The following is a 288,358-nucleotide window of genomic DNA, read 5'->3' on the forward strand; positions in this document are numbered from 1 at the left end:
TTTTAATTTTCTACATTATGTTTTAATACTAAGAATTTTTGAATTGTGTGTATGCATACCATGAGTCTTCCTCATAGTCATTTCTCCATTATTTTTTGCTTAGAAAATTCTTCCCCACTGAAAGGATTGACTAACATTTATTGATGCTTTCCCATCATTTTGTTTCAATATCAACTTTTAAGTGCAATTCAATCATTCTCGTGGTGTTCCAAAATAATCATTTCCAAAACTTTTAACTATTTCAACATTGCTTATTATCATTCCATTTCCTGCCTTTATTTTTAATGCTTCTCTAATGATATGCTTTATGAAATATGTATTGAATTACTTCTCTTTCTCTTTCTTTCTCACACACACTGCTACCACCAGCACTACCACCGCCAGCATCACCAGCAATAACTTCTAAGCCATGTGACATCTTTACTTCTGCAATAATCTAATTGGTATTTTTTTACATTTAAGGGTCATATATTTATTAAAAATTCTATTGCGTACATACAGATTTAAGCATTTTATATTACTTTTGCTATGATTACAAGATTTATTTCTTTCTCCTTTGGTCAAAGGACTCACTGCTATCATAGTTACTGTTCATAGTTACCATTCATACATATGCATCTGTGCACACACACAATGTCAGAAACTGAATGTTGGCTATGGACTGCAGGATCTGATTGTTCTGGGCGACTTTTGAATAAATTTTGCTCTTGAATATGTCATTTTGAAACCAGGTTATTGTGTCTTTCTTGGTGTAATCTGGTAAACTACTTGCTTGTAATATGGATCGCCTTCCCTCCACATTTCTTCTTAATATTGCTTCTTTTACAGCAAATTATGCTTTCATTGTCAACAGGACAATTAGTGACACCTTTGACACAGTGAAAGCAGTACAAGTGTTTCTGGTGTTGTAGTAGCAATATATATACATTCATTCTTGTTACAAAATTATCTATCCTTAAAATCTTCACATTCTGCAAAGGTATGAAAAATAGGGATATGCGAAAGGGTTAGAGAAAGATTACCTGAAATGTATTCAATCAGAGCTAATAAAATATTAATAAACCACCCCTGACCACCCTACCTAATGTAGATCTCCATCTTATCCCTCTTTGCTCAATAAAATATGAGCAGACACTTAAATCTCTATGTACATTCCACCATCAGTCTGAATTTTGCATTCCTTTTTTAAAGATTTTTTTTTTTTAGATGTGGACCATTTTTAAAGTCTTTATTGAACTTGTTACAATATTTTTTCTGCTTTTGTTTTTTGGCTACAAGGCATGTGGGGTCTTAGCTCCCTGACCAGAGATCAAACCCATGCCCTCTGTGTTGGAAGGCGAAATCTTAACCATGAGACCACCAGGGAAGTCCCCAAGTTTTGCTTTATTAATCCTGGAGTTCCATGTTTCCTCCTTCATGATGTAGACTGTTGGATGGCACTCACTCGGTCTAATGGCAGATGGTCTCTCAGTTTTCACTCTTGGTGGTGGTCTAGTCACTAAGTTGTGTCTGACTCTTGCAACTCCGTGGACTGTAGCCCACCAGGCTCTTCTGTCCATGGAATTTCCCAGGTAAGAATACTGGAGTGGGTTGCTATTTCCTTCCCCAGGGTATCTTCCCAACCCAGGGGTTGAACTCTTGTTTCCAAATCAATCAGCAGCCTAAGTGACCATTAAAAGCAGAAATTGGGTTATATAAGTTCCCAGCTCAAGGTCATTCAAGAACTTACTATGTTTTAAATACAGTCCCAAATCTTTGCCCTGCATTTCCTGGCTATAGACTCATTGCCTCCATTCTCTCCCTTACATGCAGTACTCTATTGGCAAGCTATCCCTCTTCTACATCCTAGAACGCATCATGCTTTCCCTGCTTCACTGTTTTCCGACTTTCAGATCATTTTAACATAATGGTCTTCTCTGTACTTTTAAATGTTGCTTCAGTACAGTTCAGTCACTCAGTCGTGTCCGACTCTTTGCAACCGCATGAATCGCAGCACGCCAGGCCTCCCTGTCCACCACCAACTCCCGGAGTTCACTCAGACTCACACTCATCGAGTCAGTAATGCCATCCAGCCATCTCATCCTCTGTCGTCCCCTTCTCCTCCTGCCCCCAATCCCTCCCAGCATCAGAGTCTTTTCCAATGAGTCAACTCTTCACATGAGGTGCCCAAAGTACTAGAGTTTCAGCTTTAGCATCATTCCTTCCAAGGAAATCCCAGGACTGATCTCCTTCAGAATGGACTGGTTGGATCTCCTTGCAGTCCAAGGAACTCTCAAGAGTCTTCTCCAACACCACAGTTCAAAAACATCAATTCTTCGGCGCCCAGCCTTCTTCACAGTCCAACTCTCACATCCATACATGACCACTGGAAAAACCATAGCCTTGACTAGACGGACCTTAGTCGGCAAAGTAACGTCTCTGCTTTTGATGCTATCTAGGTTGGTCATAACTTTTCTTCCAAGGAGTAAGCGCCTTTTAATTTCAAGGCTGCAGTCACCATCTGCAGTGATTTGGGAGCCCCAAAAAATAAAGTCTGCCACTGTTTCCACTGTTTCCCCATCTATTTGCCATGAAGTGATGGGACTGGATGCCATGATCTTCATTTTCTGAATGTTGAGCTTGAAGCCAACTCTTTCACTCTCCTCTTTCACTTTCATCAAGAGGCTTTTTAGCTCCTCTTCACTTTCTGCCATAAGGGTGGTGTCATCTGCATATCTGAGGTTATTGATATTTCTCCCGGCAGTCTTGGTTCCAGCTTGTGTTTCTTCCAGTCCAGCATTTCTCATGATGTACTCTGCATATAAGTTAAATAAGCAGGGTGACAATATACAGCCTTGACGTACTCCTTTTCCTATTTGAAACCAATCTGTTGTTCCATGTCCAGTTCTAACTGTTGCTTCCTGATCTGCATACAGATTTCTTAAAAGGCAGGTCAGGTGGTCTGGTATTCCCATCTCTTTCAGAATTTTCCATAGTTTATTGTGATCCACACAGTCAAAGGCTTTGGCATAGTCAATAAAGCAGAATAGATGTTTTTCTGGAACTCTCTTGCTTTTTCCATGATCCAGTGGATGTTGGCAATTTGATCTCTCGTTCCTCTACCTTTTCTAAAGCCAGCTTGAACATCTGGAAGTTCATGGTTCATGTATTGCTGAAGCCTGGCTTGGAGAATTTTGAGCATTACTTTACTAGCATGTGAGATGAGTGCAATTGTGCAGTAGTTTGAGCATTCTTTGGCATTGCCTTTTTTGGGGATTGGAATAAAAACTGACCTTTTCTAGTCCTGTGGCCACTGCTGAGTTTTCCAACTTTGCTGGCATATCGAGTGCAGCACTTTCACAGCATCATCTTTCAGGATTTGAAATAGCTCCACTGGAATTCCATCACCTCCACTAGCTTTGTTTGTAGTGATGCTTTCTAAGGCCCACTTGACTTCACATTCCAGGATGTCTGGCTCTAGATGAGTGATCACACCATCGTGATTATCTGGGTCGTGAAGATCTTTTTTGTACAGTTCCTCTGTGTATTCTTTCCACCTCTTCTTAATATCTTCTGCTTCTATTAGGTCCATACCATTTCTGTCGTTTATTGAGCCCATCTTTGCATGAAATGTTCCCTTGGTATCTCTAATTTTCTTGAAGAGATCTCTAGTCTTTCCCATTCTGTTCTCTTCCTCTATTTCTTTGCATTGATCGCTGAAGAAGGCTTTCTTACCTCTTCTTGCTATTCTTTGGAACTCTGCATTCAGATGCTTATATCTTTCCGTTTCTCCTTTGCTTTTTGCTTCTATTCTTTTCACAGCTATTTGTAAGGCCTCCCCAGACAGCCATTGTGCTTTTTTGCACTTCTTTTCCATGGGGATGGTCTTGATCCCTGTCTCTTGTACAATGTGATGAACCTCATTCCATAGTTCATCAGGCACTCTATCTCTCAGATCTAGTCCTTTAAATCTATTTCTCACTTTTCCTGTATAATCATAAGGGATTTGATTTAGGTCATACCTGAATGGTCTAGCGGTTTGGCTGCCATTTAATCATCTTTCATGTCATAGAGAGGCCACCCCCAATCACCCTACCTAAAGCAGATCTCCATCTCTCCCCTCTCTTGCCATGTTTGTCGAGGATGTTGACTTTCATTTCCCAAGGTGTTGTCAATGTTTAAGACACACATTTGACATACAGATGTTTAATAGATATTTTATGTCTGCAATAAATATTCATTATACACTTTTTATGTACCAGACCCTTTTCTAAGCCATGCATGTAGATCAGTGAGCAATGGAGACAAAAATTCAACTGCTTAAACTGTAGAAATCATTCTTTTTATACCTATACTTTCCACATATTATAGTGCCATCCTGTTATCAAATATGGTCTTTGTGTGAACAATCTTCCAAGGTGGTATGCATGAGGCTAATTTTATTCCTTCCTGCATTTAAATAATTTTAAAAAGATATGAAGTTCTAGTTTCAAAGTTCATTTTGAGAGGGGAGGCTTTTATCTGTCTGAACTTTTCAGTCAATACCTCATTATATGCTAACCTTCAAATTTGCTGTTAAGAGGTCTGATATTAATCTGATCCTTTATTCATTTTACGTACTGGACTTCCCAAAATAGTATCATGATTTTCTAGTAAAATAGGGATAAACTCATTATCACTCCTAGCAGTTGGGAGGACATCACATTGATATAGCTGTGTAGTGCCACCATAGGGGCCAGCTGGAAAAAAAAATCCTTAGAGATCTGCCCTGCATGCAAGGGATTTAAGGTGGATCTATCAAGATAGGAGGATGATGGAGATTGGGCGATATATGTGACATTACTAATTTAGGATTGGTAGATTTAGCCAGGACTTCCCTGGAGGCTAAGCAATAAAGAATCCTCCGGCCAGTGCGGGAAATGCAGATTTGATCCCTGGGTGAGGAAGATCCCCTGGAGAAGAAAATGGCAACCCACTCCAGTATGCTTGCCTGGGGAATCCATGGACAGAGGAGCCTGGTGGGCTACTAGTCCATGTAGTCAGGCACAACTTATCAACAAAAAAGATTTAGCCAAGGGAGGGGTCTGGAGAGAGTCTTGATAAGAAAGATAAAGAAGCTGTTTGCCCAGGTGAGCAGGATGTTATCTCAGGTAAATTTATATGTAGGAATTTCTCGATGGGAACACTGAAATCCTGAATTATTTATTGGTTTACAGTCTTATCACCCCTGAGAAAACATTTTATAGAACAAAAATGTATTTTGACCTAGCTATTCCTTATGTTGTAAGTGGTAGCAGTTCTCTTAGGGGATTTTTTTTCTCCTCCTTTATAATTTTCTTAATCTATAATTTTCTGTTCTTCTATGTCTTACACAGCATTATGGATTCTTTCCATATGAGGTCTTTTATCTTCTGTAATTATGACAATTCTTGGTCATTACTACTAAAAATATGTCCCACACACCAGTCATTTGCTTTATTATAGATGTTGGCTGTTACCCATCTATTCTCTTTTTCTCTTCACTTTTACAGTTTCCAAACTGGGAAGATGTCATGATCTGAACTTTACATTTGCTGGTTCATTTCATGGTCATTCTACCGGTATCTTCAATTGCTTTTTTTTATTCTTATTCTTGATTACTTCTTATTCCTCAGTTTTTCTCCTATCCTCTTTATAATTCTATAAATATTAATATGCATATTTTAGTCTCCTGTTAACTGGTATATAAACTTGATTTCTCCCTTTATGAGATATTCAGTTTGCCAGCCCTGGCTGTCTTGCACTTTTTTTGCCCCCTCTGTGCTCTCATTTCCCTGGAAGTATCAGTCAAGTGACTAAAGTCTTACGTCCTCCTGATGATTTAGACAGTAGTGATAGAAAGCATATTCCAAAGGTGAGAGTTATAGATGTGTTGATTTACATGTTATAGGTCTTTGTGGGAAAAAAAAAAAAAAAGCTTGTGGGTAAGGTATGTAGAGAATAAAATTGGTTAGAAAAAAAAAAGCATTTTGCCCAGGCTATTCAGTAATTTATGACCACTGACTGGATGTCCAGCTATTCATTGTGACATTCAATGGGCTAAACAATCTTTCAGCACATGATTAAAGCAATTTTACCTTGTTAATTTTATTCCTTTACCCCAAACAACAGAGAAGATTTGGGGCAGTAACCACTTGCTTTGGATTGGGATGCAATACTGTATAAGTCACAATCTCTTACACGGTAAAAAGAAAAAAACAGTCCACAGGGTTTATGAAGATGCATAAAAGAGGTCATTAACTCTGCCTTAAGAGGAAGAGAAGAAAAATCCACAGAGGCTGTGATAGTTCACAGAGGTTTTAAAATTTGGCAGGAGTTGCCAGAAAGCTCAAAGGGAGGAACAGTATTCCTGTTCTAAAGAACAGTATGAGAAAATGCTTAGCGCTGTAGTGGCCAAGTAGTTGGGATTCTTGTCAGTGTAAAATTAGGTTTTTCAGGGATTGACTTGGGAGATACATCTAAGAAAGCATTAGAAGTCAGATCATGCAGGTCCCATATTCTATAATAGGTTATTATTTTCCCTGTGAATGGTTATGAGTCATTTAAGGATTATAAGTACAAGAGTGATTGAATCAGATTTATATTTTAGAAATATTAGGCATGTGGCATTGCGGAGGCTAAATAGGGAGGATGCAAGGATAATACCAGTGAGATTATTACAAGGATATTGGTATAGTCGTGTGAAAGATGCTGAAGAAAAGGGCCTGGAATTAGGAATGATAGTAAAAATGAGAGCATTATGCTTTTATGTGCACAATGCATTATGCCAAAGAATTGATATTATATACTACACCAATGGGCTTCCCTGGTGGCTCAGAGGTTAAAGCGTCTGCCTTCAATGCAGGAGACAGGGGTTCGATCCCTGGGTCGGGAAGATCCCCTGGAGAAGAAATGGCAACCCCCTCCAGTATTCTTCCCTGGAGAATCCCACGGATGGAGGAGCCTGGTAGGCTACAGTCCATGGGGTCGCAAAGAGTCAGACACGACTGAGCGACTTCACCTTCACCTACTACACTAATGGCAAGAAAAAAAATCCAAATAGGTTTGAGTGTGAATAAGTCATCTGGGAAAGTGTTATTTCCTGTCAGATTTCAGAAAAAAAATACAAATACAACCTAGATATGTGCCATACTATCCTAACAAAAAAAGAGCCTTTAGTTCTCGCTGTATCATGAGCTCACACCTGTACAGATGTATCTTCTAGCAGTTAGGGAATCAAAAGTGAAAAGAAAAAGAAAAGGAAGTTGTTTGGGGGAAATTTTATTTTACTTTTAATAATGTTCACTCAGAAGTGGAGATTTCTGTGTATTTTCTTTCCTTTGTGTTCTTCAGAATTCAAGTTCCCTGTTCTTTCCACCACACGCCTAAGCTCATCCCTTAGGGAATATGCCTTCTGATCGCTATAAATATCTGAATCTTTTGTTTTCCTGTGTATCTTCAAGATGTTTAGATAACTGCGGTTTTCATATCTAGGGACAATTTTTTTTTTTAATTTCTCTTGAGATTAATGTCAAGGTGAAGCTCTCTCACGTTTTTGTTTCTTAAGTCCTGAACGTATTTAGGAAAAATAAATATTGGGTTAATTTAAAATTCACGTACAAGATTTGAGTCTTTCTCCATCACATTCCATATCTCTTCCAAGTCCGTGAAACATAACTTGATGAAGCAGCCATTCCACTTCCGGTTTATGCATCCTAAAGGGATCATTGAAATCAAAGGATCAAAAAAATAAAAAGTAAAAAAAAAAGAAATCAAAGGATCTACTAAACTCTGTAACTTATGGGGAAAATTTTTTCCCCCTCAGAAAGTTCATTCTGAAAGTGCAGGATCAGGAATAAGTTTTTATTTCCACATTGGAGATCAGTATCTTCACTTCACTGAGTCCCATGTTCTTTTACAGACTTTCTATCCAGTAGCAGTTCGACTGAAGCGACTTAGCAGCAGCAGCAATTCCATAGTTTCTGATAAGAGTGTCAGCTCAGGAACCATCAGCCTTATTAGCACCTTCTCTTTCCGATTACATTCATATATCACATTTTTAAATTGTTAACCTTGATTTTTGTCCTTCAGTGAGTATCACTGCATCTCAATCCAGAAGGACAGGTCGATGTACTGAAAAATTATATACTCTTCCTTACTTTTTAAAGTTTTTAGTCATCAGAGTTGCTCCATCTTTTCTCTCCCTCTCCTTTTCTCTTTTTCTATATTTTACTATTCCATTATAAATAACTCAATTTTGTATTTTATATATTTACATTTTAAATGTATTTTAAATCCATCTCACCTTCCCAACGTGAATTCTAACTTTTTTCCAATCCAGGACATTTGAAAGAAGATAGCAGATAAATGGGCTTTCTTAGCACAGACTCTCCTGATTCTTCTCACCTGTCCTTCATGAGTATTGTTTTTCTCACTCTATGGATGGAGAGACAGGTTGTCTAATGGAAAGTCTCACAGCCAATTCACAACTTAAATGTGATGTGGACTAGAATATGTCTTTTTTTTTTCTTGAAATAAAATTGCTTTGCAATGTTGTGTTAGTTTCTGCTGTACAACAAAGTGAATCAGCTCTATGTATACATATATTCCCTCCCTCTTGAACCTCCCACCCTCCCCTCATCGCATCCCTCTAGGTCATCACAGAGCACTAAGCTGAGCCTCCTGTGCTATACAGCAGGGCCCCACCAGCTGTTTCACACATGGTAGTGTATATATGTCAATACTAATCTCCCAGTTCATCCCACCCTCCCCTTCCCCTCCCCACCATGTCCGGCTGTCCATTCTCTACATCTGTTTCTCTATTCCTACCCTGCAAGTATGTTCATCTGTACCGTTTTTCTATATTCCACATGCATTAATATACAATGTTTGTTTTTTTTATTTCTGACTTACTTCAATCTGTGTTACAGATTCTAGGTCCATTCACATTTCTACAATGACCCAATTTCAATTCCTTTTTTATGGCCAAGTAATATCCCACTGTATATATCTTTATCTCAATACTGTATTACTTCTTTTGAAACATACTTGTGTAGTTTACATTTATGGCAGTTCTCTGGAGTAAATGAAATGGATTTTAATAAGTCTAATTTCTCATTATCTATCTTCTCTTTTCACCCAATTTCTTGTATATATTCTATGTTGTCCACTAATCTCTTCATTGTCACCAACATCTTGCACTCTGAAAAGGATAATGCTGTTTACTATCTAATTTCTATTGGATACCATGAGTAATAAAATAAAGCAAATGTAATAAAATAAAATTCAGTTTTTCCATCTTTGAGACTGATTCTTAATCCTGATTGAGTCATAATTCACATGAATTTCTTATAGGCTATGTAAATGTATGTTCATACTCTCAATTTATATTTTGGGCAACAATCAAACATTAGTCTTAAGCAAAAATGTTGTGTTGAGAAACTTCAGATTCAACTCTAGAAAATGAAGGACAAAGAGTAAGGTAGTAGAGAATGTATACTGCTGAAATAGAATAGAAATGGCAGTTATTATCATCATAAGGTATTTATATTGTAGTCCTGATAAAACTGCCATGTGAAAACTACATCACTGATCACACATATCTTATGGAATGCTGACATGAATAGACAAGGAGTGCTGGGGAAATGGGTGACAATTACCTTCTTAAGGCAGATATTTTAATGTTACCACTGATGTGTATCTGGAGTAGGAAATGGCAACTCACTCTAGTACTCCAGTGTTCTTGCCTGGAGAATCCCGGGGACGGGGGAGCCTGGTGGGCTTCCATCTATGGGGTCACACAGAGTCAGACACAACTGAAGCAACTTAGCAGCAGAAGCTAATACTCCTGCCTGGAAAATCCCATGGACAGAGGAGCCTGGTGGGCTATAGTCCATGGGGTTGCAGAGTCAGACACGACTTAGTGAATAAACATCAGCTGATATATATATGGTACATTTGGGGTTAGAAAATTAAAATGATGATATGTAACATCATAATGAGGTTGATTTATTGAAGCTTTGGTTATATCTGAGGAATATTAAATTGCCTTAATTATCTGATAATATAAATTTTATTCCTGTTACTCTAGTAATTTAAAGCATCTTCCAAATACTGAAATTATAATCAAGTTCAATTAAGAAATTTGAACATCTAAAATGGATACATTTGAAAACTAGTATTACTTTTCATCTTCCTCCAAAAAAGTAATATTGCCATTTAAAGAACTCATAACACTCTGTCTCCAATTGTGAAAATAAATGTATATCATGCTATGTAGTTGATCAGAATACATTTAAAACAAAAAGATTGATTAAGATGGGAAACATTTGAGAAAAATATTTTGGATTATAAGATTGCCACTTTTTGCTTAGTCTATAAAGAGGCCTTAATAAAATGCTAAATCTAATATGCCAGAAAGGAACAAATTATGAATGTATAGCATTGTATATTGGACCTTGAACCCAGATATTTGAGAAGTCATGATGAATAATCTGGACATCAAAAATTAAAACTTAACTGCTTGGTAACTGAAATTACTGTTAAATTGAGGCAGCATGCAAACAATGAATAATTTCTCAAATTGAGACCATTACATTAAATATAATCACATTTGCTAATGCAATGCATATTTAGTCTATAGTTAATGCATTATTCAAATCTGGTTGAGTTATAAAATGATAAGGTCAATTAAGATAAATATGCATATTCAGGTACCTAGAATGCCCCATTCATTTTAATTTGAGAAGCAAATGTATGTAAATAAACATGTGAGTTGAATATTAATGACATAAAATAATAAAATAGTTCAGACTGTATGTATAAAATCAGGAACTAACAGAAATAAAGAAGTTATGCTCAAAGCAATGCATTTTTATAACCTTTGTATCATTAAGATAATTATGAAATCAGCAAGACTTTGAGAGATATTGGATATTTTTTATTAATCTATTTTGAGATGATAATCTCATTTATTTGAAGTAATTTCCTCATCTTCAACTGTTTCTTTACTATAACTTCAAAATAATATTACATTTTACAATAAATATATTCCTGCCTTGTGGTTTATTGTTCTGTGCTTTGGAGGTAAGAGAATTAAGAAAAATAGCATTTTCATAATAAACCATATATTTAATCCCTTTCTAAATGTTTCCTTTGGAAATTAAATTGCCTAGACACATTTTGATAATACCATCGATTCACATTCTTTTTTCCTCAATTAATTTACCTATAAGAGGAAAAAAATACAATTATACTCGTCAGGCTTAGTATGATATTTTATTGACATTAATATCACTAAGTCACAGAAATTTTAATGTCAGTTATTACAAACATTAAAAATAGAAATGAAAATGAAAAAACATTTTGCTGAGATGTCGATATTCTATAACCTCAGCAACATCTTCAAGATGAACAAAACTTACAGTGAATGACATACTTGAAAATCCCTTGTCCATTTTGCAGACCTCAAAGGTACAGCCCACTTTCAAGGTTCTCTGTTAAAAACAATATGTGTTTATGATAAATTTTATAAATAATTTTAAAAAATTACACGTGCAACCCCTGACAAATGTTAGTTTTAAAGTCATCTTTAAAAGCAACTTGTTACCGAACTTCCCTGGTGATTCAATGGTTCTGACTTCACCTTCCAATGCAGGAAGTGCAAGTTCGATACCTGGTTGGGGGGGCTAAGATCCCACATTCCTCATGACAAAAAAAATCAAAACATTAAACAGAAACAATACTGTAACAAATTCAATAAAGACTTAAAAATTTTTTAAGTAACCTGCCAAATATTAGCCTCTCTTTATTCTTCTTAGATAAGATCTTTTGTAACCTGTGTTTTGAGATCACTGAATAATTACCACCTACTTCCATGGTTTAAAGGGAAAATAACTTCTTAATAATTAAGTTTTATCATTATTATTGGCATCGTTGTGAGTTAAATGTGATGCAGAATCATTAATAAGTGTGCCAACTCTAATCCTTGTGTGTTTTGGTTTTTGTTTGCACTTTCAGAGACAAAGACATAGCATGGCATGAACATGGCGCAGTTCTATTACAAAAGAAATGTTAACGCCCCCTATAGAGACCGCATCCCTCTCAGGATAGTCCGAGCAGAATCCGAACTCTCACCCTCTGAGAAAGCCTACCTAAATGCTGTGGAAAAGGGAGATTATGCAAGTGTCAAGAAATCCCTAGAAGAAGCTGAAATTTATTTTAAAATCAATATTAATTGCATCGATCCTCTTGGAAGAACTGCTCTTCTCATTGCAATTGAAAATGAGAACTTGGAACTCATCGAACTCCTCTTAAGCTTTAACGTCTATGTTGGAGACGCCCTATTACATGCTATCAGGAAAGAAGTTGTGGGAGCTGTCGAGCTGTTGCTGAACCACAAAAAGCCCAGTGGAGAAAAACAGGTACTTGCAAAAATACTGGTTTTCATTTATTTTACATGCAGAAGGTTTCTATGGATGGTCAAATTCTTCCCCAATTTTAAAAAATATTAGCACTGAAATAAAAACTATTATGATGGAAAACTACTGCTAAGTACACATTTTATACTCTACAAAAGTCACCATCACCTGCACCTCTTACCCTGGCTAATCAGACTTTAATAGAACCAAAGCAAAACTAAGTAACCAATGGTGGCTTCCCATACATTAGGGACATGTTTATATAATAGTATATATATATTTGGCGGGGGGTGCTACTGTGTATATATGGGTGTTTTCTCCTTGTCCTTCATTTTCTGAACATTCTGCAGTAACAGGCTGAATTCTTTTGCTATTTTTCCTTTTAACCTTCTTGCCTGTTCTGGAATTCTGTATCTTATTGCTAAAGTGAGTTGTACATCTAACTCTGATACTGTTTTTTAGCAAACTCTAATGGATTCTTTTAAATGGAGACAAATTTTTTAAAAAAGCAAAAAAGTTTACTAGAAAATAACTGACTGTAGATTTAATATATCACAATTACTATTGGCAAAATGTAACTGTATCTTAATGTCATCAGTAGAAACTAAGCTAAAATGGTACGTGATTATAAATACTATCTGGTTTTAATTCCTGTTATCTCCCTATTTTTTACCCCTAAGGAAGTGGAAAAATCGTAGACAGAAATGAATAAGGACTCTATTTTTGTCTGTCTACATTATTCCCTGGTACTGCCCTGTATCTGAACTATTTGATCCTTTAAACTTTCACATTGAACTCTTCACTTCCCCGCATCAAACCTCATTGACTAATTGCAGAAGACATTGCATGTATTTCAGTGGCTCAAAATCTGTCCTTTCAAGTAAAATCTTATAAAAACATTTGTTTTTATACCTCTAGCAGTTTCTGTTCTATTTGATAAAGGTGCAAATATTTTCTACAAATGACAGACTCTTAGAGACACTGTTTGTGGTTTACTCACTACATCATGTGTGACTCTTTGTGACCCCATGGACTGTAGCCCCACCAGGCTCCTCTGTCCACGGTATTTTCCAGGCAAAAATCCTGGAGTGGGTTGCCATTTCCTTCTCCACGGGATCTTAGCAACCCAGGGATTGAACCTGGGTCTCCTGCACTGCAGGCAGATTTCTTTACTAACTAAGCCACCTTAGAAACATTACATTCTTCTAAAGCAAGACCTGCTGAGTTATTAATACCATTATCTTTGCTTTACTGGAGGACTTTTATCAGAATCATTGCCATGATTAGGACAAGAATTTCAAGGCTGGATGTCTCCTGAAAGGTCTCCCCCAAAGTCTGTATTTTTTGGCCCATTCCTATGTCTCAACATCAGGCATCCTTTTCCCTCACCTGGCTCCAAACTTTGATAAAACAACTCTCCAGAATGACAATACTTCTTTGCTTTTTGCTTTACTGGTTTTTAATTGTTTCATATCCAGTTGTTTGGGTTACTTTCCCACCATATTGATCTGAACCTTGATTATTAATAAAAGGTAGTAAAGGTTTGCAAAGGTTTGAAATCTGGCAGGAATCTGAAATATCCAAATATAGGCCATGTATTTCTGGACGATTTCTCTTGTATCAGTTTGTAAGACAAGAATTTTCCAACTTGTGCTATCCTTGGCAAGGGTGAACAAGTAGTAGTAATGTTTAAAGACATATATTATGTTATATCCCAGTTTTCCACTACTAGAGAAACACCAGACACTTAAGAATGAGTAAGAATCTGTTCTTATCTGTGTAAGTTCAGGTGCTACTTCTCCAGTCATCTTGTGAATTTGAAGCACCTTGCACAATCATACTCCTAAAGTATTTGCATTTCCTAATAACAATGATCTTATATTGTATACCCTCTTGTTTATTATCTATAAGAGCAACCATGAGACAGACTTGGGACTGTGTGTCTAGATCATTTAAGCTTGTAACAGGTCTATAGAACAAAATTGCTATTGTGTTTTTCCTGCTTATTACTATATAATCTTCTTAATTTTATTGTCTAAAGAACAGTGACCAAACATTTCAGTGTCTCTTTAGTCAATGACATTTGTGCTGGCCAAAGTAATTTGGTGTCTGGAGAAGATATCTGCTATTATGAGATTGTTTGTTGGAAGATGTTCAACTTCTGAGCTAAACTCTAGTCTGACAAGTAGGTCTTGGCTTCTTAGAGGCACTTGATCTGGAACCCTTATCATTAATAAAAGGCAGTAAAGGTTTGCAATCTGTCAGGAGTCTGAAATATCCCAGGCCTTGCGTTTCTGGAGGATTTCTTTTATATCAGTTCGTAAGCCAAGAATTTTTCTTTTCTGTTTGCACATTCTAGAATTCCTCTTCAGCAAAGACACTGAGAATCAACAAAAGTTGTATCTTTTGGTTTGAACTTTGTAATTTGGAAAGAGCAACTCGAACCTACCTCAGAGTTCCTGGTATCTTGTACAATAAAAGAGAAGTTGTTACACCAGGAAATGTATACAGTATGGCATATAAAAGAGGTCCTTGGGGTTTGTGGGGGAGAGAGGGGGGCAGACGAACCCCATTAGAGCTTGGTTGTTTATCTGTGACTTACTTAGACAATGCATCTCTTAAGTGTGGCCAACATCATTTGGAATAAAAGTTTCCATTAGCCAGCATCTGGTAGGTAACAAATAAATTCTTGACAGGATTTTTTAATCTCATAAATTAAATTCCTTAGAAGATTCTTGTCATCATGAAAGCCATTTTGTGTTTACTCTGTTTGCCTAATTTGCAGTCTTACAGGCCACCCTCAAAGACCCTGGAACATATTACCATTAATTTTGTTGAGGTCACTGAAGCTGAGTGTTAAAACCTAAGAACAATAATATCCAAGTGGTCAAAATCAGCATAACTTGTCTTAAAATGAGTCAAGGAAAAGGATCTATTATGAAAACACACAAATCTAATGATCAGAACACTTACTTAGAACTTAAAATGTGACAGATGTGGATCAGGAAATAGACTCTTCTTTGACGAATGTATCATGTGTTAATTTCTTTCTCTGGAATAAGATGCAAGGCATGATTGCCTCCCGAAATCATGGGGGCTTGAGATTTCAGAGTACTCAGCTTATTCTTCCAGTATATTTGCCAGGGAACAATTTACAATTTGCATATGCTTTTTGGGCCAGGTCTGAGCCCCGTCACTGGGGAGGAGACATGATTTTTGTTTTCTAGAGTCTAGTTGTGAAGAGAGACAGGAAAAATATCATAGGGATATGAGTAAATGTAATCACAATGGTGTTGGAGAAGACTCTTGAGAGTCCCTTGGACTGCAAGGAGATCCAACCAGTCCATTCTAAAGGAGATCAGACCTGGGATTTCTTTGGAAGGAATGATGCTAAAGCTGAAACTCCAGTACTTTGGCCACCTCATGCGAAGAGTTGACTCATTGGAAAAGACTCTGATGCTGGGAGGGATTGGGGGCAGGAGGAGAAGGGGACGACCGAGGATGAGATGGCTGGATGGCATCACTGACTCGATGGGCATGAGTCTGAGTGAACTCCAGGAGTTGGTGATGGACAGGGAGGCCTGGCGTGCTGCGATTCATGGGGTCACAAAGAGTCGGACACGACTGAGCGACTGAACTGAACTGAATCACAATGGAAAAGAGAAATCAATCCTTGGGTAATTATGAAACTAAACTGACTAGACTTGGTAAATACAAAATATTACTGGGTGGAGGGCATTGGGGGAGCAGGAGAAAGCCCTGAAGGAGGAGGACGAATGTTCGGTTTATAACTGGGGAAAGTTAAGTCCAGTAGCTGAGGTAGAGACTCTAAAAGAGGTGTATGAGACCTGCTTGGATATACTCGGCTTTCGCTTTATTGACATTGACATCTAGGAAATTATCAGACATTTTGGTCTTAAGAAAGGGGTTTGGGATTGATAGACAGATGACAGGGAGGACCTTGAAGTGCATAAAGTCACCTGTCTTCCAATCACTTTGACATTGGTTGTATGTCCTTTCCCTTGTATATTGTTTAAATGTTTATGATGATTAGTATGTTAAAAACTTTTCTCAATGCCACATCTAATGAAGATATTTAGGTTTTTCCAGATAAATAGATGGGCACAGATTGTTAATTATTTTCTTCCCTATTTCATGTACTTCTTCATAAATCAAGATACTGAGTCCTTAGTGTTTTCATTTTTACTATAAAAAATGAAAAGAACAATACTTTATTTCTTTTCATGCAGTATACAGCACGGAGAACCTGTCATTCTCCACACTGGGCAGGGAGATGGCAGATTATGTATTCTTACTGAGACTGCTTCCTGGCTGGAATCATTACTCTGATACTCTCTGCTGATTTTACTGAACTTTTCTTTAACCTCCTTAGTGCTGTATTTCTCCATAGGGAATAACCAACAGTGACTTCTCAGCTCCCTTTTTTCAGTCAATTGATTGGTTACTTGACTTCTAATTATTTCTAGCAGACCTTTCTCTTTGATGTCTTCTAAGGCCAGATTCAATTTCAGTTTCAGCTGCTTCAGTAAATGTTTATCAGAAGCAGTACTTTCTTTTTCACTCTTCACTCAGACACTAGTACTGAATCTTCAGTACCATCACCATTTCTGGGAAGGCTTGTTACTTCAGTTTGTGGGATCCTGCCCCAAGAGCCTCTGATATAGCTGGTCTGGAAGGGGTCCCTGGGACTTGTGTTTCTCCCAAGTATGAAAGTGACACTAATGCTTCTGGTCTGGAGACAACACTTTGAGAACTGCTGACTTAGAGAATGTTGAAAACTACAGAATGCCTATAGTTGTGTACCTCATGTTAGGTATGGTTGCATTATACCATGATAACCTTGCTTTTGGGAGATTTCAAATAACTATCTTAAATACTAGTGATTAAGTGGTATTTAATACAAAATACTTTTCCAATTTCACTAATGCATTGATTATATTTTCCCTTCTTTGGGAAAAATACCTTGCTAAACATTACTTATCCATTCACTAGTTAAGATCCTAGAGTATTTCAATTGAAGAAATTTTGATTTGAAAGCCCCACTAGTATCAAATTTTATAATTTCAAGAGACCTTGGAGATCATCTAACCCAATCACTTTGTTTTATAGAAGAGGGAAAAGTATTTGGGATTTAACCTGACCAAAAGAATCTATAAACCAATATCTAGCATCCACCCTGCAGATAGCCTGAATGATGAATATTCATTGAACTTGTCATCATGCCAGTAATTCATGATAAGAATTTTATTTGCATTATCTCATTTCATCTTCACATTATCTGGTGAAGGTTGATCCCATTGTTCTCCCCATTTACAGATGAGGAAATGAAAGCACAAAAAAGTATTAGTGACACATCCCAGAACACAGAACCAGGAAATATAGGTGCTGGAACTCAAGAGTCACGGAAAATCATCACCAGGCTATCTGGCTCCAGCCACGGTGCCAATTTGGATCGGAATCATTAAAATGATTAGCTAATTATCCTATTTAGGATATGAGTTACATAAATGTAAAAGAGCCTCTAGAGTTACATACTTAGGCTGTGCCTCTATCTTGTCTATTATGATACCATTTATAATTTAGTTGCTCAATAGATACTAAGTCATTAGAAGTAATTAGAAGCTATGAAATGCCAGGGAAGAGTAGAGTTGAGTGACAGAAATGCTGACTTCTAGCCATGTTCAGCACTTGCTAACAGGACAAGCCTCTGAAAATCATTCTGAGCCTTGGTTTTCTCAGTATTAATTGGAATCATAGAATTAACTTACTTGCTTCTTTAATGTCTGGTGGTGTTAAAGTTCTGTAAAAGTGTTTCATAAGGTGACATGTAATAACAACATAATATACTGTTATTACTATATTATGTCATAATCTCTGTCTTCCTATTGACAAACAAAAATACTAATAATACAACATACACTAAAAGATAAAGTTCAGCACTGGCAATTTACCTTCTGGAGTGCATGCCTTCTTTTTCATTTGAAAAATGCAATTATTGGAACTAGAAACCCTATTTAGGGAGAGCACAGGAGAATTTAATTGTTTACCCTTTTCCTTTCTATCTCAGTGCTCCTAGGGGATTTCAAAAAATAATTTCTGTGGATATGCTAATGCGATTTGTGGCTTTAGAAAGAGTACCTATTATGTAATCAGGAAATCAAAGGATGAAATAGGAGATTGGCATGAGCAAGTTAATGTAAATATGCATCCAACCCATGACTAAAAATAAGGGACATTTTTAATTGATATTGATGCTAATAAATATATCCCTGGCTACTGGGAAGAGATAGAGTTTACTTTTATCTCTTGTCTTCATTTGATTTTAGTTGCTAGACTTTAGAGTAGGTAATTTACTTCTGCAGACTCATGAATTTCATATAGTCCTTTTTAAATGTCCTGTGCTAAGGCAGCCTGTATGTTCTAGTCTTTAGAGCTGCCCCTTGCAGAGTGAAAACATTTCCACTTCCTCAGTGGTTAACCAGCTGAGGTTACCCTTTTTGATTTGCTTCTGTTACATCCTGGATATTCACGGTAAGTGAAACTACATACCATCATCATATTTACTATCAAAATTCAGAGAGAGAGTGAAGGCGAGAGAGAGAGAGTATTATAAAGTGTTAAAGATGTTCTCCTTCCTGGTGGTTCAGAGGGTGAAGAATCCACCTGCAATGATGGAGACACGGTTTCAATCCCTGGCTTGGGAAGATCCCCTGGAGGAGGGGATAGCAACACTGTCCAGTATTCCTGCCTGGAGAATTCCTTGGACAGAGGAGCCTGGTGAGCTACAGTCCATGGGGTCACAGAGTTGGACATAACTTAGTGACCGAACAACAACAACTTCCCAAAATACTTATCCTATTGTGAGACATAGCTGGATACATCATCAATTATCCTTTCTTCATTTCTGGATGGAAAATGTCAACAGAAAATGTTTATAATATTGTCCACCATTAATATGAAAAAGCTGAAAATTATCCCCAATGTGGTCTTTATAATGTCAAGTAGAAACCAATATAAAGTATTTTTGCTAATAAGTACTTTGAAAGTCTAAAAATTAAATTGATTCCTATTATTCCACAGCAGGGAATTTAAATGCTGTTACGACATAGATAGAGCCTAGATTTCCTTTAGTCAAATGGCAATCATAAGTGATCCGAATGATTCTGCCCTAAATGGAAGAATTTTTAAAAGATGGACTATGTTTCACTGTTAACATGATAAAGTGGTTTAAACTAACTGGTCATTCTGACTCATAAGATAATACACATTGACATTTTCTTTTTCTTGATGACCAGCAAATTATAGATAAGCAGTCCTCCAGAATTCTCTTGTTCCTTCCTCTTAACATATCACACTTATTATAAAAGTCATCAGCATCATCATTAAATATGTTTGGAATGCACAAGAGCAAAAAGCTTTTAGCTCCTTCTGAAACTCAAGTGAAAAAGAAAAAGAATAAAAACCAATCTTAACCAATAAAGCAATGCTTCAAGCATTGAGGCATTTCCATCTGATGGTAAGAAAATACAAGACAGAGTCCTTCTTTTCTGTTTGTGGACAAGGAAGGAGGGAAAGATGGTAAAGAGGTTCGAGAGAGAAAGATGTGGCTGTAAATCCTGTCTTATCATCTAGGCAAATTGTTTGAGCCTTGACTTTCTCATAAATAAGGAGGAGATAATAGTCCCTGCTCACCAGGTTGTTGTAAAGATTAGATGGTTAGCACACTAATAGTCTATGGAGTCGCACAGAGTCGGACACGACTGAAGCGACTTAGCAGCAGCAGCACGCTAATATGGCTGGCATTTAGAGAGCTCAGTACATGCACCTCCATCTTGATATCATTTGAGCATTTTATACTTATTCAATTCAATTTAATTAAAAATGCTTCTGTGTGTTGAAGAGGCTAAAAGTTCTTCAAAGTAAATTCCTTGAGAAACCTTAGCACTTGTATGAAGACTGAGTTTATGTTAAAGTGGCTCAGTCAGTAAAGAAGCAGTCTGTAGTGCAGGAGACCAGGGTTCAATCCCTGGGTCAGGAATATCCTGTGGAGAAAGGAATGGCAACCCACTCCAGTATTCTTCCCTGGCAAATCCCATGGACAGAGGATTTACTGGTGACAGTCCATGGGGTCACAAAGAGTCAGACACGACAGAGCAACTTTCACTTTCACTTCAAGAGCAAGGGGAAACTAAACTTTGAAATGTGAGCTTTGGTGATAAACTTTTGGGGGTTCATTTTCATTAATCACCTTAATCAATTATTTTGTTGTTGTTTAGTCACTAAGTCATGTCGTAGCACAGCACAGTATATATATGTGTGTGTGTGTGTGCATGTGTGCACATGTGTGTTCTTGTTCAGTTATGTCCGACTCTTTGTGGCCCCATGAACTGTAGCCAATGGGACTCATCTGTCCATGGGATTCTTCAAGCAAGAAAACTGGAGTGGGTTGCCATATCTTCCTCCAGGGGATCATCACAATCCAGGGACTGAACCCAGGGCTCCTGAGTCCCCTGCATTGCAGACAGACATCACTTGCTGAGCCGTCGGGGAAGCCCATGTGTATGTGTGTGTGGAGGTATCCGAGGTGGAGGTCCTAGAACCCATCCCCAACGATACCAAGGGATGCACACATATCCATGTACAGCTACACACACATATGTGTACACACATATATGCATGCACACTCCTTCATAATAACAATAATGGAACTGCTTCTCTTAAAAATCATAGATGGTTTCTGACGTTTGAAAGAAATTCTAAAGTTTATCTGGAAAAATCACCTAGAATGTTTTTCGCCAAGCACAAGTAATATAGAATCATATTATTCCTCTTTTCCAGTTTCAAATGATTTTAGTGCTCACACAGATCAGCCTGATTCAGTGTGAAAGGAGTCTTCCCGTACAAGGGCATGAATATCAGGTGGTGAGGGTCATTGGATGCCAGTCACAAATACACAGCAAAATGTTAGTATTAGTTATCTCTGAATATTGAGATAGAGTGCATGTTTTTCTTTTTGTGTTTTTCTGTCTTCTCTAAAATCTCTACAGTGAACATATATTAGTTTTAAATTGGAAAAATATATGCTTCTATATACATATCTCTATGTATAATTGTTGTTTTAGTCCCTCAGTCGTGTCCAACTCTTTTGTGACCCATTAACTGTAGCCCACCAGGCTCCTCTGTCCATGGAATTTTCCAGGCAAGAATATTGGAGTGGGTTGCCATTTCCTTCTCCAGGGAATCCTCCCAACCCAGGAATTGAACTCTTGTCTTTTGCATTGGCAAGCGGATTTTTTACCACTGAGCCACCGGGGAAGCTCTATGTATAGTTATGTACAGGCACATTGATCTTGGAGAAACTGCATATATATGCCATCATCCACATTGACAGGCCTAGCAAATGTGGAATCGTTACATTATTCTTGGTACAGTCACCGGCTTTTGCTCCTCCAAGTTCACTGGAGTGGAGCAACTCAAAGAGACAGCAAAGTTAGGAGAATGGTCTGGGTGAGCAAAGAGTCAGTAAAGGAATCCTGCCATTCTTCTGGTTATTCTACTATCTTTAAAATTCCTTTAGCTGCATATGTGACCAAGACAGTGTTAAAATATGACCACATAGTAGCCCTTGACCTCAAGGAATCTAATCTAGCAATCAATTGCAACTTTGAGATAAATAGAAGTAATAATTTATAATATGTATACTCATCCATTTTGTTTTTTTATACAATATTGATTTTCCAATTGTATTTACATACTTCTCTTGCATATTTTATTCTAGAGTATCAGAGCCCATTCATCTTCTTTATCATCTGAGGTACCTTTGATTCTTCTGGTCTGACCTAAAGTTACCAGCTTTAGGAAAGAAACTTAAAGTGTATTCTATTCAGTGCTTTACAGCGTAAACTTAATGTTTGACTTGCAAGTAATGTTTACTAAATCATGTGTTCTAGCACGTGTTTTGGATGACTTTTACTTTACTATACCATGATCTCCTTAAGCCAAGCCTATGCTGCCTGATTATCTCAACTAAAAAGCAAAGATTCAAACTGAACTTTGGGAAATCAGAGGGCATTTTGATATCATACTTATACCACCTCTCTCCCCTTCTTTTGCCCCCACTTCCCCAACACACACATACACACACTGACTCCTAGAACCATTACCTTATACAGGTATGAAGAAAATAAAATTTATACTAGTTTAGGAAACTAGCCCAAGATTACTGAGATTATTCATTCTTGAGCCAGGATTAAAATTCACTTTTTTTGGTCAAGAATCAAATATAAATATTTATCATAAACATTACTTTAATTCCAGCCTTTAACATTGGGTAGAATAAGGAAAAATATAAATAAAAATATAAAAATTAAAAAAAGGTTTTAAGGCTTAATTTTGTATAACAGGAAATGTTTCCTGGTAGAAGAGGGCCAGGTTTGGATTTAGACAGAAAGGAATACAAGTCCTAGTTCAACCTCCTTACTATTTTCATGACACAGTGATGATTATTTAACTTGAAACAAACAAGCAAAATGGTAATGGCTACCTCTCACAATTATGAGAATTAGAAATTTTAAGTACTTCATGTAAAGTGGAGCTTCCCTGGTAGCTCAGAAGGTAAAGAATCTGCCTGCAATGTGGGAAACCTGGATTCAATCCCTGGGTCAGAAAGATCCCCTGGAGAAGGGAATGGAGAACTCCATGAACAGAAGAGCCTGGCAGGCTAGAGCTATAGTCCATGGGGGTCGCAAGAATTGGACACACAAACTGAGCAACTTACACTTTCAGGTAAAATGAGTGCCTAGCGTACTGACATTTGAGTTAGTATTGTCAGCAGCAGCAGCAGCATTCATTCATTTCAGAACCAAGTAGCTAATTTGATTTATGTCTAAAGATTGACATTTCCATCACGATGCTCAGTAATGGTGAGTAGGTGATGCAGAGCTCAGGAGGCAAACTCCCCTGTCCCTGGGATTCTCCAGGCAAGAATACTGGAGTGGGTTGCCATTTCTTCCTCCAGGAGATCTTCCCAACCCAGGGATTGAACCCACGTCTCTTCTCCGGTTTCAGCCGGCGGATTCTTTACCACTGAGCCACCTAGAAAAACTACAGTGAAGTCTAAATAAATATAGTCAAAATATGTTGCTAATTATCAGATACAATGTAGTTTCACTCTGAATACAGAGAAAGGAAAAGAAAAATCATGATAAAAGAAAATGATCAGCGATGATCTCATGGGAGAATAAACAAGTTCCTTTAAGGATATTTTAGGGAGTGTGTGTTCAGAGGAGGCAGGTCATTTAAATGCAACATTATGAGAATAAATGCAGAACATCTCCTTCCATAAATCACACTGTTTCTTTTAATAAAGATGAGATAAAGCAGATCAAGTTTGTTTTGACCACACTTAAGGAAAAGACTGCCACCTGGTGAATATCTGAGGCCTTTAAAAATACATCAGTATTAGTTTAAACATCTGGCACAAACTCAAAAATAATAGTCACACACTACATTATTTTTCTTTACTTTTTAATGGATTACATTGCTTCACACCACCCTGTTAGCAGAGATTTTGTAAGGCAGCATAAATGTCACAAGTTTCCATGACATTTATCCATTTTTACCTGGTACAAAGGCATGTTTTATAGGTCACCTAATTCAGATGAAATATTACCACCAAAAGTAAACAAAAATTTATAAACCACCATGATATATTTCTTTGGATTTCTTTACTTAATTCTATAGCAAAATGACAAAAATGATATTTTGGGATCGCCATAATGCTGATACATTCCATTCTTTACAACTCTGATCCAGAGAGCCAAGAGCAGGGGAAGTCATTTTTCATTCTATAACTAGTGCTGTAGTCAGAATCTGTTTTGATTTTTCCTAAAGCTTAGCTTTTTCTGTATATTTTATCTGAGCCTTAAGAGATGAAGAATTAATCCCCAAAGTTTTCTTATTTTGGTAACATATTCCCCCTCCACCTATCCTGATACGTACTTTTGACACATTAAAGTGGAGGTTAAGAAGTCTCTTAGCTGGTTGCTAATAGAACTCATAAATTTCTGAAGTCTTTCATTCTTGTAGCTAAAGATTCAAGTTCACAGCTAAGGAAACTCCATGGAGAAAAGAAAAAATATATATATATATGATTCTTTCCTTTTAGCTGTGTATTTCTTAGCATGCAGTGAAAAACCTAGGTAATATTTTCTTTAGTTGTGGATGAAATAAAGCCATCGTTCCATTCCGAGGACCAGGTGCCCATCGCTTTTCTTTAGCTGAGAAAGTCCAGCTACAAGGCTGACATGACTTAGCACCTGTCTCTTCTCATTAGCTTCACATTTTTATTTCCTAGAATTTTTCCAAGTGTTAGTTTAGTTATTTTTGTGCAATCAAAGGAGAAGTTCTGAAAAACCAGTTATTTCTATAGCACTCCTTAGTTTCGGAGCTATGTTATTAATCTTGAAAAGACAAGGTTTTGTGGCCTTGCCTTTCATCAGTACTTAACAATATAATGAATCATGTAACAGTGATGGAGCGTAGCTATCCGTGTTTACTTTAACTTGCTAATTCTTCTTTTTTCTGTTACTTTTTCTTTTTAATTTTTAAAAATTTTATATTGGAGTATAGTTGATTATGGCAACCCACTCCAGTGTTCTTGCCTGGAGAATCCCAGGGACGGGGGAACCTGGTGGGCTGCCGTCTATGGGGTCGCACAGAGTCGGACACGACTGAAGCGACTTAGCAGCAGCAGCAGCAGCATAGTTGATTAACAGTGTGGTCTTAGTAGGTGTACTGCAAAGTGCCTCAGTTATACATACACATGTATCTGTTCTTTTTCAAATTCTTTTCCCATTTAGGTTATTACAGAATATTGGGCAGAGTTCCCTGTGCTATCCAGTAGGTGGTTGTTGGTTATTTTATTTTTATAAACTTTTTCTTTTACATTGGAGTACAGCAGATTAACAATGTTGTGATAGTTCTAGGTGGACAGCAAAGGGACTCAGCCATACACATACAGGCATCCGTTCTGCGTGGTTTTGTATTTTAAATACAGCAGTATGGACATGCCGGTGTCCAAATCCCAGTCTAGTCCTTTCCCAACTCTTCCCCTCTGGTAACCATAAATTTGTTCTCTAAGTCTGTGAATTTCTTTCTGTTTTATAAATGAGTTCAGTTATGTCATTTTTTAGAGTTTCTGCATTGCATATAAGTGGTATCATATGATATTTATTTTTCTCTATCTGACTTCACTTAGTATGATAATCTCCAGGTTCATCCATGTTGCTGCAAACAACATTATTTCATTCTTCTTAATGAAGACTTTTTACCTTTAGTTTTTCCCTCATGCTATTCAGTTCAGTTCAGTTCAGTTGCTCAGTCGTGTCCAACTCTTTGTGACCCCATGAATCGCAGCACGCCAGGCCTCCCTGTCCATCACCATCTCCCGGAGTTCACTCAGACTCACGTCCATCGAGTCAGTGATGCCATCCAGCCATCTCATCCTCGGTCATCCCCTTCTCCTCCTGCCCCTAATCCCTCCCAGCATCAGTCTTTTCCAATGAGTCAACTCTTCACATGAGGTGGCCAAAGTACTGGAGTTTCAGCGTTAGCATCATTCCTTCCAAAGAAATCCCAGGGTTGATCTCCTTCAGAATGGACTGGTTGGATGAAGTTTGAGAAGAAACTGAACTACAAAAGGCATCACAGTATAACAGACTGAAAAACCATTTTGTTTTAAAAGATCCAAATACACAACTGTGGCTAGTTGAGCTTCTGTGTATTTGGATCTTTTAAAACAAAATGGTTTTTCAGTCTGTTATACTGTGATGCCTTTTGTAGTTCAGTTTCTTCTCAAACTTCACGAATACCAGCCTGTTCTTTAGGCAGATTTTACTCTTCAAATCAAATCGAATTTTAGTCATGTTTTCTTCTCCTGGCTCTATAATACCACGCACATCCTAGGTATTAAGTAACAGTTTGCCAAATAGATAGATGAACATGGCAGATTAAAAACCCCCGTCATCACTCATGAAAATAAAGCAAGCAAAGTACAATCTGGCAAGATAAAATCGAACATCAAAGAACGAATAGGCTTTAGTGAAGGTAGCGGTTCTGATTTAGATCCTACTCAGAAGGAAAACAAAACTCTTAATACCCCTGTTATTAAATTTTCTGGGAATATTTTTATTTTGCAATTTGGCCTCTATCACCACAGATGCTGTGTAGGATTATGAGTGAAGTATTGCGTTCTGAGAAGCCTCACCTTTTCTTAAAAGTTAAAGTCCCGCACAAAGCATGCAGACTTCCTTGAAGTAATTTACAGTATTCTGATAAAAACCTGCAACTGTTAAAAAAATACAAATCACACTCCCAATTTTATATGTATTGAGAGAGAGAAAGTGAAAAGGAATATATATTTGGGTAGAAAGAAAAACAACGTATACCTCTGGGTAGAGGGATTTAGGGGGAATTTTGGTTTTCCTCTGGTAGTTTTGACATTTTAAAAATCTTTCAGCAATAAGGATATATAGCTTCTGTAACAGGAAAAAGTCAATACTTCTCGGAAAGGTCATAATTCTTCTGCATATCACAACAGAAAAAGGCAGTGAGTGAGAAAGAAATTATTAAAGATGTGGGCAGGTTGTTATTTTTGTTTTTCAGTCGCTAAGTCATGTCCGACTCTTTTTGCCTCCATGAACTGCAGCACCCAGACTTCCATCCTTCAATATGTCCTGGAGTTTGCTCAGATTCATATCCATCGAGTCGATGATGCCATCCAACCACCTAATCCTCTCTTGCCCCATTTTTCCTGCTCTCAATCTTTCCCAGCATCCGGATCTTTCCAGTGAGTCAGCCCTTCACATCAGGTGGCCAAAGTATTGGAGCCTTCAGCATCAGTCCTTCGAATGAATATTCAGGATTGATTTCCTTTAGGATTGACTGGTTGGATCTCCTTGCTGTCCAAGGGACTCTCAAGAGGCTTCTCCCACACCACAGTGGGCAGATTAGGTATAAATATAGAGTTGTTCTTTTGGGGAAATCTTTAATTATACAATTATAGTAATTAATGCAAGGGACATAAAATTTAGGAAACTTAAACCCATTCAACAGGCCCATTCTTTTAAGTGCTCATATATAAAACCTAAAATAGTATTTGGTATACTTAAATTCCTGTTCCCATTATTGATAGAAAAATAAAAACCACAGTTAACAATTATTCATGTTTGCATTTTTGATATCATACAAGTAAAGGGTATTTTCTCCTTTCGTTTATAAATCACGTTAAGTCTATCAAAGCTCTTGCTTCGTATTAAGATCACTTGATCCTGTGAGTAAACAGGTAACGTTATGTCTAAAAGTGAAGCTGGTGAATGAGGTGCTAAAGGCCGCACTGGTCGTGGATGAGCCAAGGTCGCATGACTCCTTAGCTCATCTCCCCTGTTCTTCTCAACATATTAATAACTGATCCAATCACACCCAATTCAGAGGGTTCCCTGGTGGCTCAAATGGCAAAGAATCCACCTGCCATGCAGGAGACCCGGGTTCAATCCCTGGCTTGGGAAGATCCCCTGGAGAAGGGAATGGCAACCCACTCCAGTATTCTTGCCTGGAGAATCCCATACACAGAAGAGCCTGGTGGGCTACAGTCCATGGGGTGGCAAAGAGTCAGACACAACTGAGCAACTTTCACTTTTCACACCCAATTCATAGTAGCCAGACATTCAAACTCCCTACCCAGCACAACCTTGCTAACTTGCAGCTGTTTGCATCTTATTTGCTTCAAATGGGCTTCCCTCATGGCTCAGCTGGTAAAGAATCTGCCTGCAATGTGGGAGACCTGGGTTCGATCCCTGGGTTGGGAAGATCCCCTGGAGAAGGGAAAGGCTACCCACTCCAGTATTCTGGCCTGGAGAATTCCATGGACTGTACAGCCCGTGGGGTCGCAAAGAGTCAGACACCACTGAGCGACTTTTACTTTCACTTTTGCTTCAACTACTGGTTCTGTATTTTCACTCTGCCTCTCCTCATTCATGGGAACCATTTTTGATTCCCATCCTGCTCTTTTGGACAAGCAGGTTTTTTCATTAAAGCACTCTACCGATGAAATTCTGCTGCATCTCTCACTGCCAAAAATGGTCCATATGAAGTTTATTATCTTCTTTGTTTCATAATCACTGTGACAGATGAAGCTCTTAAATTGACTTATCCATCTAAAGCATAGATTTTTAAAAGAAATTGAACTATTAATAACAGTATTATTTTGCGATACTGGATTGATGAGACCTTGTCCACATCCCCCATATTTTGAGTGTTAGTCGCAGTGAATTAAAATCTGAGGATTCATGTCGTTTGTCCCTACGTTGCTGCCAAACATGTTCCATCCAATTTGGAGGACAAAAATCTAGTGTTATGGTTTCTATCACACTAAGAATCTCAGACCACTTGAAAATTACAGGCAAGCTTGGTAATATTTGTTTAAATTTAGCATAAACTCAGATATATTTTGCTCCATGGAGACTTCATTTGAACCTCAAATCACAGGATTTGACATAATTATGTCAACTCTTATTCATTCATGTAAATCTACATTAATCATATGCAGCACACTTTAAACAAATCTGTGAAGAAAAATACAAAAAATATAAAACAGAAAAAATGAAAGTTACTTAGTGTGATTTTTTAAACCTGACAGATTTGTTTTATTTCAAATTTATGAAATAATTTAATTGTTTGCATTCCTTTGTGTGTTTAAAATAAAATTATAAAGTAAAATATAGAGTAAGGAATTTTAAAAACATGACAAAAATTTATAAAAATAATTCTATTTAACATTGATAAGTCAACAAAGGACAACAAGCAAAATATACAGTCTTCTGTATTTATGATCTATCTATATAATGAAACTAGCACCTTTTATTTTTGTTGGAACTGAATCCTTTTGGAAAAGCAACTTAGCAACAGTTAGCAAAAGCAAAACCAAAGAAAAAATTATTCATAGTCATTCATTTTTTCATGTATTCAAAATAGAGGTGATTAAGTAAATTACACTGTATTATTAATTTAGATGTTTCACAAGTATCAAAATAATATTTATAAAATAAAATCTATCTAGGAATAAGTAAATATCAAATAATGACTAAATTCCATATGAATTAAATAAACACTTTTGTATTAATAATGAATTTAAAAACATAATGTGAATATTAAATCTCTTTAGCAAGGGTTAAAAGGGGTTTTCATGTGGACAAGACTCTATGAGCTTAAAAGTAAAGTGGATATTTAATCTATGCAAAACCTTATACACATGGCTTTCCCTCTCAAAGACTGGTGATCTATTTGAAGAAAGACTTCCTAGGGAACACTGAGCAATATTAGGGGGAAAAGAGTGGTAAATTTGTTGAGATGAAAATAACATTAACAATCTTCATAATAAAAATTTATATAAAACATGGAAAATATATGAAATAAATATGATAGAGAAAAATGGTTAATATGTTTTAAAATAACAATGAAGAAAAACAGGTGAGATCTACCATTCAAGAACCTTATTATTCCAATCTTTCATCAGTTCAGTTCAGTTGCTCAGTCATGTCCAACTCTTTGTAGCCCCATGGAATGCAGCATGCCAGGCTTCCCTGTCCATCACCTACTCTCAGAGCTTGCTCAAACTCACGTCCATTGAGTTGGTGATGCCATCCAAGCATCTCATCCTCTGTCGTCCCCTTCTCCTCCTGCCTTCAATCTTTCCCAGCATCAGGGTCTTTTCCAATGAGTCAGTTCTTCTCATCAGGTGGCCAAAGTAGTGGAGCTTCAGCTTCAGCATCAATCCTTTCAATGAATATTTAGGACTGATCTCCTTTAGGATGGACTGGTTGGATCTCCTTGCAGGCCAAGGGACTCTCAAGGGCCTTCTTCAACACCACATTTCAAAAGCATCAATTCTTCGGCGCTCAGCTTTCTTCACAGTCCAACTCACATCCATACATGACCACTGGAAAAACCGTAGCTTTGACTAGATGGACCTTTGTTGGCAAAGTAATGTCTCTGCTTTTTAATATGCTCTCTAGGTTGGTCATAACTTTTCTTCCAAGGAGTAAGCATCTTTTACTTTCATGGCTGCAGTCACCATCTGCAGTGATTTTGGAGCCCAAAAAGATAAATCTGTCACTGTTTCCATTGTTGCCCCATCCATTTGCCATGAAGTATTGGGACCAGATGCCATGATCTTAGTATTCTGAATGTTGAGTTTTAAGCCAACTTTTTCACTCTCCTCTTTCACTTTCATCAAGAGGCTCTTTAGTTCTTCACATTCTGCCCTAAGTATGTTGTCATCTGTGTATCTGAGGTTATTGATATTTCTCCTGGCAATATTGATTCCAGCTTGTGCTCCATCCAGCCTGGCATTTCACATGATGTACTCTGTATATAAGGCAAATAGGCAGGATGACAATATATAGCCTTGATATAGCCAATATATAGCCTAGTCCTTTCCCGATTTGGAACCAGTCTGTTGTTCCATGTCCAGTTCTAACTGTTGCCTCTTGACCTGAATACAGATTTCTCAGGAGGCAGGTCAGGTGGTCTGGTATTCCCAAACATTTCTAATTGTATAGCCTTGCCATCAAAATCAGAAGAAGAACAATGTGAAAAAGGAAAATTATGACCTATCAAAAATTTAAGTGTAAAATCTTAAACAATATACTAGAAAAATCTATTAATGTAGTTCACTACTTTAACAGGTAAAGGAGAAGGAAACAAATTATTATCTCACTAGGTGCAAAAAATAAGCAATTACTGCATTTTTATCCTTGCATGATAAGACAAAAAAAATCTAAGCAAATCAGGAATGAAATAGACAAAATATTTGCCTTAAAATGATTGTCTACCAAAAACCTACATTTATATCATTCTGAATAGTGAAATAATAAAAACATTCATTGTTAATATCAATAACAAAATAAAGATTCTCAGTATTGTTCTTCCATACACATTCTACTAGAGGCTCTTTTAAATAACAAAAAGAGTAAAAATAAAAGATATGAAGACTAGAAGAAATAAAAAGTACATTCAGTTAATTTGTATAAACATTAAGTTTAATCTACATATTATTATAATTAATTAGAAATTTTATGCAAGTCATGGCATGAAACATCAATCTAGATAACTGTACTTCCGTCAAGTTGGCCAAATACTCTAATCACACCCGAGCCTCAGGATCTTTGCACTTGCTGTTTTCTCTTCCAGGAGTGTTCTGCTCTTAGTTAGAAGCTTAGCTTGGTATCACATTTCTACAGCCTTTTTTTCAAATGTCATCATATCAGTAAGACTTCTGTGTCACACTATATAGGGCAGAAGTCTCTCCTTGCCTCTGACACTCCTTATTTCCTCTTACTCCACTGTACTTTTCTCCATGGCCTTTACCATTTGACATTCCTTAATTCGTGGATTTATTCATCCACTGGTCCACTCATGTGGTGTGCCTTTCCTTCTCTCTTTCTAGAATGCAGTTTGAATAAAGGCAAAGATTTTGTCTGTTCTGGTCACTGCTATATTCCCCAAACTTTAAAGAGTGCCTGGCATAAAATGGGTGCCCCAAAGTGTTATTGAATGGTTGGAAGAATAAAAATGGGCAAACATTGAAATAGTTAACATGAGAACAGCCAACTTTCAGGGAGTGTATATATATATATATATATATATAATGAAAAGAACACTGGGCTTAATTTTGATCCCTAAAGAAACAATGTTCAAGGGATAAATAGAAGAGGCCCCAGTAAGTGAGACTGAGAAGAAGCAACCAGAGAAAATGCTGATGGATGGTGATGATGATATTTATAACAATCATACTAGATTTTGTTTTGCTAAACATTCCATAAAAAACACTTTTAAATTCATTATTATTCACTATTACTTTTTTAATCCTTAAAAAAAAACCCTATTAGGTAAAGACTATAATATTCTCCATTTTACAGATAAGATTGAAGTTTAGGGGACTTAAATAATGTTTCCAAAGCTTTCCAATAATTGTTACCAAATAGCCTCCCACAGACCATTAGTACAGCCAGGGTTTGAGCCAATACACTGGCCAGTTATGGGAATCAAAGGACTGGTGACTTCCAAAAAAGACATAGTGATAAGCACTGTCAAGAGAAACTAAAATTAGAATCTCTGACCAGAATTTATGTGTAATTCTTATCAAATCAAGTATACACTTGGCTTGTGAGCTATATTTTTAACCAATAAAGGATTTCTCTTAGATATCATTTAACAGAGTCTCCTTCAATGTAAAAGACACAGAGAGAGAGAGAGAGAGAGTTTTAAAAATAAAAGCGGTATTTGTGAACCAAATGATCGGGGAATTAGTGACTTAGTAATCCTCTCATTATTTTAGTGATTAAACCTAGCCAAAGCTGGTGGTGATTTAAAGTTTCTATTTGTTTGATGTCACCTTAGGAATTGAAATTTCTCCAGTTCTTTATCCAAGATGAAAATAATATTGAATAGTTACTATGTACGGTGTATCAATAGTGGTATGCAACAAAAGCCTATGCCATATTAGGAAATGCATAGTTCAAATTTTCAGTCATGAAAAGTACACGTTCCACGTGTTTGATATCTATACTTATGAAACTGGCCTGTCGGGAGATTATTGTTCTACTTTTCAGGTGAATCAAGCACTATAATTGGGACTGTGTTTGTGCAAGGAGAAGCAAGTCAGTCTGGCAAAACAGAACAAGACAGTTTTCTGCTCTTTCTCTTCACAATCTTAGGCTTGTCATATAACACCAGTCCCCTCCTGTTATTTTGTGATTTATGGGTTACAGCATGCCTTCACATTTAATCTTCACTACAACCCTGTGAGTTTTAACTTCGGAAAGTCTTTGATATAGATTTCTCTGGTTTGTATTCCACAAGGAGAAATATCTTGGATAAATGTCCACATTTCAAAATGGGAAACTGGAAATGTGGAGAAGTTAACTGAATGTGTCATTTCCACATGACTGAAAATGGTTGAGGCGGGATGTAATGCTTCGTCTTGATGGCTGAGCTAGTTCCACGACCTCACGGCAGCCTGACTCACAAGACGATCTATTGATTAAGAAGCTAGACTCTGGAGTCAGGCTGTGTGGGTTTCTGTGTGACCGTGAGCAAGCTATTGAACTTCTCTAAGGCCTGTTCTGAATAACACCTACTTCCAAATATGATTTTGATGATTAACTAAAATAAGGCATGATAAGCTCCTATGCCAGGGCAGGGTACATGGTAAGTGCTTCATATATGTTTGTTGTTGCTGGTGACATTGTAATCAGACCCAAGCATATTTGTGTTAATAGTATCATCGAGTCAAAATGATTTTTGCCAGATCTTTGTTCATCTGGTTCATGTGTTTTTCATAGTTCTAAAATAAATCTGTTATCCAAGTTATCGCAGAAGTATGTTTACTATGTCACTCCTACACCTGTTCAAATCAATACAAACTATATCTATTTGCTGGTATTTTTCATTCAAAGTAGACTTGAAATAGGCTTTATAGTGAAAATAGGTAGCCAATGCAGTTCAAAATGAATGTTAACTTTAAAAGAGTAAAAATAGTTATTGACATTACATTATTTATATTTATACTGGATGTCTCATTGACTGAAGCTTGGGTAAAGTTATAAATAGTTTGTATGAAAACACTTAAAGGAAATAAGAGAATTGTAAATTGTATAATCTGCACTCTCGTTCCTCACTTTTCTCACAAACTCCTCTTTTTTTAAAAAACAAACTTATTTTTTTATTTTTTTTTAATTTTTATTTTTTATTTTACTTTACAATTCTGTATTGGTTTTACCATACATTGACATGAATCCACCACGGGTGTACATGCGTTCCCAAACATGAACCCCCCACCCACCCCCCTCCCCACAACATCTCTCTGGGTCATCCCCATGTACCAGCCCCAAGCATGCCGTATCCTGCATCGGACATAGACTGGTGATTCGATTCTTACATGATATTATATATACATGTTTCAATGCCATTCTCCCAAATCATCTCACCCTCTCCCTCTCCTTCTGAGTTCAAAAGTCCGCTATACATATCTGTGTCTTTTTTGCTGTCCTGCATACAGGGTCATCATAACCATCTTTCTAAATTCCATATATATGTGTTAGTATACTGTATTGGTGTTTTTCTTTCTGGCTTACTTCACTCTGTATAATCGGCTCAAGTTTCATCCATCTCATCAGAACTGATTCAAATGTATTCTTTTTAATGGCTGAGTAATACTCCATTGTGTATATTTTTTAAAATTTATCTCTTCTTGTAAAAAGCTAATAATAACACCTCCCGTTTCTCCTGCCTGAATTTAAATAAAAAATTTCTGGTTAATGACAGTTCATTTTTAATAAAGGGCATCATAGAAATGATAAGGTTTGAGTTGCATCCTGAAAATTTGGTAGAATTTGGCCAGTGGAAGGAAAGAGGCAGACACTAACAGGAAAGCTATGAATGGAAAGTCTGACACTGAAATGATTAGGCCATGGGATCCCTGCCAGGGTAGAGTACAAAGTATATTTTAATAATCAGGGTTGGATGTGATTATAGAGGTCTTTGCTTATCAAATAAACTCATTAAGATATAATTAGGTAATACCAAGGACAGTCTCTGATATAAAGTTACCTAATATTTTTTTATACATAAATTTATTTATTTTAATTGGAGGTTAATTACTTTACATTATTGTATTGGTTTTGCCATACATCAACATGAATCCGCCACAGGTATACACGTGTTCCCCATCCTGAACACCCCTCCCTCCTCCCTCCCCATACCATAACTAATATTTAAAGAATCTGAAATCAGTAGCCTTTTTGTAAAGAACTATGATCCATCTCTCCAGACTGATACATACAGCATTCATTCAAGTTCAGATATTCAGTAGCATCTTAATATTTCATGAAGAGTTATTCCACAATTTGTTCAGCCTTTCTTTTTTGAAAAAACATTCAGGTGCTATCCAGATTTCTATCATGGCAATGATGAAATAAACACATAGTCTCAAGGTGCCTGATTTTCTGTAGGAAGGGTTCTGGTTCTTAGAATTTATGTAAGTGCCAGATTCTTTCAAGCAAGGCTGTTAAAATTTGCATTCCTCTTGCTTTTGACGAATGTGGGCACCAGTAGCCTCAGCTCCTTAACTTTGGCAAAATAACTGTAGTTCATTATTCTTTTATATTTCCTTTCCCTATTAATGAGAAAGATTATCCAATGTTTCTGATCTTTTCTTCTAGTCTTACTGAGATAAAATTGACATACAGCACTGTATAGATTCAAGGTGTAAAGCATAATGATTTGACTTACATATATCATGAAATGACCACCATAAATTTAACAATATCCATTGTGTCATACAGACACAAAATAAAAGAAGAAAATAGTTTCCTTGTGCTGAGATCTCAAGATTTACTCTCTTAAAAACATGCAACAGTGATACTTATGTTATCATATACTTTACATCCTTAGTACTTATTTATCTTGTAATTGCAAGTTTGTACCTTCTGACTGCCTTCCTCAACTTCCCTGATCCCTGCAACCCCTACCTCTGTGCTCAGTCATTCAGTTGTATCCGAATCTTTGCGGCCCCAGGAACTGTAGCCTGCCAGGCTCCAGTGTCCATGGGACTTCCCAGGCAAGAATACGGGAGTGGGTTGTCATTTCCTTCTCCAGGGGATTTTCCCAACCCAGGGGTCAAACCCAGGCCTCCCCATTGCAAGCGGATTCTTTCCCATCTGAGCCACCAGGGAAGCCCCAACCCCTACCTCTGGCAAGCACAAATCTGATCTTTTTTTTCTATAGACTTATTGTTGTTTTTTGGTTTGAGTGTAATTGACAACAACATTACATGAGTTCTTGGTGTACAACATAGTGATTCAGTATTTCTAGCAGTATAAAATGATGATCATGATATGTCTATTTACCATCTGTCACCATACAAAGATATTATATTATTATTGACTGTATTCTCCATCCTGTAAATTTCATTTCTGTGACTTTTTTTTTTAAAACGGGAATTTTGTGCTTCATAATTTCCCTCACCAATTTTGCTCTTTCCCTGACCCTTTTCCCTCTGGCAACTACTTGTTCATACTCTCTGTATCTGTGACTCTGTTTCTATTTTGTTATGTTTGCTAATTTGTTTTGTTTTGACTTTCTTCTGTGAAAATCTTTGGTTATTCTACTTGAGAAATATAAAATAAATTATGTAGTTCTTCATTCTGTGTTTCCAGTCTTGGTTTTAGAGCTCTCCCCAACCCTTTGGCTATACAACTAGTTTTTGAAATTCTTTTCTAAATTTTGTTACTTTTTCTTTATATGTTTAAATATTTTTCCCATCCCTAATTTATTGTTATGAAATGAGATAGGGGCTAATTTTGTTTTTTGGGGGTAGAAAATGGTTTCAGTGCCATATAATAAATGAATCACTTTTTCCAATTGAATAGAAATTTTGCTTTTTCACATATCAAGTTCCCATATATAATAAGTGGTGTTGGTGGTTTAGTCGCTAAGTCATTTCTGACTCTTTACAACCCCATGGACTGTAGCCCTCCAGGCTCCTCTGTCCATGGGATTTCCCACGCAAGAATACTGGAGTGGGTTGCCATTTCCTTCTCCATATATAATAAGAAGTAATAATGGTTAAAAAGCTATTCAACTGGTCTGTACTTGTTGCTGTATTCTTGGATCATGGTCTTCCTTTCATAATTTTTGAAATTCTTGGATATGTATTTCTCCTTATTAACTAATAGTTTTATCAAGTTATAGATAAAAAAGATTCTGAATAAAAAGATGGTGTTTAGTTGCTAAGTAGTGTCCAACTCTTGCGACCCCATGAACTGTAGCCCATAGGATTTTCCAGACAAGAATGCTGGAGTGAGTTACCACTTCCTTTCAGGGGATCTTCCTGATCCAGGGATTGAACCTGGATCTCCTGCTTTGCAGACAGATTCTTTACCAACTGAGCTACCAGGGAAGGCCCTGAACAAAATGCACATATTTATTTTGAGACAATTGACACAATTAAGATATTAGGTCTTTCTATTCAGAACATAATATTTTCATCATATTTTGGATCTTATTTTATACTGTGTGATGTTTTATTGTTTCTTCTTATATATTTTATTTTTTCTTTAATATTTTCATAAGTACAGTATATTTTGCCACAATTTATAATAGCAACTTTTTCATTCTATATTTAATCAGTTTTGTTTATAACTGTATTTCAAATATAGAGAAAAACATGGATTTTTTTTGATATATAAGGTATATAAGGTATCTTATATCTTAACTTTTTTATCTTCAGTTCAGTACAGTTCAGTTGCTCAGTTGTGTCTGACTCTTTGCAGCCCATGGACTGCAGCATGCCAGGCTTCCCTGTCCATCACCAACTCTGACTTTACTCAAACTTATGACCATTGAGTCGGTGATGCTATCCAACCATCTCATCTTCTGTCATCCCCTTCTCCCACTTTCAATCTTTCCCAGCTTCAACATCTTTCCCAATGAGTCAGTTCTTCTCATCAAGTGGCCAAAGTATTGGAGTTTCACCTTCAGCATGAGTCCTTCTGATGAATATTCAGGACTGATTTCCTTTAGGATGGACTGGTTGGATCTCCTTACAGTCCAAGGGACTCTCAAGAGTCTTCTCCAACACCATAGTTCAAAAGCATCAATTCTTCAGTGCTCAGCTTTCTTTATGGTCCAAGTCTCACACCCATACATGACTACTGGAAAAACCATAGCTTTGACTAGATGAACTTTTATTGGCAAAGTAATGTCTTTGCTTTTTAATATGCTGTCTAGGTTGGTCATAACTTTTCTTGCAAGGAGCAAGCGTCTTTTAATTTCATGGCTGCAATCACCATCTGCAGTGATTTGGGAGCCCCCAAAATAAAGTCTGTCACTGTTTTCATTGCTTCCCTATCTATTTGCCACGAACTGATGGGATGGATGCCATGATCTTAGTTTTCTGAATGTTGAGTTTTGAGCCAACTTTTTCACTCTCCTCTGTCATTTTCATCAAGAGGCTCTTTAGTTCTTTACTTCCTACCATAAGTGTGTTGTCATCTGCATATCTGGGGTTATTGATATTTCTCCCAGTAATCTTGATTCCAGCTTTTACTTCCTCCAGCCCAGCGTTTCTCATGATGTACTCTGCATATAAGTTGAATAAGCAGGGTGACAATATACAGCCTTGACGTATTCCCTTCCCTATTTGGAACCAGTCCGCTGTTCCATGTCCAGTTCTAACTGTTGCTTCCTGACCTGCATATGATTTCTCAAAAGGCAGGTCAGGTGGTCTGGGGTATTCCCATCTCTTTCAGAATTTTCCATGGTTTGTTGTGATACACACAGTCAAAGGCTTTGGCATCAACTTTATTCATTCATTCATATAGCAACCACTTGATTTCTGTGCAAGTTCATGTTTGAGTGTATATGCATATGTGCATGTTTATGAAAATTTCTCAAGTTCTCAATAAATTATGTTTAATTAGTTTTTAAAATATAACTTTAAGTTGAAACTTCTTTACGTTGGTTTGAATTAGAAGGTCTGTCTGGGTGATTAAGAGAGATAATTCATAAGTCTGAGTTTTAAAAAATAAAGATTCCAACAAATTTTTGTTGAGATACTTGAAAAAATTCTCATAAAATTTCAATTATTTTACTATCGATAAGGGTACAAAAAAGGTTTTTGAATCATAGAAATTTCATGTTACAGCAATGACCTCTCATAACAGAGATATTAAAGAACTTTCACAAGATAATATAACTAATCCAGAGTAAAGCCCAATTAAAATATTGGCCTATTTGGTCTTAATAATTGAGGATATACCAATTACTATTATATAAGAAAATTTCTTTTACTCTGTTTATACAACCCAGTTTAATGAATGCTGAATGTAAGGGAATGAATTCTCTGAAACTGGATGAATGTCACTCCAGGATGAATTTTTCTCTAGAAATATATACTTCAGCATTAATAGTTCAAAAATGTATATGTTAGTGACAAAGAGACATTTCTATATTTGGGTAAAATGTCACACTCTAGATTTTAAAGTATATGCCTCAGACTGGTGCCAGGTTACTTTCATGAAAAGCATTGGGTTGGATTTGAGGAAAGCTATCAGTTTATGAGTTAATAATTAATCAGTTAAACTGATTGTTAATCGCTCAATCATGTATGACTCTTTGCAACCCCATGGACTGTAGCCGCCAGCCTCCTCTGTCCATAGGATTCTCCAAGCAAGAATATTGGACTGGGTTGCCATTCCCTTCTCCAGGAGATCTTTCCGACCCAGGGATCAAACCTAGGGTCCTGCGTTGCAGGCACGTTCTTTACCATGAGCATTAATGCGTGTTATTTAGCTTATGTGTAGGTCAGTCATTCTGAAAACTATGTGAGATGAAAATGATTCAGTTAATAATGTAACTAATGTTATGGTAAGATTGAGAAAAAGACATTGAACAAATATGCTTAAATCTTAGAAAAAAAGCCAAAGCAAATTTCCAGCTATCCAGTGTAATAAACAAGGATATGAGTTTAGTTTTCAGATCCTCTTTTAATTGCCTCTTCTTCTTAGTTGTAGATTTCTGGGTCAACAATATAATTCAATCAGTTGAAATTCGTTAAATGGGAGAGTGTGTTGCTTATAAGTAACATGAGTATGTTTTCATACAGGTATGTTTGCATGCGTGTAATGCTTTTATGTTTGTAGAGTTTATTTTGACTAAAATAAGTCAAGCATAGTGTAATTTTTATCTACATGGTTGTTCTTGTGATGTTCATTTCTGTCCTTAAATATGTCAAATTTGGAGGAAAGAAATTATATTCCTATTAAAGTTATTTTTAGGTAATAGCCCCTGAGCACCTATAGTGAACTATTTATTTTCCTGTTAGAAAATCTGTTTTTCACTTATGACATTGGAAGCACAAAAAGAAAGAGGAAGAGTTGCATACTGAAGATACTGAATAAAGCAAAGCACAGGATAAGGACAGGAAATAGACTTGTGAGTGAACCATGAAAGAAGGAGAAGCCCATTTTTTGCATTTTCTAAATGTTTCTGAGTTCCAATGCCTTATGTTTTAGACTTCTTTAAATTTCTGTTGTTTAATCACAAAGACACATCTGACTCTTGCGACCCCAGGGACTGTAGCTTGCCAGGATCCTCTGTTCATGGGATTTTTCAGGCAAGAATACTGGGATGAGTTGCCATTTCCTTCTCCAGGGTATCTTCCCAACTCAGGGATCAAACCCGAGTCCCCTGCATTGGCAGGCAGATTCTTTACCACTGAGCCACCTGGGAAACCCTTAAATTTCTGAGTATCAGGTAAATAGTAAAGTTGCTAATCAACTGATAAACGTCTCTGCTGCTGGAGCTCAGCAAACAGGCATCTCTTCGCTGCTCTCTTCTCTGCTCCAATGTCACCATCTTCCAAGCCAAGAGGTCCTTTGAGATGGTACTCTCATCTTTCCTATAAAGTCAGTAAGAAGTGGCCTTTCATTAACTTCTATTCTTGGCCAGCTAGTGGGCAAAAGAGAGGAGAAGAGTCATTGGCCCTTATTTGATTAAGGACTTCTCCGAAAATCCCTTTTCAGTCCTAGATTTTGCAAATATGCCATTAGAACACTGCTATTCTGTAGTGGAACTCTGACTTGTTTAGTTCTGTGTGTGACTAGCTTTCCCTCCGAGACAAGTAGACATTATTGAAACTGAAACCCGAACTCAAAGATATGTCAGGGCATCTGGACTGGAGCTCCCTGTGCTCTGATGCCTTTGCTTTGAATTGCTCCTACTCCACACGTACGTTTCTCTCCCTGCCTCTCTCTCCCGCATCATGGTCGTGATCACAGTCTTCCCTTTTCCATTACTACAGCTCTAGCTTAGACTGCACTGGTTACCAGGCTCCCTCATCTACCTCCAGCCATTCTACTTTTCAATCTGATAATCAGTGACATTAGCATGTAGGAATTACATTATTCTCCTGGTTAAATTCTTCTATGACTCCACCAATGGTTATTCGAAAACCTTCCCTCAGTTCAGTTCAATTCAGTCACTCAGTCGTGTCCGACTCTTTGCAACCCCATGAATCGCAGCACACCAGGCCTCCCTGTCCATCACCAACTCCTGGAGTTCACTCAGACTCGCGTCCATCGAGTCCGTGATGCCATCCAGCCATCTCATCCTCGGTCGTCCCCTTCTCCTCCTGCCCCCAATCCCTCCCAGCATCAGGGTCTTTTCCAATGAGTCAACTCTTCACATGAGGTGCCCAAAGTACTGGAGTTTCAGCTTTAGCATCATTCCTTCCAAAGAAATCCCAGGGCTGATCTCCTTTAGAATGGACTGGTTGGATCTTCTTGCAGTCCAAGGGACTCTCAAGAGTCTTCTCCAACACCACAGTTCAAAAGCATCAATTCTTCCACGCTCAGCCTTCTTCACAGTCCAACTCTCACATCCATACATGACCACTGGGAAAACCGTAGCCTTGACTAGATGGACCTTAGTCAGCAAAGTAATGTCTCTGCTTTTGAATATGCTATCTAGGTTGGTCATAACTTTTCTTCCAAGGAGTAAGTGTCTTTTAATTTCATGGCTACAATCACCATCTGCAGTGATGTTGCCCTAATCTGCATTCAGGCATTTTACAATTATTTATCTCTATGTGGTTTATCCCATACTCTAAAGAATTTGCTATGAATCTACCTTTCTTATTTTTTTTCCTTGTTATCATTTTCTGGTAACTTTTCTATGTTGCTAGTTCCAACCCATCTTAAGTATAAATTCCCTCTAAAATCCTTTTCTAATTCTACCTAGTAAAAATAATGTCTTCTGTAAATTAATTTCCTTGTTGCTTTATTATACTCTCTTTAGGGAATTTATTAAATATTTATGCCAAAATCACTTGCATAATTTATACTCTGTGTGTGTGTGTAGGTGTGTGCATTTGTGTGTATGTGCAACCATACTTTTAGGACTAAGGAGAATAATTATATGATTATTTCCACAGAAGCTTTCAGGCCTTAGACAAATTCAATAGCCAACCCTGATAATAAATAAAACAATTCAAAATTATTGCTTAAAATGTTGAATGCCATAAATAAATAGGTGGATAGAGTGATAAAAGGCTAGCAATACCAAGTATAATTTACAGTGGGCATGAAAGTTGGTATCACTGTTTAAGAATATTATTCGATCCAGAAATTCCATTCCTAGGTACAAGACCAACAGACATGGACAAAAATGTACAAAGGAACCATATTCTTAATAGCCGTAGACTGGAAACCACACAGATATCATCAAAGAGAGATTGATAAATAAGTTGTATCATTTTCAAAAATCAAAATCTTATGCAGAATTTACATAACAAAAATGATTGCTACTAACAGAGAAAGTTAAACATAAAAAGTACATACTTTGATTTATTTATATAAAGTTTAAAAGTTTGTGAAAGTAATCTGTGGTGATAACAGTTAGATTTGTGATTGTGAAATGGAATGACTGAGAAAGGACAAGAGGGAGGTTCTTGGGATGCAGACACTCTTCCAGGTTTTTGTCTGTGTTGTGTCACACAAGCATGTTCACATTTTAAAAAGGTATCAAGCTGTACACTATGCATTTTACTGTTTGTATGAATGAAAGTGAAAGTGAAAGTCGCTCCGTTGTGTCTGACTCTTTGCGACTCCATGGACTCTAGGCCAGAATACTGGAGTGGGTGGCCTTTCACTTCTCCAGGGGATCTTCCCAACCCAGGGATCTAATGTATGCTATACCTCAAAAACAAGTTCAAAATTAATAATGATTGCAATGAATCAAAATATATCGAATAAAAGAAAAATCCATGGGCCCGTGAGTAATACTGAGTAATTAAAAGGAGAAGAGGACCAAATTGTACATATAAAAGAATGCAGAAGTGATGATAGAATAAGAAAGCCCTCAATTATCAAACACCATGTAATAACCAATGTAGGCACATAATTAGCACTTAATAACAAGCAATCATTTAAGTGCTTTTGTTTTATTGTTATTTTCAATGCAATGCTTACCTTCTGGGACCTGGATAAACAATCATGTGTGCCTGCTGGGCTGTGTGATCAGAGTCCCAGCAGACTCTCTCTATATATATATAGTGTGTTTTGTTGGAGTATAACTGGTAAAAGTATGTTTTCTTCAGAAGCAGCAGTGATTTGCTGTGGGTGTATTTTATTTTATTTATTTATTTTTTTTGCTGTTTTATTCCATTCTTGACCAAAGCTTCCTCTAAGTGGTTTTTTATGGAAAATTGTCCCACTAACTTAAAGGGTGAGTTGGGATATATACTTAAGTTGTCTTCTAAAAAATTAAATACTGAATATGTTAATATATATATATACACACACACATAGAGTGTGTATCTTATGAAATAAACAGATATCCAAAATGACCAGATGAATTAAAAGCATATGAGTTTAATTATTCTCTTGTAAAGAGTACAATCTACTTAAAAGTAGTGCAACTGAAGTTTCATATGACTTTCATTTGTCTCTCAATTATTTTCTTTTTATCCTTTTGTGGTTTCCATCATATTTGACCAATATCCCATTTTAATGTGATTTTTATGTCATCACTTTTTCTTCTCTGCCTGTTTAACTTGTCCTTATGTAGCACTTATTTTCACAGAGGCCTCTATGACTTTGTGGCAGCAGGAAGAAATATTAAACCAAAAAATTGTCAAGCAGCAGGGTGTAATGCAATACATACAGGTCTGAGTGTCAGACAGATGGGCCTGGTTCTAACAGCAGGATACCTGCTTACTCACCAAGAGAGCATGTCTATAAAAATATGAATAATGAATAGTTAGAGTACATGTTCTTGCTGTTAAGTTGCTAAGTTGAATCCGACTCTTTGCAACCCCGTGGACTGCAGCCTGCCAGTCTTCCTTGACCTTCCTATCTCCCAGAGTTTGCTCAGACTCACGTCCTTTGAGTTGGTGATGCCATCCAACCATCTCATCCTCTGTTGTCCCCTTTTCCTCCTGACCTCCATCTTTCCCAGCATCAGGGTCTTTTCCAATGAGTCAGCTCTTTGCATCAGGTGGCCAGAGTAATGGAGCTTCAGCTTCAGCACCAGTCCTTCCAATGAATATTTGGGGCTGATTTCCTTTAGGATTGACTACTTTAATCTCTTGGCAGTCCATAGAACTCTCAAGAGCTTTAGGCTTATTAAATAATGCCTATTAAATTGTTTTTGTCTTCACCATTCCTAGAGAATAACAGGAAATAATAATAAGGAAATTGTATGTAAGTGCACTGGTGACCTGATTCATTGGGAAGCATTTTTTTCTAACAAACAGCGATGTTAGCAAGGGAACATCTCTTGTCATCTGGAAGATACACTGTAAAGGGATAGATGAAAAGAGAAAGCTGAGAGGATACTTCTCTTAGGTACGGCTGCCACCTTTAATCATAGGTTGGATCTTAGGGCTGTAGAAGATAAAACACAAACAAGCCAAAAACCTGAGTGAGGAATTTAAAAACTTGTACTGCAGAGGAAAATCTGGGGTTTAAAGCAAATCATTAACTATTTTTCAGTGTCTTTCTTATTATTTAGGTAGGCCACATCACTGGGAAAGAAAAGCAAAGATTGACAGTTAGAAAAGAAGTTGGGAGCAAGAAAGACTTTTATCAAGGGTTTTCATAGGCATTGAGTTCAAGATTTCATAAAATGTCACAATTCAGATAGAACAAAGAATACCGTGTCATTCTATTGCAGTTTTTTTTTTTAATCTTTTTTTTTTTTTTTTGTCTTTGGAGGGGAAAAAACTGCATCTGTCATGGAGAAAAAAAAAAAAAAACCCGGCTAAAGATGTATGAATCTTGTTCAACATTGCTGTAGCATGTTGTCTTAAATCACAGGCTTGAGCAAATGAACCCCTCGTGACCTCTGCTTTCTTCTTCTTTCTAGGTGCCTCCCATACTCCTTGATAAGCAGTTCTCTGAATTCACTCCAGACATTACGCCCATCATTTTGGCAGCCCATACAAATAATTATGAGATAATAAAACTTTTGGTTCAGAAAGGCGTCTCAGTGCCCAGACCCCACGAGGTCCGCTGTAACTGCGTTGAATGCGTGTCTAGCTCAGATGTGGACAGTCTCCGCCACTCTCGCTCCAGACTCAACATCTACAAGGCCCTGGCCAGCCCGTCTCTCATTGCCCTGTCCAGTGAAGACCCTTTTCTCACAGCCTTTCAGTTGAGTTGGGAGCTCCAGGAACTGAGTAAGGTGGAAAATGAATTCAAGTCAGAATATGAGGAGCTGTCTCGACAGTGCAAACAATTTGCTAAGGACCTACTGGATCAGACAAGAAGTTCCCGAGAGCTGGAAATCATTCTTAATTACCGTGATGACAACAGTCTCCTGGAAGAACAAAGTGGAAACGATCTCGCGAGACTCAAATTGGCCATTAAGTACCGTCAGAAAGAGGTGAGTGTTGCTAGACTTTATCCATCAAAAGGCCACAGAACTTAATCACAGGGGGGAAAAGTTGGTACTCCAAAATTAGGTTGGGGTTTTCAAGTATTTTCTGTTTAACTGTAAGTGGATGAAGTGTTGGCCAGATTACTGATTATGAAACACATTTAGGAGTGGCAGTAAGTGGTTTAATAATTGGTGATGTTTTTTGACATCTGTATTAAAATATACACATTTACTGGGGTGAAAATGGTAAAACTAATGAATTCTAGACTCTCTGTATGAAGAGTTCTGATTCTGCCATTTATAAGTCTTGTTCCTTTAGAGAGTCACACAGATTTCTTTGAGCTTTGGTTTTCTCATCTGCTTAATGGACTGAATATTTATATTTGATTATATGTATACTTCTTTATACATATAAAATATTTTTCTCACAGATTTGAAGGAAGTATAAAATAAGTGGATATGTATGAATGCTCTGAGTAAATTATAATGTGTGATATTAATAAAAATACATTATTAGAAATTATTACTAAAAGAAAGCTTTTAGTCCAACAGCAGGTGGAAGTTCTAAAACTTCTCTCACGTCTGGCTTAGTTTCTTTATTTGTCAGGAATGAGAAGTTAAAGAAGTCAGTTGCAGGAGAGTAATACAGTTTTCATTAGATTTCGGTGGATTTGAATATTAAATGAGGAAAATTCAGATCTAGTATACATATTGCCTAGCATAATTGTTTTTTGCTTCTATCACTGATATTGAGTAAGTTCTCAAAAATATGTTTACTTCTACCTCCAAAAAATATTGGTTTTCTTTTCATTGGTGAATTATAGTAATTATTCTAGAACAAAAATATTGGAAAACTACATATATAAGATGAAAAAGAACAAGAAGCTTCTGAAAAAAATGTATTTAATTTTTTTTGAGTTGGCCCTAAATATTCCACATTAGCCCTGGCTGCATTATCTGTTGCTACTTACTAAGTACTTAAGGTTCAAGATACCTGAATTTGCTTCTTTGAGTTTATCCTATAGTTCTTTGGCCAGTTGTCATTGAGCCTAAAAGTAATTAACAATCTTTTCCCTCAACAGCAAAGGATATGGCTTCTTTTGTGTGTATTACCTCTGACTCTTAAATCACATGCACTAGGTTAAGCCATGTCAATACAATCAACTCTTTTTTTTAGGGTCGTATGTGTAGAACTCAGGATTCTGTTTTTTCCTAAGATATTAGAATAATTTTAATATGCAACTAGAAGAAATTAATGAAAAACTTCACTTGATTAAAGATGGTTTTTCTTTGCTTAGATCCTTTTGTATATTTTAGGAAAAGACTCAATTTCAAGATTTATTGAACAAAGAGCCACATATTGAACAAAGAGCCACAAATTGAGTCCTTGGTTAGGTATGTTAGAAGCAAAGCAATAGAAAACATTTAATAATTTCTAACACTTCTTTCAAGATGCTTGTACTTTTTGTTTCTGTGAAGTTATGGAATTGGAGGGTGATAGAACCTAACAGTGCAGCAGGATGAAGGAAGGCTAAAAACACATAACATGTAATAAGAAAATACGAAGTAGTAATAGCTTTTGAAAGATACATTTTTAAAAATGACCCTGCATTTGCATTTTCTGTTTTAGTTTTTGAAATAACAATGGAGGGGGGAAAAAGCAAAATTATTACAGAATTGTTCTGGAGTCTCTCATTCAATATCAAAGAGCATATTTCCCTAGAGTTGACAGTTTATCAAGAGCAAAGTAATGTTGAATGGCTAATAATGGCTTTCTAGAATCAAGAATAAGATTTTACACTCATATACATTCTTTGAAATCATAGGTTGTGTTTTATGAAACTTACTCCTAAACTATTCAAAAATTACCGATCTGAAAATACTTGATAAGATTTTCTAGTAAGAGCATGTGTGTTAAATAAAACTCTACTTTAACATAAATGTCTTCCCTTTTACTTTTTTTTTTTTTTAAGGGCATAGACTGAACAGGAAAAACTTTTTTGAGAAAAAGTTTTATTGGAGTATTGTTGATTTATAATGTATTAATTTCAGCTGTACAGCAAGTTAATTATACATATTACATATATTTACTCTTTTATTAGAGTATTTTTCCATATACGCCATTACAGAGTATTGAGTAGAGTTCCCTGTGCTATATAAATCCTCACAAAATACTAGCAGATCGAATCCAACAACACATTGCTCTATACCTTTTTAACCACAAGTTCTCCTTGTTTCAGTCTACAAAAGTTTGAGGTTTGTCTTTGACCCATCCATCTCTGATGTTTTGAAATTGCCTTCCCACTAATGTTCACATGGCTGAGTCCTACTCACTCTTAAAACCTCACTCAGTTCTCTGTTCCCACAGAGAGATTCCAAGAAGCAATTCTTCCATACAACCTTTAGGATAAATGCCTTCATTATACACAGAATGGCTGCATTGTATTGCTGTGTTTTACTTGCCTTCTCTAGGACACAGTTGAGCGACTTCACTTCACTTCACTTCTCTAGGCTGTCAGTGTCGGGAACACATTAGTCTCATTCATCAGTCTTACTTCAGTACCTGATAGAGAAAGGATGCTCCACGGGAATTGATCTCAATACGCTCAATATGAATGCATTTGAATAAAGTTTCAAAATCTCTTAGTTCTGGAAGGCTCCCTGCATGTTTCCTTGCCTGATTAATTTGCAGTGTTTAGGTTAATAATGGAAAGCAATTAAATATATTTTTTGTATGAAAAGGTTGCAATGCAATCCCTGTATAGCTCTTCAAATTAAAGTGAAATATATATATATAACCTCTATATGGTCAACAGCCTATGTTCTTTTAAATTTACTTTTCCTTTCTTGAAGGTAAGTCAACAATTTTGCAACATTAACTTTCAACTTGGTACTAATCTGGGTTCTGTCTTAGAAATTAAGGGAGTTGTTAAAGAGGAAGGAGAGAAATCAACATGGGGACAGCCCTGGACTCATACCTGTTTATCCTATCCTGGAGCAATATGAAGCGATTTGTATCAATCAGTTGCTTTCTATAGCATGTGGTATCAGAACCTTGGGACTGTGTGGTGAACAATGGCTCTCTCCTCTTAGATCCTTTGGATTCTGGTGGCTGGTCAGCAGTTGTGTAAGAGTTTTGCATTTGCTACAAATTGGGCAAGAAGAGCTGACCTTTGTTAGGCACTCAGATATGCAGATGACACCACTCATGGCAGAAAGAGAAGAGGAGCTAAAAAGCCTCTTGATGAAAGTGAAAGAGGAGAGTGAAAAAGTTGGCTTAAAACTCAACATTCAGAAAACAAAGATCATGGCATCTGGTCCCATCACTTCATGGGAAATAGATGGGAAAACAGTGGAAACAGTGTCAGACTTATTTTTGGGGGCTCCAAAATCACTGCAGATGGTGATTGCAGCCATGAAATTAAAAGACGCTTACTCCTTGGAAGAAAAGTTATGACCAACCTAGATAGCATATTCAAAAGCAGAGGCATTACTTTGCTGACTAAGGTCCATCTAGTCAAGGCTATGGTTTTTCCTGTGGTCATGTATGGATGTGAGAGTTGGACTGTGAAGAAGGCTGAGCGCTGAAGAATTGATGCTTTTGAACTGTGGTGTTGGAGAAGACTCTTGAGAGTCCCTTGGACTGCAAGGAGATCCAACCAGTCCACCCTAAAGAAGATCAGTCCTGAATGTTCAAAAGTTTCAATTTTTCGGTGCTCAGCTTTCTTTATAGTCCAACTCTGTTAGGCATATAGTCTGTTAGGCATATAGTCCAACTCTGTTAGGCATTGATTGTCTTTTAATTCTTAATTTTCTTCATTTCTCACTCTTATTCAAGTCTAGGATGTCTAGAATATACCTTTCATATTTTCTTGTGTCTGGTAAATTCCACATCAGAATATGGATAATTTGGAGGGAAAAAAATGTCTCATACTATTGGGACATTGTCTCGTGGACATCAAACAACTATTATGGAAGCATGGCAAAGAGAGTACTTCTGGGGAGAAAAGTAAGAAAAGGGTATTGCATACAGCGTTCCCCTCCATAACTGAGATTTTTCTGCTGAAATAACTTTGAGAGTCATTCACCCAAGTAAATATGGTAATGCCTTTGTCTTAGTTTGCTTTAGTTAGCTAACACAGAATGGGTTATTTAAATTTGATTAGGTATTACTTACCATGTCCCTCTCTTTTTTTCTCTCTTCTCTGTTTTGAATTGTTTTGGGAACATTCATGTGTTCAGATCTCTTCTTAAAAACCGCTTTCTCTGGAAGTATGCCCTTAACCTGTTTTCAACTCAGAATTCATCATTGGTTTCTCTTCTATGGCAGCAATGTTGCTTCATTAAAAGTACTGTTTTGCTTCCTGGTTGTTTTCACTTTGGGTTTCTTCCATTCAACACCTTGCCTTTAGTCCTACCTCCTCCAATCCACTGACCACAGCACCACCTAAGGGTCTTTGTTTTGTGTTTTAGGACAAGTAAATCTAGGGATAGTTTTTCAGGTATAGCACTGAAAGCCCCCTGTCTTAGAGAAGCCCTCTGTTTGGTCATCATAAATCTGAGCATGTGAGCTCTGTGTAAAACATTGCAGTGTCTTTCTCACTCTCGCAAATAAAGTCCAAACTGTCACAGCTCATTTTATATGGATTCTGCCTAAATCGTTAGCTTCATTGTTCACCATCACGACTCATAGTTCACATTTCAGTCAAATGCAAACACTCATAATTGTACTGCTTTCCTATGTTGGGCCTTTCTACCCAAGACTCTCCTAACATAAAAAGACCTCTGTCCTGTTTCATGTTGCTTGCCCGTTGTCTTGGGTTTTGCCGGATCTCGGTAAAATTGTCTGAGAGGTTGTTTTTAAACACTGCACTGCTGCTTCTATCCCAGTGCTCAGGACAGTTACACAGAAACCCCTGGAAATGCAGAGGTATTTTTTGAAATACTACCCAGATAATTCTACTTTGCTGTCAAGGTGAGTAAGTACTACTTGAAATTATATATCAAGGTTTAACTCATGAGTTAAAACTTCTTTAGATTTCCTTGACTTTCTCAAGTAGAGAAGACAGAGGTTGCCAAATGTAACATTATCATAAGCACCTGAGCAGCTTTTGGAAGTGACTCTCCTTTTGGCTCAGCTGGTAAAGAATTTGCCTGCAATGCGGAAGACCTGGGTTCGATCCCTGGGTTGGGAAGATCCCCTGGAGATCTTTCAGAGGATCCGGAAGGAAGGGAAAGGCTACCCACTCCATTATTCTGTCCAGGAGAATTCCAGGAACTGTATAGTCCATGGGGTTGCAAAGAGTCGGACACAACTGAGTGACTTTCACTTTCATGAGTTTTCTCTCTCTCAGCCCCAAGTGCAGAAATTCACCTTCAGTAAGCCCTTGCATTTGTGGCATAGCACAGAAGTCCTCTCAAGTTCTTCCCATCTCTCCGTCTTCATGTCATCACCCACTCTGTTATGGTTGCCCTGATCCTGACACCTTTCTTTCTTCTTAAGGTCTATTCCACTGCTAAGAGGATTCTTAGAGCTTTCATTTATCTGCAAAGTAAGATGCAAGAGTTAGGTAGGAAAAAAAAAATCCTACTTTAAAAAGGAAAGTAAACCTATGCAAAGATGGAGGGGAAGGGGTCAAACATTAATATTCTCCTGTCACGTGACAGAGAAATGAAAACTTTCCATCTGAGTGTGCATACCTAACCATACCTTCTTTCAGGTAAATTTCTGGCCATCTAAAAACTATTGGAAATAGCTTTTTGTTGGTATCAAGTAACTCATCTCTGATGGTTGGAAAAAATTCTATAAAAGTATGAAGCCTATGAAATGGATATAATTCTCTTTCCCACGCCTAATAATGTATGTGATGTTATACCAATTAGCTTCTGAGTTTTTGTTTTCTCACCTTTAAAATGGGAAAATACTGCATACTTCATTCTGCTGCTGCTGCTGCTGCTGCTGCTAAGTCGCTTCAGTCGTGTCCAACTCCGTGTGACCCCATGGACTGCAGCCTACCATGCTTCTCCGTCCATGGGATTTTCTAGGCAAGAGTACTGGAGTGGGTGGCCATTGCCTTCTCCGGCCTACTTCATAGGTCAGTAGTTAAGGTGAAGCATGATAATACAGGTCCAGACGTAGGCGTACTTCCTCGCATATAAGTCCACGGAAGGGTAGCTGTCTATTACATTTAGTTATTACTGTTATTATAATTGCTTTGGTTATCTCTTCATGGAACCTCAGTATAAAAAGCTAAGGACATGCAGAGAAATGATATATACCACCCTATTGTATGTCCTGCAGCAAAAAGAGTGGACTTCATCATTAAATGTTTTAATATGTATACTGAATATTTATATAGGCCTCATGGGTTTCATAGCACTTTTGAACTGTGAGTTTGGAACTGACACATACACACTGCTAAAAATAAATGATAAATTTAAAAACACTTTTTGAAGTTTATCATTACAGTCTATTATTATAATCAGTATGCCAAACTATTTATTTTAAAACAATAGTCTCATCAAAAATGCATAATGTGTAAACATTATGCCAGAGCCTAGGGTTGTCCATGCTCTAGTTCTTCCATTATAAGCTTTCAAAAGTAACTTAGATTATTACACACTCAATTATTAATACTCAATTTATTATAAGCTTTCAAAAGTAACTTAGATGTATTACACACTCGATTTTAATTTGTCCTCCTGCTTTGCATTTTTTAAATATATTTTAGGCACTGATTATGTATGCCCTTTGAACCTGACTGCTGCCTGCTAGACCACAGAATCAGGAACTCTTATCACACCAGCACTTATCAAGAATGCCAGGCATATGGCAGAGTTCTAATACATGAGCTACAATGAGTGATGTAAATAATTAAGAGACTTGTATTAATAAAAGGGATAAAAAACTGCATTTCTTTAGCTTACTTTCCTTTTCCTCTGTACTTGGGAGCACACTCACTGACCGATTTCTGGGCCCTGCATCTTGGTCCTCCAAGTGTGTTCACACACCCGCTGTTGCTATGCAAAGGCAACACGGTAAAGGCTTCCTAACGCTTCTGCCCACCCACTCCTGGGGACCAAACATTTCAGCGCCTGCCACTGGATAGTGGATGAAGCAAATGCCTGTTCAGGACTTGTGAGCCCGGCTGACAGTACTATGACAGGTCATTAGGCATTTAATTTAACACTAGGTTTTCTGAGCTTGGAATTCAATCCCCATGTGTTTCTTTACAGCTAATTAATGACATGAAACCACTTTTTCATAATTCGTATCTGAAAGTGATTGTTTCTGTTTCTTCCACAATGAAATATGAAATGCTATATGTCTACAACATTGTATACATTCACCCTTTTGAACAGCACTGAGTGGAATGTGAAAAATTTATATCTTCCAAAACATAAAATAGCAAGCTTTAACGTGAAGTTAGATATAAAATATGACTTGTATTTGATGTCATTGATGTTCAGTCACTAAGTCGTGTCTGACTCTTTGCGACCCCATGGACTATAGCCTACCAGAATCCTCTGTCTGTGGGATTTCCCAGGCAAGAATACTGGAGTGGGTTGCCATTACCTTTTCCAGGGGATCTTGATATTGTTTTAATAAATACAAAAAGGAAACGACTAAATGACTTATTTTCAGAGAGGTATACACTTCTGTTCACCTAACAAAAATGCATTGTGTCCACAGAATAAGCAACTCTTTTCAATGTAACTTTCATTTGCTGCAGACATCAACTAAAAACATTAGGTTAATGATAATATCTTTGAAAAATTTCACTGTATTAGACACCCTCTCTGGTCCTTCAAGGGGCTTCCCTGGTGGCTTAGATGGTAAACAATTTGCCTGCAATGTGGGAGACCAGGGTTCAATCACTGGGTTGGGAAGATCCCCTAGAGAAAGGAATCATGGCTACCCCCTCCGGTATTCTTGCCTAGAGAATTCCGTGAACAAAGGCTACAGTCCGTGGGGTGACAGAGTTAGATACAACTGAGCTACTAGCACGTTTCACTGGTTCTCTGAGGAATAACTTTTCTGTATCCAACTGGGACTTCTGACTCCATGATAATTGACAAATGAGTAGCAATAAATCAGCCCCTATTCAGATCCTATCCTTTCATTTGTCAGCAATGAAGAACCCTGTTTATTGCTGCTTTTGCACAAAACTTCCCACTTAAGTTTGAGGGTTTTGTTTGGGTCATAATTTAATGTTTCATATCTTCTCCGTCACTCATCACAAAACAAAATTAAGAATTACCACTTTTCAAAATCATGAATTTAACAGCTTATTCCAGCCCACATACAGGAGTAAAATACAAAAACCAAATAGGTTGGCAAAGCATTATTTTTGTCAAGAAAACCTAGTGGCTTTGAGATACAATGTAAAATCCTGCTCGAGGTCCCTGATAAACTATGGGAATGAGAAGGAGCTTTTACACTTCTCCTTACCCTTATTTTCCTTCAACCATATGTGGCATATTCACAGGTTTTCTCAATAAAGGTTAGTTATGTTTTGTCTCAAGTCTTGGGAAAAGAAATGTACAGTGAAACCCCCTAGGATGTATAATGCCTGTGCTATAATTTGGCAATTTATGAGCCTTTAAGCTTAATTCTGAAGCTGTGTGTTTATCGACTGCTTCTCGCTAATATAGAACTGGGAAACCAATCCCATAGGATTATATTTTTATTCTTTGTAGTGCGCTCTGTTCCCTTTTTCCATTTGGCTTTAGGGAACGCTCAGTGGTGTGCCTTCTGCTGCTATGGAGAAATACTGAAAGCTTTTTTTTTATGGTTTTTACCTTCATCTGCCCCCTTGCAAGCTCCCTGCGAGTTGTAAGAAGGCCTGCTTTTCCTCATTCCAAAACCACCACTTCAGTTTTAAATGCGAGGCTCCATTGTTGTTTTGCTCTGTGGCATTCCCTAAACTCAGTGATTTTCCCCAGGTGGCTCTGGAACATGCAGCCCAAAACCTCTTTTCTTCCTCTGCCACATTCACCTCTAATATCGGGCAGTGGGGAGCTGGAAATCTTACTGGCAGCTGCTATTAAGTAAACATAGGAGGAACCTAGTGGTTGGGTTTAGGGGGCTCTGGTCAAGATAATGCTCTTTCTCTCTCTAAGTGCAAGTCCACATGTGATTGCAGGGTGTGTATTCTATGCTGGAGACAGAGGACAGCAAAATGAGAAGACAGCAAGTCCCAGGCCAAGTTTGGGTTTCTTCCAGAATTTTTTTTGAAGGGAGTTAGCAATGTTTTATTTCAAAATGCTAAGACTGACTTTACATGTGCTATTTGGACTCCTCTTCTGTAAATAACCCCCTGGTATCAGTATCACAATGCTTATTGTGAATGGGCTTTTAAATACTGTGTTTGGAAAACAGCATTTATTCTTTTTCTGATTACACGGCATTATATGCCAGTTATAAGAAATGTGTGATATCGATAAATATGATATTGACAAGTCTGTAATCACATAATATTGCTAATATTCAGTTTACTTTTTAAATAAATTCTAATCATAAATAGGTAGAGCCTAGAATTTTATTCTTGCTTAGATAGTAAAATGAAATCCATGTGTGTGTATGTGTGTGTGTGTGTGTGTACTGTAGTACTTAAGCAGAAAACGCTGTTGCTGTTGTTGTTTAGTTACTAGGTCATGTCTGACTCTTTGTGACCCTATGTACTGCAGCCCACCAGGCTCCTCTGTCCATGGGATTCTCCAGGCAAGAATACTGGAGTGGGTTGCCATTTCCTCCTCCAGGGGATCTTCCTGACCTGGTGATTGGACTTGCAACTCCTGTATTGGCAGGCAGATTCTTCACCACCGAGCAACCTGGGTATAAGCTAAAAATAGATTTTTAGCTATATTGCATGAACATTTTATATGTTATGTCCTTCATTGATAATGTTTTCTCATTTTCTTCCCTCCTTCCTTCCCTGTCCTCCTTCCTTATTCGGACTTTCACTTACTTTATGTAAGAGAGTCTTTTCTGTTTGCCACTTACTGATGATGCTGAAATCAAAGACAAAAGCCTTGTCCTCAGATAACTACCAGGGTATTAGGGATGGAAGAAAAGTCCACACAACTGTCACCATGTGGGCCACAAAGACTGTGGCAGAGCTTCTTCTGGAGCCCAGGAAAATGCTGCCTAACTTGGTCTTAGGGTCTTAGGGGAGGCTTCCTGGAACAGAAAAGGCCTTGCTTAAATTTCTGTGGAAACCCAGGAATCATCCAGGCAGAGAAGTTACAAAAAGTCAATATGGAAAGAAACACCATGTAGAACTGCAGGGAGGCAAAAAAGAAGGTGGAGAATCCCCTCATTATTATTTATTAATTAAGGTCCGTCTGATTCCTTTTTTTTTTTTTTTCATTGTAGTATAATTGAATGACAATTTTTTGCTAGTTTCAGATATACAGCAAGATGATTCTGTTTATATATGTTCTTTTTCAGATTTTTTTTCATTATAAGTTATTCAGTTCAGTTCAGTCGCTCAGTTGTGTCCAACTCTTTGCGACCCCATGGACTGCAGCATAACAGGACTCCTTGTCCATCACCAACTCCCGGAGTCTGTTCTGAATATTCTTGGAAGGCCTGATGCTGAAGCTGAAACTCCAATACTTTGGCCACCTGATGTGAAGAACTGACTCATTTGAAAAGACCGTGATGCTGGGAAAGATTGAAGGTGGGAGGAGAAGGGGATGACAGAGGATGAGATGGGTGGATGGCATCACTGACTCAATGGACATGAGTTTGGATAGACTCCAGGAGTCGGTGATGGCCAGGGAGGCCCAGCATGCTGCGGTTCGTGGAGTCACAAAGAATTGGACACGACTGAGTGACTGAACTGAACTGAACGGAAGGGAATCTGCTATTCCCAAACTCCTAATGTATCCCTTCCCCTCTTTCTCTTTGGTAACCATAAATGTGTTTTTTAAGTCTGTGAGTCTGTTTCTGTTTTGTAAATACATTCATTTGTATCACTTTTTATCCACACTAAGTGCTATCATATATTTGTGTTTGTCTGTCTGGCTTGCTTCACTTATTATGATAATCTCTAGGTCCACCCATGTTGCTGCAAATGGCATGATTTCATTTTTTATGGTTAAGTAATAGTCCAGGTATATATCTTCTTTATCCATTAATCTGTTAATGAAAATATAAGTTGCTTCCATGTCTTAATTTTTATAAATAGTACTGCTATGAATATTGGGGTGCATGTATCTTTTCAAATTAAAGTCCTCATTTCTGGATATAAAAAGTAATACAAATGAATGTATTTACAAAACAGAAACAGACTCACAGACTTAAAAAACACATTTATGGTTACCAAAGAGAAAGAGGGGAAGGGATACATTAGGAGTTTGGGAGTAGCAGATTCACCTCCATTCAGTTCAGTTCAGGAATGGGATTGTGGATGATATGATAATTCTGTTTTTGTTTTTGAAGAATTGCAATACTCTTTTCCATAGTGGCTACACCAATTTACATTCCCACCAACAGTGTAAGAGGGTTGCCTTTGTCTCCACACCTTTTGTAACATTTATTATTTGTAGGTTTTTGATGGTGGCCATTCTGACCCATATGAGGTGATATCTCGTTGTAGTTTTGATTTCCATTTCTCCAATAATTAGCAATGTTGAGCATCTTTTCATGTGTCTCTTGGTCATCTGTATGTCTTCTTTGGAGAAATCTCTATTTACTTCTTCTGCCCGTTTTTGATTGGGTTGTTTGTCTTTCTGACATTGAGAAGTATGAGCTGTTTGTATATTTTGGAAATAATCCCATGTTGGTCATATCATTTACAAATATTTTCTCCCATCCCGTATGTTGTCTTTTAGTTTTGTTTATGATTTCTTTGCTGTGCAAAAAAGAAAAAAAAGAGCTTTTAAGTTTAATTGGACCCCTTTTGTTTATTTTTGCTTTTATTTCCTTTATTCTAGGAGATCCAAAAACTATTGCTGTGATTTATGTCAGTGTTCTGCCTCTGTTTTCCTCTAAGAGTTTTAGAGAATCTCTTCATTCTTTCTACCCTCATTCCCACCCCATGGCTTCTGCTTTAGCATTTTATTCTGCCTGACCCAGTAGAAGGCTTCTTATCAGGCCTCAGCTCATTGTTATCACTTTCTTGGTAAAGACCCAGAACACCAACCCTAGTTACTGTCCCCTTCCTTCACCCTTGGCTTCCTTGGTGGTTCAGATGGTAAAGCATCTGTCTACAATGCGGGAGACCCTGGTTCAAGCCCTGGGTTAGGAAGATCCCATGGAGAAGGAAATGGCAATCCACTTCAGGACTATTGCCTGGAGAATCCCATGGACAGAGGAGCCTGGTAGGCTACAGTCCATGGGGTCACAAAGAGTCGGACAGGACTGAGCGACTTCACTTTCTTTCCCTTTCCTTCACCCTTTACTCTCAGACATTCTCTTTACATGACAATGTTGATATCACAGCTTTTATCACAATCCAAAATCATTCTTTTATTTGTGGGTTTAATTACGTTTTTATCTATCTTTTTTCACTTCTTATCTAAGTGTTATCTCGTCTGACTTATCAGTGAAAGCCCAGTGGTTGGTATAGTGCTTAGGACATAGGAGTCTGAATCAGTTCGGTTCAGTCGCTCAGTCGTGTCCGACTCTTTGCAACCCCATGAATCACAGCACGCCAGGCCTCCCTGTCCATCACCATCTCCTGGAGTTCACTCAGACTCACATCCATCGAGTCTGTGATGCCATCCAGCCATCTCATCTTCTGTCATCCCCTTCTCCTCCTGCCCCCAACCCCTCCCAGCATCAGAGTCTTTTCCAATGAGTCAACTCTTCGCATCAGGTGGCCAAAGTACTGGAGCTTCAGCTTTAGCATCATTCCTTCCAAAGAAATGGTGATAAATTAGAGGAGTGGCAGGGGCCAAGATTAGAGAAAAATGACAGAGAATAGATTGTACAGGGCTGGAATCAGCAATCCTAAAGAACATGGTTTTAGAAAATCTGTGATATTTAATCATTTAAATATAGAAATTCTTATTAACATTTGTGTTAGTCTCTCAGGATTGTCTGACTCTTTGAGACCCCGTGGACTATAGCCCACCAGGCTCCTCTGTCCATTAAATTCTCCAGGCAAGAACACTGGAGTGGTTAGCCAGTCTCTTATCCAGGGGATCTTCCCAACCCAGGGATGGAACTGGGGTCTCCTGTATTGCAGGTGGACTCTACCGTCTGAGCCACCAGGGAAGAAATCCTAATGATCTTTATTTTTTTCTCAAACTTCTGTTGTCCAAAGATGACTTCATCATCTTCTCTAAGCCTGGCTCTTCTGTCATCTCTGTTCAAGTAGGAGGCAATCTAATTACTCTTGCTAGAAATTTGAGAGTCAGCCTTGGTTATTTTACATCCATCACTTCCAAAATTTTGATATGGTAGATGAAAGATGGCCACAATGGAAGGATGGCATCTAATATCCTTCTCCTCTACCAGAGCCTGCCTTAGCTGTCTGCCTGAATAGTACAATGCAGCAGAAATGAATTTCTATAATTCCCAAGACTTGTTCATAAGAAGTCTTGCAGCTTCCACTTATGTTCTCTGGCAACCCAAGTGCCGTGTGAGAAGTCTGAATGTCCTACAAGGCCATCATACCAGAGAGCCAATGGGTACACACTCTTGCCGATAGTCTCAGCCGAACCTAGCCTTCCAACTCTTCACTCCTATGACAAGACTGACAAAAGAAATGAACATGAACTTCCCTGCACACCCACACTAGTTCATCCTCTAGCTGGATGTGTGCATGCGTGCTAAGTTGCTTCAGTTGTGTTCAACTCTTTGTGACACTATGGACTGTAGCCCACCAGGCTCCTCTGTCCATGGAATTTTTATACTGGAGTGAGTTGCTATGCCCTTCTCCAGGAGATCTTCCCAACTCAGGGATCAAACCTGGGTCTCATGTCTCCTGCATTGGCAAGTGGGTTCTTTCCCACTAGCGCCACCTGGAAAGCCCCCTCTAGCTGGATAATGCTGAGTAATTTCTGTTGATGCCACATGTAACAGAAGAATCAACCAACTAAGCCCTGTCTAAATTCCCAGGCCATTATTATGGACTGAATGTTTGTGTCCCCCTAAAATTCCTCTGTTGAAACCTAACCTCCAATATGATGATATTTAGAGGTGAGGCCTTTGACAGATGATTAGGTCAGGAGTGTGAAGCCCTCATGAATAGGATCAGTGCCCTTTTACAAGAGACCCAGAGAGCTCTTTAATCTTTCTACCATGTGAGGGCACATCAAGAAGACAGACCCTTAACAGACACCGAATCTGTCGCACCTTGATCTTGGACTTTCCAGCCTCCAGAACTGTGAGAAGTAAAAGTGTCTTGTTTAAGCCACCCAGTCTATAGCACTTTGTTACAGCAGCACGTGAACAAAGGCATGCACACAATTGTGAAATATTATACAAGGTTGTTTTAAACCACGAAGTTTTGGAGCGCAGATCATTGAGGCTCCTGTGAACCACTGAAGGCTGCCTATCTTATTGCTAATTATATTCATTAATACTTCCCAAATTATTTCCTACCTTTGTCTACTCTTTCTGTTCTCTGTAAAGGAGTCTCACCCAGTTTCCCTAGATCCAATCTTGCTCCATCCAAAGTCACACTACACTTAAGAATTTTTAATATTAATATGTAAACATTCTCCACCATAAGAAGTTTATTTTTTAAGTATATTCACATTGTGGTGCAATCACCACCACCAGCCATCTCCCAAACTTTTTCATCTCCCCAAACTGAAACTCTATATACCCCTTAAACAATAAGTCCACATTGCCCCTACCCCTTCCAGCCCCTGGCAACCACCGTCCTGCTTTCTGTCTCCATGAATTTGATTACTCTCGATTCCTTATATAAGTGGAATCATACAATACCCATCCAGTGTGTCTGGTTTATTTCACTCAGCATAGTATCTTCAAGCTTTACGCATGTTGTGCCTGTATCAAAACTTCACCCTTATTTAAGAATGAATAATGTTCCACTGTATGTATGTACCACATTCAGTTTATATGTTAATCTGTTCATAGACATTTGGGCTGTTTCCATACCTTTTGCCTACTGTGAATAATGCTGCTGTATTATAATACTCATAACCTGATTCCCTATCTCTTACTTTGAAGATCCCATAAAATAAAACCCTGTCTCCTCAACAGAATATATTATATCTGGATGCTGACTTCCTGCCCAGACTTGTCTCTCACCCCGTCCTGACTTCTGTTGTGTGCTCAGCAAATCCAGATTGCTAGTATTTACTCACCTATGCTGTGATCTGTGAACATTACCATTTTAATTTTTCTTGTTATTTTATTGCCTTGAAGTACAGCCATTACCTCAGGTTGGATCCTACCTCTTGTTTAAGATGTTCAGCCTCGGTTTCATAAAGCGATATTACTTAATATTTAGCAAACATTCAAAAATACAATTGTGTATGAGTTTGCTTTGAATCATTTTAACTAAAGAATTAATTTTAATAAAGTAAAATGCTTTGAATAATATTGATCAATTTCCATCTTTGTCCCTTATACAGTGTGACTTTTTTTATCTATTCAAACAAACATCATTGTCAATATTACTCACAGAGCATTGATCATATGATTATAGTTTAGGTGCCAGAAGCTGTAACAGCTATTAAAATATAAGTGAGGTATGGTTGCATTGAACCTTTTTATTTTTTGACCTTCCTGTGTACTTTCTCATTTTTTTCTGTTCTGGTTTTGCTTACTGTCTTATCATTTCTTCATGGGCTACTGGCTGATATGACTCCAGAGGCAGAGTTTTGAGTTTTGCAGCTTTTTCTGTTAAGGAAAAAATAATCAATATCCCAGAATATATAAGCAGCTTTGGCTTTGAGATAAAGTCAGTAATCTAGCTTCTATGTGACTGTGTGGATTGAGTGTCTGAAAATCTTGGCCACCATTTCAGAAAGGGCAGTGAGTGACTGTGCAAGAAAATGTATTATCCAAGGACACAAGAGAATGGAGAGATATAAAAATAAAAATGCAGATATATTCCAAATAGTCGCATTTTAAGTGGCAACATTTTTTTGTTGTTGTTGTTTATAATGTGGTCAGTTTATATGAAAATCATTGGCTGAAAATCTGCAATGTTATGTATTATCTGCTTTTTAAATAAAATTTACAGAACAGAATTAACTTTTTCTTTATAATTCAGAGCTTTGGAGTGAAGTTCAGTTACTGTACTCTGCGATCTAGTTGTCAGTTTAGGATTCTTAAAAATGTTGATATTAATAGCTGTTTAGGCCTGTATGAAAGTATGGCAGAAATCTCTCCTTCACGTAGTTTTGAAGTCTCTCTCCTTGGAATCTGACTCCCAGCTATGGGTTCTGGAAAGTGCCAATTTACTTGCCTTTTTGAAAAAAAGGATTTTTTTGATGTGGACCATTTTAAAAGTCTTTATTGAATTTGTTACAGTATTGTATGTTATATATCGGGGGGGGGGGGGTTGGGCACGGGGGCTCTGAGACTTATGGGAATCTTAGTTTCCAGACCAGGGATCGAATCCACACCTGCTGCATTGGAAGATGAAGTCTTAACCATTGGACCTCCTTTTTATATTTACTTATTTTAATAATACTAAGTTTCATATAAAGCAACCCAATAACCACTCCAGATAAAAGTGTTGGAAAATATAAGCAGAACTGTCTCAGGGCTTGAGGACACCTCTATAAATATGATGCATAAGATTTATGGCCTTAATACTGTGACATTATTCAACTTCTTTGAGACTTTTTTACTTTCTTGAGTTTCAGGTGGATCAAAGTTGCCTGACAGATTACTTGCATTTAAAATGAATTTGTGTATGTGTGTGTGTGCAAATAAATAAGATACCATGTTATGGAAGTGTTAAAGCCTTTTGAAAGGTAAAATATAATTAATCTAAACAATGTATAGCTATTTCTGTAGACTTCATAGGAAGTATTGAAATTTTAATTAATTTAACCAGGCACTAGATGTATTGAAATTGTAAACAAATGGGAAAAATGCTGCTAACATTTAGAAAATAGTTTAATTATAAGCAAAATATAGCAAGAGTTTTTTCCTGCTGCTGCTGCTGCTGCTGCTAAGTCACTTCAGTCGTGTCCGACTCTGTGCGACCCCAGAGACAGCAGCAGGCCCCCCCGTCCCTGGGATTCTCCAGGCAAGAACACTGGAGTGGGTTGCCATTTTTTCCTAACTAATCATAATAAGTGAACTTAATTACTTACTGTAAACCAAATCACCTAGCAGCCATGCTTATTCTTGCTGTAATAGATCATAAAATGCTCCACCAAATTTCAATGCAAAATATACTGAAATTGCTGGGGTTTGATCTGTTTTTATAATAGGTAATCAAAAATTGTTAGAGAGGTCTTTAAAAGCAAATAATTTAGAGGTATTTGGAGAGAAGCAGTGAAGGGTTGTCAGCAGCAATATTTAGCACATAATGGTCTTTATGGTGATGACACAATTGCAAGATTTGTTAAATAATTTGCACTTTTTTTTCAATTGGGGAAGTAATAGTAATAAATCTGTAAGAACACTAACTCTGGTGGTATTAGTAAGTTATTTTACTTTCAATGTATTACTTCTACCATGTTAGGTGGATCTTGCTTTCACAGTGAAGGTATGGCAGACCCTATCTATGTCTAAAATCCTATTATCTTAATATTATTTGAGAGGACATTTCAACAATGTCTGTAATAATTGGGTGGAATGTTTCTATGGTGTGAACTGTCATCTCTTCCCTGAAATTCATAAGTTGAACCCCTAACATCCTTTCAGTACCTCAGAATGTATATGTATGTGAGACAGAGAGTGAGGTGTGCCACTGTTTGATTTTTTTTAATGGACCTCTTATAATACTAATATCACAGCTCCCATTTTTTTAAAAACAAAAAGCTTTAGGATTATTTTTCCAACTTTGGTGAGATTTAATTAAGAAAAACTGCATATATTTGAAGTGTACATATGATGATTTGATATACTTGTAAGTTGTGAAATTAAGCTAGTTAACACATCCATCACCTCACTTAGTTATCCTTTGTGTTTGTGTGATGAGAACACTTAAGATCTACTCTCAACAAATTTCAAGTATGTTATTATCATTTTATTACAATATTATTATATACAGTAAAATGCAGTAGTATTATTATCTCTTTGACTTACATTTTATTTCTCCCACCCATCTCCCCAGGGTCCCTGGCAATCATTATTCTACTCTCTGCCTCTATGAGCTCTTTTAGATTTCACACAGAAGGGAGATCATACGGTATTTGTCTTTCTGAGTCTGGTTTAATAGCTATTATGGAAAACAGTATGGAAGTTCTTCAAAAAATAAAAACAGAATTATCACATGATCCAGTAATGCCACTTTGGTGTCTATATGCAAAGGAAATAATTTGGTACCTCGAAGAAAAGTCTGCATTTCCCATTTTTATTGTAGTATTTTTCACAGTAGCCAAACTATGGAAACAACCTTAGTGTTTGTCAAGAGGTTTCATTAAATATATGATATTATTCAGCCATTAAAATAAATGGAGGAACTCCTGCCATTTGCAACAACAGGGATGAACCTGGAGGACATTATGCTACGTGAAATAATCCAGTTAAGAATGAACCCTTCCTTCCCACCCCCTCTTTTAGCTATCTTTCCTTTGAGCTGTTCCTCCTTTGTATTCCTATATCACCCTGTGCAAATCACAATAATTTCACATCCAAACATTTCATATTTACTTACCTGTATTTCTGGTCCCTCAGTGAGTGATTCTCAAGTGCATGGATTCTGTATATCTCATTTTCACTTTCTGTTTCTCGTGTAATAATTGTCACATAACAAGTGCTCATTTATTAACTAATATCAGAATGAATGGGCATCCTTGTTGGCTCAATTGTAAAGAATCTGCCTGCCAGTGTGGGAGACACAGGTTCAATCCCTGGATCGGGAAGTTCCCCTGCAAAAATGAATGGCAACCCACTCCAGTGTTCTTGCCTGGGAAATTCTATGAACAGAGGATCCTGGCGGCTTATAGTCCACGGGGTCTCACGACTGAGCATGTATGCATGCACAACTGGGAAAATTACTTAACTTTTCAACCTCAAATTCCTCTTCTGTAAAATGTATATTATAATATCTATACTGCAAGGTTATTGGAAAGATAATAAATAACATCTAAACCATGTGAGGCATGACAGAAATTCAGTAAATGGTATATTTTATATCACCTTTTATATATCTCTATATACATGTCTGAAATGGTTATATGAAAGAGAATAATTCATAATCTTTCACCATAAAATCCAAATAAGAGTTAATATAATAATAGTCATCCTTGAATAGGACTTTCTGCCTCGAGTCATAAATTAAAATAACCCACACATTGCATTGCTCTAACAATAGAAGATTGAAATATGAAATGAGGAAATTAAAATTTATTCAAATAAAATTAATTGGAAAATATTTCTTCTATGTTATTTATAAATGAATCAGTTCACAGTTAAAGCTGAACAACCTTTGAACATTTAGTTCCATTTTCAAAGGTAAAATTATAGGGTTTGCAGTGCTTAGCCAGATCTACCTATCTGATTGGCTGTTCATTCTGGAATACTTTATAATGGTCATGGATACACAGTAGGGTCAGCACAATGGCCAGAAATTGCTTTCTAATATTCTAATAAAAATAGCATAGCATAAACTCTAAAGTTCTCTCTTTGAAAGATCTCACTCCAGATTTTTAACAATTATATCGAAATATATGTTTTGAATGTCACTTTACCACACCCTTCAGAGGAGTTTTGATTAAAATCTTTAGCCTTTCAAGAAATGACTTGCTGTACAAGTTAAAAAAAATTAAGAATGGTAGATATCTAGAAAGATTGATCAGTATATCAATCAACAGATAAAAACAACCACCTGAGTTTACTATTGTATTTGCTCCACTTTTCCTTTCAGGTCACTATTGGAAGAAGAACGTTATAGAAGTATTTTTTTCAGTCCTAACAGTGAAAAGCTATTTTCTCTATCAACAGTTATGAAAAATGAAAAAATGCAGGCTGTAAATGAAGAAATCCTTCTTTCACAGACTAGAGCTATTCATAGTCTGGCTCTTGGAAACCTCTGTGTTTAGTCTGTGAGGTTAGGAAGAAGGCTTCTTTTGGAGGATGTGTCTCCTAATGGTCCTTCTCTTCATATTCTTTCAAGTACTCATAACAAATACTTTTCCTGGGTGGCCAGCAGCAAATATTTTTACACTAGCCTCTGTGTTTGCTGTGTACATCATTGACATATCCATGCATTTAAAGACCAGACTCCACCAATTGTTGGGTTGCATAAATTTCCTGAGCTGCATCTCTGTATATTATTGAAAATATGTCCCTAGATAATTAAAATGAAGTATATTCAGAATGGACCTAAGTAAAACTGTCACTAGCAATATGGGAGTTATGTGTGCAAAATGGAAAAATAAATCCACTCCCGAGTAAATACTGCTTAACATTACAAATGCAAAGAATTAGTTTAATCAATGATTATGTAGATCTGTCCTTATCTGAAGGATTAAAAAGTAAATATCTGTAAAACTCATAAATACTAATTACTCCTATTTTAAATTTATACATTTTATGCTATGAGCTAAGATTTCTACATAAAATGTCTGATACTAAAGTAAAATGTCATTTAAAATCAGTTTTTGTTAAACACTCAGAACACTATGTTCAATGTTAAAAAAGAAATTCTGAGGGAAAGCAAAAAGAAAATAACAGCTTTATTGCTCAGCTTCTCAAGCCCAAAGCCAAGAACAAAATCAGCTTTCTCTCTACCAGGAATGACAAGTGTCTGGAATCCTCTTCCCTTCTAGGATCTTTGGTAGATATATGCTTTATATTTTAGTGAATGCTTTTAAGACTTGCAAGATATATGTTTATTAGTTTTCTTCTGCTGCTGCAGCAAATTATCATATAGTAGCTCAAAACACCACAAATGTATTATCTTACAGTTCTATATGTCAGAAATCCAACACAGTTCTCATGAGCTATTAGCAAGGCTGAATTCCTTCTGGAAGTTCAAGGAGAGTATCAGTTTCCTTGCCTTTTCCAGCTTCTAGAGGCTTTTCACACTCCTTGGCACTTCACACTTCTTTTTCTCTCTTTAAATTAGCAATAAGGGACTTCCCCCGCAGTCTAGCGGTTGACTCCCCCTTTCAATGCAGAGGGTGCGAGTTCGATCCCTGGTCAGAGTTCCTGCATTCCTCATGGCCAAAAAGCCAAAACTAACCAGAAGCAATGTTGTAACAAATTTAATAAAGAGGTTAAAAATGGCTCACATCAAAAAAAAAAAAAAGTCAGCAATAGCAAAATGTTTAGTCCTTCCCATTAGTTTCACACTGGTCTCCTCTTCTGCCTCTATTTTTCATCTCTTAAAGACCCTCTGACTTCATCGCTCCCTCCCCTGCCCGCAATAATCCAGATAATTTCTTATGATTAAGGTGAGCTGGAGAAGGCAACGGCAACCCACTCCAATACTCTTGCCTGGAAAATCCCATGGACGGAGGAACCTGGTAGGCTGCAGTCCATGGGGTCGCTAGGAGCCGGACACGACTGAGCTACTTCACTTTCACTTTTCACTTTCGTGCATTGGAGAAGGAAATGGCAACCCACTCCAGTGTTCTTGCCTGGAGAATCCCAGGGACAAGGGAGCCTGGTGGGCTATGGGGTTGCACAGAGTTGGACACGACTGAAGTGACTTAGCAGTAGCAGCAAGGTCAGCTGGTTAGCAATCAATATCATCTGCCAGCTAATTTTTTCTTGCCATGAAACATAACATATTCACCAGTTCTGGGGCTTAAGAAGTGGATATCTTTGGGGTGCCATTTTTGAGTCTACTACAATGCCTTTACTTTTTCACAGTCTATTTAGAGTTCATATTGTATAATGCCATGTAAAATATAGAAGCCTTACCCCAGAACTGACTCCTTTACCCCACATGACTGTCCTTTATGCTCTAGTTACATATACATTCCATATGTTACAAACATCACAAGACAGTGTTTTAATTTTTGCTTTAAATGTTGGAGTGTACGTTTTTTAAATCATAAGAAAAAATTGTCTTGTCTATTTGCCTTTTATGTTTTTCATTCTTGCTGGATGATCTGAGTATTCTTCTGCAATCATCTCCTTTCAACCAGAATTCTCTTTAGCATATTTACCAACAGATATTCTTAGTTTCCTTTTATCTGAAAATGTCTTTGTTTCACCTTCATCCTTGAAGAAGGATTTTGCTGAGTATAGAATTTTGGTTTGACAGTTTTTGCCATACTTTTTCAGGATTTTTATTGAACCACTCCTTTTGCCCTCCATAATTTCTGATGAAAAGGGAGTAATTATTTTAATTGCCATTTCCCTATATGTAATGTATCTTTTTTTTTTTTCAGGCATCTTTTAAGATTGTCTGATTATTCTTTACTTTCTAGAAATTTGAATATCACGTACCCTAGCATGGCTTTCTTCATTTTTATCCTGGTTGAGGTTTTCTGAGCTGCTTGAATCTGTAAATTGGTTTCACCTATTTGGGGAAAATTTGGACTGTTATTTTCAAATATCCTTTTCCTGACTTATCTTCTTTCTTTTATTCTTCTGCTGCTTCAGTGATACCTTTTGATATTATTCCACAGATTCTTGAGGTTCTATTCATTTATTTTGTTTTTCTTTTTTTCTCCTTCTAATGGGATAATTTATATTGATTTTTGTTAAGTTGACTTCTCTTTCCTCTGTCATCTCCATTTTACTGTAATGTCCATCCAATCAGTAATATTTTTAAATTTTAGATATTTTATTTTCCATCTCTAGGCATTCCACTAGGCTTTTATATAGTTTCTGTTTCTCTGCTGAGATTTCATTCGTTTTTATTTATTTTGATCATATATTTCTTTGCCTTCTTGAGCAGAGTTAATAGTAACTGCTTCAAAGTATTGTTTGCTAGTTTATCAAGTGGTTCATCCAGGGGTCAGTCTTCCCTGACTGTCTTTTCTCTTGAGAATGGGTCAATTTTCCCTAGTTCTTTTCATATAGAGAAGTTTTGCATTGTATCTTCCTGGTGGCTTCCCTCGTGGCTCAGCTGGTAAAGAATCTGCCTGCAATGTGGGAGACCTGGGTTCGATCCCTGGGTTGGGAAGATCCTCTGGAGAAGGGAGCAGCTATCCACTCTAGTATTCTGGCCTGGAGAATTCCATGGACTGCATAGTCCATGGGGTCACAAAGAGTCGGACATGACTGAGCCATTTTCACTTTCTTCACTTTCCCTAGTTCTTTTCATATACAGAAATTTTGCATTGTGTCTAGGATAATGTAAAAGTTATGTTGTGGAGACTCTTGATTCTATTATAATCATCTAAGTGGATTTTATTTATTTATTTATTTATTTATTTATTTTTTTGTGGATTTTATTTTTAATGTAGAAACCAATTTACTTAAATCTTAGGTCAGTTCTTACTCCAGCCCCTTTAGCCAGGCAGTTTGCAGTTTGCCCTATACATGCAAGGATCCACACAGAATTTGGGAATCCTAATCTCTGGTTCTCTAATTTCTGGAATTTGTTCTTCACTTTTTATTAGCTCTGGTTGCCCCAGACACTGTCATTATTTCTGTATACCAGAATAAGTCATATTTTTCAAAGTCTTTGCCATTCCATATTACACCATAGTGGCGATAAATATAAGGTAGATGCTAGCTAGCTAGCTAAACTCACATTCCTAGTCCTTTCTTCCAAATTTTGATTCTTCCAAAATCTGTATGTATTTTTTCTGATTTATCAGAGCTGTTGGCTAGTTTTTCATTGTATTTTATATGAAGTTATGTAATTCATTTCCAAGAGGATTGTTCTATGTATTAGCCTGCTAGGGCAGCCATAACAATGTACTAAAGACAGTAAAAACAGATTTATTTTCTCACAAGCTCTGAAGGTTAGAAGTCTGAGATGAAAATGACAACAAACTTCCGTTTTTCTCTTTGAGACCTTTCTCCTTGGCTTGCACATGACTGTCTTATTCTGTGTTCACATGGGCTCCCCTCTTACCTCATTTAACTCTAAACAGTCTTATTTTGAATTACCGAAGATTAGGACCTTAACATATGAATCTTAAGACTCTTGAACACAGGTTAGCTTACAACAGTATGACAAGGAAATTTTTCAGCCATACCAGAAAAACTCACCCATGGCAATTAGGGATATTACACAAGATACACATTTCCTCTGCATCCTAGTTTAGTCTCAGTCTCCTATCCAGTGTATGTTCCAGTTTACTAATAAACTTGTGTTGGCATGCAAAATAAAATCTATTTCCCATCCATGTTCAAATATACTCACAATATTTACAATGTCTAGTATAATGTTAATTTCCAATGCAATCTACCCTAGTCAGTAAATATCAATATAACAAACATGAGTGTTTTTTCTCATTAATATCCATATTAATATTGGATATTGCTTCGTATCCAAGAACCAGCTTTTGTTGAATTTTTCTTCATAATCTCTCTCAGGTCTGTCCCAGGCTCTGAATTTCATTGCTTACTGTTTTCGATCTGAAACTTTCCAGTGGCTCTCAAATTTCACTCTGAATATAGCCAAAATCTTCACAGTGCTCTCCAAGTTCATAGACCAATTCTCACTATTTTATTATGTTACATACGTATGTGTTATGAGTCCTTTTAGTTTGGTTTTGTTGCCTATGTCCCCAAGATACAAAGACAAGTTTTCATTTTTGTTCAATGCAAAATCTGAGAGTATAGAATACAACCTAGATTCTGATAGATGGTTAGACATATTTGTTGAATTAATCTGAATGAATACATTATTTAGCTTTCCCATTATTCTTTCTTTTATTGAAATGATGTTAGTGGAAAACAATAACTCAGAAAAAAAAAGAACACCAACAAAGTACAGGATGTTACCTATACTTTTTAAGACACATTGTATTGTTTAGAAACCCTTTCTTTAAGCCTTTGTGAGTCTTTATATTAGTGACACTGCTTTATATTTCATCATGTGAAATATCTTAAATCTTGGCATCTTTTAAGATAATAGTAATGAACCAATAGTATTTAAAATGTAGTTTTAAATACTTTGTAAAACTTAAATAGAAGTCTGTTCTAAAACTATTTTCTGATATCTTCATCTATTAGTTGTTCACATTTTGTGAAAGACTCCAATATAAACCATCTTAATTCTCTAAATCTTGGTAATTCACAGATGAGGAAGGAATTCTATTAATAATTTTGGAAAATGTTCTTGAATCCATATCTTTCTCTATAGCTCCCTGTAAAACATGGTGAATATGAAATGTCATAGAAATAAGCTGCTATCTGCTGGGCAGCCTAGTTCTGACGTTTTTTCCCACTCATGTGTATTATTGTACTATGTCCATACATCACCCTGTCAGAGTTAAAGTGTACATGTGTGTATAAACATATATTCAGTCTATATTTTACCACTCTCTCTTACTGTAATCTTCATATGAACATAGAAAAACCTCCCAAAACTCAGATGTACCCAGGAGAAACAGCTATGAGGAAAATAAACTCACAGAGGACAATTTAAAAATAATTTTTTTTCCAGCTTCCTAGTTTAAAAATAGCATGCTTGTTGAGACTTGCAACGATTAAAAATAGCTCTTAAGTAGAGAGATTGTGTTTTTTTAAGATCTGTTTATCTGACATTTCATGTCAAAAATATTTAAGAATCAACATTCATATTTCACCAGTAATGTCTTAAAAGTCCTCAGAGTAGGCACCCTCACCCCCCCCCACTCCCCCCCCGCCCCCACCAAGTATTAACCACTTCCCGGATATGCTAGATAGATTTAGAGTTTATATCAATCACTTTCTTTATATGCTATGTAGGTTCAGAGTTCAACTTGATTTGAAAAAGAATAACTCACTTTTGAAGTTTTCTTATATAAAACTTGGCTAGAAACTCAAAGCCAGTGAATTACAATCATAGTTCACAAACCATTCCTTGTTGGCGAACGTCTGGTGAAGAAATCCTTGCTTGAAGAATGCTGGTATGAAATGAAGCGTACATTTAAATGAAGGGCTTGTAGAGAATGGGTTTGTGATTTTATGATTCAAAGTTTAATTGAAAATATAATTTGAGTACTTAGAGACTTTACTATGAATTTTTAATAGTAAGACAGAAGTGTCTCTCTACACTTCTTAGGAAACCTGCGGGTGTAATCGTATATGTTCACCAGTTTAACTTCTTTCTAGTTGCTCTTCTAAGAAAGGGAAAGTGAAGTCACTCAGTCTTGTCCAACTCTTTGCGACCCCATGGACTGTAGCTTGCCAGAATCCTCCGTCCATGGGATTCTCCAGGAAAGAATACTGGAGTGGGTTGCCATTTCCTTCTCCAGGGAATATTCTCAACCCAGGGATCAAACCCAGGTCTCCCACACTGCAGCAGACTCTAGCATTTGAGCTACCAGGGAATCCCTTTTTCTCCTCTACCAGGAAGTAATCACTCTTTAATGAACTTGTTCATCTTCCCACTTATAATTCTTATATTTTTAATATGTAAAAATCTCCTTAGAACTTTAGGGTAAAGTAATAGCTCAAGCAATTATCCCATCAAGAAGACTATATAGGAAGTCACAACAGCCACAGCAGGTACTTTCTCTTGGAAAAAATAAAATTTGTTTTTAACAGTATTTGTTCTCTGCCTTTAATTTGCAGCTAAAAGAGAAAAAAATGCTTTCATGTCCTTCGTAGTCTTAATAAAAGTACACATAAACACATAATTCTAGCCAAGGTTGATTCAATCCAGAGGCTTTTAAGAACATGCCATCAGCCCATATGTAAAAATTAATAGGAAGCTTAAGGCTTGCCTTTGACTTTTTAGAAGACTCGGGACCCTGAGTCACATTCCCACAGGCCCTCTGAGTCATTTGCTGTATCTTTTATAGATTGACAAGAAGAGTTCCTCATCAGCAATTCAATCCCAGCCACAGTCAAACCTCCATATACAGTTATAAGAGAAAAAAGATAGACAGTTTTTCATATTTGCCAATTCTGGATGATTCCTAAGATCACATTTCAGTCAGCGGATTTCTCAAGAGTCTCGTGTGTCAAAAGAGCCAGTGAATAATAATTTCTCATAAGGTCAGATGCAATGCCTGGAGTAAGAAACACATGACTGAACTTAGGAAACCCACTTCTCTCATTGCAGAGTTGCAGGTGAATATAGAAATACTTGTGTCTTTGAGCTGTGTAATGCCTCAGTGCAGATACGTGCATGGGGAAGGGGAAGACAGGAGAAAGGAAAGAACTAATACTAGTTTTGCACCTGGTGCCATGATAAACAGGCTCCCCTGGTGGCTCAGTGGTAAAGAATCCACCTGCCAGTGCAGGAGACGCAGGTTCAGTTCCTGGGGCAGGAATATCCCCTGGAGAAGGAAATGGCACCCCACTCCAGTATTCTTGCCTGAGAAATCCCATGGACAGAGGAGCCTGGGGTGCTACAATCCATGGGGTGGCAAAGAGTCAGACACAACTTCATCACTAAACAACAACAACAACTATGATAAGCACTTCTTACAGTTTCATTTTATTCTTCAAAAAAATGGCACTATTTTCGTAATCTTCCTTGGAACGACAGATCTTTCTGGCACCTATACGGATCATACAATACCATATTATTATTTTTTGTGAAACAGAATATTTCTGTATTCCTTTGCTAATTATTCAATCTAAGCTAAAAGGAGTCATCTTGTTGGTTTCTTTGTAAGACTACATATTGGCACAGGTGATACATGTGTCTAGCCTGCAAATAGCGTGTCTCTCTCAGCTTTGACCTCAGGTGATTCAAACTATACCATCCACCCAAATTCAGGTGAAAGTCCCAGGAAAAAGGTGGACAAGTCTGACCAGGTTCAGACCAGGAGATTGCTGTAAATTCACTGGGACACTGAGAACTATGTCAGGGGAGGAGAGATAAGAATCCATTGTTCTTATTCATCTATTTATGCACACATATGTGTGCCTGTATGCTCAGTTGGTTCAATCATGTCTGACTCCTTGAAACCCTATGGTTCTTATGTCCATGGGATTCTCCAGGCAAGAATACTGGAGTGGGTTGGCATGCCCGTCTCCAGGGAATCGTCCTGATGCAGGGATCAAACCTGTATCTCCTCAGTTGTAAGCAGATTCTTTACTGCTAAGCCACCAAGGATGGCCATATATGCATCCATGTGGTGAGTTATCATTCATTCAACAAATATTATGGGTGCACCTACACAGTCTGGCATTGTTAGACATCAGAAATGCAGAGGTGAGTTTGACAAATATAGTTGCAGCCCTATGTAACCAGTCATTGAGTGAAAGAGATATGAAAATACAGTATAAATAAGAATTATATATACTATAAATAAAAATATAAAATAATATAATATAAAAAACACATTACCTGGGTTGTCCCTGGCAGTCCAGTGATTAAGACTCTGTGCTTCCACTATAGGGAACACTGGTTCTATTTCTGGTCAGCAAACTAAGATCCGCATATTGTGCTGTGTTGCCAAAAAAAATTAAAAAATATCCAAGTAAGTGTATGAATGTGGTCTTGGAAAAGTATAATGAAGCAGAATATTGGGAGATATGTAACAATGCCAGCAGGCAGTCTGAACTGGTCTAGATGATCCAGGCAGATTGAATGAGGAATGGGAGACAGAGAGGATCAGGAGGGGCTTGGGCAGGGTGTGAGGTGTGGACAGCTTTGCAGACAAAGGGAGCACCATCTGGGGGCAATTCTATAGTAACGGAGACACCAGTGGGACCAGGACATAGAGAATCATAAGGCAAGTCATTTGCAAACCCCTGCAGAGTGGTGAGGCAGGCACCAGATCAGTCATATCCTCATTAAGAATTGTTTTCATCCTAAAAGCTGCAAGAAGCTTTTAAAAAGGCTTCAAGCGGGCAAGTGCCATGATTAAATGTGTGGTTTGAAGAGATCTCTTTAGGTGCTGAGTGTAGAATAGAGTGTAGAGTGGGGGAGATAATTGACATGCTTCAGATAAGATATAATGGTAGCTTGGGCTTGAGTGGGAAGAGGAGAGAGTGAGAAACACAAATGGAGGGGAAAAAAATCATACTTCTCAGTGACTGCTTGAATCCATGAAGCAAGGGGAAAGGATGTATAGGGATGAACTGGAACATGTCCTATATAAGAGCTGAAATCAAAGTGAAGCATGCACAGATTCTTATTAAATGTGGTCACTGCTTGGTCACTGAATTCATCTTCTTATCTTTCTCAGCACATCTCTCTTTTAAGCAGAGAAAATTGCCCCTTTTTTACCCTTGGGATCTATAAGTGATTCCTCTACTTGACCCTCTTTTCTGTCCTGTCTGGAAAGTTTGAGAAAAGCTAAACTAAACTACAAAACCAAGCCACTAAGGACTTTTTTTTCTTTCTTTCTTTTGTCTGGCTTCTTTTCTTTTTATCTCCTGATTATATATGTTCAAACTACTACATCTCATCCCACATAAAATTACTCCTCTCCCTCAGCCCTTTAACTTTGAGAAATTCTTTTAATTCCATTCGGAAAACATCAAGTAAGATTTAAGAGGCTGTGCCGTGGAAATACTCATTTCTCTTTGAAGGGATTTTTTTTTTCTTCTCAAGGTTATTAGTTATCAAGAGCATGAGAAATGGCATCAACAACAATCTCAGGGACTCAGAAGATTAAAAAAAAAAAAAGAAAAGCCCTCTTTGGAACTGAATGCTTCGTTTTTATTTCATTCAATTTTTAGAACTTGATTAAACCAGTACTATTGACTTTATATCTTTCATTGTCCACAGAAAAGATTGAAAAATGGAGAAGGTGATGGTAGTGATTACCGCCAATATCCAAAATCTGTAATTACTGAGTTGGGATTATAGCTCTGCAACTTTGACTTCATTTGGGGGTTGCCATGAGTCCTAAGCACCTGTCCCTCACCCCACATCCCAATCAGCACCACCTCTGATAGGAAACTACCTTTGCCTCTGCTGTTAACTAGTTTTGTGGCCCTGGAAAATTCATCTGACCTCCCTGGACCTCAATTTCCTGCTTGTAAAGCAAAGAGGTGGGGCTTGATGACTTTTAAAGTACCCTCCACTCTGACTTTCTAAGAAAGACAAATCTTGGTATGTCTGACCCAGAGCGTGCATGTGTGAACCTGTGTATTTGATTTTTATTCAACTTTTTCCATCTTGTGCCTTCTAAATGTTAAAAAAAAAAAACTCACATATTTCTTTCTCCTTTGAGGAATAAAAACAGAAAAATAATAAGCCAGGCATTTGTAGTTTTAAGATCCCAGGTACTTGAGATGTTTGTTATATGCCTGCATCTTATCCAGTTGGGCCTCACCTCCCTTCCCTAGAAGGCCTCCTCCCGGGCCATTAGAGTCTCCAAATCTCCCTTTGGCAGGACCTCTCCCAGTGCCAGATTAGTGAAGAAGTGCTCCCACATCAAAACTGAGCAGCCCTCCCATGCTCCTAAAGATAATCCTAACAAAGAAGAAAGTTATGTAATTTCCTGTTCAAAAACATTACACTTCAAAGATGGTACTTACTGACAAGCTGAACTACCCCAGTGTTATTTACACATTCAAATAGGAGCAACTGACACCAGTGGGTTGTTTACTGATTGAGTGCCCATGAGAAATGAGAGGGAGCCATCAGGCCATCTCCACTGGTGTACATCTTATCAAGGAGGATGTTTACCTGCAAAGTACATCTAAGAACAGAGGTCTGTGACTGGACACTACACTTAAATATTTTTTTAATTTTTATTTTTCATTGAAGGATAATTGCTTTACAGAATTTTGCTGTTTTCTGTCAAGGCTCAACATGAATCAGCCATAGATATACATATATCCCCTCCCTTTTGAAACTCCCTTCCATCTCCCCATCCCGCCCCACTAGGTTGCTACAGAGCCCCTGTTTGAGTTTCCTGAGCCACACAGCAATTTCCTGTTGGCTATCTATTTTACATATGGTTATGTAAGTTTCCATGTTCCTCTTTCCATGCATCTCACCCTCTCCTCCCTTCTCCCCATGTCCATTAGTCTATTCTCTATGTTTGTTTCTCCATTGTTGCCCTGTAAATAAATTCTTCATTAGCATTTTTCTAGATTCCATATATATGTGTTAGAATATGCTATTTATCTTTCTGTTTTTTACTTACTTCACTCTGTATAATAGGTTCTAGGTTCATCCACCTCATTAGAACTGACTCAAATGTGTTCCTTTTTATGGCTGAGTAATATTCCATTGTGTATATATACCACAACTTCTTTATCCAGTCATCTGTCGATGGGCATCTAGGTTGCTCCCATGTTCTAACTATAGTAAATAGTGCTGCAATGAACAGTAGGATACATGTGTCTTTTTCCATTTTGGTTTCCTCAGGGTATATGCCTAGGAGTGGAATTACTGGGTCATATGGTGGTTTTGCTTCTAGTTTTTTAAGGGCTCTCCAAAGCATCTTCCATAGTGGCTGTATCAGTTTACATTTCTACCAACAATGCAAGAGTATTCCCTCTTCTCCATACCCCTCCAGCATTTATAGTTTGTAGACTTTTTGATGATGACCGTTCTGACCAGTGTGAGGTGATATCTCATTGTAGTTTTGATTTGCATTTCTCTAATAATGAGCGATGTTGAGCATCTTTTCATGTGTTTGTTAGCCATCTGTATGTCTTCTTTGGAGAAATGTCTGTTTAGGTCTTTTCCCCACTTTTTGTTTGTTTTTCTGGTATTGAGTTGTATGAGCTGCTTGTATATTTTGGAAATTAATCCTTTGTCAGTTGTTTCATTTGCTATGATTTTCTCCCATTCTGAGGGTTGTCTTTTCACCTTGCTTATAGTGTCCTTTGCTGTGCAAAAGCTTTTAAGTTTAATCAGGTCCCAATTGTTAACTATTGTTTTTGTTTCCGTTACTCTAGGAGGTGGATCATAGAGGATCTTGCTTTGATTTATGTCATCAAGTGTTCTGCCTATGTTTTCCTCTAAGAGTTTTATAGTTTCTGGTCTTACATTTAGGTCTTTAATCCATTTTGAGTTTATCTTTGTGGCTTTGGACACCTCATGCGAAGAGTTGACTCATTAGAAAAGACTCTGATGCTGGGAGAGATTGGGGGCAGGAGGAGAAGGGGACGACAAAGGATGAGATGGCTGGATGGCATCACAGACTCAATGGACATGAGTCTGAGTGAACTCCGGGAGATGGTGATGGACAGGGAGGCCTGGCGTGCTGCAATCCATGAGGCTGCAAAGAGTCGGACACGACTAAGCTACTGAACTGAACTGATGGTGTTAGGAGGTATTCTAATTTCATTCTTTTACATGTAGCTGTCCAGTTTTCCCAGCACCATTTATTGAAGAGGCTGTCTTTCCCCACTGTATATTCTTGCCTTCTTTGTCAAAAATAAGGTACCCATAGGTGCATGGGTTTATGGACTTTCTATCTTGTTCCATTGGTCTATATTTCTGTTTTTGTGCCAGGCCCATACTGTCCTGATGACTGTAGCTTTGTAGTATAATCTGAAGTCAGGAGGCTTGATTCCTCCAGCTCCATTCTTCTTTCTCAAGACTGCTTTGGCTATTCAGGGTCTTTTGTGTTTCCATACGAATTGTGAAATTTTTTGTTCTAGTTCTATGAAAAATGCCATTGTTAATTTGATAGGGATTGCGGTAAATCTGTAGATTGCATTTGGTAGTGTAGTCATTTTCACAATATTGATTCTTCCTACCCAGGAACATGGAATATCTCTCCATCTGTTTATGTCATCTTTGATTTCTTTCATTAGTTGTCTTATAATTTTCTGTGTACAGTTCTTTTGTCTTCTTAGGTAAGTTTATTCTTAGATATTTAATTCTTTTCATTGCAATGGTAAATTGGATTGATTCCTTAATTTCTTTCTGATTTTTCATTGTTAGTATATAGAAATGCAAGTGATTTCTGTGTATTGAATTTGTATCCTGCAACTTTGCTAAATTCACTGATTAGCTCTAGTAATTTTCTGATACTATCTTTAGGGTTTTCAATGCACAGTATTATGTCATCTGCAAACAATGAGAGCTTTACTTCTTCTTTTCCAATCTGGATTCCTTTTATTTCTTTTTCTCCTCTGATTGCTGTAGCTAGGACTTTCAGAACTATGTTGAATAATAGTGGTGAAAGTGGACACCCTTGTCTTGTTTCTGATCTTAGGAGGAATGCTTTCAGTTTTTCACCATTAAGAATAATGTTTGCTGTAGGCTTATCATATATAGCCTTTACTATGTTGAGGTAGGTTCCTTCTAGGCCCATTTTTTGAAGAATTTTAATCTTAAATGGATGCTGAATTTTGTCAAAGGCTTTTTCTGCCTCTATTGAGATTATCCTATGGTTTTTTTCTTTCAACTTATTAATATGGTGTGTCACATTGATTGATTTGCATATATTAAAGAATCCTTGCATCCCTGGAATAAACCCAACTTGATTGTGGTGTATGAGCTTTTTGATGTGTTGCTAAATTCTGAAATCTTGCGTATCCTCATTATTCAATCTCTTTTTAGCACTACAAGGAACAGACACTATAGAGAGTGCCCAATCACTCAGTCATGTCTGACTTTTTGCAATCCTATGGACTATAGCCTGCTAGGCTCCTCTGTCCATGGGATTTCCCAGGCAAGAATACTGGAACAGGGTACCATTTCCTTCTCCAGGGGGTCTGCCTGCCACAGGGATCGAATTAATGTCTCCTGAGTCTCCTGCATTGGCACGTGGGTTCTTTACCACTGAGCCACCAGTGAAGCCCCATACAGAGGGGAGAGGAGTACAAATCCTTCACACTATGTAGCACTAGGGGATGGAAGGGAAAATATGAAGGAATCATTAAATGGAATTGACTATCTGCTTGTCACCTTTGGAGAAAATGGCAGTCAGAGGAATAGGTACAGTCACTGTCTTCTAGAACAGACTTTTTACTAAGAGTCACTGAAACTGCAAGATTACTGCTATCTATCTTCAGAATTCAGTGACCATTTTAAGTTTTTTTTTTTTTAATTTCAAAAGATATCTATTAGTCTATGGTTTGAAAAACACTAGATCTTTGTTGGGCTTCCCTGGTAGCTCAGCTGGTAAAAAATCCACCTGCAATGCAGGAGACCCCAGTTCGATTCCTGGTTTGGGAAGATACCCTGGAGAAGGGATAGGCTACCCACTCCAGTATTCTTGGGCTTAGATGGTAAAGTATCTGCCTGCAATGCAGGAGATCTGGGTTCGATCCCTGGGTTGAGATCCCCTGGAGTGGCATGGCAACCCACTCCAATATTCTTGCCTGGAGAATCCCCATGGACAGAGAAGCCTGGCGGGCTACAGTCCATGAGGTTGAGAGAAGAATCAGACACGACTGAGTGACTAAGCACACAGCACACAGACCTGTATTGTCAATCTCCCTACTATGTGAGGCAGTTAAGCTCTTGAAATACAGCTTGTCCAAATGGGAGTAGGATCCAGGTATCAGATACACCTCAGATTTCAAGATCTATAAAGAAGTTTAGTCATCAGCTAAAGATTTTTCTAACAGAAGGAATAAAAAACATGATTGATATGCAGAATGTATCCACTGAATGGTTTATGTGGCTATGAAATAATCACCTGGTATTTATATTTCTAAGCATATCCATCTCTGTTATGTGAAAACAAATAACTTTCATACCATTTCATTTTAAAACAAATAATTTTCATACCAAAACTATCAAATTAATTCTACTATAGCTGAAAAATAAGGAGAAGAAAATTTTATAAACTACTTTTTTCTTTGTGGTAGGGATGGTAACTTATTTTCTCAAAATCTGGAAGACATAAATAAGAAGCTCCTTCTAAAACTCCAACCTGCAGCCAAAAAAAGTTTTGTGCATTTTTTAGTTAACTTTATCCTTCAAGCATTGCCTATTAAAACACAGTCACCATCACCACTTACGTTCACGTCTCAATGTCTGAGCTGGGGATCAATGTTTAATGTCAATGTTTACATAAACCTAGAGAATAGAAATCTCATAATCCAGCAAGAGTCAAAAATTAGTAATTAATTTGTAACAGGATAAAAGTAAGTAGTTACTTTTCCATAGATCATGATCATGTTTATTTACTAAGAAAATAATTTTCTTCCTAATTCTTAGAACAGAATAGTAACGCCAGTTATATACTGTGCTATAGACCTTTGACTTCCTTTAGAAGGAATGTCATAGTATTTGCCCTTTTTTCTTAAGCATTCAGCCCCATGTTTAGACTCAGCCTCTCCTTCCATGCTACATGGCAACAATGGAAACCATAAAATAATAGACACAATCTTGAAAGCAGTAGACACAGTCTTCCTATTGTTGCCATTCACAGATTTACTCATTCATTCTAAAAATACGTCTTAAGAATCTTCTTGGTACCAGAAACTCTGCAAAACACTGTGTAGACAGAGAAATGCTGCTGCTGCTGCTGCTGCTAAGTCGCTTCAGTCGTGTCCGACTCTGTGCAACCCCATAGACGGCAGCCCACCAGGCTCCGCTGTCCCTGGGATTCTCCAGGCAAGAACACTGGAGTGGGTTGCCATTTCCTTCTCCAATGCATGAAAGTGAAAAGTGAAAGTGAAGTCACTGAGTCGTGTCCAACTCTCAGCGACCGCATGGACTGCAGCACACCAGACTCCTCCGTCCATGGGATTTTCCAGGCAAGAGTACTAGTATCGAATTGGCATTGGGGTATACAGAGATAAATATACCAATTTCTATTTGATATAGAGTTAATTATAATATGTATTATCATTGGTGCTGATATAAAAGTATAGAGAGAAAATCCACTATTATGAAGAATGCTCCTGGACCACTTTTTCAAAATAAAAGCTGGCCAGAGAAGAAGATGGGGTGATTGGAGTGGCTGAATGAGGAGGATTTAAAACAGGAGATTTCTGGAGCTTGAATGTGTATCTGAAAGGAGGAAAAGTGAATGATGAAAGAGGGTGTAATTTTTTTTTTGCTAGTTGCTTCACAAAGTTTTGCCTTTTTCACTTATTTAGTAATTCTATAATGATTATTGATTATCAGTAATATTATTTTTCAGTGTTAATTTATACTTTATACTCTTTACAAGGATAAGACAATTTGTATTTGGGCACTTATCTGACATCTTTCCAATGTTACTGACAGATCTTTGGGATGTTTTGAATTCTCTTCAAATCTGGGTATTAGGCAGTGTCTGGACTCTGACATTTAGTACCAACAGATATTGTCACCTCTTAGATAGTGAATAAATGTTCCAGATCTTCAACTCAAAAATATTCCCAATCTTTAAACATCTAGGTACTTTTTGAGGCCAAGACTGCATACACACTGTAAAAAACTGTCTCAAGGGAGACTCCCCATGTTTCCCTGCTGGGCATTTTCTACCTCCACAGTGTCCTGGGCTGGAAAATCTTGCCTTGGACTTCACTCCAGTTGGAAGAGGACATCTTCTCTGGACAAACTTGTAACTTACACAGCATTAAGAATATTGTGCTAAAGATGAAGTAGTGAGACTGTCAATCTCAAGAAATTAAGCCATGAAGATTTCTTTCCTCATAGCTCAGTTGGTAAAGAACCCACGTGCAGTGCAGGAGACCTCGGTTCAATTCCTGGGTCAGGAAGATCCGCGGAAGAAGGGATAGACTACCCACTCCAGTATTCATGGGCTTCCCTTGTGGCTCAGCTGGTAAAGAATCTGCTGCAATGCAGGAGACCCAGGTTTGATCCCTGGGTTGGGAAGATCTCCTGGAGAAGGGAAGGCCACCCACTCCAGTATTCTGGCCTGGAGAATTCCATGAACAGAGTAACCTGGCAGCTACAGTCCATGGAGTCTCAAAGAGTCGGACACAACTGAGCAACTTTCACTTTCACTTTGCTAAATGAGAAACCTATCTTCAGTGTGCTGAGAAGGCTGAGACTACTTGGATGCTATTTATTTATATGGAGAGGAAAAAAGGAATCACTTTGTCATTTGGAGGGACTTTAACTTTCTACTAACTAAATAAATGAGGTCCTAAAAATTAGTACTTTTAAATATTATGCTTTGTAGAACCTTACTCACTTTTTTAAATTCTGGAAATGGGTATGAAAACATTCCTGTCTTGAATTTCTATTGTGACATTTGAATTCTTTTGGGATTAGGGAATAAGGTGCCTAACAGAAGTGTCCGGAAGAGATGTCATAGTCTTACTGAATTTAGCAAAGTTCATACTGTTTTCAGCTTTCAACAGTGTTTTAGGTAAAGTAAAATTATCCTGACAGAAATGTAAGTAAATATTTTGACTACCTTCCTCATCTGTGTGATGTACCAAAAATTACATTATAAATGTTTGGAGGTGGTTAAATAGTTTCTCACAGTTGGCAATAATATGTCTAGTTGATATGAGGCAGATAGGTTCTGCTTGCTATCAAATGGACTTTCCACCTCTATGGAAGAATTTTACAAGGAATTCTTGAGCATTTGTAAACGTACTCATAGTTTTCATTTATTTCCACTGAAAAGTGTAGGTACAAAAATGAGGCATTCAGTATAATTATCATCATCTTTATTATTGCCAAGACTGTAACTCTATTTACTAACAAGTATGGAAAATTCTCAAGTCTGTTTGAACCAAGAAATCTAATCACTATTATAAGATAGAGAGGACTCGAGTACTGAAGGTTGGAGACATTCTGATTGCTCGCCCTTCCTTCTCCCAGAGTCAGTCTAGACCAGGAGACCTGGACCACAGATGGCATGGCAGGGAGAACCCAGGGTGTAAAGGCACAGTTCCTTCAGTTCTGAGATCCGAATCTCTGTCATTCACCATCTTTTATCATTTCCTAAATGCAAATGAAAGATTAAGGTGAATCCAATTAGCTGTCATTGTGTATGAATTCTTTTCGTCTTGTAAACAGACCCTTGCTAGTTAGACATAAGTATGAATATATAAGGCTTCCCAGCAGGCACTAGTGGTAAAGAACCCACCTGCCAATGCCGGAGACAGAAGAAACTAGGGTTTGGTCCCTGGATTGGCAAGATCCCCTGGAGAAGGAAATGGCAACCCACTCCAGTATTGTTGCCTGGAGAATCCCCTGGAGAGAGGAGCCTGATAGATTACAGTCCATAGGGTCTCAAAAAGACAAAACTGAAGCCACTTAACACACACACAGACACACACACATAAATATATAAAGAACTAGAGGGACTGTCTTGGTTCTGCCGCTGGGGAAGTAGATGTGCAGTTTTGGACATGCCCACATTAGCAGAGGGACTATGAGTTGTAGGGTGACCGTCCATAGGACCAACTGAATTGTGCTGTGGCAGCATCAGTGGTGGCGTGGGTTGGTGAGGGGAGGTTGGAATGGATACTGGTGCTGGCATAGGGAACATGCACATCTTGGGATAGTTAAAGATAACTACTGAAAATCTTTTAGAGACAATCCCTAATTTACAAACAGATTGTATTACAAAAGCTTACAACTGATGCAATGAAATTTAGGGATATATTTACTTCTGGGAACAGAATGATAGTGGGTTCTAAGAATTCCAAGTCAAAATATGAAATTTGCTTTAACCTGTCCTATATGTTGTCTGGTAAATGTTCATAATAGGAGAATAAAACTTTGAATCTACTTTTAAAGTGCTTCAGTTCTATGTGAGTAGTGACAAATAAACATCCTCTGTATAGAGATGAAAATGATTCCTAAAAGTTTGTAGTTTATACGTATGCATTTTTAACATCAATATTTTCTTGCATAAAAGCTCAACATTGCCATTTATTCCCAATGTTTGGACATCATGGATAGCTTTGTAGTCAAGAAAATGAGTTTGTTGAGGTTGGTTTGTCTTTTTTCTTTACAATTTTCATCAGACATGCATACTTCTGATTACACAAAAGAGCAAGGTACAGAAAAGAATATCATTATTATCTTTTTTATTTTTTAATATAAATTTATTTATTTTAGTTGGAGGCTAATTACTTTACAATATTGTATTGGTTTTGTCATACATCAACATGAATCCTCCACGGGTGTACACATGTTCCCCATCCTGAAAACCCCTCCCACCTCCCTCCCCATACCATCCCTCTGGGTCATCCCAGTGCACCAGCCCCGAGCATCCTGTGGATGCATTGAACCTGGACTGGCAATTCATTTCACATATTAGCTTTTTTAAAGCAATATTAAGAAGATCAGCACCCTGAAGACTACATTCACCACTTCAAGTTTTTGTCTTTCATTGAACTCATGGAATTGAATCATATTTCTCTGAAATATATTTCCTTGGAAACTTCTTGAAATATTCTGCCTCTCTTCTCCTTGTAAAGATTTATTTTCCAAGAACAACTTGATTTTCAATGGCTTCTAAGCACTGACATGTAACCTAGACCGAAGCAGTTTCTTATCCTATATTCAAGCAGCACCATGGATCTCCTAGGGAGCAGCCTGGACTAATTAATGTTATATTCAGAAGAAAGAGAAGCAGCTAATTTTGTAATTTCTGAAAAGAAGCATAAGAATATACAGTGCCCTTCTTAGTATTGAGGCTAATGATTTTAACCAGGCTTTGCCGTGGAACGTACATGAGTGGTTGGTGCCTAATTAAATGGACTCATAAGTCCTGAGCTATGTTCAGCATTTAATTCAACTGAGTAAATGTTCATTGACATTGTGGGACCAGGCACTGGTGCGAAGGATCAAGTGATGAAAAATGACAGACCCTTCTCAAGTAGCTCACTGCAGCCCATAATTAAAATGCAGGAGATAAGAGGAGTAAGTGCGATTGTAAGTGTATGCTCAAGGAACAATATGAGTACTGAGTAAAAGAAGAGTTGACTGTAAGAATAATCAGGTGAATAGAAGCTGAGCTGGAAGACCCACGAGGAGTTCACTGTGAAGAAAGAGGAAATGGATAATATTAGGCAAAATATCAGCATATATTGCTACTAAAACAGGAAGAAAGGTCCAGACATGATCACTCTGAAGAGTTTGAATGTGTGCCTACAATATAATTATGCAAGAATGGAGGAAAGCAGCCTTATGGCAAAGGAGCTCAGGGGCTGGCAGGCTTTATATAAACCTGAGACATTTTCCTGGAGACTGAAATGACGGTATAGACTTTTAATAGAGAAAGAGACACAGTTCAATTTGCATTTTGCAAGGCCCATCATCTCAGGAGAATGGTACATAGGTTAGATGGAGAAAGAACTCAGAAGCTAATAGGTTTTAGCAAAAAGTAGATCACTTTTTTTTTCCTAGTGTAAGCCTGAAATAATGATATCTGATGTTATGATAATATCTCATGAGGGTAGCGCGAAGCATGCATGCTCTCGTGTCTGACTCTTTGCGACCTCATGAACTGTATGTAGCCCGCCAGTCTCTGTCCATGGAATTTTCCCGGCAAGAATACTGGAATGGGTCCCATTTCCTACTCCAGGGGGATCTTCTCAACCCAGGGATCAAACCCTCGTCCCTTGCACCTCCTGCATTGGCAGGTGGATTCTTTACCACTGAGTCACCTGGGAAATCATTATGCCACCTTATGGCATAATGATTTGACTTACATACACCATGAAATGATGCTCACAGTTAGTTTAGGGAGCATCTGTCATCTCAAATAGACCAAAATCAAGAAATAGAAAAGATTTTTGTGATAAGAACTCTTAGGATTTACCTCTTACCATTGTTCGTTCATACATGACATATAGCCATAGGAATTATATTTATCACATTGTACATTACAGCCTGGATATACCACATTTTGTTTATCCATCCATTGGTTGATGGAAATTTGAATTATTCTTGTTTGGGGCTATTAAAAAACAAAGCTACTGTGACACTTGAGTGCTAGTATTTGTGTGGCCATACATCTTCCTTTCTCTTGGAGAAATGCCTGGTATTGAAATAAACCGATCATATGGTAAATGTTATGTTTTTTATTTTTTATTTTTTTTACCTTGAAATTGTGAGTCTGTAGGGAAGGAGTTTGCAGAAGTGTTTTTTATTTTTTAATAAACTGTTTTCCAAAGTGTTTTCCTAAGTGGTTGACCATTTATATTTTGATGGCCAATGTATGAGAACTCCATTTTCTCCAAATTTCTATCAACACATATCATGGTTAGTCTTTTTTTTTTTCCTAAGAAATAGTTGGTCTTGAAATTATGTGTAAAGGATAGAAAAGGGAAAAGAAGAGTGACTGTAGCCTTTCATGTCAAAAAAACAAATAGTACTCATTCCCATCATGTCACTTTTGTCCCTCCTGGATTCTTGGAAGATCATAGAGCACATTTTAGTCCCCAGTAAGCTAACAGTTTAGTCTCCAGGAGACTAAGAAGGGACCACTCTTTCTGAGCTGCTGCTCATCTGTGCAGAAGCTGTCAGTGGCTCGTCAGAGTGGAAAACCAGCCTGTTGACAGCTGGCCAAGATCAGGACCTAACTTTCTTCTGTTTTCTATTTGACCATTCTCACCTATGATTCACCTACATGATTCAACAGGCAAATGGTGGTCCCTTCATAACTATAATTTTTTGCCTCCACATTTCTCTTCATTTTTACGAAAACATCTAGGTAGCCAGCTAGAAATGACTGGCAGTTTTTCCTCTGTTTTCCAAGATAGCTCAAAACAGTTCTTCTTGGGCATCCTGACGAGGTTGTCTATGAATAGAGGTGGAATTTCTACTGACCTCTGCCCTTTGTGATTTCCAGAGAACTAACAATATCTCTTGATTCTGCCTTCCCACTACCAAAACCTCATTTTATTTGTTTGTCAAGTTCAATAATTTAATGTACTCAATGTTGGGTTTATCACCTCCCACCTTATTTCCTTTGTCTCTGCATTTTCAACTTCCTGCTATTGCCCACTCATCAGCCCAGCTCAGTTGCCAAATCAATTTTGAATTTCAGCCCAGAAATGATTTAAGAAGTTCAGTCCTGCCCCCGCCTCGCCAGCACTGTCAGATGGAGTGTCATTGACATCTTCCCTTGTGGGTATGTAGGCATCCGAAGTGGTGCCCTAGTAATAATGTTCTGTTATTCATTGAATTCCAATCTGCAAACCTGAATTTGACGTGGATGTGCAAAACAAATTAGCAGGTGATTTGATGACTGGAGAGATTTTTTTGAACTTGACCGAGCCAGGAGGTTGTTGACTAGGGTCCTGTGGGAGATACAGCTTGAAGTTTTTCAGTCTTGTTGAATAATCTCAGGCTTCTTAGCCAATGTCTTCTCAGATATAATTAAGTCTTCATTGACTTTTTTATTTTTTTTAATGAAGCTGATAAAAATTCAAATAGTCAACTAGTTATTTTATTGACATTCCCTGTGCTCGAATTAGGGGCTTCCCAGATGGCCCTAGTGGTAAAGAACCCACCTGCCAATACAGGGGACGTAAGAGGTGTGGGTTCACTCCATGGTTAGGAAGATTCCTGGAGGAGGACATGGCAACCCACTCCAGTGTTCTTGCCTGGAGAATGTCATGGAGAGAGGAGCCTGGCAGGCTAGGGTTCATAGGATCACAAAGAGTCAGACACAACTAAAGCAACAGCCTGCATGCATGCATGCTTTAATTATTATCTTGTGAGTATAAGTTTTGTATAGAAATCTTTTTTAAAAGTTCTTATTTTGTCATTCATTAAACTTAGTTTATATAATATGAGCACATATAAAAATTGGCATAATTGCAATACTCTGTAATACAAGAAATTGAATAAATATCATATATTTGTGTGTAAGACTATAAGTGATTGTACAGTCATCTCTCGTGTTACTGTCCTCAGCCTCCACTGAGCAGCAAGGACCTAGACTGGAGAAATTGCTTCAGTAAACACTTTTGTCTGTATCCTAAACTATGGCTGAAATATCCTTTTGTACTCCATCTCTAGCATATTCATCATTGAATGTAACCTTCTAGAACATGAGGTTGTTCATCTGAACATACTTATCTCCATCCTCTAGTTTTTAACATGATATTCTCTAAATCTGAACTAAAATTATCCACCTACCAAGCTGTGCCTATCAAAATTCACTGCCCCACTTTATGCAACTACTATTTTGTTTCTTTGATGCTTTTTAAACCTTGCATAGTACCCTGGAGTTAGCCCAACCAGGTTACCTCCAAGGAAACACAGCCAATCTGCAAAACAATCTTTCTTTCACATCTTTCCATCTTCTTACTCTTCTGCTCTCTCAACTCAACCTAAATAGTTTATTTAATTTTTATCATTCATGTAAAATATGAATCAAATTAAAAAACATCTGGATCATGAAAACATAGGCTTATCACCAAACTTCAGATTATTAGAAACTAGATGTCAGGTTATATCAAGAAAGCAAGGAGGGCGTCTTGGCTTGAGCTTCACATTCATGAAGAGCTCAAAAGTAGATTTTTGAGGTCATCTATTCACTTTAGTTCAGTTGCTCAATCATGTCCAACTCTTTGTCACCCCATGGACTGCAGCACACCAGGCCTCCCTGTCCATCACAAACTCCCGGAGTTTACTCAAACTCATGTCCATTGAGTCGGTGATGCCATCCAACCACCTCATCCTCTGTCATCCCCCTCTCTTCCTGCCTTCAATCCTTCCTAGTATCAGGGTCTTTTCTAATGAGTCAGTTCTTCACATCAGGTGGCCAGAGTATTGGAGTTTCAGCTTCAGCATCATCCTTCCAATGAATATTCAGGACTCATTTCCTTTAGGATGGACTGGTTGGATCTCTTTGTAGTCCAAGGGACTCTCAAGAGTCTTCTCCACCACCACAATTCAAAAACATCAGTTCTTCAGCACTCAGCTTTCTTTATAGTCCAGCTCTGACATCCATACGTGACTACTGAAAAAACAAAAGCTTTGACTAGATGGACCTTTGTTGGCAAAGTAGTGTCTCTGCTTTTTAGCATGCTGTCTAGGTTGGTCATAACATTTTTTTCAAGGAGCAAGCATCTTTTAAGTTCATGGATGCAGGTCAACTGTAAATGAAATTAAATCTATAGCCACAGTGGTACAAGAGAAAATGATACCACCTGACTTTAACCCATGCACTATTGCATTTTTAATACATCTTTTGAAAACTGCCCCCCCCCACCAAATTCTATCCATTAGCTCAGGCTTGACTAATCAATTCTACCTATGTTCTTTCAATTTCCCCTATTTCGTGTTAGACATAATTCCTCCTATGCATTCAATCTCTTTTCTCACAAGTCATATGATGCTCTGTATTATGTTACCCAATCACCTGGTCAGTCCCCAACACATTTTGAGATCCTAGAAGATAGATGTATCTGGTTCTTAAAGATCTTGGTCCTCTCCCACTTGTCTAGCCAATGTCCAACTCATAGATGATGCATAATATGGTTGACTCAAACTAGGGAGGACCAGGTGAAAAGGATGCTTTGAATAATGAAGTAGAAGGGTGATTAGTTAAGAGCATGCTTGGGGAGACTGGAGAATTGTTTTAATTAGGAACACAACTCAAGCTATCTCTAGAAACAGAGAAACTGTTCACTCAGACATTCAAGGGTCATCGGCAGTTATGAAGGGAATAAAGGCCAGAAGTAAAAGAAAGGGTCTTCAACTATAGAGAAAATAATTTCCTGAAGCTTTCTGCCTACAAAACATTCTTAAGCCTTGTTATCAACTTTACAAAATGAGTTGTCAAAAAATATTCCTGGGCAGAAGAAATAAAACATTCCTCTCCACAGAGAAAATACAACTCCAAAGGATATAGATTATTTGTGAAATTCTAAGAAATAAATTGTAAGACCCAGGGGAAACTGGCATGTATATGAATCTGTGAGCCTTTTAAGCCCTTACATAAATCTCTGTAATTCATTCAACCCAAAAGTTTCAACTTTCTTTATAATTGTCCAACAGCTAATTGAAACTCCCACGTAGCTACCTGACTGAGTTAAGATGCATTAAGCTGCCAGGTTGGTTGTTTCCAGAATCTAGATTTTGCTTGTTAGGAGAATTGGATCAGTGTCTGAACTTTGGACACAATATATTAAAATGAAAAAATATGTTGAAAAACAAAAAAGATGAAGAAAAAATAAATAGCAAATCTGATGCATAGTTGGAGAAGGAAATGGCAACCCACTCCAGTGTTCTTGCCTGGAGAATCCCAGGGATGGGGGAGCCTGGTGGGCTGACGTCTATGGGGTCGCACAGAGTCGGACACGACTGAAGCGACTTAGCAGCAGCAGCAGCAGATGCATAGTTATTTTAATTATCAATTCAGTTCAGTTCAATCTCTCAGTTGTGTCCGACTCTGTGACCCCATGAATCGCAGCATGCCAGGCCTCCCTGTCCATCACCAACTCCCGGAGTTCACTCAGACCCACATCCCTCGAGTCAGTGATGCCATCCAGCCATCTCATCCTCTGTCGTCCCCTTCTCCTCCTGCCCCCAATCCCTCCCAGCATCAGGGTCTTTTCCAATGAGTCAACTCTTTGCATGAGGTGCCCAAAGTATTGGAGTTTCAGCTTTAGCATCATTCCTTCCAAAGAAATCCCAGGGTTGATCTCCTTCAGAATGGACTGGTTGGATCTCCTTGCAGTCCAAGGGACTCTCAAGAGTCTTCTCCAACACCACAGTTCAAAAGCATCAATTCTTCAGCACTCAGCCTTCTTCACAGTCCAACTCTCACATCCATACATGACCACAGGAAAAACCATAGCCTTGACTAGATGGACCTTAGTCGGCAAAGTAATGTCTCTGCTTTTGAATATGATATCTAGGTCAGAGCTTTATTAATTTTTGAAATTTTTTCTATTTATTTTGTCCATACTCAATTAGTATTTTTTCTCCAATAATACTGAGATTTCTTGGTTGTTTGGGTTTTTGTGTGTTTGTTTGTCTGTGAAGCTTTGTCTTCTTTCTCTCATCATTTTTCATTTGTTTTCTTTTTGGCTTGTGGTGTTTTATTATTTTGAGTAGTTGTTTTTATTCTTTTAGCCACAGGCTACTTTGGGGGGAGTGGGATGCACTGTGCCTTGCATCATGTGGGATCTTAGTTCCCTGACCAGGGATGGAACCTCTGCTCGTTGCAGTGGAAGTGCAGAGTCTTAACCACTGGACCAACAAGGAAGTCCCTCGTAGAGTTGTTGTTAAATCATTGATACTGGAATTCACTTTATTTGTAAAAATAAGGTAAGATTCAATAATCTTCACAGTTTCTTCAATATTTAAAATACCATGATTCAACAATTTTATAAATAATCATGAGATTAGGGTTTTTTTTAACTTTTTTTTTTAAGTTATATCAAGAGAGGGATAGGAGATATTTTCTTTGTTAGTGTGTCTTTTATAAATTCATGGCACAAATATGAATTTGAATATCTATCATGTTTTAATATGAATTTTAACATGATAGAATTGCTTAAGACTTGGCCAACAACTGTAGAGTGAGAAGGGGTTGTAACGTTGTGGGTTTCAAAAACGCCCTACCACCCCCAGCCCCGGGATGGTGCTGAGATGTTGGTTCCCATTACTCACTGTGCAGTAGAAAGATGGAGTAGGGGAAGAGGATCTGTACACTCTTGGCAGGCAATGCGAGGGTCCACCTGGGGAGGCTTTGCTGGACTGGACCAATGGCAGGTATCACAGAGATGGAGTGGCCACCACTGAGAGTGTCCTTCAAATGGGGTTGGTATAATAGTGTAATGCTAAGTCACTTCAGTTGTATTTGACTCTTTGTGACCCTTGGACCAAAGCCCACCAGAGCCCTCTGTCTCTGGGATTTCCCAGGCAAGAATAGTGGGGTGGGTTGCCGTGCCCTCCTCCAGGGGATCTTCACCACCCAGGGATTGAACCCCGGCCTCTTATGTCTCCTGCACTGACAGGCAGGTTCTTTACCACTAGCGCCACTTGGGGCGTAAAGCTGAGTAGTCTCAAATAACCCAAGGAAACCAAGAGACGACGGGGTGGGGAAAAAGAAAGAAAGAAAGACAGGAAGGAGGGGACAAAGAAAAAGTGCAAAGAAGGAAGCATCTTGGAAGGAAGCAAAGAACAGAAGGAAAGAAGGAAGAAAGGGATATGGGGACATGTGAGATAAATGATATCTTTCAATCCACTTAGCAATTAAATACAATGAAAATTTTTGTGATATAAAATTTTAATTCTCTTAATATTTAAGTTGGTAACATTGGGTGTAATTTGGAAAATCCTAGTGTAGACCTGCAACAAACAAGTGTAGAAGAAAGAGGGTGTCAGATCATTATGAGAATATTTAGATTTACAGAGATTCTTAGGAATACTTCTGTGGTTGTTTCAATCCTAAAATTAGAACAAATTTGTAGCCAAATGACATCCACATCCTGGGAAATGTGAATTACACACACTCACCCCTACTCTTCTTATATTGTCCTGTGTCTGTTCTTTACCTCTCTGTAAACCTCACTGTGTTGGTGTTTAGTGAAAAATTGAGCACACTATTCATTTACTAAGCACAGATATGTACTTTCCAATAATTAAAGAAACAGATCTTTTAAGAAGAAGCTACTAGTAAAGATTAAGGCTAACCCAGTGCCTGACAATGACAGGTATTCTATAAAAAATTAAATGATTTGCATTTTCTAGGTAATTTAACACGGTCTGTTTTTATGTATTAGGCAATGAAACATTTATCCAAGCAAACCTTAAGTGCTCCCGATAAAGTTATTTTGCTCAATTGCCCTGGGATGTCTCATGTTCTAATGAAATTTGGGCCAAGAAGGAAAGAATATGTGAGTCCTAGAATTCACCAGACCGTGTTGAACAAAGTACATATCTTTCTTTTACTTTTTCTGCCTGTATGACACTTGTTGTTCATGCTTAATCCCTTATGTGTTCCTTCAATTTCTGAGAATTAATGAGGTAATAGCAACTGTTCATTATATCTTGCATTTTTCCATAGGTTTCACTAACTCCCTTCTATCATGGTTTTTCAACTGTGTTAAATTCTAACGAAGAACACTGTAGAAAATAGTTTATATGAGAAAATAGTTGGTAGACTATGCTTTGTTTATAAAACGCTGACACAAAGGATTATGTGTGTGTATTCGGGATGGGGAGGGGAAACTAACCCAAAGTGATACTTGTTAATAACCTATATCTCTGTTTGCCAGTCCTCTGCAGCTATTCAAGTAAAGCTCTATTTGACTTTCAAATACGTGACTTTGACCAAAATAATCAACAAGGAATGTGTTGTTGTTCAGTCACTAAGTCGTGTCCGACTCTTCAACCCCATGGACTGCAGCACGCCAGGTTCCTCTGTCCTTCACCCCCTCCCGGAGTTTGCTATAATCCGTGTCCATTGAGTCAGTGATATTATCTAATCATCTCACCCTCTGCCGCCCTCTTCTCCTTTTGCCTTCAATCTTTCCCAGCATCAGGGTCTTTTCCAATGAGTTGTCTCTTCACATCAGGGGCCAAAGTACTGGAGCTTCAGCTCTTAGCATCAGTCCTTCCAATGAATATTCAGGGTTGATTTCCTTTAGGATTGACTGGTTTGATCTCCTTGCTATTCAAGGGACTCTCAAGAGTCTTCTCCAACACCACGGTTCAAAAGCATCAATTCTTCCATGTTCAGCCTTCTTTATGGTCCAACTCTCATATCTGTATATAACTACTGGAAAAATCATAGTTTGGCTATATGAAACTTTTTCAATAAAGTGATGTCTTTATTTTTTAACATGCTTTCTAGGTTTGTCATAGCTTTTTTTCCCAAGGAGCAAGCATCTTTTAATTTCATGGCTTCAGTTACTGGCTGCCATCATTTTGGATCCCGAGAAAATAAAATCTGTTGCTGCTTCCACTTTTTCTCCTTCTGTTTGCCATGAAGTGATGGGACTGGATGCCATGATCTTAGTTTTTAAGCCAGCTATTTCATGGGTTAACAGAAGTTATTTTTGGATTATAACATTTAACTTTACTAATTATGGAGCTTGAGGCTTACAAAATAGTGAAAAGAGTCCTAGCATCATGGTCTTGAAGAAATGTACTTTTATTTTTTTAGCTGTATTTGCTGAATGTATTATTATATATTTAATTCAATTTATATATATGTTGCTTTACCCACTATATCCTTTGATTAACCTGATATCTAAGAAAAAAATGAAGAGAAACAGTTGCGTGAGAACTCATTTCGCATCCAGTCTATATTGCACATCTCAACTACTGAATCAGTCACCCTATCTCTCACTTTCAACAGCTTTTGGTTTATGATCATCAAGCCACTTTCTGAGTATCTAATGGCTGTTTGCTTGCTTGCCATTAGAGAAGAGTAAGTCAGGGTCAAGTAAGGGTCTCCTAAAGGAGATCAATAAAGTCCAAGAGTGAAGAAGAAAAGTAAGAAACATTGGGGAGGAAGAGAGTCCTATGAAAGGGTCAGGTGTTCACTTTGCTTCTAGGTGGTTTCTAATTTTTGATGCCAACAGAACTTTCTTGAGTCCCTTACAAGGAACTAAAGCTTCTGCTACCATCCAGAGTGGACTTCCCAGGTGGTGCTAGTGGTAAAGAACCCACCTGCCAATGCAGGAACATAAGAGACATGAGTTCAATCCCTGGGTGGGGAAGATCCCTGGAGGAGGACATGGCAACCCACTCCAGTATTCTTGCCTGGAGAATCCCATGGACAGAGGGGCCTGGCGGGGCTACAGTCCATTGGGAGTGCCCACAGAGCATCCTTTAAACATGCTGAGCACTTTCTCACAAGCATCTATGCACTCTCTCCCACCATGCCTTGCCTTCCCCTTTCTTCTCTACTTATACAAATTTGCCCATAGACCACTGGAAAGAATTTCTGGAAGAAAAAATTTCCTCTGAGTTTATATAATGCTTAGCTGTCAGTCTCTGAGAAAGATAGCATACGGAAAAAGAGATCCTGGACATTTCATCATTTACTATTAATTTACATCATTTACTATTATCCTTCACATATTAATACATATGTAACCTTCTTGAATACATTTTCAGACCTCTTATAACCCCCTCTATCTTCATCATTAAAATAGAATGAGATCTATGTAAAAACATGTTGGCAGGATGAAAACGGTATCATGTTTGGGGAATGTTTTGTGTGTGGTAATTGATTGTACTTAGGTTAGGTGTTTGCTTTATTTCCTCCCAATTCAACTATGATGATTTACATCCTGGTCATCTAATATGCTTTCCTATATGATTCTTTTATTGCCTCAACCTAATTAAAAGTATATTTACTTTTTCTGATATGACAGTAGTGTTCATTATAGAAAATACTGAAAATACACCAAGTGTAAAAATGGGGGATAAAAGTATAATGTCGTAATCATAGAATAATCACCAAAGCAAGAGATAACCACTAAATAACATTTTTTACTTTATGTCATGTATATATATGACAGTTCTTACATAGGCACCTATATGTGTGTGTCTTTGTACACAGTTTTGTTCAGTTATCAGTACATCCTATGGATATTATTAATCCTCAGCTCTATTTTTGCTTCCTGAGATATAGCCATAGTATTTTGACCCCTGTGGTGTCTGGCTAAGCACACAGCACTTGGCCTTGGGTATAAAATTTTCAGTAAGTGAGCTTTGTCCACAGAATGGCTTAAAGCCCTTTATGATGGTGCAAGTATACAATTGTTTGGAACAAACCTGGTGACTTGACTGGTTTCCTGCCGATGGGTTGGAGCCCTGCCCCTAACCCTGACTCTCCCTTTTTCCTTTCATTTTCCCTGTAGTTCGTGGCTCAGCCCAACTGTCAACAACTGCTGGCGTCTCGCTGGTACGACGAGTTCCCCGGCTGGAGGAGACGACACTGGGCCGTGAAGATGGTGACGTGCTTCATAGTAGGACTCCTTTTCCCCGTCTTCTCTGTCTGCTACCTTATAGCTCCCAAAAGCCCCCTCGGACTCTTCATCCGAAAGCCATTTATCAAGTTCATCTGCCACACAGCGTCCTATTTGACTTTTCTGTTCCTGCTCCTGCTTGCCTCTCAGCACATCGACAGGTCAGACTTGAACAGGCAAGGTCCACCACCAACCATCGTCGAGTGGATGATATTACCGTGGGTCCTGGGTAAATGTGATACTATAGAAAACTATAATGCAAACGTGTTGCTACCATGGAATTGTGTTGCTCAGAAAAGAATATTCATTATAGCTGGGGACGCGGGAATGTTTAAAATAGGTTCCAACCATTGTAGCAGCAAGGTCTAATCCCCAAAGCTAAATGAAGATTTCACAAGCTGTGGTGGACCTGCCTCCAAATGCCACCTATGAAACATAACTTTAGGTTTAAGAATTATAGATTTTAATAATTCTGAAACCTGAAGTGACTGATTCTCTGGGTTGTTTTGGAGATTTTTTTTTTCTTTGAGATGTTTGTCTTCTGGTGGCTCAGCTGGTAAAGAGTCCGCCTGCAATGTGGGAGACCGGGGTTCAATTGCTGGGTTGAGAAAATCCCCTGGAGAAGGGAGTCTTCTAAAGACTTTCAAAATGTCTCATTAACCCTATGTAAATAATCATTTTAATGTTTTAATTTTCTTAACAAATTTGTTGTTGCTGTTTAGTCAGAAAGTCGTGTCCGGATCTTTTGTGACCCCATAGATTGTAGCCTACCAGGTTCCTCTGTCTATGGGATTTCCCAGGCAAGAATACTGGAGTGGGTTGCCATTTCCTTCTCCAGGGGATCTTCCTGATCCAGGGATTGGACCTGAGTCTCCTGCATTGGCAGGTAGATTCTTTATTGCTGAGCCACCTGGGAAGTCCTCTTAACAAATACACCTTCTAAAAGTACAAATCACTCTGAAGAATTATTGTGAACTGTACATAAAGGAACCATAACCATTTTAAAAAATCCACCCCTTTACGTTTATCTTTGAAACTACATAGTAAATCAGAATAATAGGCAATTAAACAATAGGACTTCTTCCTATCTCTGTTCTTTCCAAAAGAAAGAAATTGATTTTGGATCTGCAGCAAATCATGGTAAGGTAGAAACTTCAAAAACAAAAACCAAAACCTTGTTTTCCTTTCCTCCTGTTATGGTAGTCATAGTTAAAATTTAAATTTTAATTATTCTTCTTTCTCCTACTGTAGTTTGCTGAGAAACTGCCTTTCGTCAGTTTAGCTCATCATTTTAAACCTCTCTGGTATCATAACCATGTCAGCACTAGTAATTAGAAAATACGTGACAAATTTAGCGATTCACCATCTCAGAAGGTCAGTTTGGGTCAGCTGTCAAAATTGCTGGAGAGACTGTAAAATGAGGAAAAGGCAGGGAAAAAAAGTGTCTGAGTCAACGTAGATATGCCTTTTAAAGGTTACAAATACTGAAAGTACTGACAATAACAAAAGTTCTTAGGAACGAGATTTGATGTTTTACAAATTACTAATAAAAAACCCCTTCTAAAGTGAACTTTAAAATTAAGTACATTCGCCTTAATCTGAAATAATGTCTGATCTTGCTTAAGTTAGAAGGAAGGTTTAGATAGTCTGTAAATGTATTTTTGAATAAAAATAATTTGGACACAGTAATTGATATTACGTATAAAATGACCCTCCCTGTATCCATTTAAATTAAATATCTCACAGTAGGAATATGTTCTTTTTTTTCTTTTTTCTTTTCTTTTTACTTTATTTTACTTTACAATGTTGTATTGGTTTTGCCATACACTGACATGAATCCGCCACGGGTGTACATGAGTTCCCAATCCTGAACCCCCCTCCCACTTCCCACCCCATATCATCTCTCTGGATCATCCCCGTGCACCAGCCCCAAGCATCCTGTATCCTGTATTGAACATAGACTGGCGATTCATTTCTTACATGATAGTATACATGTTTCAGTGCCATTCTCCCAAATCATCCCACCCTCTCCCTCTCCTTCAGAGTCCAAAAGTCCATTCTATACATCTGTGTCTCTTTTGCTGTCTCGCATACAGGGTTATCATTACCATCTTTCTAAATTCCATATGTATGTGTTAGTATACTGTATTGGTGTTTTTCTTTCTGGCTTACTTCACTCTGTATAATCAGCTCCAGTTTCATCCATCTCATTAGAACTGATTCAAATGTATTCTTTTTAATGGCTGAGTAATACTCCATTGTGTATATGTACCACAGCTTTCTTATCCATTCATCTGCTGATGGACATCTAGGTTCTTCATTGAGTTTCCTTCAAAGAAAATTTCTTGGGAACAGTTTGCAGGGAAGCTTTTAGAGGTTAAATTTCCCACTGTGTGTAACATATTGAATGTCTAAAAATCCTGCTGTCCCAAGTGAAACACAGAATACTTCACTTTGAAAAATGGTGTAGATAAAATGCAACATAGGTAGATATAGCATTTCTAGTCTCTTCTTTAGGGAGTCAATGAAAATATGTAGTGTACTTTCTATGGAGTAAGGACTGTGCAAGGTAATAGTGAAACAAAAAAAAAATTTTTTTTTAAGTAAGAAAAGAAAATATTCCTTCCCTTTACAAAGGTTAACTTTTACTGAAGAAATGGATAGTAAACAACCAATGATGTATGTATACACTATCAGAAAATGGTAAATAATATAAAAAGTGGAAACTCCAAACTTTGAATAATTCATACAAGTAAAACTGGCTGCCTTCTACATGCAAAACTTGTAACAGAATTTTCCATGAAAATTGGCTAGAAGAAATCATCTCCAAATTACAGCTGAATGGTTAAATAAGGTACAAATTTAATTGTGAGAATTAAAATTCCAGCAAAAGAAATAGCTGCTAACGGCAGCCTTTTCTTAAGATATCCTGACTGCAGTGAGTTAATTTATATGGAATTTTTAGGATGAAAAGAGATGTTCTAGAATAAAAGAGAAATACATATGAATGATCATCTCGCTTAAATAGCAGAGCATGAGAAAAAGAATGCTTCTGTTTCAAATAGATCTGTCAAAACAGTTATATTATTCATCAAGCCTGGTGAATTCTGAGTGCCTTGTATCTGAGACTGAGTTCTAAGTGTTTTGCTAGCTTCATGAGTATAAGGCATACTCCATGTTATTTCGCTGTAGAAGAAAAAGCACCGGATTTGAATACATGTCCAAGTTCTGTCACTAAGAGACTACAAAATTATGGGTAGTCACAGTCTCTCAGGATTTTGTATTTTCACCAATAAGATGAAAGATTCACAGTGATAACTTTTAAGTCCCATTTTGTCCTACTATCCTGTGCTAGGGACCTATCATTATTAGTGCAGAGACGATTGATCTTTTCTTTGGTGGGGAGAGGGGGAGACTAGAGAGAGGAGGACTAAAGACAGCAGCATAGGGATCCTTCCTTTAACTTTTTACCAAAAGTGTGGTAAACACAAAAGGCATGGTTTAATTTGATGACTATGCTAATGAACGTTTTGTATTGCCTTGCTCAGTCCTGCTGTCTGATAAATTGAGTAACTGACTATATATTGCATGGTCCCTAAATTGTAAGGCTCTACGTTTCTAATAACAAGACTGAGGGACTTACTTATAAGACTGTGACTTGTAACTGTTTCCCTCATCATGTTAATTTTCCCAATGACTGATCGAAGCTCTACGCTTCAATTTCTCAAGTCTGAACCAATTTAGGTTTTCAATTGATGTCACCTCTGTGAGCTATTTGCTTTGTAAAGAAACATTTCTTCATTTTACTATTCTTTCCTTCCATTTTCAGGTGTTTCCCAGACCTATGATACAGTAGTGTAAAGGAAATGATGAGTTTGATACCTTTCGTTTCACTTATCCTGACAAAAAAAGACTTTTGCTTTACTTGTTTCTATATATTTATATCATAAATTTTCATTTTTTCTAAATAGAAAAATTTTCTAACTTTAAAGTTTATCCTCCCAAATCCATCCTTAAAGGGATGAAGAAGTATGGATTTTGCTTAGGAATTTCTATTTGATATACTCTGCTGTGTTTCAACAGTAAGAACTTACACAATGTTATAGATCCAGATATCTTGTGATTTAGTAGCATGGCAGAATAATGTTTCTGTGTCATTTTCACTATCTTTCCTGTTGAAGTTCAACATCTTTTTGACTATATAAATTGAAGTCTATTGAGTTTGGTATCTTTGGAAGACAATCTACAATGGTCCTTCTGTCCTTTCACTGTGGTATCACTGATCCATTGTAGCTCATTTCCTGCAACATTTTTCAAATTGTTTTTCCTTCAGACATTCTTGTATCAACACTTCTTTTCTCTTGTCAAATAACCTCTAGAGATCTTCTCACACATGGTTCCTGCAGGATGAACTTTAGCATATAAAGCAAAGAAATTTAAAAGCCTGATACAGACTAAAACTTAAGATTCTGGTCATCTTGAGATATACAGTTTTAAGCTACAGAGAAAACTAATCAGATAATTCAGCTAGAACTCTCTCAGTAAAAAGGTAGATTATAGACAGATAGACACCAGTATATTTCTCAGATTGTCAAATGACCCATTTGAGCTACAGTAAAATGTAAAACAAGTTTCATCCTGCATGCATATGGCCTGATAACAGAGCTATGCTTTTCAACTGTCTAGAGAGGAAGTATCACTGGGAAGACGGTGATGGATTAAAAGAAGCCTGGGGTCAGATTAAAGACACGGCTACTTCTATTTTCTGTTGTATCATAATCCTAAGGATCTTACTTTATTAAGAGTTTGATTTTAACAATGTATTAATAATACTAGGGAAAGGGAATGAATATAATATTCATACGGGAAAGTCATTTTTACACAGAATTTAAATGCAAGGTAAATATAGCATATTATATGTAGAATACATATTTTGAGAATTCATCTAAGTTATAGCAGAAGTTTTAACTCAGATGTCACTTGTTTCTGGAGATAATATGGAGTAAAATGTGAAAAAAAAAATTGAATGCTAATTTTTAAAGTCTTCCCAAAACTAGTTTGAATTTTTTCACCGAATCCATTATAACTAAATTGAAACAATCAAATTTCTGCCATAGCTTATTCCCCTGCAAAAAAAAGTATGCATATATATGAAATATCCAGATGTAGACTTATGTTATCTCTTAGCAAAGTAAAATTATGAAATTGATAACATTTTTCACAAAAGAAGTAGAATGTTAATGAAAGCTATCATATTAATAAAGCAGGAAGTGCCTTGTTTCCAATGAGAAAATAGAAATGGCTGCTGAAGTGACTTATTATTGTGTGTATGCTTAAGAATATGCCATAATTATGTAGCACACAAATCTGTGCACACTGAGCTTGATGAGAAGGGTGAACCAAGGAAAAGTTATATCAGGGGAAGTAATCTGAGCTCTGTTAAAAATAGCTTCTAGTGAATTTCTAGGCGTAAATTAAGGATTGCTCATAATATCCAGATTATACATCTTGCCTATAATACATACTTATTTAACAATTTTTCTGCAACAGAATTGGCCTCTTATTTCCCTCATTTACTTTATATTTTTATCTTTTAAAGTGTTGATATTTAAAAATCTGAACATTTCAACAAGGCCTGACAAATTGAAAATGTGAAAAGTGGTGATCACATTTGCATCTAGATAAAGACTCTTAGAGACAAACAATCCTGTATACTTTATTACTGATGACCATTTCTTCATCTTCTAATAGGCATTAAAATCACATGACTTCAGATACTCATATTTTCAGCCTCACTTCTGAATTATCTATCTGCTCAAAAAGCCCCCCAAAACCAGAATTATAAGGAACAAGACTATAGTCTTTCCCCACTCTGTCCCTTCACAACGTACTCTAACCACCTCATCAAACTAGCTTCAGACACATAGAGACACTCAAACACAGCTGGAGAACATCTGTTCATTCATTTAAAGGGATATTTTAATTTTCAGGAAAACCAGATATTCATTGCAGTAGGACATAGAATCCTCATTTTCCTGTTTAACTGTGAGGAAGAAATTTTAAGGTCACCTTTATCAAGATTTATCAACAGTAACACAGTAAAATCTCAAACAAAATATTCACATATGTGTAAATTGTTATTTGTGCACATTCTATTGCTTACCAAATGACTTCTTTATTGGAGAGAAAATTAAGTCCTTTGGGTCACACATGCAATAGAAATTTGATGCACCAACAGGTGAAATCTACAGGACTTGGGAGAATGTTTGACAACATGGTTCTGATGGTTCAAGGAAAGAAAGGAAAAGATGGGAAAAGAAACCTCAGAAATGAAAAAGGGTCAGAGTAAAAGACTACAGGGAAGGTATAAGTGATTTCAGTTAGTTCAGAATAATGATAATATAATAGTAACAGTAGTAATGGTGGTAATAACAGTAAAAACCAAAAAATTAGGCACTGTGCTAAGTGACTAAAATGTAAGATCTCATTTGAACTTCATAGTCACTCCATTTAGTAATTATGAATGATGTTATTAATAGTATCTCATTTCTCAGAGGAAATTGGTTTAGAAAAGTTAGATCACTTTCCCAGATCAAGGAGATGACATATGGTAGATACTATGTTCAAACTCTGGGCTTCCCCTGTGGCTCAGCAGTAAAGAATCTGCCTTTGATGGAGGAGCCACAGGAGACGCAGCTTCAGTCCCTGGGTCGGGAAGACCCCCTGGAGGAGGGCATGGCCACTCACTCCGGTATTCTTGCTTGGTGAATCCCATGGACAGAGGAGCCTGCAAAGAATCGGACACGACTAAAGCCACTGAGCAGCATAGCACGTTCAAACTTCTAGGTAGTCTAACTCCAGAGCTTTCTTTATCCTCTTTATCCTCCTCTGCCCTTGGAATATGAGAAAGTGAAAGTGAAAGTCTCTCAGTTGTCTCAGACTCTTGGCGACCACATGGACTATGCAGTCCATGGAATTCTCCAAGCCAGAATAATGGAATGGGTAGCCATTCCCTTCTCCAGGGGATCTTCCCAACCCAGGGATCAAACCCAGGTCTCCCACATTGCAGGCAGATTCTTTACCACCTGAGCCACTAGAGTATCAGAAGTAGAATTCGAAGAGTCAAAAATAGTCCAGGAACTCAAGTTTCCAAATATAGACATTTCCCCCTACTTTCTCTGCCTCTGTTTGCTAACTTAAGTCTTTACACAGGTCAAATCTGAGAGGACCATGTTTCTGATCTTTTAAAGAGGCCACACTCTTTAAGATATACGCTTGATATAATTCACTATTGAAAGTTATGCTTGTTAATATAGCAAATTTGTCACTATCACATCAGCATTACCTGTATTTCCATCTCCACAGCCCACCACTATTCTAAAACCCGTGCATTATAAGTGGTTCCCTAGCACTGACCGAAGCAATCTATTCTGGAAAGAAAGAACAAAGTCCTTTGCTGTGGCCTTGAGCTGTTTCTTTTTTAGTTTCCATGTTCACTTGCTAAGTCCTGAAGTTAAATTTCCCAGCTTCTGGGGATATCTTTAATTTTTTTTAAATTTTTGTTGGAGTTTAGTTGCTTTACAATGTTGTGTTATTTCCTGCCATACAGCAAAGTGAATCAACTATCAGCTATATATATATATAGCTCCCCGCCTTTTTTGGATTTCCTTCCCATTTAGATTACTACACAGCATTGAGTAGAGCTTCCTGTGCTGTGCAATAGGGTCTCATTAGTTATCTATTTTCAAATCTTTTATTGGTGTATGTATGTATGTATGTGTGTGTAGGGAGTTTTCAGGAAATGTAAAGATATAGATTTCTTTTGTACATAATTGTTTTAAAAATAGTCAGAACTTTACTGTAGGTGAAAAGTGGCCATTTTCATAGTGAAAAAATCAGTAACCACTCATTAGAAAATATTTATTAAGTGACTACTGTCACTCATTGAAAAGGTGATGAGGAATATTTATTGTTTTTCCAGCTACATAAATATCTAATGCCTTAGTTACCATGAAAAATTTTAAATTAAACCGAAATCCTATAAATATCTAATACTGCATTGACAGAAACATTTTACTTGATTTTTAAGTTACTACATTTGTGTCATAAACAGACAAGCTAGAATTCTAAAGTTCTACATTTTTTACATCTTAATCTGAAACTAACATGTTATTGTTCTTTGGCACAGTTTCAAAACATGTACTTCCTTAATTATATATTCCTGATTTTTTTATCTAAATATTGAACTGATGATATCAAAACTATACTAATTTAAGCATTTTCATATGCCTTCAAACTAAGCATATTTAATTATTGACTGTCCTTTTAAATTGGTATTTTTTTGAAGTGTGGTATGCTGACTATAATTGTAATGGATGGATTTTTATGAAAAGTTCAGATTTTGAATTCTCCCCTCTGTTGACTGATTCAGAAATTTCAGAGGTCTTTAAACACAGAAAAATTAAGGAACAATTCTACGAGTCTAGACTTTAAAATTTCAGATTTCAGTTTTAGGGAGGAATTGAGACTCATTCTTTGGAGGGAATGATGCTAAAGCTGAAACTCCAGTACTTTGGCCACCTCATGAAAAGAGTTGACTCATTGGAAAAAACTCTGATGCTGGGAGGGATTGGGGGCAGGAAGAGAAGGGGATGACCAAGGATGAGATGGCTGGATGGCATCACGGACTCGATGGACTTGAGTCTGGGTGAACTCCTGGAGATGGTGATGGACAGGGAGGCCTGGCGTGCTGTGATTCATGGGGTCGCAAAGAGTCGGACACAACTGAGCGACTGAACTGAACTGAACTGATGGTTTTACTTCTTCCAACCACTCTCCCCAACCACCATACATTAAATATCTTTTCTGTCTCCCTTAACCATATGTCTAGGCGATGTTCATCAATTTCCTGAAATTTTGAGTTATTAAAAAGTAGTCCCAGTTCACTTTAAAACATGAATCTTACCATCAGTTTAAAGTTCTCCTCTTCCCAACAAAGGCTTAACACAGGGCTCAAAGGACCTGAAAACACTGATCTTTTGCTTGTCCTTCAAGCCCAACACTGGAATGGTAGGAGAGACCTAGGCTTTTTCTATTCTCCCCATGCCTTGGTTTCTGCAGGTGAGAAGGATGGCAGAAAATGTTTGTTCAATGTCTTCTTTGCCTCCCTGGTACCCTGGTCACAGCTCTTTCCTTATTGGTTGTCTGCATCTCTAGCTGATCCTGAGTAGCCTATATGACAGGTCTTGACCCTCTGACTCTCCTGATGGGTCCATGAGCATTCCTCAGATGGCCTGTATACATAGTTCTCCAAGATCCAGCTCTTCCTGACATCTTCCAGTCTGTAAACTCTCGTAGCCAACCATTGGCCCCTTTAGGAGTCCTGTGACCCTAACAAGGACAGGAGAGCAAGATGGCGAAAGCCTGGTTTCTTCTTGTGGTATGTGCCGGCTCCCCGGGGGGTTCCAAACCCCGCTCCCTCTCCTGGTAGGACGTCAGGCTGCTGCCAGCTGCCCAACTGATGAATCCTATTGTTTGTCTGTTTTCCCTGAAGTCCTAGACCCAGGGAGAGATGAGCAAGCCAAGGGTTTGGGAAGATGCCCCAGCAGGGACTAAGACGCCATCTTCTCCTTTTAGAAATCCCCCCTCTTTATGAGGGATTGTCTTGGAATGTCCTGCAGTTGACTGAGGAAGGGGGTGGTGCTGAAGAAACCACTCCCATCTCTTCCTCTGGCTTTCCTAACTGGCACCCAACTGGAGTGCCCTGAGTTTATGGCTCACTGGCCCCTTCTTCCCAGTGTTCTCTTTGCACAGGCGTGGGCAGGAGTGGCAGGTGGCTGCTGGCAGACATGGTCCTCACACCTCTTGTGCTGTGTACATGCTCAGTCATGGCCAGTTCTTTTGCGACCCCATGGACTGTAGCCACCAGGCTCCTCTGCCCATGGGATTCTCCAGGCAAGAATACTAAAGTAGGTTGCCATTTCATACTCCCAAGAATCTTTTGGATGCAGAGATCAAACCCACATCTCCTGCATCGGCAGGCAGATTCTTTATCATTGCACCATTTGGGTAGGCCTAGTGCCTTCTATGGGTCTGGCACAAGATGAGTCTCTACCAAGTAAAATCGCTGCGTTTAATTTCTTTTTGAACAAAACCAGAATTTTGACCAGAGACTACTTCTTGGGCCCCCAACTTATGGAGTGGGGTGAAAACCCTCCAGCGAAGATAAAATCTTTTTGTTCTCTTTATATTCATTGACTTGGTGTCACAGCCTGGAATTCAGTGTTCCGTCAAGAGACTTCCACGGTCAGGTCAGACCCCTCAGCTAGCTTTGGGGCTGCCTTAACCAGCCCTTGGAGTGTCCTAGGTGAAAAGGTGACTTGCTCTTTTGCTTGGGGTTATTTCCTCTTTGTGTAAGTACTGACAGTGAGAAAGGAGAGGCAAGACGTCTGTTTTGCAGAATTAGACATTTTTTTACATGAAATCGAGGCTGGTTAATTACAGCACTGGAGGGCCGCCTGCTGCCTCTCATCCCCCACATCCCTTCACGTGATGGGATGTAAGAGAACACTCAGCCTTGATGAAAACTGTTATGGGAAAGGTAGAAAAAAATAGTCAAAACTTCCAGGCATCCACAAATATTTTCAAAAGGAAGTTCTCTGACTCATTTGCACTGTGATCTTTCCGTTGTTGGTCCCCACAGTCTTACATCAATGCTTGTAATTAGACCTCCACCACCACGCTGAGAAATCATGTCATCTGTTTATAAACAGCAGAGAACAATTTTGAAATGTTCCCATTGTGGGAACAGCACAAACATTTTCTGACAGACGCTCCCTCAAGCTTTGTTCTCTGCAGTCTCTTTTAGTTAGCGTGAATCGTTGACTATCTGGATGTGTTTTCCAGCCAGTTAATAGCACCCTCTAGTTTTTCTCAAGGCTTGTTTCTTCTGAAATTTAAGTGAATGTTGCCAGAATAGAAGAAACTTGATATGTCACTAATGTGCTCGTGACAAATAGAAACCGGTAGTCCTCAGACAGGTATGTGGTGATGGAGGAAGTGATCCAAACAGCTATGCAAAGTGATTCTCGAATCTGGTGCTTTGAAAACAAAAGATCCCAAAACCATTAGTCAAGAAGCACTAATTGACAGTCTTATTTACAGCTCAGGTTAAAAAAAAAAAAGATGGGCTGAGTCCTCAATTTCATCAGGATCTCTGTTTTTTTCCATACAGTTGTGCCTTTTGAAAGTCAGTAGTTCAATAATTTTTTGTGTGATTCAGAGAGTTAGATATTTAATGTCTATCCTCTGAACTTTGAGGAACTGTAACATATCTGAATTGTGAGTTTTTGTTTTGAGTCTTCTTAGGAAATCTTTGAGGTCATCCAGTTCAAACTTTTGATTAAAGTGTCATGCTCTTGAATCCATCTAACAAGAACAGAGTCTGCTTGATATTATGGATCTCCAGGTTAAAATGGTGCTTTCTATTGAGCTGCTAACTGCTGCTTCAGCACTCCTTCCTGGTGGTCCTCTTCCTCCTGTCCTCACCAAGACTCACTGCTGATTTGTTAGCAGTGAGTCCTGGTGTCTTAACTCTTTCACATAATTATCCATAAAGTATTTGAAATTATCTATTTTGGTGACTGTAATAATCCCATTTGGCTTTCCAGTTGGGTAGAAGCAAAACAAGAAATATGATTTATTTATAAAGGGAAATAAAATATAAACCCTTTTGTTGGTTTGCAGGTCTTTTAATATATTTTATTTTTAAAAACATACATAATTTGAAAACACCAGAATCACAAATTCATAGACCTGGAGTGACCTTTAGAGGTCCAGCAAAACAGGTCTCCACTTATTGCTAGAAATTCCCTGGAGGGGCTCCCCTGCTGGCTCAGTTGGTAAAGAATCCGCCTGCAGCACAGAAGACCTAGGTTCAATCCCCGGGTCTGGAAGATCCTCTAGAGAAGGGAATGGCAACCCACTCCAGTATTCTCGGGGCTTTCCTGGTGGCTCAGACGGTAAAGAATCCGCCCACAATATGGGAGACCCAGGTTCTATGCCTAGGTCAGGATCATTGCTTGAATTTTCCTGGAGTATGACTGGTTGGAATCTTAACCCGGAAAGGTGTTTGGGACAATTCTGATTGCCAGAAAACCCCCCTTACATTGGGCAAGAAGATTCCTTTCTATATCTTTCATATCATAAATCCAACTTTTGCTTTCTGGGCAGACCAAAGCACGTGTGTGCAGGACAGTTTTTCATCTCTCATAGCGTCTACTGTGATGACTGATTTTCATAGGATTTTGATAATTCAAACAGGAAGAGTAGTGTCTGGCTTATTTATACCATTAAGGTAGAATTATACTTCATGTAGGATCCTGTCCATAGAATTCTGTGATAATCCAAATGTTTCGTTTTTAGAAGTGAGATAACTGAAATCTAGAGATATGGAGCTTCTGGCTAAGATTACAAAGCTGATCACTAGTTGAGCTGAGCCTCACTCACCTATTAATATCATTGCGCTTCTGAGGAAGTTTAACTTGAACGTATTTGTTCAAAGATTGCAATGCTTATATGGCCTCATCTCTGGGAACTGGCAAAGTTTTGAACAAAGCAAAACAAAGAAACCCCATTGTGAAAACTCTAGGAGCACTGCCTAAGGAGACAGGTCCAGTTCTGGTTTTCCCATTAAGTAGCTTTAGTCACCTGGCCTTTTGGGGTCTTAGTTCTCTTAGGTACTTTGCAGTTGCATGCTGGATTCTCAGACTGTACTTGGGTTTAGTAGGAAAAAGCACCACGAATGTGGGAAGGGAGAGTTTTTCCATGGGTACTGAGCATTTTTCCTCATTTCTTCATTGGATAATATAAATTGTAAGTTTCCCACAAGCTCTAAAATCAGTGCCTGCATTGCATCTTTTTCAGATATGATACATTCCTTTCTTCAGAAGGAGGATGTGATCATTATCACCTCCCCAGTTATGCTCAACCTTATCTAGTTCTCAAGAGAGATTTATTTATGAAAGAAACCTCAAAAGGAAGATATAAACAACAAATCTAGAATAAAGCAAAGGTTTACAGCAGATTGTAAAATGCACTCTGTAATTACTTTAATTGAAATCAATTCTTATCTGAGTTCTTAATTTAAATGTGACAAAATTTAACAATAAAACTTTATTAATAATACTAAAATATTGCAAGTTTTTCACTAAATAATTATGAGCATCAAGTCTAATATACTTTTCTTTCAAAGTTCCATTGTAACTTTCACAAACACATCTATCAGCAATACATCATAATTTCTTTATTTTTAATCAATCTCTCATAATTTTTGCTGCCTTAACATTAAGTTGTACCGCTACTTCATCTCAGTTCTTTTTTTCTCCCCTTAGGGCACAGATATATAAAATGTTGGCAAACACATACACTCATATAGTACCAGCACAATCACCATATAGGACAAAGTATGGCCCAGCAAGCCAAATTTGGCCCTTTGCTAGTTTTTATAAATAGTTTCATTATAACAAAGCCACACTAATTCATTTATTGTTGCTGTTGCTCAGTTGCTAAGTTTTGTCTGACTCTTCGCGACTCCATGAACAGCACACCAGGCTTCTCCATCCTTCGCTAACTCCCGAAGGTGGCACAAGTTCATGTCAGTAATGCTATCCAACCACTGCAAAGCCTAAATAATTTATTTTCTGACCCTTTACAAAGTATGATGGTAGTTTAGATTGTTATAGATGTACTTTATCAAATCAAGACAATTTCCTTCTAGTCATACTTTACAGAATCCTTTTGTCATGAATAAATGTTGAATTTGGTCAAATGAATTTACTGCACCTATTGTAAAGATTTATTGCATCTAATGAAAATATTTTTTTCCCCAAAAATCTATTGATGTGATAAATTACATTGATTGATTCTTAAATATTGAAACAACCTTGCATTTTTAGGAAAAATGCATTTGGTCATGACTTGTTATCAGTTTTATATGTTACTATATTTAATTTACTAATATTTGTTGAGGATTTTGTACATATTCATAAGGATTATTAGTGCATAGTTTTCTTTGTATATATTTTTGTCTGACTTTTTATCAGAATAAGACATACTTTAAACATCTTTTTCCTTGTAATTTTGTATTTCATTAGCACTGGCATTATTTCTTTCTCAAATATTTGGTAGAATCACCATGAAAAACTAGACCTGAATTTTTCTTTGTTGGAAGGTTTTTAACTATGAATTCATTTTCTTTAATGAATATAGGGCAACTCAGGTTACTCTATGTCCTCTTTTGTGAGTTAGGTAGGTTTTGTCTTTGAGGGAAAATGTCCAATTCATTTATGTTGTGAAATTTATGAGTATCAATTTGTTCCCTTTATTCACTTGTTATCCTTATAAAGTCTGTAAGATCTATATTCATTCCCATCTTTCATTTCTTATATTGATCATCTCTTCTCTCTTTTTTCTTGATCAATTCTAGCTAGAATTTTTTCAATTTTATTGACTATTTCAAAGAACTAGATTCTGTTTTCATTGATTTTCTCAAGTTTTATATTTTAAAATGTATTGATTTCTGCTCTTATTATTTTTCTAATGTTCTTCCTTCTGCCTGATTTGGGTTTAATTTGCTCTTCTTTTCATAGTGTCACAGTTAAAGCTGAGATCACTGATTTGAGACCTTTACTGTTCTCTAATTAAGCATTCTACTCTACATACTCTGTGAACTGCATCACAGAATTTTTAGTTGTATTTTCATTTGTAATCATTTCAAAATATTTTCTAACCATTCTGTAAACTTCCCTTTGACCAAAAGTTATCAGAAGCATATTATTTAACTGCAAAATATTTGGAGGTTTCAAGATATAATTTATTATTGATTTGTTCTTTACTATGGCCTGTCAAAGGATTGTCATGCAGTTATTTTTTGCACTTTTATCCTATTCGTCCATCTCTTTTAAATAGTAAATATTTAAACATTGCAAATGTATAAATATGTTGAAGTTATATAGTCTGTCTTGGTGAATGTTCCGTGTGCACTTGAAAAAAAAATGTATCTTCTGCTATTAGACTGTTGATAGTGTTGTTCAGAATTTCTATATTCTTTCTTTAATTTATTTTTTTAACTGGATATAATAGTTTTGTGATGTTGTATTAGTTTCTGCTATACAACAACATGAATCAGTCATATGTATACATATATCCCTTCCCTTGTAAGCTCCACCCCCATCCCAACCTCTAGGTCAGCACAGAGCACTCAGCTCAACACCCTGTGCTATACAGCAGCTTCCCACTAGCTATTTGTTTTACACATGGTAAATGTGTTTATATGTCTATGCTACTCTCCCAATTCATCCCACCTTTCCCTCCCCACTGCTGTGTCCACAAATCCATTCTCTACCTCTACATCTCTATTCCTGCCTTGCAAATAGGTTCATCAGTACCAGCTTTCTGGAACTTCTATATTCTTACTAAACTTCTTCCTACTGGTTTGTGTACTTTTAGAGAGGACTAGTTAACTATAATTGCACCTTTCTCTATTTATATTTAAGTTCTATGGCAACTTGCATTATCAGGTTGTTTTGTCAGCTGCATTTATATTTAGGACTGATCTGTCTTCTCAGAGATTTGACCTTTTTATCCTTATGTTTTATTCCTAGACATACATAGTAATACTTCTTCTGAAATATATCTAGTCTTACATTATTATAGCCATTTAAGCTTTTTTGATTAGTGTTTCATGGTATCATTGTTATTCATTTATGTTTGGCCTATCGAAGGATTGTCTTGCAGTTATGTTTTGCACTTTTATCCTATTCATCCATCTCTTTTAAAAGCATGTTTAGACTTTATCTTTCATTCAATGCAGTTTTTAATATTGGTAGATTTTAAATCTACCCCATTGTTTTTCCTATTTGCCCCATCTGTTGTATTTTTCCTTTTTTTTCTGCCTGTTCTTGGATTGCATTTTATAACACCGTATTTATTTATATTTTTGACTCTGCATTTAAACATATTTTGAGAGAATGCGTTAGGATTTACAACATAAAATTTAATTTGTTACAGTCTGACTTCAAATCCTCCCTGGTGGCTCAGAGGTTAAAGCGTCTGCCTCCAATGCAGGAGACCCGGGTTTGATCCCTAGGTCAGGAAGATCCCCTGGAGAAGGAAATGGTAACCCACTCCAGTATTCTTGCCTGGAGAATCCCATGGACGGAGATGCCTGGTAGGCTACAGTCCACGGGGTCACAAAGAGTCAGACACGATTGAGCGACTTCACTTACTTACTTACTTAACTTCAAATAATATTTTGCTTTACATGTAGTATCAGAACCTTGTGCTTCTGTGTTTCTCACTCCTCTTTCTTGTCTTCTGCACTATTGCCATGTGTTTTACATATGTCATAAACCACAGTGCAGTGCTACTATTTTTGTTTTGCCTTGAGCAGTCAGTTATCTGTTAGAGCAATTCAAAATAAGAAAAACATCTTTTACATTGATTTTCACTTTAGTAACTTCTGAATAGAGATCTTCATTTCTTTTTATAAGCCTCAATGTCTATCAGTTATGTTCTGCTTTAAAAAAATAACCCTTTAGTATTTCTTGGAGCATGGGTCTCTGTCTGAATTTTTGATTGCCTGAAACAAGTTTTTCATTCTCCTTTATTTATTAGAGGTATTTGTGCTGTGTGTAGAATTCTGGATTGACTTCTTTCTCTTTTTAGCACTTTAATGATGTCATTCTGTGTGGTTTCAGACAATCCATTTGATATCAGTCCTATATTTTTTCCTTTATATGCAATGTGTCCTTTATTTCCACCAAATCCCTTTCCCTGATGCCTTTAATATTTTTTCTTTATCCTTTTTTGAACAGGTTGAGTATGATGTATCACAGTGTGCATGTGCTTGTATGTGTGTGTCTTTTGTTAGGGTATTTATTTATACCTATGTAGAAGGCTGGACAGAAGTGTATAGCGTTTATGCCTGAAAATGGATATGCCTCTTCTGTTAGGACATTAGTGTAGGAATTTGAGGCAGTAGAGTCAGAAGCTGAGCTGGATTTGTGTTTCATTGTTGCTGCAATCAGTTTCAGGCCACCATATACAAAGACTGCAAGTTTTTGTACCCCTCTCTCCAATTCATGGGCTTCCCAGGTGGCTCAGTGGTAAATAATCTGCCTGCTAACACAAGAGGCCTGGGTATGATCCCTAGGTCAGGAAGATACCCTGGAGAAGGAATGGCAACCCACTGCAGTATTCTGCCTGGGAAATCCCATGGACAGAGTACCTTCGTGGGCTACAGTCCATGGGGTCACAAAAGAGTCAGACATGACTTAGTAACTAAACAACAACAACCTCAATTCACACATTGAAATCCTATCCCACAGTGTGATGGTTTTTGGAGGTGGAGCCTTTGGGAAGCACCTGGGACATGAGGGTGGAGTCCTCACAAATGGGATTAGTGCCCTTAGAAGAACAGACCAGAGAGTTAGCTCACTGTCTTTCTGCCAAGTGAGGACACAAAGAGAGGTCAGAAGTGTACGACATGAAACAGGACTCTCACCAGAGCCTGACCCTGACACTCTGACCTTAGATGGTAGCCCCCAGAACTATGAGAAGTAAATTTCTGTTGTTTATAAGACAGCTTGTCTGGAGTGCTTTGTTATAGCAGCCTGAACAGATAAAACAGTTGAGAGAGAGAATTATTCTCAGAATTCCTGCTCCACCCCAGCTTCTGGCCTTCCTCCAGCACCTGTGCCTCTGAGGGAGATTATGTCCAGGTATTTGTGATCCTCTAGTGGTGGACTTCCCTGATAGCTCAGACAGTAAAGTGTCTGCCTACAATGCGGGAGACCCAGGTTTGATCCCTGGGTCAGGAAGATCCCCTGCAGAAGGAAACGGCAACCCACTCCAGTATTCATGCCTGGAAAATCCCATGGACCGAGGAGCCTGGTGGGCTACAATCCATGGGGTCGCAAAGAGTTGGACATAACTGAGCAACTTCTGTGTGTGTGTAGTGGTTGTCAGCTTCTGCTTCTTACTGGCGTTTATCAGCCTGGTGATGTGAAGCAGAAAGCCTGTCTGTTTTCCAGGTCTAGGGTCAGAGTTAGGTAGGCCTATGCCTGGGCATCAGGGAGCATCTCAATGATCCAAACCTTCCTTGTCATGGTGGTCCCAACCTTCCCCCACTGGTAGGAAGCATCTAAGGATATTGGTATAAAAGTTAGTCCCAGTTCTATTTCCTGCTTCTCCCAGAGGACTGATGTGTTCTGCTTCTTGGGGTGCAGGAGCCTAGATAAAGCTTTGGGCTTCCTCCCAGAACCAGGTTCTTGAGCAGTGTCAGGATCTATGGAAATTAGCTTACAACTGAGTGGACACTCTCCTCGTTTCTGTGTCCCAGGGATTCTGTCCTCTCTCAGTAGCTCACGCTCAGCTTTTAGAAATTTGTTTAAGAAGGTTTTCTGAACTTGTCTTAATCTCTTGTATTGATATGCTGCCAGCGTCTCTCACCCTGCCACCTGACCCAGGGAAGCTAATGCTCTCCTTGTCACTCTCTTTGCAGCAACGGTTTTCTTTGAAGTATAGGCTCCCTGGTTTCTCACCTCTCTGACAGATTCATGAAAAAATATGATTCTATATTTATATGACTTTCTTGCTTTTCGTGTAGGACAGATATAAAACTCTGTGCTACCCACATTTGTATCAAACTATCATTATCATAAAAGAGTCTAGTTGTTTTCTTGTTTTAATGTAGTTCTAAAATCATATTTATCCTTTTCATATTTCCTGATTCTAGATATCTTCATATTTTCCCTTCTCATTATTAGGCTCTAAAAATAGATTTATAAAATTTTAATAATCTGGAAGTAGAATAAAGATATACAGTGATATAAGTAATTTATAATATTTGAAAATAAAATATTTCCTATTAAAAACATGACCATAATCAAAGGAAAGGGATTTTTATTTTCTCTGGATATAGCTTTAGAGCTATTGTTAGAAGTATGAATGTTATAATTGCTTTTTGAAAAGAATTGAAATCAGATCTCTGCAGGTGCTAACTGCTTACAAAAGCACAACAAAGTACCCTGGTCAATGGTATTAAGCCAGTTATGTTCAGTAGATATAAGAGATGCAAGTTCAGCCCCTGGGTTGGAGAGTCTCTCTGGAGTTTGCTTGGGAAACCCTATGAACAGAAGGGTCTGGTGGGCACTCCACAGGATTGCAAAGAGGCAGACCGGCCGAGCACACATACATTCACTAGAAACAGGTTTTTCATAAATCTTTGAGTCATTTTGGCTTGGGAGGAAAAATGTCTTTAAGTATCTGTTTACAAATGACCATTATATTTTCCATGAGAAAGATATAGAGGTAAAGAGGAATCCCAGTTTGATTCAAATTTTCACAACCTGCTGAATTTATCAAATGAATTAAAAGAAAGTGAAGCTGCCTCAAGAGAATTCTCTACCAATTAGCTAAGAATCCTGAAAGTTTTATAATCTGACTGGGACTCAATTATTATTACCTATAAAAATAGGTGTTGTATTAGAGTGACTATACAGTGTCCTGAAGTTCCAAGATTCTCTAATTCCTAATTATGTATCTTTGTTTATAATGATTTGATTGAAAAACCACTCTTACATGAATCTTTCTATAACTGCAGGTTTTATATGGGGAGAGATTAAACAAATGTGGGATGGTGGACTTCAAGATTACATCCATGATTGGTGGAATTTAATGGATTTTGTGATGAACTCCTTATACCTAGCAACAATCTCCTTGAAAATCGTTGCATTTGTAAAGGTAACTATAATTTACGTTATTGGTAAAGCAAAAGTTATGTTAAGTATTGATAATATTCCATTGTTATTACTTTTATTAACAATGCTGCCTAGGGCATTATCTGTATATGAAATTCATCATCTCATGACTTTCCTGAGACATAGGAATAAAATACATAGATAATGCACAGCTTATAGTCGTAAAACAAATTTTAATAGACATTTAGAAATTGTCACCCAGTTTTCTGGTATCTGAATTATGCCTAAAAGTGATTCACAATAGCTGCTCTCAATTCTAATCTTTTCCATTTCTAATGAAATTCTACCTCAAACACTGTTCAAACTTTTGCAACGAGAATCTATTTTTATCAGTTATAACTAACTGATAAAATTACACAGACAGATCAAAATATTACTCTCTTAAAGCATTGAAATTATCATTTCAGTTTAAACTAATATAGCTTGATATAATTGGAGCAGAATATAATTCTTTCTTCTCACCCCATTCAACATGACAGTACTGAAATCTCACACACCCCTTCCTCCCCCGCATTTCATACAGCATCAATCTCATCCCAAACCACATAATTTACATAAAACGTTTTTGTTCTGCAGTGACAACTGAGATTATTTTGTACTTTGGGGGATGTTTTTTAAACCTAAGTATGATCGTGTCCTCCTTCCTGCCTTTCCATTCACTCCTTCCTTTTCTCTTCCTTTTTAAAAAATGTGTGTCAAAATGATGAGTGAATTAGGAAAACATAAAGTGTTTAATTGGACTGTACATGAATAATTCATGCGATCTAATGATCTGAGCTAGGAAATGCTAAAACAAAAGTGAACTCTCATTCATTTAGTTTTGTTCTAAGTCAGCTCCTGAAACGTTCAGCTGTAACAGGGTCGAAATTGCCCAAAGTCATTTCCTGAATTGTTCAATTAAAATGTTTCCAGCACTCATCAAAACATTCAGAAAAAAATGTTTTCTGCCAATTTCATGGAAAACTAGCTATGTTTTAAGAATGGAAATGATTTGATAATTTTTTTCTATCTGCATTAAGAACGAATTACCTTGGGACTTTCTGAAGATGACAGAAAATATTGTGTTAACCAAGGAAGTTTTGCATCTGTGTAGGAGATGGATATCCATTTTGAAATGCATATCTTCCCAATTCTTCTTTCCTCTGTCATGACGCTTAAGTATATCTATAAAGTGGTTTGGGACATCTTTCTCCCCAAAAGTAATATATCTGCTTTTTTTGTGACCACGTACAGTTATAAAATTCTAGTTCTACATGACATATCAATTCTTCTCATACATTCAGGTACTAAGAATCACCTGAAGAGCTTGCTAAACAGATCCCTTTTCTCAATTCCCATGGATCAGGAGTATTAGGCAAGGGCCTAAATTTGCATTGATTGCAAATTCATCAGCTAATTTTGAAGTAAATGGTCTAAAGAAGACATCATGAATAGCCTTAGGCTGAAAAATTCTATTTAGCAGCTCAAAGAAATATGGGTTTGATGCCAAAAGGAACCTCTATCATATAATATTTATATTAAGAAACATTTTATAGATCTCATTCATATGGTATTCACTTATAATACATATATATTTTATATATAAGAACTCTGGTATATACTACCTACAATTATATAAATTAATGAACACCTGTGTATTTGGGGCCTCAGTGGTTTCAGACAACTGGATTTGAATTTTCATAAAATGAGGTGAATTCTTTATGTGGAATATCTGTTTTCATACTAAAATATAAACATTGTTCCCTATACTGTAAATGGGAAAATTTAGGTTCAAAATTCAACAAGGGACTACCCTGGTGGTCCAGTGATTAAGACTTCACACTTCCAAAGCAGGAGGCATGAGTTCAGTCTCTGACAGGGAAACTAAGATCCTGCTGCTTCACACGGCTAAAAGGAAAAAAAAAAAAAAAATCAGCTCATCCCAAGTGGGAAAGAAGAAAGAAAAGGAAAAAAAGATGGAAAAGTACATAGAAATAACCTCAGAGGAACTCTTTGGAAAACATATGGATTGCTTATGCACTTTATTCATAGGAGTTCAGCTAGGATTATAAACATAAATGATGAGAAGTTATTTCTGAATGACTAATTTGTGTGCCCCAAACCTGATTTCCTGGATAGTTTTTAAATGGCTGCACTTCAGACCCGGGTTTCCTGGGCTGTTTTCTCCCATCACTTACTAGTTATGTGAACTTGGACCTGTTTTTTCACCTCTCTGTGCTTCACCCATAAAATAAGGAATTTCTGCCTTACACCATTAATATGAGAAAAACATGAGCCAATCAATGTATTTAAATTACTGGTAACCATGCATGATTAGTTCTCTCCTTTCTCTTCTACTGCTGTTTCCTCCTCCTTCATGTACCCTGAGTCCACTGGACTTGCCTCTTGCAATGTCTTTAGTGTGTCATTTGCTTTATTTTAGTTGAAAAAGAGTTTCATGTATGAATCCACACTTGCCTTTACCACTTGCAAACTGTCTGATTTGGGGCAAGATGTTTCATGTGGGCCTCAATTGTATTCTCTTTTAAATGATGATAACAGCAAAAAAGCACTGACTTTGGGAGGCTGTGATGTCATGCTGATTTGGCGACTCAGCCTTCTTTATCATCTTTTGTTCTATCATTCATTTTCTCATGCTAATTTTTAATAACATAATTTACGATTTCAGGAAAAGAAGCATTATTTCTGCACAAAAATAGACTGCCATAAATGAGGCAAACAGTCATTTTGTGAATCAAGCAATGAGAATTTATGGAGCCACATTAAGAAACTGGCTTTCCATCTATTTGTTGAGAATGCAAAGACACTGGCGATACAGCCCCTGCCTTCAAGCAGTTCACAGAAAGGAAAGAGAAATGCCCATGAAGACCTTACAGTGTGATAAGATCTACCACAGGGACCTTGGTGGTATCATGGAAGGAACTAAATTTGGCTGGCAGTGTCTTGAAATGATTTAGAGGACAGAGTGAGTGGGCATGTATTGTGTCCATGAACGTTCATAAATGTCCCTGGGAGAAGAGACACAATATGCATGAGTCTGAGAGTATAAAGGAGGTCACTAATTCAGAGGGATGGTCCAGGGAATTGGGGCAGGGCAAAGATGGGAAGGACTTTCTAGATCATGCTATATGGTTTGAATCCTAAGATAAAGAGGAACCATTAATGAGGCTGAAACAGAATGAGTCAAATGATGATGATTACCTGAAGTAGAGCAGTGGACACAGGAGAAGTTAATAGAAGGTTGGCTTTAGGGAAAAAAAAAAAATTAGGAGGTAAGATCCAAAAGACACGTGATTTGTTATTATGAAGGCTGGGATCATAGGTGGGATCCCAGGATGGTCTTGACGCTGCTCCCCAGTAAATAGTTCACTTCTGATGGTGCAGGCAAGATGACCAAGGGGTTATAACTTGGAATTGCCCAGGTTCTGTCTTCTGATATGGGTGCATAAATGGTAGCAAAAATCTAACCCTTGGTCATCTGGGTCAAATGATGGATCCAGACAAAAGGAACTATCAGTCCTTCAAGGGGGAGACCCTTCTGTAACTGGTCTGTAGGGAGAGAACCTCATGGTCTAGCAGAAGGGCCATTCTTATTTGGTTCATCGTTTTGCAATTTATCCTCCTGGAGATTTTTTTTTAACATACAAAAGGGTCCTTTTGGCCAAAGCTGTGATCTGGGCTCTGATTCATACTTGGTATGACCACTGCCTGTACCACTTTCTACCAGTGCGATTTGGGATAAGTTTATGACCAACCTAGACAGCATATTAAAAAGCAGAGACATTACTTTGCTGACTAAGGTCCATCTAGTCAAGGCTATGGTATTTCCAGTGGTCATATGTGGATGTGAGAGTTGGACTGTGAAGAAAGCTGAATGCCGAAGAATTGATGCTTTTGAAGTGTGGTTTTGGAGAAGACTCTTTGAGAGTCCCTTGGACTGCAAGGAGATCCAACCAGTCCATTCTAAAAGAGATCAGTCCTGGGTGTTCTTTGGAAGGACTGATGCTGAAGCTGAAACTCCAATACTTTGGCCACCTCATGCGAAGAGTTGACTCATTGGAAAAGACTCTGATGCTGGGAGGGATTGGGGGCAGGAGGAGAAGGGGATGACAGAGAATGAGATGGTTGGATGGCATCACCGACTCGATGGACGTTAGTTTCAGTGAACTCCAGAAGTTGGTGATGGACAGGGAGGCCTGGCACGCTGTAATTAATGGGTTCACAAAGAGTCGGACACGACTAAGCGACTAAACTGAACTGAACTGAACCTATGTCTCACCATTCTTCTCTGTAAGATGACAGGAATAATCAGATTCCAGACAATGGTTTGAGAGGATCTCATTAATAAACACATTTATTGCCACATAATTGAGTTAATATAAGCACTCAGTTGTTTTTTATTTTGATTAAAATGAAACAACATTAGATTAGACAGAGAGAACACTGAAGTTCACGTGACTTTAGGATTCTCCTTTCCCACAAGGCTTTGTGGTTCTGCCTTAAATGCCTTGATTCATTAGCATTTCACAGCTTAGGGATTGTAGCTTTTTAAAATTTGCTTTTAATTTTTGAAGAAGAAGGTTTGTCAGTCATTTCTTGTTCTCACCATGTATAAAACGTTAAGTCAATCTAGAGCTTGTTGATGCCTGGGCACACTTGGAAAATGTTAGTTTATCTTCATTAGGAATCATTTTCTCCTAAATATTACCTAGTCCCTTTTCCTATGTATAACTTGTCTCTTATGTCTATCTTCTGTCATTTTGCAGAAATGATTGCAATCCTATGCCTCATCCACTGTGTAAATAATATTCTCAGGAGTCAAAATGATTAAGAATAAGAACATTTCTTTTAATGATCTTGCCGGAATTTTTCATAGCACCATTCTTCTAAATAGTATTTACCTCATTGGTCCCTCTTCTTATCAGCTAGAAAGAAGGCTAATGTTTCCATTTCATAAATGTTACAACTATAGTGAATTCTCCAAATCATGAATTTTTCTAAACATTCTTTAGTTTTATGACAGAGAGCTGTAGATATTTAAATATGAATTGTATAGTATTATTTAACACAGGAGAAAATCATACGCCTTCCTATTGTCTTTCACTTCTTAATTATCTAACCAGTTAGCAGGAGGGGAAATGTTTTCACCTTATAAATCAAGCATTAAAACCAGCATACATTTTCTGTTTAATTTTGTGGGACAAATGTTTTCACTTTGCCTCAACTTAATTATTATTCATTTTGAATACTTGACTTTTATGAGTATGCATCAGGCTCTAGAGAATATAAAGATGAGCTTTTCCTATATTCAAGGAACTTAGGACCCACTATTATGATGCAATCCGTCTTCCTCTCCTAACACTTCTGCTAAGGTGTTCATGATCTGGCTTCAGCTTTCTCTTATCACTATTCCCAAAGCCTCTGCAACCCAGCTAAATTAAGATGCTCACATTTCTACAAATGATCCATCTTTTCTAACAATCATACTTTAGAATATGTCTACAATTCTCCACCCAAAAATGCTTTTTGAACTTCTGTCACATATAAAACACTCTATTAGATGTCCAGTACCAAAAACACGTTAGACAAAGTTCCCGACATGGAAATCTGACAAGGAACTCAAAGTTAAATATTCTGTTTTCTAGGTCTGCATAGCAGCAAGTTCCTTACAAAGAATCTAAATAGAAATGGAGGCTTAAGGCAAAGTCAAACTATGGTAGGTTTATAATTTATAAGTAAATCCATGAGAGAAAAAGGAAAGCAGGAATTTCCGGTCCTCAAAGAGCTATCAGTTCAATTCAGTCGCTCGGTCATGTCTAACTCTTTGCGACCCCATGAATCGCAGCATGCCAGGTCTCCCTGTCCATCACCAACTCCCGGAGTTCACTCAGACTCACGTCCATTGAGTCAGTGATGCCATCCAGCCATCTCATCCTCTGTCATCCCCTTCTCCTCCTGCCCCCAATCCCTTGTGTGTACATATCTCTTGATTTCTCTCTAACATGGAATTGCCAGCTCTGGCCAGCAGGACCCTGGTGTCCACTCATCTGTAGTACAAGAGAACTTCTCAAAGGAAAGACAAGCACTGCCTATTTAATATCTGTCTTCTTCACTGTATTGTAAGCCTGCATGGCATGAGTTATAGCTTGTTTGATTACCACTGTGAACCCTGAAGATATTGCCTGACACAGAGTATGCACTCAACACATATTTGGTAAGTGATTAGTAGCCAAAGAATCAAAATAATTAGAATTTAAACCCATTTTTTTAGACAAAGGGTCCAGGATTCATAGAAAGGCATTTTGGTGAGAATGTGAGGGTAGTTTGGAGAATGGCCAGAATTGAAGGTTTGAGCCAGAGCTGTAAGCACCTAATTGGGTATATGGAAAGTCAATCTCAAAAGGAAGTCAAGTCTCAGATTCCAGAGGCTTCATGTGACATGTTGGGAAATGGAATTTCATCATGAGGATATTGGCGTCATTCAAGAACATTAAGCCAGATTGCCTGATTGGTCCTTTTAAAAGATGATCTGGAGGAAATAAATGATTGTAGGGACAAGATTCAAGGCAGGGACAAGAGTTAGAAGGCTATTATAATCATTTCTGTAGGGAATAGATTTACTACAGAAGTAGATTTCCTACAAAAGTTCCTTTTGTAGGAAACTTTTTTAACAGTGAGGATACCAATGTAGAGGAGTAAGGACATATATAAGATTTTGGTTTCAAAGGCTGGGAGTTTGCTAGGAAGGACTCTAGGATCAACCTCAAATGCTGCCTTAGATAATTTACTGCCATCCACTGAGATGAAAAAGCATGAATTGTGAAGGTGTTTGAGGATGAAAAGAGGATGAGTTTCAATTCTGACCTGTGAGTTTGAGACACCCATGAGATATTTAAGAGAAAATGTCAAGAGGCAAGAGAATATAAAATATGAATGTAAGTGCAACTTCTGCGCTGGAGATGAGGAATTGGGAGTTATTAGCATATAAGTGACAACTGAAATCACAGGAAATTTCCAGGGAGAGTAGAAAGAATAAGAAGAGAAGGGGTCTGAGAAGTGAACTCGATATTTAAGGTGTAAGTAAAGAAGCGGAGCCTGCTAAGAAGATTGACAAGAGCCATCACTCTGGCTGGAGGCAAGCATACAAAGATGAAACATGAGTATAGACCTTGTGAATAATTTTTAGAAAATAAAGCCAAAGGAAACTTTAAAATTCACGTTAATCTTTTCATTCCTAATAGTAGGTGTGGAAAATATGTTTAATCACTGCAAAGTGACCACTTTTCTGTACAGAGCCACAGAATAGCTGGGTTTGAAAGAAATTTTAAAATTGCTTCATAAAATAATGCCCTTCTTTAAAACCGAAGTGAAATGTACATAGATTTGAATGGCAGAAGAAAAATTAAAGAGTAAAGTTTAAAAAATGAAATCAAGAGAGAATTCCTAAAATTTTATATCTCGGTTTCTTGCTAACAGGAAACAAGGTTTCTGGGTCAGAGAACAGATAAATTCTTTACTTACAGAACTGTCTTCACATTGGTCCCCCGTGCTCCAGGCTCACACAGGGCAACAGAAGAGAAGCCAGATGTGTCCTCCACATACATGAGCTTGTATCACAGGACAGCAATGGGGAAATAATGCATCTCAGAGCTTATGTAGTGCAGCTGTGCCTGCTGCCCATATTCTCCCTGGAGACGGAAAGAGAAAGATCTTAACCTTCTAAAGTGAACAAGTTCTCTCTGGGGAGGCAAAGCCCCCCTGGATTATTATCCTTAGACTGTAAGCAGATGGTTCCAGAGGAGATATTTCTCAGTCTCTCAGGAGGTCTCTCTCTTTAATTTCCAAGTCTTCATTCAAACATCCTTTAACCCTGTGCTTGATCACTGAATCGTGTCCAACTCTGCAACCTCATGGACTGCAGACTGTCAGGCTCCTCTGTCCCACAGGGGATTCTCCAGGCAAGAATACTGGAGTGGGTTGCCACGCCCTCCTCCAGGGGAATCTTCCCAACCCAGGGATCGAATCCAGGTCTCCCGCATTGCAGGAAGATTCTTTACCTTCTTAGCCACCAGGGAAGCCCTCCTTTAACCCAAATACCAGCAATATTTTTCTCAAGATGCCCCGACCAGGTATAAACATGAACATATTCACATAGCATTGTTTCTCATCATTTATCTCTGGACCCTGAAACACTCCTGGATAATTATATAGGGGCAGAAGCTAGCATCTCATTTGCAAAATGGAAACCACCCTCTTATGATTTTGCAAGTCCCAGCTGACAGAATTTGCTAAGAAGGGTTCTAAAGTACAGTAAGTCAATAGCAGAGCTGGAGTCAGTGACCATGAGATGATGGATTTTACATCCTACTAGCTCAAATCGGCTATGAACAAGGAATGGCATCTCCACTAGATTCAGTAGCATCAAAGATCCTTCGAGCTTGAACAACATATAATCTCTATTCATTGCCAGTCTCAGCGCCAGATAGAATGCATCACTTTCTCTTCTCTATTCCCACAGCAGTTAGTGTTCATCTGTCAGAGCACTTTTATTATAATTATCTGTTCCTTTCATCCTCATTTTTCCATGCATGGATACTTGATGGGCTAAAATATCTCTTGAGCACCTAGGACCTGCAGGGCATTGTGTTAAATGTGGTGAGAAATTCCAAGAAAACAGTTACATCTTTAAGAATGCTTATTGTTTAGTATTTTGTACATTTTGAGGTATGGTCCTTAGCCATATAAGTTAAAAGAGAGAGAGATGATTAGCCATCAACAGAAGGGTAGATATTCTCTACTAAAATATGTGTATCTTTCCAGAGAATGAGAAAAGGAAGGTTAATGTTATTTTAGTCTTTGAAGGAAAGGTGGTATAAAATACAGGGTGGCGGGAAGGAACTGGAGAGAATTAGGTGAGGTTTGATACTGCAAACTGTTACTCTAATACTCATTACAATGAATCAAAAATCATTTTCTTTTTCCTGTATCTCAGTCCTTAGCTATTTTATGCTGAAGCCATGTGTGGAAATGCTTAAGAAGAGTTATCAGGATTTAAAAATAGAAAATAATTTCCTTCTAGTTCAAACTTGATTGTTTTAAATTGTCACTCAAGCAGGCGTCTGAGTGTTGAACAAAATCAAGAACTTCTGAGGTATTTTCTCCCCAAGGAGATTTTAAAAAATACTATCTATTACTTTCAAGAGAATTAATTAACATTTGTAAAGGTCTTTGGTATAAAATGCAATATAAAAAGAATAGAAATATTCTGATGGTACTCATAGAGAAGTAATTTTTTTTTCCTACATGATCATTAGGAAAAAAAATTCAGTTGTCTAGACATTTTTAGTGATATATATGAAAAAGAGAATGTAACTTATTGTTCTGTTCTTATACAGGTATAACAATAGATGTTCATAATTTAGCATTTCAACATGTATTTGATCTTTTCTTGATAAGGATACAAATCTACTTTAAGATTACAAGGGATAAATTTCAATGTGCTCTTTCTATAGCCTGATATCAAAATAGTTCAAAGCTGACATTTTAGTCATACTTTAAAAATAATTGCTGGTCAAAGTTTAATGAAGCAAATATTTTTCTCAAATCAAAGTTTTATCTAATTAGGGAATGTTCAGACAAATATCACACTTTCTACACCTGAAACATTAAAAGCAGCAATCCATTGACTGCCTGAGTGATTTCCAACTTAGGTTTTATGTACATTTCAGCTATAACAGATACAAAATATTAATGGTGATGCCCACATTCGTCACTACTGCGTCCACGGCCACTAGTTACTCATTTATAGGTCATTTGTGTCCAACATGGATGCCTCTAGAATAGACAAATGTGTCAAATATGGTAAGTGAAGTCATTGATTTTGTTCAAAGTGTAGCAGTTTTCCTTTATAATGTAGTTTTCTTTTTTATTATGATATCTCTATTTTTCCCAATATAAAATCAAACTGTTGTTTTTTTTCCTATTTAACATTTTCCTTTTCTTTTTTTAATAGTTCTATTGCAAAGATCAAGGACAGATATAATTCACAGATTAGCAAAGACTACAAATGACAAGGACAGATTAGGAAGGTCACTTTGATTAAAGCTCACCCTTTATAAGTTCCTTTAGTAAATTTCTTATTTTTGTGTAGATTAGAAGTGCTGCCACCTTCATGGAATACATCAGCTTCCTGCCAATAGGTCGTAGTGCTGAAGCTACCTGAAAAAAATCATCCTGGCCCGGGCTTGACAGATTTGTATGTATGTGTTTGTTTCATATTTTATTTTCTCCTTGTTTCTCTCTTTTCTCCAGTACAGTGCTCTTAATCCACGTGAATCTTGGGACATGTGGCACCCCACGCTGGTGGCTGAAGCTTTGTTTGCTATTGCAAATATATTCAGTTCCCTGCGTCTGATCTCACTGTTCACTGCAAATTCTCACCTGGGACCTCTGCAAATATCTCTGGGAAGAATGCTCCTGGACATCTTGAAGTTTCTGTTCATCTACTGCCTTGTGCTGCTAGCATTTGCCAATGGCCTAAACCAGTTGTACTTCTATTATGAAGAAACAAAAGGGTTAAGCTGCAAAGGCATACGATGTGAAAAGCAGAATAACGCCTTTTCAACGTAAGTCTCCTGGACTTTTCCCTTGGAAATGTTGGTAGAATTTAAAGGGTATTTACATTTTGAAATTGAACCATGACAAGTGGTTGCAAAGAAACACTGTGCTCAGTGGGGAAAACAGAGATATCTAGTACATCTAAGTTTTAGTAAAATGGTCTTTTCTTTTAAATGAGCTCATATAAAAGATAGCTATGTATATTGTTTTATAACATGGAACAGAGCGAAATTCCCTGGTGGTTCAGTGGTTAGCGCTCCATACTTCCATAGCAGGGGCCATGGCTTCGATCCCTGGACAGAGAACTAAAATATCACATGTCGTGTGGCACCACCAAAAAAAAAAAAAAAAAACCCAGCAACAACAAAAACATTGCTGAGAGAAATTAGAGAAGACCTAAATAAATGGAGGGGCTTCCTTGATACCTCAGTTGGTGAAGAATTCACCTGCAATGTAGGAGACCCAAGTTTGATTCCTGGATTGGGAAGATCCCCTGGAGAAGGGATAGGCTACCCACTCTAGTATTTTAGGGCTTCCCTTGTGGCTCAGCTGCTAAAGAATCCGCTTGCAATGCGGGAGACCTGGGTTCGATCCCTGGGTTGGGAAGATCCCCTGGGAAAGGGAAAGGCTACCCACTCCAGTATTCTAGCCTGGAGAATTCCTGTATAGTCCATGAGGTCTCAAAGATTCGGCCACAAGTGAGTGACTTTCCCTTTCACTTCAAATAAATGGAGATATATATTTTAAAAATATAAAATGTGGAGTAGAAAGGAACCTGTGGATTCATGTCAATGTATGGCAAAACCAATACAAAATTGTAAAGTAAAATAAAAAATTAATTAATTAATTAATTTAAAAAATAATAATAATATAAAATCTTTGAGGAATCTCAAAAAAAAAAGAAAAGAAAGGAAAGGAACCTGTGTCTAGTGACAGCGTACAAGTACGTTAACAGATAGAATTTTTGGAAAACCAGTCATGGAAGAAAATCCAAATGCTTTTCAGTCTTTGCTCAGGTGTTTTCCAGATACTGAAGTCCCTTCACGTGTCTCTGTTATTCCCAGGTTCCCTAACACAAAGTCTAAACATGGGGAAATAATTCAAACTAGAGACCTCAGGCTAACCTAGGCCATGATTCTGATGCTCATAAAACTCTCTGTGTCCTTACAGCTGATGAGCGTCTTGTCTGGTGTCAAGCTTCTGTAATTCTCACAATCAGGCTTGCTGACAGCACACGTTCATGGCCACAGCGTTTCAGGCTCACATAGCCCTAATACGTCCCTGTGTCTACTTCCTTCCCACTGTGATAAACTGAATTAGCAGATGAATTGGGGAGTTAGGTGATCTTCCTCTCCACAGGAATCACGTGAACACATGGTCATTTGGTAGCTGCCTTTGAAAGTCAAATGCCCTTCATTGGCCATTCTAGAATTTTATGTAATCTAAAAGAGTGCAGTAATTTCTCCAGTGGGAGGAAATCAGTAACGTCCCATAAACTAAATTACTTTTGGTTAAAATAGTCTTTTTGGCTCAGTTCTGTATTTATCTGTGATCCCAGTATTTAAAACCTCACTCTAATCCATCAACATCTGATTATTTGCACATAAGTTTTCATTGCAGTCTTAGCTGCCTCAAATCCATTCAGAGATAGATCTGATACAAACCACGAATCATAAAAAAAAAAAAAAAAAGTCATCGCAGCTCCACCTTGTTACTTCATCACTTGCTCCAGCCTCTTTATTCTCCTGAGCTTAAGCAGTTTCTCCCGTCCGACCAGCTTGCCCTGCTTTGTCTTCTTCCTGTTGCTCTTTTCTCACCAGTTCAGCAGCGATTCATTGAAACCCCTTGCAGCAACATCTCGGTGATGAATGGCTTTGGACTGTGTCTCAGTTTTAATATCAGAATTTGTCTTTCTCCACTCACTTATGATTCTAGACTTGACAATCTGCCCCTGGCAACAAGGATAAGGAATTCACAGTCGTAGATCCCACCAACCTCTCTGCTTCTTAGACTCAAATTCGGCCTGTAACAAAGTTCCTGAATGTTGTCTGCCTGCTGATTGGCCTCCTGGATTTCTGATGGAAATAGAGATCCTTTTTCCATGCTCTATCTTTCACAACTCCCTAGTTACTCTGTGCTGTGTGCTCCAATACAGACTGTTTGCTAAGACCACCCTGTTGATATTTGCAGTCACATCCTTCTGAATCCATGCTTTGTCTTCCAGGAAAAACTTCCACACAGCCCCTAGAACTGAGTTACCTCCTCAGGTCTTCTCTAATTCAGAGAACATCTGTGGTTCCAAGATCCAACCCATTTTCAGACATCTGATTCATCTGCAGTTAACAAGGGTTCTACCTAATCCCATCCTAATTTATGATCCATGAGATGCTCAGAAATCTGCTTGCTCTGTTACTGGTTTTGTGGTAAATGCTAATGTGTGTTGTGGGTGCTTGTGTTTAGTCGTTCAGTTGTGTATGACTCTCTGTGACCCCATGGACTATAATCCACCAGGCTCCTCTATCCATGGAATTTTCCAGGCAAGAATACTGGAGTGGGTTGCCATTTCCTTCTCCAGAGGATCTTTCCGACCCAAGAATCAAACTTGCATCTCCTTTGCGTCCTACATCGACAGATGCTTTACCACTCTGCCACGTGGGAAGCCCCAGATGTTTACATATTGTTAGCTAATTTAAATATGTGTCTAGGAGAATATGGCTAGAGAATCTGATGCAAAATATTTAATATAAATTTTCTTCTAAAATCAAACATGTTAAATAACTTGGCTTATGCATTATTTTAGCATATACTGACCAATGACTTTTCTCTATTACTATGAAAAGCAACCAATAAGTGCATATCAGTCAAATATAGGTTCAAATCATTCAACACCAGTAAATCAGGTGTTCTACCTGAATTTTTCCCCAGAGAGCAGATGGTAAATCTGCAAACAACAAATTATTTTTGTTCAAAGTTACAAAGAGTAACTAGTATGATTTCTTTTTATTTTGGCCATGCTTCATGGCATGCATGATCATAGCTTCCCAACCAGAGACTGAACCCAAGTCCCCTGCTTTGTAAGATGGATTCTTAACCCCTGGACCACCAGGGAAGTCCCACAATGATTGCTTTTCAATATTAATCTGCCTTACTAACTATCCTTCAACCCTGTTCAGTATCTCTGCAAAAACTCATCTGATAGATTTGGCCTTATGTGTCTAAGAGACAACTTCTGTATTCAGTTCACACCACTAGCACAGACCTTTCTCCCTAAGATCTGTAAATCCAACTGTCTTTTGCACAGCTCTTCATGCAAATGTCCTAAACATCGAAACCCAATCAAAGAAAACTCATGAGAGTCTCTCAAAACATTTTTCTTCCTCCTCCTCAACTCCTTTTCTTAGTCAATGCTACCACAACCCATCGAGATACTTAAATCAAAAACTAGATCCCCCCCATCCCCGCACCCCTGCCACGCACAGTCAGTCTGCAAATGTCTACTGCTCTTTTTCATCTCAGGCCCTCTTCCCTTGCTCACTCCCTCTGCCTAAATCCAAGTTCCCTGGCCCCTGGTCCCTGCCTTCCTTGATATGTCTTCTGTCCCATTGCCTGCATGATCTTTCTAAACCAAAATCTTGACGCTCCTGTATTTAAAATATCTCAATAGTTTCTTGTTCCTTATTGGATTCAGTCAGATTTCTTAGCTTGACATACTGAGTCCTCAGAGATCTGCCCCTGGCTTCCTTTTTTAGCTTCATCTTTTCTCGATTCCCCAATAACACATTACTCTTCAACATTTTCTAATGGGTTAAGGTGTCCCTATAAAGGTCATACTATTCTCTCATCTCAGAATGCTCTTGTTCTGCCCTCTTGGCGAAGTTTTATTCTGGATTCCAAAACCCATCTCAGATGTACCTTTTCCGGATGCCTTTCTGATCCCCTCCTGACTGTGAGCTCCCGGTGGGAACAGGCTGGGATCTGCCTCTGTGTCTCTCCATGCATTTGCCCGCCAGCAAGGGGGCCCTTCTTCTACCCCTTTAATGGCTCCAGCTTGTTTTCTCTCTGCTGTGGATAGAACTACATGCTGCTAAAAGATACCAAATGTTTAGTCACTGAAAGTAATCTGCATACAATTTTAAATCAATAGTCTCTGGGTAAGAGGCTCGCTTTCTTATGAATACAGAGGCATGGACTTTATGACAGATATTTTCTCACTAGGAAAAAAGCCATTAATGTTGATTGGAGCTGCATTCCTGATAACTGGAACTGGCCAACTGAGGTCATACTTTGTTTTAATATACTTTATTTCTTATAAACTAGGAATGAAACAAGTCAGATGTCTTATATTAATTTATATTTCCTCATTGGTTTCATCTCAAAGAATAGAGGAAAATTCAGCTGTGGAATGCATGACTTCCCCCCGCCCCCCAACTTGTTCTCTTTCTCTTGTTATAAGTATTTAACTGCGGAACAAGCTTTTTTTAGGAATTGAGAGATAGCCTCAAGAAGCAAGAGACAAAATATTACCTTTAGGATGGAAATGCTATAGAAGTTGCCAGATTTTAGTCTTTAACCAAGACGTCATGCTAACTGTGCTTTGATTAAGTGTGGCATTATCCTGGGCTTTCTGTGCTTATCTTTCCATAGAATTAGGAAAATATTGTCCCATAATGGCAATCTGAAATGTGATGTAGCTAATGGCTCATCATTTTATGGGCAATGTTGGTATCAATAATTATGAAAGCAGTTTTAGAAATAATGGTTTTGAAATATTAACTTAGATTGATTTTTTAATCCATGCAATATGAGAATTAACTAAGAAATACCAGTGTCCTGATACCAGGGTCTTGATTCATCTAAAAGTACATATATTTTGGTTAAGTGGAACTATTCTGCAAATGTTACTTCTGATTCATTCAACTGAAAAAATGAAAATAAAAATAAGAATGAAATTCAGAATTAACCATAAAATGTCATCTTATTTTGAATTTTCTTGTTTTCAAATTTTAATTAAATATGTAAATAAATGTTTTGCCAAAGAGTCTGCTAATATCCTAATGATGAATAGTTCTTATTTGCTGCTGCTGCTGCTAAGTCGCTTCAGTCGTGTCCGACTCTGTGAGACCCCATAGACGGCAGCCCACTAGGCTCCTCTGTCCCTGGGACTCTCCAGGCAAGAGTACTGAAGTGGGTTGCCATTGCCTTCTCCAATGCATGAAAGTGAAAAGTGAAAGTGAAGTCTCTCAGTCATGCCCGACTCCTAGCAACCCCATGGACTGCAGCCCACCAGGCTCCTCCATCCATGGGATTTTCCAGGCAAGAGTACTGGAGTGGGTTGCCATTGCCTTCTCTGAGTTCTTATTTAGGTAGAAGAAAATCAGAATTATTCAACCATTACAATCCATTTACTCTATATCCCTTTTTTATTTGAATATTTAGAAATGTAACTGCTATGAGATTTATGTGGAAACATTTTATACAATTAATTATATCATTCATGTAACTTTTCTCTGAATTGCTATTGAGGTTAGGAAAAAACCAGTTGAATTATACTTTATATTCACAGTGAGAATGTACACTATTTAGGAAGAACAACATCATTTTGCATTGAAGCCAATGACTCTGTCATTAATCTTAGAATCTGTCCTTAAAGCTACTGAAAATAAAGAACTTATGGCCTTGGGTCAATTCTGAAAGTTTTCAAAGAATAACTTCTAGTAGCCTTTGTCTGAGGCCAATGAATTATATTAAACTTTCCCTGATATTGTTAGAATCTGACATCTGATTGTCCTTTAAAAGTATGGCAGAAACCAATACAATATTGTAAAGAAATTATCCTCCAGTTAAAAATAAATAAATTAAAAAAAGAAATGATACAAAAATGAATCACAAAATCTGTGAATAGATCTTAAGTGTCAACTGTATTAAACAATTACATATGCAGTTTAAAAATAGGATGGAATTATAATAAATGATACATTTTCAAAAATTAAAAAGAAATTCTATATGGTGAATTCTTCCCAATGTACATCCCAGCTGACAAGACAAGGTCTGATTGAGGTTGATCACATTAAAGCCTTTAAGATAATTTGCCCCACTGAGAGTCCAACAGCGTTAGCAAAATAATCCAATAAGGAACCATTACATTTCCTATCCTATAACTAAAATTTTATTATACAATTAAACATATGAAATGGTTTATGTAAAAAAAATTTCAGAAAAGAAATCCTGAACACCAATTAAGGCATCCTTAGTGGGATTGTCCTGGTTATCCAGATGAGAAATCCATAGATTGTGTCAAGTAATAGGAGTTTGTTACAAGAATCCAGCACAGGATTATATCCATTAGATTCTCTGAGCAAGGGCTGACCTTAGGAAGAGCTGGACCTTGGAATTTTTTACTCTGAGAGTCGATATTAACATGACTCAGCTACTCCACATTACTCTCTTCAGGGTTTACTTATTACCTGGCTTATTTATTCTCTATTCTATTTCTTAGCTTGTGCTGTCTCAGAACTTTGGCTTCCTCATAATTCCAGGGATCCTGGCTCTACATCGTAACTTCTGTCATTTCAGCGCCTTTTAACAACTACCTCATTCTCTTGCTATTTCTAAGATAAAACGTTCACAGAGAGGAGATCTGATAGTTTAAACTCATCTTTCCGTGTCAACCCATACCACAGTCCACTGGCCTCACGTGAATTTGCTCTCCTTGGAGCACTTGGCCACTGAAATCCTGCCTCCTTAGTCACCATGCCAGGCATAAGATACTTTTTGCTTTTGTTTTCACAATGTAACTACAGTCTTGTTTTAACCATTTCTCAAAGACTCTTAAGAGTTCTATTGTCTTTTCTTATATTAAGGTGTTATAATGATCCTACTGAAACAATTCTTCATTTGAGTTCAGACAATCTTCATCTTTTACCATTTTGGGAGTAAATTTAAAAAAAAATTTTTAATGCTCCCTAAAATATTAAAAAATAGCAAATTTGATTATCTGAGCATTCAGAGACATCTTATCATCTTACAGGATTTACTCTGTGCAACTTTAATTGTAAATGTGGAAATCCATAGTGATAATACTATTTTAGTCCTTTTATAATCAAAAAGGAAAAAATCAGGTAAAAGTGCTTATATTTTTCAAAGACTAAGCCTAAGGATCTATAATTTATCAACTGTCACTCAGTGCCTTGGGACAGAGGTTTGCAAACTTGTTATGAAAAGGAGAGGTAATAATATTTTAGGCTTTGTAGGCCATCTGTTCTCTGTTGCAATTAGTCACCTCTGCCATCGTAACAGAAAAGAAACTGTAGACAGTAGATAAATGAGTTGGTATGGGTGTGCTTCGGTAAAACTTTATTTATGCACATTGAAGTGTGAATTTATTTAAAATTTTCATGTGTCATGAAATATCACTCTTCTTTTGATTTTTTTCTTACCATTTGTAAAAGTAAAAACAATTAACTCAAGGCCATATAGAAACAGGCTACAGGTCTGATTTGTCATCACTAGTCCAGGAAACTAAATAGCTTTCAAAGCTCTAGGGAAAGTTAGGTACACATTTGCACAGAATAAGGAAACAGTATTATTGGATTCTTTTAATTAAGCTTATTTTAAATTAATCAAATATAACCTAATAGTAATCATATTCTATCATCCAATCTTACTGTATAATGGTTCTATTAATATAGTTATTAGTGTCATTTTATCTTTATTCCAGGTTATTTGAGACACTCCAGTCCCTGTTTTGGTCAATATTTGGGCTCATCAACTTATATGTGACCAATGTCAAAGCACAGCACGAATTCACCGAGTTTGTTGGGGCCACCATGTTTGGGACATATAACGTCATCTCTCTGGTCGTCCTGCTTAACATGTTAATAGCTATGATGAATAATTCTTACCAACTTATTGCTGTAAGTTGACTCACTCCCCTCCTAGAATGTGTTGTTAGCTATACTCCACCGTATTATAATTGGTAATACAGTCTGTAACTGCTATGAATGAAACAAATCAGAATTATAAATGGACAATGTGGTGTTTATAAGCACTCTTACCATACTTGGCTATATACTAATTTAATTTTTCATATTACATGTGATTATATACTAAATCTAACCTGCGAGGCAATCATTGGCTATGGCAAGCAATAGGTGACGTATGGGCTATGAACAGGTGACTCATCTCTATATAATGCCCTTTGGGTTTTGCATTGTCTCTGACCGTCTAATCTACAATCTTCATAAAAGCAATCTCATACCAGCTTTGCAAGGTACAAGTGCTAGCCCAGAGAGGAATCTGAGTGAAAAAGCATAAGATTTTGTTTCTTAAAGCCCAGAAAAAAGTCATGAGGAGTAACACTGAATGCTGCAGCAGAATATACAATACCATACGTGTTTATTTGAAACTCTAGAGTGCAAACAGCTTAGCTTATTTATTCATTCATTCAATAAAATCTTATTAAGCTCTTATTCTGTTGCCAGGGATGGTCCTAGGAACTAGAAATATTGCAATGAATAAGAACAACAAAGCCCTTTATCCCTCTGAACTTGCATACTAGTGATCTGTGTCTGTGGCCATTAAAAACAGTGATAGAACAAATCTGTATTGGAATATATATCTTAAGACTTAAATATATATCTTAAGACTTTCATATGTATACTTTAGACAAATAGCATCTTATAAGAATAATTATAGGTTGCCCATTTACTCCATAAATAACTGCAATTATATTGCATCTTTGAATCTATTGCTAATTCTCTGGGATGTCATTATTGTGATTTTGAGAAACAGCACTCCTAATTTTAATTAAACTCTCTTTATGGAGGCAAGACGCCTGTCACAGATGAAAAACTGCCGAAGACATTAAGAATAAATGAATTTTATTTACGAATTCCCAGACTGAAGTATTCCCACTGGATATACTTAGGCCCAGGGCTTTCCAGGCGGTGCAGTGGTAAAGAATCCACCTGCCGTTGGAGGAGATGCAGAAGTGGGTTTGAACCCTGGATTGGGAAGACCCCCTGGAGAAGGATATGGCAACTCCAGTATTCTTGCTGGGGAAATCCAATGGACAGAGGATCCTGGAGGGCTGTAGTCCATGTGGTTGCAGACAGTCAGACACAACTTAGTGACTAAGCAACAACAATGGCAAGATGAGTAGCAGAGATGACTTTAGTCATCACTAGCCTAGGACTTTCTACCTTCATTTTTTCCAGTCACTAGATGGTTTAATATTGTTACAGACCGTTTCAGAATCCCAAGCCTTGAACTAAGGAAGAGTCTGCTTTGTGACCGCAGTAACAGAACATAATGAAGTCAGGATAATCCTTAACTTGTGACTCCCTGGGAATGAGAAGGAGCAGAAACTACTCACAGGCCAACATTTCACTTGTGTGACTGCCTTTTTATGACCTGAAGCCAATTTTACTCATTTCCATTCTCCATGGCTACAGCAAACAGTATCTACTTCCCTTCATTAATGCTTGTTTAGAAAGATAGGGAAGGAGATAGGAATGGGAGAGAAGAGACAAAGGGAGGGAAGCTACAGCTTCTGAGGATCTATATATCCATTCATCCAATCAGATGTCTGCTAAGAAACAATGAAGACCATGCATTTTCTAGACATGGTGAAGCCCGTTGAAAGCACACTCTGTCCAGTGTTTAGACTAAAATCCACATTATTCAGAGGAGAAATGTATGCAAACAATGTATGCACTCATCAGCACACAGCAATTTAGAAATATTAGAATGAAGTATAGTCTAATTTTTCCTACTCTAAAACTCGAGGGTTTTAAAAATAATATTGGATTGGCCAAAAAGTTCATTTGGATTCTTCCATGGCATCATGCAAGAAAACCCTAGCAGACTTTTTGGCCAACCCAATATTAACGAGTTAAGATGATCTGTTTTGAATTTGTATGTATGCCCAGTTTCTGCCACCTCCTACTTTCCAGATTTTCTGCTTAAATAAGATTTGTGGCTAATTTAAGAGGAGACTGACTGCCCCATATCTAATTGCCACAAATGTTCCTAAGTTTTTCCAGGCAATTAACAAAGTGAAATCGTTAATAAACAATCAGGGAGAATATCTCAGGCTTGTGGGTGGTCACTAGACATACTCTTATCTGGTACTGTTTGGCCAAGGTTATGTCAAGGTTCAATGCTATGTCAAAGGCCTGTTGTACATTTGAGGAACTGCTGAGTTTATGCCTGTTGCCTAAAGGTGGACAAGGTTTATTCAAATGGAAACCTATCAAGTAAGAATTTTCCTGAAAACAACAGAAGTATGAGCCGTGGGCATCTACCTAGGCAAGGTGTCAAGGCCTTGGGAAGACATAAAGCCCTGCTTGAGGCTAGAATCTAATGAAACTGAGCTAATGTAAGCCTACAAGCATGAGAAATGAAGATTCATCCTCAGGTCATTCATCTCCAGTCTCTTTAACATGGAATTATTTTAGCTGTCTGTTTCCTGGAAGAGGGAAGGATGAAAAGTGACAAGAGAGTTGTGAGTCCTTTTTAGGCTAAGCCATTGTCTAAAGTATTTAGATGACTGTCTCGGGGAGTCAGCCTTGTTTTTATAGGTAATTTAATTAATGTTCCAAGAGCCACTCCAAAGTCAGGCTACAGTCTCTCTGTGAGGTTTATCTCACCTTATTAAGAAACCTGTCAGCCCTTGTCATTTTCTCCTGTTCAGGACCATGCGGATATAGAATGGAAATTTGCTAGAACAAAGCTTTGGATGAGTTATTTTGAAGAAGGAGGTACCCTTCCTACCCCCTTCAATGTCATCCCGAGCCCCAAGTCTCTCTGGTACCTGATCAAATGGATATGGACACACCTGTGCAAGAAAAAGATGAGAAGAAAGCCAGAAAGTTTTGGAACGATAGGGGTAAGACCACAGGCTGTTGGTATTACTGTTTTTTGTGTGTGTGCACTTGAATATGTTTGCATTCTTTACTGAATATGTTTGCATTTTAGCCTTTTTGTTCTCATTGGTTGCATTCAGTGAACATCTATTCCACAGTTATTGTGTCTAAGGGGCTTCCCTGGTGGCTCAGCAGTAAAGAATCTGCCTGCAACACAGGAGACACAGGGACACAAGTTCAATCCCTGGGTCAGGGAAGATCCCCTAAGTAGGAAATGACAATCCACTCCAGTATTCTTGCCTGGGAAATCCCATGGACAGAGGAGCCTCACAGGCTACAGTCCGTGGGGTCACAAAGAGTTGGACATGACTGAGTGACTAAAAATAACAACATTATGTCTCAGAAACTGCCTGATTAACTGTGGTTCACTATGGTTTAACAAACCCATTTCCTCCACTGAGGGTGGTCACTATTACTTTAATATGAATTGAAGTAATTCATAGACCTAACAGTCAAGGTTCGGGAAACTAGCCCATTAATTTCTAGTTCTATTCAGAATTATAACCTCGGGTTACTTTCAGCATGACTGATTCATTGTTTGTTTCTCTGGATTGTAAGGGAATTGTCTGTTTCAATCACCTCATATTCTCACTGCCTAACAGACACCCCTGCACAGAACACAGAATGCTTGACAAAAAGTTCTCATTTCAGTGACTGAACAACTATTATAACTTAAAAATGCTGTCCCATATTCAAACGCTGTGATTTCAGAATCTATTCAGTTGTTCAGAGGTTAAAGCGTCTGCCTCCAATGCGGGAGACCTGGGTTCGATCCCTGGGTCCAATCCCTGGGTCGGGAAGATCCCCTGGAGAGGGAAATGGCAATCCACTCCAGTATTCTTGCTTGGAGGATCCCATGGATGGAGAAGCCTAGTAGGTTACAGTCCACGGGGTCGCAAAGAGTCGGACATGACTGAGCGACTTCACCTTTCACCTTTCAGTTGCTCAACATTTTGCTTCTACCCCCAGTTATATTCAATACCAAGAAGTTGTGTTTGTAAAAAAATATAGGACTATACAGAGCCGTGCCCCTGTTATACTGGAATATTATACTTCCCTAAGGACATTTCTTTCATATTGGAAAGCAAGAGCTCAAACAACTCCAATAGAAGCGCCGTGGATTTAAACTTTTCCAACCAAACCACTGACATAAGTCATTCTTCATTTCTTTCTCACTCAAGTTTCCTCATTTTCAAAGTTCTCATAGTGATGTTTTAGAAATTGATACTGTAGCATTCAGTAGTCACTTGGGTATTCTCAGAGAAATTGCCTTGGAAGTATTCTAATATGCCCTTCTGTTAGAATTATCAAGTGATGTCAGTTATTTAATTAAAGAATTAATTCATTTTAAATTTTATTTAACTGAGTTTGTGACTGCTAGTTATGCCCTTAGTGATCCTTCTTACTGATGAACTTCATTGCCTACCAGGCATTGTTCTCAGCCTTGAATGGTTCTTTCTCTCCTGAAAGTGGCATCGATTGTCCTGTCATCTCAGTAACAGTTCTAATTCTAAAGAGAAATTGACAGGCAGGGAAGTAAAGCAAACGGGTAGTTAGGAGAGGCAGTTATAGTCTTTCCTAGAAACCATCACTCCATGAACTTGGAATTTGGGCATCTGTCTGATCTTGGAAATGGAAGTCAGATTATGATGAAGCCTTATCTTTCAATCCTCATACTAATTCATAGATTTTATCACTGATTTTTTAATTTTTCTCTTAAAAATAAGTTGAATTTATTGAAAAATATGGTTGTAAAATAAATATAATGATTTGGATTTAACAAGCAATTACTGTACATTTTCCACATACCAGGAGATGAGTTAGGAATTAGAGGTGGGCAGAGGTATACGAAGGTATGGTTTCCATTCTTGAGGGCCTCGATTTTAATGTGAGTGACACAATATGAGAATATCTTACTATAATACGTGTTACATGACGTATTTAACATGACTGTGTAGTTATAGTCAAGATGTCATGAGAACAGCACGGGAAGTAAGTCATGTTTTCCCTGAGAAAAACAGAAAAAGATTTCAGAGATGCCAAACTCTGGCTGCCTCCCTTCCATGTCAAAATGGACTTGTCCTTTTTCTCATGTTATTCTTAAAATTGGTAAGAAATTGATTTAATCAGTCCTCCAAAATATATTAATTATTAGTACTACCTATTATGCTTTCTCTCATAGCAGTATTTCAACTGAAGAAGACTTTCTGGGACCCAAAATAAAAGCCATACACAAAAGAAATTTGTCTTTAATATTTTAACTTTAGGCTATAGCAGAAGGAATCTTGGGTTTTAAGATGCCATGGAACTTGCAACAAAATACAGGGCCCTGCTCTAATATTTTAAGAGATCCATCTGTGCAGCCACCAAAATAATGGAGGAGCACTCTAAGAATTTGACTTCCAGCTCTCTCTCCCGTCCCCCAGAATCCTCCCACTGTTGACATATTTTTAGGACTACATCACCATCATTTCTTAGATGCAAAGAGGAGCTTAACATTGACTTGGGCTTTCCTATGAAAGCAGTGATTCGAAAGGTAAATGGCATAAGTTAAAAAACGTTCTTCCCTATACATTCCTGGTCAGAAAAGCTCATTTCTATTTCTGTCTCTATCTCTAAATTTGAATATTTTGATCCAAGTTGATGCACAGCAATGTAATTCACAATTAATTGTGACCTCAAATCATTCTCTTTTCCCTAGCTGTGTAGTTTCCTAACTTTTGGTCATGGATATCCTGTGCTTTGGGAATTTATGACAAAACTGCATCCATATTGTGAGTTGTCTCTCTTTTCTCCATTCTCATCTGTCCTCAATCCTGCCTCTTCTCTGCTAAGCTGACGCTTTGGACAAGCACCAACCTAATCAAACTCAATGCTATACATTTACTTTTGTCTAGACTGCACTTCTAGAAGGAGAAGGACGTATCTGGGTTTTCGTACTCTTAGTTGAGTTTTATACATTTAGATATTAGATGGAAATAGATCATATGTATTATTTGTAAAGAAAACCATAAGGTAGATAAAAATTAATAAAGTTATGATATTAATGGAGGAGTTAATGGTAAAGAGTCCACCTGCAGTGCAGGAGACCTGGGTTCCATCCCTGGGTCAGGAAGATCCCCTGGAGAAGGAAATGGCAACCCACTCCAGTGTTCTTGCCTAGAAAATCCCATGGACAGGGGAGCCTAGTGGGCTACAGTCCACGGGGTTGCAAAGAGTCAGAAGCGACTGAGCACAGCACAGAGCTAAATGAGAAAGTAATTCCAAAAGGGAGTGCTGTGAATTCATTTCAGTTTGGTTAATCCACCTGATAGTCCATTGTGTAGACAGATGAAGATGAGGAGATAGACACATCCATTAACTAAAAGGTGACTTTGAAGTACTGTTGGCAGTCACTTTGTGTAACAAAACTTAGAAGATTGCTTGACATTTCAGAAGGACCTTAGAAATCAATTAGCTCAACTATTTCCTTTTAGAAAAAAGAGCTCTTTTACCTTGGGCAGTGTTTTAGGTGACAGAGCTGGGAAAAAAAATTGGATCTTAATATTCTTGTTCCCACAAGCTTTCCATCACCCTCTCTTGCTTTCCTGGGAACGCTGATGACCTTCCACAATACCTTCCATGCATGTCCATCTTTTGATTTCTCTCAACAGCTTTTGCGGATCCCACCACTCTGTCTTTTAGATTCCCCTCTCCCAAAGCCCTTGGTTTATAAGCTGGACTATCTTCTGCTCTTATTTCTTGATTCACACTTTTGAATCAGAATTTTGAAGCTGACTGGGTGGTAGAGTTTATACATTCTCAGAGGCATTTTCTCTAAACCGTCCCACTTGTGAGTTGCACACTCTTGTAACCAGCAGCCACCTGAATGTCACGCTGCTGCTCCCTCCCTTCAGGCATGAAGCCCCTGCATGCTCTGAGGGTTACTGATTGGCCATGGTCTAGGGGTCCATCATTGGTGATCTTATCTTGTATGGCCTCTGGGTAATGCTGATATTACAGCTAGCCCTGAAAACACATTAACTTTTTTTTTTTTTAATCTTTGGACTTCCTTTTATGGGTGACTGGGAGTTCCAGGTAAATTAGCCTTTCATTTGGAATGTTTTATGAGAGAAAGCAGAAATGAAGCAGAAATGCTTCATTGAGCAACACTTTTGGGAAGCAAGCCCAGGAAGGAGAGATGCCTTGTTTCTGGGAAATCATGAAAATCCCACCAAGGAGGCAGCCTATTGAAAGTATAATCATAAATTAAGCAACATTTTATAGCTTCTGGCTTTATAGTATAGGTTTTTCTCTTACCAGTCGAATTTTAACACATTTTATCAGCAAATACCCTTCTCGGTGTTACAACACTGATTCTCAAACTTTAGTGTGTCCTAGAATCATCAGAAATTTCCATTTTAACAAGCACTTCCAGCTTGTAACTTTAATTAGAAATTCCTGTTTAAAAAGGCACTGGCATCTAGCTCAGCTTTTTAAACTAAAAGCCATTGTTTGCATTGGTTGTCCAAGAGGTCTAGATCACTTAATTCAAGCAAAAAGATATTAGAGCAATAAGACTTTTCCACGGTTTAATTAATATGAAACGTTTTTCATGCTATAGACCAGGTTTCCAAATAGAATACTTAAGTTGGCAATGTATTGAACCAAAAAAATACTAGGTCTTTTAACCAGATCATTAAAAAATGATCTTAACCTCTTTAATTCTGTGTTTTCCACTTTCTCGTTTTCTCTGGAGCAGGTAGTGAGGAGAACATGGAACACCATCTCTGTTAGGGTCACTTAGCATCACTCAGCTCTGGGACTGCAGATGGTTTTCTCATGCCTGACCAGTTGCCACAGAAATATATTCAGCTAAGTCACTGCTTGGGAATCTGGAGAAGGGACGAGATTAATACACCTATCATTACTAAAGGAAAAAGGCTAATAGCACTTGCTTTTCAGAACTCATTTTTTAAAAAATGAGAATCATTAAAATGTATTTTCCCTTAATCTTCATGACTTTCTGTATGCCTACCAACAAATGTTACAGATATGACCGTGTTCACCCACGGGTACCTGTGAATTCCTAATTTACTGTGGTAAGATTTGCCGACAAGACATTTTAATTAAATGTTCTTTCCCAAGTGGGAATCTAGAGGACTGAATTTCTTGTCAGTATTTCAAGAGTGAGATCCTGAATACTTGCTGTGACAAGGCAACCTTCAGCCTTTTATATGCTTAGAAAGTGTGTTTATGGAGAACAATATGTAGACCCATCAGTAAATGAACCACACTGCCATCTCTACAGAGAGATCATAGCCTGCAGTGACCCCTTGCTTTTTCACTTTTTTAAAAAAAATAAGAGTACAGACAGTTGCCCCTCTTTAGGGATTCACTGAGCAAAACAGAGAATAAAAGGCATAATTCATGGGCTTAAAAATCAGTGATAGAGCCAAACTAGAGTGGGAATGAGAGAAAACAGCGCTGACAATGGACTGTAGGGAACCGAGCTTGGCGAAGCGAGCCTGACATTCCACTGTGTGGACCGGAGAGAAGCAGAGATAAAGAGTGAGAAAATGTTACCACGAATTCCCTCGAGCCCTTTCTTTCAGAGCTGCAAAGTTCTGCTTGCTCTAAAGCAACCTGACACTTCTGTTGAAATCAGAGTTATCTCTGGGTAGCAAAGGTTTTTTCTCACTAGCTGATCCTTTCCTTTATCATTATCTCTGTGATCCAAATACTGCCATTGTCTTGTCCTAACAAATCAGGAGGAACTTGGAAAGGAAGAGGTCTGCCAAGATGGCAGCCAGTGTGTCCTGGGCACTTGCATAGAAAGCCATCCTGCCAAGGAACATTCTCACCTTGCCAGACTTTGGGTAGAATTCGCCAAGAAAACTCCCATCTTAAAGTGCACATCTCTCTGGAAAATATTTTTCCTAGACATCCAGTCAAGGAAGGAAGATTCCTGATCCATCATATGGCCCATTTTTCTTATCTTCAACATAACAGCAAATCAACTTGACTTATTTTAGAAAAAGCTGCCAAATGCAACTCCACAGGTTTTTCATTGTTGTTTTAGTTGTGTCTGACTCTTTTGCGACCCCATGGACTGTAGCCTGCCAGCCTCCTCTGTCCATGAGATTCCCCAGCCAAGGATACTGGAGTGGGTTGCCATTTCCTTCTCCAGGGGATCTTCCTAACCCAGGGATGGAACCCATGTCTTCCCAGTCTCCTGCATTGCAGGCAGATTCTTTACCACTGAAATTTCTCAGTAACATGGTAAACATGAACTCATTCACAGAAAATTCCTTTATTCCTAACAGGTCTACGATGCTGTCATTCTACCTAGTCATTAGTTTTCTTTTATAAAAAATAGAGAACTGTTAGTTATTGCAGATCACTTTATCAAAGTTTAACATGACTAGCTTGAAAAAAATTTACTACCTCTTATGCACTTAGGTACTTTTAAAATGAAATGTCCTTTGTTATACTGCTTTTATAAACACAAATTGGTCCATTCTATTCTTCGTCACTTCCAGTGATAATAGAGTAAATCCTTTTGAAGTTCAGCTGAACTTGACCCAACAGAGGGGTTGCAAACATGGTATTGTTGGTGGCAGCTCTATTTTATAAACATTTAATGATGTCACCAGTTTCCAAAAATTAGCATTATGTTTATGGCAAAGAATGCCTACATTATGGATTGAAGTCTTTGTGTCTTTGAAAATAAGATATTTGGAACTCCTAACCTCATAATAGTAATGGTCAATAAGTATTGGTGAATTCATTGCATTCATTTTATTTTTAGTGTTCAGAAGATGGTTGACTGCATCCGTTCCTGTCTTCCTAGGTTACTGAAGTTCAATTGGCTGATATAATCTCACAAGACTAAAGACTATTTTATAGTATGACCATCTAGGTGTGGAAACAAATTGGTTGGCAAAAACAATTCACTGTAAACTTGGGTTATGATATTGAATAACTCCTGATAGTTATCACAGTAAAATTTTTTATGTTCTTTCTTTCTGCCGGACTATTTTGCTTAAAATTCAAAAAATAATTTTTCCAGAAAAATAAATCTGGAATTATCTTTTAAAGTGTGATCTTTGGTCTTTTTGTATTTGTATTAAAATTGCAAATTTCATATATGAGTAAGTTTCTACAGAAGGGAAGAAAGTTGTGCTTTTTTTAATACTAAAATAAAGTGAAAAGTGAAAGTCACTCAGTGGTGTTTGACTCTTTGTGACCCCATGAACTGTAGCCTACCAGACTCCTCTACCCATGAAATTCTCCAGGCCAGAATACTGGAGTGGGTAGCCTTTCCCTTCTCCAGGGGATCTTCCCAACCCAGGGGTTGAACCCAGGTCTCTCGCATTGCAGGAAGATTCTTTACTATCTGAGCCACCAGGGAAGCCCAGGCATCATGATGGTTTTCACTTATTATTCATAATTCTCTGATTCTGTCATCCTTAGTTTCAGTTTTACTTTGAGAAAATTTAAAGTTAAATCATGACTTCAAACTGCTTTCTGACTATTTTAATTGGCTTTTTAACAACTAAATTGGAGAAATGTTATAGAGCCCCAAGATAATAAAAATTGAGTCTACTAAATTCTGTACTAAATTCAGTGTTTCTATTTACTTAAATCATAGAATATGATCTCCTGTACAATGTTTACAATGAGAGTGCTAAAGAAGTTAGTGTACAGCTGCATTCACACTCAAAGTCTTTGTGTTCACTTAAAGTCAAGGAGATCTGGAAGGCATGTTTCCTCCCAGAAGTGCTTTTTCCTTAGATTTCAGCTGATCTGTGTCTCAACAGGAGTCACATACCTCCATCTTGTGGCCCATTCATAAAGTTCCCACTTTTTTTCTTTTAAGATGTTCTAATTTTGTATGAAGTTTCAAATTCTCAGTCCTATAATTAATACCATAATCATTTGAAAATCTGTTTCCTAAGAGTCATGTAAAAATTGAATGGTTTTCCAATCATTAGTGGCCTTTACAAAGTGAAGCATTGTCTCATCTGTTTCTGAAAGTCACTAATAGTCATGAAACACAAATCCATTCTAATGGCCAACAAAATGCCAACTTCCCCTATTTACCTTAAAGAGAGAAAAAGAGTTTCTTTTAAATTGTCTGATTATTTTTTTTAGTATCATTTCACAGTGATGTATGCACAACTCTTTTCAGAATTCCATTTTATCAGCCTTTGATTAAGTATTTACTAGGGAACAAGATCAAAAGACTTATTTAAACCCAAGATACATTATCTCTTTTGCTTTCTCACAATTCATCAAATTCATTTCTTTGTAACAGAAGTATACTTGTTTTTACATTACTTTGGCCAGTTTTCTTCCTTAAGAATCAATGCTGATATTTGACACGCATAAAATTAAGATTGTATTATTTTTTTTCTAGTATCTTTAGAATACTAGTGAAACCTGAAAATATATACTTCATCATTTATTATTTAACTCAATTTACAATAGACATTTTTAGTCATTAAACATCTTCCTCTGTTTTGTACTCCATAACCATTGCTCCATGCTAACCCAAGCTCTGCTCCCAAAACATTCTGATCCCTTCAGAATGATAGCAGGGACTTACATTCATTTTAAAAAATTAATGAACCCTATCTTTGAGCAGAATCTTTTATTTTGATAAATTCAACCATCTAATTCAAACAGCAATTTCCTCTTAATGTATATCTGCTTGAAATTAAGTGTTGGGGAATTCATTGTCTGACAGTGTTTCTGATTACACATTGTATGTCATGGCTAAATTCTTAATGTGACTATGTTGATATTTATGAAGACCTTCAGATTGTTATAACACTACCTTTTCAGTCTATCAAATTTTAATTATTTAACATTTAATTTGTGTTTGATACCTCCAACCTGTGTCTCTTAGCATCGTGTCAAATGGAGTATACACCAACTGTGATGACCTAATTCTCCTAATCTTATATTAAAAGAACAATCTTGCCATCCTTGTTTAATTATTCTATATATTAAGTACCACAGGAATTATAACCTTGCACTTTGTTGTTTTGGTTCATTCATTCTTTTGATTCGAGTAAGGCTGTCTCTCTAGCTGTTGTCTCTTGCCCAGTAAAATTCCCACTTTGCAGAAATGAGGGGAATGATATCCTTAATTAAAAGAACCAGGAATTACTTTACAGAATGGTAAAATATGACTGTAACTGAAAGGTAACTGTCCCCTTCTTTTTCAGAGGCGAGCTGCTGATAATTTGAGAAGACATCACCAATATCAAGTAAGTTATTTTTATATCTTGAAACTTACACTAAAATAAAGCACAATCCCCTCTTTTGAACTGACTCTAGAGAGATCATATTTATGCACTGAAGAGCAATTCTCTCATTTTCTAATGCCTCAGGAAGTTATGCGGAACCTGGTAAAGCGATACGTTGCCGCAATGATTAGAGATGCCAAAACTGAGGAAGGTCTGACAGAGGAGAACTTTAAGGTAACCACTTTCATCTTTGTCACTAAGAGGTGGATTCTACAGAGTGTGGAAGCAGGGCAGCCCATTTTAACTCAGAGCTGGAAATGGGGGTCGTGTGTTCCGAGCAAGCCTTTCTGTCTTCTTCTTTTTCTTTTTTTTTTAATTCAAGCCCTACTGAATTATTTTTTTTAAGTGGTAAAATTTCTTTTCAAAATACACTGCATTCAAACAGACTTAATCTGAAAGATCGAGGAGACTTATTTGGACAGAGAAAATCCTAGTGCCTTGTGGCATTCTGATTACTGATCTCAGCCACAGGCTTTTTGAAACTTTGATTTGATTTCTAAACCTGAAACATTTAGTAACCAATGGTCTGAACACAACAAAAAACCTTCTTTGTGTTCTGCACGGCTTTGGTAGAGGAAAACTTAAGGTTTGAGCTTGATTGGAGCTTACAAATGTAGTTTTTCTCCCTGAGTTGTTGTTGTTGTTTAATTCTATCAGAGTAAAAAAGGTAGAATATGTGAAATACATAGTTCTTATCTCATGGTATAAAATGCCTTTGTTACTCTGCATGGGTTGTTAGGAAGTCTCCAGACAAGAATACTGGAGTGGGTTATCATTCCCTTCTCCAGGGGATCTTCCAGACCCAGGGATACAACCTGGGTCTCCTGCATCGCAGGCAAATTCTTTACTGTCTGAGCCACCAAGGAAGCTCCAGGGATTTTGGACAACTGACTAAAAGTCAATAAGAGCTTATAGGCAAAAACAAAAGAAACATATAAAAAACCCTATAGGAGACCATGACAAAGAAAAACAGTAGGCTTGACAGGGAATAAATATAAGCAGCCAATTAGGTAAGAAGAGAGATAAATTGCAAAACAAAGCACAGGTTAAAAGTTGGCTAGGATCCAAAATGTTCTTTGCAGCCACAACATCCAAATTTTGGAGTTAAATGATTCCTGACACTTAGAGTGATGGGTTGGAGGCAGGAGGCCTCCCCAAAGCCCACCAGCAGGTTAGGACTGAGAATTCGGTTGTCCAAAAGGATGAAGGGATGAATCTAGGAAATGCTGTCTATTCACCAATTCCCAGGATTTAGTGGCTGACCCAGATGTTGAGAAAAAATCAACTCCAGGGTAATAAACGATTGAAAGTAACTGCCAACTCTTGAAACGGTAGACTCCACTTTAATTATTTAGTTTTAGATATCCCTGTGGACACCAAAATGTTCAATATTAAAAATCTCGAAAAAAAAAAAAACAAACAAACCCCTACATCCCTGAGAGAATGTGAGATGACTTGAAAGCAGATGCATATTTTGGAAAGAAAGTATTTGAAACTGTAGTCCCAAAGAAACCCAGCATTCCCCACTACTTCAAACTATAGTCCCAAAGAAACCCAGCATCCTCCACTACAGAGTGATGGGAAAGAAAACTCTTAACTGTTTCTTTTACATCAACCTCCTCCTTTCTACAGAACTGTGATAGGAAAATTAGGAGACATCAAATAGATACAAGTGCAGTGGAGAGAACTGACCATTCTAAACGGAACCACAGCGGAGTGGACTCCTAGCTCTCAGAAACGAGTGAGGACGTGTCGGATCCATATATGAAATGAGCAAATAACAGCTTCCTGGCTGCCGTCTATGGGGTCGCACAGAGTCGGACACGACTGAAGCGACTTAGCAGCAGCAGCAGCAGCAACGTTTATTTGTTTAGGTCACGAACTAATTTCATCATTTTCCTTTTCACTTAGGAACTCAAGCAGGACATTTCTAGCTTCCGCTTTGAAGTCCTGGGGTTATTAAGAGGAAGCAAACTCTCCACGGTCCAGTCTGCCCAGGGCACGAAGGAGTCTTCTAACTCCGCAGACTCGGATGAAAAGAGTGATAACGAGGGTAGCAGCAAGGACAAGAAAAAGAACTTCAGCCTCTTCGACCTGACCACCCTCATTCACCCGCGGTCGGCGGCAATTGCCGCCGAACGACACACCATCAGCAACGGCTCCGCCCTCGTGGTGCAGGAGCCCCCGAGGGAGAAGCAGAGAAAAGTGAATTTTGTGACGGATATCAGACACTTTGGGTTGTTTCACAGACGATCGAAACAACACGCCGCCGCCGAGCAAAACGCAAACCAGATCTTCTCGGTTTCAGAAGGGGTGGCCCGCCAACAAGCTGAAGGACCCCTGGAGAGGAGCATCCAGCTGGAGTCCCGAGCTCTAGCTTCACGGGGTGACTTGAACATCCCGGGGCTCAGCGAACAGTGTATATTGGTAGATCATCGAGAAAGAAATACAGACTCCCTGGGTGTACAGGTGAGCAAGAGAGTGTGTTCATTCAAGTCGGAGAAGGTGGTGGTGGAGGACACGGTTCCCATCATACCAAAGGAGAAGAAACACGCGAAAGAGGAGGACTCGAGTGTAGACTACGATGCAAACCTCACAGACACCGTCACCCACGAAGACTATGTGACCACAAGGTTGTGACCCTTGACCCGAGAAAGCGTTTCTCATCCGTAACACACATTTTCCATAGTGAGCTGGGTGGTGGGGGGAGAGGTTTATCAGCGAATTAGCCAATGCTAACTTACACTTTACAGCATTTATCAACTGGGGCATATTAACCGTGTCATGTTTAAATAAGGCAAAGGCTATCCCAAACCCTTGTTTTGTTACCCGCTTTTGCTTTCACAATTTGTTTTACAATTTTTGTTGTTGTTGTTAATAAATAAATCCACCTTGTATTCTTGTACTGTTGCGATAACCCACAGGAAATTTTTAGCTCTTTTTCAATTTAAACAAAAGCAACTTACTACAGGTGGTAGTTGACTCCTACAATAGGATATTTTTATATGCAAAAAAAAATGTAGCTGAAACAGTAGAGCTTTTCATAATTTTTCAGGGTCCCTAGAGATGGTTACTCATCAAGGACTTTTTACCAAGCCAGAAAGTTTGGCTTTAAAACACAAATATTATCCAATTATTTCTTAAGAACATGTAAATATCATGCATAATTTAAGTAAACAAGTCTCCTCATGGAATCAAGATCGAGCTCTTAAAATGAAAGTCAGGTATACGTTCTAGAGTTTTACGGTGTCCAGCTTTTGCTCTCAGTAAGTAAAAGAAATGTTTGTCCTTAATACATGTTGATGATTTTTAATGTTTTGTCAGAAAATAATTCTAAAGTTTGTTTTTAATGACCTTTTTCAGTCTCACCTGCAAATTATATAAGTATGAGGCTTTGTGAATAAACAGAATTTCAAAAATGTGGCTAAAGATCTCAGTGCTAGAAAAGAATAACAATAAAGTACAGCATCTTAAACAAAGCAAGATGACTGCAGGTTCATAACATCCAGGTGAAAATGAATTTGTTCTAATAATCTAAACCTAAGCAAAGTTACATCCTGTTTTTAACCAGTGCAACATAATTCAAAAGAGGTACAAAACCCTAGTAGTTTCCTCTACTTTCCCCCAGTGACTAGTATTTCTTTAAAATTAAAATCACTCTAAAATCACTATTAATTTTAGCAGTAGGAATAGATATATAGTTTTCCCTACAGGGACCACTCTTAATTAGGTATTTCTTCTATTGTTTCCAAGGTAATTTAGCTTATATTACCCACTCCAGTGTTCTTGCCTGGAGAATCCCAGGGACAGAGGAGCCTAGTGGGCTGCCGTCTATGGGGTCGCACAGAGTCAGACACGACTGAAGCAACTTAGCGGCAGCAGCAGCAGCATCCTTATTTACTGAGCTACTGAAAAAGAAGTGTTTTTACCTGATACCAAAAAAGGTGCTGGCAACTTCTTAAAGTTTAGATTATATAACTTGTGTCTATCTAAGCCACCATGGAAATAGACATTTCCTCACCACATGCAATTAGCATTTATTTCAAATCAACAGAAACATGCTGAGTTTGTTTCATCAAAAATTACCTCCATGAACTAGATAAATCATATATGATTTAGCATTGACCAAAAGCAGGTAGCTCAGATGATAAAGAATATGCCTGCAATGCAGGAAACCTGGGTTCCATCCCTGGGTCAGGAAGAACCTAGGAGAAGGGAATGGCAACCCATTCCAGTATTCTTGCCTGGAGAATTCCATGGATAAAGGAGCCTGGCGGGCTACAGTCCACGAGGCTACAAAGAGTCGGACATGACTGAGCAATTAACACATACACATAAAAACTTCATAGTATGATAAAACCCAGTTTCTGATGCCTGTACATCAAAATAAGAACTAACAGCAAATAGCAACGTCAGCCACTGTTTTGTGTGCTATGCATGTATTAAAACACATGTACTGCTCATGACAACCCCTGAAATAGCTGCTATTCTGATCCCCACTTCTTTAGATGAGGAAATTGAGGCAGGCAATAACTAAGCCGAAGTCCACAGCCAGAAATGAAGCTCTGAGGAGTCCTTGAAGGTCATGCCCTTAACTGTTTTACCACACTGCCTCTCAGAACAGGAACGAAGGCCAAGCAAAATGATGTGCACACACGGAGTTTACTGTGGCCACTTCTGAAATGCTGAAGTTTGGGAGGGAATGAGCTGAATAAACTCCATAAATGTGTGTCCCTTTTGTAAAGCCAAAGGAAGGTACAAATTTAAAGATGAAATTGATTTGACTCTTTGACAATTACATGATGGAAGATAGTAGATTTTTTAAAAAATCGACTTCTTAGGGGATGTCAGAATTCAACCTGGAATATTAGATTTTAGTTTATAGGAAAGCAAGAGGCACTGAGATGCTGAACATTCCTAAATCTGGATTTTGTCTGAGGGGTTGAGGAATGGGTCAGGGAGCTTTAGAGTGACACAGTAAGCCTAATGAATGTTCTGACTACTTCAACAACACCTTTAGCTCAAGTAGGTTAGAACTCAGAATAAGCCTGGGAGATAGTGGAATACTTGAAAGTTCAAAGTCAGACATAGAGTAGTAGGGGAATCATAGTACTAGTCTCTATACTTGTGATATTTTTCAGTGATTCCTTTTTTGCTGTCTTTGTTTTTTGTGTGTGTGTTCCCTCGATCGTTAAGATCATATATGTATATATCACTATGATACAGTCTTCACCGGAAATTTAAGTTCAAATTTCCTCTGTTCCTTCCGGTAACACCACCAACAATAAAAGTGACCAAAAATTTTTCCCAGTAGCTTATTTATATCAGAGGTTAGGGTGCTGATGTTTTACAGGTGAACATGGTGATAACAGAGGACCTTCGGAGCACATAACACCTTGCTTTTCAGTGTTCCAAAAATCATGGTTTCTAACAACTCCCAGATGTCACTGACAGAGGTATTTATGGGTTTAAACAAAATACTGGATATTGCTTGTACTGGCTATCCTAGAATTGGAGATTATTCTAAATATGTAGCAATATTAGGTGGCATTAATAAGCAGGAACAGTAGAGAAAGAATAAGAAATGATCAGAGAAAAATAGGATCGCAAAATAAAGGGATGATGTATTTTTGAGGTGTTTTTATTTTTTAAGAGTAATTTGAGGTTTCTTTTGATTTCTATTCATATTTCTATCAACAAACTTCTAAACACCAGAGAGAGATTTGACATCACACTTTAATTTGTGTAAAACAATGTTTCTTATATTTCATGCCCTCTGGATCCTCTTATTGCTCACCTTTATTTATTTACTTATTTATTGGCAGGGCTGGGTGAAAGAGGACCTAGAAAATTCAATAGAACTTTAATAGAATTTGGTTCAATTCATAACACTTCACCTACCATAGATATGTTTGTAAAAAACCCCTTATAAGAAAGAATGCTATAAAGATGTACCTCAGTGTTTGTGATAGATGTATTCTCGAAAATATCTGTGTAAATAAATCTATATTAACTTTGGTAGGGAACTGACTGTGGAAAAAAAAAGATAATGGTGGTGAATTATTTTGTAAAATGATGAATAACTGTTTCATAAGTTGGATATTTGTATATCAAAATTTCTTAAATTAGATATTTTATTTATGGGCTGGCAATTAAAATACTGCAAAAGCATACTCATTTTCTTGCCTTGACCTGGACAGCAACCCAACACACTTCAAACAATGAAATTTCTTGGGTAACTGTGGTAGTGCAAAGAAAAATTTGATGAAGAGTTAAGGTTGGTAAACATCATATTATTTTGAAAGAAGCAGTCAAATTTTCAGTTAATGTGTAAGGAATATAGATAACCTAAAATATAGATAACCTAAAAACGCACTCTTCTACTATTCAATAATCCTTAATAATTCTGAAATTAATTGAGTGATTGTGCAGTCTCATGACTATTGAAGACCAGACATCAAGCACTGAAATATGTTCATTCTCAGTTATTTATGCATTGTGTCTGCAGCAGAATCTTCTACATTTTAGACAGCTGCCAGTTTTAACAGTTTAGGTAACAACCCCAAAACAACCTAGCAAAAACTACCCATGTATCTTTATAAACATGTTCAAAATGACTCAAATTTTTAAAAAGCCTAATTTACTTGTATATTTCACCACTTTGAAAGTTATTTTTTCAGTTTAGCTTTATTGTGTTTTTTTTCTTATAATCTCCAAAATTAAGAACTTCTAGTAACTGCAGAATTTAGAAATTTAATTTATCTGTCAGTCTCCTCAAACTGAACTCCAAAAAATGTTATCCTAATTATTTTACAATATGTTACAATGTATTTTGTTTATATAGCTTACATAGTTTAAAAACTTGAAAACCGTGTTAAATAATATCTCAATATGTAACTGGAGAAACTCGGGACATTTATGGCAACTTTCCAAATTTACCAAGTTACTCAGTGGCTAAGTTGGAACTTCAAGAAAAAACCCTGCATCTAGACATTCTGAGAAGTCATAAATGTATGAATGCATATTTATTTTTGTGGAATTTGGTTTTCTTTGCCCTCTCCTTCAGTAGGAAATATTTATAGTTGTTCAAATTTTCTATGACTAAAATTTTGAGTTAATATCATATTACACTTTTATCCCTACAGAATTGTAGTCACAGATTTTTTTAAAAAACTGATTTCTGTTTTTCAAAAATACACTGTTCAGTACTTTCATTTCAACCTGTAGATTATGTGACAATTCTATATGCACACTGGTAATATTAATAATAAAGTGTATCAACTAATATTAACTGAAAAATAATGGAGCTGAGAAACATGAAGGGGAACCAAGATCAAGAGCATGGGACCAGGGCTAGACATGACCATGAATTCACTGAGCTGACAGAACAGTGAAGCTGTCACATCAATGCCAGTAAAGTTCACCAGCAGCAAAACCACTAGTTTCCATTAGAGCTAGCCTGTCCAATATGGTAGCAACTAGCCACCTATAGTTATTAAGTACTTGAAATGTGGCTATAGGTGTAAAACACATACCAGATTTCAAAGCCTCAGTATAAAATAATGCAAAAGATTAATGTTTATATTGGTTACATGTTGAAATAATATTTTGGATGCATTGAGTTAAAATGTACTAATAAAGGTAGTTTTAATTTTACGTTTTTAATGGAGCTACAGAAGATTTAAAAATACCTGTGTGGCTCGCATTTGTAATTTGCACTACAGTTCTTTTGGACCGTAGTGCTATTTGATTCACTCAGTTCATTTGTTTGCCTCATTTGAATTTCATGGGTAAAGTTTATGTATTCGAGTACTCAGAAATTTTGATATGGCTGGACTAAATTACTTCTTCTTTATATGTTTTCCCTTGCTGTTGCAAAGATATTAATATACAAATATGTACAGATTTTTTAAATTGTTTTTCTCAAAAATTGGATTATACTATACCTATAGCTTATGACTTTGTTTTTCATCAAACAGGGTATCATGGATGTCTTTTCTAGAGTCATTTAATATAACAGAGCTATTTGAATCCATTCAAAGAAAACCCCTCAGTAGTTGCTTTACCTACTGAAATACATTCATAGGCTATTCTAAAGGCTCTTTAGAAGAGCTACTTATCGGGTCAAATGTGAAATTTTGAGGAGTACTTGAGAGATGAGGATGATGCATTTTGAAAGGCAAATATGCTCATTTCTCTCCCCTGTTCAGTCTTGCAGAGCTGTCTCCCTGGTGTTTAAGTGCGGATTCCACAGCTAGACCTTCGTAAAGTGGCCCCACTTGGTGGTATCAGCATCATTTCTCAGCATCATTCTTTCCTACTCCCTAAACTTCATCCATCCTGGACTTTGTTTCATTCTTTAAGACTTAATATTTCTCTTTCTCCAACATTTCCAAATGCTGTTCTTCCAGGTTTGGATAATAATTGAACTAAAAACATTATTAAAGAATTTTCTTTAATATAGGATTTTAAATAATTCTATAATTTTATGGTTTCCTTTAGGTCTAATTGTTTTATCAAATGTCTTTTTCCTTAAAGATGATCTTTTTCCTGAGTCTGCAGATAATGATTCAGCTTCTCCACTCTGGGAGTAAGAGTTTATCTGCACTGACTTCCTTTCAGGCCATCAACTAATTTAGAGAGGTTTAATTTACTCCCAGGAAATAACTCACAGAGTTGCTTCACCATTCACAATACAAACTGCCCTGTGGCCTGGAAGAAGGCAAGAAGTTGGTATTTTTTCATAGCCACTGTAAAGCAACCACAAGTTGTATATTTCACTCATTCAGACTTCATCTGCTGATATTTGAAGTTTCTGGATGAAAATGTTCCTATCAGTCCCTAAAATATCAAATAATGCTAAATCCTCTCTCTAAAGTTCTAAGTACCAAATAAATAGGAAAGTGGAAATGTGGAAAAAAATAAAGACACCATAAAATGTTCAGTGAATGGTTATTTATTCATTAAAAAGGGTTATTTTTAATTAAACTTTAAAATATTTTAGATCATTATTGATTCATATGCAGTTGTAAGAAATATTAATAATACAGAGAAATTTCATGTACAAATTATCCATTTTCCTTTCAACAGAAACTTCTTTCAAATCTGTAGTCTAATACTGCATAATATTGACATAGATATAATCCACCAGTCTTGCTCAGATTTTTGCAGTTGTACTTGTGAAGGTGGACTTGTGTGTGCACTTAGTTTTGTACAGTTTTATCTCATGTATATGTTTCTATAGCCACAGCCATAGTCAAGATTAAAAACATTTTCATGGCTACAAGGATATCTGGTATCACCTGTGTTTAACCACACCCACATTCTAACTCCTCTCAATTCCACATCCTGACAGTCTAACTTGTTCTTCATTTTTATAATTGTGTCATTTCAAGATTGTTATATATGTGGAATCATATGATATGCAACTTTGGGGGATTAGTGTATTTCACTCAACATAATTCTCTGAAGATTCATTCAAGTTGTTACACTATTAGTAATTTGCTCCTTTTTTATTGCTGAGTCTTATTCCATGATGTGGATGTACCACAATTTGTTTAGCATTTTACCCACTGAAAGGCATCTGGGCTGTTTCTAGTTTTTTTTTCTATTACAAATAAAAAGTTGCAATGAACATTCATGAACAGATTTTGGTGTGACCAGGACTGTGACTGCTGAGTAGCATGGCAGTTGCATGCTTAATATATAAGAAACAGCCAACCTGTATCCTTGTTTGGCCATACTATTTTCCGTACTCACCAGCAATGTAGGAGTGGGTCAGTTTCTCCACATTTTTGCTAGTATTTGGTGTTTTCACCATTTTTTATTCTATGCATTCTGATAGTTGTGCTATGACATCTCATTGTGGTTTTAATTTGCACTCCCCTGATGACCAATGTGTTGCACAGCTTTCCTTGTGATTATCTGCTATGTGTATGTCATCTTAGTGAAGCTTCTATATGTTTTTTGTATGTTTTCTAATGAAATTATTTGTGCTTTTTTTTTTTTTTAGTGCTCATGTTTTTCAGAGTTCTTTTTATATGCTAGATGCCATTCTATTGACAGATATGTGTTTTGCAAATATTTTCTCCCAATGTGTAAGTCATCTTTTAACCCTCGTAACAGGGGCTTTTTGCAGAGCAAAATTTAAAATTTTTATCAAGTTCAACTTTTCAGCCTTATGTTTTATGGCAATTGTAAGAAGCCTTTGTCCAGGCCTAGATCATGAAGATCTTCTCCAGTTTTTTTTCCCCAAAATCTTTATACTGTTATGTTTTAAATTATGTTTCATATTTAACAAAACTATTTTTCTTAATTTTTTCCAAGTACTTTAGCATATCATATATTCAGATTTATGGAAAAGAAATCATCTTGAGGCATTTAATCACATAGATAGAGAAGAAATGAAGAAAAGGATTGCAGAAGGTAAACCTGCAGGTGGTAGTGAATCGAAGTGACAAAAAGAAAGTTTAGTAAATCATTTTTATGACATAACAACTGACTTAGTTACTCAGAAACTACAGCCAATCTTTTCTGAAGTTTGAAAACACAAAACTCAAATTATTTCAGTTTCATTGCATTTCTTCCAACTTCCTGAATCAGATGAAGAAGCAATAAGGAATGAGAAAAACTGCTGTGATGAAATTGAAAACTAGAAACATGAAAATTTTTCAAATGCATTCATTCATGAAATCCAATTGTTTGAAAAAGGCTGGGGTTTCTGAAATATTACCTGACCCTCTATTTTCTGAAAAACAATCACTAAATTTGAAGCTAGTATGTATGTACCACTAAAATTACCAATCTTTTTTTTTTTTTTTTTTAATGCTTCTTTGGGGCTTTAATAGAGCACCACCACAACAAAAAAGAATATTTGATTATAAAAAAGTAAGGTGATTCATTAATGTAAATTTAGGAAAATTTGAATCATGAAATTAAAAGTACATGAGAATATATATGACCCATTAAACAAGGCAATTGAGTGCACACAAAAAATAACGATTCAATGATTGAGTGTGGTATACAATTCTCATGTTAATTAAAGTCATTTCTCAGACTTGCATTAGGAAGAAAAATTACTAATAACTATAAAAATATGGACCAGAATTTTGGCTAAATCACAATTTTTCTTTCTAATGCAAGCCTGAGCAAATATGGGACCCTCAGGTGGCACAGTGGTAAAGAATTCACTTGCCAGTTCAGGAGACGCTGGAGTTGCGGGTTCTATTGCTGGGTCGAGAAGACACCCTGGAGGAGGAAATGGCAACTCACTGCAGGATTCTTGCCTGAAAAATTCCATAAACAGAGAAGGCTGGCGGGCTACAGTCCATGGGATCACAAAGAGCTGGACACAGCTAAGTGCGCACGCACACGCACTAAAGGAAATACTGCAAGTGACTGAATCACATAAGCAAGGGAAACAATTGGAATCCTCCAATAAAATTCATAGTTTCTGCTTTACAAAAGCAAAGTCAGAAACTGTAACTCAATTCATATTGAGTGATATTGAGTGATATATTAATAGATCTTTAATTTTGCTTTTACTTTTTATCATTTCTTATCCCCCCTCCACACCATTAGAGATTCAGCCCTGTGGCAGACAACAGGGATAAAAAGATGACGTGCACTTTCCAGAGGAGCTCACAAAATCAAGTCTGGAAAATCTCACTTACGTTTTACATTGTAAGATATTAGTAATTTTATTGTTCTTCATACAGCTGGTGGTTAGTAGTCGGGGTTTATAGACTGGATTTCTTATTCAACATTCAGCAAGTCATGTGAAAAGACATTTTTGTTAAATGAGGTATGTATTTTAGTTTTCTTTGTGATAGAACTGTAATAAGAAATACTGAAGAGACACGGTTTTAAATTCTATGCCTAAAAATTATTTAATTGGTGATATGCTGATCAAATAGCATCTTCATATTGTGGCCTTTTGTCACAATTATTGCTTCATTCAAAACCATTGATTAAGCACACATTTTGTGACAGACATTGCAATACACACTAAGAATAAAATAATAAACCAAGAGTCACTGAACTAAAAAAAAAGTTAATCTTCTGGAAATAACAATTCAGTCTGATGAGCATGACGGTGTCTCTGGAGAGCATTTAGGGAGAGCATCAAGCCCAGTATGAGTAGAGAAGACAAGGTTTGTCTATGTCAGTTCTCAGAGATGAGTAATAGTTATTCAGAAATTGGTTTTTATTCTGGGCACAACTGAAAGTCATTCAAGAATTTCCTATAGGAGTTTGTCATGACAAAATTCTCTTGCTGTAGAGATGGAAAGAGATGTGAAAGTCACCAGATTTTGCACTACAAAATTAAAGGGAAGTGAGTCCTTTCAATTCTGTAAAAGGATTTCTTTTAGGATTTCACTTAATTGTTTTAAATAGCCTAATCTCCTATCTGCAGGTGATAAATGGGTCATTTTTCTTCAAGTTTTCTAAAACCAAATAAGTCAATGTAATTCTAATTAGTTTTATATTTTATCTTTTAAAAAGCTGAATATGGTTTGTGTTCAATTATAATAAATTTGGGGGCCATTCTTAATCACTAACGAGTAATTATCTTTTTTGAGAGTTTTATTGAGATATAAAAGCACATTCCATACAATCATTCATTTAAAGTATAAAATTCAATGGTTTTTAGTATACCCGCAGAAATGTACAACTGTTGCCGCAGTCAATTTTAGAAAATTTTCATCACTTCAAAAAGAAACCGTACCTTTTAGCTATCACCAACCTATTTTCCAACCCCACTCATCTCCAGCCCTAAGCAAACCACTAATTTCCTTTCTGGTCCTATAAATTTCCTAGTCTGGAAATTCATATGAATTTGATCATGTAGTTGGTGTTTGGTGACTGACTTCTTTCAGTTGACATAATGTTTTCAAGGCTCATGACATGTATCAGAACTTCATTTCTTTGTACTGCTAAGTAACATTCCATTGTATACATATACATTTGGTTTTTATTCATTTGTTTGCTGATGGACATTGATTTGTTTCCACCTTTTAGCTATTATTCCCCTGGAGAAGGAAATGGCAACCCACTCCAGTACTCTTGCCTGGAAAATCCCATGGACGGAGGAGCCTGGTAGGCTACAGTTCATGGGATCGTAAAGAGTTGGACACGACTAAGCAACTTCACTTTCGGCTATTATAAATAATGATGCTATAAACTTCGTATTTAAGGTTTGTGTGGACATATGTTTTCATCCCCCCCCCCCAATAGTTATCTAGGAGTGGAATTCCTAGGTGCTATGGTGACTGCATATAATTGATTGAGGAATTGCCAGACTGTTTTTGATAGTAGCTGCACCATTTTACATCCCCACCAAAAATGTATGAGAATTCTCATTCTCTGCTTCTTCATCAACATTCTTTCTCTCCAGATTTTTATTCTAGCCATCCTACTGGGTGTGGAGTAGTATCTTATATAGTTTTGACTTGCACTGATAACTAATTGTGTTGATACTTTTTTTCATGTGCTTCTTGGCTATTTGTATAACTTCCTTGGAGAAATGTCAATTCAGATTCTTTGCCCATTCTTAACTGGATTATTATCTTTTATTATTGAATCTTAAGGGTTTTTAATTGTATATACAATTTGTACATACAAATCCCTTATGATATATATGACTTGCAAATATTTTCAACCTCTCTATTGGTTATATTTTTATTTTATTGATGGTGTCTTGTGAAATACAAAATTTTTAATTTTGATGAAGTCCAATTTATCTATTTTTCTTTTGCGGTTTATGCTTTTGGTGTCATATCTAGGAATCTGGTGAACATGTCATGAATATTTAGCCACATGATTCCTCCCAAAACTTTTATAGTTTTAGCTCTCACATTTAGGTCATTGATCCATTTGGAGTTAATTTTTAAATATGCAATGAGATAAGGGTCCAACGTTATTCTGGTTAGTAAGAGACTAACCAGTTACCTCTGCATGGTTTGTTGAAATGCTTTTCTTTCCTCATCAAAAGGTCATGGTACCCTTATCAGAAATCAGTTGACCACAGATGTATTCAGTTCAGTTCAGTTCAGTTGCTCAGTCATGTCCAACTCTTTGTGACCCCATGAACTGCAGTACGCCAGGCCTCCCTGTCCATCACCAACTGCTGGAGTTCACTCAAATCCATGTCCATTGAGTCAGTGATGCCATCCAACCATCCCATCCTCTGTCATCCCCTTCTCCTCCTGCTCTCAATCTTTCCCAGCATCAGGGTCTTTTCAAATGAGTCAGCTCTTCACATCAGGTGGCCAAAGTATTGGAGTTTCAGCTTCAACATCAGTCCTTCCAATGAACACCCCGGACTGATCTCCTTTAGGATGGGCTGTTTGGATCTCCTTGCAGTCCAAGGGACTCTCAAGAGTTCTCCAACACCATAGTTCAAAAGCATCAATTCTTCAGCATTCAGCTTTCTTTATAGTTCAGCTCTCATATCCATACATGACTACTGGAAAAACCATAGCTTTGACTAGATGAACATTTGTTGACAAAGTAATGTCTCTGCTTTTTAATATGCTATCTAGGTTGGTCATAACTTTCCTTCCAAGGAGTAAGCGCCTTTTAATTTCATGGCTGCAATCACCATCTGCAGTGATTTTGGAGCCCCCCAAAATAAAATCTGACACTGTTTCCACTGTTTCCCCATCTATTTCCCATGAAGTGATGGGACCAGATGCCATGATCTTCATTTTCTGGATGTTGAGCTTTAAGCCAACTTTTTCATTCTCCTCTTTCACTTTCATCAAGAGGCTTTTTAGTTCCTTTTCACTTTCTGCCATAAGGGTGGTGTTATCTGCATATCTGAGGTTATTGATATTTCCCCCAGCAATCTTGATTCCAGCTTGTGCTTCTTCCAGCCCAGCGTTTCTCATGATGTACTCTGCATATAAGTTGAATAAACGGGGTGACAATATACAGCCTTGATGTACTCCTTTTCCTATTTGGAACCAGTCTGTTGTTCCATGTCCAGTTCTACCTGTTGCTTCACAAGAGACAGGTCAGGTGGTCTGGTATTCCCATATCTTTCAGAAGTTTCCACAGTTTATTGTGATCAACACAGTCAAAGGCTTTGGCATGGTCAATAAAGTGGAAATATATGTTTTTCTGGAACTTTCTTGCTTTTTTGATGATCCAGCAGATGTTGGCAATTTGAACTCTGGTTCCTCTGCCTTTTCTAAAACCAGCTTGAACATCTGGAAGTTCATGGTTCACATATTGCTAAAGCTTGGCTTAGAGAATTTTGATGTATGCATGGACTTATTTCTTAACTTTCAGCTCTATTTCACTGAGATATATGTTTATCCTTACACTGTTACCACATGATTTGATTACTGTTATCTTATAGTAATTTTGAAATCTCTTACTTGATTCTTCTTTTTTAGCATACTTTTGGCTATTCTGAGTCCCTTGAAAATCCATATGAATTTTAGAATCAACTTTTCAATTTCTGCTAGGAAGCTAGTGAGATTCTGATAGTGATTTTATTGATTCTGTAAGATAGTTTATGGATTATTACAATTTAAGCAATGTTATATCATCTGATCCATGAACAGGGTATGTTTTCTCAATTATTTAGATTAAAAATTTTTTATCAACAATGTTTTATAATTTTCAGAGTAGAAGTTTTGTATTTCTTTTTCTGAATTTATTCCTAAGTATTTTATTTTTTATGATGCTATTATAAATGAAATTATAAGTATCTTTTAAGATTCTCAAAAGTCAGAAATTACTGATACACAAATAGATAAAAGTTCACCAATGTTATAAAATACTACATAAAGTGAAATTTCTGTCCTCTGTTAGCTTAGAAACTTTTTGCTAAATATGATGCAATCTCTGAGAATCCAATCTCTTTGATTAATAAAGCCATTTAACTGCTCAAATTGATTCAAAGATAGCATATATAAAAGCCAAGAATAAAATATATTATGTATTTAAGCACAGGATTCTCTGTACTTGTTCAGAAATCCTCCTCATGTCTCATTTTAATCACCTTGTGTAGTATCTACATAACTTTTGTCACTTTAAATTTCAGTGTCGTTACCTGTGTTAATGACATGTTTGTACTTACACCTAAGCCTAGCATGTGATCCATCTCACCATTCCATAAGATAAACACAAACTCCCCATTTTTCATTTTTAGAAGGAAGTTTCAAACTGGTATATATGTATACACTGGTATATATGTGTACACTGAAGTTTGTTGATGCTAATAGACTAAGTAACCATATAGGAGGTGTCATTTATGGGTATATAATCATAATCTTACTGATAATGAGAAATGAAGAGTGGAAAAGTAGATTAAAAGACTTTATTATTTTTAATATTTGTAATTTTATTATATGCTTAATAATGGGTTTTTTGTCTAATATGAAAAGTATATCTATAAATTTTACCAGAGATTATGTTCATCTTATTATATAGAACAAAAAGAAGATGTAGCTGCTTGGAAGGATTTGTGTCCATATTATTTCCTTAGATGAGGCCATAACCAAACTAAGTGGTGAGTTGGAAAAAATGATATGAAAAGAAAAAGATGAGTGACTGCATCAGAAAACTAGGTCCAAGATATCTGAAGATTAAGATTTCACTGTAGATGAAAAAAAAGGTGAGAATGGAGACTGCAACAAGCAAAACTTGCTCGTGACAGCGCCTCATACACTGGCCTTTATCTGCTCTTTCTGTCTCTATCAAGGACAATTAAGGAGGAAAAAGACGTGTGTGTGTGTGTGTGTGTGTGTGTGTGTGTGTGTGTGTGTACAGACACGCACTAAACTGAGTGGGAATCTGGTTATAATCATGTTTAACAAATGAAGATAGCCAAACCCATCCTCCAGTCAAATCAGTTGGCCAGAATTCTCTGCTGTGGCTATTATATCTGAAAGCAAGTTCAATTTCCCACTTTATCCTAATGTCTTTACTGGCTCATTTGTAAAATGAGAAAATAACAACTTATTCTGAACCAAGCTCAAGTTATCATTATGATTTAAAAACTGGAAAAAGAAATGAAAAGCATTTTATCAGGTATAAAAAGCTCTGTGTGCATGATTTTCTTTTCATTATATAAGGGTAACACTAAGGAATCCCAAAGGATTGAGGACTAAGTGGTATATAAGTTTCCTGTCATATGACTCAGATCAAAGTAAAAGTATGTAATGCCCTAAGGAAGAGCTGTAGGCCAAGAAGATTTCACTGCAACCTGGTCTAATTTATTAACGTGGCAAAATAAAGGAGTGTTTGCTGGAGTGGGTGTAAGGCGCTCTATCTGGAGAAATGCCATGGAGAAGAGAAAGGAACATCAGAGCAGCCTGTCTGGCATTTCCCATCACATATCACCCTGGAAAAGAGGGAATCTTAGTCCATTGATTGAGATCATTCAGGTCCCAAGGATAAAGTTGATCTAGTTTGGAGATACATGAAAGAAGTTATGTTTCCTATGCCTCTGATACCAAGCCCCACACTTTTCTTTCCAATCCTAGTGATGTCCTCTTGTGGCTTTAATCATGGAGCAAATACACTACCAACATTGAACCCTGTGTCCAGTTCATGTGACAGCTATAACCATGCAAATAAGACATAGGCACCTTGATTGTACAAAGCAAACTCCTGAACTTGAGTTACCTGAGTCTGTGAGAGTTGGGACCACAACTATAGTTGCAGACAAAATTAGATTTCAGACACTGTCGCAAAAGAGCCAGATACTGAATTATGACAAATTAATTAGAGTGACAGCATCACTGACTCAATGAATATGAGTTTGAGAAAATTACAGGAGATGGTGAAGGACAGGGATGCCTGGTGTGCTGCAGTCCGTAGGATGGCAAAGAGTCAGACACGACACCGATTGAACAACAGCAACAGTTAAAAGTGAAGCCGGCTTGAGAGATCTCCTGGTGGAAGACACCCAGCTCGTCTTTCCCAGGTGTATATTTTGTCTGTATCACTGGGCATATTTACTATTCTATTACCCATGGTTATTATTATTATTGCCAAATCTCATTTTACACATTACACTGAAGACCTAAGTTACTAAACAAAGAAAGTAAAAGGATCACAGATGTTATCCACTTGGGCTTAGACCAGACTTTACTGAAATAAAACAAAATGTGTATATATATATATATAAAACAAAACCTATGTCTACCCTGTTTTTGTTTGTTGGTTGGTTGATTTAGTTTGTTTTTTAAAGACCAACCCAAACTGGTGATGAGAAACATGAAGAATTCAAGAAGCATGCTCACATCTCTGGCCTAAGCAGATGAACAGTTCAAGGGATGAACAGAATAAAGAGAAAACTGAACAACCTAAAGGTCATAGCCAGAAAGACAGTGTAAAGTCATTGTCAAATCTTCAAGGGGTCAAGTAACATAAAGATAGAATTCCTCTGGGAATAGGAATGAAAAATAGAGAATGTGAAGCAAGTTAACATGAGTTTCACGGAGTAGAGGAGAAATACTCTGAAAGGTGCATTAAAAATTGAAAACGATTCGCACTCCCAGCTTTCTGCTCTCAAGAGACATGGAATGTTTGAGTATGACTCATATCTGCATGACAGGGCTACACAGGAAAGTGGTTTCCTCAGGTGAGAACCAAGGATTCAGGAGGTGAAAATTAGTGGACATTATGTTTAAAGTAGTGGATGATTATTTTAAACTCATTTATTCCCCATGAAATAAATGAAGAAATATTTGCTCCAGAATTTAAAATAGAAAAGCTTGAGGGAGAAATTATGGGAGAGAAAAGATGACTGGAAAGAAAAACATAAAAGGAAGTTAACTCTATAACAAGGATTGAAAAATAAGGTGGCTCCAGTGTGTTGAAATCTTTCCTTAAATAACAGATTTTTCTAAGTTCCTGGTGGATTTGGGAAGAAAGTGGAGACATTACTCAAATTACTATACCTCCTGGGAAAAATCAGACTCCTCTTTGATTAGTTGTGTTTCTGAGAGAAATTGAGCTCAAGTAAGCAGGCATGTAATAGGTTTTATTAAGAGTCTATATGTATAACTGAATTACTTTGCTGTTCCCTTGAAACTAGCACAACATTGTATTAACTAAATTAACTATTGGAGAAGGAAATGGCAACCCATTCCAGTATTCTTGCCTGGAGAATCTCATGGACAGAGGAGCCTGGTGGGCTACAGTCCACGGAGTTGCAAAAGTTGGACACGACTGAGCAACTTCACTTTCACTTTTCACTTTCATGCATTGGAGAGGGAAATGGCAGCCCACTCCAGTGTTCTTGCCTGGAGAATCCCAGGGACAGAGGAGCCTGGTGGGCTGCCGTCTATGGGGTTGCACAGAGTCGGACATGACTGACGCGACTTAGCAGCAGCAGCAGCAATTAAAAATATTTTTTAATAAAAAAAAAAAGTTTAAGGAGTCTAACCAGGAGTCCTAAATAGTAATGTGTGCTCAGTCACTTCAGTCGTGTCCAACTCTCTGCAACCCATGGACCGTGGCCCTCCAGGCTCCTCTGTCCATGGGATTCTCCAGGCAAGAACACTGGAGTGGGCTGCCATTTCCTTCTCCAGTGATAAAGTGTGAAGTGAGTGAAGTGAGTGAAGTGAAGTCACTCAGTCGTGTTCGACTCTGCGACCCCATGGACTGAAGCCCACCAGGCTCCCCTGTCCATGGGATTTTCCAGGCAAGAGTACTAGATTTATTCATTTGTTGAGTGAAAACATTAACTGAAATCATCATTTGTAGTGCCTTAAAAATTATTGCTAAAAACTAGGAAAGAAAAAAAGATTCATTAATACAGTGACATAAGATTATTCAAAAGGTATTAATGGATCCAGTGCACTTTTTATAAGACAGTATTTCTCAATTTTTATAATACTTTAAAAAAATCACTAGACTATCTAAACTTTTTCCTAGCCATTAATTTATGTGTTGCTTCTCTGTGTGTTTTCTGCCTCATTGTCTCTAAAATACCACTCCATAAGGCAGGAGATTTATCCATCTGGTTCACTCTATTTCTGGTGCCTAGAATAGTGTTTAGGATATTTGAATATACCTAATAAACATTGTATAATAAAGTTTGAAATATACCTTCATACTGCCAAGTTTACCAACCACCCCAATTTTCTCTGTCAATAAGTCAAAAAATTAGAAATGGTCAAGTGCATAAACACTCAATGGTTTTCTAAAATCACCATTTTTACAATCAATTCAGTTCAGTTCAGTTGCTCAGTAGTGTCCAACTGTTTGTGATCCCATGGACTGCAGCATGCCAAGCCTCCCTGACCATCATCAACTCCCAGAGTTCACTCAAATTCATCTCCATTGAGTCGGTGATACCATCCAACCATTTCATCCTCTGTCGTACGCTTCTCCTCCTGCCTTCAATCTTTTCATGATCAGGGTCTTTTCAAATGAGTCAGTTCTTTGCATCAGGTAGCCAAAGTATTGCAGATTCACCTTCAGCATCAGTCCTTGTTATGAATATTCAGGACTGATTTCCTTCAGGATGGACTGGTTGGATCTTCTTGCTGTCCAAGGGTCTCTCAAGAGTCTTCTCCAATACCACAGTTCAAAAGCATCAATTCTTCAGCACTCAGCTTTCTTTATAGCCCAACTCTCACAAACATACATGACTACTGGAAAAACCAAAGCTTTGACTAGACACACATTTACTGGCAAAGTAATGTCTCTGCTTTTTAATATGTTGTCTAGGTTGGTCATAACTTTTCTTCCAAGGAGCAAGGGTATTTTACTTTCATGGCTGCAATCACCATCTGCAGTGATTTTGGAGCCCCCAAAATTGAAGTCTGTCACTGTTTCCCCATCTATTTCCCATGAAGTGATGGGACTGGATGCCATGATCTTAGTTTTCTGAACGTTTAGTTTTAAGCCAACTCTTCTCACTCTCCTCTGTGACATTCAAGAGGCTTTTTAGTTCCTCTTTGCTTTCTGCCATAACGGTGTTGTCATCTGCATATCTGAGGTTATTGTTACTTCTGGCAATCTTGATTCCAGCTTGTGCTTCTTCCAGTCCAGCATTTCTCATGATGTATTCTGCATATAAGTTAAATAAACAGGGTGACAATATACAGCCTTGACGTTCTCCTTTTCCTATTTGGAACCAGTCTGTTGTTCCATGTTCAGTTCTAACTGTTGCTTCCTGACCTGCATATCATTTCTCAAAAGGCAGGTCAGGTGGTCTGGTATTCCCATCTCTCTCAGAATTTTCCACAGTTTGTTGCAATCCACACAGTCAAAGGCTTTGGCTTAGTCGATAAAGCAGAAGTAGACATTTTTCTGGAACACTCTTGCTTTTTCGATGATCCAATGGATGTTGGCAATTTGACCTCCGGTTCCTCTGCCTTTTCTAAAACCAGCTTGAACATCTGGAAGTTTACGGTTCACATACTGTTGAAGCCTGACTTGGAGGATTTTGAGCATACTTCACTAGCATGTGAGATGAGTGCAATTGTGCAGTAGTTTGAGCATTCTTTGGTATTGCCTTTCTTTGGGATTGGAATGAAAACTGACCTTTTCCAGTCCTGTGGCCACTGCTGAATTTTCCAAATTTGCTGGCATGTTGAGTGCAACACTTTCACAGCATCATCTTTTAGAATTTGAAATAGTTCAATGGAATTCCATCACCTCCACTAGATTTGTTCATAGTGATGCTTCTGAAGCCCACTTGACTTCACATTCCAGTATGTCTCACTCTAGGCTGGTGATCATACCATCATGATTATCTGGGTTGTGAAGATCTGTTTTGTATAGTTTTTCTGTGTATCCTTGCCACCTCTTCTTAATATCTTCTGCTTCTGTTAGGTCCATACCATTTCTGTCCTTTATTGTGCCCATCTTTGCATGAAATGTTCCCTTGGTATCTCTAATTTTCTTGAAGAGATCTCTAGACTTTCCCATTCTATTGTTTTTCCTCTATTTCTTTGCATTGATCTGTGAGGAAGGCTTTCTTGTCTCTCTTTGTTATTCTTTAGAACTCTGCATTCAAATGGGTATATCTTTCCCTTTCTCCTTTGCCTTTTGCTTCTCTTCTATTAACAGCTATTTGTAAGGCCTCCACAGACAACCATTTTGCCTTTTTGCATTTTTTTTTCCCTTGGGGATGGTGTTGATCCCTGCCTCTTGTACAATGTCCACAAACCTCCATCCATAGTTCATCAGGTACTCTATCAGATCTAATCCCTTGAATCTATTTCTCATTTCCACTGTATAATCGTAAGGGGGTTGATTTTCATGCCTGAATTGTGTAGTGGTTTTCCCTACTTTCTTCAATTTAAGTCTGAATTTGGCAATAAGGAGTTCATGGTCTGTGCTGCAGTCAGCTCCTGGTCTTGTTTTGCTGACTGTATAGAACTTCTACATCTTTGGCTGCAAGAATATAATCAATCTGATTTTGGTATCGACCATCTGTGCATGTCCATGTGTAGAGTCTTCTCTTCTGTTGTTGGAAGACAGTGTTTGCTATGACAAGTGTGTTCTCTTGGCAAAACTCTATTAGCCTTTGCCCTGCTTTATTCTGTACTCCAAGGCCAAATTTGCCTGTTACTCCAGGTATTTCCTGACTTGCTACTTTTGCATTCCAGTCCCCTATAATGAAAAGAACATCTTTTGGGGGTGTTAGTTCTAGAAGGTCTTGTAGGTCTTTATAGTACCATTCAACTTCAGCTTCTTTAGCATTACTGGTGGGGCATAGACTTGGATTACTGTGATATTAAATGGTTTGCCTTGGAAATGAACAGAGATCATTGTGTCATTTTTGAGCCTGCATCCAAGTACTGCATTTTGGACTCTTTTGTTGACTATGATGGCTACTCCATTTCTTCTAAGGGATTCTTACCCACAGTAGTAGATATAATGGTCATCTGAGTTAAATTCACCCATTCCAGTCCATTTTAGTTTGCTGATTCCTAAAATGTTGATGCTCACTCTTGCCATCTCCTGTTTGCCCACTTCCAATTTGCCTTGATTCATGGACCTAATTTTCCAGGTTCCTATGCAATATTGCTCCTTACAGCATCGGACTTTACTTCCGTCACCAGTCACATCCACAACTGGGTGTTGCTTTTGCTTTGGCTCCTCTCTTCATTCTTCCTGGAGTTATTTCTCCACTGCTCTCCAGTAGCTATCGGGCACCAACCAACCTGGGGAGTTCATCTTTCAGTGTCTTATCTTTTTGCCTTTTCATACTGTTCATGGGGTTCTCAAGGCAAGAATACTGGAGTGGTTTGCCATTCCCTTCTCCAGTGGACCACGTTTTGTCAGAACTCTCTACCATGACCCGTACATCTTGAGTGTCCCTATACAACATGGCTCATAGTTTTCATTGAGTTAGACAAGGCTTGGTCCATATGATCAGGTTGGTTAGTTTCCTGTGATTGTGGGTTTCAGTCTGCCTACCCTCTCATGGAGGCTTATGGACACTTCCTGATGGGAGAGACTGACTGGGGGGAAACTGGGTCTTGTTCTGATGGGCAGGGCCATGTTGGGTAAATCTTTAATCCAATTTTCTGTCAATGGATGGGGCTGTGTCCCCTCCCTATTATTTTACTGGGACCAAACTATGGTGGCTCAGAGGTTAAAGTGTCTGCCTCCAATGTGAGAGACCCGGGTTTGATCCCTGGGTTGGGAAGATCCCCTGGAGAAGGAAATGGCAACCCACTCCAGTATTCTTGCCTGGAGAATCCCATGGATGGAGGAGCCTGGCGGTTACAGTCCATGGGGTCTCAGAGTCGGACACGACTGAGCAACTTCACTCACTCACGAAAACTACGGTGGAGGTAATGAAGATAATGGTGACCTCCTTCAAAAAGTCCCATGCACACACTGCTACACTCAGTGCCCCCAGCCCCACAGCAGGCCACCACCAACTCAGCCTCCATTGGAGACTCCTGGACACTCATGGGCAAGTCTGGGTCAGTCTCTTGTGGGGTCATTGCTCCTTTCTCCTGGTCCCGGTGTGCACAAGGGTCTCTTTGTGCCCACCAAGAGTTTTCCCAGTCTGTGTAAGTTCTGGCGGCTCTATGGTGGAGTTAATGGCGACCTCCTCCAAGAGGGCTTCCGCCATACCCAGGTCTGCTGCACCCAGAGCCCCTGCCCCTGCGGCAGGCCACTGCTGACCTGTACCTCCTCAGGAGACACTCAAACACAGTTCTGTCTCAGTCGCTGTGGGCTCTCTGGGTCCTGGTGCACATAAAGTTTGTTTGAGCCCTCTGAGCATCTCTGGCGGGTATGGGGCTTGATTCTAAACACGATTTTGCCCCTCCTACCATCTTCTGGAGCTTCTACTTTGTTCTTGGACATGGAGTATCTCTTCACAGTCACTCCCGCACCACGCAGCCGCTGTTCCCATGCTGCGCAATTTAACAAAGAAATGAAAGTAAGAAAAGAAATCTATTTTGGGACACTACTTATACCAAGATAGTTTCACACCTATTTCCTTTAATGTAACTCATAAAGGTTGTTAATGAATAAGTTTTGCAGGAAGAAGAGATTGAGAAAGTTTAGCACTTTGTGTCAAATGCGTATTTGGGGAATATTTTAACATAAGCACCTCATTTCAAAGAGAAAGAGGAGGAAGAGGAGGCAGCAAAGGAGGGGGAGAAAGAGGAAGAGAAAGTAGAAGAAAAATCAATATTTCATGGGATAAACACTTCATCTTATCATTGTCACAATAATTAAATGTGATAAACTCCGTTCCCATAATATTACTCAAAAATTGATGATCACGGAGTTTTTATGATCTTTCCATGTGATTCCAAACTAAAAGGTAGTGGAGCTGAGATTTGAACTCAGTTATTTGTAAACCCAAAGCCAGTGCTTTTCTGATTCTATCACTATTTTTGACAGTCAAAAGAAAGGCAGATTTTTAGAAAACTGTATTTGGGCTGATTCTTACAGTCATGGTAAATGACGGAGAAGGTGTTCCTTCTTATTTACAAGTCTCCATGCTTCTGTTAGCTGGAGTTACATTGTTTGCATTTATATATCAACATTATACTAAAAATAAAGTTATGAGGAAATTATGATTAGTAAGCTATTATCCCGTACACATATGATCACCATCATGGTAATTGTTTCCTCTCACATTGGATAACCTGTCACAGAACCTCTATAGAAATACAAAGAAGAAAGATTTTTTTTCCTTTGCTTTCTGCCTCCACAGAATGTAGACTTACAGATTCACCACATGAGTCTAGAGAAATGCTCCCAGAAATAAGCCCCAGAAGTGTTTATGCAATTAAAAAATGGAGGGTGTTGTAGCATTAAGTACACTTTTCAATAAAGATGCATAAGGATGACTGCGTTTTCCATTAATAATATGCAGGGATTTTTAACAAGCTATGCCTACCCTAACTTTCCATATTTGTTCTGTCTTTTTTCTTGAGCTCCCATGTTATCTCATGGATTCATGTCACCACTAACAATAATAACTGTAGACTCTGATAAAGATTTCAATCAACTGATTATTGTGTAAGTGATGAATATAATAGCAGCAGATGAAAAGTCAACAGTTACAGAAGGCAAAATCAGCTCTGTGTACAAAAAAATAAAAGAGAGACACAGTGCCTCACCACAGTGTCAAGGGAGAGTCTATTGTCATAACATGATGTCTTACAAAGGGTTATTGTAAACATTTGATTTGAGAGCAAAGTTAAGAAATGCTGCTTTTGTTTGCGTTTTTGAGTGCTGTATTTTTAAGATTTCTGTCATGAAACTTTTGACACACAGCCTTTACCTGAATCTAAAATACAATGACTGTTGTATTCTTGCCATACCCTCTGCGGGAGGATTTCAGCTATTGAAGAGAAATGGTTGTTGGCTGGTTGGAAGATAACAAATAGAGGCACAGATGCCCTTTGTTTATGCCTCTCTGCTCTCACCCAGCATCATCTTACCTACTCAGCCTGCTAGTTCTCAGGATAAATGATGGCCTTTCTCATATAAGAAGGCTCTTTTGACTGGACTCAAGTAGAGAAATAATGGCAACTGTCACAAGTTCTAACTCTTCTAACACAGGTTATTACAATAGAAATCTGTTTATTTCCAACCTCTCACTCCCTGTCAAGAAGCAGGGGCATCTCTGAGGGAATTTTTACAGAAGAGACATAATATGTTGTGTCCAGGTCCTAAACATTTGGCTTCTGAGGGATTGGTGGGGAGAGGGGGACTGTGAACTCCAATCACAAAGAGAGTGGTCCAAGGATGACTTCAAACTGATACTGACCTTGGAACATGTATTTGAGTGTGAGTTTGTACACTGATATGTGCATGTCTGTGACACAGGCAGGGAGTACCCACAGCCTGGCTCCCAGCTCAGGGGAGATGATCAGAGGTAATTCTTCCCAATGGGGAAATGTTTGGCAATGGCTACAAACTCAGGTGATGCATAAGTTCAGTGCAGTAGTCTTTTAAAGAGTTTTAAAGAAAGGGAGAGGGTGGGAGAATTTGGGAGAATGGCATTGAAACATGTATACTATCATGTAAGAAACGAATCGCCAGTCTATGTTCGATACAGGATACAGGATGCTTGGGGCTAGTGCACGGGGATGATCCAGAGAGATGATGTGGGGTGGGAAGTGGGAGCAGGGGTTCATGATTGGGAACTCATGTACACCCATGGTGGATTCATGTCAAAGTATGGCAAAACCAGTACAGTATTGTAAAGCAAAATAAAGTAAAAATAAAAATTTTAAAAATATAAAAAAAAAGTTTTCCATTCTCTTTGTTCATCAGTATCATGAAATTCCCTGTATGTAAATAGTAATAACAAAAGCAACAAAATGTGATTCAGACTTTGCAGATCTTTCAAAAATGCTCACATCAAATATACCCAGGGAATTCCCTCGTGGTCCAATGGCTATGAATCCACTTTCCAATGTGGGGGACGTGGGTTCAACCCCTGGTTGAGGAAGATCCCATGAATTGCAAAGTGAATAAGCCCATGCCCTACAACTACCCAGCCAGCGTGTGGCAGTGAAAGATCCTGCATGCCCCAACTGAGATCCAGTACAGCCAAATAAATAAACAAACAAGTATAAATAACTGCATCCAAATAATACACTTAGATATGTAAAGGTGATGAAACTGAGGGGTAAAAGGTTAAAAAGTTGCCAGTGTCACAGACCTGGTAGAATTCATATTAATAACTGCTCGATGTTATAGAAGAGCATCACCCATTCTCTACTCTTAAAAACATATGCTTAGCCATGCTTCTTTTACATCCTACCTGCTTTGAGCTTCTCACCTCTGCTCTCTTTTGTCCATGGTAGCTGATGGGAACCCAGAGCTTAAATGTGGGGTTGCTGCTGGTGAAAGGAATCTCAGACTCGTATGAAGAAGCAGATGACACTTCTTCACCTCCAGCTTCCATGAAGATGTTGACATTTATAAAAATTAGTTGTCAAAAACATAAAGAAGCATCACACTTCTGACTTGTACCAACATGTTGGAAGATACAAATTATTGTTTGGAATTCCCTATTCAGAGGAATATGTAAGAGTTGGTATCTCACCTAAGTTAACAATGTATTAGCTGGAGAATTTCCAAATTGGAGGGAAACTTTCAAATCCTCTCCAGCACTCTAATTTTAACTGAGGTTTTGTGAAGTGAAGTTATATTCACAAGGTTACACAGCAAGTTAGGGATGGAAACAACTCTGGAATGCAAGTTTCCAGTTTCCTAAGCCAGCATCTTAAGTCCCATCTACATGACCAGCCTTGAAAAATTATATGAATAGAACCTAATACTTACTGCATGTTATATTTTAGAACTTGCTGTATATGAGACCTGATTGGGGTTGCTCAGAACCTGAGGTGACATTGTAGTTGGCTAAGAGCTCATAGCTCTAATTTTAAAATCACCCTTAGATCATATTATGTATGATTGGCATGACATTTGCATCAAGTCAAATTCAGAAAGTTTAAGAATGAATTTATATTATGCCCAGGAGATGCTAGTGGTAAATAATCCACCTGCCAATGCCAGAGATGCAAGAGACACAGGTTTGATCCCTAAATCAAAACGGAAATGAAGGAAATGATCCCTAAGTCAAGAAGAAAAGATCCCTAAGTCCCTGGAGAAGGAAATGGCAACCTGCTTCAGTATTCTTGCCTGGAAAATCCATGGACAGAAGAGCCTGGTGGGCTACAGCTTTGCAAAGGGTTGAACATGACTGAGCACCAGCACCAACCAACCAACAGCCAATAACTCATCATATTTCATCTCTTTGTAGAATTTGTTCTGGGTGTTACTAAACACCTGGGATCTAGTGAAAAGTTTATCACAACCTGGGGCCCACTAATCACAATTTGGTTGGTAGTGATTTATTCTGGCTCATCTAAAATAGTGTGCAAAGTCAATAGACTTGAACTATCACTTCAAACTCCATCATTTAAGTCTTATTCTAACTTACATTCACCAAGAGCTAGTTGCCTTAGCAATAAAGTAGAGTTAATCATAGCACTTGACTTACAGACTTACCAGCATCAAGTGAGGTAAAGTGCTTGAAAGTTCTTTGAGTTGCAGAAATGATAAATGAACCTAGCCTGGTGGATCTTGCCTGAACTCAACTTACAGATGCCACAGAAGCAAGAAAGAGGTTGAAAGATGACAAAACTCTCTCTCTCTCTCTCTTTCTCTCACACATACACACTGATAGATCCTTGGGGAACAAAACATGTTTATTTTCAACTGAGGGTTTGGGGACAGAGTGGTAGCCTAGGACATTATAAATAGAGTGTAGGGGCTTCCCTGGTGGCTCAGTGGTAAAGAATCTGCCTGTCAATGCAGGAGACATGGGTTCGGCCCTGATCTGGGAAGATCCCACGTGACATGGGTCAGCTAAGCCCATGTGCCACAACTACTGAGCCTGTGCTCCACAACAGCATCTCTTGTAGAGTACAACAGCTCGAAGCACCGCAACTAGCGAGGAGCCCATGCGGCAGTGAAGCCCCAGCACAGCCGAGAATAAACGAACAGAAATTATTTTTATAGAAAAGGATTTGCTAAAGAATAGATTTCTACATATTGTCACTAAGGGAATAGGTATCTGTGATATCCTATAAGATTGAATGTTACGTGTCTGTCAAAAGTAACAAGCTAAATCTACACAGAGCTACATGGATCAATTTTAAAACATGTTACTGAGTGAAAAATACACATCTGTAGGAAATCTGAGCACACAAAAGTCTTGATTGCTTTACAATTTGTAAGAACCATCTCCCCTTTTTCTCACTTTTGCCTGGCAAAAAAGGAAAACTTCCACTCTCTCGGACATGTTTTGAAGAAGCCTTTTGCCCTTGGGCTTCCCTGGTGGCTCAGAAGGTAAAGCGTCTGCCTGCAATACGAGAGACATGGGTTCACTCCCTGGGTCGGGAAGATCCCCTGGAGAAGGAAATAGTACCCCACTCCAGCACTCTTGCCTGGAAAATCCCATGGACGGAGGAGCCTGGTAGGCTACAGTCCATGGGGTCGCAAAGAGTAGGACACTACTGAGCGACTTCACTTTCACTCTCTGTAGGAAAGTACTATTTGTGTAGGTTTGTAATGTGCACATACATAAAACAAAACACTGTACATTTTTCCTGCCACACACGTATATTAGCAATGAATTGAGTTTCTATAGTAATAAGAGGAACACTATGTGGGACGGGTTTTTTAAAAAAAGAAAATAATAAAACAGAACATGAGAGGAACTTTAACTAGCAGAAACTAACACAACATTGTAATGCAATCATACTCCAATAATAAAATTTTTAAAATTAAAAAATTTCAAGGTAGAAAAAAATATTGAAATATAAAATTATAATGACTTTCTGGTTTAAAATAAATAGTAGTTTCCCTTTCCTACTCTCTCAAATCACTTTTGAACCTTTTGGGGAGCCAGCTCTACTTTCCAGAGAAAGCCTTCTTACGTAAGTAATAAATGTCTTTATATCCTCTTGTGCATGTGTGGAATCATCAGTCTAGAACTCTAGACCAAATGTGAGTGAGTAGTGGAATTGATCCTGCTGCTACACAGGAAGCCACAAATTAAAAAGGAAGACAAAAGACACACCGGCACTAACTTCCATTCATCTGATCCTTTTAATGATGATGCTGGCCGAAGGAGCCAACACGTGGTAAAAGAAAATTGCTAAAAAGAGATATGCATTGATTACCTTTATCCTTTTAACTGAAATTACCATTAAGGCTGAAGGCTAAAGAGAAATATTTTTATAATTTTTATCTCTATTTCATTTTGAATAAAATAAAAATAGCACTTAAGCAAAATAAGTCTTTTATAAGCCACAGGGAATATATTTCTATGGTAACATGATCCCCCACAGAAATAGCAACAGAGATCTTGACACACTCTCAGGATTCGTTTTCTCTTGATACGATACAGTGGCATATAGATAAGTCCTGCAAAGACTTTAAACAGAATTCTTAAGCTACGGTGGAAGGCAACTGTCATAATGAGGTTATACAAAGTGTTACCCTCAAAGTCATTGTGCCCAACAATCAGAAGTTCCTTCCTGGACTGTGCATTTCACATGTTACAAAGGGATACAAAGCATAGCTGCTTTTTCAGGGCACATCAGCAGAATAGTAATCCTGCCAGGGACACCTCACTTTTCAGTTATTCTCAACTATTTATGTCTCCTGGCAGCCAGAAACCAAACCGTGTATCCACAAATAAATATCTGGGATCTTTTTAGACAAAATACTAAAAAGGATTCCTTAAAACTCAACTTACACTTATTAATAAGCAAATATGTAAATTATTGCATATCTTTCCGATGCATTATTGAACAGTATTTCTATGTGTATATATTGTGGTTCTTGTTCAGTTGCTGAGTTGCGTCTGACTCTTTGCAACCCCATGGACTGTAGCTCGTCAGAATCCTCTGCCCATGGGGATTTCCCAGGCAAGAATACTGGAAAGTGTTAGTCGGTTAGTCGTGTCTGACTCTTTGTGACTCCATGGCGCCTGCGTCCATGGGATTTCCCAGTCAAGAATACTGGAGTCAGTTGCCTTTTCCTTCTCCAGAGGATCTTCCTGACTCAGAGATCAAACCCACGTCTCCTGCATTGACAGGCAGATTCTTTACCACTGAGCCACCAGGGAAGCCCTCTTAAATGTGTATAAATATAAATATAAATATAAATATAAATATAAATATAAATATAAATATATTGGCTCAGAGGTTAAAGCGTCTGCCTGGAATGCGGGAGACCCGGGTTCGATCCCTGGGTCGGGAAGATCCCCTGGAGGAGGAAATGACTACCCACTCCAGTATTCTTGCCTGGAAAACCCCATGGTTGGAGGAGCCAATCAGGCTACACTCCATGGGGTCGCAAAAAGTCGGACACGACTGAGCGACTTCACTTCACTTCTTTTTAATGTGGACACTTTGCATTTTGAAAACGTGTCAGTTAAGCATCTCACTGTCATCATGCCAGGATCATACAACCCTAATAGTGAACTTACTCATCTAGTACTTTGTCTTTTGCGCATTTGACCTGTACTTTCTCCTCCATACCTGGGCTCTTTCTGTATGTCCCCTGAGTTGATTATCTGAGTAGGCTGAATAGGTGCTTCTATATATTTTCCTCCCCCCAAGAAGTGTCTTATTCTTCTGACTCTAAATCCTCCTCACCAGCTGTACAATGTAAAAATCATACCAATACACACAATCCCACTTCAAACAAAAATAACTCTGGGCATTTTCATTGATATTTTTGTTGCTACAGCAGAATAGTTCCTTGAGCTCAATCACCATGCCTGTCAAGGCTGAAAAAAAAAAATTGTCTCTTACTGTCTCTTGCAGGTCTCACTAGACATAAAAACAGAATTGGCATTTTTCAGTATTATTCACTTCCATCAACCTCGAAAAGGCACAGAATTTACTCTATTTGGACATTTACTTTAAAACTCTCTCTTACTTTAAAAATAACTCCTAAAACATCTCTGAGAGGGGAAAGGACAGATATTATTAGCTGATTAGTTGGCTAAGGACACTGAGGCACAGAGATGCTAAGCAATTTTCCAGTGATCTCATTGCTGAAGACGAGATAACAAAGGGTTCCACCCTGGCCATCTGACTCCCAAGTAGTAGCCTCTTTAAAGTATATATACAGCAGTGTCTCTCTCTTTGTCTCATCTTTAAGTTTTTAATTTCTTTACTCTTTTTACTTTCATTAATATTTAAATCTCCTTTTAAATTTTAACAGTAATGTATAAATTTCCATGAAAGAAGAAAGATCCAATGCAAAAGCTATGGAAAGGAATAAAAGACAAAAAATAAGAAATCTTTACTAAGGGGTCAACATGGTGCCAGTCATAAGTTTCTTTACAGTTTTCCTTAATTTTTCTTACCAGGATCTGAAATCAGCAGAAATAAACTCATTTTTACCTTTTTTTAAAAATTAATTTATTTATTTTTTATAATTTATTTTTTTACTTTACAATTCTGTATTGGTTTTGGCATACATTGACATGAATCCACCACGGGTGTACATGCGTTCCCAAACATGAACCCCCCTCCCACCCCCCTCCCCACAACATCTCTCTGGGTCATTCCCGCGTACCAGCCCCAAGCGTGCCATATCCTGCATCGGACATAGACTGGCAATTCGATTCTTACATGATATTATACATGTTTCAATGTCATTCTCCCAAATCATCTCACCCTCTCCCTCTCCCACTGAGTCCAAAAGTCCGCTATACACATCTGTGTCTTTTTTGCTGTCCTGCATACAGGGTCATCATTGCCATCTTTCTAAATTCCATATATATGTGTTAGTATACTGTATTGGTGTTTTTCTTTCTGGCTTACTTCACTCTGTATAATCAGCTCCAGTTTCATCCATCTCATCAGAACTGATTCGAATGTATTCTTTTTAACGGCTGAGTAATACTCCATTGTGTATATGTACCACAGCTTTCTTATCCATTCATCTGCTGATGGACATCTAGGTTGTTTCCATGTCCTGGCTATTATAGTGCTGCGATGAACATTGGGGTACATGTGTCTCTTTCAATTCTGGTTTCCTCCGTGTGTATGCCCAGCAGTGGGATTGCTGGGTCATAAGGCAGTTGTATTTGCAATTTTTTAAGGAATCTCCACACTGTTCTCCATAGTGGCTGTACTAGTTTGCATTCCCACCAACAGTGTAGGAGGGTTCCCTTCTCTCCACACCCTCTCCAGCATTTATTGCTTGCAGATTTTTGGATCGCAGACATTCTGACTGGTGTGAAGTGGTACCTCATTGTGGTTTTGATTTGCATTTCTCTAATAATGAGTGATGTTGAGCATCTTTTCATGTGTTTATTAGCCATCTGTATGTCTTCTTTGGAGAAATGTCTATTTAGTTCTTTGGCCCATTTTTTGATTGGGTCGTTTATTTTTCTGGAATTGAGCTGCAGGAGTTGCTTGTATATTTTTGTGATTAGTTGTTTGTCAGTTGCTTCATTTGCTATTATTTTCTCCCGTTCGGAAGGCTGTCTTTTCACTTTGCTTATATTTTCCTTTGTTGTGCAGAAGCTTTTAATTTTAATTAGGTCCTATTTGTTTATGTTTGCTTTTATTTCCAGAATTCTGGAGGTGGATCATAGAGGATCCTGCTGTGATTTATGTCGGAGAGTGTTTTGCCTATGTTCTCCTCTAGGAGTTTTATAGTTTCTGGTCTTATGGTCTTATTAGATCTTTAATCCATTTTGAGTTTATCTTTGTGTGCGGTGTTAGAAAGTGATCTAGTTTCATTCTTTTACAGGTGGTTGACCAGTTTTCCCAGCACCACTTGTTAAAGAGATTGTCTTTACTCCATTGTATATTCTTGCCTCCTTTGTCAAAGATAAGGTGTCCATATGTGTGTGAATTTATCTCTGGGCTTTCTATTTTGTTCCATTGATCTGTATTTCTGTCTTTGTGCCAATACCATACTGTCTTGATGACTGTGGCTTTGTAGTAGAGCCTGAAGTCAGGCAAGTTGATTCCTCCAGTTCCATTCTTCTTTCTCAAGATTGCTTTGGCTATTCGTGGTTTTTTGTATTTCCATACAAATCTTGAAATTATTTGTTCTAGTTCTGTGAAAAATATCGCCAGTATCTTGATAGGGATTGCATTGAATTTGTAAATTGCTTTGGGTAGTATACTCATTTTCACTATATTGATTCTTCCGATCCATGAGCATGGTATATTTCTCCATCTATTAGTGTCCTCTTTGATTTCTTTCATCAGTGTTTTATAGTTTTCTTGTATATAGGTCTTTAGTTTCTTTAGGTAGATATATTCCTAGGCATTTTATTCTTTTTGTTGCAATGGTGAATGGAATTGTTTCCTTAATTTCTTTTTCTACTTTCTCATTATTAGTGTATAGGAATGCAAGGGATTTCTGTGTGTTGATTTTATATCCTGCAACTTTACTATATTCATTAATTAGCTCTAGTAATTTTCTGGTAGAGTCTTTTGGGTTTTCTATGTAGAGGATCATGTCATCTGCAAACAGTGAGAGTTTTACTTCTTCTTTTCCAATTTGGATTCCTTTTATTTCTTTTTCTGCTCTGATTGCTGTGGCTAAAACTTCCAGAACTATGTTGAATAGTAGTGGTGAAAGTGGGCACCCTTGTCTTGTTCCTGACTTTAGGGGAAATGCTTTCAATTTTTCACCATTGAGGATAATGTTTGCTGTGGGTTTGTCATATATAGCTTTTATTATGTTGAGGTATGTTCCTTCTATTCCTGCTTTCTGGAGAGTTTTTATCATAAATGGATGTTGAATTTTGTCGAAGGCCTTCTCTGCATCTATTGAGATAATCATATGGTTTTTATTTTTCAATTTGTTAATGTGGTGAATTACATTGATTGATTTGCGGATATTGAAGAATACTTGCATACCTGGGATAAAGCCCACTTGGTCATGGTGTACGATCTTTTTAATGTGTTGTTGGATTCTGATTGCTAGAATTTTGTTGAGGATTTTTGCATCTATGTTCATCAGTGATATTGGCCTGTAGTTTTCTTTTTTTGTAGTATCTTTGTCAGGTTTTGGTATTAGGGTGATGGTGGCCTCATAGAATGAGTTTGGAAGTTTCCCTTCCTCTGCAATTTTCTGGAAGAGTTTGAGTAGGATAGGTGTTAACTCTTCTCTAAATTTTTGGTAGAATTCAGCTGTGAAGCCATCTGGACCTGGGCTTTTGTTTGCTGGAAGATTTCTGATTACAGTTTCAATTTCCGTGCTTGTGATGGGTCTGTTAAGATTATCTATTTCTTCCTGGTTCAGTTTTGGAAAATTTTTACCTTTAAAAGATGATCAATCTAAGTTTTACTCCTGTTTCTCAGAGCTGTATCTTAACAGATAAATTTGTTAAAAAAAAAAAAAAAGACTTTCATATATGTAAAGTTTCAGGCTGTATCAGACAGTGGATTACTTTAGCAGGATGAAGAATTTGGAAGAGAAGGAAAGAGCATCTCTGCTCATCTGAGAACATATCCAGCAAGAATTTTCCTACTCAGCCTTTCAGATTCTCTTCTCTGCCTTAAATTTGATGGTTTGGATCACTTCCAGTCCATAGTCAAACCCCAGACATGATCCGTCTCACCTTCCCCCATTTTAACTGTGTGTGTGGTGATATTATCTGAATCAAATGCAATCCTAAAAATCATCTGATTGCTTTATTTTGAACTCATCTAAAAAAATGTTGAGTTCTAAATATTTCATCTCTTCAAGTGATTTGTATGTGCTAAGTTAATTAGAAGCTGAAAACATTTCTTTGATTAACTTAAAAGGAACAACAACAAAATCCAACTAGTACACTTTGTGTCAGAACATCTGAACCAGTGGCTGCCAATCCTGGCTGTTTATTATTTCTTGGGAAAGTATTTACTCATTTATTTATTTTCTAGGGTGGTGGTCTGGCTATCTGCACTTTTAAAAAGCTCTTCAGGTCATTCTAATGTACAGTTAGGGTCAACAAGCACTAATCTAGACATTTCATATAACAGTACTTTAGAACCCAAGTTAGCTGGGGAATGGCCACAACATTTTTTCCCTATATAATTATAAAACCCTCACATTTTTAAAGGGTCAGCACTGAATATATTGTTAAACTAAAAGTCAGTTTTTAGGACTTTAGTTATTATAGCCAAAATATTTTCATTTGCTACCTCCTGGATTTGTTATTTTGTCAATAAAATCTCAAAAGAATTAGTCAAGGATGAACAAACTCTGAAGGAAATTTATCTCCTTTACAGTTGCAAAAAGTGGTTGCAACCACAAGGGGTCAGGCAGTTAAATCTGCAATATGATACACAAACACTAAAGTTACCCAGTTTAGAATTCCATATCCTAATTTCAAAAATACTTTCTAAATTTTCTTCCGTCATTAAAACCCACGTCCTTTCAAAAGTTCAAAGCCATTTCCTTCCTGGGTGGATAGGTGTTTTACACACTATTTAGTCCAAGCTTCAAAATTCTAAAGAGAACTGTAATCCAGGAGTATGGAAAGTTAAAGCATGATCAGCATGATGATTTTCTGATGATTTTCAAAAAATAAAATAGGAAATAAAGCTATTAGGTATATAGTTCTTCCACATACATTATCTGATTTCACCACTGTTTAGAGGACTCTGTAGGCATTTCTAGGTCTACCAGAAGTCCCAGGGCCTAATGCTATTCTCCCATTGCCACAAGTATTTTTATCCTCTTGTCATTGAGGGGTGTTGTCTATGAGCCCTCTTCTGATGTTTGGACTGACTTGTGACACTTTCAGTCATTATTACTGTGACTGAACGTCGTGTGTGCTCAGAGTCAGCTCATTAAAAAACATGCATGTTAGTTGGATCATGGAGCTATCATGTACAAAGTCTAACTACTCTGAGGCCACCACAAACTGGAGAGGCCATGGGGAGATGCTCCAGCTGACAGTGCCAGCTGAGCTCAGCCTTCCAGCCCACCTTGCCAATGTGCTTGACCTCCAAGTGAAGACACCATCTTGGCAATAGAGCCTCCTTCAGTACAAGGTGTCTCGGGTGGCGGCTGGCAGCCACTGACCAGCCATTCTGGCCTCCCCAGCTGAAGCTGCCGACAGTGCAGCAGGATGGATCTTCACTGTGCACTGTGAGAATTCCCAGACCCAGAGAAATCCACTGCTATTTTATGCCTCTAAGCTCAGAATGGTGTGTTAGGCAGAGCTAGACAACTGGAACTCCCAGAGAAATTAACTGAGCTCCCTCCCTTCAATCGGGGTTTTGCCAAAGCAGAAATGTCCAAAATGTGGGTCAATTTGGGCAAATGATTTGTTCTTTCATTATACCCATTAACCTTTGGGTATAAAGCTTGTAAGATTAAGGGGAGAAAAGGTGTAAAAAAAAGCTGGCGAAAAAGTCACTGCTGCATGGTAAAAATATGTGCTGATAGGTGTTTAAATACAATTGAAAACATAATCTGTCTTAAAATTGAAATTCCCCAAATACTGTATAGATGTGAGAGTTGAACGATAAAGAAAGCTGAGTGCCAAAGAATCGATGCTTTTGAACTGTGGTGTTGGAGAAGACTCTTGAGAGTCCCTTGGACTGCAAGGAGATCCAACCAGTCCATCCTAAAGGAAATTAGTCCTGAATATTCATTGGAAGGACTGACGTTGAAGGTGAAACTCCAAAACTTTGGGACTTCTGATGCAAAGAACTGACTCATCTGAAAAGACCCTGATGCTGGGAAAGATTGAAGGCAGGAGGAGAAGGAGATGACAGAGGATGAGATGATTGGATGGCATCACCAACTCAAGGGACATGAGTTTGAGTAAACTCTGGGAGTTGATGATGGACAGGAAGGTTTGGCATATTGCAGTCCATAGGGTCGAAAGGAGTCGGACATGACTGAGCAACAGAACTGAACTGACTGAACTACTCTGACTGAAGAAATATTAATTTACAGCCTCTATTTGTTTTTACTGCTTGGCTATTAAAGTTTCTTACTGTACCAGCACTATCAACTCCCACCCAAAGTAAGGTTTCTCTCCCACATTTTACTTTGTGTGTGAATTCCAAACACTGCTGATGTACATCAATATATTCATTATAATAAATAGCTACTATTGTTATTTTTAAGATCCCTTGGAGAAAGAATGGCAACCCACTCCTGTATTCTTGCCTGGAGAATCCCATGGACAGAGGAGCCTGGCGGGCTACAATCCATGGGGCCACAAAGAGTAGGACACAACTGAGCAACTGTGCGTGCACGCACACACACACACACACGCATATTTAAGACTTTGCCTGAAAAAGTCCATGGACTAGGAGCCTGGTGGGCTCTAGTCCATGAGTTCTGGACACTACCGAGCACTCACACTTACTTAAACTGAAAATGACTTGCTACAGGTAAAAAATGTGCAATTATGAGTGTGTCTATGAAAATGAAAAGCAGACTTAATAAAAAATTATTTTCTCATTTAAGGTAAAAGCTGCCATCAACTATTATAAGCCTTATTTTTTAAATCTGAATAAGAACCATAGAATTAGTCTCTATATCCACTTGAATGACTTTTCTTTCTAGAACTCTTTCTAATAAGGTCATTTTTTGCTGTTCGTTATATCCTGGGAGACTATTATGTCCAAACCCTTGTGTAAGTTGTACATGTAGCTATAATCTTAGGTCCTAAGACTTGTCTAATTCCATTTTTTCCACAACTACAGGTATCTCTGGGAACAAGAATAAAAATGGCATTTGTTAAACAAGGAGAATAGGAGGTCTTTCCATTTCTGTTCCCCCACAGTGCTAACACAGTACCTCAAGATTAGTTTGCGCCTAAGAAAATTGTAGCAAGTAAAAACCTTCTGCAATGCATGCATTTAGAGAAGTGACATTTTTGAGGAAATTTGAACAAGGAATTTGGGGAATCTCATGACACAGGGGGAGAGAAAGAAGAATCTCCAATAGTAAAAACGCTCAGTCTCTGCAATCAGAAAGTTATTATATAAGATTGATATCTGGAGAAGTGGAGAAAATCAGTTTATTTTAAAGCAGCCTCAATCTTTGAGGCTAGCAGACAGATGTTAGTTGAAAAATGAGAAGTAGGGACTTCCTTCATGATCCAATGGTTAAGAATTCTGCTTGCAGTGCAGGGGGCTCAGGTCCAGTCCCTGTTGCGTAACTAAGATTCCATATGGCTCAGAGCAACTGAGCCCATGCAGCATGACTGGAAAGCCCGCGTGCCACAACTGGAGGGTCCAAGTGCCACGGTGAAAGGTCCTGCATGACCCAGCGAAGACCCCACTTGCTGCAACTAAGACGTGACACAGCCAAACAAATAAACAAAGACTTTTAAAAAAGACAGAAAGAGAGAAAGGGACGTGAGAAGTAACTCAGCTTTGGTTGTTTTCCTGGAAGAAGTACGAGAAACTTCTCAGGTATGGAGAGAGGGAGAGAATATAGGCAATGTATTACAAACACTGGACACAGAAGTTGAGGATTTGAGGACAATGTCAACATGGACAAATAAATGGAGGAGATATCAGCAGACAGAGGGCTAAATATGAGGCCTGAGAATGTTTCTGTTTCAGAGGGACAAAAGGAGGTGATAAACAGATTATCGTGAATGATGGTATTAGCGTAATTCAGACCATTCTTTTAGGAGAACACATATGCCAGATGGGACATTGAAATTCTAGCACTTTAAGTGATGGATGTCTACAGAGTTCTTTCAATAGCAGCAGTTATCCATCCCTTCATCTTACAATCTGGTCTGATAGGATATTAGAAGTTATCTGTAAGTGGGAGACAGATGATGACTAGAGTCTTAACTATCTCTGAAATGAGGACTTAGTTCCAATCTCAGTGAGAGAAAAGATCAAAGGCACCTGTCAACAGCATCAAGCAGGCAAGAAACATGAGGAGGAACCAATAGTTGAAAATAAACTGCAGAATTGATCATTTCCAATCAATTACCTGACATAGAAAAGTCCATCACAATTTCTTATCCTTGTCACTAGTCTATGTCACTGTAGCACAACAACAAAAACTCAGATTAAAAAAACAATGAAGTGATTCATTCTTCAGACATATACATACAAACACAAGATCAGATTTTTCACTTTTTATCTGGATTTGACATCATTTATTGCAGTCAATCTAAATCAGCTTGAAAATATTTTATGTAAGAGATCATTGCTAATCTTTAGTTGCCTGGCATTCTGAAATGCACATAAAATGTTTAAGATTTTTTTATGTGCAGTTCATATTAATTATTATTTTAATCAAAATGTATCTGTGCTTCTGGAAACATATACTGCACTTTCTCCACTAGATGTCTCCAGAGAAATACAAGTAAATACTGGTAATAAGTGTTGCTAATACACTTCCATTTTAAAATTTCCAAAAGTTTGGAGCTTAAATAAGGACAAATAGTGAAACAATGGTTACTTAGTATAGGAGCGAAATCTGTCACTGACCGAATTTTAAAGAAAATGAAGGTCTAAGTGCATTTTTATAAAAAGATAGCACACTGTCCACATTTACCATAGAAAGCCAACTGATTTCTAAATGAATTAACATTAAACGAGATGTCATTTAATGCTTTCTTTGGGATCCGGTTAAGTCATATCTTTCTTGGAATATGATTTCATTATCTTAAATATGTTTGGCCAGGGCATGCCTGAAGATCTATGGGCAAAGATCTATAGAGGAAGAAATCCACTGGAAGAAATCCACTGGGTGGATGGCTGGGGAGGTGACCTTTCTTATAGGCTTTACAAGGTGTTAGGCACAAATATCTGAATCTATAATACTGCCCTTCTGACCTCTTTTAAGTTGGCCATTAATGTTCAATTTTATTTTGGCCATGTGAGTTTTTTAATGAGGAAAAAAATGCAAAATTTAATTTGGGGCTTAATTTGAATTCCTTCTACTGAGTTCAGCATAATCTAATCACTTTAAGAAAATGTTTTCTCTCATTTGAGGGAAGTAACATCTCTGGGGTCTTTGTCAGAACTTCAGTTTACAAGGCTGCAGATCCAGGTACCAAGGAATGCTGTACCCGTCACTGGTGAAGGTGCTTGGACACTGAGAATTAGGTCCCCAAGAAAGTCCTTTTAAGCTAAGGTGCTTCAAAGCCTTAAGGTGTTTCACAAGTAAGTTCTATTACTGGTATTTTACAAATGAGCCAATAGGAAAGAAAAGTAGTACTCAAGAAACATCAAGATTCCACACACACAAAAAAAAGAAAAGAAAACAAGACGAGATTTAAAATTATTGGATAATTCGATTCAATTATTGGATCACTCCAGATCACGCAATACCAAGGACATTCTGTTTTTTAAAAATCTGCTCTTGGCTTGAGTATCTAGGTTTGTTGAATCCATAAGCCATGCCCAATCCTACAGCGTGCAGAATAAGTTTAATGTTGGTTACAGGCTGGTGATAGGGCTTCCTTAGTGTCTCAGACAGTAAAGAATCGACCTGCAGTGAGAGACCCAGGTTCCATCCCTGGGTTGGAAAAATTCCCTGGAGAAGGGAATAGCAATCTACTCCAGTACTCTCGCCAGGAGAATTCCATAGACAGAGAAGTCTGGCGGGCCACAGTCCATGGGTCGCCAAGAGTAGAACACGACTAAGCGAGTAACACTTTTTACATGCTGGTGATAATAAGCACAATACTTTAATCACATCACAGTCTCCAGAGGTTACAAGGCCTCTACAATGACCCACCTGATAATTTGCAAACTGCCAGTAAATTAGCATTCTGATAGAAACAAACATCTCCTTCAGACACATTATTTTTCTTTGGTTGTAAATCATTTCTTTTTCAGTAATGACTTACATTTCCAGGTCAAACTCTGCAACCCTGAAAGTCAGACAATTGCCAAGGTTTCAATCTTCCTCCAGACGGCTAATAAAATTATGTAGCCAACACAGGGGCAGGATCTTTTCATGAAGCAGAAGAATAAGGGTCCTGTGTGGAGAGAAAGCAAGAGATTAACCCTTAGTGACTTCTCTGAAAGGAGAGAACTGTGCTGCTCTCAAGATTTTAAAATCTTTTCCCTACAGCTTGGACAGTGTTTTCTTCCCATTCTCTGAAACTATTTCCTTCCCTCACCCTACACCAAGTTGTTGATGGACCATAGTTCCATTATTAGCTTCCTTAAAGCCAGGATGCTGGCTAAAGTAGTTGCTTGGACTTCCTCCCACTATATAATGTCTTATAATATCACACTTATGGGATAAGATCAGCATTTTAAATTGCAGTGCTTTTTTTTTTACCCTAAATGTTCCTTCTCTTGGAATGTTCTCCAACCTCTAAATTTACATGTAATTTAGATGTACAATCTGGTCCTCATTTTCAAGATCCTCTTTGATGGCATTACTCATCCTGAATGTAAATATTTGTTGAGGGCTAGTATGTGTTGACGTCCATGGGACTTTTACAAGTTCCAAATATAATGCTCAGGATGGCTACATTTAAGACTCAATTATTCAAAACTTGGAAAAGAAAGATTTAAGAAACCTCTTTTTAAAATATGAACATATATCATGCTTCTTACAAAAAGTAAATCTCTAACTCCTTTCAGAAGAGAATAGTCGCCTTTTGAAATACGAATGCCTTTCCATTTTCACGACTTTTTTCATGCAATTATTTGTCCATTTGTGCCACTGAAGGAATAAGGATGAATGGAAGCCATTGATTCCCACGGATAAAATTGTGGTCACAGGAACAAATACTTCAAAATTGTTCTTGAAAATAATCAATATATTTTCCATTTATAGGCACTATTAAGAAAGTAGGTAACAACAGAATATTATTAATTTTTCTTTCACATGTATCTTCATAAGTCTATGTGTTATCATTCTGAACCAGATTTAAAGAACTCTTTTACTCTTGATACATATTAACCAAGTTTACATCTTCCACTGAACCCCTCTGTCCTTCTTCTCCAGTCCAACCCCACTGGATATGAGTAGATTTCAGCTTCGTCACAAAAGTGCTTATTAACAGTTACAGCTGTCTAAAACGAAAAGGGTTGCATTAATCGCGGAGAGCATCTCAGTAAAGAGTGATGACTATTAGTATTTACAGTGATGATGTTGGAGAGGTTTCTGTGTTTTGAGTTTGATCTGTTTCTCTATAATTCCAAAATTCCACCATTATATCTTAAGATATTCAATCTACATTATAATGCCTCACCAGTCTAGAATTGAAGACTTTTATATAACTATGTTATTAATAATCTAATAGCTAATATATTGATATTAGAACTTGTTTTCATAAAAGCTTTTCCATCCTATTCAATAAACAATTACTGATCACCTACTATTTAAACCTACTGTATAAAGCAAACCAGTGACATTAAAATTAAAATAATTCCATTCAGAGGAACATAAGTGATAGATTAATTCTCCTTCCCATGAGGGACCAGGGAAAGCATGTAATTTACTTCTTACCATCTTCTCTCCAGTTCTCCTTCTGAATTGCTCTTGCATTTTCTATACCTTAATATCAAGGTTTTCAAATTGAAAAGAAGCCTCTAAACATATTTTAGAATTTATTATTTTATTGTATGCTTTCTTAATAAACTAGCAGCACATTGCAAAATTATTTCAGTGCCCCAAGACAAAATCCTATAGCAAGCTTAATATAACTCTCCTGGTCCTTGGAATCCTCTCTGGCCCATTCCAGTCCCCCTTAAAAGTCCATCCAATTGGGCAACACAGATTCAGTTTCAGATTTCTCTAAATTGCCAGTGGGGAATCAACTCTGATGGACCATTATAGCGGGAATACTTTGCAACAAGAATGTATTTGAATTATACTTTTACTTTAGGATAATGTGTGACTTGTTTATCCAGGGAGACTGCAGTTACTGCAGGTAATTGTTGACTTCTGATGTTCAGATTTCTTTCATCCAAAGCATTCTGAACATTTGCCGTATCATATATGGGGTGGTGAGAGTGGATATTCTCTTGGCTAGGAAATGCACTGCGTAACATTGAGACTTGAGTTACTCTTTGTAAAAGAGAAGCAGCAGAATTCCGGCAATACCCTTGTTTCTTAACGCATACTGCATTATTCCCTTTGAGTTAGATTGGTAATAGTGGTTTTTCCAAAAGGGCATGCTTTTGCCCTGTGGTTACCAATAGATGTGCTCTCCAGAGATGGTCAACATCATGCCCTGGGTGTAAGGAAAAAACAACAAAGCACACATGGTTTTCCTTTGCTGCTTCATTTCAAAAGTTAGGGCAACGTGCCAGAGCTGGATGTGTGTTAACTCCATCCATGCCTTGACATCTCAAAGGCGAAGTGAAATGGGAGGTATCCCCCCAGTTTAGTGAAAATATGATCCCTCCTACATGTTTCCCCATCAAGTTAAAATTCTAATCTCGTACTCTGGGAAAGTTTTGTATCTAGACAACATTTGTTTTTAATCAGCAGTTGTTACTGCCTTGTGATTATCAGACTTACATCTACCTTTGCTTACTGGTGAAAAATAATAACCTTTCAGTTCGGCTGTGAACTGAATATGACAAGATGTGATAAGATCCAATCATGCTCTCATTGAGCACGGGGACAGGGACTCTGAAAGGGATGGATTACAGAATGATCCTTAACGTCTAAATGAAATCATTTCCCATAAAAACCCTCTAAATTACAAACGAATAAGACAGAAATATGAACCTGAAATGAGTCAGGAAGTAAAATAAAGAGAAAAATAAATCATACAAAAATAAATATCTTTTGGAGAGTGAGAAGAAAAAGGAGGCTCAGTTTGCTCAGTTAACACAACAGACAAAAGCGGATTTTAGCTGGCAGCTTGAAGTTGCTGATGCCTTTTGGAGAGAGTTCAGATTCCCAGGTTGATACAGAGCTCCCTCCCAGAACTCTGACATGTATATAAGCTCTGAGCTCTCCAAAGCCCACTGCCAGTTCTCTTCGTGAACTAACTGCAGCGGAGAGACTAAAGATGATTCCTTTCTTACCAGTATTTTCTCTGTTCCTGCTGCTGGTTGTTAACCCTGCAAATGCCAATGGTCACTATGACAAGATCTTGGCTCACAGCCGTATCAGGGGCCGGGATCAGGGGTAAGTCAGTGGTTTGATTTTATAAACCTTTCCCTACCCCCACCCCCTTAGCTTGCTGTATGTATAGTTCTACATAAAGTTTCTTATTTATACCTCAGGGTTTTATTCCTACTTATTTGTAATAAAAAAAAGGAACAAATTAGTAATCTGTGGTTTATGTACATGTCTTAAACTTTAAGAATTACTGTCCAAATAATTTGTGTATAATTGCTTTTTGTGAAACATTGCAAGATTTTAGTCTAATTAGCAACATTTAACAGGGCATTTCTTTATGATTCAGTTTATTTGTGTTTTATTTCCTTCTAAATTTCCAGAATGAGGTTTTCAAAATTAAAGAATCTGTAGCTAGAGGCTCTCATTACATAAATAACTTTGAAATATCTCACATTATGTTAGGGAAAATTTCATTTATGTCTGAAAATTACACAATAGATAATGTAACAAGTTTTCTGAAGTTTTTTGAAGCATTTAAGAATGCTTTTAAATTTTGCATTCTGTAAAATTTGCAATAACTTGATTTCATAGAAAAAACTACAACTGAGTTTCTTAAAGTTATCAGACAATTTAGTAACTTAACCAAGCATTTAGTATTAATTTTTGAAATGGATCTTGGCACTGCTGCCTATGTCTCAGGAATTTTTCATCATGCTTCCAAATTCCCTTGCCTTACAGAGCAAATAAGACTTGCATCTCTTTAAGGGAGAAAAACACTTAAAATTCTGGCAGAGAATGTTTTAATCTAATTACTTCCAGGCAAAGAAATAAATTTTCCTTTGGGCAGCCATATTATTTAAGTTAATCTTAGCATTCATTTACTTCTGTGATTGCTTACCTAGAAAATTACAGAGTACAGTATCTTGGGGCTTAGTAAAACTTGTCTATTTTGCTGTCTGATCTGTCATTGTTCCAGGGCCCTGAAGCCACTGCCATGCCCTACGTGAGTACATGTTTGGTTTAAAAGGGTCAGGGCATTACCTACTATTAAAAGTAATAAGAAACATATTGTTAAAATCTATTAGATTAACTTCTGAAATACTGGCATTGTATTCCCAGAAGTGTACAATTTCCTCTCTGTCTCTCACAGTTAGTTTTTCTACTGACTCAGTAGGATTGGATCAAGAATGAGATCTGCCCATGACTAGAGTCACATCTTTGAAAATCTAAGCTACATATTAACTTTCTCTTTTTCTTTCTTTGTTTTTAACCACCTGACCTACAGATACGAAAAACTATTTGTGAATGTTATGACATTAATGTTCTTTCTTTACTTCTGTCTTCCAGTCCAAATGTATGTGCCCTTCAACAGATTTTGGGCACCAAAAAGAAATACTTCAGTACCTGCAGGAACTGGTATCAAGGTGCCATCTGTGGGAAAAAAACGTAAGTCTCATCTTTTCTTTAATGTGCCAGTTCCAAAGACAACACTGCAATGCCCATGGCTTTCTTTGGACCGAAATACACACTGTTCTTTTGAATATACTCTCCAAAATTGGTGGCTTAAAAAAAAAAATGGATCACTGTGAATAAAGAAATTTCTCCTGCATTTCTCCCTGTACTCATAAAACTAACTTTTTCCTTGACTCTATGGCACTGGCCCTGTGACCTGCTATAGAATCACTGTAATAGTTTGGCCATGTCATTTCTACTCCTGGTTAGGCCTCTTTTATCTTGGGGCTTCCTGGTGGCTCAGTTGGTAAAGAATCTGCTTGTGATCCAGGAGACCTAGGTTCAATCCCTGGGTCAGGAAGATCCCCTGGAAAAGGAAATGGCCACTGGCCATGTGACTTGGTATAGAATCACAGAGAGTTTGAATGGAATCACCGAGAGTTTGCTTATGTCATTTCTCCTCCTGGTTTGGCTTTTTTTTATCTTGGGGAAGTCAATTAGCCTCATTATCTCAGTTTTCTCATTTTATTAAAAAGTGGGCCAGAGGAACAGATTGATCTGAAAAATCAGGATTTTAAGGTAAGATTGTTTGCCTCCAGTCATTTAGAAATTATCTAAAATACTTCACTTTACCCCAGAGTTTTCATCAAAGATTAAAGTTGGAAAAGATTCAAGTTTCATCTTTTCATTTAATCCAGTCATTCCATCCCAAACTGTCAGATTCTCAGAGTCTCCAAAGGTGATAATGGAAACCCACCACTACATCTACTATTTCAATAACCAAAAAAGATGATTACTCCCCAATTTAGTTATCTGTTTCACTGATTAACTTAAAATTGGAAAACATTTTTTATTACTTGATAGCTTATTGGCTTAATCAATTAATATATATTGGCAAGTTCTTCATTTTAAGATGGAGGAGCTGAGTTCTAGGCAGAACAAGTTACTAGATCAAAAAGGTCAGAGATGTCATCCTCAGTCATGAAAACAGTGGAAATGGCTCCTGCCTGCTTCCTATTAATTTGGAACCCACCTTCAGTGAAGGATACCCTGAGAACCACAATATGGGAGACACATCATCGTTAAACTTCAGATACCCTAAATAGGTGAAAGCATTAGGGTAGTGTTAAAAATATATTCCTAACTTAATAATATTGGTTACAAATACTAAATCACATCACCTTTTGGAGTCTTCATTGTTTACCTATGAAATGTGAATTTAATTCATTTTCTGAAGGTAAAGAAAGTGAAAGAAAGTGAAGTCACTCAGTCGTGTCCAACTCTTTGCGACCCCATGGACTATAGCGTACCAGGGTCCTCCATCCATGGGATTTTCCAGGCAAGAATACTGGAGTGGGTTGCCATTTCCTTCTCCAGGAGATCTTCCCAACCCAGGGCTTGAACCCCGGTCTCCCGCATTGTAGGCAGATGCTTTACCGTCTGAGCCACCAGGGAAGCTCTGAAGGTAAAATGAATGAACAAATGTGAAATTACTAAGTAACTCTAATTCATAATATTAGTCATCCTTAAGTTTAAATTATTTTAAGCAAATTGGATATACACCGGTGGGAAAAGGAGGTATGAACAGATACTATCTAAAATGCATAGGGTTATCTTTATTTCTACTAAGAATCATGTATTCAAAACATACAGCCTTAGCTGGACTCTCCATAGTAATCAAGTTTAGTACCCTACAGGACACTGCTGCCTGTTCTCACACATTGGCTTAATATAATTGTAACTAATGTTACTTCTTGACCAGGACATTATTCCTATTAGTTTGCAGACATCTGCTAGACTTACTAGTCATTGACACAATTACAATGTAAGTCAGTGGTTACAAGGATCCTGGCCATAATTTAGGTCAGGCCCCAGTTGGGAATGCCAAAGCTCTGGATTCTTCTCCCTTTGTTCTTTATATTCTTGATTACCGTGAGGCTTATTTGGAATGCACACTAACTACATAAGAAAGAACCTGCTTTCTGAAACATTCAAGGGAAATCTTTATTACACCCTTCCTGGAAGTTAAGGAAATCTGATATAATCTTACTTTAATTCTCTAAATATATTAGAGATGCCAAGGCTTGTACAAGGCATATGCCAAGAATCCTTCTTGCTTTCCCTTTTAAAAAAAATTCCTGCTTTGAAGTCTGACTTTTTACCAGAAATATAACATGTCTTCTTTGATTAATTACATTAGCTTATTTCTGTTAACTTCATTTTCACAAACACATTGACATCTGTGCTCTGGAATAAATGTAAATGCTAGTAGCTAGTTTTAAATAACCAAAGAAATCAATAATATTGACAGGAAGAATGCCTGCTGCCATCTGCTTGAAGCTGCTAAAAATTCCAAAGTCATCTTTAGGAACTTATGTATCAGTTGACAGAAATGTATTAAATGATTTGCTCAAGGTCACACATCTACTAGGTAGTGGAACTGGGAACCAAACTTCATTCTTCTGGCTCCACGATCCTGGAACTTTTCCACCATGCCATGAGGCTAATGAGAAATGAAACTCATATAACTACCTTAATATCATAAAAGGCCAAAGATATGGTTTTTCCAGTAATCATGGACAGATGTGAGAGTTGGACCATCCAAAAGGCTGAACGCGGAAGAACTGATGCTTTTGAATTGTGGTGCTGGAGAAAACTCCTTAAGTTTTCTTGGATAGCAAGGAGATCAAACCAGTCCATCCTAAAGGAAATCAATCCTGAATATTCATTGGAAGGATTGATGCTGAAGCTCTTGATGTGAAGAGCCAACTTACTAGGAAAAAACCTGATACTGGGAAAGATTGAAGGCAGGAAGAGAAGGAGGCAACAGAGTATGAGATGGTTGGGTGGCATCATGCACTCAATGGACTTGAGTTTGAGCAAACTTAGGGAGATATTGAAGGCCAGGGAACCCTGGCCTGCTGCTTCCTGGGGTTGCAAAGAGTCAGACACAACTTAGCAACTAAACAACAATGTCATAAATAAACAAAAGAACACCAAACTTGATATCTAAATTATCAATAAATCATGGCAATAAATGATATGTTTTGCTAACTTTGTCAAAATGTATCCTATGCAGTGCCTCCATTTTAATATTAATTTTCTTCCATTGTATAGGACTGTGTTATATGAATGCTGCCCTGGTTATATGAGGATGGAAGGAATGAAAGGCTGCCCAGCAGGTAATGTTTCAATTATAGAATTAAATGAAAAATTTGTCTTGTGTGAGGAAAAAGAGTTGAATTAGCTTTTAGAGAAGCCAATGTGTTTAGCACCATGATAAATCCAAGATATATTCTCCATGTCTTAATCACTAGTTTATCATGGCAATAAAGCATGAAAACATACATCTTGTACACTGGATGCTGGACAACAGACGCTTATTTCAAATTTAAATTAGTTCAACATTCCTTCAAGACAAAGATCCTCACTACAAAATGCCTTTCTTTGAACTTGTCTAGAAACATGGGTTGACTACTTGGCAAGGCATCATCTTTTCTGATTCAACCGCTCAACAGCTCTGATTTTATAAGATTCTTCATACTGAAAGTTGGTTTCCTGTAACTCGCCAACTTGAGAAAAAATAGTTAATCTATTTCCTCTTTGAGATGACAGCCATTCAAATATTTAACACAAGTCATCACACCCTTCCTCCAGCTACTCTCTCTTCCCCAGTAGAATCTTCCTTTCTGTGGGCTCATCACCCACAGTTTGAATGGGATCTAGACTTTGGAGCCCTTACTGTCATGGACAGCAACCCATGGAAAACCTCTAATCCAGTCTTTTTTTTTTTTTTTTTTAATTGGGATCCAAAACTGGTGTCTACAACCCATGTGTGACCAGGCAGTGGAGAGAATATTAAGACAAATATGTCAGTGTAGGGAGCTCCTGAACTTTTGTTGATGTCATTGGTAAGCATGTTATGCCATTAACTCATGTTAAATTTTTAATTAATTAATACAGATTAGTGGTCTGTTTTATATGAAAACTATCAAATCAAGTCTTCCACAGGAATTTGTTTGTGGCATTTAACCTGTTAATTTGGACTCATTTTCCCCATTCTGTTGGGGTGTCTTTAAATCCTGATTTTGCAATTTAATTTACTAATTGCATACCTGTTCTTTCTATTGTCACAAAGATAAGAATCATCTCTCCTGTGATATGATCCAAAGCATACTAAACTTCAAATAAAGCCATAAAGAGTAAGTTGGCTGTACCCAACCTAAAGGCTAACATTCACATATTAATTTTCATTCTGAAGTTCAGGAGATATATTCTGGAAGTGTTAGATATTTTAATCTATTTTCTTCCTGAAGTTATGATGAAAAGAAGTAGGTCTACATATTTCTTTCAGGGACCCAAATCTATGTAATTATGGTCCTTACACCTACAAGTATTATATTACTTAGGAGCTTTAAGCCAGCATGAAAAAAATTATTACCTTGGCCACTCTCAGAAAGAAGCGAGGAAAATTTTTTTCAATGAAATGATCAAAGATACTTAGTGATAATTGTGATTGAACCCTTATAGACATAGCAGATTTGACAACTAAATAGATAAATCATTAAACTAGGATAATAATTTAAAATTCTTTGACCTTCAACATAAAGGATAAGTATTTTGGGGCTTCCTAGATGGCACCAGTGGTAAATAATCTGCTTGCCAATGAAGGAGATACAAGAGATGCAGGTTCAATCCCTAGGTTGGGAAGATCCCCTGGAGTATGAAATGGCAACCCATGCCAATATTCTTGCCTAAAAAATTCCATGGACAGAGGAGCCTGGAAGACCCTAACACTGGGAAAGATTGAAGGCAAAACAAGATGGGGATGGCAGAGGATGAGATGGTTAGATAGCATCACTAAACCAATGGACATGAGTTTGAGAAAACTCTGGAAGATAGTGAAGGACAAGGAAGCCTGGCATGCTGCAATTCATTGAGTCACAAAGAGTTGGACAGGACTGAGTGATCAAACAATAGCAACAACAATAGTACTTTATCATTTGACATTCAAAAGGCAACTTTCATAGAAAACTGATGATTCAGAGACTTGTGTTGCTAAAATCATCAGTTAAATATCTTGAGGGACTTCTTGTAAAGGTTAAATCATTGTAAAATAACATTTTTGACATTTTCTCCTAAGTACTTATTCATCTCTTGATTATTTCAGTGATGCCTATTGACCATGTTTATGGAACCCTGGGCATTGTGGGAGCTACCACCACACAGCACTATTCTGATGTCTCAAAACTGAGGGAGGAGATTGAAGGAAAGGGATCATTCACTTACTTCGCACCGAGTAACGAAGCTTGGGACAACCTGGATTCTGTAATTCATTATTTTTAATGACTATAACTTTTTCTGTTATTGTTATATTATTTCAATTGATTTATTAACTTAGAAATTAATAGAAATTGTATATCTTTTTGTTGTGCATATATGATGATACATAAAAGGATGAGGCTATTAAGGATGCTCCTTAATTGAGGGTAAGGAAGCTCAGTGGTAAAGAATACGCCTGCCAGTGCAGGAGATGCAGGTTCGATCCCTGCATTGGGCAGATCCCCTGGAGAAGGAAGTGGCAACCCATTCCAGTATTCTTGCCTGGAAAATTCCCAAAGACAGAGGACCCTGGCGGGCTACAGTCCATGAGGTCGCAAAGAGTTGGACATGAATGAATATGCAAAAAACAAACAAACAAATGAAAAAGGAGCAAATCATTTTAGTACCTCCATGCATGGAATAACAGCCCAGCAGGCTCATGGACTAATAACAAAAGAGGCAAACGAATAGTAGATTGAACAAGCACTTATTATTATTCCATTTTACTCCTTTTCTCTTTCCCTTTTGGTTGTGGAGAATTATAGGTAATTTTAGATGATGTATCTTGTAGAAAGGCAAGTTAAGAAGCTTCTTGAAATGTTATTTTTAATAAGCTCTATTAGATATATATTTATCATTTTAATTGCAGATAAATACATATGACTGTTCAAAGACTGACATAAGTGTGCATGGATATTTAAATGAAGGGTTGTAAATTATGCATTTAATTTTCAGGTTTTTCTATGCATAGTCTGATTTATAGCACACTAAGTTATGACTCAATATCCAGATCTATATAACTGGTATAGAAATATATTCCTACTTTCTACTTGATATGAAGATGAAATGAAAATTACTACTAGAGTCATGTCAGTTCAGTTCAGTCACTCAGTCATGTCCACCTTTTTGCAACCCCATGGACTGCAGCATACCAGGCTTCCCTGTCCATCACCAATTCCTGGAGCTTATTCAAACTCATGAGTCATATAGTATTTAGTAAAACTTAGGTAGATTCTTTGAGATTTTACCTTGATACAATAACTGTGAGGTTACTTGCTTACAAATACAGAACTTTCCCTCTTCTGGTTGTCTTTGATCAAATCTCTAACCACCTTTCTGGCCCTTTTTGCAGACTCCTCTTCTTCCTCGTCTTAAGAATGGGTTTTATTAAAGCCTCTTCTAGGAACTCTACTCTGCAGTTCATATGCCCTTCAGATGGCTTCACCTTTCACTTAATGCACAGAACCATGAAGTCTGTGTTTCTGGATCCCCAGGAGAATATTTCTAACACCTGTCTTAATATTTCTCCTTGGATACACCGTCTATGTCTTTAAACAAACTGTTGTCCAAAACAGATGCCACTTTCTCCCCATCAAAAACTGCTTTTCTGGTGTTTCCATAACTGGCAACCCCAATCTCAGAGTTCAAACTTTAAAATTATGAGTCATCCTTACTTCTCCCCTCTTCAGTTTTTAGAAACTACTATTAGTCATCCACAGCTCATTTTTCATCCTCATAATACTCTCCTTCTGTTACACATTGCCACCAGATTAACCTTCTTAAAGCCCAGGCTAATCGTTGTATTCTAATGCTGCAAAAGGGGCTTAGTGGCTCCCTATTGCCAGTTTAATTTACTCTTTGCTTGGAAATTAAAGTCTTCTATGTCATTGTCCCATACACTTTTCTAAAATTTCTCCCTATTATCTGAGAAACATAAAACCACACTGGACAACTTCTGCTTTCTTTGCCAGCAGTTGGACTTAGAAAGATCACTACAACATTCCTGCCCTATCTACCTATCCTGCAAGACCTGTCTCCAAAATTTGAATTGCTGGCCATTTTCATTTGACCTAGAAAGCATTTTTTCCTCCGTCTGTCCTTTATCTAATCATGCTTATATTTACCAGCTGCTATAGCATCCATGGGCTTCCCAGGTGGAGCTAGTGGTAAAGAACCTGCTTGCCAATCCAGGAGATGCAAGAGACTCAGGAAGATCCCCTGGAGGAGGGCATGGCAACCCACTCCAGTATTCTTGCCTGGAGAACCCCATGGACAGAGCAGCCTAGTGGGCTACAGTCCATAGGGTCTCAAAGAGTCAGACACAACTGAAGTGACTTAACATGCACACACATAGGATAAGTACCTCAAAGATCAAGATTTCACCTTACTTATCATTGTATTTCTCATAACACCAAATACAGTATGATATGATATTAAATAAATGAAAGGTACAGAATGGTTGAATTCTTGAATGTTATAGAATAAATATAAAACACATTAAAATTACAATACTGTATGTATACAAATATAATGCCATTTTTAATTTTTTTCCACCCTAAAATTTTAAATATCTGATAATTTCATATCCCCTAAGCCTTGACAGCAAGAGCATCTCTTCATCAATATATTCATTAAAATTTTTGTTTGACTCAAAAATGTCCAAATACTCTGTAAGATCTGGAAGACTTTACTGAGTACCTGTACTTATAAAATTTCTTAATCAATTGAAATAATATAATTTTAAGTTATTTATTTCAATTTGTTTTGACCATCTGGGTAATTCAATGAGACAATAATAAGAGAGTAGAAACAGTGTGATTATAAGCATTGTAATAATTAACTATAATAAAATAAACTTCTGCCATTTTAATTTTTCCTAGGATATCCGGAGAGGGCTGGAGAGCAATGTGAATGTTGAATTACTGAATGCTTTACATAGCCACATGGTTAATAAGAGAATGTTGACCAAGGACTTGAAAAATGGCATGATTATCCCTTCTATGTATAACAACTTGGGGCTCTTCATTAACCATTATCCTAATGGGGTAAGTTTATGTAATAAAAAGTACATGTATCAATAACACTGCCCCTAATTTTTTTCTATGACCTTTATATAAGGTTTACAGAAATAATAAAATGTCAGTGAATAAACTTTTCCTTACATGTAAAGCATGTGAATTTCCAATTCAGTGACTGATTTCTACCAAAGAGTGTTGTCAAGGAAGAAATTAAATTGACAGTTTGTTGACAGTAGACTTAGATGTTCTACAAAGGGAAATTTTATTAGTTGATGTGTTTGAGTAATCAATAATAAGAGAAAAAGAATAAGAATTTACCAAAGAATAATCAGAGAATGAGAATTCTTTTATTCATCCCCTTGCTACTATACTAATTTAGATTTTTGTGGGTTTTGATAGCATGTTTTGATAGTCATTGTGGGAAACTTCCAGCAAGGTCATGGGGCTCTTCCAGTAGTCAGATTTCCAGGGACAGAAAGGATCAGTGATGAAGCAATATTCAGGAAATCACTGAAATAGAAATGATTACATTTATGTAATAATTGTTTCTGTCTCAGATGTTGGCCTACATTAGAAATAGTGTATGACTATCTCTATAAAAGAAAGTGAGCAATAAAAACAATAATTCAAAAAATGTTTTTGCCTTATGTTTCTAGACATGTTAAGTACAATTGGGTTCTCAACTGGTTCCATTTTCTCTTAGTTTTGGGGTTTGTTTTTGTTTTTTTTTTTAGACACAGTAATTTGTAAGTCTCCATCCTCAGCATTTGTATTCAGAATGTCAGTTCTTTCATGTTCCATTTACCAACAAACTTGAGACATGGGAAATGGGCTTGCAGTCTCAATGGTCAACAGACAGCTGTGATTTCTGCAATTTGATTTTCCCAAATAATTGCAGGTTGTCACTGTGAACTGTGCTCGAATCATCCATGGAAACCAGATTGCAACAAATGGTGTTGTGCATGTCATTGACCGTGTCCTTACACAAATTGGTACCTCAATTCAGGACTTCATTGAAGCAGAAGATGAGCTCTCATCTTTTAGGGTATGTCCAAGAAGTAACAGCAGATTGTTTTGGACCACTGAAGTTCTCCTCTTTCCCATCAGATTCTAAAAAAATAATAAAAAGCTATTAATTAATAAAAGACTGTCAATTCTAGCAGACACATAAGCAGTATATTTCTTGAAATGAGAAGGTTTTCATTTTACACAGAAGAACTCATCTTCTCATATGAAAGAATAATATTTATGTGGACATAATAAAGAATGATGAGTTATGTGACTGAAGTGTATTGAACACATTTAGAATGTGTCCATCAGTTATTACACTAACTGCTGGATATTGCTTCAGTCACACAGGCATTAGCAGAATTTCCCATCTAAAATACAGTTTGTAGAAAGTTCGAAATAACATGGCTGTTTGTGCAAAAAATAATAATAATTTTTTTTAAAGATCTAACAAGAGTAAGATATAATTTCTACAGCTTTCTATAGGGTCAACTCTCTGGTGTCAGCCTAGACTGAGTGTCTTGTAACTTTTTTTCTGAATTTGCAACATACAAGCCTCTGAAAAGCACATTTGTGTTTCAGGCAGCTGCCATCACATCTGATATATTGGAAACGCTTGGGAGAGATGGTCACTTCACACTCTTTGCTCCCACCAATGAAGCTTTTGAGAAACTTCCACGAGGAGTTCTAGAAAGGATCATGGGAGACAAAGTGGCTTCAGAAGGTACTTAAGTGTCTTTGTCTATGAGAAGCCTCCCAGGATTCCGAGAAACGGAAATGAAAAAGAGATTAAGTCCTGCCAATGTTATTATTTTTGATAAGCAAAGGCAAAGAAAAACTTTTATTTTGAGGCAGATGATAAAAATCGACAAAGTAATTAAATAATTAATTTAATAATCCAAGTAATTAAGTACTCAGGGTACCCTAAAGATCACATGTTTCTGCACTGCTTTCAAGTAAATAAGTAGCAGGCATTAAAAAGAATTAGAAAGTGTTGAAATATTAGATCTTACAAGTTTAATATTGTATATATATTATTCAATGGTTTTAATTCTAAATTTACACTGAAGTTAGGGGAGAAAATTCCATGGTTACCTTTGGTCACTACTTATTCATACACAGAATTTGGCTCCTTTCAAGACTCCCTTTTTATTGATAGTTTCAACTAGATTTTAAATTGTGACTAGCACATTTCTCTTATGCAGCCTACCATAAATATGCTTAACCAATTTATGATGAGATATTTTGGTGAAAATATAGACATAATAGAGTTTAGGCACAGATCACTTCTGAAGTCTTTCAAGAAACCATCTTTGCTTTGGTTACTTTCTAGATGTTGTCTTTAGGGCTGCCACAAACCTCCAATTTGAACAAAGTACACCATCTGCAAAGCACACAAACGTGAAGCTCAATAAAATAAAGTATGCCTGTTTAGCTGTTCTGTCATGAGTAGTTAAAGCAAGATACTACTTAGGTATTTGCAACAGGTATCACTAACAAATAACTTTGAAGGCTTTCTGAAAGGAGAAATTATTCTTGAGTTTCCATCAGAAATTGTTTTCTTATGATAAATGGAACTTGATCTAACACATTGCCTAGAACTGTACAAATAATTTCATGCAGTTGATCTTCTTTTCTACTTATTTCTTACCAAACTGAGTTAATTTTACTGGAGAGTTGATGAAAAAAAACCATTCTGGGAACAAAATTTTAAAACCTTAGGTCAGTACTTAGGTCTTACATATGCATTCTATTTCTGAGGAATACTTGGTTCCACAGTGAAAGACATCTGTTAAGGATCAAATGCTATTTTCCTTGATCTGAAAGCATGTTCTTTCTCCTTCATCCTCTAGCTCTCATGAAGTACCACATTCTAAACACCCTCCAGTGTTCAGAGGCTATCATGGGAGGAGCAGTCTTTGAGACCCTGGAAGGAAACACCATTGAGATAGGATGTGATGGTGACAGCATAACAGTAAATGGAATCCAAATGGTGAACAAAAAAGATATTGTGACAAATAACGGTGTCATCCATTTGATTGATCAGGTCCTGGTTCCTGATTCTGGTGAGCAACAGTTTCCCATTCTTCTACCTACTGCTGTTTATCAATCATGATGTCTAAAGTATAGGCCCATGGGAAATAAATGTACAGTATGAGGAATGCCATGTGAAGCACAAACAAAGCTAACAGGGATGTGGTCCAATAAAACTTTATATATAAAAACAAATAGCGGGCTGGACTTGGCTCTTAGGTGATAACTTGCTGACCCCTGGTCAAATGGGCATTCCTGTAGCTGGGTCATGGCTACATAAGAGTTTACCATTCTTTTCTGTCTACTTTTGTATATGTTTGATGTTTTCCTCAATAAAATATTAAAAAAAAAAAAAAAAAAAACTAACAGTGAGCTGAGTCCTAAATAGGGGTAGCTTGTGTAGTCATGGTCATTCCAGTGCAATAGACTCTGGCTTTCCAGAGTTTCTAATATCTAATATTGTCAAAGATTCTTATAGTGCCAGAATTTTTCTTGAAAATGGAAGGAAAGATATAACCAAATAATTACTTTTGGATAAATGAAAGAGCTATGGCCCTCACAAGAGCAGAGAGACAAGGGATGAGCAATAGAGAACTGAAGAAAACTGCAAAGCATGAAATCAGAAAGATATTTTCCTTCTGAAACTCTTTGGTTATTAACCCCTCCTCCTCCCCCTCCCCCCAAAAAAAGGAGGAAGCTGGAACTTTCTTACTAGGGAAAGGCAGGACTTCTTATCACATTGCTAGTACAGCAAATAGCTTATGGAAACAGCCAAGAACTGATTTACTAACTTCATGATGATGGTAATAACAACGATGACATTGTTTGAATGGTCGTGGTTTATCTTACAGCCAAACAAGTTATTGAGCTGGCTGGAAATCAGCAAACCACTTTCACAGACCTTGTGGCCCAGTTAGGCTTGGCATCTGCTCTGAGGCCAGATGGAGAATACACTTTGCTGGCACCTGTGAATAACGCATTTTCTGGTACGTATCGGCCACTGCCATTCCAGCTCTTCCCACCCCTACACACCTTTTTTTTTTTTTCCTGCACTGTGACTGTCTGCTAAGAAATAATAGATCTTTTATGAGGTGTTGATTAGTTTCTTCACTGGCTACATATACAATGAATTAGTACTGTTTTTATTAAAAAGCCCTTTATTTCAAAACATTTCATTATAATAGGTAATGGCCTACAGGAAATGAAATTTTGTGATAAGGGTCTTCAGTTTCTCTGTGAACCTGATCATATTTCCAGCACACATAATGGATACATTAACAGATCTTAAGAAAAATAAATTTGATTTGTTTAACACCAACATTATACATAGGTGCATTTTGCAACTCAGGATTTGAAAGTAAGGTATCAAATTATGAGAAAATAAAAACAGGAGAATATAATATACTTCTATATTATGATGTGAACTATTATTACAAGTATTTGACCTTGTACTGCTATTAAAAGACTGTGGTTAGATTAATACAACCTTACTTTTTTTTCCAGAAAAAATGACAAAGACATATGTGAATTGTTAGGCAAAATTTAACAATGAAAAAATAATCATCATTATTTTTGATGTTTTTCCAAATACTAGATTGTAACATAGAAAGTTATTAATAAGAAAATTCAAATTCTAAAAAATGCTGTTTTTCCTTTTTGTAATAATAAGGTCTGTAACTTGTTGACATCAAGCCAACTTTAAGAGGCTACATAATTCGCCGACTCGCTCTCCAGAAATTAAAGTAAATTTACAAATGATTCATCAGTTGTTTTTCATGTGACTAATGGACATCAAATTCTCAGAGAAAATCTTGGCCAGCCTTAGAGTTTAAAGTTTAACCTTTATCAATAACCACATGAAACCATGTAGCCCCTCACTGAGATGTAACCTATTGTCTGAGCTGCTTGGACTCATGTAATCATTTGATGAAATAGCTCATGGTGCATAGAGTTTCTAGCCTTCAGTATTTAGTCAACTCATATATAAGTGTAGGATCCTTAAGATCTATAATATTAGGGATTTTCCATTTTCATGATTTTCTCTTACAGGGGAAACTGTAATGCTTTCTAAATAAAATAACATTCTTTTGTAATGAATTTACTTATAGATGACACACTGAGCATGGATCAGCGCCTTCTTAAATTAATTCTACAGAATCATATATTGAAAGTAAAAGTTGGCCTTAATGAGCTTTACAATGGACAAAAACTTGAGACCATTGGAGGCAAACAGCTCAGAGTCTTCGTGTACCGTACAGTAAGTGCATCAGAACGAGATAAAATATCCACACTGGCCTACATGTCAAAAGATATGCCCTTCTCAGACACTGTTCTTGTAACAAATGTTCCTCAGAATTTTACCAATATGATTTTAATAGTTCATAGGCAGATCAGAGAAGTGAGTAGCATGTTTGAAAAGACTATGAGGAAAGTATACAAAAGTGCTATGCATTAATAATTCTGATAATTTGCATTTGTTTCATCATCAATAACTTTTTTAAAAGCATTGTTTCAATCCCATAAATAACTAAAAACCCCTTTCAAATAAGCTTTTTGTTTCATAGAATACTGTACTTTACTGTTTACATGGTAATTTTTATACTGAGTCAAATATTTAGGATGATCTTCGACTGTACAGTGACCATTCAGCAACTAAATCTCTTTTGAAAGAGTTTCATGGTAAATTTTTATAGGCACGCACAGACAGATTTTTATAAAATGGTTCTAATGTGCCTTATCTGAGGAAAAGTTTCTAGAAAATATTGCTTATCAAAAGTACAGTTTGACAAGTGGTGCTATTCAGTTTCTTTCCAGGCAACCTTGCAGTTACAGGTAAAAAGAATTTATAAGAAGTCAAAGATGACCTGGAACCAAACATGACTCACAGTGTTTTCATACCATAGTTCCACAAGGTCAAGACACACTTTTTAAATGATACAGAAGGGACTTCTCTGGTGGTTCAGTAGTTAAGACTCTGTGCTTCCAACACAGGGGGAGTGGGTTCAATCTCTGATGAGGAAATTGAGATCCCACGTGTTGTGTGACACAGGCCAAAAAAAACCAAAAACAAAACAGAAAATGTGCTGCATTCTAAATGATACATATATAAATATTCGTTATGTTCAAAGTGCTATAACTTAACCAATAATTTAGCTGATACTTGATAGGGTCTTACCATCAACATAGTAAATATTTGCATAGAAAATACAGCAATATATGGAAATATATGGGCTTCCCAAGTGGTGCCACTGGTAAAGAATTTGCCTGCCATTGCAGGAGATACAAGAATTGCGTTTTTGATCCCTGGGTTGGGATGATCCTCTGGAGTAGGAAATGGCAACCCACTCCAGTATTCTTGCCTGGAAAATTCCATGGACAGACAAGCTTGGTGGACTTCAGTTCATGGGGTAGTAAAGAGTTGGTCACAACTGAGCATGCACACACATGCCACACCATAGTAATATATAGTAAAGTTCACAAGAGGCAGTGAAGTCACTGAACTCCATGATTAAAGAAATTTACTAGAAAGGGTCTGAAAGAATGAGTAGAACCTGGAGAGGAATGACAGAAAACACAGAAATAGAATTACATGGAATTGCTTTGGCATCACTGACTCAATAGACATGAGTTTGAGCAATATCCTGGAGATAGTGAAGGACAGGGAAGCCTGGCGTGCTGCAGTTCATGGGGTCGCAAAGAGTCAGACACAGCTTAGCACCTGAACAACAATTGACAACACTACCTCCCTACACATATAGTAGTTTGCCTAGTAGTAGAAAACCTGGTTGAATAAGATGAGTGAGGTCAGATGGTGTGCTGTGCTTAGTCACTCAGCTGTGTCCAACTTTTTGCAACCCCATGGTCTGCAGACCACTAGGCTCCTCTGTCCATGGGGATTCTTCAGGCAAGAATACTGGAGTGGGTTGCCATACCATCCTGCAGAGAGTCTACTGAACTCAGGGACCAAACCCAGGTCTCCCACACTGCAGGCAAATTCTTTACCATCTGAGGCACCAAGGAAGCCCATGAATACTAGAGTGGGTAGCTGATCTCTTCTCCACCCAGGAATAGAACCGGGATCTCCCACATGGCAGGCAGATTCTTAACCAGCTGAGCTACCAGGGAAGCGCAGGTCAGATGGTACAAGACATTAAAAACAGAGGAGAGAAACCGTTTCCTCTGGCATCATAAGCCTAGAGACCTTTCAGAAGAAACCATCCAGAAATTTTATTAGGGAGCTTCTTTCACATAGGGAATTTCAAATAAGGAAATGCACAGTTGTATCTTTCTTTTCTTTGCTAGGCTGTCTGCATTGAAAATTCATGCATGGTGAGAGGAAGCAAGCAAGGAAGAAATGGTGCCATTCACATATTCCGAGAGATCATCAAACCAGCAGAGAAATCCCTCCATGAAAAACTGAAACAGGATAAGCGCTTCAGGTAAGCTTCACCTCCACAAGAGAATAAGACCTTTTGGCATAGTTTTATTTCACAGTAAGTATTCCAAAATGCATTCAGTATTCAGTATTGCTGAGAATGCAATTTAGAATAAGAAGCTTATACAAGTGTTTCAAAATTAAAATATATTCTTAACACTAGTTTTCTTCCATAATATGATTTGGTGAGTAAAAAACAAACAAAAACCAATCTAATAGACTGAACTACTCCTTGCAAATTTTTTATAATTATTTTTTTTAAACATGGTAGTATGTATTAGCAAAGACTATTTTGCAGAATATTAAATGAACAAATGCTTCTATTTTGTTACCAAATGTGACTTCATCAAGTGTTACAGGGGAAAAACAGAGGTTTGGAAATTTAAAAGTCATATACATATGACACGCTTGGGGCTGACGCGCGGGGATGACCCAGAGAGATGTTGTGGGGAGGGGGGTGGGAGGGGGGCTCATGTTTGGGAACGCATGTACACCTGTGGTGGATTCATGTCAATCTATGCCAAACCAATACAGAATTGTAAAGTAAAAATTAAAAAAAAAAAAAAAAGTCATATACATATTTAAATAATTTCCCCATGATAAACCTTTAACAGTAAATTGCATCTGAAACATATGAAAATGTATGAGCCATTTTCTCATTTTTCCACATAAAGGGATTCTACTGTATTTCAGGCATGGTCGGTAGGCTTACCTAGACTAAATCTAATAAACATATGTCCTTCCTGCCTAGCATCTTCCTCAGTCTACTTGAAGCTGCAGACTTGAAAGAGCTCCTAACACAGCCTGGAGATTGGACCTTATTTGTACCAACCAATGATGCCTTTAAGGGAATGACTAATGAAGAAAAGGAAATTCTGATTCGTGAGTAGAAGTGAACACCAGATATATTTGCCCCTTGATTTCATGATCTCATTTCTTCCTCAAGTGTTCCTACCTAGATGTCGGCCCCCCACAGTTCCCTCTTTCATATTCATGGCTAGCCTTCCTCTCCTTATTCCACTTAGAATATGTAGAGGTTCCCTCATCAGTGTTCTCAAATAACTCCTTACATGTCATCTCTATTAAAGGCCACACAGTGAGGTGACAGGGAAGGAAATAGTCACAATTTCAAAAAATAATTTGATTTTTTTCCCTCCAGTAAGTTGGATAATATTTTGATTGAACTGACTGAAGAGACTATGTTTTGACATAGCATTGATACTGCCTTGAGAGAACAATGAAATTATGAGAAATTACAGTGTGGAAAAAAATAAAGAAATATTTTCCCCTTAGTCATCATAATATCAAAATGCCAAACTATATGATGTATTATTAAATAAATATATATATTTTTTTCTCCTAGGGGACAAAAATGCTCTTCAAAACATCATCCTTTATCACCTGACACCAGGAGTTTTCATTGGGAAAGGTTTTGAACCTGGCGTTACTAACATTTTAAAGACCACACAAGGAAGTAAAATCTATCTGAAAGGAGTAAGTTCTCTAGAAGATATCTATGAGAGTGTTAATCCAGTATTCAGTTATCCTAATGTTCATTAAATTTCCCATTGACATTATCCCCTGTTTTAACAGGTAAATGATACACTTCTGGTAAATGAACTGAAATCAAAAGAATCTGACATCATGACAACAAATGGCGTCATTCATGTCGTAGATAAACTCCTCTATCCAGCAGGTTGGTAATTATTGAACTAATTAATGAAAAATAAATCTTTTTCAATAGAAACCTAGATTTTTATTTCATTGATTCTTACAATATTCGTTTTATATTCCTCTTCACAGACACACCTGTTGGAAATGATCAGCTGCTAGAAATACTTAATAAACTGATCAAATACATCCAAATTAAGGTACAGATGTTATTGCATAGTGCTCTCCTTGTAGCTCAGTTGGTAAAGAATCTGCCTGCAATGCAGGAAAACTGGGTTTGATTCCTGGGTCAGAAAGATCCCCTAGAGAAGGAAAGAGCAACCCACTCCAGTATTCTTGCCTAGAGAATTCCATGGACAGAGGAGCCTGGCTATTGCATATGTTTCTAATGTGTTTAACAGATATTGCAGGTTTAACATAAAAAACTAGAAATGTATACATTAATAAGTAAATATACCCTGACTACATTGCTCTTTGTTGATTATACACCATTGGCATCATTTCTTCAATAGTTTACAATCCAGTAGGGAAGATAGGACATGTAGATAAAAGCAATAATTTTTCTATCATCAAATATTTTTGCTACAAAATATAAGGGAAAGATATTTACTTGTAAGAAATAGTCACTAATTACAATAGTTTAGGGTCTCCTTAGCTGCTGAGATGGTAAAGAATCTGCCTGCAATGCAGGAGACCTGGGTTGGGAAGATCCCCTGGAGCAGGGCATGGCAACCCACTCCAGTATCCTTGCCTGGAGAATCCCCATACACTGAAGAGCCTGGTGGGCTAGAGTCCATGAGGTTGCAAAGAGTTGGACATGACTGAGCGACTAAGCACACAGCACAATAATTAAAGGCAAAGGAATATTTGGGAATAAACACTGGGTTGAATATCAGTAGGGTTAAAGTACCTGACAACATATGAAATATTATTTAATAAACATTTAATTTGGGATTTGATATTTTATCATTTTTAAAACTCTGAGTAACAAATCCGACCATTTTTGCCATCTTGCCAATAGCAAGAAATTTGAAGGTGACATGAAGACTTCATTTTTTACTAAATGTAATGGTAGTTTCACTTCTTTAGTGAGAATTAAAAATCATGGTGCCAAGATTTTGTTAATACAGTGATGACATTTCATGTTAGTACAACGACTACATTTCATGTTACTAAATGTATTTATTTTCAGTTTGTTCGTGGCAGTACCTTCAAAGAAATCCCCATAACTGTCTACAGTAAGTACATAATGAATATTTGTCACATATATGTGACAAGATGTAAAAAAAAGAAAATAATTTTCTTTGTGTTTACTGAGATGATTGATAATCTGGTATTTAGAATTCTAAACAATGGCAAAACTCATCCCACTTGAAAGAGGGCTTGCAGTCTGGAGGAGACCTTTCAGCCTTGACTATCCTCTTTAACTCCAATGAACCACTTCTTCACTCACAGCTTGATTCAATTACTAGCATGGCAAACGTGCAAGGGAGAAAGTCATACAAACATATAGGGAAAAGACAGCTAAGATGCATTCCAGAGCTATTTGAAAATTCAAATGTGTGGAAATAGAAATAATATTGTTGAAACATTTCTAGCTCATTCCACTCTCAAGACCTCAGCTATCTAAGGGCAGACTGTCAGAGAATTCTAATGTTTATGGGCTGGTGGTTCAAAAAACTCTCCCCATTCAAAATTGGATGAAGGAACAAAAACATTGCCAGGTGATAAACCTAGAGTTTCTGGATTCCAAGGTTTCTTTTATTCCTGACTCTACCAGATTATCAAAATTAAACCTCTATTTCTTAACCATGGTAAAGGTATTTCATTTGCATAAATGTTAACTCATAGTATTTCTTATTCAGTGTAGTTTTTTCTTTCTTTGTCTTTTCCTCTTTTCCACTGCAGCTTTCAAAGCAGAAATTCTTTTCCATTTTGTTTTGACTCTACAGTTCAACACTCAAAACATATCAGTAGCTAAAGCGTTGCTCCCATTTGTACATTTATCTTGGCTAGAATTGTTCTATTTTATACTGTGAGCATCCTGTTATTTAATTAAGAAAATTTTCCTTAAGATTTACACCAGATATGGAAAAGGCATAAAGATGATGTAAGGAGCAAAACAAAATGTCTGCTCTTCTTACTGATTTCAAGTATGTGATAATGACATGGACAATCCTAGAATCAGGCCAGATCAGCACTGTTTCAAGATTTAGTTGGAAATAGTTATACTTCCACATGGTTTAAATTCCAGTCTGGAAGTATACAGTCTTATTAAAGATATATTTTGTTAAAAAAAAATCAAAAAACGTTATGAGCTCTATTCATCAGAAATGCTATGTCATCTTCCTCCATAAAAATTATGTCTGCACTACATTTCCCTACTTTATCCATGAGAGGTTCACCATTTTCTCTATATATCAATGCACTATTTTGCTTACAATGACCTAAAATATTATAATTCCTTTATTTTCCTTTACTTACATTGGATACCTACTCACAGAGAATAATCTACATTTTATGAAATTATGCAAGTCTAATGAATCTTGTCTACCTACTCACAGCTCTTGAAAGAGCTCTGAGATTTACATTCTGATGTGTAATGTTTCTTTAACTCCTCTCTGACGTGTATGCTGTTACTTGGAAGCATAGTTCAGATAAAGGTTGAGACTAACTAAACCAAAGATTCCATTTTCATGTTCCTTTATTGACCTGTCTCTAAAATTTCTTTGTCTTATTATGTACTATTCTTATCCCCCAAATACCTTACATATTAAATTGTATGGGGGAAAAATGCTCTCTAGTATATGTTGCCAAATATATGACATTTGAGGTGGAGAGGAATAAAATCAGTATTTAATCTTCATCCTTTGACCTGTCAAAACTATTTAAGTATTCAGAAAAGCAAAACTGAAGCAGAACTAGGAACTAAATAAATATTCTAAATTTCAAGTTCCTTAACATGAAGTGTATTTTTAAGCTAAAGCTAATTAACCCATTCTGATAGTAGCAGCAGAGACCTCTATGGATTTGACCTTCATGGAAAGGTTTCTCTGTGGCCAGACCACCTGTGGAATGGATAACTGGGCACACCAATTTGATATATTTCAGAGTTTCATAATTTGAGATCTCAACATGTTAAATCTGAAATAACTGAAACAGTCACAATTAAGCCCTGGAATCCATATTAATTCAAAGAGTTGACACAGATACAAATTTCAAACACCTGAAGTGAAAATGTGACAGAAATCCAAATGTACTAACATCTTGCCTCTAGTGTGTCAACACAATCTGTTACAACTGCACAGACAGCTTTAGTTCCTTATCTGATGACTCCGTCTTTTAAGGCTGTAATTAGAAATGATAAAAAGTCAGTAGCTCTGGTATCTGACTCCAGAAGCACACTTTCAGTTAATCTATGCAATCAAAAGCTGACCAAATGGTTGGCTACTATTTTCAATATATTTTGCACATAGTTATTTCAGTTGAGTGGATAACATACATTCAAAATAGATAGCTTTCAGTTTAAAAATGATGATGAAAATTATAGTCATTTTAGCCTGTAACAAATATTTAAATATATGATCATATCATATTTGTTGCATAGAGCTCATGGCTGGCTGACTGAAAAAATCCATTTTTAAGTATTCTGAACTAATTTTTTTTTTAATTTTCCTTTCTATGTCACTGTCATCAAATGCATGAAAAATATTTCAAGTCTTTCTCTTTCAATGTCTTCTCCTAATTGAGAAAGAACCCAGCAACGCAATTTAAGATATTATGAATTGTATGAAATTAATCATGTTTATTTGTCTTTGTTGCTATGCAGCCAGTATTTTCAAGAAGTACAAAAGAAGGTAAAGAGCTTTAGTGCTGCAGTTCAAACTTGTAGATTTCTAGGTAGAATTCCTCACATAGAAAGTATATATTTCACTGGAACAAATCAAAGTCACTGGACTTCAGAGTTCATCTGGACAAGAGAAGATACTAGATAATTATTATGAATTATTTCCTGTATGTGACTGCCTGAACATATTACCATATCTGATACCTCAGTACCCAACAAAGACCAAAGGGGAAAAAAAGACAATTTCATTCAGGTTGTTTTTATGTAAGCATCATTTATGTTCCACTTTCTATACTTTCAGCAACTAAAATTATAACCAAAGTTGTGGAACCAAAAATTAAAGTGATTGAAGGCAGTCTTCAGCCTATTATCAAAACAGAAGGTAAAAATCAATGTATACATGGTTCCTTAAAAATCCATGTAATAGACTGATTTCTATGAATGTATCTACATTCTTTTTGAAACTAACATGCTAAATATTTCCATATTGATGGCATGCTCATTTAACAGCAGAATGCGGAATGCAAGTTTATTTAGAAGAGTAAGTGTGCATTCCTAATACCTTCAGTACATTTGCTTGTATTTGATTTCATTTGAACTTAATTTGCCATTGCATTAGCACTAGTACCCAGATACTCACTAAAAAAGTAAATTCTGAGCTTTCTTCCCTGTACCTGGACTCTTTCAGAGAGTGTACTCTTTATAGCTGTGTTTCCAGTCTCCCCCATATCAATCTCTTTCATACTGTTATAAGGTGCTCCAAAAAAGTGCACACATTTTTTCATTCAACAGACTCAGAGAGCACAGAAGCTGTATATTGAAGAAAACTTTTAAAATGTACATCCACACATGATATACTTTTTAATTAAACCACTAGGAACAGAGGAAATAAGTAGTTGGAACAATGAATCAAACCTTAGAATCCTTAATTCCAGCCTTGAATGTGTGTGTATATTTTACATATTCTTATATATAGTATTATATATTATTATATGTATACATATATAATACATTAAGTAGGCACATATACTTATTTCCTGATGTTTCATACTGGAATATTAAATCAGGTCACTTTTCTCTCTACCCCTACTGTCTGTGTTAGCCAACTGAAATATTTCCAATGCCCCCTTCATTTCATGTGTTTTAATAACTTCCAAAGGATCAGATCTTAAGAATTTTTATGTCCAAGTCTAGCCATCTTAATGTGGTGACTGGTCACAGAAAAAAGACCAGGTTATCTTTTCATTATCCTGAAAGAAGAATAGAACCAGTCTTCAAAAAAAAAAAAGAACAGATTATCAAGTCAAATATTAAGAAAACTGTTACTGTAATTATCTTTGATTTGGGAATTTCTTCTCATTTTATGAATTGAGATGGCAACTTCCTAAATACTTTTAACTCCTCTAAAATTGAGTCATTACTTAAAACTTAGACATTGGAAGTATGTATGTTAAAATGTATATCCTGGTAGTTATCTATATTTTTATACTTTCTTAAAACTTAAAAGTTGAGGTATTTGAAATCTGTGCTTTAGAAAAAAAAAATACTGTGCCTATTGTCATTTGAGCATTTGATTGCTCTTGTATAGTGATGAAGAGAACTTGGGGACTTCCTTGGATGTTCAGTGATTAGGACTCAGTGTTTTCATTGTGGTAGCCCAGGCTTTATCCCTGTTTTGAGAATTAAGATCCTGCAAGCCATGTAGCATGGCCAAAAAAAATAAAGTTAAAATAAATAAAATTAGGTTGTTTAAAGGGAGAGAATTTGGTGCCTTAAAAAGTTAAATCACAGAAATTTTTGTTTAGAAAATATTTCTTGATCATTTTAATGAAGAAATAAAATGGTCTTTAATATTAAAATTCTTGTACTATTCTTTTAAAATTAGATTCCCTAAAATTGTGTATAATCACTTGCACACATCTTCTTCAGTAGAAATCATTCAGATGCACTATTTTTATTTTCCAAGATTCATCTCTTTTCTTTCAAGCCTCTTTCAACCCATCTACCTTCCCAGTCTGTATTACTGTTTTTTCAATTAGGAACACAATGGAGTATCAACTCTATTTGGGTTCCTCCTATGAAGGGAACTAAGATGAAAAATGGGATCATGTCACCTGTGCATTAACAACTCTTCAGTTAAAAAATTTGGAAAGAGACAAATATTAATGCTTGCCTGGCAGCCATCTATAATTATGTCATCCTAGGATTGCTATTGGCATTTCCTTCTCACTGTTTAAACTTTTGCTGATTCATTGGTAACTCTTGAATTCTTACTACATATATTAGACTCCAATTTAGGGTGTTTCTTAGAAAAGCTACTTAAACAAATTTTAGAATTAGGAATAAATCAACTGAAATTCAATTCAATAAATACTTATTGTACCCCTCCTGTGCTGGCTATTTTCCTAGGTGCCCGCCAGAGTAAATATGAAGAAAAAATTTTTGGTAGCAAATTCCTGCCTTCATAGAACTTAAGGGTGGAGGATGTTTCTCAAATGCTAGTTGAGGCTCTTCTAAAGAAATGTCTCCTTGGATATTTTATTAACTCATTTCCTGCTCTTAAACTCCTTAACTGTTCTTTCCCTTTGAAGTTTCCACACCTTAAAAACTTGGCCTTATGTTGGCCCATAGATCAAATATTATGGTGTGAAATACTTATTGTTTGAACCAGCTGTACTCTTGTTTCATTATTTTAGACCTTCCTAGACCATTTAATTCTGGGTAATGGTGTACATTGACAATTTCTGGACAAACAAATAAACCTTCTCAAAGATAAGGAAATATAGTTCCATTCAACTGTTAAAGGGTGTTACTGTATGAGTTAAATGTACTGAACTTCTCATCTAATGACTATGTAGTAATGTAGTAATCAGCTTTCTAACATTCAAAATGATTTTCTCTTGGAGCAAAATCATTTTGCAAGTCAAATGTAACACAACTTTTGCATTTGAAGGACTGTTTAACTATTAATTAGTAAATATTTGCAGCATTCACATAGAGAAGGTAAGTACTCCCATTTTCCAATAACCTGAAAATCGTATCTTAAAGGTAGGCATAAAGTTGGGCTTTTTTGATGTTCAATTATGCCCATTAGATAAAACATATGATACGGAGTAGTTAAAAACTAAATTTAAAATGTAATAAGAAAAGCAAGTAATAGACATCAGTATGGTAAAAGTAAGATCTACACTAGCTATCATTAGAGCAACTGAAATTTGTACATACTGTGTGATTCACAAAGTATAGTCATATACAACATTTTGTGTGAACAGAATTTATAACTGAATAAATGAATCAATTAAACATTCGTTTAAATGCTAAAGCTGATGAAATTCATTTTAGTAGCACACTAATAGACCCAGGAGTCATTTGTTCTCCTAAATACTACTCAATCTGAAGACAATGGGAACTGTTTAAAACCGATTTCATAAAACCTGAAAGTACTTTGACATTTGAGCAACACCAGTGTTGAAATAAATTTCCTGTTCTGGTAAATTTAAAAGACTGCATTAACATGATAATTTGTCTCCTAAAACGATGCCTCAGGACGCACAATACCAAAGGTCAAAATTGAAGGTGATCCTGAATTCAGACTGATTAAAGAAGGTGAAACGGTAACTGAAGTGATCCATGGAGGTGCGTTCTGTTTCCCTAGCCTACTTAGGATCACTGTGAACATTTTGAAATTGTGCTGGTTTAAATATGTTGAATATCTGATGTTTTCTCTTGATTTTTATACACATTGGTGAAAAGCTTTTAATAGTTATGGATTCTTATTAGCCAATCAATTAAAATACAGTTTACCTTTTAATGGATCTAGTTGGATTCGATTTTACCGTTAAATCACCAGGTCCAACAAAACCATCCTTACTCTGCATATGCAAGGATGATTATGAATATAATGAAAACAATCACATCAATACCAGATAACATGTTGGTCTTAGAAGAAAGAATGAAAATTCTATAAGACTAATAAGCCATAGCTTGGACTTTTTATAAGGTTCCCATTCTAATGATGTGTAATTCCTTGGATTCTCCCTAAATGCTCATTGCACAGTCAGGAGACAAGTATGACATGGAGTGTTAGCTTGACAGTTGGCTCTCTCCTTTACCCAAGATTCAGGACATGACTACTAGCTTTTAGACCTCTATTATCTGAATTTATTTGAGATATGTTCTCCAAATGATTATGATTGATTTCTAAATGGTATTACTGTGAGAAATACATTTAATCAAATGTACATTTAATACATTTGATTAAATGTCTAGCTTATGGCCATTTACACACCATACAAGGACAAATCAAATGCATTTTTCTTCCCCAATTTAGAGCCAATTATTAAAAAATACACCAAGATCATTGATGGAGTGCCTGTGGAAATAACTGAAAAAGAAACAAGGGAAGAACGAATCATTACAGGTAGTCTTTAATTCAATACTATAGAACACTGTGTGTGTGTATATGTGTGTGTGTGTGTGTGTGTGTGTGTGTGTGTGTGCATTCAATGCAACCCTGTGGACTGTAGCCTGCCAGGTTCCTCTGTCCATGGGATGCTCCAGGCAACCATGCCTGGATTACAAAGAGCAAATCCCATTTAATCCTAAAATATCTCTATAAGAATTACTAAAGACGCTTAAGTCATTTTCATGGTGGTTACTGAAGTTATTCATTTCTTTTTTGGTAGAAATAATACTAACTCTAAATATATAATCTATGTTTTTCTCCTGAATTGGAAATTTGGGAGCAAATCTATAAGTATGTGTTTTTATTATGAATACACATATGTATTATATAATACATTATCTTCACTTTGCTATTTATTGAGTTACTAAATCTTAAAAGAAAAACCATTCCCTCCTCTGAATGTTCCATTAATCTTAAGGTCTACACACCAAACTATATGTAAGTTAGTATAAAACAATTTATAAATAATTTCAGTAAACCTCTGTATCAGTTTGCCACCAATGAATTAGCATAAAATTCTGAATTCAGCTATTTTACAAATATTTGTCTAAACAAGCTGTCAGCAACTATGGCCCATGCCATCTTTTAATACTTATGTAAATAAAGTTTTATTGGAACATGATGTGACCATTCATTTATACAATGTCTATGGCTATTTTCACACTACAAGGGAAAAGTTGAATAGTTGCAACACCAACCATATGACCCATAAAGTCTAAATTACTCCCTATCTAACTGTTACAGAGGAAGTGTGCCTACCCTTGTTACAGGTCTTTTTGTAAACTATCTTTCCTTTAGGTCCTGAAATAAAATACACTAGGATTTCAACTACAGGTGGAGAAACAGAAGAAACTCTGAAGAAATTGTTGCAAGAAGGTCAGTATGTCTAGAAAAATCAGAATGTGACTTTTCTTAAGCTATCTATTTATATCAAATTCTAAAATAATCTTTGAGGCCTTTTACATTTTCTACTCTATCTCACTCCTTTGTTCTAGTTCCATACCAACACAAGAAAAAAATCCACAGATAGGGAATGAAACTCAGATGATAGTCATATTGATGGGTTTGCTCTGTATTTGTTATATACTGTTCAACAACTTTGTAACCAAATTGGCTTATCAAAAAATAGCACTAAAAACCAAGAAAGAACCAAGTGTTGGTCTGGAATTTATTGTTTGGCAGATGCCATTATGTATCGCATCAAATCTCCAGCCTTTTTATTACATAAACCAATTTCTGCTGTAAACATGTATCCTCTCAGAGGTCACCAAGGTCACCAAATTCATTGAAGGTGGTGATGGTCATTTATTTGAAGATGAAGAAATTAAAAGACTGCTTCAGGGAGGTTAGTAAAAGGGAAACAACTAACCCACTTAACAGGTTCTGATAACTGAGTTCTTCAGCTTTTTAAAGACTGAGCATTCAGGTTTGTTTGTTTTTTAATTAGGTTAAAAAACAGCATCAAGTCTGTCTTAACAGATTGATTGGGTCAATGGTGACTAAAGTAAGAGGTATAAAGAAAGAATTACTAGCTTAAACAGTCTTTAAAAAGTTCGGTGGGGAGCAATGAATATTTTTTTGCTCTGATACAGACAACTGTAAGGATATTCTTAGTATGTGAAAGAGGGTGCTTTTAAAATTGGTAATTATTAAAAGAAGCCCAAATTGAAATAATTTTTCTATTTTAAAAAATGTATTCACTGCCCCCACAACCATAATAAAAGGCATGTTTATGAATTTTTTAAGTGCATAGAACTAGCAAAAAAAATTGCATTTAGCAATTTTATTTTCCAAAACTACATTCTCAGGAATGGGTTATCTGTTTCTTCTAACAGTTCAAGTGATAATCTATACCTGGAGCTGTAAATTATTTTGCATATGAAATTAATTTTAATCTTTAAAATATGGAATGTTCTCTATGGCATTAAAAGGACCTACTTTTAAAAGGAAAGAAGAAAAAGAATTCAAAATCTTACACAAGCTCTCAATGGTAATTACTCAGAGAAGTTTGACTAAACTAATTTCTAATTCATTTTATTAACAAAAAAAGTACTTAAGAAATTGTTTTAGAGAAACAAGAATTTAAATTATCTAGAAAAATCAAATATGTTCTTTGAAATATACTGTGAATTAAGAAACACAACTTAAATTTAGTGTTTATCCAAAGTATGGTTCCCATTAGCTTTTATGCTTAAAATTTTAAAAATTATAGTACTATGTCCAAGAAGTTGTAATTTCTGTTGGGACTGTATCTATATTTAGCAATTATTCTTTATTTTTACATAAGCAGAGTCTCTTACATAATATTGATACTGTTCAGCAATAGTAAAAATAAATAATTTTTTTTGAACCAGTGATTGAATTTCCCCTCAATAGAAAAACGTGTGTCTGAAAAATACAAGACTTCCTTTCAGACTGCTGGGAGTATATGACACTCCCAAAGCCACAGTAGACCAGTTTCCTATAAGCTATAACACAAAATTGACTCATCTACATCTAAATGCTTACACTCTACTAGAAAAAAGGTGGAGATTTGAGTGAAGAAATGCAGATATTGTGAAAATTAAGTTGAATTCTTTTTTTTTCAGTCCTTGCCATAGTAAGCAGCTTTGTAGAATGGCAGTGCTTTTTAGAGAATGAACCAACTAGTAGCTGCACTTGTATCTATTGCTTTAATTTATTTAGACTTAAACTTCAGGTAAGTATGTTTTCCTCCCCTTCAATACGCCCCTGTCATCAAGTCCATTATAAGCAATGAACTGAGTTTTGAAGAATAACTTCGGCCAAAAGAAGATAATACCTGTTACAAGAATAAGATAATCTAATTTTAATCAATAGAAATAGAATCCTTCTTTAATTCTGGTTTCTGTACATCCCAGAGGCTGATTCCTTTATCTTCCAGTGTTTGGTTTCTCTACATACTTATAAAGCATTCATTTTGTCAATGTCACAACATAAATTTAATAGTTTTTTTAAAAGATGTTATATTTTATATTGGAGTATAGCCAGTTAACAAAGTCGTGACAGTTACAGATGCATACACAGCAGAGCTGCGCCGTAAATATACATGACTGAGCCACACATATACACGTATCCATTGTCCCCCAAACTCGCCTCCCATCCAGGCTGCCACATAACATTGAACAGAGTTCCATGTGCTATACAGTAAGTCTTTGCCACAGCATAAATTTTTATCAAAACATTTCCAAGGATTCTTTTCTCGTAAGGAAGACAATATAAGTGGTATAGTTACTATACCTGGACATTAACTGGACATTCTAGTTTTCTTTTTTCCAGCCCTGTAAAACCATTGGGTCAACACTAAGTAACAAGTGTCCTCTTGTCTAGATCCCAAGAAACACCAATGAAGCTGGTGTGAATAAAGATTATGTCATGCAAGACAGGCTTTTTTTTTTCTTTCAGAATATTGATCTATAGAAACTATGGTCTTCATCTCAAAGCTTGTAGTTTTCTATCTGAGCTGCTCATTTTATGGTACATACAGTACATTTTGATGAATTGAATATATTCCTCAATCATTTAGTTCATGTTTATAAACTTGGTTAAATGGTCAGTTGGGTACTAATATTATGATTTGTTATTGAAATACTTCAGACGCCTTAACTAAAAATTCTTCTCAAAAATGTGTACAGTTGTTCACTCTTATCTTAAATAGAACTACATTTACTGAAACTACTGAAGTAATTAAGGGAAAATTGCAGAAAAGTAGACTATGGAGAAAGGAACAACAACAAAAAGCTGTTTGAGGTTTTGATAAATCTGCCAGTATAACATTTGAAGATTTACAGCCTCTGTATAGAACAGAGGATCAGGTCCTAGGTCTGGCTTTCAATCTGGGCTTCCACTTGAACTTAAGTAAACTGATGTGTTTCTGTCTTGTTTTCCTAATCTGGGAAGTGGGGATGGTAATGCTACCTACAGAAAAATAAACCAATATATGGACAGCACTTGGAATAATGTTCACTGCATAATAATAATGTCCTCAGTGATGTTAGCTACTATCAGGATTATGTCAATTCACACTAACATGGTCAACAAAGTAATATTTTATGCTCTACTTTAAATTTACAAAGTCATAGCTATGTAAAAATACAACAATCTTGCAGATAATTGGGTGGAAACACTTTGTGTGTTTAAGGAAACATGGTGGGGAGGGGCATTTTCGTGGGATCATTCCAATGACTGGTTTACCTTAACACTTTTGCTTCTCTAAACACAACATACAAGTGTCATTCAGTTTGAAATTGTAGAGAGACACTGAGAGAAAATCTGATTTTCTGCATTTTAATTAAGCTTTTCTTCAAGAGATATTTGTTTGCTACAGTGAATATTTCTTATTTTGATTTTGTCATAGCCAAATAGTAATAAATTAACAAGTTAGGTAATTAGATGTGCATTAATCCGATGCTGCCAAATTTATAAAAGAAAATTGAGTGTAAGTGCTTGTTTTCAAAAGTAATGTTGAAATCTTGTTTTAAGTTGCATGATAAGTGCTCTTTGGAATTAGTAAGTCCATTTTATACAATGATTTCCATCTTTTCTTGACAATATTTCCATCTTTTCTTGACATTTTTTTGTGACCAAATAAACCTGAAGTTAAGGAAAATATATCAGTTGGAGCATACTCATAATTTAGACTTTTCTATCTCACCTAAACTCTCCCCTACTATCCAATCTGAGGAGGTTTTCCACAGTTCTACATTTTACTATAGTATTAATGCATATGATAAATGGTTATGTAACTTATATCCAGGCAGAATAAAAAGACATGCTGGAAATGTGCTATGTAGACAGAAACATAACTCTTCAAAAAATACTTAATATTTCTTTTTTTTTTAATTCTTGACATTATATAGCCAAAAATACTGTTGGTGATAGTTTTTCATGTCTTACTTTTATGAGATTTCAGAGAATTGAAAAAAATATATTTATATATCATAGAAAAATTTTGACTTCATTGTTGAGTACAGATAATATATAAAAATCGAGAAGTCAAACTCTGGAGAAAAAATAAAGAAGGCAAGCAGAGAAGCGAAGTCTCTATAGGGACCATATTTATTCTTTGATCTCAAATGTCCAACAACAGAATGAAAATGTGAATTTCAGTTGACCAAGTAGTCTTGTCAATAAGTTAAAAGAAAAAATGAAGAACTGGGAAATATTTTGCAAAATATTGCATTGTATGAACACTGCATTGTTATGAACACTTGAAATTCTAAAATATGAGCTCTTGTCATTTTTAACTATTTAATTTTTAAATGGTCTTGTTGGATTGGAATTCAATTCAGGAATTGAATTGGTACAAACTTCTTGAATTGCTTATTGGCATATTTCACATATTAAAAGTTAATCAAAATTAACTTACAATGAGAATTTTACAGAGGCAGAAGTCTGATATATCACAAATAGGAATGACTAGGAAAAAAATGAGTGCATAACTCTGGGAATATACTTCTGCTAAACTTCATAGGATGTTAGATATCCTTTCATCATAAAGTGATGCCTTTTATAAAAAGGATGAAAAGTAAGTCATGTAAGTCACTTACTCCATGCAAAAATGGAACACCATCTGGGGCTCCACATACCATAATAAAACAATATGTTTTGCAAAAATAGTAAACATTCATTATGACATAAGGAAGACAAATGTCTGTTGTCAATGCCAAAGTCTCACTACTCCAGGAGAAAATCTACATGTTTAAGTGATGTTTATTTAAAACTTTACACTTTTCTGCTAAACTGTGTTTTCCTGTCTCATGTTAGTCATAATTTCAAAGTATTTTTAACTACAAATGTTTAATTTCAGACACACCTGTGAGAAAGATACAAGCCAACAAAAGAGTTCAAGGTAAATATATTGATTATGGTGATTTGCATAAGTGGCACACCTGTTACATTAAGACAAAACAAAGGAGAGTATTTTAATATACTTTATTTTAAGCAAAGTATTTTGATGATATGAATCAGAAAATAAATCTTTCATATCACTCACTATTAATAAAATGTAAGAAAAGCAAACATTAAAGGAAAGAAAATTATACTCATGTAAACTGTTATATATATTGAATCACTGGGGTAGATTAAAGTAGAGTTAATTTGAAAAGAAATCTTTGAATACCAAAGTTGAGTAAAAATAAGTTGCAGGTATACCAGAACTCTGTGAAACTATTATTTAAGATGAGGTTGCAGTTTGAGACAAAAATAAATTCAAAGCTATATATACTGTACACTTACAGGAAATGATTAATATATCTATGTACAAAATGTTGATATAATGTGTAGGTTATATACATGTATATATCACCTATGCACTATAACTTTCTTTATAACTTCATTTATGTGCATTTTCTCATCTTCCACTTAGGATACCTTATATTCTGGTACAATCAAATATCAAAGATTTCCTCTATGGAACTTAGAATTACATACTAATAGTCAAAAGAAATTGCAAGGCCTTTCTATAAAATGCATTTATAGGCATATCTGATTTTAATCTAGTCCAATATAGACATTTGAAACTAAAGACTCAATTGTACAAATAATTTTTAAGTGAAAACTTTATCATGGATTTCTTTTAAACATGCAAAAATCATCCAAATTTTCTAAGGAAATAAAGCATAACTTTATTATGTTCATATACCTTTGATCAAAAGATGACTTCGTTTCATCATAAACAGAATATTATTAAGAAAACATAATTTAACATTTATTATAATAAGAAATAATAGTCTTTTATAGATATAATTATGCATAAAACGGGGCTTTGCTGATGGCTCAGTGATAAAGAATCTGCTTGCAACAGAGGAGATGCAGGTTTGATCCTTGGGGCAAGAAGATCCCTGGAGGAGGGCATGGCAACCCACTCCAGTGTTCGACTGGAGAATCCCATGGACAGAGGAGCCTGGCCGGCTACAGTCCATGGGGTTGCAAAGAGGTGGACATGACTGAAGCCACTGAGCATGCACCCATACACATGAGTAAAATATCATATTGGTAAACACTATAATTTCATCCTATTTACAGTCTATATTTTCTGCCTTCTTCCTAATCAGCATCTAGAAGACGATCAAGGGAAGATCGTCCTCAGTGAAAATCCAGACAGCAGACAACAAAGTTTATACAACCCTAAACCAACAACCCAGTCTTAAAGGGAAAATATGAAAGCCACTTTGATGTGAAGAAATGAGCCAAGACAAAAGAGCAATTGTTGAACAATTCTGAATGCAGTAATTTTTTTTTTCTGAATGAGAAACATGAGAGAGATTGTGGGTTTAGCCTCCTGTGGGATAGAATCTGAGGGAAACATAACACCTTACAGACTTTTACATCTTGACATGAAGAGTTCCAGCTGACTTTGGAATCCACGAGAGAAAATCCTTGTCACTGGATTCATTACAATTCAAATCTCTGAGTTGTGACCTGTTATCCCATTGAGAAGATTGAACCTTGAATTTACATATGGAGAGATAAAATGCATGCAAGGAGTTACCTCTCCATGGGAAATGGGTAAATAAAAATGGGTGCTCAGTATTAAAAAATGACAAAACCAAAATTTTACATCAAAAAGCTTTGCACATTTCTAATAAAATGTGGGTTTACTGGCAAATTATGTTATTTCTACAACTAATTTTGTACTCTTGAAATGTTTGTCTTATGCTTCTTGCAATACATATTTTTTATCTCAAACATTTCAATAAATCCATTTTTCAGGTATAAAGACAATTATTTCAAATGGGTAATTCAAAAAAACTCAAGGTTTAAGTTAATAAGAGGTTTGGACTTGGAAACAGGACTTTATACCTCTTTTTTTATATATAACAAATACTCATTAAAGGAGATTGAATGAATTTAGTGTTTTTTGAATTTTTAAAACTATTAGATACATAAATAGCTATCACACAATGAAGCAATAGTTAAATATCAACTGAGTATATAATATAACCCCTGAACTGTGCTAAACTGTGAGGATTCAAAAGAGGAATGAGACAACTACTGTTTTCAAAGGGCAAAAAGACAAACCAGTAACCCACAATGTACCATGGACTGTTAGAGAAGAATTAATGGCACTACACAAACACTTCAATTAATTATTCCTAGGCTTAGGCTAACTTAAATGGAGCCAAAGAGATGTCTTTAATGAAGACTTGAAGTCACATAAGTGTCCATTTCATGACAAAAAAGAAAAAGAAAACTATTTGTTTTCTGAGAATGATAGAGAGATTTGTTTGATCTACTCAGATCTCAATAAATGTCATCCTTATCTTGGACCAGAGATAAGAGCAGGTAGGGATCAGAATCCATACTGCTGAAAAACCAACTTGTCATAGCTTAATAAATTATACCATGTGTTGAATTTAGCAATCAAAAGACTGTAAAACTGAGGAAAACCAAAACAAAGATATCTCTTGGGTCAGAGGCTCAGTACTAGAGTACTGCTAAAGGACCTAGAGAGATCTGAGGTAGCTGAAAAGCTTTGGTTCTTTGAGCAGCAGTTGAGGTAAGGAAGTGAGGTGTTAAGTTCTAACAGTGCCACTGACTGAAGAATTGCTAGATAGCATGGGTTTTCCAGAATGCTTTCTAGTTTAGATAGTGGTGATATTTATGCACAGCACTTAAGAGCCCTTGCCAAGAAATAAAATGTCCTACCAACTCAGTACTCAGCTGGACAGCCCATTGCCATGACTTAACCAAAATGATTCAAAGGAGGTGGTTATGTAAAGTGGTGCTGGTGGAATATACTAAACTAATATCAAGATAAATGGCTGTTCTAACCAGAGAGCATATTGTTACTAACCTTCTGGAAGATCACAGGTTGACTGCATAGAACAAAGAGTACGTGGATTCATTCATTTCACTCCCTTCAGGGTTTGCTTTTGATAATGAGCTGAGTATTGCATGCAGAGTTTGCTTTTGAACATGGTCATCATAGACAGCAGAGATAAATTTGAGGTCTTTTTAAAGACTGGCCCTGCTTTTTAAACATTTTTTGTACCATAGTAGAAAAAAAAAATAGTATTTGCTAAACATACATACAAAAATCTAGCATATCTCTGGTAAAGGATAGCCAACTGATACATGTCAATATATTTAGAGATAAAATTTAAAGATAAATTATTGATAAAATAGAAATAACAATACAAGTAAAATGATATAAGGTTAAACTGTATGAAAATAAATCATTTAAAACCAAAAATAAAAATTTAAAATAGATAAATAATAAATAAATATCCTACCAGCTACAGCATAGTCTATGCTTTTATACACAATATTTATTCCTTTAAAAATTCTGAAGAGTTTTATTATCTCCAGTTCTATACGAAAAACATGAGGCTCAAGGACTTGTATCACTTTTTAAATTTCTTTTGCACTGTACTCTTACATCAGGCCATCACTCAGCTTACCACATGTTCATTACCCAACAAGCACAACTTGAATAAAACACACTTGTTTTTTGAAATTGTGCTGACTCTGCACTGCTTGATTTCAGCTTTTTTTCTAACCATCCTCTGCATAAGTAGCATTGAATTTAAGTTGAATTTTAAAATAACCCTTTCTAGTTAAGTCTGGTGTACAAGGTTTTCTACACTAACTTTGAGAAATAAAGCTCTATAGAGATTCCTGTTGAGATCATGGTATCCAAGCAGCCACTGATCTACTTCCCATCACTACAGATAACAGCATTTTCTAGACCTCTATATAAATTGAATCATATAGTATGCACGGCTTCTTTTTCTGGCTTTCTCTTACATTAATATGTAGGAGTAAAATGGTAGGATCATAGGAAAGATATATGGTTAAAGTTTTAGGAAACTGGTAAATCATACTCCAAAGGCATTCTATTGTTTTGCACTCCCACCAGAAATATCTGAGAGTTCCTATTTCTCTAGCCAACACCTGCCATGGCCCGTCTTTTTAACTGTCTCTATGCTGAGTGGTATAGTGATCTCATTGTGGTTCTAGTGTGCATTTCCCTGATGTATGTTTTTCATCTGCTTATTTAACATTTATATATCTTCTTCAATGAAGTGTCTGTTCAACTTTTTTGCCAGTTGTATTATTTTTTCTTATTAAAAATTTATTTATTTATTTATAGCCATGCTGGGTCTTGATTGCTGAACAGGCTTTTCTCTAGTTGTGCCAAGTGGGGACTACTCTCCAGTTGTGTTTCGCAGGCTTCTCATTGTAGGGAGCTTCTCTTGTTGCAGAGCATGGGCTCTAAAGTGTGCTGGCTTCCGAAGTTGTGGCACAGAGCTCAGTGGTTGTGGTTTCCGGGCCCTAGAGAGCCAGTACAGTAGTTATGGCTCACAGGTTAAATCACTCTGCAGCATGTGAGACCTTCCTGGATCAGGGGTCACACCCCTGTCTCCTGCATTGACAGGCGGATTCTTTACCACTGAGCCACCAGGGGAGCTCACCAATTTTAATTGGTTTGCTTTTTTACAAAAATAAAAAAATTACTCGAGTTTTGAGAGTTTCTAATATATCACAGATACAAGTCCTTTATCAGCTATATAAGATGTAAATATTTTCTCCCCATATGGGACTTGTCTTTTCACTCTCTTGGCATTGTTTCTGAAGATACCAACACCTACTTTATCTTTTTTTTTTTTTTTTTGCTTTCACGGATTCTACCTAACATCTTTCATGGTGTTGTATCTAAGAAATCTTATTAACCAAAGGTCATGAAAATTTTCTGGTATGTTTTATTTCAGAAGTTTTATTAGATTAAGCTTTTACGTTGAGATGTGTTATGCATTTTTAATTACTTTTTGCTTGTGGTACAAGGTTTGAATCAAGGTTCTTTTTTCCTATAAAAAGCCAATTATTCCAGCACCATTTTCTGAAAAAAAAAAAACTATCCTTTGTCTACTGATCAGCTTTTACGCCTTTGTCAAAAATCCATATATTTGTGGATCTATTTCTGTTTATTTTCTCTATTCTTTTTATTCTGTTCCATTAATCTTTGTCTATCTTAATTGAAATTTCACACTGACTGTATTAAAATAGGTTTAAAATACTATTTCCTATGTTTGTCTGTAATGTGTTTTTATTTTCTATTTCACTATTTTCCGCTCTTATCTTTATTGTTGTCTTTCTTCTCCTTTATCCGATTCTACTTTGATCTTGATTTTCTAGTTTTCTAAGGTAGAAGCTGAAGTCATTGACATAAAAACTTTCATTTTTCTAATACCGTAGCTGAGTGGTATAAATTCCCCCACTAAGTATTGCTTAATGATATCTCACAAAATTTCACTTTTTAATTTTTATTAGACTCAAAGTACTTTCTAATTTTCTTTCTGAGTATGTTTTTAAGAAATTGAAGTAATAAGAAAAATATTTATTTTCAAGTGTAGTGATGATTTCTTATGTTCTTTGTTCCTTTGTGTATATCCATATTTCCATCTGGTATCATTTTCCCCTTGGTAACATTTCTTTTAGTGCAGATCTACAGGTGATAAATTGAATTTTTCTATCTAAAAAAAAAAAATCACTATTTTGTCTCTGCTTTTGAAAACTATTTTTGCTACATATGCAATTTGAGATTGACTGTTTTTTATTTATAATGCTTTCAGTTCAGTCACGCAGTTGTGTCTGACTTAAAGATGCTATTTCACTGTTTTCTTGCTTGTCTTCTTTTTATTTGCTCTGTATGTAACATGCCCTTTTTACCCTCTTTGCCAGTGTTTCTGAAAATTTTGATTATGATGTGCATTGGGGTGGTTTTTTCTTGTTTTTATTCCTAGGATGTATTGAGTTTCTTAGATACGTGATTTTAGAATTTTTATCAAACGTGATTTTTTTTTTTTACCCGGTATCAATGTTTTTATTCTGTCCCCTCCTTTCTGGCATTCTAATTACATATATTAGACTACTTTTCAGTTGTTGTACAGTTCACTGTTCCACATGTTTTAATTAGTTTTTTTCTGTGTGTGCTTTTATTTTGGAGAGTTTCTACTTTCATACCTTCATGTTGATTAACCCTTTCTTTCACAATGAGCAATTTGACCCCAAATCTAGCCCCTGAATTTTTCATTTCAGAAACTACAGCTTTCATCTCTAGAAGTTCAATTTGGCCTTTTTTTTAATATCTCACATGTCTCTCCATAACTTTTTGAACATATGGAATATAATTATAGTAACTGTTTCAAAGTCCTCTGCTACTGGAACAATGCACCAGTTCTGAGTCAGTTCAATGGGTTGAATTTTGTCCTCATTATTCTCCATATATACCGGCTTTGTTGCATGCCTAGTAAACTTTGATTGGTTGTCAGACTCTGTACTATTTTCTTGTTGGGTGCTAGATATTTTGCATTCCTAAAAATATTCTTAAATATTGTTCTAGGATATAGTTATGTTTTGGAAACAGTTTAATCTATTTGGGTCTTGCTCCTAAGATTTGCTAGGCAGTGCCCGATCTGGGTACTCTGAGGCTAATTATTCGCTGCCACATAGCCATGGTCCTTTTGAGTACTGTCTTGGTGCCCAGTGAATTTTGAGGTTTTCCAGTCTGACTGGTGGTGACGGATGTTTTTCTAGGCTCTTGTGAATGTGAGATACTGTTTCTGCTAATCTTTTCAAATGTTTTCCCCACCTCTGCTCTCTATTAGTTCTCTAATATGGCATGATTAATAATTATTATTTAAAATTAGTAATTATTATTTAAAATTAATAATTATTTCAAAAATTTTCTAATATTTCTAACCACAAGCTGATGATTACTCTGCTGAATACTCATGGAAGCCCTCTGCATTTCTCTCAAGTTCTCTCTCTGTGCAGCTGTGTCCTCTGTCCTATGAACTCTAGCTTTCTTAGTCTCCCTGTACAGTCAGCTCCCTCTCATCACTTCCATGACTCAGCCAGTCTCCCCTGTGGGCTCTCCCTTCCTGCACTGCAACAGAACTCTGCAACAATCACGGAGCTCACCTTGCCTGTTTCCTGACTCTGAGGCATCACTGACATTTGTTGCCTGGTGCCCAGGCCCCATTCCTGAATACCATTCTTTGGAAATTTTCATCTGTTTTTCATTGTTTTATTTTTTTCCAAATTATTTTAGTCAAGAGAGTAAATCTGACCCCTACTACCCCATTTTTTTCCCTGCAAGTATAAGATCTACTCTAATTTAATTTAGTTATATTAATTCTATTTCATAATCATAAACTATAACTTTAAATAGGAGCAGCCAACTGGAAGATGCTAATCATAAGAAGAGCCAGATGGAAATGTGTTGATAGGATGCACACAGACCTATCCTGAGTAACAGGAAAAGAATTCAAGATGAAATCTCTTATAGCTACTATCATTGCTATGCACATGCACTCATATATTAGACACTGATAAGGAACTGTCTATGGAGACGGAAATGGCAACCCGCTCCAGTGTTCTTGCCTGGAGAATCTCATGCACAGAAGAGCCTGGTGGGCCACACTCCATGGGTTCATAAAGAGTCAGAAACAACTGAGTGACTAACACACACACATAAAGAACTAAGAGAAAATGGTAGCTGAATTTTATTTATTTTCTTTTTTATGTTCATCTTAACATATATTTCTTTTCATTCATCACTGACTCAATGCACATGAGTTTGAGCAAACTGAGGGAGATGGTAAAGGACAGGGAAGACTGGCGTGCTGCAGTTCATGGGGTCACAAAGAGTCAGACATGACTTAGTGACTAAACAGCAACAAACACTGAGAACAGTATTTCTTAAAGTTTTAAGCACTTATTTAGGGTAACTGAAAATAGCCTCATTGTCTTCACTTCTGAGAGTCTCCAAAAGGTCTTACAAAACATCTGTTAAATATTCATTGATGAGATTTCTACCCAATATGATGAGAAAAGACTAGTAATTTTCTAGCCAACCTAGGTTCCAAAAACAACACTTGAAAAACTCAGACCATATGTGAATAAAGCTGTTAGATGACTTCCATTTACAGGGATAAAGTCATTAACTAATGGATTTCTTAAACTTAAATGAGGTCTCAGAAAAAGTTTTGGAAACACAGAAAAACATCTGAAACATACAAGATAATTTTGGAACTTCAGGAAAGATAGATCAAAAATTTCCATAATTACAACAACATTCAAGGGGTTGGTATGAATAATTAGCTTGAAAATATAAGATATATTCCATGCGAATTTAAAAACCGGACAGAAACAAGGTCAATAAACAATGTGTAAATTAAGGATCCAGCTTAGTTGAAGGAATTTTAATAAGTCCTTCCTCAATTAATTATTCCTGAAAATTAGTCCCAACTTAATTCAGTTAAACTTTAGAAACTGTTTATTAGGTTAAGTCACTATTATAAAATCAATTTGGATTTTTTTCTTAATATGGCAGAAAAATACACCATTTGGTTTTAAAAAACTGAAATCATGATTTATCCTGTTCTAGGAGAGTTCAATTAAATTTTTTCTTCAGTCCATTATGTATCACCAACATCTGAGTTTCAAATATTTGTGCCACAGTTTCTATTTGCTTATCTTTTACTATAATATAATGATCGTCTCTCACACCCTTAGATTTCTGGGGTCCAAGTACACAGCCATCAAAGTCAGCAGAGAACCTGCTGCAACCAAAAATAACTACTACACTGTTATCTCTGCAGACCCAAAGCTGCTCTCTGGTGTTCGTCATCTTCTTAGCCACCATGGAAATACATCTTCAGGAAAATGAGCACAAAAAGCAAATAAAATCCCTGGGTCTTGTTTCTCTATGACAGTTGTGTCTAAGCAGTTTTATTGCCAAACATAAGAACTGTATTAGAAAAATTAATTCAAGGGGTAGGAAAAGAACAGCACTTAACATCTCTTTTACCTTATGCATTTTTTTCCTCCCATAGCATTTATCAGACTCAAACATACTACAGAATTTATTGATACTATTTAATGTTTATTATATATTCCTCTTCCCTCACTAGAATATAAACTCCGTGAGGGTAGGGATCTTATCTGTTTTGTCCACAGCTAGGTCCTTAATGTCTACACCTGAGCTTTTCCCATTCTAAGCTTTCAATAGTGAATTTGTGAATAAATATACTTACAATAAGTGCAAAAATTTTTAGAACAGATTCCTCAAAATATCAATAAAAGTAGTTTTACAGATATTTTATAAACCCTTTATCATTTTCTATGCTGTATACACTTTCTAACATTGATTTTTATAATCAGAAAATATTTTTTAAATGGATATGTGTGTACATTATTGAAAAGACATGGCTAATGGAATTTGTATGTAAATGAAGGAACACGTAACTCCTTATACATGATACATAATAAACACAGGGCACATATCCTTACACATGCCAGAGACTCAACTTTTTTTCAGACTTCTATGGACCTTCTCACTGCATCATTTATTTATCACTGATTACAGTCCATGAGGATTTTAGTTATTCTTGCCTTTCCTCTCATTTTTTCCCCTCATGTTAGACCTGAAATGTCTTCTCTTCACATATCCTTCTAATAATTTCTTCCTTTGAATACACGCTTTTTTTTGCTTCGCTCAACCTCCTCTGCCTACGCTACACATACCATACGGCACACTTCCATGCTGTAATTTCTCATCCCAGAGTCTGCATGACATACACCATTCACACTTCCTGATCAAGAAAGAGATCTATGTTTTAGCCACGTGTGTATGATCATTGCCCTACATAAGGGCTGGTATAGACAATATAATTATCAAAAAAAGCAAAAATTAAGGGTCATGATGAAGTGTACTCTCCTTAATTACCTGTATTTTCAACTAGGAGCTTTGCAGACCTTAAAAAAGATAGACATGCTCTTGCACGAGAGATGAACATCAAAGGGGGAATAGTCAGTAGCTATCTCTAAATCCTGGACTTAGTTTCCCAAAATGCCTTACATCATCTGCTCTGAATGAATCCTTTGTTTCTTTCTTCTGGCCTCTCTGGTCATATACTCACTGCCTCTTTCACTGTTGTGTCATCATCTCATGCCTTTCTTCTAATGTTTCCACTTTTCTCGCTCATCACTTGGTTATATTTAATATATATTTTTTCTCAATGAACTCACAACGGCTCTCTTATGACTTTCTACTTCATACTTATAAGCAACCACCTCCCAGACAATCTGACATTTCTACTGGAAACCAGAAGTTATACAATAATAAGAATGATTTTTAAAATAAATAACACCTATTTGGCATTACTGTATGACAGAACCTGTTTAGCATTTTGTACAAATACTCCTGACAATTCTAGGAGGGAGATATAATTGTTTTCTATATTTTAGAGAAGAGGACATTGGATCACAGAGAGTTTAAATAATTTGCTCAGATTAGCAAGAAGCAGAAATAGAATTTGAGTCCACATAGTATGGCTTTACAGTCTGAGCTCTAAATGATTTGATAGACTGAATCTCTTTTCTTAGTTTTCCCTGAATCTGGTCTTGAACACCATTAGTTTTTCAACTGCGCATCCTACTGATAGTATTTTTTGCCTTATTTCATATCTAAAATTTTTAAATGTTTTTATTCCTAAAACTCAACTCTGACAGCATCACTCCATTGCTTAGCAACTTGGAGCACTTTCATTAACTATGGAAGTCTAAACTTTTATGCAGGCATACACAATGCCCTTCAAATTAACCTAACCTCACACTAACCTTGACAAACACTAGATATACCAACTTGACTGTACTACTCCTAAATATTTACGTTTCTTTCCTCCTCATGTTGAAGGCTCAGCTTGAGTCCTATACTATCCATGGCACCCCTCTTGATTTGCCCAGCAAAATTTCTCTTCCTCTTCTGATTTCCTATATGACTTTGATGGAATCTCTCTTTTGTCACATGTTATAGCCAACCTTGTATCTCTCCTTCATTCATTCATTCAGCAAACATAAAGCTACATATTTGTGCCAACTTTCCTACAAAACTTCAGATTTTAGAGAAAGTGCTACTTTTTTTCCGTAAGTGTATTTCTCATAGGTTATATTTAATGAATTATGATTGAAATAAATGTATTTATTTGCTCAAAATTTTACTGAATACTTGTCAACAATTTCTACTAAATCAAAGTTATAGTGCTTCCAGCTGTGAATTAGTCCAGTTTCTCTCCATCTTTAATAGCCATTTTTAGACAATTAAGGCTGTAAACAAGACATCTGGAGGGAAGAAGTGGTCTCAGAATCTTCCCAAGCTGCTGTTCATCTGCACATCTGTTGGTCATTATTAGTCATAGGAAAATGTCTGAGTTTACAAGTTTTATTTAGGTTCTCCTTCATAGTCTCTCTATATTAGTCAAACCATCACAGGATCCTGTGTATACTAGTTCTTCCCATGTACAAGACCTTGGCTTTCTGCTGAATCTTATTCCTCATTTTTCTGTTGATAAAGTGAAAAAGTTCATGATCAATGTCAGATTGAACCCAGTTTTGGGAACTCCAGATGGCCTATTTTTTTTCCTTCAGAAAAAAGAAAAGTTTACACAAAAATATTACTTTGAAATTACCATTTGGGGGTTTTGAGAGATTATTTGATTTTTTAATAGTGTATTGTTAGTGAACAATTACATTTGGCAAAAATGATGGCCCTGTTATGAAACATATGTCACTAACACAGACCCAATCACAAATACTAGCTCCTGACAATTCTGAAGTTTGTAAAATTTGAGTCTTCAAATACTGCAGTTGTTATTTATTCATAAGAGTAAATTATTTATTCATGAGAGTAAATATTAGTCTGGTTTGTGGATAGAGAACATACAAATGCATGAACACAGAATTCAAAATGATATTAAGTTTAATGCAATATGCCATTTCTTTCAATATTATAGATCACTACAAATTGGAGTTAGGAAAAAAATTAAATGTTATGCTCTCACATTTTCTAATTGAAAATTTTACATTACTTTTATTTATTTATTTATTTTGGTTTTGCCATACATTGACATGAATCCACCACGGGTGTACATGCGTTCCCAAACATGAACCCCCCTCCCACTCCCCTCCCCATATTACTTTTAAACTAAATTTTTTAGTTTTTAATTTTCAGTTCAGTTCAGTTCAGTTGCTCAGTCATGTCCAACTCTTTGCGACCCCATGAATCGCAGCACGCCAGACCTCCCTGTCGATCACCAACTCCCAGAGTTCACTCAGACTCACGTCCATCGAGTCCATGATGCCATCCAGCCATCTCATCCTCGGTCATCCCCTTCTCCTCCTGCCCCCAATCCCTCCCAGCATCAGAGTCTTTTCCAATGAGTCAACTCTTCACATGAGGTGGCCAAAGTACTGGAGTTTCAGCTTTAGTATCAGTCCTTCCAAAGAAATCTCAGGGCTGATCTCCTTCAGAATGGACTGGTTGGATCTCCTTGCAGTCCAAGGGACTCTCAGGAGTCTTCTCCAACACCACAGTGCAAAAGCATCAATTCTTTGGCACTCAGCCTTCTTCACAGTCCAACTCTCACATCCATACATGACCACAGGAAAAACCATAGCCTTGACTAGACGGACCTGCTTTTGAATATGCTATCTAGGTTGGTTATAACTTTTCTTCCAAGGAGTAAGCGTTTTTTAATTTTCATGTGCATATTATTCAAGATTTACTAGCTTGCAAACAACAGAAAGACCATTTATAATAAAATTATTAGTTTATATACTAGTAAATATAAATAAATAGCCCGCAAGTTTCAAAAAGAAAGAGTTTCAGACCAAAACCTTAGGAACTGGAATAAGAAACTCAGTGTGAATAAGCTCCAGCTTGTACTGGATTTTTGTTTTTGCTTCTGGTTGTACCCATGGTATGGAACATGGTTGCTGATAATATTACTCTAGAAGCCGCAGAAGAAAGAATGGTTTTGAATTTCAGTGCCTAGGAAGGAGACCAACTGATCTTCCATGAGTTATGTGTTCACTCTTCGGACGAGTCCCTGTGGGCAGGACAACGCAGTAAGAAGAATGCACATACCTTCTCCCAACAAAAAGCTCCCACAGTGACGACAGTGTGTAATATGTTGGGGACTTTTGGGCTGAAGTCAGCAGAGAAAGAGCAGGGCAACACAGGAGAGTAATCAGGACAGTCCAGGCTTCACAGAGAGGGTGAGGTTTGGATGAGCAACATGGGAGCTTGATAGTATGGTACCCTCTTAACTCATATGGTTAGGTAAAATTGGAAAGGATTAATGATAGTTCAAAGTTCTCTCAAAGGAGGAGAAGAAATGTGCTGGAGGTTTCCATAGCTCCTCCACGATTTGTCCCTGTAGAGTTTGCCCCTATCCTATGAAGCAACAGCCTCTTTACCTGACATGCTTTGTACCTGCCTTCATTGTTTGTTCTAAACAGGCTTCCTTGATTCAGGGAAGGAAATGTGAGCCACAGAACTTTTTCTTCATTCTCACATTCATGTAAGAATTTATGCATCATATCTTTTAAAGCAAAATTTAATCTTTTAGAACATAAATCACCCCTCAGAATATAAGAACCACATGAAAACATACATTAATTGTGAAAAATCATTAAGGCCTTATTGAGTCCTTTTCATACCTAGGGTTTTTTATTTATACCCAGGTGATCTAAAAAAAAATTACTATCAACTTCTTTTATCCTTCCAGCTATAAGATATTTTAATAGATTATATTATATAGTTTCAAGAGGAAATGATCTCTTCTAGTTTAGAAAATACTTGTTGGAATTTATTTTCAACACTCACCACCAAAAACATGAAATTTACCTTATTGACCAGAGGAGAATTTCTGAAGAACTACCAAATCTGTATTATGTCACAAGTTGAGACTCACACCAGCAAGTATCTGCTTGATAGGATATTATTGCTTCTAATGAGTTTTAGACTTTTTTCCCTAAAAATTAGCACTGAAACCTATGGCTTATGGTCACCACATACCTAACACAATAGCTAATTTTCTGATAACTAGGTTAATTATATTACAGAAGTCACAAGTTATTTTATAACCATGTTAACATTCTGTGCAAGATGGTTTTACTGGGTTGTTTTCTCTCACTTTTATCGTGACAGTTCACCTGGGTGCCCTCATATTCTGGTGGTAAAAGCATAAATAGGACCAACTTTCCTAGGGATCATTTTGAATTAGAACCATTCCAATACTTTGGCCCAGTAATTCAGCTTGCAATAATTTATTTGATGAAAATAATCAGAGAACAATACTAAACACTTGTTAAAATGTTTGGTACAGGTTCATTTATAATATTATAAATACATATTATAGTAATATAGAGGAAATAACCTTCACTTCAGACTTCAAGAGAATGGTTAAATTATGGCTATTAGAATAATATCCAGGCAAAAGAGGTTTTGATACAATTTTTTTGAAGAAACTGGAAGAATGATCAGAAGAATGATAGAATAATCTATTACACAACAGGTTACTACAAATAATATACAGCAGGGATCCATTTGAGTAAAATATGTATGCATAGGCAAAAGTAAAACTTTTGGAAATAGCTTAAAAATAATTATCTTTAGTTATAAAATTATACTTTTATGTTACAAAATTTTTACTATAAGTCATCATCCTAAAATAGTTATAAAAATTAATTTTTAGCTATTTAATTTCATTTTCTAATATATTTACATGTACTCCATCCAAGTATGAAAGAATGATTGGTGACGCTTTTGAAGGCAGAAGTAAAGACAGATAGGGAATATTTCTTCCAACTAACAAAAAGGAAGGTACAAGAACAGCAGGTACTATTTCTATTTATGAAGACAAGTATGGTGTGTGTGTGTGTGTTAGTCACTCAGTAGTGTCTGATTCTGCAATCCCATGGACTGTGGCCCACCAAGTTCCTCCGTCCATGGGATTTCCTGGGCAAAAATAACTGCTGTGAGTAGCTATTCCCTTCTCCAGGGGATCTTCCAGACCCAGGGATTGAACCTGGGTTTCCTGCATTGCAGGCAGATTCTTTTAATGTCTGAGCCACAAGAGAAGTGCTTATAAAAGCAGAACATAGGTGCAAAGATTCATTAAGGCTTTCTGTGAATGGAGTAGAGGCAAGAATATCTGGCATACAATCTACAACACTGTAAAAGGAAAAATGAACCAGTTAGAAATCTACTGAGGTGATTCGGATTAGAAATCCTGGTGGGTTGAACAAAGGTAGCAGTAATGATGATTAAGAGAAGATGATGGTTTTAAAATACATTTTGAAGGTAGCAATGGCAGGTCTTAGTGATGCATTTGGTGTATGGCAGAAAAAGAGAAAGAAATCAAGGATGAGCCCCAGGTTCCTGGCTTGAGCAACTGGCTGAGTTATGATGTGCTTTAATAAAATAGGAAAGTCTGGGAGAACAAAGATCAAGAGATGGATTTTGGGTTTGATTAACTCTTGGGACTTCTAAGACATACAAATAGATATAACAAATAGACTCTTGGACAAAGGAATTTAGCATTCAGATCAGATACTCTTAACTAGAGGAGATATAAGTTATACCTGTGTTGTCACATGCTGTTTTTTGAAATTTAAAAAATGGATTAGATTAGGAGACATGTTAGAGAAAAGAAAGAAGAGATATGCACCCTTAAGAATTTCAGTAGTTGGAAGAGAGGGAGCTAGGAAACGAGATTAATTAAGACAGAGTGGTGACAGAGATGGGAGAAAAAACAGGATGGTAGTTTCAAGGGAAGCAGGTTGCTTCAAAAACAGAGTGGATGAATGCATTGGTCAATGGTAGGATGGTAATGGTAGGATGGTAGCTGGAATTAGAAAAGGCAGAGGATTGAGAGATTAAATTGCCAACATCCATTGGATCATCCAAAAAGCAAGACAGTTCCATAAAATCATCTACTTCTGGTTTATTGACTATGTCAAAGCCCTTGACTGTGTGGATCACAATAAACTCTGGAAAATTCTTCAAGAGATGGGAATACCAGACCACCTGACCTGCCTCCTGAGAAATCTGTATGCAGGTTAGGAAGCAACAGTTAGAACTGGACATGGAACAACAGACTGGTTCCAAATCAGGAAAGGAGTATGTCAAGGCTGTATATTGTCACCCTGCTTATTTAACTTATATGCAGAGTACCTCATGAGAAATGCTGGACTGGATGAAGCACAAACTGGAATCAAGATTGCTGGGAGAAATATCAATAACCTCAGATATGCAGATAACACCACACTTATGACAGAAAGTGAAGAACTAAAGAGCCTCTTGATGAAAGTGAAAGAGGAGAGTGAAAAAGTTGGCTTAAAACTCAACATTTAGAAAACGAAGATCATGGCATCTGGTCCCATCACTTCATGGCAAATAGATGGGGAAACAGTGACAGACTTTATTTTTGGGGGCTCCAATATCACTGCAGATGGTGACTGCATGAAATTAAAAGACGGTTGCTCCTTGGAAGAAAAGTTATGAGCAACCTAGACAGCATATTAAAAAGCAGAGACATTACTTTGCCAACAAAGGTCTGTCTAGTCAAAGCTATGGTTTTTCTTGATGTCATGTATGGATGTGAGAGTTGAACTATAAAGAAAGCTGAGTGCTGAAGAACTGGTGCTTTTGAACAGTGGTGTGTTGAAGAAGACTCTCGAGAGTCCCTTGGACAGCGTGGCGATCCAACCAGTCCATCCTAAAGGAAATCAGTCCTGAATATTCATTGGAAGGACTGATGCTGAAGCTGAAACTCCAATACTTTGGGCACCTGATGCAAAGAACTGACTCATTGGAAAAGACCCTGATGCTGGGAAAGATTGAAGGTGGGAGGAGAAGGGGACAACAGAGGATGAAATGGTTGAATGGCATCACCAACTCAATGGGCATGAGTTTGAGCAAGCTCCAGGAGACGGTGAAGGACAGGGAAGTCTGGCATGCTGCAGTCTATGGGGTCACAAAGACTCAGACCCAACAGAGCAACTGAACTGAACTGAAGATGGTAAGAAAGAGGATGGCAGAGTGAGCTCATTAAATATTCCAATAGGATGTCATTGTGAGTCTTGGCAAGAGCAGGACTGGAAGTACTAGCCAAGAGTAGACTGACAAAAAATGAAAAGTAAGAGAAGGAAAGCAGCAGAAATATACAACTTTCTTGAAAAAAATATTGTCTTTGGAGGGCACAGAAATTGAGGCAGTGCTTGGAGAGGGCTGAAGAGTCAAGGGAAGTGATTTCTTAAGGAAAAGCTTTTATTTTTATATTTTTATTGAAATGGTTCAGTAACAATACTTTATGAGAGAAAGCAAGATGTTTTGTATTACAAACTGTCAATTAGAATTTTTTGTGAGGTAGACAGCTTAAAATGTATCTAAAAAACCTCATGAAAATGTTCTACACATCCAGTTGAAGTAAATATGAATTCAAAATATTTTGTTTACATCGTTATTTTTTTCACCACCAGTCTTAAGATACGAAGTTTTCTACTATAATTTCTCATCTGGATTATTACATTAGCCTCTCACTTCCTCTAGTTTTGGTGGTTTAGTTGCTAAGTCGTGTCCGACTCTTGTGATCCCATGGATGGTAGCCCGGTAGGCTCCTCTGTCCTTGGAATTCTGCAGGCAAGAATACTGAACAGGTTGCCATTTCCTTCTCCAGGGGATCTTCCTGACCTAGGAATTAAACCCAGGTCTTCTGCATTGCAGGCAGATTCTTTACCAACAGAGCTACAAGGGAAGCCCACCTTTTCTTCTCTGTTACCAGTAATCTTCCAAAATCCCAAACACAATTATGTCTTACCATTAAAAAAAGTCAACCATAAGCTTTCAGAACAAAGGCTGAACTCCTTACTTTAGCTCCTCAAATCAGCCCCTACATTCTGAACCTTTTGAACATCTTCTACTTCCATCATGCATCATTTTCCCAAACAGACATATTCCAACTCTCTGCTTCAGACTTTTGTATACACTTACAATACACAGTTGCTTAGAATGTTCTCTGCAATAATCACAGTACTCAAGCCATATCCATAAGTACACATACTCTTACACATCAAAAAACCCTTTTATATCTAGCTAATATCTAGTCATCTGTCAACTCTCAACTCAAATATCACTTCTTGTGGTAAGCTTTCCTTATTTCATTTGTTTTAGATTCTGATTCCATAAAGCAAATTTTACCAATTGTAACACTTAACCCACTGTATCATGGTTTTCTTGCCAAAACCGGCAGAAAACATAAGGTCCTTGAAGGAAAGAGGAAGGGTTCATGAACTTTATTATCCTGAACATAACATAATTCCTGGCAACTGTTAGCAAAATAGCTGGGAGGAAACTGGAAAGAGTACTGGGGAGAGAAAAGGGGATTTACGATTTATAGATATTCCCCAGCTGAATATTATTAAGTCCACTATGTCAACCTATTTGAGAACTACCGATCTCATTGACTATCTATTCCTGGGAAGCAAAAGGAAAAAATTACTTCATTGTTTTGCTTATGAGTTTGAAATCATACCTAATTAAAAGAACACTTTGTTTTTCTTAACATATCCTAAGAATTGCAGATGTCAAATTTTGGCACATTTGCAACAAACTTACCAAACAAAAATTTAAAATTCACTACTGGAACCAGATAGAAGATTGGAGAAAGATAAAAAGTAACACTAATAATAACCACATTTTCCTCAAAATAGGCTGCACATTTTTGAAGAACACTAGTATTCCTTATGGTTTGGCTAAATCAAGTGAAAGAATCACTGCAGATTTTGATGCAGGATACTTTTTGGTCTTACTATTAAAAAAAAAAAGTTTCAAGGTAGTTCACCCCTTAAATAATATGGCAAAATAACAAATTATCCTTTGAAACAGTCTTACATGTACATTTTTGAAACTGATTAACCCTTCAAAATATATGTTCCATTCACCTCTGTTTTCTCACTCAGGCAGTATCTCTTCATAACTTGTATTCTTTGCAAGTGAACAATAGGCAACTGAATAATCTTGCTACAGACACACTCAGAATTTGTTTCTTAGCCTCAGATTGCAAGAAAGGGATAAAGAAAAAGAAAGTGTATGTTGTATTTCTTATTGTGTTATCTTCTGATTAGTTTCTAGGTCCCAAACTTGCGTTTTAGGAGTTATTTACCATCATGATGTATGTTTCCTGTGCTGTTAGCTTCTGAAAGAACATCCATCTTGATATGAGAAAACTTAGAATAAAACCATAGTAAAACACTTGGAAATTTTAGTTCCTCTTGGGCAATAAGATGCTATAATTTTTTAACATATATATATATATATATATATACACACACACATGAATAACTGCTATACACTTGAAACTAAATGATATTAGAAATCAAGTAAACTTTAATTTTTAAAATCATGTAAAAATTTTAAATATAAAATGAAGCCAATTGATTATCACATCTCCTGGTTCTCACTTCTAAAATGTCTGGATGAGTCCATTTCTTATCCTGTCTGCATCCTTGAGGCCTTCTTGTTTATTTGAAATAAAACTAAGAGCTGCATTAGAAGCCAGATTTAAAAAAAAAAAAAAGGAGGCCTCAATGAAGTAGAAATATAAGGCTCACAAGAGTGAGTAGGAGAGCAGGAAGAGTTAACAGTTTGGCATAAATTTGGAGAGTGTGTTCAAGCTACAAAATAAAAACTAATTCTTCAGAAATATTCAGTTAAGTTGAAGTTAACTGAATATATCCTTTTAGAATCTAGAAAGGGGAAAAAATAACATCATGAAATTGAGTCCATTTGTTAAAAATATAATCCCTATTATATGGAACCAACTGGTGACAATTAGAATTATGTTAAAATTCAGATTAACACCTGTTTCAATTTTGTTTCACTTTAATGATCTCTTAAATTAAAATTTTTTGTTTAGGTTAGGTAATTTATCTTTTATTGAATCTTCTCTGTGTTCTAAATAAATAATCCAGAAATAGTAAATAAAATTTCTAATAAAATAAGTCTGATTGTGTAAAACAGGGGCTCTTACATAGCAGAATACCAACCATCAAAGACTAATGCCAAAGTTTTCACCATAATCCAGAATAAAGCCTATAAGATGTGGAAATACCAACTGCTTCTCTATGAAACATAACACATGTGAAACAACTATAAACTGATTAAGTGATTGATATATTGACCTTTGTATGCAGGCTCTGACATTAATTGAAATAAAAACCTTATTGTGAGTCCAAAGCATGTTCATTAATTGAGTCCACTGACTTTTCATAGACTTGAAAAATGACATAAGTGATTGGTTATAGGCACTAATTAATACGCATTTGGAAAAGCACTAGGGAAGAAATCAATAAATATGTTTTATGAAAATTTTGTGGCCTCTGATAAAATGGGAAAAAGTCAGCTTCCTTGGAGAGCAGGGTTTAAATATTTGAATCAAGGGTTTATAGACAGGTTTTGTTCTCAGGGTTCTAAGTGTTCTAAGAGCACTCTGTGTTCTTTTTTCAAAATATGTTTTTGTAGAGGTAATGAACATATATGGCATAAAATAAAAAGTCTGTACTTTTAGAAAGTAAACCTCCTTTCCATTCCTTGCCATTCTTTCCAAATTCCCTGTGCTAGCTTAAAAAAAATAAGCTATGCATATACAAACATACCTAGGTCTGTCTATCTATATGTCTCTCTACTTATCATCTACCTATTCATCTTATACATCAAAAGTAACATGTTAATCCTATTTCCTGTGCCAATTTTTTTTTTGAAATAGTAATATATTGTGAACATTTTCCACATTGGTACATGTAGCACTACTTCATTCTTTTAAAGCCTCCTAAATTCTGTAGAAGTTTTCTTCTTTGACACAAACCTGGCCCCATAGTTGACTGGTTAATACTAAATTTTTATTAGAGAAGGAAGTAAAAGAACAGACTTGCTTGTCTATTGGTGGTCAATATCTTCAATCATCCCATAACTGATTTCATGTTTATCATATATCATAATTTAATACATTTTTTAAATTGGCATAACTTATTTTAGTTGTACTTTGTTAATTCAAAATTTGAGTCATGATTTCAAATAATGTATGGCTGTCTTCCAGTTTTGAAAATACTCTGCTCTTAGAGGAATTGGGGAAATCCGGAGAAGTAATTACTGGGTAAAACTGTCATCCGTCCAGAAGACTAGTCCCCACTTGAGAGACTGTTACAAATTTCATACCCATTAACTCTGAAATCTTTACAAATAGCATTTACATGTGTGCACAGTCTCGTGGGGACTTGGTCTCTGACTTGATTGGTGTGGGAAGCTGACAAGCACAGATTCTTTAGGAAAAGAGCATCCAAACTAAACTGTATTCTTTGCAGTCTAGTCATCCACTTAGACAAAAATGACCAAATCTTCAGTCACTATGTTGGAACAAGAGAAAGCCATCATCTAAGGATGAAGGCTCTAAGGAGCCTTGAGTTATGTTCTGTTAGATTCTAGGAACTATATGATCAACCTGAGACGTGCAAATGAATATCAGTTAACTAAGAAAATATGGAAGAAAATCACAAGCAGTGTCAGTCAATGGTCTTTGCTCATGAGGTCAGAGAAATATAAAATAATAATTACTAGCATTTGCTCTGTGCATTTTAAGTTCACAAAGAGCAGTCACAGATACTGATTCAATTGAGTCATTGGAACTTGGTGTACTGCACAGGTTTGAGTATAACCACAAAGAGAATTTAGAGATTTGTATATTAACATAATACCATATGCTTCACACAGGCATCTGCCTATGACTGATATTAATACTCTTAAATTATTACAAACTAGTGAATGGATGGGGGTGGAAGGGGATGGGATAATGTCTTTTGACTTGGATGCTGGGTACACTGGTGTCCTTAATTCGTGATAACCCTCCAAACTATACACTTAACAATTTGACTACATTTGTATATCCTAATTTACTTCAATTAAAACCTTTTAAATGGTAGGAAAACTACAGACTAATAATGCTGTTAATATTAAAAGAAAAAATTTAAGACATTAACCATAAATTTATCCAACTGTTCAGGGTTCACACATTTTTGGTCTATATATTTTCAGTTTTTTGCTACTCGTATGTTATATGTGTATTTCCACAAAATATATAATTATAATGTGGCATTTGTTAAAAATATTTTTCACTTTATGACATATTATGAACTAACACCTTTCCCTGAGTACTAATATTTCTAAAGTAGCATTTTAATTAGTTTCCACTTGGTAAGAGCATTATTTATTCTCAGTTTTTGTCATCTTCCTCTTCATGGGATATTAAAATACAACACAAATGAATCACTACCTTTACGTGTTTTGCTAGTGCTCTTGTGTCCTCCTCTGAAAGTTTATTTTGGTTTCCATTTTTATTCTGAGTTATTTAATTAATAGTCATTAAAGTTAAAAAAAAGTTTCAATAAAAAAATCAAACTGTGAATCCAACAGAAAAAGAGGATTGTCATATTTCATCACTTCTAAGATGCACATATTCTTCATATTTTAACTTCCCTGAAATTCTGAAATCAAAGTGCATTTTGTAACTACTGGTGCCTTATAGACACTATCGCTCAGGCAGCCCTTATGATAAAATTGTTGCTCCTTCATGTCTCACGTGTGTGACCTTCATCACTCCTCATTTGAACTACTTTGTACGACAGACATTTCATATAATTTTCATTTAAATGTTTTCAAAGTATTACATTTATCATTATTTTGTCTTGTTTGAGTCAAGGATGCAGAGGGGGAAAAAAAATTGACATTGAGACAAATACCACTGTGGGAGAACTAGTGATAATTCAATATTTTTGTAAAACAAAAGTATGTTGAGGATTCTAAATGAGGAAAATACCCTCAGAATCTTCACTAAATTCTGATTGAAACAAAAGCAAGAGAAAGTGTCAAATTTCTGAGTGAGGTATATTGACTGCAAAGTTAACAAATGCTAAGCTGCAGGGTCTTTCTTTTGACTGCCTGTGTGCTCTGTGGCTTAGTCGTGTCTGACTCTTCCTGATACTATGTATTACAGTCCCCCTAGGCTCCTGTCCATGGGATTTCCCAGGCAAGAACACTGGAATGGGCTGCCATTTCCTTTCAGAACATCTTCCCAACTCAGGGATCAAACCCAAGTCTCTTGCATTGGCAGGCAGTTTCTTTACCACTGAACCACAAGAGAAGACCTTCCTTTGTCTTTTGTTCAGTTGCTCAGTCATGTCCAACTCTTTGCAACCCCATAGACTGCAGCACACCAGGCTTCCCAGTCCTTCACCATCTTCTAGAGCTTGCTCAAACTCATGTCCATCAAGTTGGTGATGCCATCCAACCATCTCATCCTCTGTCATCCCCTTCTCCTCCCGCCTTCAATCTTTCCCAGCATCAGGGTCTTTTCCAATGAGTCAGTTCTTTGCATCAGGTGCCCAAAGTATTGGAGCTTCAGCTTCAACATCAGTCCTTCCAATGAATATTCCAATGAATATTCCTCTGTCTACTACATCTACATGTCTAATACTCTGCTAACCAGAGTGTACAAAAACACAGTCCTTAGCCCTGTGAGCTAAATTGCAAAGCTGTAGAATTCACTCTTTAGCCTAGAATCCATCTAGTTATCTAGACAATAACTAGACATTGAATGATTTTACACAAGGAAGGTGAATAGGATTCACTTAAAGATCACATTCTCTTGGAACTTTTGTCTGGCTCTTAAGTCATTCTTGGTTCCCTTGGTAATACTCCCATAGCAGATGCTTTACTATAATTACAGATGAACATGGGCATACTTTGAGACATTACTCTTTGTTAATTGTAATTATACATACATGTACACAGAATAAACAAAAACCAAATTCTTCCAGACCTAGAGAAAGAAAAGGGGTCAAGGATGGTTTTAATCCCCAAAACCTGTGAATATGTAACTTGACATGGCAAAAGGCATTTGACAAGTGTGACTAAATTAGGGGTTTTGAGATGGGGAGATGACCTTAGATTATTATGACAGATTCAATATAATCACAGAGATTCTTGTAAGAGAAAACCAAGAGGGTAAGTGTGAGAGGCTGTCCGTGACATCAGAAACAGGGGTCATGGGAATGTGGAGCCACAGGCCAAGGAATGCAGGTGGTGTCTAGAAGGTGGAAAAGGCAAGGAAAAGATTCGCCTAGAATCTCTGGAGGAATTCTGATCTCTAGAACTATAAGAGGATACATTTGTATTGCTTTAAGAAAGCTGAGTGCTGAAGAATTAATGCTTTTGAACTGTGGTGTTGGAGAAGACTCTTGAGAGTCCTTTGGACTGCAAGGCGATCCAACCAGTCCATTCTGAAGGAGATCAGCCCTGGGATTTCTTTGGAGGGAATGATGCTGAAACTGAAACTCCAGCACTTTGGCCACCTCATGTGAAGAGTTGACTCATTGGAAAAGACTCTGATGCTGGGAGGGATTGGAGGCAGGAGGAGAAGGGGACGACAGAGGATGAGATGGCTGGATGGTATCATTGACTCGATGGACATGAGTCTGAGTGAACTCTGGGAGTTGGTGATGGACAGGGAGGCCTGGCGTGCTGTGATTCACAGGGTCGCAAAGAGTTGGACACGACTGAGTGACCAAACTGAACTGAACTTAAGCCACTAAATTTGTGATACTTTGTAATAATAGCAGTAAGTATCCAATATACAGACCTTGATAAAATGAAAGGGTAAGTTACAAGGGGAGAGAGCAGATGTAAACTATATGGGGTGGGGGTGGGAAGTCCATTTAAGTGGATGGGAAAAAAAAAAAGAAAAGTAGGACAAACATTTGGAAAAACAAGATCATGAGGTCTTTTTTAATCACAGGAGAGACTGAGGTATGTTCAAAGGTGGGATGGAAAAGTGGAGAGGGAATTATCAAAGGTTATGAAGAGAAACTGTGTGAAGGGATGAATTTCCATGGCAACAGGAGAGAATACTATAATAAGCACAGTCACCATTGACTCAATGGAAGTGAGTTTGAGGAAACTCTAGGAGATAGTGAAGGACAGGGAAGCCTGGTGGGCTATGGTTCATGGGTTGCAAAGAGACATGACTTAGTGGCTAAACAACACCCATGTGCTTGCTCTAGGACAGTCCTGTCCATCAAAGTCCTTTCTACTTTATAGAAGCAACTTAACAAGTCCTAGAGTGCCTCATTTATTGATTCAGTAATTATGGTTGAGGGTGGATAAATAATTTGTTCAGACTATACATGTTATAAATTGCAGAGCAGGACCTGAATCCAAGTCTGCCTGATAACAAAGGCCAGCCCCTCAACCCTCAGAAGAAAGAGGAAAGGTTACCAGGGCTATCAAGCCCTGACTCCCAGCCCTTTGAGCCGGAAGGGACAAAATAAAAATGAAAGAAGAAATTAATGTGCTTTCTATATAAAAGCAGAAAGATAAAAATGTACTTCATAAGATAAGTTTAATGTTTTTTATGAGCCAACTTTTAAAGCATGAGGTCAATATCAAAATATTTTTCACTGAATCACAATATTCAATCAACGTGTGACTGTTTTTATGCACAGTTTTAATGACTACATGGTTGAGAGTTTTCAGTTCATAAAATATTTTTATGTGTTTCCCATATATGAGAAAAAAATAAGTTAGGAATAAAATTAACATACCAGGGTATTCAGGTTGAATCTAAATCAAAATAAATTATATTTCTGCTGAGTTTCAAAAGTAAGAGCTATTTTCCCCACATCGCTGAGTGATAAATTTTACTCAGTGAGAAAGTACAAATTACTTTGCAGAACATAGTGTAAATGGACTTATCTGAATGGTATTTTGTGTTTCTAATTTGGGAAGGTGCTTGGTTTAACCATTTGCATCCAAAAAAGGAAGAGAGACTACGATAAGAATTGGGTAGGTACACAGAATCAGTTGTCGATATGCAGATATTTTCACCTAGTATTTTATTACTGTTGGGGCTTCCCAGGTGGCTCAGCGGTAAAGAATTCGCCAGCCATGCAGGAAATGCAGGAGATGTGGATTGGATCCTTGGACTGGGAAGATCCCCTGGAGGAGGACATGGCAAACCACTCCAATATTCTTGCCTGGAGAACTCCATGCACAGAGGAGCCTGGAGGGGCTACAGTTCCTCCCTGGGGGAATCACGAAGAGTCAGACATCACTGAGCCCCAGCACACACAAAATCTGTACTTTCTTAAAAATCCAGGGCTCATCCTAAATTTTACACAGTTAGATCTGATTTACTGAATGAAAGTGAAAGTGAAGTCACTCAGTCGTGTCTGACTCTTTGCGACCCCATGGACTGTAGCCTACTACTCTCCTCCGTCCATGGGATTTTCCAGGCAAGAGTACTGGAGTGGGTTGCCATTTCCTTCTCCAGAGGATCTTCCTGACCCAGGGATCAAACCCAGGTCTCCCTCACTGTAGGAAGACGCTTTACCGTCTGAGCCACCAGGGAAGTTTATTGAATAGTTGACTGGATTTGGGCTAATTTTGAGGACAATTTCAAAATGCAAATTGATAAAAACAATATAAGTTGAAAAAGTATTTCAAGTGAATGGGTCAGTTTGGACAGTTGATAGATGCAATAATAAAGATAAATTAAGGATTTCAAGGAAACTATTGCATAGTAGGAAAAAAATTTGGACTGAAATAGAATAGACTGTCATTTTGAAGAAATACAACTGTGATGTAGAAAATAAATATAAAATGATATACAAGACTTATACAAAAAGGGAAAAAAGCCCAAAATCAATCATATAAATGGAGGATGGAAAATGGAAGTGCAAACTAAGAATGACAGTGCTCCTGTAGGAAAACAGAGCAACTGAACCAGACTCAACAATTAACATACAGTGCAAAAAACAATCCCAAGTTTAAAAAACAGTACCTAAGCACAAAGATTAAGATATTTTATTATATTCTAGGGGAAGGGCAATGAAAAAGATTCCATCAAATGACACACATCTTGGAAAACAGTCTATCGATAAGATTGAAAGTACACCTCCAAGCATCTATACAAAAACTGAACTTGCAAAAAATATGAGGATCTATTGAAGAACAAGGGCGTCCCTGATGACTCAGATGTTAAATAATCTACCTGCAATGCAGGAGACCAGGGTTTGATGCCTGGGTAGGGATGATCCCTTGGAGAAGGAAATGGCTACCCATTCCAGTACTCTTGCCTGGAGAATTCCACAGACAGTGGAGCCTGGTGAGTTACAGTCCACAGGGTCACAAAGGGTCTAACACGACTGAGAGACTAACACTTTCACTTTAATGCCTTGTCTCCACTGCAGCCTGGTTTATCTGGAGTGCTCTCATTTATTTTGCTTACAATCTGGCTCTCTCCTACTCTGCTCTTATTCTAGCCAAAGGCTTTCTGCTGGCATAAGCGGCAGGATTGAGTCTGTGCTGGTGAAGATGCAGGTTAGAACTCTTCACTTCAAGCCCTCTGTCTTTCTACAGCACCTGTATTTCTCCACCAGAGGAGAATAGTGAAGTACAGTATCTATTTAAAATGTTTGAATAAATGAATGGTAAGGAGTTGCTAGCCAGACATTATTTTAAATTTCATTTATAGTTGACCGAGACTTCAATAGTTTGAGTTTTATTTATTATAGAATTTATGTATCTGTTGCTCTTCATATAATAATATTAAGCAATGTCCTGATTTGTGGGGCCATTTATGGCCACTTTGTTACTAAAATTTATTTACACAGAGAGCCTTTCCTTTTTATTAAAAAATATTATATTCCTCATATAACTGACCCCTCTATATGTCTCTTACATGCAGCATTAAAGTTAGATATTAATAGTGGGAGTTTCCCAGGTGGCACTAGTGGGAAAGAACCTACATGCCAATGCAGGTAGACATAAGAGATGTGGGTTCGATCCCTGGGTGGGGAAGATTCCCTGGAGAAAGGCAGGGCAACTCACTCCAGTATTCTTGCCTGGAGGATCCCATGGGCAGAGGAGCCTGGCAGGCGATAGTAGATAGGGTCACACAGAGTCAGACACAACTGAGTGACTAAGCATGTACACAAAGTTTTGGTAACTTAATCCTGAACATGTTAAACCTAAAGGATGGGGGCACAATTAATAGATCTTGGTTGGTGTACAGAAGAAAGTAGACAGAGTTAGGAATAGGCTAGTGCTGGCAGATATCAGCTTGTGAGAACCCACTGTTTAATTTTCAGGAATTTTAAGTGTTGGTTGTTAAAAATAGGCAGTAACAAAAATAAACTGTATAAACCCAGTTACATAAGTTGCATTAAAAACAATGACAGTAAATAACCCAAACTCATCATTTTCTAATTCTTTATTACACTGTACAGTTATCTGTACCTTTGAGTTTATTTATATCTTTCCAGCTCTTCACTGCCACCCCACCCCCTTATCTTGGTTCACATATTCAGCACTCATATATTGATTTCCATCAGATTAACTTGAAGTTCATTTTTTTAGTCAGTGTGGCTATTCACAACAAGATCTCCATTCACGGCTGAGTTTTTACTTGGTATCACTTCTATTGCACAGAACACACAATAAAGGCTGTTAGGCTTTCTTCTACATAGGTATCAGTGAGGACTAAAACATCTCAGTATCTCTGAAGACTAAAACATCTTGAGTTCCTTTTCAGTAACAAGGAACAAAATATCCTGCTGAGCATAAAGACTCTGATATTTGAAGTTTATGCTTCTTCACTATAGAGACTGCTCAAGCCCACCACTATTTTCTTGGTGGCTGACCCTGCTATGGTCTGAGATTTCCCAATTAGCCTGAAAATCACATGAGGAAGAACTACAATAAAGAACTGAGAAAAGTGAGAAGCAAAGGACCACCCCTGGGAGGGATGTAGCGTGAGTATAACAAGGCAATTTGAACCAGGAACAGCAAATTAGAGCCTTAAAAAAGGGATCTGGGACAGGAACATACATTTTTAAATATACACATACCTCCAGAATGAGTCACTGGCTTTTCCACAAAAAGGAAGAGTGTAGTGTGCATCACTTCTACTTAAGCCACTGCTTTCTAACTCCCAAGCCTAAGCCAGTTACAGTAGGCTGTCCCTTATCTCTTACTTTTATGACATTAAAACACATCTTGGCTCACGGCCTTTTTATCTAAAATTTTACATATCTAACTTATCTTCTACAGTTAGAATTTTTTTCTTTTCTTCAAGTTTCCCAAGTTTCTTCTCATTCTTTTCTAAGGCATCGCACAGACCTTTGATTAATTTAGTCAGCAATCTGAATCATCCTTGCTCATCACCAAATAAAAAAATACAATCTCACTACTTGTTGTAAGCTGACTAAGAGACACTGAAATTAAAACCAATTGGGTTTAGGCAAAAAGAATCAAATACCACAGATGCATTTATAATTTGTTTATAACTTTAACATAATTTGAAAACAAAATATTCTCACAGTAAACAGTCTATGGATTGGTGGGCCATGGGCATCTTTGTATAATCTAGAGGGATGCAGAAGTTTCCTGTCTGCACAGGCTGAAGCCACTATATGAAATTCTGATATAAAAATAAGAAAAAAAGAAACTGCCTCTTGTCATTTTCTCACAGGGATATTTTTGTGAACTAAAGTCAGAGCTATTGGATTTTTTTCCATGTCAGTTGTGTTGGATTTTTCCCTCACTTCAACTTTTGCTTGCAACAGCCTGTACCTGGGATATTCTCTTTGCTATATGGAATGCCATAAGCAGTATGCTTCAGATCTTGATAAACAGAGAATACTGCCAAGGTTGCATGTTGTCCACCAGTAATTAAATTTTAATTTACTGAGAACCAACTACATGTTCAGCAGTGGCGGTAGGCATTCCAGGATAATATTAATAAGATACAGTCTTTATTCTCAAGATGATTACATCAGGGAAGAGAAAACCATGTGCCAAACAGAAACTTTAAGTGAAATTGAAATATTTGGCAGAGAAAGAAAGTCTTTTTGGGTCTTAAAATCAACACAAAACTGTGAATATAAATTTTCTGTCATGATACATGGCTAGGGGGAGAGTTAAGGGAGCAAAAGAAAAAAAAAAAGACATCAGTGATTTGGTCACATAAGGCTCTGAGTTTTCTGTTCTCTGTGTTAAAAATGATATATTAAAGCAAAGAATTGGAAGTGATTCTTCCCAAGCACTTCTCGCTGCCAAGTACAAACTGTGTAGAAAGTCCAAAACTGAAAGGGGCACCATCAGACAGAAAGGAACACGAGAAATAAGAAACAACACAAAATTTCCATGCTTACCACTCTATCCTAAGAAGAGTTGATAGTGGTTAAAACAAAAACACTTACCTACACCTCTTTAGATTTGGCAATTCCACCTTAAGAAAAAAAGTAAGTGGACTGGAAATCTAACCCTTTCATTTTTCTTCTCACAGTTTTATTGTTTGTTTACAATTATCTTTAAAGGATATTTTACTCCAAACACTTTTCAAAATAGGTTACGTGTATTATTAAAATAGGGCTTCCCCAGTGGCTCAGCAGTAAAGAATCCCATCCGCCTGAAATGCAGGAGACCAGGGTTCAATCCCTGGGTCAGGAAGATCCCCTGGAGAAGGAAATGGCAGACAACTCCAGTGTTCTTGCCTGGAAAAATCCATGGACAGAGAAGCCTCGTGGGCTACAGTCCATGGGGTCACAAAAGAGTTAGACATGACTGAGCTGCTAAGCACCAATGAACTAAATAAAAAATCTCTCTAAGAATTAGTTGTGCTTTGGGGTTTTTTCAGATTTCGTTCTGTTCTTTATAGTATAATGTTAGAGAATGTTGATTCATCAAATTTTAGGGAATCTGAAGAAATTTAAGAAAATTTTTAGAGAAGCGTTTAACATGTTTACAACATTAGAAATATTTTTACTAAAATGAGGGGCAAAAACTTGACATTATCACTTATCTATTCCTAAAGAAACCAAGAGAAAACATAAGGTTTGCTACACATAAAATAATACTTGTTTTTTACTTGGAGCTTAAGTAATGGGCTGGAATTCTGTTATGTTATTTTTTATATTTGATTACTGAAAAGTCAAGTGTTACTGAGAATTTTCCCTGGACAAGGAAATGGCAACCCACTCCGGTACTCTTGCCTGGAGAATCCCATGGACAGAGAAGCCTGGCAGGCTACCGTCCGTGGAGTCACAAGAGTCGGACATAACTTAGTGGCTAAACCACCATCACCACTGGGAATTATGTCTGTGTCAACATACTCCTAAATTTACTAAAAAGACAATTTGAACTTTGCGAGAGATAATAATATTCACAGTGAGTAGAACCTTCTCTCCATGTTCAGTGTCTGACTATAATATCCCAAAAGACCAAGAGAAAAAGTGAATGAATAACCATTAACATCAATTTTGTTCTTGAAAGATAAATAGTATTCTTTCTGGATTGAGTTACTTCTGTAAGTCTGTTTTATGCAATTTTCACATGTTTTTTAGTTATCAAGAAGAAAGCCTGAAGCAGTGAATATTAAAAGTTCTACTTTGATTCAGTATGTAGGCCCTAAATTAGCTATGAAGTCCTTTGTTAGTCATGTCCCTTTCTCAGATGTAGGCCGTGTTTTGAAACTTAGCTATCAAAATTTTCTGGAAAATGTATGATTCAGAGAGGAATTTTCTTAGATCATAGTGTCCTTACATACTTTAAAAGAAAACAATATCAGTTTAATAATCTTGTTTTGTTTCAGGCTAGATGAAGTTAATGGAAGAGACACTAGAGAAAATAAACATTAAATATAGCTTGTTTTTCCTAAGTGGTAACAAGATAAAAGGGAATACTTTGATAAATAATCAGACAGTAACACAGTATTCAAATACTGTTCAGATGCTTGAAAATGTGTGACAGGCTACAATCTAAACTATAGACAAAATCCTAATTTTTAAAACTTAAGAAGAATTCTATTTCTTAGATGTAATAGCCATGTTAACATACTAGAAAATAGAGGCACAGTTGGGTATAACACTATGGAAAGCTAAAATTGCTAATTCAGATACAAATTAGATATGCAATAATTAGTTATAAATCTAACAAAGTGTGTATCGGATTCATATACTGAAAACTATTGAGGAAACAAATACAGATAAAAGACATCAAAAAAGATATAAATAGACATACTATGTTGATTTGAACATAGTAAAATGTCAATTCACTTCATTGATGTACAGTCTGATGCAGCTTTTATCAAAATCCCCGCAAGAGTTTTGAATATATAAGCAAGATTATTCTAAAATTTACATGGAAAAGCAAAGAAACTGGGATACATAAATAATCTTCAGAAAGTAGAATAAAATGAGAGGTATCAGTCTACTTAATTTCAAAACATGACATAATTATAGTAATCTAGAATGTGTGGTATTGGGTGAAGTTATTGACACACGAGTCAAGGAAGCAAAATAAATAGGATAGAAACAGATCCACAAAAATACATCCAACTGATTGTTGACAAATGTTCAAAGCAATTTAGTATAGGAAAGACAACTCTTCAACAAATGGCACTGAAGCAATTGGACATCCATAGGCAAAAAAGTGAATCTCAACCTAATTCTCATAATACAAAATTAACTCCAAACTGATGATGGAATTAAACATGAAATATAAAACTATAACACTTCTAGGAAAAAAAAAAGCTTAAGAGAAAAACTTTTGGATATTCAGTTCAGTTCTGTTCAGTAGCACAGTTGTGTCTGACTCTTTGAGACCCCATAGACTGCAGTATTCCAGGCTTCCCTGTCCATCACCACTACCAGAGTTTACTCAAACTCATATCCATTGAGTCGGTGATGCCACCCAACCATCTCATCCTCTGTCATCCTCTTCTCCTCCTGCCTTCAGTCTTTCCCAGTCTTTTCCAGTGAGTCAGTTCTTCACATCAGGTGGCCAAAGTATTGGAGTTTCACCTTCAGCATCAGTCCTTCCAATGAATATTCAGGACTGATTTCCTTTAGGATGGACTGGTTGGATCTCCTTGCAGTCCAAGGGACTCTCAAGAGTCTTCTCCAACACCACAGTTCAAAAGCATCAATTCTGCCATGCTCAGCTTTCTTTATAGACCAGCTCTCACATCCATACATGACTACTGGAAAAACTATATCTTTGACTAGATGGACCTTTGTTGGGAAAGTAATGTCTCTGCTTTTTAATATGCTTTCTAGGTTGGTCATAACATTTCTTCCAAGGAGTAACCATTTTTAAATTTCATGGCTGCAGTCACCATCTGCAATAATTTTGGAGCCCCAAAATATAAAATCTGTCACTATTTCCCCACTTATTTGCCATGAAGCATGGGCACAGGAGGGCCTAGAGGATCTACTCCACATTCAATGTCAGAAGGGGTGGCGGTGAGGAGACACCCCTCGTCCAAGGTAAGGAGCAGCGTCTGGACTTTGCTGGAGCAGCTGTGAAGAGATACACTACGTCCAAGGTAAGAGAAACCCAAGTAAGACGGTCGGTGTTGCAAGAGGGCATGAGGGGGCAGATACACTGAAACCATAACCACAGAAAACTAGTCAATCTAATCACACTAACACCTTGTCTAACAACACAAGCTTTGTCTAACTCAATGAAACTAAGCCACACCCTGTGGGGCCACCCAAGATGGGTGGGTCATGGTGGAGAGATCTGACAGAATGTGGTCCACTGGAGAAGGGAATGGCAAGCCACTTCAGTATTCTTGCCTTGAGAACCCCATGAACAGTAGGAAAAGGTAAAATGATAGGATACTGAAAGAGGAGCTCCTCAAGTTGGTAGGTGCCCAATATGCTACTGGAGATCAGTGGAGAAGTAACTCCAGAAAGAATGAAGGGATGGAGCCAAAACAAAAACAATACCCAACTGTGGATGTGACTGGTGATAGAAGCAAGATCCGATGCTGTAAAGAGCAATATTGCATAGGAACCTGGAATGTCAGGTCCATGAATCAAGGCAAATTGGAAGTGGTCAAACAGGAGATGGCAAGAGTGAACTTCGACATTCTAGGAATCAGCGAACTAAAATGGACTGGAATGGGTGAATTTAACTCAGATGACCATTATATCTACTACTGTGGGCAGGAATCCCTTAGAAGAAATGGAGTAGCCATCATGCTCAACAAAAGAGTCTGAAATACAGTAGCTGGATGCAATCTCAAAAAAGATAGAATGATCTCTGTTCATTTCCAAGGCAAACCATTCAATATCACAGTAATCCAAGCCTATGCCCCAATCAGTAACACTGAAGAAGCTGAAGTTGAACAGTTCTATGAAGACCTACAAGACCTTTTAGAAATAACACCCCAAAAAGATATCCTTTTCATTATAGGGGAGTGGAATGCAAAAGTAGGAAGTCAAGAAACACCTGGAGTAACAGGCAAATTTGGCCTTGGAATGCAGAATTAAGCAGGGCAAAGGCTAATAGAGTTTTGCCAAGAGAACATACTGGTCATAGCAAACACCCTCTTCCAACAACACAAGAGAAGACTCTACACATGGACATCACCAGATGGTCAACACCAAAATCAGATTGATTATATTCTTTGCAGCCAAAGATGGAGAAGCTCTATACAGTCAACAAAAACAAGACTGGGAGCTGACTGTGGCTCAGATCATGAGCTCCTTATTGCCAAATTCAGACTTAAATTGAAGAGTGTAGGGAAAAATAGACCATTCAGGTATGATGTAAGTCAAATCCCTTATGATTATACAGTGGAAGTGAGAAATAGATTTAAGGGACTAGATCTGATAGATAGAGTGCCTGATGAACTATGGAATGAGGTTCATGACACTGTACAGGAGACAGGAATCAAGACTATCCCCATGGAAAAGAAATGCAAAAAAGCAAAATGGCTGTCTGGGGAGGCCTTACAAATAGCTGTGAAAAGAAGAGAAGTGAAAAGCAAAGGAGAAAAGGAAAGATACAAGCATCTGAATGCAGAGTTCCAAAGAATAGCAAGAAGAGATAATAAAGCCTTCCTCAGCAATCAATGCAAAGAAATAAAGGAAAACAATAGAATGGGAAAGACTAGAGATCTCTTCAAGAAAATTAGAGATACCAAGGGAATATTTCATGCAAAGATGGGCTCGATAAAGGACAGAAATGGTATGGACCTAACAGAAGCAGAAGATATTAAGAAGAGGTGGCAAGAATACACAGAAGAGCTGTACAAAAAAAGATCTTCATGACCAAGATAATCACGATGGTATGATCACTCACCTAGAGCCAGACGTCCTGGAATAGGAAGTTAAGTGGGCCTTAGAAAGCATCACAATGAACAAAGCTAGTGGAGGCGATGGCATTCCAGTGGAGCTGTGTCAAATCCTGAAAGATGATGTGCAAGTGCTGCACTCTATATGCCAGCAAATTTGGAAAACTCAGCAGTGGCCACCGGACTGGAAAAGGTTTGTTTTCATTCCAATCCCAAAGAAAGACAATGCCAAAGAACGCTCAGACTACCGCACAGTTGCACTCATCTCACATGCTAATAAAGTAATGCTCAAAATTCTCCAAGCCAGGCTTCAGCAATACATGTACCATGAACTTCCTGATGTTCAAGCTGGATTTAGAAAAGGCAGAGGAATGAGAGATCAAATTGCCAACATCTGCTGGATCATGGAAAAAGCAAGAGAGTTCCAGAAAAACATCTATTTCTGCTTTATTGACTATGCCAAAGCTTTTGACTGTGTGGATCACAATAAACTGTGGAAAATTCTGAAAGAGATGGGAATACCAGACCACCTGACCTGCCTCTTGAGAAACCTATATGCAGGTAAGGAAGCAACAGTTAGAACTGGACATGGAACAACAGACTGGTTCCAAATGGGAAAAGGAGTCCGTCAAGGCTGTATATTGTCACCCTGCTTATTTAACTTCTATACAGAGTACATCATGAGAAATGCTGAGCTGGAAGAAGCACAAGCTGGAATCAAGATGCCGGGAGAAATATCAATAACCTCAGATATGCAGATGACACCACCCTTATGGCAGAAAGTGAAAAGGAACTAAAAAGCCTCTTGATGAAAGTGAAAGAGGAGAGTGAAAAAGTTGGCTTAAAGCTCAACATTCAGAAAACGAAGATCATGGCATCTAGTCCCATCACTTCATGGGAAATAGATAGTGAAACAGTGGAAACAGTGTCAGACTTTTGAGGGGAGCTCCAAAATCACTGCAGATGGTGACTGCAGCCATGAAAGTAAAAGGCGCTTACTCCTTGGGAGAAAAGTTATGACCAACCTAGATAGCATATTCAAAAGCAGAGACATTACTTTGCCAACAAAGGTCTGTCTAGTCAAGGCTATGGTTTTTCCAGTGGTCATATATGGATGTGACATTTGGACTGTGAAGAAAGCTGAGCACCAAAGAATTGATGCTTTTGAACTGTGGTGTTGGAGAAGACTCTTGAGAGTCCCTTAGACTGTAAGGAGATCCAACCAGTCCATTCTAAAGGAGTCAGCCCTGGGTGTTATTTGGAAGGAATGATGCTAAAGCTTAAACTCCAGTACTTTGGCCACCTCATGCGAAGAGTTGACTCATTGGAAAAGACTCTGATGCTGGGAGGGACGGGGGGCAGGAGGAAAAGGGGATAACAGAGGATGAGATGGCTGGATGGCATCACCAACTCGATGGACGTGAGTTTGAGTGAACTCCAGGAGATGGTGATGGACAGGGAGGCCTGGAGTGCTGCGATTCATGGGGTAGCAAAGACTCAGACAAGACTGAGCAACTGAACTTAACTGATGGAACCAGATGCCATGATCTTCATTTTCTGAATGCTGAGTTTTAGGCCAACTTCTTCACTCTCCTCTTTCACTTTCATCAAGAGGCTCTTTAGTTCTTCCTCACTTTCTGCCATAAGGGTGGTGTCATCTGCATATCTGAGGTTATTGATATTTCTCCCAGCAATCTTGATTCCAGCTTGTGGTTCATCCAGCCCAGCGTTTCTCATGATGTACTCTGCATAGAAGTTAAATAAGCAGGGTGACAATCAGCCTTGACGTGCTCCTTTTCCTATTTGGAACCAGTCTGTTGCTCCATGTCCAGTTCTAACTGTTGCTTCCTGACCTGCATACAGATTTCTCAAGAGGCAAGTCAGGTGGTCTGATATTCCCATCTCTTTCAGACTTTTCCTCAGTTTGTTGTGATCCACACAGTCAAAGGCTTTGGCATAGTCAATAAAACAGAAATAGATGTTTTTCTGGAACTCTCTTGCTTTTTCAATGATACAGTATATGTTGGAAATTTGATTTCTGATTCCTCTGCCTTTTCTAAATCCAGCTTGAACATTTGGAATTTCATGGTACACGTACTATTGAAGCCTGGCTTGGAAAATTTTGAGCATTACTTTACTAGCATGTGAGATGAGTGCAATTGTGCAGTAGTTTGAGCATTCTTTGGTATTGCCTTTTTTGGGGATTGGAATTAAAACTGACCTTTTCTAGTTCTGTGGCCACTGCTGAGTTTTCCAAATTTTGTATCTTAGGACTGGGCAAAAAGTTTTTAAACTTGACAACAAAAGCATGATCCATAAAAATAAAACATAATAAACTGGTCTTCATCAAAACTCAAAACTTCTGCTCTGAGAAAGATCCCATTGAGAGGATGAAAAGGAAAGGTACAGAGAGAAAAAATTTGCAAACTACATATCTGACAAAGAACAAGTATCTGAGACATAAACAGAAATCTCAGAATACAGTAGTGATTAGTGAAAGTGTTAGCCACTCAGTTGTGTCCAACTTTTTGCAACTTTATGGACTGTAGCCCGCCAGACTCCTCTGTCCATGGGATTCTCCAGGCAAGAATACTGTAGTGGGTTGCCATGCCCTTCTTCAAGGAATTTCCTGACCCAGAGGTCAAACCCAGGTCTCCCACATTGCCAGTAGTGAAAAACGCAAATTGAGAAATAGGCAAAAGACACAAAGAGACACTTCAACCAGGAGGATGTCCAGCTGGCAAATAGACACATGAAGAACACGATGATGACTAGCATTCTAGATTTCAGGTTGTTCTACTGGTGTATATCCAACTGGCATAATCCTGAGAAGTTCATATAAGAGATGGGACTTTGTCCCTTATAGCTACATAGTTCCTACCAGATATTCTTCATTTATCTACTCCACACTTTGGTAGTTACCCCTACCCTCTTTCTTTCCAGGTCTTCTTATAGCAGTGGCTCCTGTTCTTGCAATCCCTGGAGTACTACCACCCTCATTGGTCTCTCTAACCCGTCCAATATCTTTATAATCTCTTTGTAAACTCTCCAGAAAGACTTGGTCTGAGTGGCCATCTCTTTCTTACCAGGAGAAGATAAACAAACATATAAGTGGCCAATAAAGAAAACACAGTTTTAGATCTGCAGTCAAATGAGTTATTAGATACTTTATTCTGAATTGGAATTACCCATCTGGCCCTGGCACAGCTGGATAAATACAGGGTCCCCCCCCCCCCCGCCAAGGACAGGATCCTTGTTACATGGCACAGAGCAGATCTGTGCACATGTCCTGCACTTTCTTCTCCATCAAAAAAGAGACTCAGAGAGGACAGCACAGAGTATGCTTAGATACTTCTCTTTCCAAAATGAGATAATTCATTCAAGAGAGACAATAAGCAGTAGGCAAAGAGATCAAGAGTGTCAACTGCAAGGACATTTCATCACATTGAAGAATTAGACCAGAGAGATGGAGTCCCTCTTCTAATTTGCAGCTTATACCAAGAAATTCTATAAGCAATAAGGAAAAGATAACACAAAACAGAAACTCTTCAAAGGACATGAAAAGGCAGTTCACAGAAGAGGAAACTCAAACTGTCAAGTAGATCATTCCTACCGTAGTGGACATCCAATATACTATTTGTTTTTATGAGATCACATTCAAAATTAGTTTTCTGTTTGGTGTCAGACTAAATTTTTTGACATTGACCAAAGCAATCAGAGGTAACACGTAAGTCAGTTTCAAACTTTAAAAGCTACTCTATAAAGGCTTAAACTTTTGTCTTCTTAGTTTAGGATTGTTCTCCTACCTTGGACTTTAAGGCTGCCTTTAATGATGAAAATAATAATGTCACTTATAAATAGGGCTTGCAATAGGCCAAGCAATATTCTAACTGTTTCACATGGGACAACTAAGTTAAACTTTACAACAATCATGCAAAGAACATCATATTATTATTCCTTTTGATTAATGAGCAAACTCTCTCCCTAAGTTCAGTTGGGATTTGAACTAGGACACTAGGGTCTCAGGGTCTGTGATGTTAGCCATATCATATTGCCTCTAATTTTCAACTTGTTCCTGGCTTGAGCAAAAATTCAACCTATTTTAATCATGTTTCTCCCCATGATCTGAGTAGCATAAACACTAACCCCTCCAAGGACAAGAAAAAATACAAATTTGTTGACAGTAAATGTAAACTGTGGTCTAATCCAGTGTGAATACCTTGAAGAAAAATGGTAGGCAGTAGATTAATATATTTCATTGTAAAACAACAGATATAATCACAGGGAGCCAACATTCCCCTCCATCTCTGAGTTTCCCAGTGTTTGGGAAAGGTTTAGAAAGACTTAAGGGCAATAGGAGGGGAATTCCAGGCTGGAAATAGAGCTGGGACTTGGCAGCCTATTTAAGGAGGCAAAAGTTTTGGACTGGACAGGATTTCCTAGGGAGATAAGTGTTGCAGACCAAAGAAGGAGCACTCCGGATACCGCTGAACCTGTGAAAGCATTTCAGCAAAAAACCAGGACCGCAGGAATGCAGCTTCTTCCCCAGACAAAAAGATGCTTATACTTTAAGCACAAACAGTCAAAGGCCCTAAATGGTAGTACTTAACTCATAAACCACTTTTCCCACCCTTTAAAATATTTATAAACTGGATTAAAACTGGCAAAAGAGGATTTAGGGAAAGAGGGAAAAAATACAAAATGCATATTACAACTACTTTTTAAAGATACTTGGGAGAATGTTTTTTCTTTTAGCCAATATGGAGAAAGCCTCCATGAAAATATGTTCCATAAGGACTTTATTTGTCTTGTTTATTATTTTTTCTGTCCTCAAGGCCTAGAACACTGCCTCGCATAAGGAGATGCTTAATAAATATCTGTTGAATAATTTAATTAATTAATTGACAAAAAAGTGAACAAATGTTGGTAAACTAGGAACCACAAAATATTATTTTCTTTCTTATATATAAGCTGTATCCATTTTTGGCTGAAATTATCAAGATTATATGAATGAACATGGTGTTTTGACCCTAACGATCAGACTGATCTCAGTTGATTAAAATGTTTACAGAGATACCAGACTTCCGTTTTCTTGCCAAGAGTTCCGGTTTTTTTCTTTCTCCATATACTTTATTTTTGTCTCATCACCCTTAGGCCTGCTGCTGCTGCTGCTGCTGCTAAGTCGCTTTAGTTGTGTCCAGCTCTGTGTGACCCCATAGACAGCAGCCCACCAGGCTCCTCCGCCCATGGGATTTTCCAGGGAAGAGTACTGGAGTGGGTTGCTTTCTCTGACCCTTAGGCCTATTTTAGTTTAAATGTGAGAACTGCATCAATAGGATAATTTCCCTCCCAATCCACTCTTTCTCTCCCTCCTTCTCTCTCTCTCCTCCCCTGGCTCCCTTCCTCCCTCCCTATTTACTAATTAACTAGGACTGTGCTTGTAATCACTTCAGAGGAAAGATAATAATCAATCCATTCACAAATGCATGTGCTTGTTGAAATCTCTGCTTTCTCCTGCCAGGGCAAACATTCCACTCCACCAAATGCTTCCTTTAGTTCATCCTGATCAGAGACAAGCAAAGCATTCAAGAACATCCCAAGGAGCCAGCCATCTGCCTGTGAAGGAGAAACTTAAAGCCTTCAGAGCAGTCACTGAAAACACCTTAAAATAGCACATCAATACATCTGAGACGACTGTCCTCTCTAAACCCTAGAGCTGATGATTAAAAGCTTATACTATAAAGCAAAGCCATATGTTAGACCTTGTCTGTAGTTTTAGGATACTGTTTTGAATGTCTTGCTATCATCTCAGAGGTTTGCAGTCATGTTGTGGCCAGCCAAAGGTAGGCATATGGGGGAAGGGCTCATTCATTTCTGTTAACATTGCTTCTAATGGGACAGTAAAGATCTAATGCGGTCGCTCTAACCAGGCCAGTCCCTGATTCAGAGCAGCTGTCCGAAAAGAGTGACACTCTTTCTCTCCCTCTGTTCCCTTCCCCATTAACACAAATCAGTCTCATCCCCCCAAATCTCCTGCTTGAATATCTTCAATTAATTATATATGATTGGAGTTGAAAATCAATGTTCTGATTCCTTTTTATTTTCTTCCTGCATTTTGGGGGCAGATGTCACTAATATATGTAAATTTATATAGGCTGGTTAAATATCTGGATATTAAGACAAATATTTACTTAATTGTGCTGTTCAAATAGGGGAGGGAGAAGGAGATTAATTTGTCATCATTTCCTTCCTGTTAATATGCATTAATCTTACATTTACACTAACACTCCAGTACCAACCTGCATGGCATCTTCTTTAGCCACATTTATGCATTTTCCTTCAAATTCTTCATGGCTTTCCTTGGGTCTCTGTTTTGAATGTTTTGAACCCTGACAGCTATCTCTACCTTTCATGAAAAATGTATGGAACCTGGTATATAACTCTGCTGTATTATTAACAACTCTGTTCTACAATCTACGTACTAAAAACCTATATTTCACTAATGTTTTGAAAGATTTTTAGGCACTCTAATATCTGTACAATTAACTGAAAATGTTCAGTCTTTTGAATCTTTTATTAAATGATCAGTAGTTTATAAATCCCCAAAGCCAGAAACATGATTGAATAAGTTAACTACTGGTCCACTTCTCTAAACCTGGACTTTAGGTCAAAAGTTATGTAGGACTTCAAGGAGGGTAGAGGAGTGTGAAAACTGGAAAGAAGCAGCTTCTTCAGTAAGATAGCATGAGAAATTTCTCTAAAACTGAGCTGATTTATCCCTGATGTTTTGATCTCAATGTCTGTATACAAGATGTGTAAACCACCATATTCCAAGTCATATCCCCCAAATAAAATGATGACTATGTAACATCTGGAGGCAGACTGGGAAGAGCCTGATATGAAACTCAAATTCCACAGGGAATATGCTGAAGAACATGAGAAGTTGTCTGCTTCAGAGTTTCTTCCTGTTTTTTGCTGTTTATGACCTTTGAGACTGTCTGCACATTAGCACATCACACACATAGGCCTTAAGTAAAATTCTCAAGAAAACCAGTTTCAATTAAACAAGAAATCCTGCCAATTTATTGTTTGCTTCCTTCCTATAATAAAAGAGCCTTAAACTGAATCTTGTTGTTGTTGTTTAGTTGCTAAGTTGTGTTCGACTCTTTGGTGAATCTATGGGCTTTAGCCCCTAAGGTTCCTCTGTCCATGGGATTTCCCAGGCAAAAATACTGGATGGACTGCCATTCCCTAATCCAGGGGATCCTCCTAATCCAGGGATCAAACTCATGCCTCCTGCATTGGTAAATGGACTCTACAACTGAGTCACCCGGAATGCCCAAAATGAGCCTAGACTAGCATTTGTTCTTGGAAAACAGTTTCAGATAAAAGTTTACCATATAACTGAATTATTTTACTGCACAGTAGAAATTAACACAGCACTGCAAATCAATTACACTTCAATAAAATAATTGTTTTTAAAAGTTTACCAAAGCAAAATCTAGACATAAGGTTTTGATGTCCTATCCCTATAGGTGACTCCACACAGCCAAATTTCTTAAAATGCTTAGAGTTTAGATCCAGGATATTATTAATGAGCTTAAAGAAATATCTGGATCCAGATCCAGCTTTTTAAATTAACTTTTACAACTATCCTTAACTACAGACTTTGGAAAAAAAAATTACATATATGTTGTAATGTAAAGGAAGAAACCATAATAAAATAGAAAAAAAGAAAGCAACATCTTTTCAGGAAAAACCTTATATTTATTTAGAATATAGACTTCAAAGCCAAATTAAAAAACTAATTGTGATGGAAAGGTCCTGCCTTATAAAAGGCTGTGAGGACCTGCTCTGTACAAGAAAGGGTGAAGGATTTGAGGTCCTAAGGGGAAAAGCTTGGATAACAAAATAAACGAGCACAGGAGAAGGGACACAAAATTGCAGAAGAGAAGATAATGAAGACTACCCATGGTAGTGTGATGGAAGTGAGTTTGGAGAAAATAAAAATATTTGATGAGGAAGCGAGTAAATGGTATGAGATGTCTCTCTCATACAGAATCTTCATTTAAATCTATATTGCTCAATTAAGGTTTTGTTTCAGTGAATTTGAAATAAGAAGCCTTGAAAATACCCATATCCAGCTTTATAAGGTGGAAAAATCCACCCATATCAATGCAGAAACCCAGGGTGGAGAGTGAAGCTTTAACCTGGGATACAATGAAATGAAAACTTATCTGATCAATCATCGTAATATCTGAACTTGATAAATTATATTGATCTTTGTTATAATCTCTCTATTCAATATTTAAACTTTCCATAAGCTACACAGTCAAAAAATGCAATCCTGTAATGCTAGATGCGTTACTAAGAGTAATAATATTGCTTCTTAGTGGGATAAACCATCCACTGTAAGTCCTGTTAGGTTCTTTTCATAATTATTTCATGCAATCCTCAAAACAACCCTGAAAGTTGATTATTCTCACTTTACAGATGAGGTCACTGAGAATCAGAGACACTGGATGACTTGCCAAGCATCACAAAGTAAGAGGCAGCACTGGATTCTAAATCAATTCTCCCTCCAAAACTCACAATCCTCTCCAATGCACCAGCTTTGTGAGGTTTAGTTCATCGTGCTTTGAAACAATCTAGCTCTAGATTAGGTCTAACAAACTTAGAAAACATTGCTTCATTCACAACAAAGCATGGATGCATTTGTATCTCCAAGATGTAGCTTCAGTGAAGTTGCTCAGTCATGTTCAACTCTTTGCGACCCCATGGACTGTAGCCTTCCAGGCTCCTCCATCCATGGAATTTTCTAGGCAAGATTACTGGAGTGGGTGGCCATTTGAAGAAATTTGGAACACTGAAAGAGGGGACTGGTCAGCTTTATGAGTGCACTTGGAATTAATGAAAACATACTTGAAGCCAAAGCTAAACAACCAAATAAAAACAACAGCAAAAAAAAAAAAAAAATCCCTTCCCCTTTTATTGCAAGTTAATGATTGAGATACATACAAACTGATGGACTGTTTCTGAGTGTTTGCTGGTATCTCGGTCAATCTCATTTCAGTGACCCTTGTTCGTTCATTTTTCATAAATCTTATTTTTGTTAATAAAAGTCCTTTTGAATATTTTTTGCCAAAAGCATTTGTCAAGATCAAACTAAAAATCATTTCTATTAAGTTGGAGAAGCTCCTTTCTTAATTAAATGTAAAATATAATGAACTCTTTGTTAAGGAGGCCTGCCTTAAATTAAAGATGTTGCTGAGGATAAGGGGCTTAAGCTGCATGTCTGCCTCCCTGTTATCAAGGCACCCTTTTGTTAGGCACACACAACTCTGAATGTCTTTCCTTTTCCTTTTTTTTTTTTTTAGCATTTCCTTCTTTTAAAATTCAAGACGATGATCACTAAAACATGGAGGTTAATAATACAATTCAAGCCAAGCATATTTTTTGTGGAAAAACATTGAGATAACTAAGGCAACATATGTATGTTTCAATTATGTGCATTCTTTCTCAGTTTTTCATTTTATCCTCAAAAAGAGGGAGACAGAAGGCATACAGACACTTGTAGAATCTCTGGGGTACTGAGCTCATCTTTATTTCCTAGGGAAATGTTAGCTTTGGAAGTGGTTCCCTGCTCAGCATTAATTGCTTATTTATAATGTGTCAATGAGTTTCCTCTTACACTTAATATGGGAAATAATACAAAATAAGCACTGTGAAAAATATTTGGCAAATAGAGCAAAGAAGCAATTCGGTTGTTGTTATTTCTGTTTCCCAGACAGGAAGTGAATGGAATCACATTCTTGTGTTAATAGTCATTAGTGGAGTTTCAGGGTGATTAAAGATTTAGGAAAGTAATATTCACAAATCTGTTAGCTTTTATGTTCATCGAAGAAAACTATTAATTACTGGCTTGGATTTATAAATAGAATTCTGCCATAGACGTTTATAACTTTTTAAACTTTTAAGACACACAATACAAATTTTAAAAAACACAATCTTTAAACATAGCTGTGAAAATATAAAGTCAAAAGAGACAGAAAATACATAAAATGGGTACAAAAAGATGGAATCTATCTAACCGAATGGAAGTGGACTTGAAATAAATGTAAAATCATTTTAAAAGAAAGAATAGTTACAAGAGACATACTTTATTATCAATTAATATGTCAGACTTGAGAGTTTTAACTGGTGATACTTCTATTAAAAATCAATATGCATCATGGTATCAAAAAAAAAAAAAGACCACAGATATCTTCAGGAGCAGTGAAAGAATACAGTGTATGAAATAAAATTATCATCCTACTCTGTACTACTCCTAATAGAATGTTTAATTCTCCCTCATGGTCAGACATCTATGGGTAAACAACAATACCCTGAAAGGCTAGCAACTAAGATCGTGCAGGAAACGGTATCACATGAAGAAAAGTTGAAGGAACTGAACGTAAAGCCTGGAAAAGAGGAGACTCAGGCAAATGCCAGGAAAAGAGAGAGGAACTTTCTCTAAGTGTTAGAAACGCTGTTATATGAAAGAAGAGCCACGCTTGTTCTGTGTCCAAAAAACCATCTGGGCTCCATATAGAGGAAAACATGCTGAAAGTCAAAACTGTATCATTATGGGATAGGGTGCCATATTAGTCACAGTTCTTTTGCTTTCAAGATGAAAAATGAAAAAATAAAGACAGGGGTACTTATTGGCCCACACACTTGACAAACCCAAGGGTGGAGTAAGCTTTGGGAACAGGACATCAAGACTCTAACAGTGTCTTAGTGCTCTTATTTCTGAGCATTCATCTCCCTGTGTTTGGTTTCTTTCCCAGGCAGCCTCCTGATACATCAGACCCAAGACAGCCACCAGAAGTACAGGGTGTGCCAGAGCTGGAAATCACAGGGAAAAGAAAACAGTTCTATCTCTCATCTTCTAATTTGTGAGTTATTAACGAGAACTGTGATTGAGTCTGCGTGGGTGCGAAGGTGTCACTTCTGGGACTCCTTACCATAGACAGGGGGATGGATGCTATGAGAGACTCAGCCCAGGGCAGTCATGTGCCTGTGGCTGAAGTGCAGTGACCACGATTGACATCAGCAGAAACAATCTGAGTGGAAGAGAGGTCAGTAGGGAGCTGTGCCAGCAGCAAATCAAACCAAAACAACTACGAATAAACAAAAATAGACGTTTAAAAAGAAGTAAATATGTACATCACAGCTGCTTGGAAAGGTAATGAGTTTCTCATCACTGTGTTCAAGCAGAAGTTGCAGAACAGCTTGTCAGTACTAAAAGATCACAGAGGTCAACCGTGGGACCCTATTTCCTTGTTTAGTCATAGATTTAGCATTGAGTGCATACAGTGTGGCAGGCCATGCAGACCCAATGGTACATGAGACAGGCAGGGTGCCTGCTCTGGAAGAACTTACAATCTACAGTCTCTAACCTGTAAAAGAGATTACCTCCGTCACATAGTCTAAGTGTGATTAAAAAAAAGAGGTATGTGGAAACTGACAATTGCAAAACAATATATGAATACAAGATAGGGCTTCCCTGGTGGCTCAGTTGGTAAAGAATCGGCCTGCAATGCAGGAAACCCAGGTTCAATCCCTGGGTGGAGAAGATCCCCTGGAGAAGGAAATGGCAACCCACTCCAGTACTCTTGCCTGGAAAATCCTATGGACAGAGGAGCCTGGGGGCTATGGGGTCTCAAAGAGTAAGACATGACTGAGTGTCTGAACATACTGCAGAATAACTAATATTTCTGTTGGGAAAGGTGGAAAGGATTTAAAAGCAAACTTCATCTCTAGAGGAATTTTGTCTACACATGCTATAAGCATCCTGCTCAACTCCATGACACAGGGCTTGTGATCTAATCCCAGATGAATTATTTCCTCCAGTAAAGATCAAGGGTAAGAAACACTCAGCCTATGATTTAGGGAAAAAGATTTAAGAAACAGATTATCTCATGAGCCATAAGCATGGACACGGCTTCTAGGACTGGGGTCTGGCTGAGATCCATTGTAAGCTTGACCTGAGGGCTCTGTGAGCCAGCACAAGGCAGGACAACTTCTCAGAGTAGCTAGATGGTCTCAGCACCCAGCATTTTTGGACACCATTGGCACTGGCTTGCTAAGCTAAAGCTTACAGGACATGAAACAACCTTAGAAGGTGGGTGGCCCCATCACCAGAGACTTACATTAAAGAGCTTGGGAATAGCAACATCTTATCCAGCACCCAGGCACAGTGCCAAACACATCTTCTGTGTGGATAGTCTAATTAGTGACTGCTGCAGTCACTTCAGTCATGTCCGACTCTGTGCAACCCCATAGATGGCAGCCCACCAGGCTCCTCTGTCCATGGGATTCTCCTGGCAAGAATACTGGAGTGGGTTGCCATTTCAATTCCAACTATAGAGCTTTGGGGGAACTCTTTCTGTGAGTCAGGGCTTCCCTCATAGCTCAGTTGGTAAAGAACCCGCCTGCAACGCAGGAGACCCTGGTTCAATTCCTGGGTTAGGAAGATCCCCTGGAGAAGGGATAGGTTACCCACTCCAGTATTCTTGAGCTTCTCTCGTGGCTCAGCTGGTAAAGAATCTGCCTGCAAAGAGGAAGACCTGGGTTCAATCCCTGGGTTGGGAAGACCCTCTGGAGAAAGGAAAGGCTATCCATTCCAGTATTCTGGCCTAGAGAATTCCATGGACTAGAGTCCATGGGGTCGCAAAGAATCAGACATGACTGAGCAACTTGCACTTTCACTTTATATGAGTCACAGTAATTTCACCTTTCTAAGCCTCAACTTCCTAATCTGAACTACTAAACAAATTTACATGATAAATAATAGAATGTGTTCAGTCGTGTCCAACTCTTTGCGACCCCATGGACTATAGCCCACCAGGTTCCTCTATCTATGGGATTCTCCAGGCAAGAATACTGGAGTGGATTGCCATGCCTTCCTCCAGGAGATATTCCTGATCCAGGAATCAAACTCATGTCTCTTGCGTCTCCTGCACTGGCAAGTTGTTTCTTTACCACTAGTGCCAGCTGGGAAGCCCCAAGTCCCTTTTACTAATTTTTAAAGGCTTTCTTTGGAGAAAGAAATGGCAACCCACTCCAGTGTTCTTGCCTGGAGAATCCCAGGGACGGGGAGCCTCATGGGCATCCGTCTATGGGGTCCCACAGAGTCAGACACCACTGAAGGGACTTAGTAGCAGCAGCAGCAAAGGCTTTCCTAGGTGGCGCTAGTGATAAAAAAGAACAACAACACCTGCCTGCCAATGCAGGAGACATAAGAAATGCGGGTTTGATCCCTGAGCGACTTAGCATGCATGCTTTGCCAAGGTAGCCTAATACTATAATTATATCGCCTTAAATGAGGGCCAACTTTTCCATTGAAATCTGTCTATTCAATGAAGACACTTTAAGATATTAGAATTTACTGTTAACCCATGGAACCCAAACACTTTTGATTCATTCTGAACGAAAAAGAAAACAATCAGGTTGTCTTCTGGGGATCAGAAGTGGGATGGGTTGTTATTGGGCAATTTGAAAAAATTAAAGGTTCTAGCCAATCTCTTAGATTTTTCCCTGGTTCTACCACCCAAGTTCTTCCCAGATACATACATGATGGAGGGTGACAACCCCTGATGTATGATAGGAAGTAGTAGGATTAAGAGAAACCTATCAATCAGTCAGTACTTGCCACAGCCTAATTTCCAAACCATCTGAGCAGGAAGGTCTGTTTGGACCAGGATTAGATTTGGCCCACACAGGACCCTTTAAATCAGCCATTGAAAACCAAATGTGGAATTTCCTTTCAGGTCCAAAATATTGATGTCATATCTTCACCACAAGAATAAACCCAAAATAATCTGAAGCAATTTTCTTCCATCTGAGGGAGGAAAATAGGGTGTAGAAATTCTGCCCAGCTGACTCAAAGTGAAAAGTTCAGAAGCAATTGCCAAATATCCACCTCAAAGGGGAGATTTAAGTTGATTGAGGAACCCCATTGCTTGATAAGAACCAACACTTTGGGATTGAAACACCAATGAAACAGCAAAGCCTTTGTTTTTCCATTTTGAAAGGTAAATGAGACTTTTAAGTCAAACAAATTTTTTCAGATCTTAAATGTTTGGTGGGTACTATTGACCAATGGAGTGGGAGGTGAGTATTACTGTTAGTGTTTTTTAATTTAATTTAATGTTTAATTTAATGATTGCATACTTTAGTCATTTGGCAATAAGAACATTAGAAGTCTTGTCAAAGGTCTGCTCCTTCCTTTGCTGTTTGTATTAATTTCAACTTTTTTTTCTGGTGAGAACAAAGGTGTGTGTGTCGGGGGAGGTGTTTCCCTATGTATGTCTACCTTTCACTTTGTCCTAAAAGCAATACAAAGAAAAGTATCTTTTGGTTTTCTGACAGTCTCTGCAGCTCAGACACTTCCATTAAGAGACCCTGCCTCTTTTGAGATATTCTATTACCTCCTGGCTATGTTTTTCAACATGTTCCCCAACAAAGCACAAAGGGAACAGGTAGGGCTGCCTTCAGATGCAAATGATCAGCTGTGAAAGAACTCTCTGGTGATCAGAGCAGGGACAGCAGACACTTTGACTTTAGATACTCCATTGATAAGCAGCTCCCTCCAAAGGACGTGAAGTAGGCAATCTTTCTCAGCCATCAATTCTGCTAAGATCATCTAACTTGTCTATATCACCCTTAGGTGATATAGACAAGTAGACAAGACTTATAGATTATAAGTTTTAGGTGACTGCACTTTATTTCTCATTGAAAATACTTTAACTATCAATATGTTTGGAATAAAGTTCTTTTTTAATATAAATTTATTTATTTTAATTGGAGGCTAATTACTTTACAATATTGTATTGGTTTTGCCTGGAATGAAGTTCTGTATGATTCTAAACGCGTGCGTGCTCAGTGGCTTCAGTCTTGTCTGACTCTTTGAGATCCCATGGACTGTGGTCCACCAGGCTCCTCTATTCATGGGATTCTCCAGGCAAGAATACTGGAGTGGGTTGCCGTGCCCTCCTCCAGGGCATCTTCCCCACCCAGGGATCGAATCTGGGTCTCCTGCGTCTCCTGCACTGCAGGTGGTTTTTGTTTTTGTTTTTGTTTTACCACTAGCTCCATGGGAAGCCCATAACTCAGTCTAGCTTTCCACAAAGACAGGTTGTCTGAATGAGGCGGGTCCCTCACCATAGGCAGGCTGGAGGGATCTCTCTCTGGCCACATTGCCTCTGATAGGACTTAGTCCTAAATACTTTTGCTACCAGCCTCTGTGTGTGTGTGTGTGTACACGTGCATGTGTGCTCAGTTGTGTCTGACTCTTTGTGACATCACAGATTTGTAGCCTGCCAGACCCCCCTGTCCATGGAATTCTCCAGGCAACGATACTGGAGTGTTTTGCCATTTTCCATTCCAGGGGATCCTCCCAACCCAGGGATCGAACCTGGGTCTCCTGCATCTCCTGCATTAGCAGGCAGATCCTTTATCACTGAGCCACCTTCTGCAGTCAGGGGGCCTTGGTGAACACTGCCTGCTTATACCCCACAAGTGGAGAATCAATACTTCCAGATTCATAGGATTGCTCTCAGAACTCAAGAATCTAGGCTCCAAGGTGGGGGAAAAGACAAAAGCAAACAATTTGACCAAAGAAATAGCGTTCCAATGTCAAACACATCTAGAAGTGGGGCGTTGTAGTTTAAATTTGTGTAACAGAAATGAACTAGTGTTTACTGAATACTGGCTGGTCTTTGTCTAGCATGTCAGAAGATCCATCCTTACCGAAAAAGCACTTCTGTGCAGAGGTGACCAGAGGATTTTCTCAAGAGTGGGGAGAAGAGAACAGGGTATTTGCTGGGCAGCGCTATAGTCACAGGGGAGCTTTCTATTCTTCTAAGTTTTGGTTTGCATACAACAGTGATTTCAGAAGACTGAGGAGAAGAAATGGGAGAGAGCCAGTCATTAAGCCTGCTAATTCTTTGTTTCTTTTTACTGCTTCTCAACAGTGTTGGGAGTGGTTGATTTAGAAAGTTTGCATTTAGAATACAAAAGCTCTCTTCCTAAAGCATGCTAGATAATATTGAACATTTCTGAGAAGTATTTTTTTTTAACCCTTGCAAAAAATTAACCCACAAGAATGAGGATGTGCTTTCCCAAAGCTTGTTCTTGCTGACCTATTGCTCTCTTTCATTCTCAAATGCTAACCACATACAACTCAAGATTTCAGTGGATTTTACCTATAAATTATCACACTATCTTGGTCCATTTTTAAGGAGAAACAGACTAAGTTAAATTACTCTTTCAAAGTTGATTCTTACGGTTTAAATGTTTGTGAAAGTTCTCAGTTGAAAGTTTTTCTCTTTCTCTTTTTGGTTTTTTGCCTTTTTTTTTTTTTTTTAAGTGACTTTACCGTTAGTTGGTTTCATTGCTTCCCTGAGGGAAATGATGTTCTTATATTTTAAAGATGCTGGTCAAAAACTTGGAAATGCTCTCTCCTGTTTTCTTTCCAGCTGACTGCTTCCAGAATAGATTGCAATCCACAGTGAATCCACAAATACCTTTTTTTCAGATTAGACTACTGCTTTAATAAAAAAAAAAAAGCCACTACCATACAATTTTTACTAAAAAGATATATGATTATTGAAATGCTGATATAAGTATTCATGCCTTATAGACTTTGAAAAATAAAAATGCTATTACACACATACTCATTGAGATGGAGAAAAATAGAATTGGAATACATAGCTCCTGTCATTTATGGGAAAAGGAGAAAATCTCAATTAGTGACTATTTGAAAATCTCACCCAAAAACTTTTATTGAACAGCTGATTTAAAATACACATAACTGGAGACAGAAGCAGAGCTCTCCCTGGTTCTTTGGACCTTGAAACTGAAAATTTTTAAGGAGAAAACTCTCCTTTTTTTCTTTTTTTTCCCCAAATGTGACAATAGACTCAATTGTTTCCTACAATTCAAACAAGAAACTGCTGCCTAGAGACTCAGCCAAGCCAATGCTTTTATATATGTTCAGTGAAGTTCGTGTGCCAAGATTACTAAACAATTAGCAAATTTCTCCCTTGTGTGTCATCTGCACATATGTATGCAATGTATACATATGGATGTATGTAGAATGAAAGCCATCTTTGTGTGAGTAGAAAGTTCCTTTCTAGTGACTCCAAGTTTAATAAAATGTCATCTGCAGCAAAATATCTGGAATGAGCCATATAAAAATCAAAAGGTTGTATTTTCTCAGGTGCTTCGGCTGAGGAGAAAAAAGAGCTCTTTCTAAATGTCCAGTGCTGTATAGCATAGAGTCAAGAAGAGCTTAAATAATCCCAAACCTCTGATAATATCATTGTGAAATGTCATGCTCTCATGAAAATGCTGCTGAATGTAATTGCCAAAGGCTGACTACGCTCAGGATGAACTGTTGTTCAGAATACGCATCTTCTTTTCTAAAGCTGAAATATAAAAACATGAAACTACTATAAAATATATGGAATGGAATACCACTTTCTCAGTGGGCTCCATCTGCTTGAAGTTTCAGGAGAAACAGTATTTTGCCAGCTTTGGACTCTTTCGTCCAAATATATTTCCTCATTTTTATTATTGTTGTAGTTTTCAGGGGTTTTTTTCCTATCTAATACTGGGTATTTCTTTTTAGTGTTTTTATATCATCCTTTCTGTTTTCTGATCATTCTCCAGACAGTCTAATCATTACCAACTACCACTGAGATTCCAACTAGTTCATGATTGCATCATGAAAAGCCTGCTTTCTTGACCTATTTGAGGGCATTATTTAAAATTTAAAACACTTCCTCAGTTCCCTAATTAGAGCATCAGATTACCCCACCTAACCCTTTGCCCCTGCAGCATTGCTGTATGTAATAGTCTGCGAAAGGGAGCATTCGTCATTATGAGACACGCTGAGCTTTCTCGATCGTGTCTTTCCATTGTGCAGACATTTTCTTTACTAAAATGACGGGCTCACCACAGCTAAACACACCCATATGGCCTGCCCCAAAGGCTGCCTTTAATAAATTGGCCAAATGAAACACTGAGAATATCTGTACAGCAAGAACACTACTGTGCACTTTTTAGAAAATGACTGGAGTGTGGTTTCCTTGAAAATAATAGTGCTACAGATACAGAGAGAAACCAGGCCTATTTTCATGGGTGGCCAAGTCTCCATAGCGACACTTGCTGACCTCACTAATCCATTCCTTCCTTTCACAGTAATAGAAATTTGATCTGGATCACATGACCACTCAAAGACGAGCTTCTGTCCCTTTTGCAGATAGGATGGGGCACGTGACCTAATTCTTACTGATAGGATGTCTGCCGCTTGAAAAGGGGAGACGTGTCACCCCCTTCCTCCCCACTCCACCCTGGGACCTGGAGGAGGCATGGAAAACTGCTAGGATGAGGACACTGAAGAGATGGTACAGCCACAGAATATCTCTCGGGTCTCTGGAAACCCAGCGAATTACTCTCCTCCAGCTTTTACAGGCTGCAGAAGCAAATGGCAAACCCACTCCAGTACTCTTGCCTGGAGAATTCCATGGACAGAGGAGGCTGGTGGGCTACAGGCCCTGGGGCCGCAGAGTCTGACACAATTGAGCGACTAATACTTTTACAGGAGAGAGAAACAAAACACAATTTTGTGTCAGACGCTGTTATTTTGGGCCCATGGTATAAGTAGCTGAAGCTATGTGCTCATTCTTTCTGTGAACGGCCATGTTTTACATGCTAGACTTCAGATGTCTTGCGAGCCGCTGGGCACATAGCTCTGATAACTTTATGTTCTTATTGCTCTAAGGAAGAACTTACACTTTTCACTAAACCAGCCAACTTTAATTTTGAAATCTTTAAAATCTTGGCTCCAGTGCTACCCTCTGGAAGCTCTTCATGGAGGACACAAGAAACAAGGAGATGGAAATGGGCCAGAGGCAGAGGATGGGTGCTGGACCAGAGTCAGTTCACAGACATAATCAACAGAACCAAGGTTGGACATGTTAATAAGCTTTACTAGAGAGAAAAGTCAAGGTCTCTTGACTAAACCTGGTATAAGGATCATTCTCCTGAGATCTTCACATCTCTCATATGATTTTGCTTATCACATGTATTTTTAAAAAAACTATCAGAAACTAAATATCAAGTGTACACACCTGGGCAATTTTTTTGTTTTTGTTGTTGTTGTTGTTGTTTGTTGTTTTTTGTTTGTTTGTTTTTTGCACTTCCCTCTTCTTAACTTTCCAGCTACTCATTTCCCTTTATTAGCTCTTTGTTTGCTACCCAAGTGAACATCTCTTCCACTGAAAAACTAATTCCAGGACTCATGAGCCATGATTGCTGGGTCTGGGCTTTCTCTCACTTCATCTTTTGGGGAATGAAGCAGAGAGTGGTTGTCATTTTATTCTGAATTTCTCAAATCCATCACTGTCTCTACCACTGGCTCACTAAGGGGTCAGTGTTTCACTGTCAATAATTTTCTATTTATTTGTCACACCCCTGGGTCACTTTTAAGTTGATTCTTCTTTAGGCATCAGAGTGAGAGAGTGTCACATAGAACGACAGCTTCTTACTATTTAAACCGTCATCTAGTCCAACCTCACAACGAGAACAAAAGACTCACAGCTAGTTACTAGCTGTGTATTTCAGCAGATTACGTAACATCACTTTCTCACTTATAGGTCCAAATAAATATCTACATTATTCTGTTAGCATTGTTTCAATAAGAATAGTAATGACAGCCAATGATGTTAGTGCTTGTTATGGTTATTGTTGCTAACAGAGTTAAGTCTTCTCTTGATTTCTTACAATAAAGCCTCTCTCACATCCTTCGCAGAGGTTAAAATAGTTCGGTTACTCTCAGGGTTAAAGCAAAAACTCATTCTCTGTAACTTTATCCATCTGTCCTAGACCTTCCCGCAGGGCTTGGAGAATGAATCTACTTTGTCCACATGATACTGATTCTTCCCAGCAAAACTTTTCATCCCTCAAGCTGAACATTTCCAGTGACTCTAATATTCTCACATGTGATGGAGATTCCAGTGTTTTTCACAAAGCTGGCCTTTCTCCTCCAAATGATACTCAGTGTCCTGTGTTCCTTCTAGAGTACACAGACCCACAGCACACAGCTCAAGTACAGTGACCTGATTTGCACTTTTGATGGCGGGCAGTGAGCACCTGGGCTTCCCTGGTAGTTCAGTGGTAAAGGATCCACCTGCTGATGCAGGAGACATGGGTTCAATCCCTGAGCTGGGAAGATCCTCTGGAAAAGGAAACGGTAACTCACTCCAGTATTCTGGAAAATTCTAAGGACGGAGGGGCCTGGCAGGCTACAGTCCATGGGTTGCAAAGAGCTGGACATGACCTAGCAACTAAACAATTGAGCAAATTCTAGTATGTTCTCAAAAAAAAAAAAAAATCTCAAGCCAGAGATAAATCTTATTCATGAGAGGGATATTTTTGTCCAAGCTTCTATCCTGAAATTTTGCTCCTTGCTTCTCATTCATCTGAACTTAATCACTTTGCTGTGATTCAGAGAAGAGTATTATCAAACAGATTAAGGATCCATGTATGGTTGTAGGTTCGGTAGTTTACATGAAGGGTGAACTTGAGCAATGCCTTGTTTTCCTCATTTGTAAAAGTCCTGCTCTGTTTATTCGGCTTGATTAATCCCAATGAAAATATGAATGGTGAACCACTGTATAAATTCTAAACATTATTGATAATAGTAAGAAAACTGTTCTTTCCTCATTATTTCTCATCTTTACTGAGTCATTCTGCTTACAAAATGGGAATTAAAATATAGAATTATTTGAGGATCCATTGATGTAATATGTGTGCAATAGTGTAACACAATTCCTGGAACACACTGGTTACTCAGTGTGAATTTTGTAATGTACAGTTGATGAATTCTGGCTCCCAAAATGATGCAGTCATTGTACCCACTGCACGAACGCGGGTCATTCGGCAATCATCTGCTTGCGGTGTTTTTAAGGAGGTAAAACACTAAATCTGAAAATAGGTCACCCGGAAACTATCACTCACATGATGGAAGAGTTAGATGCACCAAATTGTTTTCCTTGAAATGAATGACTAAGGCAGTCTCCTCCTGCCTCTGGCCATTAACAGCCACTGTTCCTTTAAGCATCACTCAGACACCAATCCATAAGGAAAATTGATTGAAATAAGAAATATTGTCGTTTAGGTAGAAATATCGAGACACAACTTAATCAATAGCACCTTGATTCTACAAAAAAGATAATCCATCTCTCTTGTTCAAAGAACTTGTTCTTCTAATGATAATAACTGAAGCTAGCTCATGGCTTAACCTGATTGAACAGCTCACTGTATCTCTTGACTCTTTTTTAAGTATAGAGGGTGCAGACAGCCATATAAATTCACTCTGTCCAATTCAGTATCCAATGTCTATTTGAAGATTGTGAGGGTTTTTTTTATGGTGTCAATTATATTTTTAGGCCTCTGACTATACAATCCATATGCAGTTATTTTAAATTTTTTAAAAGACTTTTTCTGGTACAGTTTTTTAAAAAAAAAAAGCTTTTTAATTAAACTTACAGGATTTTTCCATCATGCACTGCCTCAAATTTTGAGCTTAACAGAAAAAAATGCTGTGAGAAAAAGTTTAGAAATCAAATTGACCTGCACCATTTCAGTTTCCAACTCTTCCTTCATCACACTGGAAAGCAACATTTACTCTTATTCCTTTACTATATATAATGTAACCACTTGTGTCTGATTCTTTGTGACCTCATGGACTATAGCCCATCAGACCCCTCCATCCATAGGATTTTCTAGGCGAGAGTGCTAGAGTGGGTTGCCCTTTCCTTCTCAGGGGATCTTCTGGACCCAGGGATTGAACCTGGGTCTCCCACATTGCAGGCAGATGCTTTACTGTCTGAGCCACCACAGAATCCTCTGCCCATAAGCTACATACGTCCTTAAAGATGTTCAAGCATCACCTAAGTCTCCAGTCTCTACTCCCACTCTTGTCTCCCAGCTGTAACAATCTCAAAACTGCATTGAAGGGAAAAGCAAGACCATCAGCTCGAAACATCTTCAACTGTCCATTTCAAACTAGTTTTCCTCATTGGTTTATTCATTCATTCAAGAAGAACCTCAGTTATTTTATCAGATATGTTGTTGGTCAGTTCAGGATATAACAAAATTTTACAATCTAAACATAAAGTAAAGAAACCTTAAATAAATTTTCAAGAACTTATGGTCTTCCAGAAGGTCCTCAGATATATACCAGTGAGTAAAGAGTGTCAGAAAGAGAGATACAGTTAAAGCCACTGAAGAGAGAGGAGCAAAGACTTGAAAGCTCACAGCCAGTCTCGGATGGACACCGTGTGATCTGGGCCTCCACTCTAGTGATGATTTGGGAGAAAAAAAAAAATGTAAAGGGGGAGATTTCCCAGGAGAAAGGTAGAATTTGAACAAAGAAATAGAGGTAGAAAATCACCCAAAATTGAACAAGGAAATGGAGGTAGAAAATCACACAAAATGTGCAGAGATATTATAATTAGTATAATTTAAACTGATTTGACTAATTCTGAGGGAACCTAAAGGAGAAGAGTGAGAAGAAAAACTAAAAAGACAGATTTGAATCCTTATCAGAATGCTTTGTACACATTTATAAATTTTGGAAATAGTGAGCCATTGATGGTTTTTTCAGAAGGCCAGAGATATTCAGGAACACTAATCTGACAGCTGTATCTGTGATGAACTGGAAGGGGAAAACTGAAGTGAGAGATAGCTTGGATATTCAACGACCTAAAATGGCAACCCACTCCAGTATTCTTGCCTAGAGAATCCCATGGACAGAGGAGCCTGGTGGGCTGCTGTCCATGGGGTCACACAGAGTCAGACACGACTGAAGCGACTTAGCAGCAGCGGCAAACAGTAAACAAAAGGACCCTGAAAGAGACAATAGGAATAGAGTAGCAGAATGAGATGGAGATAAGAGAAATGTAGAACAGGTAGGACCTTGCAACTAACCAAATATGGCAAATGAGAGAGCATGAAGAGAGAGAGAGCGTGAAGAGAGAGAAAGCGTATTCCCATTCTAAACCAAGGTTATCCCTTTTTTAAATTTATTAATTTATTTTAATTGGAGGCTAATTACTTTACAATATTGTAGTGATTCTTGCCTTTCAGTTCAGTTCAGTTGCTCAGTCGTGTCCAACTCTTTGCGACCCCATGAACCGCAGCACACCAGGCCTCCTTGTCAATCACCAACTCCTGGAGTCCACCCAAACTCATGTCCATTGAGTCGGTGATGCCATCCAACCATCTCATCCTCTGTTGTCCCCTTCTCCTCCTACCCTCAATCTTTCCCAGCATCAGGGTCTTTTCAAATGAGTCAGCTCTTTGCATCAGGTGGCCAAAATATTGGAGTTTCAGCTTCAGCATCAGTCCTTCCAATGAACACCCAGGACTGGTCTCTTTTAGGATGGATTCTTGCCTTACATTGACATGAATCAGCCATGGGTGTACATGTGTCCCCCATCCTAAAGTTATTAAATTTATTTCATGGATAATATTGATGCTCATTTATATTCTATTCTAACTTATATATAGAAAAGAAGTTGTTGAAATTCTGCAAAGGATTGGTAAAGAGAAAGGTGATTTTAAAAATGATACCAAAATTAACTGAGCCAAGCTGATGTGACAGTCATGATAAAAATAAAATGCAGATAAATGTCTTATAGTAGAATAGTTTTCTTAGGATATAATATATGCTAGTTTTCTTAGGGCAAAATATATGTTGATTATTATAAACTTGGAAAAGAGGAGCTTTGTTTACTATATGAATAATAATGAAAAAGAAGAAACATACAAGAGACAATGAGCTTCAAATAAATATTCAGTGTGTATGTAACTGAGTCAAACCAATGGTGCAAAATTGATTCTAGGCTTAATTTTCAGCTTTTATACTCAGAAGCCAAATGCTAAAAATAAGTAAAACATATATATATAAATTAAATAAAACATAATAAAAATTAAAACATCATATTATTTACTTAAAAATACTAAATTAAGCATTGTATTCTTTACAAACACTACACTTCCATGATTTCAATTCTTTTGATTTTTGTTCTCATTGACCTCACAGACGGCAGCCCACCAGGCTCCCCCGTCTCTGGGATTCTCCAGGCAAAAACACTGGAGTGGGTTGCCATCTTCTTCTCCAATGCATGAAAGTGAAAAGTGAAAGTGAAGTTGCTCAGTGACCCCATGGACTGTAGCCTATCAGGCTCCTCCATCCATGGGATTTCCCAGGCAAGAATAGTGGAGTGGGTTGCCATTGCCTTCTCCCATTGACATATACATACCACTATATATAGATAACTAGTAAGAACCTACTGTATAGTACAGGGAACTCTACTCAATACTCTGTAGTGGCCTATAAGAGAAAAGAATCTGAAAAAAGAGTGGATATGTATATATATATATAACTGATTTACTTTGCTATACAGCTGAAAGGATCACAACATTGTAAATCAACTACATTCAAATCAAAACATTAAATATGAATAAAATGGATTTAGCAGACAAAAACTAGTTCTGCTGTATAGCACAGGGAGCTATATTCAATATCCTGTGATAAATAATAATTGAACATGAACGAGGAGATATATATATATATATATAATTGAGTCACTTTGCCGTACAGCAGAAATTAACACAATGTTATAAACCAACTATACTTGAATAAAACAAATCTTTAAAAATAATGTAGGAATTTTGGGTACATTGAACTGTGAACAATGAAAAGTCCATATTCAGCTGCATTTGTGTGTGAAAGAAAAGTGAATGCTACTCGCTCAGTCATGTCCAACTGTTTGTGACCCCAGGGACTGTACCTGCCAGGCTACTCTGTCCATGGAATTCTCCTGGCAAGAATACTGGGGTGAGTAGCCATTTCCTTCTCCAGGAGATCTTCCCAACTCAGAAATGGAACCAGATCTCTTATACTGCAGGCGAATTCTTTACCATTTGTCACCTCATTTATACTTAAACCATTCCTCAATCATACTTAAAAATAAGGAACAGTTCAGTTCAGTTGCTCAGTCATGTCTGACTCTTTTTGACCTCATGAATCTCAGCATGCTAGGCCTCACTGTCCATCACCAACTCCCGGACTTCACTCAGACTCATGGCCATCAAGTCGGTGATGCCATCCAGCCGTCTCATCCTCTGTCGTCCCCTTCTCCTCCTGCCCCCAATCCCTCCCAGCATCAGAGTCTTTTCCAATGAGTCAACTCTTCGCATGAGGTGGCCAAAGTACTGAAGTTTTAGCCTCAGCATCAGTCCTTCCAATGAACACCCAAGACTGGTCTCATTTAGGATGGACTGGTTGGACCTCCTTACAGTCCAAGGGACTCTCAAGAGTCTTCTCCAACACCACAGTTCAAAAGCATCAGTTCTTCAGCACTCAGCTTTCTTCACAGTCTAACTCTCACATCCATACATGACCACTGGAAAAACCATAGCCTTGACTAGACGGACCTTTGTTGGCAAAGTAATGTCTCTGCTTTTGAATATGCTATTTAGTTTGGTCATAACTTTCCTTCCAAGGAGTAAGCGTCTTTTAATTTCATGGCTGCAATCACCATCTGCAGTGACTTTGGAGCCCAAAAAAATAAAGTCTGACACTGTTTCCACTGTTTCCCCATCTATTTCCCATGATGAGACAGGACCAGATGCCATGATCTTCATTTTCTGAATGTTGAGCTTTAAGCCAACTTTTTCACTCTCCTCTTTCACTTTCATCAAGAGGCTTTTTAGTTCCTCTTCACTTTCTGCCATAAGGGTGGTGTCATCTGCATATCTGAGGTTATTGATATTTCCCCCAGCAATCTTGATTCTAGCTTGTGCTTCCTCCAGCCCAGCATTTCTCATGATGTACTCTGCATAGAAGTTAAATAAGCAGGGTGACAATATACAGCCTTGACGGACTCCTTTTCCTGTTTGGAACCATGTCCAGTTCTAACTGTTACCTGCATACAGGTTTCTCAAGAAGCAGGTCAGGTGGTCTGGTATTCCCATCTCTTTCAGAATTTTCCACAGTTTATTGTGATCCACACAGTCAAAGGCTTTGGCATAGTTAATACAGCAGAAATAGATGTTCTTCTGGAACTTTCTTGCTTTTTCCATGATCCAGCAGATGTTGGCAGTTTGATCTCTGGTTCCTCTGCCTTTTCTAAAACCAGCTTGAACACCTGGAAGTTCACAGTTCACGTACTGCTGAAGCCTGGCTTGGAGAATTTGAGCATTACTTTACTAGCGTGTGAGATGAGTTCAATTGTGTGGTAGTTTTTGCATTCTTTGGCATTGTCTTTCTTTGGGATTGGAATGAAAACTGACCTTTTCCAGTCCTGTGGCCACTGCTGAGTTTTCCAAAGTTGCTGGCATATTGAGTGCAGCACTTTCTCAGCATCATCTTTCAGGATTTGAAATAGCTCAACTGGAATTCAATCACCTCCACTAGCTTTGTTCAAATGTGGTCCACTGGAGAAGGGAATGGCAAACCACTTCAGTATTCTTGCCGTGAGAAACCTATGAACAGTATGAAAAGGCAAAATGATAGGATACTGAAAGAGGAACTTCCCAGGTCGGTAGGTGCCCAATATGCTATAAGAGAAAAGTGGAGAAATAACTCCAGAAAGAATGAAGGAATGGCGCCAAAGCAAAAACAATACCCATTTGTGGATGTGACTGGTGATAGAAGAAAGATCCGATGTTGTAAAGAGCAGTACTGCATAGGAACCTGGAATGTTAGGTTCATGAATCAAGCCAAATTGGAAGTGGTCAAACAGGAGATGGCAAGAGTGAATGTCGACATTCTAGGAATCAGCGAACTAAAATGGACAGGAATGGGTAAACTTAACTCAGATAACCATTGTATCTACTACTGCGGGCAGGAATCCCTTAGAAGAAATGGAGTAGCCATCATGGTCAACAAAAGAGTCTGAAATGCAGTACTTGGATGCAATCTCAAAAACGACAGAATGCTCTCTGTTCATTTCCAAGGCAAACCATTCAATATCACGGTGATCTAAGCCTATGCCCCAGCCAGTAACACTGAAGAAGCTGAAGTTGAATGGTTCTATGAAGACCTACAAGACCTCTTAGAACTAACACCTAAAAAAGATGTCCTTTTCATTATAGGGGACTGGAATGCAAAAGTAGGAAGTCAAGAAACACCTGGAGTAACAGGCAAATTTGGTCTTGGAATATGGAATCAAGCAGGGCAAAGGCTAATAGAGTTTTGCCAAGAGAACGCACTGGTCATAGCAAACACCCTCTTCCAAAGAACAGTAGGCCCCCACATATGCACTGAAGGTCTAACAAAGTAAACTTCATTGGTGGGTACCTTCCAGAAAGAGGGCAGTAAGATAAAACTTGCTGACTACAGTGATCTTTAATGCCAGGGCTGACATGTAAAGATTGTTCTGTATTTGGAGAGATTCAGAAATGGAAGATTCAGAGAAGACAAATTGGGAATGAAACGGAAGTAGAGTGAAACAAAATAATATTCAAAAAAACCAAAAACAAAACAGGGCTCAATACTCTGAATTCATACACCTTATAAAATGAGTATACAAAATGTTTCTAATGTAGATCTGAATGTAAATTAAATTATTATAGCTACATACTTAGAGAATTATAAAAATTCAACACCAGAAGTGATCTTATAGGCACTCTCTCATAACTTGATGGACAAAAAAGTTGTTGCTGAGGAACGGGAAAACGTCA

The 288,358-nt window shown here is 37.3% G+C and overlaps 2 protein-coding genes across 9 annotated transcripts; both read left to right on the forward strand.

Annotated features, from left to right (window-relative positions):
- The first annotated feature begins 11,874 nt into the window (after window positions 1–11,874).
- Window positions 11,875–153,641, forward strand: TRPC4 (transient receptor potential cation channel subfamily C member 4). The gene is made up of 10 exons (XM_040267029.1): window positions 11,875–12,419; window positions 45,423–45,941; window positions 96,703–97,039; window positions 116,474–116,613; window positions 126,942–127,255; window positions 134,965–135,160; window positions 137,941–138,135; window positions 147,388–147,429; window positions 147,553–147,642; window positions 149,380–153,641. The coding sequence occupies exons 1-10, from the start codon at window positions 12,036–12,038 to the stop codon at window positions 150,106–150,108; spliced, it is 2,946 nt and encodes a 981-aa protein (XP_040122963.1). The 5' UTR covers window positions 11,875–12,035; the 3' UTR covers window positions 150,109–153,641.
- Window positions 153,642–192,332: 38,691 nt separating this feature from the next.
- On the forward strand, window positions 192,333–227,356 carry POSTN (periostin). 8 transcript variants are annotated; one of them, XM_040267030.1, is made up of 23 exons: window positions 192,333–192,522; window positions 193,804–193,902; window positions 197,026–197,090; window positions 199,079–199,236; window positions 201,891–202,055; window positions 202,927–203,073; window positions 203,619–203,760; window positions 204,890–205,102; window positions 205,922–206,056; window positions 207,179–207,327; window positions 209,373–209,509; window positions 210,257–210,387; window positions 210,869–210,999; window positions 211,099–211,201; window positions 211,309–211,376; window positions 212,369–212,414; window positions 215,325–215,405; window positions 218,570–218,659; window positions 219,354–219,443; window positions 220,287–220,364; window positions 220,750–220,833; window positions 225,316–225,357; window positions 226,562–227,356. In XM_040267030.1, exons 1-23 carry the CDS (start codon window positions 192,404–192,406, stop codon window positions 226,597–226,599), a joined length of 2,511 nt encoding a protein of 836 aa, XP_040122964.1. In that variant the 5' UTR covers window positions 192,333–192,403; the 3' UTR covers window positions 226,600–227,356. The 8 variants fall into 8 exon arrangements, with proteins under 8 accessions (XP_040122964.1, XP_040122968.1, XP_040122966.1 ...); XM_040267032.1 differs by lacking the exon at window positions 220,750–220,833 and having other exon boundaries at window positions 192,351–192,522; XM_040267033.1 differs by lacking the exon at window positions 218,570–218,659 and having other exon boundaries at window positions 192,351–192,522.
- The last annotated feature ends 61,002 nt before the right edge of the window (window positions 227,357–288,358 follow it).

This window comes from Oryx dammah, unplaced genomic scaffold, assembly GCF_014754425.2.
Source record: "Oryx dammah isolate SB20612 unplaced genomic scaffold, SCBI_Odam_1.1 HiC_scaffold_24, whole genome shotgun sequence".
Taxonomy (NCBI): domain Eukaryota; kingdom Metazoa; phylum Chordata; class Mammalia; order Artiodactyla; family Bovidae; genus Oryx; species Oryx dammah.

Coding starts and splice junctions, on each gene's coding strand:
- TRPC4 (XM_040267029.1), top strand. CDS start 12,036: ATGAACATGGCGCAGTTCTATTACAAAAGAAATGTTAACGCCCCCTAT. Junction 116,614..126,941: donor AAATCGTTGCATTTGTAAAG/GTAACTATAATT, acceptor TCTTTTCTCCAG/TACAGTGCTCTTAATCCACG. Junction 127,256..134,964: donor CAGAATAACGCCTTTTCAAC/GTAAGTCTCCTG, acceptor TCTTTATTCCAG/GTTATTTGAGACACTCCAGT.
- POSTN (XM_040267030.1), top strand. CDS start 192,404: ATGATTCCTTTCTTACCAGTATTTTCTCTGTTCCTGCTGCTGGTTGTT. Junction 203,074..203,618: donor ATGAGCTCTCATCTTTTAGG/GTATGTCCAAGA, acceptor TTTGTGTTTCAG/GCAGCTGCCATCACATCTGA. Junction 206,057..207,178: donor TGTGAATAACGCATTTTCTG/GTACGTATCGGC, acceptor ATTTACTTATAG/ATGACACACTGAGCATGGAT.